Below are 288,358 nucleotides of genomic sequence, written 5' to 3' on the forward strand. Positions count from 1 at the left end.
GAATAATCCTTAATAAAGGCTCAAATGACCCTGGCTTCCTTCTATGCAATAATCAGTTGTTTTAATGGTATGTCCTTCAGTGCTTCACAGGGAAAATTCTATATCTTGCTTCAAGGAGGGCTGAATTGGTCCAGTGAGTCCTCCTCCATGTTGTTATTTGATTCTGCCATAAAGACCAATGAAGTCGGCCTCAGTTTTGTTGAAAAGCCAGCATTCCCTTTCTCTTTCAGGGTGATCCATGCCTCTGAGCGGCAGTGGACTTGAAACAGCAGGAGTCACCATCTTTATTGTTAGGCTGTGGAATTTGTTTTAGGCACATTCTAAATCCAGTGTTACGCTTTTTTTTTTGTCTGTGACAAAGGTGACCCAATTGTGCTTCTTTGATATTATGAACACATCTCTTTTTGCTCATATCACAGAGGCATGTAACAAAATACAGAGGATAAAATTGTGTCTTTGTGTATAGTAAGGACACACACTTCATGACTAAATTCAGTGACATAATCAAAATGGTGCTGTCCTCCCACAGTCATGAGCCAACAGGCATAGACTACCTTTCAGAGTATTTCTTATAGTGCTGAGATACTGTTCAAAAATAATAGAACTGGGCTTCCCTGGTGGCGCAGTGGTTGAGAGTCCGCCTGCCGATGCAGGGGACGCGGGTTCGTGCCCCGGTCCGGGAAGATGCCACATGCTGCGGAGCGGCTGGGCCCGTGAGCCATGGCCGCTGAGCCTGCGCGTCCGGAGCCTGTGCTCTGCAGCGGGAGAGGCCACAACGGTGAGAGGCCCGCGTACCGCCAAAAAAAAAAAATAAAATAATAATAATAATAATAGAACTAATGAAAATGTCACATTGTCAGAGTAGCCAATATTAAGATTTTACTTCAAGAAAGCATGATGGGGTGACTGTGACATTGACAGCAGTGGTGTTAGGGTTTGGGGTGTTCCAGTTGGAGTGTATCATTTTTCAGTTTACTTTTTATTTCTAGAACAAAGTGAACTCCAGTGTTCAGAACTTTAGCCATAATATCTTATTTCTGCCTAGGAGAGGTATGGGAATTCTTTTTTGTATCAGACTCTAATATAATTTTATAATACAGTGCCAACAAAGAAATAAGTTAATTTAACAATGTGGTAAAACGCACGTGTCCTAGTGCGCTAGAGCATTTGGAAAATATGCAGGTAGTAAAATTGCATAATGCTAATGCATTTCTCAGTAAACAAATGTGCCATGTTTAAGTGATTAAATACATATTTAAAAAAAGGAGAAATAGAGACTAACATGGAAAAGAGAACTAGTTTTAAACAAGATGGTTGTGGCATCTCTGAAGACTTTACTTAGCTGTTTGGGTTGGTTGAACAAGTATTCTAGCAAATCTGGAAAGAAAAGCAACTCTGTTTACTCTGACAGGTTTTATTTGTCTTGGTTGCAACCAAGACCACATGCTGTGTTTTGTCACGTTGGAAATACTGAAGCAGATTTCCATTGTGAATGTGAATTTTTTTTTTTTAACAAAAGCCTTAACACCTCAGTCTCCACTCAGTTAGGTGAAAGCAGTAAGTTTTCCATTCCTTACCAGCCTGACATCAATAAATCTTAAATCCCTCCACCAAAAGCACACAGCTGCCATTCACTGTCCTGGTTGTAACCTTAGGTCACTGCCTTAGATAGCCTGCTCTTTCTCATTTCCAAGAGCTATCTTTCTACCTTTACTCTCACAAAACTGATTTTTAAAATTTTCTTTCTCCTTCATTTTATACAATTTCTTTAACTTCATACCCTAGGAGGGTGTGCCACTGTTGGCATAAGGCCTTGCCAAAACCAACGATGCAGAAATTTCTACCTGTCGTAAACATGGCTAGCATTCCATTGATACTTCCCCTTCCTTTTTTTTTTTTTTTTTTTTTGCGGTACGCGGCCTCTCACTGTTGTGGCCTCTCCCGCTGCGGAGCACAGGCTCCGGACGCGCAGGCTCAGCGGCCATGGCTCACGGGCCCAGCCGCTCCGCGGCATGTGGGATCCTCCCGGACCGGGACACGAACCCGCGTGCCCTGCATTGGCAGGTGGACTCTCAACCACTGCACCACCAGGGAAGCCCTCCCCTTCCTTTATATCCTCTGTAGACAGAGCCATGTTTGGAAGCTATTGTCTCCAACCACATTCACCTATTGGACTGTTGGTTCTGCTGAATTTATGGAACATATATATACCAGGGCTTATCACTTAGTTGAAAGCAGCACAGCATATTGTGAAATTGTTTAGATCCATTTTCCTCCTTAGAATAATGCTGGGTCCTTGTAAAATCCTTATCACATTCCTTTTTTATGCATTATCAGGACCATTTAGTTAGCAGGGAGATCCAGGGAGAAGTGGAAGACTAAGGATTTAAGAGAGAAGGAAAGATTATAGTTTTCACAGATCAAGTCTAATCCTTTTGTCCCATCTTCTTTACTCTTTTTTGATATGGATTTAGTGCTTTTCTCTAAAGTCATATCATTCTGTTTGAAATGAGTTTAAAGCTAATCTTATGCTGAGAAGCCTGCTCACCAGTAGAGATTAGTACATAATTATTACAGGCATGCTCTCTGGAGCAGAGCAGGAGGAGATTCAAGGTGGTGGTGAAGGGGCTGGGACCAGCTGCAGCACCCTGGCCTGCATCTTGTGGACACCGTGAGGAGCACTGACTTTTAGTTAGGATATGAGATCCGCCCACATAGTGACTGCTGTGCACACTGAGTGTCTGATCAGGGTTAGAGGTGAGACTAAAGACGGAGGGAAAGGCTCACTCCAGTACTATTAACATTCGAACAACTATTTGAACACCTACTATGTACCAGGTTAATTGTAGATGCTCGGGAATATTGGGGTGAACAAGTATCTGCTCCTATGGGACTCATGTTGTAGTAGAGGGGACATATAGGTAAAGAAATAATTTTAGATAGTGAAGGATAAAAGAAAACTGCAGCAAGATATGAGGAAGAAGAGTGGTGGACTGGCCCACATTGGTAAGGTAGTCACTAAGGCATCTCTAAGGAGGTGACATAAGCCCAGGCCAGATGAGAAGCTACTTAAGAGTTTTTCATGCAGAGGAACAGCAAGTACAGAAATCCTGATGAAGAAATGATCTTTGGTTATTCAAGGAACAGAAAGAGAATCTTTGTGCTGCAAGTTGCCAAGATAAGGGAGGGGAAACTGATAGATGAAGTTGGAGAGATAAAGAGAAGTTAAGAAATGAAGATATCAGGAATGAATTCATGCAAGGAATATTGATAAGTGATAAAGTCAACAGTGCATATGTGTTTTAAAAGTGAAATCATCATATCTGTAGTTTAAAGGACAAAGCTGGAGGCTCAGTAGAATACCTAGGAATAAGTAGGGTGTCTTATGTCAAGCAAAGTAGCAGGATGAGAGAGCTTCAAAGCCTAGTGTTTGACATGCTGCTATTACCAAGCTGTTCTTATTGGAATATCTCCAGTAGAAACACTAGTACATTTGTGGATGTTTTAAAAAATGATGACCATCTCCTTTTAAAATACTTCTTAGAAAAGCTGAGTAGATTTTTGTTTTTGACAGGTTGACTCAGCCTAACCTCCCCTATAAGTTCCTCTAAGGACAGCTCTGTGTTTCCCCACCTCTTGCAGCAGAGGGGCATAAATCTCATAAGTAATAGCCTTAACCTTCAGGTACAGACTTGTGCTTCTTGCTTACTATCTCCTTTACCATGAAGGTGGCTGGGCATTGTTGAATGCTTACCTATAAGATAAGCTATCTCTGCGAATAAAAACCATTTCAGGAAACTTCCCACATTTTAGGGGACCATCAGGATGCTAGCAAAATCTGCGGGTGAAATTTAATTTTTTATTCTAATTAACAAACCCATGGAATTTGCTTACAGAAACCAAGTGATTAGACATACAACTAATCCATACATTTGGATTTTTTCCCATTCTAAATTCTAAATTTGGAATACAGTGAATATTGAGGCATCATGAAGACTTGCCAAACATCTTGGCCTCTCTGACACTCCTGGACACCAAGAAGCACATCTGAAGTCTTCAAATTCCATCATAGATTTGCAGCTTACTGTTTCTGTTATAAAGAGCAAAGTCTAGGGCACATAAGTTTACTGTCTCTTTTTCTTTTGGCAGAATTAAGATGCTCTGGTTTCAAGGAAATAGCATGCAACTTGCCAAACACTCCTTTCAACTGCTCTTGAGAAATCTATCTGCCTCCAAGACTGCTCTCCCTGTGCTAACCTTATTCACAAAGGTACAGAATAAAAAGTAAAATCACTACTTTAAAAACATAAAGGATTAAAATGTTGGGTGAAGAAAGTTGTACATTTAAGAAAGGGGAAAAATGTTGAAAGGAAAGCAATGGTATAAATTTTCTTCAGACATGCTCCTCAATTTTTCAGTTCCAGTTACAATAGTGGTAACTCTTTATCCTACCCAGATACTTCATTGTGTCACTGTTATCAGGAGGTAAATTAATATATTTAATCGTCATCTGATCCATACATTGAAAGAAAAGAACTATCAGATGTTTACAAGTGTATCACTTAGAAATATAGTCAACTCTTATTATTTGTGATAGTCATGTTCTATAAAGTCACCACGAACACTGAATTAGCACGTACTGAACCACTGCTCCTAGGGCAAATATAGGGTTAGGTTCCTATGAGCTTCTGGTCACAACATTTTTGAACTGATCAATACATAACCTTGTTTTATGTGTGTTTCCATTTAAAGGCATCTTATTTAACATATATTGTTGATTCATTAACACTGAGCTCAGGGCCAACAGCACTGTAACTTATGCCTGAACAAAGCTTATCTAACAAAGTATTTTCTCTGTAAGGCACATCACAGCCTTCTTATGCTTAGAAACATTGGACAGCACTTCAGCACTATGCTTGGGCCATTTTAAATTGCAAAATAACCAAGAAAAAGCACAAAAATGGCACTAAGTAGAAAAGGACACTTGTTTACAGTATGAGAGCTGGAACAAGAAGGCAGAGCATCATCTTGTCCCACCTCAGCCAGAAATGTGCACTTTGAGCAACTCAAATTTTTCGCTGCTCTATGCACCTGCATGTCTGTGAATGACTACAAAAACTTGGGTATTGATTTTAGGGTTACAAATAAGTTTTAGCTAATAGATGAATTCGCAAATACAGAATCCACAAATAATGGACTGACTGTACTTATTTTCTTACCCCTAACACTGGTTTTAAGCTATAAAGCAAGTTTAAATTTTTAAGAGCTTTTCCCTCTAAAATTTATAAGACAAACATTATGGATTTCCTTTTGCTAGTTAACATTACTTTGTGTGATTTGTAATCAAAAAGGAAATAAAGTTCAGGGTAATAGAATTACCTTTAGTGAATAATACTGCAATTCAAACAAAAAAGTCTCTTGTTTGATAGATTTTTTTCAGATTTCAGACATTTTAGCAATTTGAATATATCTGACAGTTATCTAATAACAAAGTTTAAGTCTTTTAAAAATTTATTGAAAATAGTTAATCTTTACTTTTCATATTCATAAGTATATATTGCATTATTATGGAACAAAACTATTTCATCATTTGTGTCTATATATGAGAAATGTATGTGAAAATTAACCACAAAAATAAAATAATCCCTTAAGGCTAATGGTGCTCACTCAGCCTAACTATTCTGCACTATTTTTCAGTTTGAACAACAGCCAAGTTAGCCAAAAACATGTGCCAAAGCAAAACACACTAATCTTCCATTCAGCTTAAAATTTGTACCAAACCCTTCATTTGTGTCATTAGACATATAATAAGACATTATTCTCACCTCCCGGAGTTCACAGTCCTCTGAAAGAAAAAGTACAGTATCAGGTCTCTTTCAGTTATAAATAACAGAAAGTACTACCCAGAGTGGCTTAAACAAAAAAAGGATTTTATGGGTTAGTCTGGTTTCAGGAGTAGCTTGATTCTGAAACTTAAGCACACTACCAGTCTCTTCAGCACTGCATTCTCTAGGTTAAATCAGTTCACACTCTGGCTCTTCATATGGATAACTGCAGCAATCCCAAGCCTCAGATCTCACATTTCAGGTATCTACAGAAACTCCAGCAAAACCCTCACACTATCCTTTGGCTCTGATTGGCCAATCCCGGAGCCATTTGTAGTCGAAGGGCTACGATGTGCTGGATGCCTCAGCCTAAATCAGGTGTTCCACCCCCATTCAGGGAGGAGTCAGCCACACGCTGAGAGCAGTTCTGTAAGGCAAAAGCACAGCATTCTTGCTACAAGAAAGGGGAGTGGGTGGTAGACAGCCAACCCACCAAATGTCCACTACAATTCAGGGATAGGGTAAGTAAGTGCTGTATTGGCACCACTGAAAATCCTAGACAAGGATGTACAAGTGTTCCAGACCACTGGGTCTTGTCATTTTTCAGCTCATAGATTTCTTTAAAATTTGATGACCTTTCCTCATAAAAATATATACAAACGTGATAATTTGCCCAGACTTCCATAGTCCCTGGGTTGTTTGTTTTATTTTGTTTCTGGCTGCACTGCACAGCTTGTGGGATCTTAGTTCCCCAACCAGGGTTGGAACCCAGGCTCACAGCAGTGAAAGCATGGAGTCTTAACCACTGGACCACCAGGGAATTCCCGTTCTCTGTGTTTTAAAAAAAATAAAATAAAAAACCTGATCCTAGCTCTACTAAAGTTTTTTTTATTATAAAAGCAAATAGTACCAAATTTGGTACTTCTGCAATTTCACTGGTTCTTGTTTTGCTTTTAAGAGCCTCTCTTGACTTTTTGAAACTTTCTCAGAGAATTTTAACGTGGTTATCTTAAAAATCAAAGACTGAGCTTCCCTGGTGGCTCAGTGGTTAAGAATCTTCCTGCCAATGCAAGGGGACATGGGTTGGAGCCCTGGTCCGGGAAGATCCCACATGCCATAGAGCAACTAAGCTCGTGCACCACAACTACTGAGCCCATGCGCCACAACTACTGAGCCCATGCGCCACAACTACTGAAGCCCACATGCCTAGAGCCCGTGCTCTGCAACAAAAGAAGCCACCACAATGAGAAGCCCGTGCACTGCAACAAAGAGTATCCCCCGCTTGCTGCAACCAGAGAAAGCCCACCGCAGCAACAAAGACCCAACGCAGCCAAAAATAAATAAATAATTTTTTTAAAAGTCACAGACTATCCATAATCTATTTATCGATAATGCTAAAATAACATAATGAGCCCTGAAGCAGAAAAATACGGCCAGAAGGACCTTTCTGAAGGAAAACTGTCTTTTGATGATCCAGGTTCTTATTTCAAAATAAGGTGAGTTAAGCTGGAGGAAGGGCCTCCATAACAGCTCATCTTTTCCTGTCATGTTAAAAAGCAGCTTTTATATAAGCATCAGTAATGTTGAATCTATTAGCTCATACAAGAGAACCTATAGTAGTACCTGTTCATTGAGTCAGGCCTGAGAAGCCTTTAAAATCTGCCAATGATCCATAGCATTCTCGGCAGACTCCTCCTCTAGATGGTTAGGGTGCAAACAACAACGGGCACTAAAACTCGCTTGCTCCTAAGGTGGAGAGTTAGTCGGGAAACCTATTGCTGACACTTGTAATGAGAAAACTGACGAAACATTGAAGAGTTGGTACAATCATCACCCAAAGTAAAGAGATTTTTCCCTTTTAAAGATGGGACGATCACTATCTAACTCCATCCCAATGGGTTGTTAGGAAAAACAGGCTTGGGAATCCCCTGGCAGTCCAGTGGGACTTTCACTTTCATGCCATGGGCACTTTCACTGCCATGGGCCCGGGTTCAATCCCTGGTCGGCGAACTAAGATCCTGCAAGCCGTGCGGCGCGGCCAAAAAAAACAAAAACAAAACCAAAACACAGAAAAACAGGCTGGCAAATCTCAGTGCCCCCCAATCAAAACAGACTTTAAGACATTCTGGTGATGTCAGCCAGGCCTGGAAGGTGCTCCTGACCTAGGAAGGACAAAGCCCTAGGACTATAAATGATATGGAAAATAATGTTCCTAGATATCAATTAGATGAAGGCAGTAACAAAAAAATGTAAGCATCTAAATGTATTGTGTGTACATATATATACACACATATATGTGTAACAAGTATAAGCATCAACATTTAGTAGATAGATTTGTCAAGAAAAATCAAAGCACAACTAAAAAATGCTGAAAGCCCATTTACCATGAAATACTAGCTATTTATAAGATTCTGTGGCAGTGTTTTGCTTTGGAAAATAAAACAGTATAACCTGGTAGAAAACTGTCCTTTAAAATAAGTATAATCTGCTTCTTGTGGTTTTTGTCAGGCTGAATGCCATTCTTTGGGTTTAATGGCTTTTTTCGTCCTGTAGGATCCGTGCCCGCTTTGTGATGAAGCCAAGGAAGTACTGGAGCCTTATAAAAACAGGGTAATATAATACAGTGTGGCTTTATGTATATGGAATAGATACTGTATGTAGTATAAAGTATCTGCCTGGATCCTTTAAGAGATTGAATGATTTTTTCATTTAAATTTTCTTGAGAGAGATTTTAGTGCTGATTTCCATAAAAGTCATTACACCTAAGTGTTTTTCTCTGAGCAGTACTGGTTTTCTTACTCTGACTCTTAAAATGAGTCAAAGTTAACTAGCAGGTACAGCATTTGGGCCTTCTGTTAAGTTTTTGTCCCTATTCCTTTTATCTTATGTTGTCATTTCCATGAAAGTGTTTTCCTGTAGCAAACCATGACACCTTTCCCAATCTTACAGCCAAAACATGTCTTTCTTGATTCTCAGGCAGCTTCCCAGTTGGGACATTGTTTATTTCATTGGGAACTGAGTAGTACCTGGATGCTGAACCTAACAGATGTAACAGAAAAGTAGCAAAATTAGGGAATGTAAAGAAATCAATCAGGTTATGGAATTCAGGGTCATTAGCTGACTGTGGACCTCAAACAACAACAGTAAAAACCTCTCAGCATTAGAAGCAGTCTGGGGATCAGTTTGTCACTACAGCCGTTGCGTTGTTCCATGTTCTCTGAAATCTAGAGCTTTAGTCTGTCTCTGTTTCAGTTTATTTTACAGGAGGTGGACATCACACTTCCAGAAAACTCTGCTTGGTATGACAGATATAAATTTGACATCCCCGTCTTTCATTTGAATGGCCAGTTTCTGATGATGCATCGAGTAGACGTCTCAAAACTTGAAAAACAGCTCCAGAAACTTGAGCAGCAAGGTGCGGGAGGCTGATGAACGCCCTCAGGATTTTCCACCCTCTCTGTCCAGAACTCATTTTCCTGAGGAAATGACTGTGGTCTCATGCTCCTTTTGCCACTTTCACACAGCTCTAAGGATGTTCTGAACTCAGTGGTGCCAAATAAATGGTAATATTCCTCTTGTGATTAATGTAAGTACCAATGTGGGAACTGTTTACCTGTTGGCATTTTATAAAATAAGAGGAGTGTATTGGCAGGGAGGGGATGATGGAAGGCGGGAGAAATCTACTTGTTTTATTTATTTTTCTCCTTTGTATTAGTATGGAAGCATTTCACATTCACTGGACAGAGCCGTTTATAGGAAAAATGCTCTGTGACCCTGTTGCTGCCCTAAGGGCTTAACTTTTTTTTTTTTTTTTTTTTTTGCTGTATGCGGGCCTCTCACTGTTGTGGCCTCTCCCGTTGCGGAGCACAGGCTCCGGACGCGCAGGCTCAGCGGCCATGGCTCACGATCCCAGCCGCTCCGCGGCATGTGGGATCCTCTCGGACCAGGGCACGAACCCGTGTCCCCTGCATCGGCAGGCGGACTCTCAACCACTGCGCCACCAGGGAGGCCCAGGGCTTAACTTTTTAATGAAAGAATAAATGTTCTTCCACTTGGTAGATAAAGTGAAATGTGAATTGTTAATAACTGTGCACAGTCAATAAAAGGATGTTTTAACAAATACATCTGCATGAAGTCTATCTCAGAGGAATTTAATAATACCTGTTTAAAATTAGAGCTCTTTTTTTTTGGATAGAAGAGAATAATTATCCTAGCCAAAGACACTTCGTTTGAGAAAAACAAAAGACTTAAACCCCAAAATGTATATAAGAATCTCAACGTGCTTTACAGGTAGTCAGTAAAGTGATTTGTAATATTTGAGTACTGCCTTTGATAGTTTTTCAGTTATCATCAACTGAGTTAATTCAGCTATTTTTAAGACAGTGGTTTTATCAAGTTTTAATATCTTGGGGAAAATTCACATCTGACCATAACTGAACAGATATGTCATCTAAAGAAAAAATATTCTTCACCATTTTATGTAAAGTATTAAAAATGTAGTTGCGTACTCTTATTTGTATTTAGTCAGGTTCAGCCAATAGAGGAATGGATTCATTTAAAAACAAAACTGCCTTTTCCTCTTAAAATTGCATCATTGCAATTTCATCTGCAATGAAATTCTTTTGAGACCTATTTCAATGAATTTGGATAGTGTGATTCACTTAGCTAGTTTTTAATTTTATCAGTATGAGTTAGTCTTAGAAATTAGAGAATTTTAAAGCTAGCCAACCTTAGACATTGTTTAGTCCCGCCCCCTTCATTTTATACCTGAAGAGGACTCTGACATTCAGAGAGTTTCAGGAAGTTAGCTAAGGTCACACAGACAGTCAGATATCAGACCAGGTCTTGGCACCCATCCCAAATTTCTTGTACTACCTGGGTTCCCTGCAGGGGCCTCGTGTTATCTCACGTAAAGCATTCTTAACCATTGTGGATTCAACACAAATTAAGAAACAACTTTAAAAGCCCTCCAAAGTAACAATAGGAAAAAAAAATCTTACAATTGAATGCCATTGTTTCTAATTTATAAATTTTTGGAACACATCTTATTTGATTTTGTAAATATTCATTGAGCCCTGTGGTAGGCAAAATTCTAGGGTGACCCCAATGAACCATTACCCTTGTATTCCCTCCCCTTTGAATATGGGTGGAACTTATGGATATGATGAAATATCCCTGCTGTGATTATGTTACAGTATGGGGCAAAAGGAATATCATCCGGGTGGGCCTGGTCTAATTAGGTGAGCCCTTTAAAAGCAGAGTGTTCTCTCTCGCTGGTTGCAGAAGATGAAATCAAAGAGATGTGCTCCCGCTAGCCTGGAAGGAGGCAAACATGCTTCCTTCCATGTTGTGAACTGCCAACAAGCCAAGAAACTGTGGGCAACCTCTAGGAGCTGAGAGTAGTTCCTGGCCAACAGCCAGCAGGAAAATGGAGACCTCAGTCCTACAGCTTCAAGGAGATGAATCCTGTCAACAATTAGTGATCCTAGAAGAGAACCATGAAACCCAGGTGAGAATCACAGCCCTGGCTTACATCTTGGGTTCAGCACAGTGGGAATTTGATCAGAGAATCCAGCCACACCACGCCAGGACGTCTGATCTGCGGACTCCATGAGATAATAAATGCGTGTTATTTCAAGCTGCTAAGTTTATGGTAATTTTTTACACAGCAGTAGAAAACTAATAGAAGTCCCTACAACACTGAAGGTGGTGGGAGTATAAAAATGAATAAGGCACAGTCTTTGTCTTAGAGACACTCACTGTCTTGGGCAGCAGAGAGAGGAAAGTTAATAAAGCACTACAACATAGTGCTGTGAGAGCTGGAGCTGAGACATGTAAAAAATGGTACAGCAGCCAGATGAGGAAAGTAGCAGGAAGGCATCATAGAAAATTAGACTTAAATTAGGTGAAAAATAAAAGAGTGTGGAAGGGAATGGCATATTTAGAAAATGTCAGGTGGCTTTGTGTAGCTGGAGTGAAGGTGAGGGGAGTGAAGAACATGAGACTGATAAGAAAGATTGGGGTTCACGTTGTGAAGGACCTCAGGTAAGGTGGTTTTTGTCCCTGCAGCAGTATCCTCCCTTATTTTCTGCCCTCATCCAGAGTCAGCCCTTCTGTCTCCTGATTCCTCAGAGGTATCTGGCCTCTCTATTCTAGCCTTTCTCAGTCTTTCTAGTCCTCAAGCCTGCTAAGCTCAGAAGTCCCCCGAGTAGCCCTTCAGGACATTCACATCTTCAATATAATCAGGGGTGAGAGGGCCATAGACAAGATCGCCCTCTTATGTATCTTGGCACTGTGTATTCCTTTCTTCCTGCTCCAGACAGCTTGAAAGCTACGTGGGCCGTGTCCTAGGATTGTTGATCAGAGAGTTTCAGGGTCTGCTGAGCTAAGGAGGAGAGAATCCATTGGTTCCCTTCAGAAATCAGGGCTGGCCAGAGATGCTGTAGGTTTGTGTTTTGGAGCAATTCTTGCTTGAGTATAGCCATGTGGTCATAGGTGTGTAGGATGTACACAGACTTCATCCAAACAACACATTTCTGACATTAGAATTTCAAACAAGCAAACAAAAATCCTCCACAAACTTAACAGGGTGTTAAAACTAAAGTGTTGGCTGAGGCACCAAGGCACACAAGGTGCTACGTTCCAAAGGAAATACTAGATCACATAAGGACTGCTGGATATTTGGAGGATTTTTTAAGAGAAAAATGTGCTCTCACCTCCCACCAAAGTAAAAGCTTGAGGTCATGTAATGTCAAGAAAAAGGGACATGAGTGGAACTCATCAGAAAGCCTAATGTATGTCTCCGGGTAGGAAGAACCTGGTGGTTTAGCTCCCTTCTGGAAAATCATGTGAAAGAAGAGCTTGCAAGCACTTCTGGTGTAGAGCGAAGGAGGGAGTCTGCTGCCCTGAGTTTGTCCAAGGAAGAAGGGAAGAAAGGGAGTGTGTGTGTATCTTCATGGATCGATGTGTGCCAAACGGGAGAGAGGGCTGGCTGGGGAGAGCCTTGGGTGCGGGCAGGCCTCGGAAGAGGTGAAGCAGAGCAAGACTGGCTCCTCGGGGTTGAGGAAGTAGGCGGCTGCTCAAATGGAGAGCGCATTTGCCTGAATCAAGGAAATGGCAAGTGAGACAACACCAGCTATGAGTGCAATCTCCAAAGAACCTGCAAAAGTCTCTGTGAAATGTGGTCTGCTTTAAATATTTCTCAGACCCAGAAAGCTGGAGGCCATCTTACAACTTCATCACTCAAGGGACCACACTCCTGCCCCTCCCTGCTTCTCCCACCTTGCCCCACCCCAGCCCCAGAAGGATCTTGCTCCTGCCAGGAGCAAGAAGAGAAAGACCTTCCCCTTCCACAGCTGCCCACCTGCAAGTGGCTTCTCACTGGGATAAGGGTAAGACTTAATTTTCAACCAAGTTCCACATTATATAACACGGGAATAGATGCACCAAACAGTATTTAGAGTGACCAAGGACTTTCTGTTGCCTAAGAATGCTCGAAACTGTCCTAACACTACCTAGTTTTTATTTTATCCTAGACAGAGTGAGAAACTCCCCAGTGAATACATTTTATAGGGATAGTGGGAGACATAAATAAAAATGCTTCCTAATTGTATTCCATATTCAGAGCATTGATTACATGTGCCTAATGTTTTTTACCTAAAGATCTTCAATGAATTTAATTATTCTTATTTGAGAGAGGAATGTGGTCATGTGACTAAGAATCCTGGAGACTTTCAGTAATCCATCTGGTCCCAACAGCTGGCAAACGGAAAGGCAGCTATCTAGAAACATGTCATCTAAAACCGTGGTGTGATTATCCCACTGTTGATAAGCATCAGACAATGTTATGTCACTTATAGTCATTTTCCTATGATATTTGTAGCAGCAATTACTTTTCCTTTCTAAAATTATATTTAGGGATTGATTTGTTTTTAAATAAAGACTGATTTTGACACAAGAAGCTCATAATATTCTCCCAGTCCCAAAGGAAATAGTGATATAACCTCTTTTTTTTCCTAAGCTAATGCTTTAAAAAGAAGTGGTATTAACATTGAGTTTGGGACTACATATTGCTGCTCTTGATTACAGTGCTGCTTTCTTCCAGATGTCTCATCATAACATCATAAGGGCTTACCGGAACACATAACTCTTTGGCCAATTTATTGAAGGAAGCAGGGGTTCACTCAGATGAGGGTTATTTTGTTTGTTTGCTTATAATAATGCAGAGACTCATAGAAACCTGACAATAGGAATCACAGTAGGGCCAGGCCTCAGGAAATACTCTTAGAGAGCCACAGAAGGGATGCAATGTACAACGCAATAAATATAATGAACACTGCTGTATGTTACCTATGAAAGTTGTTAAGGCAGTAAATCCTAAGAGTTCTCATCACAAGGAAAAAATTTTTTTCCTTTTATTTTGTATCTATATGAGAAGATAGATGTTCAACAAAACTTACTGTGGTAATCATTTCATGATGTATGTAAGTCAAATCATTATGCTGTACACCTTTAACATTCAGTCCTATATGTCAACTATATCTCAATAAAACTTGAAAAATAAAGCATTGGATTAATATGAATTTTTAAAATTCTTTTAAATATAAATGGTAAATTTTTTTAAAAAAAAAGAACCACAGAAACTGAAGCAGCACCCTACTCACAGTGCCTCAGCTTCTTTCTCTTCCTGCTCTCATCTTGCTCACCGGCTCCCCTCCTTACTCACAGTATCTGCTTTCTTATAACCGCAGCTTGCTCATGCCCGCCATTCCTGCTGACCCTTCTGTTCAGCAATACAGTGATCCTAGTCTCTCAACTTCTCTATTCTGAAACTCCAAAAGAGGAATTTTACTCAACTTGTATTTTACAACCAGCCACCCAAATCATATGTTGGCTGATCAAGCCCATAGAAAGAGCCACCCTTGGATCAGGCACCCATCCCTGGCCCAATCAGCTATGGTGACCAAGCTCATGTGGTATGCAAATCATAGTCACTGCCCACTCAGCAGAGCCTGAGAGCATGGCTGGCAATGATCAGCAGCTCTGGTACACATCCCAAAAGTTTAACAGCATGTCATTCTACCATATTCAAGAGAAGTCAAGAGTTTGGTAAATTCATCACTCCTACTCATGGGAGTGATAAGGATTTGAACCAGGGCGATGGGAGTTATACAGAAAGAGATATTTAGGAGTCAGGTTGACAAAACTTCATGACTGACTGGAGGGGGTAGGGGAAGAGTGAGTAGAGAGAAAGCATGAAGTCTGGGATGGCTCCCAGTCTTCTTGCTATGGCTAGTGAGTAAATCTTGGCACTTCCCATTCCCTGGGAGTATAAGAGGAAGGTGAGGTTAGTTTTTGGTTGTATTTGGATCTAGATGGGAAAGGTGGGCTGTGCTTGTGAGACATCCAGGTAAAGATTAAAGCTGGAAGTTCAAATCAGAGGTCTGGGCTTGAGGTACAGATTTGAGAGACCCCAGAATATGGTAGGAGCAGCATTTACCTGGCAGATGAGAAGAAAAGCAGACTAGGACCAAGTCCTGAAGGGAATACCAATCTTGACTGCATGGGAAGAGGAAGGGCCACTGAAGGAAAATAATAATGAAAGGTGATAGACCTAGAAGTGGGAAAGTTCATCCAATTTGTATTATCCAATTTCTTTCATAATTTGATAGTAGTAGGGACTATTCTAAGCTCTGGGGATAGAGCTTAGAAACAAGATAACCTAGGACTCTACTCAGGGGTTTGCATTCTAGAGGGAGAGACAGACAATAAAATTATCGCAACAAGAATAACAAAATAAAATAACCTATATCTTGAGGTCAGAGGAGGAGTTTTTCCCAGAGTAACTGACAGTATCAAATGTCAATCCAGCTAGGATGGGGACTGAAAAGAAGATACTGGATTTGAAAATTAGGAAATCAATGCTGTGGTAGGTTGAATAATGCCCCCCCCCAAATATCCAGTACCTAATCCCTGGAACCTGTTAATGTAATATGGAAAAGGGACTTTGCAGATGCAATTAAGTTAAGAATCTTGAGATGAGGAAATTATTGTGGATTATCCAGATGAGTTCTAAATGAACCACAAGTGTGCTTATAAAAGGGAGAAAGAGAGGGATTTGACTACAGAGAGGAAACAGGAAATGTGCCAATGGAAGCAAGAGGTTGGAGTGATACATGAAAGGGGCCCTGAGCCAAGGAATGCAAGTGGCCTACAGAAGCTAGAAAAGGCAAAGAAACAGATTCTTCCCTAGAGACTTCAGAAGGGGTAAACCCTGCCAACATCTTGACTTTAGCCCAGTGAAACTGCTCTCAGATTTCTGGCCAACAGAACTGTCGCAGAATAAACTTGTGTAGTTTTAAGCCACCAAGTGTGTGGTAATTTGTTTCAGCAGCAATAGGAAACTAATACAACAGGTAACTTGACCTTATTGAGAACAATTTTGGTGGGGAGAGGGAAGAAGACGTAGACAAAGAAAACTGCATATGGATGATGAGTGAGAGGTTCAGAAGAGATGGCAGGGTACGTATCTTCCAGGAAGTTTTCAAACATACCTCAATTGACCCTCTAAGAAAAAGCATCAGAGAAGAGCTGAAGACCTGATTAATTGATTAGCTCAAATCCCCAAAATGGTAAGCAGTGATGGGCAAGTACCATAACCTTCAATCTATCTTAGAAGAGCTAAGCAACTGGGCAGCAGAGTTCGGGGGCTTCCAGAGCAACCCTTACACTGGAGAGTAAACCACGGCAATCCATTCTAGTCTGCAGACATGCACCAGACCCAAGACTCTTGCTCACCACAGAGACCAGAATACTTTGATACTGTGAGCCAAAGTCCTGCATCTGGCACAGATCTTATATCTCTCTACCAACACAGAAACCCATGTCAAACCACTGAGGTAGAGCCAACAGAGAATGGCCTCATCTGGCCAGTCTTTAATTTAGGCACTGATGTTTCACATTTTACCTCCCCTTTCAGGTTCAAAAAGAATGACCACCAAAGCCACAGTACTTCTGAATTCTAAAGCCTAGAGCATAGAGCTTTGGAAAAAGGGGGAAATATTAAAATCATACAAAAGATGTAGAACAACTCATAGGAGCAGTGCCAACCTATAGATTACACATAATAAGAAGAATCCAGCCATAGGCATCCCTTCCTCATGCCAAAATGTTATATTTGAACAATTCTTGATGGAAAGTTTTCTACCCTCAGAAACAGGGTACACAGCATATTAAGAAGAACTTTTCTTAATGATTCAGAAACATGAAGAAGTAGAAAGGATACAAGTTAAAGGCAAGTTCAGCCTAAGGTCTCATTGTGCTACTCACAATGTACCAGTGTGACTCAACTCCCCTGAGAAACACTGATGGCCTTACTGCAGCATTGCATTGTACAAAACCCCAGCAGTGATCCCACGTCCTCCCAACAAGGTCAGTCCATGCTCTGCCCACCAAAGCAGGAGAGAGAGAAAAACAAATCATTAAAAAACACTTTCCTCAAAACTGGGTTAAAGCATACGATTGCATCATGGGACTAGGTTAACTATCAGTTGGTAAACTCCCTTACTCGGGACAACTTATTCCTTGACCAGGTAAGGAAGGTGTTATTGTATGTTCTTTGTCAGGAACTTAATGTCAAGACAAGAAAAATGGGCATCTATTTATAATCTGGATAATAAAGAGGCATTAGAAATTGGGGAAGAACTGCCAGAGGAGCTAAGATTCAGGAATTAACTCCACCTGTCCCTACATTTTCTTTGTAAAGTTATCTTCAAAGTAAGGCCAGCAACACTCTTTTAAGGTTGGGGGAGATTAAGACATTAGGAAACCACAGTTTGTGTTATTTACTCCCATTGTGATTGCTGACTTCTAGTATCAGCGTTTTGTTCTGCATGACAGCTCCCGTCTTGCAAACTAGCAAGATTCCTGAATGTGGCAAGGATCCTGCTCTGTGAAGCATTTTCAAGTTAGAGTTTTTTAGCAATGTCATATTTCTCTAAGCCAGTAATAAAGGTTGAGAAGGCAAAGGATGCCATTGAGTTCTCACCTAATAGCACAAAACAACCTCCTAGCTGGCAGGTGCAGACTGTACATCCAGGGTGATCATGACCTTTGAGTTACAAAAGTATTTTTTTAAATCTCTTTACCTTACCAAATAACTTCAAAAGATAAAACGCAATTTAGAGATTAGCCCCCACTTTTGCTCTATTCATTTAAAGTGGTGTTTTCTATTTGTGTATATTGTGACTACATGGAAAATACAATATTTCATTTCTTGATATTTTTTATAGCCTGTACACAAAGTGAGGTCAAAAGGATGCCTTCAAGAGAAATAAAGGACACTACAATCACCCCAAGTAAATTTTCCAGGAGGAGGAAGGAAGAGTGGAATAGATGATTACAAATACTTAGAAAGAAGCATGACTTTGCTAATGGTGCAGAGCCTACAATTATGTACAATTCCCTACTTAGACTTTTTAGTTGTGCTGAACATAGAAAAAAGCTAAATGATGGGGAGGAGAAAAAAAGAAAGGGGGAAATTTAAGCATTCAATGTAAGGTGTTCATTTAAATGGAGACAGCACCTCACCATAAGGGGGCAGTTAAGAGTCTGATAATCCTGCTGGTATCCTATCGTCAAATCATTTTTTTTAAACCATGAATCTGGGATCCTTAAAAGTCTTCTGTATTATTCTGAAGTCAAGAATGGTTCCTCCTGCTCACAAAACATGATCACTTTTCACTGATATTTTTTAATGCTCCGACTGGTTTTGCATATGTGGAAAAGATAAATCTTCAAATCTTGGAAATAAATCTTTTTCCTCCCTGCCAAATCCATAGTATGATCCTAGTCTATCACTGACAGCAGCATCAGATAAGTAGACCTGCCTTGCTTGTTTAGAAGTGTGCTGTGATTTTCAGCAAGTACAAGACTGTAGTTAGAGACCCAGACCGAGACATATTCAGAGCACATTACAAATTCTTTTTGGTTCTATCCTGGAGGTATCCCCTGAAGCCCCAGTTTGACTGTGTGACTCATTCATAGCTGACGTCCTCCCAAATCGGGTGTCTCAGTGAGGGAAGAGAGGAAGCCTTTGGGACTTGGGCTTCAGCAGGTGACATTAAGATTCAAGACCAGATGACTGCAGGGCCTTGCCTCTTTAGATTCCTGAGGTCTTCTCCACCCCTCAAACTGGAGATGAGTCTACACCAGAATCGGTGCACTGGGGGAGAGGGAGGCAAATCTGAAGACTTAAGACGAGCAAACCGCAGAATCACTCTGAGGCATCAGAAAATGTAGTCTGAGATTCTACAACAGCCCAGACTTTTTTTCCTTGTTCCTTTTCATCATTTATAAGTAAAATGTGGAACAAGCAATAGGAAATAATAGTTACACTACCTAGAGTTATATCGCGTTTTCTATGTTCCCCCAACTTTTATTTTTTTATATATATATTTTTTACTTTTTCCTTTCAGAAATCCTGGGATATAAATAGGGCCACAATTGTTATCCTTATTTTTGAGATGAGAACAGTGAGGTGCAGAAAGGGGAAGTGGCCTCCATCAGGTCATACAGTGAGTAAAAGGCATCCCAAGGAAGAACACCCAGTTCTGCTCTCATTTAATCCAGAAATTTTACCCTACTGGCTTTAAGCGTCCCTTTCCTCCTTTTTCCTTTGGTGGTTCTCTTTTGAACATGATCCCTCACCAACTGTGGAGTGAAGATGGATCCCTGTTCAGGGTTGCAGAGAACTGTTGTTTAAAGGTTCTCCAAGGGGCGTGTTTCCATTGCTTACCTACCAAGCCAAAGTTTGAATGTACATTCCTTCATCAAAAAATCTACAAACAATAAATGCGGGAGAGGGTGTGGAGAAAAGGGAACCCTCTTGCACTGTTGGTGGGAATGTAAATTGATACAGCCACTATGGAAAACAGCATGGAGGTTCCTTAAAAAACTAAAAATAGAACTACCATATGATCCAGCAATCCCACTACTGGGCATATACCCTGAGAAAACCATAATTCAAAAAGAGACATGCACCACAATGCTCATTGGAGCATTGCAGTGATAGAAGTCCCTCAGAGGTATCTTCTAGGATTCCTCCCACCCGATACTGCTGTAATTAGCTCTGCTAACAATTGCGATTGAACACAGCTAGTTGTAGTCATTGTTCACCGACAGGCACAGATATGAGCCACATGTTAGCAAGTGGTGTTCTAAACGGTGTTCCAGGCTTGGTTAAACTCATGTAAGGTACTTATTGGAAATGCTGTTCCCAAACTCGGCTAGCAGCAGGCAGTGTCATGGCAACACCTTCCACAGCCCCCAGAGATGGCCATAACAGATCCCCAGTGAGTGTAACGCCATGCAATGAGAGAGACTTGGTCTATTTTGACCTTGCCCAGGAACTGGCTGCCCCTCCTTCAGATGGAAAACATAGGTGTGGCCCTGCACGATTATGAGAAAAAGCAGTCTTCGTCTTCCTGATCCTTAAGACTCCCCCAGTTTCAGATCTTCCCTATAAGAACACTTGTAAGGGAAAGTTACAATGTGTGGTACATTCAGCCTATGCTTTTCAGAGGCTGTGCTCTTATTAGAAGCAAAACAAAATGCTGCTTACTAACACCTGCCCGTGAGGACCGAGCCAAGAGGCAACGTGGGTGTTGGAAGGAAGGTGTTGCCCTGGCAGTAAATCCAAGTTGCTCACACCAAAGGAAGTGTTTCTAGGGAAGCTATCTGAGCAAGAGGTAAATACTTAGTCATTCAACAGGCCATAAATAACTGCTTCACCTCCAACAAGTGGAGGTCTGATTCCAAAGAGCTCACAAAATGGGGTGATAGCATTTCTATTCATTCCACCCTTTATTCACAATATACATTCCTTCATCAAAAAATCTACAAACAATAAATGCAGGAGAGGGTGTGTTGAAAAGGGAACCCTCTTGCACTGTTGGTGGGAATGTAAATTGATACAGCCACTATGGAGAACAGCATGGAGGTTCCTTAAAAAACTAAAAATAGAATTACCATATGATCCAGCAATCCCACTCCTGGACATATACCCTGAGAAAACCATAATTCAAAAAGAGATATGTACCACAATGCTCATTGCAGCACTATTTACAATAGCCAGGACATGGAAGCAACCTAAGTGTCCATCAACAGATGAATGGATAAAGAAGATGTGGCACATATATACAATGGAATATTACTCAGCCATAAAAAGAAACGAAACTGAGTTATTTGCAGTGAGGCGGATGGACCTACAGAGTCTGTCATACAGAGTGAAGTCAGAAAGAGAAAAACAAATACCGTATGCTAACACATATATATGGAATCTAAAAAAAAATGGTTCTGATGAACCTAGGGGCAGGACAGGAATAAAGATGCAGATGTACAGAATAGACTTGAGGACACGGGGAGGGGGAAGGGTAAGTTGGGACGAAGTGAGAGAGTGGCATGGACATATATACACTACCAAATGTAAAATAGATAGCTAGTGGGAAGCAGCCACATAGCACAGGGAGATCAGCTCGGTGCTTTGTGACCACTTAGAGGGGTGGGATAGGGAAGATGGGAGGGAGGCGCAAGAGGGAGGGGATATGGGGATGTATGTATACGTATAGGTGATTCACTTTGTTATACAGCAGAAACTAACACACATTGTAAAGCAATTATACTCCAATAAAGATGTAAAAAAAAAGAAATTAAGATTCTCTGTAATCAAATCCTTGTTGACAAGGTGTTAAAAAGCTATAATTTGGCTGCTTGCTGTTATTTCAACAATAGTTTTTACATTATGATTCTAAATAACTTAACAAAAAAGGACCCAGCCTTTCTGTGGTCTAAAATACCCTGCTGTATATATCCTGTGCCTTCTCACCTACTCCTCAGTTCACAAAATTTTATGATTCTACTTCTTAAATGTTTTCTCAAATCTGTCCTTGTTCCAGTGCTCACTGCTGCTGTCATAGTTGAGGGCTCCATCATGTCTTGCCTATACACTACACTAGCCTAGTCTCCTAAATGGTCTCCCCTGCTCACTGCCCTCCCACCCCATCCCCCATCGACCTCATCACCACCTCCAATTATCCTTCCAAATCACAGCCCTAACCAAACCACTCACAAACCTATCATGGCTCTACAAAAATGAAAACCAAACTGCAGAACTTAGTATGGCAGTAAAAGCTCTGCACCTAGCCCCCATCTCCTGTACCCTTCACGTATCCTAAACTTCATCTTCTCCAGATAACTTGCCCTTGCATGAAAGCATCATCACTTTGACTACATATTTGAGCATGCCTTCCTTCTTTACAAAAATCACCCTTTTTGACTTAGCTCAAATGCCATTTCCTCCAGGAAATTTTCCACCACTTTCTTCCAGTACATACTAATTAATCACTCTTTTCACCAAGTTCATATAGCACACACATATAAAGTGTGTGTGTGTGTATATATATATATATATATTTACTGAGATATGATTCACATACCATACAACTCACCCATTTAAAGTATATGATTTAATCATCTTTTAGAATAGTCACAGAGTTGTGCAACTATCACCACAATTTTAAAACATTTTAATCACCCCCAAAAGAAACCCTGTACCCAATAACGGTTCCTCCCCATCTCCTCCCCCGGCCCAACTCCCCAGCCCTAGGCAACCACTAATCTATTTTCTATCTCTATAGATTTGCCTATTCAGGACATTTTATATAAATGGAATCATATAATATGTGGTTCTTTCTGACTGGCTTCTTTCATTTAGCATAATTTTTTCAAAATTTATCCATGTTGTAGCATGTATCAGTACTTCATTCCATTTTATTGTTGAATAATAGTTTGTTGTATAGATATACCACATTTTATTTATCCATTTATCAACTGATGGACATTTGGGTTGTTTCAACTTTTTAGCAATTATGAATAATGCCTCATATACACTTTGATTATCACTTAATATGTGCAGCTTAGTATTATAGGGTTTTGGTTTTTTTGGCCTATGTCTGGTTCTATCACTTGATTATAAACTCCTTGTGGACCAAAACCATTATTTTACTCTGCAATCTCCACATAGCAAGTATTAAATAAGTGTTTGAAAAATGGATGAAAAGGCAGATACTATAGGTTCTTAGTATGCTGATCATACAAGGTACTCAGAATAAAAACATTAGGGTGGACCCAATAATAATCCCAGAGTGGACCCGGTAAGTTTACCCAGTAAATTATAACATTCAAACAATGTTAGTTCTTAAATAAACTTTCATCTCTGCATTATTTCCTGGAATTCCACACATGTATTCCGCAGTTGATTATTTCATGGAGGTAGTTCTTTTGCGAATAATAGTTGTTAACTGGTGGGCAGAACCTGGGAGACACCAGACCTTTTCTCCTAAATCGACTCCACGATGTCTTATTGTTGCTTGACTGAGGTTATGATTCTAATCTACAGTAGCGGCTCCCAACCTTGGCTGAGCATCAGAATCCCCTCCCTGGAGCTCTTTCAAGATACACATTATCTGGGTCCCACTTCCCAGATTATGATTCTGTACTTTGGGTAGGGGCCCAGGTGCTCACATGTTCTTAAAGCTATAATGATGTCTCTGATACACAGCCAGGTTCAAGAATTCCTATTTCAAAAGTTGCTCTGAGGTTAAAAAGAATTAATTTTATAGAGCATGTATGAGCACTTTACTCCTGGACTGTATTTTACTCATCGTGGGATCATGCCCATTAATACTACCTAACATTTATAAGGCACTTTTATTTGGAAAGAGCTTTGAAGTCATCTTTTATTAGCTAGGCTTGCATGCTGGGTGACCTTGTACAAATCACATAATCCCTTAGTATCTTAAATTTCCTCAAATGTGAACTGTAGGCGGTAATACTGACCCACCCTCAAGGGGTACTGTGGAGACTAATCGGGGACTATAAGGCACTCAGCAAACATAAAAATGTTACATGCATGCTTATTAGATATGAAGTCCTAGTCACAGCCTTTAAAATGAGACAAATACCAAAATAAACTCTTAAACAAGACTTCTGCAACCTTCATTGTCAACTGAAACATCCTTTCCCAGCACTAAAGTACAGCAATTCTCTTTCCACTAAGACTAGTAAGCAGAAATAATCTGCAGTCACAAAGAAAGAGCTAATGATAGCAGCAAATAAATATATAAAACAGTCCTGAAATATAGTTTGTTAACCTTCTCATTTATCATTCATAATGCAATTAAAGATTATATCTATAAATACACTCTTCTGAAAAATATTCTTAGAAAACATTTGGGCATGTTCACACAAGTCTTTAAGCTGCTGCTGCATACTCACTGTTGATGTTAAGCTTGAAGCTGTTTCCAACATTGCTGATGGTTTTTAATGTGGTTATATTTAGCCTCCCCTGTCTCCCTCACGTGGCTGGAAGAATATATGGTCAAAATGAGACTTTGAGACCTATCTCAAGTTGGGGGTAGGTAAAAATGGGGAGGCAGAGGAACAGTCTCCAGCCTTGGAATCAGAGACAAATCTCATAAGGATGATGACCCACAACTAAGGACTCATTTGCACTATATTTTCAGCTTCTTGGAAAAGGTCAGAAAACAGACATGGTTTTTCTTTTTTTTCTATTTTGCTTTGAAAGGGCCACAAAAATTTCAAGGGCCGGGTCCAATTACATATTCCAGTTCCTTTACAATTGAATAGTTCCTGTGACTCTGAATGTGAATTAGTGCCCTCATGCCCACCACAGCTGATTTGAGCCAGGAATCCCAAGCAAGCATGAACTTTCTGGGGCCACTTGACACTGACCATGCTCTTTCCTCCTTGGGCCTCTGAGGGTTTTGGTTTTATTCCCAAGGGAAGTTGTCTCCTTTGATTAAGCTCAGGACCTGCTAACAATTAAATTTATTGAGTACTTATATCTGTGGATAATACTGTAATGCTTATTGTGGAGGCTACCAAGAGTTCCTTGATAGGCTTACAGGGTTGCTATAACTCAAGACCTTGGGTCCTTGAGTCAGGACAAGACCAACAACCTCCCCACAGAAACTCCTAGGGTTTGGTCAGCTGACATACTTGTTCCTTGGGGACTCCTAGACTGGCCTTTGGCAGACATCAAGTTGAAATGTCATTTAACTTCTCACACAACATTTTCCTACCTGCGATATCCCATTAGCCCTCTGTGAGAATTCAGAAGCTCCTGTGTAAAGAGCCTCCATACAGGAAGCCTATTGGTTGGGGAAATTATCTATTTTGCATAGTTATTATTTTTTAAATAAGGTTAATTCCAGCATGTTTCTACCTCAATAATCTTTGAGAGTCTCGGCATTTTTGCTGAACGTCTTAAGGGGAGAAAGAGGCATGTAGGCTTCATTTCAATGGTTAGGAGAAATTAATGCTAATACATGCCTTCAATGGGATTCACTTGGTACTCTGAACACTTTCTTCCATCAATACGGAGAATCCCCAGAAGTACCCATGGTGGATTTTTCTTCTGTAAAGAAATGTAAAAGGTTACAATAAGTTGTCTGATTTCCTGTGAGTCTTTCAAAGTCCTGTTTTCTCCATATCTCAAGGTAAGGGTGCCAGCTTTGCAGATCTAGAAGTCAAAATATTATGAATTAGTTTCATCACTTTCCTCAGTGAAACACAGGTCACCACGTCTCAGCCCATTGCTTTACTTGAAATCAGAGGGAAAAGTCATGCATTTTAAGACAGGAGAAATCAGGTACAATTTTCTGGTCTAGTGCTTGTTTCCCATATCTTTCACAGGAGATCCTTAAGATCTTAAGATCTGAGATGAAATTTAATCATCCTTACCTATTAACTGTACTTTCTTTCAACTTCTTAAAACACACACACACACACACACAAACAAACATGGAGAAACACTCAACCATTTACTCATGAATCTATGGCTTGGGTCATAAAACACAATCTGGGCAAAGCCAAACAAGGCACTAGAGGGTTGAGAGATAGGAGAATGTTGTGTATTGCATCTAGAATTTTTAAATGCCCCATTTTGGTGGTTCCCACTTGTCTTCATGCAGAAAGTCAAAACTGGCCTGTCATTTGTGGTAGATATTTACCCTGGAGGAAGACTTCCCTGACTGATCATGGATAGGCATTTTCAAAGAAAACTCTTCCACAAAACCAGATTGAGATAAAAAGCACCCTTGTTACCAGACGTTAAATTTTTTCACTTTTAATTTTTATGTCACCTAAACATTCACCCACCTCCTTAGAGCATCTCTTTATTCCTTTACAGAAAGATTTAAGTAAGCAATATTTTTCCTTGCTAAATATTTTTGGGTTAACAGTAATGCTTCTCTCACTTGTATTTTAGTCCTGATGATTAAACAGTAAAAATGCTAATTAGTAGCCTGTATCTGGAGAGAAAAAGCTATTTCTTGATGGGCAAAATTCAAGCTGAGATGGAGACCTCACAGGGCACTAAGATAAACAGGTTAGGTTACATGCTAAGGGGAAGGGATGAGGGATAGAATTGACCAACTCCAGAAAGAGATTCTGGTTTAGTGGAAACACTAAGCTGAGGTCAGAATGTATTAAAGATACTCACAAGACTAAAGTTATAAAAATGCAGACATTTATTGTTAATTGTAGGGCAGAGAGAATAGGGGGAAATAACCTATGTCTTTCTTTTTAACTTGGAGCTGACTTTAGATATGGAATAACTTACATGTTAAGAAATTAGATTTATTTCTAGCCTGTTTACTTTCTGTTTCTGGAAAGACAATGGCTAGAGTGAGGGGCATATTATTAGATGGGCATCCTGAGTACACTGTCCGGAATTTGCACTCATTCTCCCCATAAGTACATATTCATGAGGAAGTGAAGAGTGCTCCTTTGGAATTCCTCATCTGTCAGTTATTACCTACATGATCGTTTTTTCATCCAGTTAAGGAGGGAAAAATAACATATATCTTGTTGGAATGCTGTGAAGTTTAGAAAAGCTGATGCATGGGAAAATACGTGGAAACTAAGCATATAATAATAGCACTCAGTACAAGTTAGAATAATGAGTGAATGGGAGAAGTCAGAAATGAGTCCAGTGCCCATTGCCCACAGGCTAAAATCTATATATTTAGCTGGGAATTCAGTGCCCTGGAAAATCTGCTCTTTTCCACTCTCCAGCCCTTTTTCCTCAACTGCCCTGCTTCAGCCAAACATTCTCTAATACATGTTGAATTTGCCCATCTTTGTGTCTCTGTGTCATTCCCACCACTCTCAGCCTCTATTTGCCAAAATTCTACCCATCTCTCAAGGGTCTCAAATCCCACTGTCTCTAGGAATCTTAGGGGACTCACCCTCTCCTCCTCTAAACCCTGTCTAGATCACTCCGGAAGACATAATCCACCAACCACTTATTGTCCCAGCAGACTGCAAGCTCCTGCAACGCAGGGGCCTCGTATACAGTACCCACCTCTGTACACCACAGACCATGGTGCCTTGCCAAGAGTAGGTGCTGAATAGACTCATGATTGAATGAATGCATGATTTGTCACCCTGCCTCTGTTGTGCTCTTGGACAAAACACTTTGCCTCTTTCAGTCTCAGCTGCCTCAGCTGGGAACAGAGGATAACAGCACGGATGTACACCCCAGGTGTGCTGTGAAGAATAAACCCATGACTGAAAAGCAATTTGAAATGTAAAATGAAATGCTATATATAAATGTTACATAATCAAAATCATTTCCCTCTGTATTATGTTTTATTTGGCTTTATATCTTGGAATCCTTTGTGAGTTTCAGAATTTCACAGATGCAATACCATGCACATTAGCACCTAAATTCTCTTGGGTAGTAAATGATTGTGTGTGTTATAGTGCATGGCTACTTCTCCCTGGTGGACTTACACATGAATTTGTCATAATTTGGGGTATTCATAATAACTAATGATAGAATTCATTTCTAAGGGATCATCCATTTTTCTCCTTCTTTGGCTAGCCAGTTATCATTCCAATATTATTGCCTCAAGGGAACTAACTTCCATTAAACCCAAACCCAGATGATGAGCACACTGTTTAGAAGCCCAAATCTTCTAGGAGCTTACAATCTAAGATCTGGAAATTGGTTTGGAGTTTTGAAGCACTTGTTTTCTATGGCCTTCTTTCTGCCAAACTCTGAATCCCTCATTTGCTTTGCTGTAATGTATGTGCTACCAAGTGCTCACTGTAGCCTGATTTTCTAGGTACCAGGAAAGGCTGTATTAGCCCACTCCACATGAAAGTAAGACAATGGTAGTTTTAAATGATATTTTCTTTCTTAGTATGTTCAAGGAAGAGGTTGCCTATAGAAAACTAAGATTTTTGGAATATCTCCAGTACCTATAAAAAGAGAATTTTGACTTTTACTGCATAGCAGGATACTATTCCTGGAATAGTACTTCCACATAGATAGAAAGTGAGGAAGAGATGGCAGCAACATCATAAGGTAGTCGTGAGGATCAAGTGAATCATTAGATGAAAAGGCTCAGAACAGTGCAGAGCATAAAGTAATTGCTCAATTAATATTAGAGGTTATTATTACTGCAGAGGGCCCACTATCAGCCTGGCCCTGTGCTGAGAGTTTGAGACTCTTGTTTGAGATGCATAACAAGCCAGTAAGAAAAACCTTATCACCTCCACCCCCACTCCATCTGGCTCTGAGAAACTAAGGTACTTGTCCAAGGTCTCAAAGTTAGGAAGCAGTGGAAAGAAAATCCAACCCTTGGTCTATGGTATTTCCAGAGCCCATATTCTTTGTCCTGTTTCTTAGTAGTCTTACTGTTCCTATTTTTTACTTAGGTTGGGAGTCCATTTTTCCTCCCTGAGCACATGAGCCTCCCTTCCCCAATGTCTAATTCCTCAGTGTTACTCATTTTGTTATGAAATTTTTAAATTAAGACTATTTTTCTATTTTTCTATCTTCTGGTGTACTTCTGATCAGTCTGTCTAATTTTTATATCAGGCCATCTTCTCACGATCATTTTAGTCTTTTCATCAGACTTGTACTCACATAGTGGCATCCATTTTTAAGAAGTTTAATGTAGTTTTTCTTCTGGGGCATGTGTGAGGAAATCCCATGTTTCTGTGGAATAGAGGCTTCCCTTCCCCACCCATTTCTGTTATCATATTTTTTACTTAGTTGAGTCTGTAGCAATATAACTCTCATATGGAACAGTGGCATTTTCATTCAAATACGATAAGCTGTCATTGTTTTGTGGGTGGTATCACCCTGGCCACAGATATTGTGCCAGAGTACTCTCTTACAAAAATATCTCCTAGTTGTGGTGTACAAACTAACACCATACTTTAGTTTGCCAAAAACACCTACATGATATTTTGTAGTCTATATTACAATTAATATTTCAAAGTCCCTTATCATTAGTTATCTCTCCACTGTAGTTTCACAGGTGGGAAACTAAGGTATGGGGACTGTTAACGGCTTGCCCAAGGTCTCATAATGAACACAGAGCATAGCTGGTATTAGAATCTGCTACTTCTGACTGCATTTCTTTGCTCAACCTGTTCAAATTCTGAATAATTTTCCAAGCTGAATATATGTTAGGAGAGGTGGTAGACATGGGAAAGGGGGAAAATACTTTTCACTTAAGTAAAGCTTCTGAAACATTTGGTAATCAAAGAATAAGGATTGTAAGGGCGGTTTTCCCTCATTTCCATTCTTAGAATGAAAGGACAGTAATCCATTGAGATTAAAATGAACAGAAATTGTAAGTGTAAAAAGGAATTCTTCAGCCCCACCATTTTCCAGTTTCAACATCATTTTGTTCTCCATTTCAGCAGTTGGTACATTTACAGTGCTGTGTCACCATCATTATGGTGTCCGCCTTAAGCAGATAAACACAGTGGATTCTGCCACTGCTGTTTTACGACCAAGGAGGCAAGGGTGAACAGAGGTTAAGTGGCTGCCAGGAGCGCTCACCACAGCAGCCACTCAGATTAGAACCCACAGCTCCTATCAGTCACACCCTATTGAAATTTAGAAGGTCCCAAAATATCCTTTCAGTGTGAGAGGTGGATGACAGTGCCTGAAGGCAAATTTGCTCACCATCCACAAAGGGACCAGCCTTGCTTCCATGGTCCCACCTCAATCTTCTCATTCCCAAGCCATACCATAAACTTCCTCATTCCTTTGAGGGAAAGAACATTTCTTTTGGTGAAACTAAACAAGTGATTTCCAGGTCCAGATTTCCATGTTTTTTTGTTTGTCTAATACAGATAGGACCATAGTGAGTCCTTGTACAAGTAACAGGTCTAATTTTCCCTTGTAGAATATGGGGATGGCCCAAACTCAAGAGATCATTAGGGGGACTGGCAACAAATGGAGTAAGTCTGTGCCTGAGTGATAAGCTCCTGTCAAATACAATTACAACAGAACATGGTGTGGAAATAGGAATTGTAATCTACAGTCTTCCAATGTCATCCATTCTATAAGGGAAAATGAGACCAGTTGCTTGTCCAGGAACCCATGACAGTAATGTCTGTATGAAACAAACAGAAAATCTTGGAAATTGGGACATGGAAGTCACTTGCTTAGTTGTAACTTATTTCCTAAAAAGAAACTTCCTATTTCCTTTTTTTTTTTTAATTAATTTATTTATTTATTTTTGGCTGTGTTGGGTCTTTGTTGCTACGTGCGGGCTTTCTGTAGTTGCGGCGAGTGGGGGCTACTCTTCGTTGCGGTGCACGGGCTTCTCATTGCGGTGGCTTCTCTTGTTGCGGAGCATGGCCTCTAGGCACATGGGCTCAGTAGTTGTGGCTCGCAGGCTCTAGAGTGCAGGCTCAGTAGTTGTGGCGCATGGGTTTAGTTGCTCCGTGGCATGTGGGATCTTCCTGGACCAGGGCTTGAACCCGTGTCTCCTGCATTGGCAGGCGGATTCTTAACCACTGAGCCACCAGGGAAGTCCCCTATTTCCTTTTTTCATCATTTAACATAAATACTACATCAAGTACAGTCAACAGCCAATGTTTGACTCCTATTACCAAGGTGATTTTTAAAATAATCATTAGCATCTGTGAAAAACCTTCACAGGGTGTTAATATGGTAAACACTGTTGGCAAACTCCTTCTCCAGTCATATCTAGGAGTGGGAAAAAAAATCCAAGGAAATACATTTTTCCTCTATCCCCCATCCTGTCTTCAGCATAGAGAGACTTAGTATATATTCCATTCATGTGGTCTACATCTAATTCCTTGTGGGCAAAGGCCATTCTCCCAGGCCACTCCACGGCATGCTAAGCAACTGTTGGAATTAGATGGAATGGTCTTCCTTGCCTGTACCAGTCCTTTGGTTCATTAGATGAGGAAAGGTTTAAATATGCACAATTTCTGCATCACTAATCAATCTTTCAGGGTCTAATAAGGACTGTCCAGACCCTGATTTTCTTGCCCACCTGACTGTCTGCTTTTCCCCATTGAGACAGGGAGCTGAGGTGACACAATTGAAACTGACTCCAAGCCAGAGCTCACCTCAGAGATCCAGGCTTCCCTGCTAGAGGGGCCATTTCACTACTTTTCAGCCATGGGACTTTTGCCTTCCTTCTGCCAATGACCCTCATCAGAACCTGCTCATGAGAGGTGGGCTACCTATGACGCAGGTCCTTATGGGGGCCAGGCAGCCACTAAAATAACACCTGTGGAGGTCCATACTCCCTCGTATATGATAGTCTGAATAGTTACCCATACTGAGAGACTAAAACCTTTAGGATTTCTGGGATCTGAGGCAGACAATGGTCAGTGGTGTCAGGGCACCAGGCTTGACCCCTCGCCTGCCATGCACATCTTCATTTTACTAACATGGGTTGGGTGTCTACCTGTGGCAGGTGCAGTTCTAGGCACACAGAGACCGCTCCCACGCCCAGTCTACAGTCGAGGGCTTGCTAACATTCTAGGCCTCAGTCTGGAAAGCAACACCCAGCTCCGCTCTTTGACTCTTGATACCCCCAGCTCCCTATGTATGTGTGCTGCAGCCAAGGTAAGGGCTTAAACCCCGGCTGAAGAGCTGATCCGCCGACAAAACGAGCAGCAGCGACCGGAACGGCCAGGAAGGACAGAGCCCCCAAAGCCTTCCTTCGGGGCCACTCAGCCACGACTGACCCAGCGAGCTCAGGCTGCCCCCAGGCCCGCCACTACGGGGGTCTCTAAGCTAGGCCCAGGGGCTGCCGAAGTGGAGGGTGCGAGGGCGTGCAGAGTGCGACGGCCGGGGCTGGCTCTGCGGTGTTCCAGTCCGCGAAGACGATCCTGGTCCGTCCGGCAGGCCCCAGGGACAGCGGCAGGGGGAGTCACCGCTGGGGATGCCATCCCGCCGGGCAGCCCGACCGTCCAGCGCCTGTGCCTCCCTTTCGCCCCCGGGCTCTGCGCAAGTGCCCGGGCGCCTTGAGTCGGGAAGGGAGCCTAGGCGTCTGGTAAGTCTCCGCTGCCGGTGGTGTGAAGGGCAGGGGTGAGGAGGGATGTGTCGCGAACCTTCCGGGGTTGCGGGCGGAACTAGAGTTTTGTTTCGGAGATAACCACCAGACCGCAATCAGAGCCTTTTCAGGGAGCCCGCAGCTCCCAGTTCCGGGCCCTGGCCTCCACTGGCGGCTGGGTGATCCGGCCCGGGACCCACCCTCTTTGGGTCTCAGTTTCCTCCGACTGCTGGGCCTCGTTTAGAGCCAAGTTCCGCACCATCTGAGGGCGCCAGGGGTGGGCGGTGTCGACCCAGTCTTGGCCCGCGCAGTGCTTGGGCTTCTTGCACCACAGCGCGCCGACATGCGGCGGCTCCGGGCCGCCCCAGACCCACATGGGCCCTCCGGGGCCGCCACTTCCCTTCCGAGGCGTCGGGGTCCCGCCGCAGCCGCCCCCACAGCGCCAGCCCAGAGCCCCGGTTCCTCACCTCAGCCAACTTCCCAGCCATGGGCGCGTCTCTCTGCCAGCCCTCGGCTGCCGGCGATTGGACGGCGGCGGCGGGGCGGAGCCGGGAGCTCGGCACCGCCCACGGCCGCCCCAGGCCCGGGCGCCATCCTGATTGGCTGTGGGCTCCGCCAGGCACGCGTTGAAGAGCGCCCCGCCCATCGGGGCGGGCCCCTACCTGACCCCGCCCCTCATGCCCCCGGCCCCGCCTCCCTTCGGAGCCCGGTTGCTTCAGCCCTGCTGTCCGTCTCATTCGCTGAGCAGGTCCGTGAATTGTAAGCGCGCTCCAGGCAGCTGTTGAGCCGGGGCGGCCGCCAGGTTTCTGCTCCCTCCGAGGTGCCTGCCGCAGCCAATGTGCCCCGGTGGGCTAGGGCGAGAGCTGTCGCCGGTTCGGTGCAACTTGGGATTCAGGACCCGCAGCAGGGGCGTCGGTTTGCCATCTGGACTCGTCGACGAGGGTGAGTCGCCGCGCGCAAGGGGAGCGGCTCCTCGCGCTGTTCGGCAAATGGGGGACTGGACGCGTCCTGGCGCGCATCGATCTGTCCGTCCGAGCGTGTCGGCTATGGGGAGGTCAGGGCTGACGGGATTCACTCCTTGCCAGCACCCCCACTCCCGAACTTCTTGTTTCAAAGCGTCCCAACTCAGCCCGGGACGCGGCTCTGCGTTCGCAAGAACTTGGCATGTTGTAATTGCCATCATTAGGTGGGGTCCGGGGACGCGTCCCCTGGCCCTCTAGAGCGGCGACACGCGCGCTAGGGGCGGCCTTCGAGTCCAGTGGCGTGCAGACAGCAATTCCTAGATGGTTGAAGACGGGTTCCTGAAAAATTAACACGCGCCGGCGTCGGTGAGACGAGATAGTCCTGTGTATGTCTGATGCGTAGCCCGAGCCAGAGATCATCGGGCTCCGGGTGCATCTTTAGGGGTCAGAGAACTTTAGGACCAGTCGGGTTCCGTAGCAGGGGCTTCAGAGCTTTGCAATTATTGAAAGGAATTGACAGCGCGGATATTAAACTTTGTAATTACTTTTTATTAGCACTTGAATCCGCATCCCTCATGAGGTGCTCAGACCTCCATATCCACCTGCAAGGTGTGTCCAAAGGACTTCGTTAGGACCGGGGGTAACTGGTGACTGTCCCAGTGCAGGGAGGCCTCAGGGAATCCAAGAAGAGGCCGTGAAAACGACCACCAGGCTGGTCGGTTGGTGTTTGTTTGAGCACCTGTGTGTTTAAGTGATGAAGTTGTGACAGGAACTGACAGCAGAGGATACAAGGTTAAACCTGACACTTTATGTTTGTGACTCAGTCTGGGATAAATTTTTTTCTCTCTCTCTCATTGGTAAGGAGTAAAAAGAGCTGTTTTTTTAGGGCAGTTACATACATGTAGTTTATATTATGTGTGGACTAAATAGAATTGAATGCAATATTTTCTTGTAATTCTTATTTGATGTGAATGAGAGCTTATTGAAAGTACTAGGTAGAGACTTGGCAACAGAATTGGGGAATATTTTGATCTTTGAGGATGTATAAAAACATTGAGATATATAGCTATGCATGCATATGTAGATGTGCCTACATATGTGTGTACTTATATGTGTGTGTATAAAATTGATAAGCGAATGAAATAGAGATATGGAGGGGGAAACAGCCTTGAACTTCCTCTGGGTAAGGAGATGGACCCTCTGATCTGTGGGGTGTATGATGAGTGTGTGTATAAGCATGTTTGGATCTTCCTAGTCTGTCTGGGTCAGTGTATGTCCGTGAACTTTACAAGCATTCAGTTCAATACCACTCCAAGCAGATTCCCAGTTCCTGTTTTATAGCCCAGCAGCCGCCAGCCAGCCCATCTGTTAAAACATAACATGTACACTTCAGTGGGAGCACTAGGGTGGAACGTGGGTAGGGGGCAACCCTTAGTAGAAACAACATGCTATAAACAAAGCCTGCCTCTCAAGTCCATTTTCATTCAGAATTCAGTCTGAACGTGTGATTTTTGGTGAGGGAGAAAACGAGTGTTTGATTCTTCAGAAATGGCAAACTGTATTTTATGAAGTAATTAATAGGCATGGTTTGGGAAGGAGGAGTATATAAGAGAAAAAAAAAATCCCTCTAGAAAAGAAATGTGGTGCTTGTCACATAACCATGCAACACTGGTTTACTGCTTTGCAGTAGCATTGTATATCAGAAACTGTTTCCTTTTGCTTCTTAAGAGAATGCATTAAAACTGAATTGTTTTGCACCAAAAAAAAAAATCTTAACAGTAGTAAATAGAGCTTTATTACAGAGGCTATTTAATCTACTAGCTCTAGACTGCCTTGGTAATTCTAATGAAATGTATTTTTAGGAATTTATAACTTGAATATAAATTCATATTCAGCCTAATCACTAGTTGCAATGGTTCACAATTTATAGTTTAAAAAATAATAAGAATAAAAACCTTTATCACAAAACTTCTGATGACTAAAAGGGTATGGGAGGAGTATAACAGCTTATTAATTTCCTGCAGCAAACTGACTGATACTTAAAAAACTATAAATTCCTTTAACAGCATAATTACTTTTGGTGACAAAATAAAGGCAATATTTTTGAGAAGCACAGTTGATATTTTACCCAAGAATTTTATGCTCATAATTATATTTTAATAACTGTGTTTATTATATGTGGGTAGAAAATACTGGAATGGTTCTTAAGAGCTCATCACAAGTGTTGTTTTCATTTTTATGGTACTTAAACATTGGGGGAAAATATTCTAATCCCTAATCTGTGTCTTTGCATTTCTGATGGACTATGTAGACACAGTAATTCTCCTACCTTGATATGGATCACCTGAGTCAACTGGGTTGCTCCTTAAAAATTCAGTTCATGGGCTGGACTCTGGTCTCCAAGATGAGATTCAGAAATCTGGGGTGGAACTTAGGAATCTGCATCTTTAACATGCACCCACAAGTGATTCTGATGTCAGGGATCCTCTCACCATATTTTGAGAAACGCTGGAATGGCATTTATGATATAAAAGAACAATTACAGTCTGTGAGTTGATTCAACAAAGAATTGTTCCAGAATTTCCAGGTGGCATTTACCAGCCATATGAAATTTATAGCTAATGTTTTAACTCTCTGTCCTCAACAATGGTACCTTTTGTTCTGTGTTCAGAAGTGTTTTTGGACTCCTTAGCAATCCCCTAACCAGGTTAGCCCCAATTCTAAGGAGGTCTGTCTCGGGAAGCAAGGTAGTTTGAGACCTCACCCCAGCCTGTTCCATTCCCTACTCCAGGTCCAGTGAGTTCCTGGGGTGCTCTGGGGTAACTTTGTCAGTCCTAACTCACATTGTTGGGCATTTCTCCCTGAAAGGTAGAAGAATCCCAGTCCTTGAGAGCCACCTTTTACTCACTAATACTCTTTCGAGCTTGGGGACTAGGACCTCAGCAGGGCTAGTACAGACTTACCTGAGGTCAAGGAGCTCCTTGGGAAGCTGCAGCTGGTCTGCCTGGTGGTCGCGAGAGTGTCTCAGGCCACCTACCCAGAGGCCCAGGGAGTCTCATTTTCAGAAAGTCATCTTAGAAGTATTTTGAGGTGTCCAATTAATCGGATACATAGATTTTCTTAGCATCACAGGGAGAGAGGTTGAGAATTGATTGCCGCCTCTCCTTTCAAATCAGTGTGATTCTGGTGTATTAATTATTGCCAATTAGCTTTTTTATATGTAGTTTGATACTGACCTTCGGATTCTGTTCTCCCATCTCAGACTGGCATAGTTCTCAGTGTAAGACCCCTAGATAAAGTTTAAAAAAGAAAGGATCTGTCAGAAGTTGTTGCCCTTCCCTCTTTCTACCCTCCAGGTACCTAAAAAACAAATAACTTCTCTGAGGTCAGAAGTGCCCAGAATATTTACTTCCCTGATGACAAAAGGACCTGTATAGACTGGGACACTGAACTTAGATTCTTCCAGGCCACTGGATCATTAGTGGGGCTTTTATGGAGCAATTTATGTTCTGAGGAACACTTGGCAAGCATGTTTATAGCAACCTACGTTGCTTATCTTAACAATCCTTTGAGTGCGAGGATTTTTTCCCACTTTGTTACAGATGAGCAAACAGCAGCCACAAAAGGATCATAATACAGTCATACCTCAGTATCCTTGGGGGATCGGTTCCAGGACCCCCACCCCTGCAGGTACTAAAATCCGGGGATACTCAAGCCCCTTATATAAAATTGCGGAGTGCAGTCAGCATTCCATATCTGCAGGTTCCTCATCCGTGGATACCGAGAGCCAACCCTATTTAGATTCTGTCTTTCACATTCAAAGATGACACCACTAACTGAGACGTTGCTCATGTGTTTTGAATTGTTTTTATTTAGCTTCGTGATGAGATGATAGACACGTGCTTAGTCATTCATATCATCTACAGGTCTTTTTTCACCTCTTAGAATTTTTTTATATTGACTGTGACCTTGGAACAGTTTTCTTTCTAAAGCTAACCACCATATATAATAATTGGTTCAATGATCCTGACCTTAACCATCCAGGCTTGACTTGGAATGGCAAGTAATTTGCAAAAGGTCAAAGAACCCAAAGGGAGCAAAGCCTATATGTAGAATTTGGGGGACTAATATTTCAGACCTGTACTCTTTGCCTATTGAGTCATGTTATGCTGCTAATAATGTCTTTACACTGACAAAAGGAACTTGCTTATATTTTATTTGCCCAGCTTCTGCATGATTGGATGGACCTAGAAAATTTCCAAAGCCTAAGGTATAATCACAGCACCTGATTATACAATGGTACTGATTTGTGCCCAGTTAAAAAACTACAGTAGAATGCTACTTTTCTGGAAAGTGGGCCACAGGTCATTACAAGCTTCTAAGCAACAATTCTCACTCTTTTTTATTTTCCTTTTTTTGGCCATGGCATACTTTTGGCAAAATTCTTTGGCAAAAAGAATTTGACAAATTATTTTCAAGTTTTTGGCCCTTCTTTCCATACCCTTATTCCCATTGTGAAATCTACTTATAAAAAATTTATTTTTCAAATCAATCTGCCCTTTTAACAGCTCCTAATACTTAAATTTTAGTCATTTTGACTCTTTCTCCTCTATAATGCTCCCTTAAGCTCCTACATTCACTTTGGTTTTTTGGATCCAATAATACCTTCTACTCATAGAACACTCATTGAGCTATAGAAGTTCTACTCTAGCTTTACTTTGTGGATTTAACTATAACGATATTAAGAAAAAAGAAGAAGAAGAAAGATAATATTAAAGTCATGTTGTTACATGTATCTTATTAGATATTCCCAACACAGTTTCTATGGGAAATTTAAGATCCAGATGAATGAAGTGACAGATTCACTCATCTGTGTCCTTACAGACAACTCTTCTGATACAAGCTGAGAAATATAACTGAAGACAGCATCCTGGGTTACAGAAGAAAGACAAATATTAAGCTCTGAGAAAAGAACCGGCAAAAAGTGAAGGGTCACGGCTGGGATGGGATGGAGAGAGTGGTGGGAAAGAAATACCTCCAGTAAAATGCCAGATAGGGTGGTAAGAAATTTACAGAGGTGCTGATGGTTTGGGGATTCTTGGAGGCATTGATTCTGTTTTATATTGTCTTCACAGCCTACTAGCCCTGCTTGCTTTAAATAATTTATTATAGCAGCAGGCCTTCCCCTGGTTAGTTTCTTTCTTTCTTTCTTTCTTTTAATAACTTTTTCCTTCTCATCTCTGAGTCTAATCAGAGGCATACAGAATTGTGTGGCTGCTGTACACTATTTGGAAAATCCATGATCAATATGGCTACATTATAAACCCACGGCTGCTCTGTTGTATTTTGCAGTGTTTTCTTCCCTGCTCTGTTAACTCAGTATCTATGTTTTAAACAATATTTTATTAATCTTCGCACACTGAGACTTCTGGGCTTATTCTTCTTGGCTGGAACTATCTTTTGAGTAATCCATCATCAGACCACCATTGATCTAATGATGTATTTATTGCTCACTATTGCAGCACTGGCAAGAAACCCAGTATGATTCTGAAAATTTGATTAAAAAGAAATCAAGTCTTTGCAAGGCGTAGCCACCCGATTATGTTAGCAGCTGCCAAGTATATTTTATGCTAAAATATACACACACATTTCAAGTGAACAAAATGGGAGCTTTTCAAAAGCTTTTACAACTTTTTGCTATGAAATAAGTATAACGAGAGGATGTCTTGTAATTAGAAAAATTACAAGTGCACTCCTCACCTCAGCCAAAGGTAGGGTATAGTATTTTTCAGATTATACCCCTAGACGCTAAAATGGATAGGTTTACCTTTTTGATTGACAATAATAAAAACAGTGGTGATAAGAACTATCTCCTAGTCCTTGAACAATCTTCCAGGTAATCATTACAAATCAAAATGAATGGAAATGAATTATCAAGTAGTAATTGAATACCTATCATAGGTAGCACCTCTTCTCAGCTTAGCTAACTCAAAATGCAGTTCAAGTATTAGCACCTTTGGAAACCTTTTCCATGCCCTTCTTTGGCCTAGTTGTATACAGCCAGCAGAGTCCTTACGTCCTGTAATCCCCCCCTCCAGACTGGGAGCTCCTTGAGGGCAGGGACCACACCTGTCATCTTGTAGCTTCTCAAGAGACAGTATTCAAGAAATAGTTGCTAGGTGCACTAGGGGCCGCAAAGAATTACAGGTGAACACCTGCAAGGCCTTAAAAGGACATGCACAGGACATTCACCAAAAGTCCGCATGGTAGTAATAACTGAATCATAGTCCCAGACTTTCTGCTTTAGCCCTAGTCTTAACACTTCATAAAACTATCATCCATGCCTGCCCCTTCCATGTTCAGAGTCTCTGCTCCATTCCTAACTTGCCTTCTTCTCTCACCGCCTCCCTGTTGTGTCTTCAAGAATGTCTCCAACTCCCCCCCACACCCAGTCTAGGCCATCTCCCCTGGTTCCTTTGATGTTCCCATACCTGTTGTCATATCTTGACAAAGCAGCTGATTCATGGACCCCACTTTGAGACTTGGGACAGCTTTACTCTCACATCTTTTGAAGTCTCAGATGGCTTGGTCCCTTTTGCCATCCAGTGTAGGTGATGACCTAGCTTTGGCCATGGGAGGTTTGGGGGCCTTGGAGGAACTAGATGGTGCTGGGCCTAGAGGCTACTGAATGGGGAAACTTGGTATTTGTTTAAGTAAAGCTTTTTTTTAAAAAAATAAATAATTCCAGCAGATTTTTATTTCAGAGACTAACTTGTATAATATTTTTCATTGATAGACCACCTTTTGTTCAGGAAGTCTCCCTACATAGTCAGGTTTATGATGTAGTCTGAGGGCTTCGATAAGTACCAGCTCTCACCTCAGAGCTGGGTTACTGAGGTGTTGTACAACCTACGTGTCCAGGTAGAGTTTATGGATCAGCTGAGTTAAGCGTAACTGCCTGAGGTCAGGGCCATTAGTATAGCCCTTTTATGTTAGATCCTAACGGGCTTTAAATGACTGCAAGAGATCAAGGACCCCTATCTTCTGTCTCATCTGGGAGATTAAGCCTCACTTAACATTGGTGCTTTCTTCTCATACCTGCCAAGAAAATATCACTAGAAAATTGACTGATTACATCTAAAAGTTATTTCAATGTTCAAGGCAGCAGAGAAGATGAGCCACCCTAGATTAGGTCATAGACTCAAATACTGGTTTCTTTTGGATCTTGTAAGTCAGGAGCACATGCCCCTGCATATCCTGGGGCTCTGCTTTCCCCTAGGAGCTGGGGCCTGGGAGGACTTGAGGGAGGCTTGGGTGAGGGGTGGAGGCAAACATCTGTGCAACACACAGGTCACCCTTCCCTGCAGTCAGTGGAGGGTTCTCCCTGTGGTGCCTGACTCTGGCATTTTCTCAGATCTGCTTTTCAGCATCCCTAATAGCAAATCTTCTTCCTCTTACCCTTTGTGAACATGTTACCCAAACAGAGGTTCTCATAGTCGGAAAGTTCTCATCCTTAACCTTCTAAGTTTCCCTAATTTCAACTTCTCTCCTTCATTTAGCCCACCCTCCAATAATGTTTTCCTTTCTTTGACATTCTCTTTCCCTTCTGTTCAGGTAAGAACTCTACGTTATAAAAGCTCTTATAATCAGTGTTACCATTAATCTTTTTCCTGCAGGAGTAACTGCATTTTTGACCATTTTCAAAAAACTTTCCTAGAGCATTCCAGTGTGTCTTTCTGGTGCTAAGAAAAAGATCACAATAAGGCAGCTCCTGCTTGCTGGGATATTACATGCTCTGACAGCCTTACACAGTGCAAAAGTGATTAGCCTCACAAAACCTCAGTTTTCACCAACTTTACCCATGCTTGTCAATGACCGCCCCCCACCTGCCTAATCACTCTTACCACCTCCTGCTCACTTTTATATCATTAAGGAACAAGATTGGGACTTCCCTGGTGGCGCAGTGGTTAAGAATCCGCCTGCCAATGCAGGGGACACAGGTTCGAGCCCTGGTCCGGGAAGATCCCACATGCCGCGAAGCACCTAACCCGTGCGCCACAACTATTGAGCCTCTGCTCTAGAACCCTCGAGCTACAACTACTGAGCCTGCGTGCGACAACTACTGAAGCCTGCGTGCCTAGAGACTGTGCTCCGCAACAAGAGAAGCCACCGCAATGAGAAGCCCGTGCACCTCAGTGAAGAGTAGCCCCTGCTCGCCGCAACTAGAGAAAGCCCATGCACAGCAACGAAGACCCAACGCAGCCAAAAATAAATAAATTAAATAAGTAAATTAAAAAAACAACAAGAAATAAGATCACACATCTCTGCTAGCAATAGACATATTCATTACAACCAAGGAGATGAAGCTTTCTACAAAAGCCAAACCAGGCATACACAGAATAGGGAAAAGAGGGGTAGGGCTACCCTGATTTCTTTAAAAGCAGGACACATGAATTGATGCATCTTTTGTTGATAAGTTCTTAATTTGCTGTTTTAACAAACCCTGGCCTGTTTCTCTTTTGAGGCTGGGTGATTGTCTTATAGCTAATGTCAACAGTTGTCACTTTTTGTTTCCCTTCAGAATTATTGCCAGTGAGTTTCAGTTTCCTCTCCTTCATTCATTTAATTTTTATTTTTGGTGTTTCGGGTTGTTTTTCCTGATATACTTAAAGTGTATTGTTTCTAACTCCTCCAGATATCTTTCTCCCACTTTCCTGCCCCGACAGCCTCTCACAGCTAGACACCATCCTCACATTGAACGAATTTCCATTTTCACTGCAGATTAGTAGTGAAGACATTAAGTGGAATCCTGATAGTGACCCTTTCAAGAGCTAAGGCACCATTTACTATTCTGTTTTAATTATGATCTCTTAGCAAATTTTCACCAGTTATAATGTTCACCCTATTTTCTAAGTCATGTTTCTCAAATACTATACAAAATTATTAAATCTGTGTGCATTACAGTTTCTGCTCTCCATTATGGACTAAATTTATAATTCTATAATCTTCTTGTGGGAAAAATGCTTATTAGACTGGAATGGTTACTTTGGTTTCAAGCCATACTGCTTTTTTGCTTATTGTGAATCATTAGGCGCTTATATAATCTTTCATTTTACTTCATTTGCATCTTCCACCAGCAGCTCCCCAAGCAGTAAGCCCACTGCATCCCTTCCCTACACAGTCAGTTATCATCTATCCTTTTTTCTAAGATGGATTTTTTATTTTACTGGTTCCTAATATTTTCCTAATTTTAGAATAACTCTACATAACTAAAACGAAAACAGGCAGTGTCCTATTATGATCATGGTAGTTCCTCCTTCCTGAAAAGGAATACCTCCTGCCTACAAATCACAATACTGCACCTCCTCTCTGGAGTGCTTCTGCCTGTGCCTGGGATCTGTGCTAGTCCCACGTGTTCTCTGTTGATATTCTTGTAATTAGATAAGGGTTCACAATTGGCAGCCTTATGGGAAAAAAAGACCAATAAGAGCTGTGCTTTATTTGGGTCTTGGGGGAAAAACAGATGTCCTAGGCAAGTGGGAGATGAAAGTCAAAGTTTTTGAAAGATTAGGAAAGCCCGAGACAGGCCATTTGGTACCAGCTTCACATGCCAAAGGACCATCTTCCTGTTGTGATTTCTAGGGTGTTTTCCCCTTGGGCTTTTCTGGGTGACTATCCCAAATTGACCTACACGGTAAGGAAGTATATTATCTCATGAGAGAAGCAGGGCAGGCAGCAGGATTGGTTGATTCAGTGGCACAATGACAATGGTACAGGTTCCTTTCATCTCTGCCACTGTTGTCCTCAGGGACCATTTCACTTAAGACTGGCTCTTCTTTTACGCAAGACGGCTGCAGTAGTGCAGATGTTCATTGCAAGCGTGACAATATCTACAGCACAGAAAATGGATCCCCCTTCCAGAGGTTCTCCTTTTGAAGAGTATGAAAACATTACCCAGAAGAATCTAAGAAGACCTGCCTTTTCTTCTGTTGATTAGAACAGGATCACATGCCCCATCTCTAAATCAGTCACTAGCAAGAGGATCTCCATCATTGCCTGAGGGAGGAAAGAGAAGAATTTGAACAAAATCAGGATTCTGTTAGTAAGGAAGAAATACATGTGTGGAAGTGAGGGGGGCAATAGATGCTGTCAGGCAATTATAATTGTCTACTACACATTGTGATTTGAAAAATAACTGTGAAATTCGCCCTTATGACTGCTTTGTAGTTGGTAGGTACCACTGAACTGCTACACATTTCTGGATACAAAATGACAAGGCTAGGTTGACAAGGAGAGAAAATGCAGGCTAATTAAGGACAGAACTGAGCCAAGATCAATAATTATTCTGATTAGAACCACAATAAGCCCTAATGAATTTGAATGTACTAATTTATGTCTATTTGTCCTCAATAAGAATATGCTCTTTACTGAATAAAAAAGATTCATTTGCTTATTTCTCAATAATTCTATATTTCTGATATATTATTTTACAGTGTAGGCCTATTTGAATGTAAAAATTTTTTATTAACTTTGTTTACATATCAGAGCATTAACAATAATGATTATTACTGATGATTGCAACTGGTCATTATTTACTGAGTGCCCTTTTATAAATGAGGAATTTAGCATCTAAGAGATGCTAGCGATTCGCTTAGGCCACATAGTGGGCAAGCTCAGATTGAGACTCAACTTCATCTGCTCATGTGCCTTCCGTTCCTTGCCTTTCCTTTGCCTTGGAAGACAGTCTCAAGACTCTGTGGCCTGTAGGGCCTTAAGTGATCAGGCCCTGCCCATCTCTGTGACCTCGCCACTTATCCTCTTGCCCTCACTCAGTTTTCCAAGCACACTAGCTTCCTTGCTGTTTGTCTAATAAGCCAGTCTCACTCCCACCTCTGACCCTTTGCATTTGCTCTTCCCTCTGCTTGGATCACACATCCTCGGTTTGAACAACTACCTGTTTTCCATTCTGGGTTCCTCATCACGGGCACCTCCCAGGACTCTTCCATCTAATCTGTTTAGGGCGCCCACTCAATTACCTGTTTCTGTCCCATTTTTGTTTCCAGTATGGTACTTGAACAATCTTATGTAATTTACCAACTTGTATACTTGTTTTTTTCTATTTCGCCCACTAGAATGTAAGTTCCATGGGGGCAGAGACCCTGACTGTATATGTAAAATGAATGAACAATCAAATGAATAAGTTAATGGAGTAAATATTTAGAAGTATTAATCTCTAAGAATCCATTGTCAGTCTTTTATCTCCTACACTAGGAATAAGGTAAGGTAATAATCGTCAATGAGCTGAGTATGTGCACTGTAGATTTTTTTTCCTGTAAAATTTGAGAACTAAAAAAGCCTGCTTGCTTTCTTTCTCTCTTTGAGGGAAAATAAAATATAGATATCAAAGTTTTTTGGAAAACAAGATAGACTTACTACAATTATTATATAAGAATTCAAGAGCTTACTCCAAGAGGGAAATTTGAGTAATACTCCTAACTCTAGTTTTTATATTGATTATAGTTTTAAGGACGCCAACTCCTTTAATTTCAGGGCATAAACGCTTAAAATAATGAAGGTATACATATAAAGCTAAATTGTAAATTGGGAGAATAATAATTGCATGATAATTTGGAGTGGCAAATACACTTAAAATTGTTTTCTCTTACACACAATTTTTCATTTGCACTCAGGTATCTACTAAAATGATTTATTCTTAGAACTGTGTTGTTAATTATTCTGAAGTAATTATGAAGGTGCAAATTGAAAAATAGCTTTACCTCACATATTAATTTGGACGGGATTGACAGAAATGAAACAGAGAGCCTTCTTCCGAAGTCCCTTTTCTTTGGCTTTCAGCTCGGGACCTTCTCGATTAAAGTACGTGCGTTTGTGTTTTTTTTCTTTCCCTGTAGTTGTGTGGGTTGCCGTGTCATTTGCTAAATATGTTGTGAGCCATTATTTTCTGGGGCTTGCAGTGTGACTTTACCACTCAACTAAATAAATCATCATTTCAACTTTGACAAGAACTTCACATTTCCCTCCTACCTGCTCATCTTCCCCAGATCTTTCCCCAGGTGACCTCGCAAACTACAGCGTCTGTGCCCAGGATCAGTCTAAACCCACTTGATGCTGTTTTCTGCCTTCTGGTGTTCCACTACCACGCAAACCTGTTAGAGTCGCTTACTATGAAGTACACTTCTCAGCTACACTCCCCATATCAGATTTCCAAAAGCAGATGTAAATTTTATGGTGAGTAGAATACATCTGCATTTGAGAGTAAGTTTTAATCTAGTTCTTTACATTTGTTTTCGTTTTGTATCAGAGACAAGTCAGAAAAAAGAAAGGGAAGAGGATGTTTTGATGCTGTTCCTTCATGTGTATCCTGGAAGGGACCCCTTTCTTCCTCACTTTATAACCTGGGTAGATTTGGGTGTGTGATTGGGTAAGAGGCCATCAGGATCCAGGTGACAATGAGATCAGTAATTAAAGGGCTGGGTCAGCGTATCATTACTACTAAAGTTAGACAGGTGCATGGTCTATGTAAGCTCTGGAGAGCCTGCCTTTGATAGGGTAGTTTTCATATACAGTAGATTGGCCTTTTTGTGGCTCAAGAAAGCCTTCTTTCTTTCTTTTTTCTTTCTAAGCTGTGTGGGTGGGAAGCAGCATGAGGTTATAGAAAATGTATAGCAAAAGCAGTAGCAATGAGAAAGAATCCATAATGGGCGCACACACATTGCTGGAATATTTCCCAAGGATTTGGGGGGTGGCAGTGAGGCTTCTTTGGCAGAGGCAAAGTAGAACATGTGCTTTCCCATGTGTGAACACTGTGCTTTGAAAGGCCCTTTATGATTCACAAAAGCAGCTGCTTTTGAGCTGGTATAGCCACAGAGTTGGAAATTCACTTAAATAGGTGTATTGCAGACTCCTGACACCTGTTTTGGAGATTTGGTTAAGTGCTGGGAATTTGCTTACTCACTAGTGACATGGAACAAGTATTCCTCATTAGAGTGTTGGATCCTTTGTTCATTTCTTTAGGGTTTGTGGATCAAAGCTAACAAGAAAAGACTTAACATTTTAAACAGTCATTTGCTGTGTTACATACACACTTACATAAATTTGCAACGATGGCTTTCTTCTTAATTATAAAACTATGGATGACAGTTTTACTTTGCCTAGCAAATCAACTTTCCTGACTTACTTTCAGACATATTTTGTTGTATTATAAGGCCTTCTTGCTCAGTATTTGTAATCATATTGTGCACTGTTTTTTGGTGAGCTTTAGTTTTACCTAACAAATCCTGTGGCTCTGTCTTTTTGTACACTTCTGTTGCATTTCTGAATGTTAGTTTTTGTCTACTCTTTTATCATCATTAATAAGTTATTTTCACTTTTCCAAGAATTTCAAACCTAAATAATACCAGCAGTGTTGTTTCTTGTCACTTTCAACAAGAATCATTTGTGTCCAGTTCTTCAAACAAGATAAGTAACTAGGACATGATTCTTTTACTTTCTGCTCATTAGTTTTCAATTTATTAGATACTGACATAGTGTGGCATTTTCACATTTTTTTTAAAAAAAGTGAAAGCTTTGTTTTTAATGGGTTATAACTATTATTATGTTTCTAAATGACAAAGCAAAAAAGATTACCACCAAATAAGATTACTGTGGATATCTTGAACTAGAAATCATTTGAAATGTTTCACAGCTATACCTTGTGCTAAATATAAAAATAATTGTGTTTCCCATGTGTGAGCATTAAAAGACCCAGTTGGAAAGTCACATAGTATAGCAAGTAGGTCACTATTGATGGTAGGACATGAGACAGGAAATGTCACAGCTAAGATTAGAGGCCCAAGCAATATGTCTCGACATGCGTACTGCATTGTTCATCCTAAGAAGTGGAAGAACTCAACAGGGTATAACTAACTTTAGCCCAATTTGAAAGTATTAACAAGGATAGCCTTTTAATCTGTCATTCCCATTTGTTTCTAGATAACTCACTTTCCAAGTTGGGCAAAGTAATTGAACTGCTTGGGTCTGCACATTAGCAGACCTCTGAATACCAATTAAAATGGTACCCTTCACATTCTAGAAGTATAAATGGGAAGCGATAATCAGCTATATACAGTTATAGGTATAGATTTGCCTGGTGGTTGAAATTCCTAACAACGAGTAAGCAGCCAGTTAAAAGTGAATTCTCTTAAAATCTCATTTATCCTAATATTTGAATGTGAAGTAGTATTATATATGGATATGGGAGAAAAGTACACTTTTAGGGAATCCAGTTGCTTTTTACTTTTATTTTGGGGGTAATATGAGGAAGATTTAATATTTATATGCGGGAATTTTCACCACAGAAGATACCTAACTTTGCATACATTTGCATATTCTGATTTTAACAAAAGACTAGGAAAAAAAGCAGTGCTTTCCTGCATCTTTGTCTGGGGGAGCCAGACCAAGATGGAGCCTTGGATTCTGAGAGAAACCATCCCCTCACGCTAGATTAAGCAATTGAATGCAAGCACAGAGAGCCGGCGGTTATTTGGATGAGCGGATGGAGGCATGCCGAGATGACTGAATTTGAGTCTGTCCTTAGAGCACTGAGGATTCATTCACTTCCAGCACAGAGTCCTTCACAGGAGTACCCCGGCTCGTGGATTCCATGTACCCTGCATAGATAGTTTCACTGCTTGAATCTCAGAGGCCTTCCTAGGCTCACCTTTTCAAAGGTCATTAATGCAGATTAAAACACTCCACTTTGAACTAGGATTATTTCATGCAGGTTATAACTTTCAAGAGGTGAGCTGAGTGGTTTGGAGCCTCAATGAAAAGAAAGTATTTTGACAGTGTTTTTTAGTCTTTATTCCTTCTCCAGCTTAAAAACAGAGCCTACATTTTTATTCCTGATCCAGGTATGGTATATTCGAAAAGGGTCAGAAGCACAGCTCTCACAGACATCCCTCTGGAATGAAAATTCTGGGAGTGGTTTCCATTTGGCAGGAAGAGGTTTGTTGGCTTCTGATTGAAGCAAACACAAGTGATGCGGCAGTTGGGTCTGACTGCACCATTGTGTGTGCCGGGTTCTTGCCCACGATGAAGTAAGCTGGTTGTGAGCTATAAAGTTAGCTCACTTTCTAGGCCTCTGTCAGTTGACAGATGTTGGTGGGAACATCCTAGAAAATATTTAGGAGTGCCTGAAATAGATTGTGCTTTGAAAATCTTTGAAAAAATCCCTTTCTAATTTCAAAACTGTATGAATAACTAATAAATATTTAAATCTTTATGTGCTGTGTAGAACTCCTTACCACCCTATGAAAATGGTTATCTAATTTTAGTAACTGCTATGAGATTTCTCTTTGATGTCAACGTAAGTGACCAGAAGGCCAGATACCCCATTCTTCTTTGACCCTAGTCAGAACCCTGAGCCTGGGTCTGGCTCTGCCTCTAACAAGAGGTGGATATGCAGTAAGTCCCCAGGCTCCTTTCTGAGCCTGATGTCTCTCTTCTAGAAAAGGAACAAAAAAAAGGACCATTTTTATGGACTTGTTCCAGTGTTAATACTCTATGATTATATTCATCTTTCAAGACCGTTTATTTTTCTCTGTAGGGAGAAAGATGTAAAATTTTCTGGTTGGCAACTTTTAATTGTAAGGGCAATGCTCACCAGTTACTGGTTGGCTGTTTGAGTTCCTATTTTGGCTGTTTCTTTTACCTGTGTTATAAGGAAGAGCTCAAATACCATTTGTCTGATCACAAATTCCAAGCAAGATTAACCAAAGTAGGTTTCATACTTTAAGGCAAGAAGGGCATAAACGGGGGGATGGGGGTGGGTATGGAGGGTCTAGGTTCACAGGAAAATAAAGAGAGGGAATCCAGTATGCAAACACGTAACAGGAACCCAGTCAAGATTCACACAGTTAATAACCTCTGGCCCTTCATATAGGAAATACGATACCAGTGCTCATAAACCTGTGTGCAAGGAAGTAACACAAATAAAAGCTTTATTTATAAGAGCCATCTTGTCACTTTCTAAAAAGCCTACTGAAAAGCATATTACATAATTTTAACTGAGATACATACAACCCTTTATTATCTTAGGCTTTCTGGTGATAGCAGATAATGTTGGTGGAATCTCTAAAATATAGAAAACAACTTAGATAGGATTATTTTTCTTGTTGTCTTTCTTTTTGTTAACAAAACTTTCTTTCTGAAGAAAGAAAGCCTTAATGTTACCTATAGTCTCTACACTAGCCTGTCCTCAAATACAGACATAGCCAATCAAGGTTAATTTCCTAAGAGTGACTTATCCTTAGCTTTCGTGAAAGACTCTGGTTGTGAGAGGAAAGGAATTAGAGGCTTTGTAATCTCCTTCCTGGGAGTTTTCAAAGAACAGAAGAGAAGCTAATTTTCATGGAGGAAATCTGACTGGACAAAATTCCAAAGACTGTCTTTCGGTCCTGTCTTTCTTCCTTTCTTTTTTCTGGCCACACCACACAGTATGCGGGATCTTAGTTCCCCGACCAGAGATCGAGCTGTGTTCCCTGCACTGGAAGCGTGGATTCTTAACCACTGGACCACCAGGGAAGTCCCTGTCTTTCTTTATTTTAAAACCTACCTATGTTCTTGTAAGTTAGTCCCTTAAGAGTTAAGGGTAACCAGGTCTTGCCACTGTACAAATAATTTCTCCTAGATGTTTATGTCTGTCCTTTCAGACTCTTGAAATAGGCTTTGGTTGCTGAACTGGGTTGTCTGGCCCACTGCCTGGTAGATGACTGTTACCACTGGCCACAGAGAACACACTAGACTTCTGGAGCTCCTGCCCCTCAGCTTGGCAATGTAGAAAACTACATTCAAAGAAAATAATCCAGGTGCTAACTGATTCTAAAGTTAGAAAACTTAGCCCTTCCACATAATAGAATACAATTTGTTTCTTCTTCCCACACAAAATGGAGCTGTCCAGAACAACCATGAGAACACCTGACCCCATCACATACTTCCCACTTGCAGCTGTCAAGGCCTCCAAGTGAAATTTGTGTGTGCTGAATAATTTTGCCTGGAGACACATCACAATCACATGTTTTAATGTCTGTGGAGGCTAAAAACTGCCAGTCCATTTGAGGAGTAGGTGAATGTAGGCTACTGGGGAGACAGACACTGGCCGACCTTACCTGGTTCTTCTGGATGAATTCAACCAGGCTCTCTTCTAGGTGACAGCAGAAGAAGACTCACCCAGGCAACCTGCCTTCATTCCTCACTCAGTAGACTTGTAGATGGAGGGTTTTTCCAGAGCTACCAGGAGACATAAGTTTGGGGATTATCTAAGAGTCGTTTGAGCAGTCAATGAGAGTACCTTTCTAGCAGGACGTCCATTAATTTTTAATTTTTGAGTTGGAAATGGCACTGGAGATTATCTAGATCAGGGTTTAGAAAGTGAAATTTCCAAGATAAACCAATGGGGCATGGGAAAAAAGTACTAGAATGTCTCTTCATTTTTTATACTCCAAAAATAAGAAAAATTAAATTTTACTACTATATATGAATTTGTATCTGTACCCTCCCCTGTTCTTCAAGTCAGGAGGCCCTATATTCTGAGGGAGGAGTAAGTTTCCCTCAACATGCAAGCGTTGACAATGATCCCCTCACCTGTGTACAGCATGTTGCACTGTATTCGTACGTGTCCAATTAAGTTAATCTGCAGAATATTATTAGTTTCAATTAAACTAGCTTTCAACAATAACAATAACCAAACCCCCACCAAAAAAAAACAACAGGGCAAGTAGCTGAAAAAGATTCTGGCAAAAACAAAATATGGATTAAAGATATCACTAATTGTGAAAGCAATCACAAGGGAGCAATATGAGGATGGAAGAGCTGACACTTCATTCTAGGACAGGCTCTTTGTTAGCTGCGTTGTGAGTTAAAAACAACGGTACAATCAGTTCCGATCAGAAATCAGCCCTCAGATCTCAAAATTATCAAGACAAATAACTGAAATACAGACTTACATCTACTATCATTAAGAATGAATACTTTAGAAGGAGGTGTATACTTTGCCTTGAGAAATTTCCTAATGATAATATGAAGGTACCATGATTAGCAAAACATGGAGGATAACCTCTGCAACTTTTTTTTAACCAATGTTTAAATTCACCTACTAATCTTTATGAAATTTCATCAAACTAAAATGTGGTTTGAACCTCTTCTGACGTTTTTTACTTGTACCCAAAAGTAAAAAAGCTACATATCTTTAGGAAACACTTGTTCTTCCTCCTAATATAAGACCAGATAAGATATGTTAAAAACAATCTATCTAAAATGAGTTTCTTTGTCAAAATGCTGCTGAAAGTATTATTGAAGATACTGCTGAAATCGTGAAGAAGCAAATACCATATTAGAACAAGTTATGGGGAGCAAAAGACTTGTTCTACATTGGTAAGATGTTAGATCTAACCTATTGTATTTATTCATTTCTCTTTTACCGATGAAATATACTAAGTGCTTCTTTTTGGTGAGCCACCACTAGATGAGATTTATTCATAATCTTAATGAAAATGTTTTATGAAAAAACCTAAGTAGCATTTCCTCTTAAAACAGCAGCTGTTCCTTAGAGAAGGATTGTGGGGTAAGGTTACAAGAGAGAAATTCATTCACTGTATCATTCATAAGCAAGCTAGTGCAGCCAAGTTGTTGAAGCCAGAGGAACACAAAATGCTGCAGGATGCTACTTTGTAGTTAATTTTATAAAAACAAACCTTTAATACACCATATAGCAGAAGCCATATGATATTTTGTATAACGTTAAGAAGGGACCATGAAACCTCACAGAGGTTTGCTGGTTATCTTGTTGAAAAATACTTGAGATGTCAAACTTACCGATAAGTTATATTCATTTTTCTTTGTATGAAAAGGAAATGGTTTCATATTTTGTTGACCACTTCTGTGGTAATAAGCAGCTTCAGTAGTATGCTACTTAGAGGTCATTTTTTTTAAAAAGCATAATTAGGGCTTACCTGGTGGCACAGTGGTTAAGAATCCGCCTGCCAATGCAGGGGACACGGGTTCAATCCCTGGTCTGGGAGATCCCACATGCCACGGAACAACTAAGCCCGTGCACCACAACTGCCGAAGCCCACACGCCTACAGTCCATGCTCCACAGCAAGAGAAGCCACCACAATGAGAAGCCGGTGCACCGCAACAAACAGTAGCCCCCGCTAGCCACAACTAGAGAAATCCCGTGTGCAGCAACGAAGACCCAACACAGCCATAAATAAATAAATAAATAAATATTTAAAAAATAAAAATTAAAAAATTAAAAACATAATTAATTTGTCCTCTCAAAATAAAGGTATCATTTTAAGACTAAGTGAGAAAATAACTGAATTTTAAAGAAACTCTTATTATAGAGAGAATATTGTAAAAACAGAGTTTGGAAATGTTTATGTTGTATGTGATTTTATTGCTTAAAATTATGACAGCCATTAAAACCCACCTATGTAAAATAAATTGAACTTAAAATTAGACCTTCAAATTAACACATCACAAATAATTAAATCTAGATTTTCAACACGAAGTATGTTCAGTCACATTACTCTCGATAAAATGACAACTGTTCAGTAAGATGAAAAGGGTTTTTTACTCTTAGATGTAGTTAAAGAAAATATTTAAAGTATTGCTTATTTCATATTTACCTTGTACATTTGTCATTTTGATGTTTGTTTTATAATGGACCTAATATAGTACATGGGTACATATCTAGTACATGAGCATGGTGTGCACGTTCAAAAGCTTTTTAGTGTTGGAATTCATGATTCAATAATTTTGGAAACAACTGCTCTAGGCTAAAGATTTTTAAACTTTTGGGGGCAGAGAACAGTCACAGAGTCTTTGAAACAATAAAAGATACATACCCTCTTCTCAGAAAAATTATACACATACTCTGCCAAATAAAATTTTGCCCAGAATTTCAGGGCAATCACATGCCCACTGATGGTTACTGTCACAGACTCCATTCAACCCCCTGGATAAGGACATGAATGACCTAAGGAGTTATGCGACTTATGCATGGTCACACAGTGACATAATCTGACCTTTCAGTCAAGACTTCCTGAGCATATGTCATTCTAGGCTTTGGTCTGGTTGCTGAGGATGCAAACATGAGGATGGAACTCTAGTTGGGCTCCCAAGGAATTCACAAGTTCACTGGTGACTCCAATATGCAACAAATAATCCAAATACAATTTATGTCTAGGAGAAACTTGTTTGGCATTAAATGACACCAGCTGTGTGAGGGCATTATGCTGAACTCCATAGGAAACGCAGAGATGGGCAAGACAACCGTTGCAGAGAATCGAGTCCCAATTACTTGCTCCAGCTTCCAATCCTTTTTCTAATGCACCTTTTATACTGCTGAACCCGGTGATGCTACTCTGGGGTTTTGCAGCTTCGTGCTCTAAATGATGATGTACAAGTAAAGAGGTGAGGCAGCGGGTCACACGCCTTCCTATTTCTAAGCAACCGAAAGCTCTCTTTTTGGGTTTATGTGCACTAAAATGCACTTCTTTGCCTGTGCAATGGAGAAATGAACTCTTAGATAAATTGGCAAATGGAAGAAAACAGGGAGTAATAAAGGAAGTACGGAATTTTATAAGCTTCATGATCTCCTTCCCCAAAGGCCTGAATCTATGTGATAAGGTGGTAGAACAAATTCCTGCCGAGTCTGAAGTTATTCCTATAAAAAAGGTAATGATAGGAATAAAGTAGGTGTAATTTTTTTTCTGCCTGGGTCATTAGTTAGTAATATTCTTGAAGGTGATATATAGAGTTTTTCCTACAAACATTGTGCTCTGTGTAGGGACTAAAAATAAACAGAGCTGCACAGGGAAGTAGGCAAGCATTATTGATCGCTGTCAGGCCAATTCCACTTTCATGTTTGCAAAAGGCACATCCCAGTGTTGCAAACCTATTTATAGGGAACAGTTCATTCATTGCTGTATATGGATGATAGAAACAAAGTGAATTGTCAGGTAAATTTTGGTTTACATTGTGAAATTGAACTAGAAGGGATCTCCTTTGGAATTAGTGAAGAGGGATCATCCCCTGTGTTCCTGTGGAACAAAGGAAAGAACCGTGGAGTCCAGTGTCTGGAGCTCCCAACCTAAGTGGGGCCTCCGGTTGGAGTTCGTCCCCTGGCTGCACCCAGCCTCCCTCAGCCGCAGCCCCCCACCTCCCCATCCTGGGAGCAGGGGCTAAAAGCAAAGAGGGTGCCTCCCAGACCCTTCCTGCCCTTCAGTCCTTCTAGCGAGTTCTATTCCCCACTGGTATTGACCATGCTTTTGTGCACATGTGTATGCACGTGTGTTTGTGTGCACTTATGCATACCTGTGTATGAATGGAATGTTTTGTGGGATCCTCTTTTGACATTTGGTTCTCCATTCATTTTTGGTAAATTTTTGTAATTTTTTTTCTCTCCACTCGTTTCCTACCAGAGTTATTTACTCCTCTAATACCCCCAAACCCTTATTTTTCCAGTTTCCTTCCACCCCGCTCACCAAGCTTCCACCCTTGGGCTTCTTTTTTTCTCTTTTTTACAACTGTCAGTTCAATTCAGCAAGCATTGAGTGAGTGCTGGGCATCTTTGAGGCTGGAGGCTAAAGAGACAAACAAGACAGAATCTTCATCCTCAAGCTGCTCAGTCCAGTAGCACATGTGGTCTGTGCTCTGCCCTCTTCCCTCTGCTCTAGTTATTGATCGCACCCTCCAGGCAGAGTTTCCTGCCAGCATACTCCACTGTAGTAAGAGCAAAGCATTGGTTCAGTAAAAATGAATTCCGTCTTAAACCCCCAGTAACCTCTGATTTGTGAAAAGAACTGGGCTTGTAGCAAGGGGCTCAACCGGCTCAAAATGTGATATAAGAAGGGGTTGGATTCTGTGTGTTAAAAATGCCTAAGGGGGCTTCCCTGGTGGCGCAGTCGTTGAGAGTCCGCCTGCTGTTGCAGGGGACACGGGTTCGTGCCTTGGTCCGGGAGGATCCCACATGCTGCAGAGCAGCTGGGCCTGTGAGCCATGGCCGCTGAGCCTGCGCGTCCAGAGCCTGTGCTCCGCGACGGGAGAGGCCACAACAGTGAGAGGCCTGCGTACCGCAAAAAAAAAAAAAAAAAAGCCTAAGGAACGCTAATGAGCCTGACCACCTTCTAGACCTCTGCAGTGATGTTGTTTCACCTGAAGGCATGGCTGTCCAGGCTCTGGGAAATGGCCTGGTGATAGTTTTCACTCTGATATGGTGGTCTTAGTGCTAATGCAACACTGGACTGCTAAAATAACTAACCATTTTAAAATCAGTACCAAAAACAGACAAGCAAACTGAGCCTGACTAAGCATGGTAACAGTTTACTCTAGTTTGAGGCTGGTAAAATTGCTTTCCATCATCTCTGTGTCCATCTCTTCCCTTTAGATCTTTTATAAGATCCTCTGCCCATCCAAATACAACATCAGTTTATTTTCAATGAAAGAGACACCAAGAATAGTGACAGGCAGTACATCTTTCACAGTCACAAAACTATGCCAGTTGTATATAGGCCAGACTTCAAACAAACGGTAGGGAAGGAACTTGAAAACTAATAAACATTTTAAATATAACCCTCGTCTCTATTCCTCAGTCTTCTGATAATCACCAGACAAATGCTATCAGGGCTCAGATAATGTGAGCTCTTTACCCTTCAAGGCCTTACTGTGTGGCTGGAATTCTTAACTGGTTTCATCACTCATGACAGGGTTAACGTCTTTCTGGTGGCTGGGTATTGCTCCTAGCTTCATTCTTGAAATCCTTTTGCGCCCTGTCACTCTTCACTAAGTGTACTCAGTTCTTCCTTGGTCTGCCTCTGTTTCTCATTCCATACCCTCTGGAATATGTCACTATGTGTAGTGTCCATTCTGTAGTGTCTCTGAGTGGCATGCGTCCACATGATTACAGCTGTCTTCCTGGAACCTTATATACAGTAATTCATTCTTGCCTTTTTCAAAGAGGAGTGATGCTTTGAGGTCACTGGCACTGCCAAATCCAAATTATTCCTCATCCTCCTGCATGTTAGATCACTTCCCAGCATTCCAGACTAATAAAAGTTGCTGGGACCAAATTCACCACCATTTTCTTGCATGTTATGGGCACCCTGATCACTGGCAGTTGCGTGGCAAATAGATTGTACGTGGACAAAAGGGGAAGCGAGGCAACCAATTAGGAGATTACCGTAGTAATTCGGATGGCTTGAGTAAGGTGACAGCATTGAGGCTGGCGAGAAGTGTCTAATTTCAAGGTGGCAGAACACACAGGACTTGAAAATGAACTGAATATGTGGGAAGAGGAATGGAATGGAAGCATGACGCCTCCTAAGTTTTGGGGAGAAGGAAGTTAATGAGGGAGGTGTGCTAAGGGGCTCGGGAATAGAGATAGCCCAAAGCTGGTTAAATGATGTTAAGGATCTCTTTCAATTCACCAGCGAGAATTTGACTTAAGATCATTAATATTGAAATATATGTACTAGCCTCTTGAAATCTATAAAGTTTAGAATGACTCTAAGGCATTGTTATTATTTTGCTTTTGTTCCATAAGATGGCTTCCATGCAGCGGGCTGATTTCTACACAGTGTGGGGCATTAGGAATGGGTAAGCTCTTTGAGGGTGAGAGCAGTGCCTTATTTGTCGTACCTTCTGCACTAACAGTCTTACAATCATATGTTTTTGGTATGTCTGTTGAAACAAATAAATTAGATCGCATATTTGATTTATAGAGAACTTCACTATCTGGAAACAAATAGCATGCCTTAAAAATACATCTCTTTGAGGGGGAGTGCTGCCCCCCGAAGCAGCCAGGTGCCAGAGGACCAGGGGCTGAATCAGCTGGGAGGCATTACTGCAAGGGGACTGGCTAGGCAGAAGCTGTAATGGGGTAAATTTATGCCTGGGCATAGAATAGTGAGGGTCAAATCTGCAAGTCAGTGACAGAGTAGCCTTCAAGAACAAGGATTAAAGTTTGGAGCTGGGAGGCCCAGGATGTAGGTCAAGTCATCTGGGACTTTGCCCTGTAAATAGCCTCCCTGTCCCCAGGGTGCAGGCAGTCCAAGAGGTTGTGCTGGGCTGGCTGGTTCTAATGGGCTCACTGAAAGCTGGTCTGGGCATAATTGCCATTAAAATGGGCATTGTATAAGGAAAAAAATTCTGCCATCTGGAAAAAGGAAGAAAATGGACCCATTTTCTGCATCATCTACATCAGATAAAAACTTCGTATCCCCATTGGCAATGTTTTACGTGTTTGCCCCGACTGAGGCCTATAGCTCACAAACCTGCCAGTATTATAGGATCAATATAAAAATTCCTGTTGTTTTGCTGACGTAGGTATTCACTGAGGGATTATTTGGGAAACAGACCTGAAAAGCAATTATGTGGCGAGTTCAATATGCTAGTTCTCCTTGAGAGGGGTTGCTGAGAAAGAACCTTCTGGGAGCCTCTCTGGTTTCCTGGCATGTATGCATTCCTCCTGATGTCTTGTGGCATGTGGTACTATTTCTCCCAGTTCTTAGTTTTTTTTTTTTTTACTTCAGTCCATCACTTTGAAGTGTCTTTAGGTAACATCCACAAATATTTTGGAGCTTGTTCTTTTTTTTTTTTTTTTTGTGGTACGCGGACCTCTCACTGTTGTGGCCTCTCCCGTTGCGGAGCACAGGCTCCGGACACGCAGGCTCAGCGGCCATGGCTCACAGGCCTGCCGCTCCGCGGCATGTGGGATTCTCCCGGACCGGGGCACGAACCCGTGTCCCCTGCATCAGCAGGCGGACTCTCAACCACTGCGCCACCAGGGAAGACTGGAGCTTGTTCTTTTAACCACAAATCTTTATAGCTTTTCAATTTGTTTTTTGTTTGTTTGTTTTTTAATTTTTATTGGAGTATAGTTGATTTACAATGTTGTGTTCGTTTCAGGTGTACAGCAAAGTGAATCCGTTATACATATATTGACTCTTTTTTAAGATTCTTTTCTCATATAGGCCATTACAGAGTATTGAGTAGAGTTCCCTGTGATATAGCTTTTCAATTTGTTTTGGCATCTGGTGATTGGCACAGAGGGAGTGGTGCAGGGGAACATATGAGACTTTGTTTAAAAAAGTGGCTTTTCTCAGGTTGATAGCCAGGGAAATATCTGTTTGTTGTCCTCCTGGCATAGAGTTTGAAGCATTCATGAGGTTCCCTTCTCTCCACCCTGTTCTTGACCTTCCCCCACCTCATCTTCCCACCTCTTCTCCCCACTGTGAAAAAGTACGTTTGTGGCCATCTCCACCTGATGGCTTTCGTGTGTGTGGCCTTGGCCGTGGAATGCTGAATGTTTGCACTGGGCTCGCAGAGAGCCAAGTTGAGAAAGAAGCATGTTGGTGTGAGGCCAAGTGCCCTTCTAGTGTGGCTGGTCCAGTTTCATCCCTGACCCAAGCTGGAGTACATTCTCCAAGTTAAGGCCAAGGAGCCGCTTGAAAAGGGAGCAGGAATTTTGTACTTTATTCTTAGCTACAAGAGCAGAATTCTGCTCCACCGTAAGTCAGCATTTTTTGCTTTCTGATCCACTGCCGGGCCTGGCTGATTCCTGGTTACCGGGCTCACTGGCTGCCACATGGGCCACTTGGAAGCTGCTGCTTTTGCACTTCCAACGCTCCCTCCTTCCCCTGCACATGATGTTTTCTAACTTCTTTTGGGACCTACACAAAATAAAAGAAAATAACCCACCAAGACCCAAGATTTCCCATGTTGTGAGATATATTATTTCCTGCCATTCAAGAGACTGTTTTATAATACCAGCCAGGAGAGTTTTTAGGAATAGGCTAATATTATTTTGTTTTTTCTCTTAATATTTCCTCATTTGTTCTTAGATTGCCAAGAGCCTCCAATGGGTTTCTGTAATAAAAGTGCTTCAGTATTTTCTTTCTAGTGATAAACAATCAGCCGATTATTTATTATGATCATTTTCTAAGGTAACTGGCAGTGTTTCTTTGCTATATTGATACCATAGCACAAATGGTGAATTCCCTGACAATAGTAGCAGTTAAGTCTGGGTTGGTCAGATGTACTAAATGAACACCGAGAATTATTGCTCATCTCACATAATTTCTCCCGAGAGAGAGGGAGGAAGTCTGAAAAAATGATAGTCTTACCAAAAAATAAGGTATCCATTCATCTTGGCTAAACTGGCATTTAGAAGAATAAACTGAATAGGTTATTCTACTGTTTCCATTAGAAAGAGAATCTGAATCCACAGAAAAGACTGTCCTGAGTCCCCTGGCCCTTCCACTTTGGGGTACCAGCGATGGTGAAAAATCGTAAGACTGTTGATCAGGGCAGAGATCTTCCTCTTCCTACTCTGTCCCCACACTTGCAAAAAGAAGACAGTGTTTCTGGAGAAACTTCTTGGGATAGAGCACTAAGCAAATACATTGATAAAGAACAATCCTTTAAAAGGGAGATTGGCTAGTTGAATATTATTCATATATGTGGCAAAGCTTTTTTACCTCTGACAAAGAAAAGGAGATGAGAATTTGTTTTAAAGTGCCTGTGTACATGCTTAAGCATGCATGTATGTTGGGGGGTGGGCGATGGGAGGGAATTCCTTAGTAGTGTTGTCTCCTTACTAAGTCTAGTTCATGGGTCTTGGTCCAAGTAGCTTCAGTCTTTAAAGTCTTTGATGGAAAGGTATTGCCATTGTGATTGAGAGGGGTTGGGATTTTCAGATCTTAGTGCAAATCAGATCCAAAACACAAATAAGAAGGGCAAATACCTGTATGTCAAGTAAAGGGCTCACCATATTGTTTCCTTGTTCTCTCATTGTTGCCCTTTCCTTGCTTCTTCTGCTTCAGCAATCCAAACCCTAATCCGTGCCTCCACCAGGAAGTCTTTTCTGCCTGGCTTTCCCACACATTCACATCATGTCTGTTGTGTTTCTCTTTGTCTTAACTTGATGCTGCACTCCGCTGTTGGCTGCTCAAGGATTGAGACAATGACATATCCAGTAACCACTTTTAAACCGTTTAATAGTTATTGAAATGAACCTCTAGTCTCTGTATTGGCCCTCTAACAACAGTAGCCAGTGGTCTTCATATTAAATTGCAAGTCAGCCCAGGAACTATTTTAAGTATTCTTTAATACTTTATGTGATGATGATTATCATCATCTGCACAAGTAGTTAAAAATAAACTCAGTTGGGGCTTCCCTGGTGGCGCAGTGGTTGAGAGTCCGCCTGCCGATGCAGGGGATATGGGTTCGTGCCCCGGTCTGGGAAGATCCCACGTGCCGCGGAGCGGCTGGGCCCGTGAGCCATGGCCGCTGAGCCTGTGCGTCCGGAGCCTGTGCTCCGCAACGGGAGAGGCCACAACAGTGAGAGGCCCGCGTACCGCAAAAAAAAATAAATAATAAAAATAAATAAATAAATAAACTCAGTTATGAAGGGTATAAATTGAAAAGTAAATTTTTCTTTCTCCTACCCTCACTTTTCACTCTCCAGATGTAACCAACGTGAACAATTTTTATGTATCCTCCTAGAAGTTTGTGTGCGTATGCAAATATAAAAGGGAGTCCATTATACATACTCCCCTGTACCCTGATTTTTAAATAACATGAGTAATTTATCCTAGAGATCTTCCTATCTCTTCACACTATTTTTTTTCTTACTGACTATAATATCCCATTATGTAAATAATCAATTATCGATTCAAGCAGTTCCCTGTTGTTTTTTTTAAGTTTACTTAATTGTGAAGGGCCTGAGTATTTTTTTTAATTTATTTATTTTATTTATTTTACTTTTGGCTGCGTTGGGTCTTCGTTGCTGCACTCAGGCTTCCTCTAGTTGCAGCAAGCAAGGGCTACTCTTCATTGCGGTGCATGGGCTTCTCATTGCGGTGGCTTCTCTTGTTGCGGAGCACAGGCTCTAGGCATGCGGGCTTCAGTAGTTGTGGCACGCGGGCTTAGTAGTTGTGGCACACGGGCATAGTTGCTTGTAGGATCTTCACGGACCAGGGCTCGAACCCGTGTCCCCTACATTGGCAGGTGGATTCTTAACCACTGTGCCACCAGGGAAGTCCTAAGCAGTTCCCTGTTGATGAACATTTAGATGATTTTCATTTTCTTATTAGTAATGACAATTCCACAATGAAGTGTCTCCTGCATTCATTATTAGTGTTTTTTTGCTAACACCACTCCCCAAGGAGATTAAAGATCCTGGATCCATACCCCACTGGAGAGGAGCAAGTTCTCCACCCCATCTTAAAGCCTGCCACCATTGTGCCCTCTTCTCCTTTTCCTATTCGTTTTATTTTTATTTTTCTCTCACCTCTTCATAACTTGACACTCGGCCACAAGCAATCCACTTAAACGAGGGTCCCCGCTGAAATAAATGCTGTTTGAACAAGGACGGTAACCTAAGTACATGAAGCTGTAGTGTGTGAGAGAATAGGGTACTTTGGGATTCACGGAGTAATGGAGAGCCCCAAGGCCTGGAGACATGGAAATTCCAAAAGAATTTTAAATAGTCACGGTTTTCAGGCTCCAGGATGTCAGCTGATGATACCTGGCTTAAACAAATGTGCACTCCCAAGACCCTTTATGCAAAGTAGTTCCTCAGCCTGGACTGTCTGCAGTCCCAGTCTTCTTCATCCTTCAAGGGCCCAGCTTAAGCTCCACCTTCCCAGATTGTTTCCCCTCCCCCTTGCTGCTTTAGCACTATATTTCAGCCTCTGCTTATAATACATCACGCTCTGCCTTCCATGGGAGGTTTTGAAGAGCTGATGTAGGCCGCCCAAAAGCCTGCATCTTTGAATTTCTCATTCTGTCTGCCTTTAGCATTTATTTCCATATAGCGGATTTCTAATAAATGTTTTTTACTGGGAGAAGGATAGAGAGGCAATAAAGCCTAGTTTCAAATCATAGCCATTCAGAATGGAGACAGTATATTATGGCCATGGCATCCAGAAGAAAATTAAACAAAATCCTTTGAACGTCAAGGACATAAATATTTTTGGGCCAAAAACAATTCTGTACAAGTAATCTGTAAGAATATCACTGAATTGGGGAAGTCTCTTTTCTCTGTGTTATGTCTGATCAGAATAATAAAGATTAATTTGCTTTATCATCGAAAACACAAACACAGGGAAGGCTTGAATTCTCAGTCTGAAATAACTTCTTGACCCCAATGATTGTAAAAGCAGTGACATCCAGGCAGTGAGCACTCTAGGCAAAGCAAGGTAGGAACACATGCAGCACCCTGTAAAATCAACAGCACCTTCGTGTCGAAAGGTCAGAAGCTCTCTCATGAAGTACAGGCTTGAAAACATCCTAAATGAGTAACCCCAGACGCAGTGGCATGCCGGCACGCAGCTTTATTGATTTACGTATTAGTGCTTTATTTAAACTATGTGTCCAAGAGTGACTGAGTGCTTGGCTTCTGAGCATCACCAGATCCAGCTTGGGAGAAGGCCTCGCGATCTTAATGTAGGCGGGAAGTTAATCAGCTGTTTTGAAGGCTGCCTTTCTTAATCACTGAGCATCTTCTGCTGAGATTTTGTATTCAAGTTGGGTTTATTGAGGTATCATTTACATACAGTAAAATTCACTTTTTTTTAGTGTACAGAACTATGCATTTTTAACAAATATGTACAGTCGTGTAACTACTACCATAATCAAGATATGGAAGAGAGCCATCACCCTGCAAAATTCTCTCATGCCTTTTTTTTTTTTTTCGGTGAGTACTTTTGGTAGTTGAGATTTTATTTCTCATGCCCTTTTTTTTTTTTTTTTTTTTTTTTTGCGGTACGCGGGCCTCTCGCTGTTGTGGCCTCTCCCGTTGCGGAGCACAGGCTCCGGACGCGCAGGCTCAGCGGCCATGGCTCACGGGCCCAGCCGCTCCGCGGCATGTGGGATCTTCCCGGACCAGGGCACGAACCCGTGTCCCCTGCATCGGCAGGCGGACTCTCAACCACTGCGCCACCAGGGAAGCCCTCTCATGCCCTTTTATAGTCAACTCTTCCTTTCACTCCCAGCCCCTGGCCACTACTGACCTGTTTTCTGACCCTATAGTTTGGCCTTTTCCAGGATGTTACATACTTGGAATCAGATGGTATGTAGCCTTTTGAGGCTGGTTTCTTTCATGCAGCATAATATATTTGAGATCCGTCCATGTCGTTGTGTGGATCAGCAGTTAGTTCCTTTCTGTCCCTGAGTAGTATTCTATTGTATGGATATACTACAGGTTATCTCTTCACCAGTTGAGGGACGCTTGGGTTGTTTCCAGATTTGAGTCATTATGAATAAAGTCACTATAAACATTCACATACCATTTTTTTATGTGAACATATGTTTTCATTTCTCCTATGTAAATACTAATAGCTAGGTGTGGGATTGCTGGGTTGAATGACAGGTGTGTGTTTAATTCTTATAAGAAACTGCCGAATCATTTTCCAAAGTGGCTGTTCTATTTTGCATGCCTATACTATTCACTAAGAAAGTTCTAGAATTAAGGTTACATCTACACCATCTTAGGTCACTTCAGTAGGATTATATACTTCAGGTGGACTGAAAGTCTCTTAAAGGTGTCCACGAAGTTGTTCTGCTTCAGCTGTGGGTGAGTCGAGAGGAAGGAAGAGAAGTGGAAGAGGGATTTAGACCATATCTCAGTGGGTTAAGCTTTTTATTTATAAAGAGAACTTTTTTTTTTTTTTTTCTGCCTGAAAATGATTAAAGTGAGTGTTTGGCTGCTTGGCAAGACACTGACCTGATATTCAGGGGAGATTAGAGCAGCTTTGCAGATAAGCTCAGAAAATCTAATGGGCCACTAAGTCATTTCCCAGGCCCTTTGGGCGGTCACCAGTGTCGTGGTGCGATGATATCCGATAACATCGGATACTGGGAACCTGAAGATGGCACACCTTTTGAGGGTGATTTTCCAAGTTTTATTCAAATTATCAATGGCCTAATAACTGATTTAGCGCCTCCCCTAAACGCTTTCAGATTCTGACCACTGGAGATACCTTGCTCATAAGGCTTCTTATCATCTAGATTTCACATGGTTGGTATGAGGGGATTATGGATTTGGCCTCTACCACTGGCCTTGGAACCTCAGCCCGAATTCGGGAGAGCTGTATGTGTGTGCTGTCTGGCTCTTACTGCCATCAGCACTACTGGACTCAACAGGAAGGTGAGTTCAAAGGCTGTTTGGGTTGGAGGCCTCATCCTCCTGCAGCCTGTTGTGGGTCACGGTGGTTTGCTTTAGAATCAGCTGGGCATCAAAAACGGGAAGGAAAAAAAAAATCAGTGACTTGTGGACATCTGACGCCTTTTTGTAACCTTTAAAGTTCTGTAGTGATCGTATCAAGCACCCTGACCTGGAAATCCAACCAGTAACCTCCAGGAACCGGTTACTTGCAGTGTTTAAGTAGGAATTAACGGAATGATCCCAACTAAGGAAAACGTTCAGCCAAGGGCACTAGACTCAGTGGGGTTTTTGTATTTTACTCACAGCTTCTACTTGAATACAACAGAAAGGAGATGGAAAAGCAAGTGGAAAATGATGATTTTCTGTCTGATTTTGCTTCAGGGGACTGTCCATTCAATGCTTGCCTGTCAGCCTCAAAGCTACCAGCTCCCCTTCCTTCCCTGAGCTCACATGCTCGGAGGTGCTGTGGAAGGTTCTGCAGCATCACTTGTGTTTGGGGCTGATGCGACATTCTCCTTAGCAATGCCAGTTTGGACAGAATATTAAGGACCAATAAATATGATACCTGTGGTATGGAGAGGAAGCAGCTTGTTTTGTTTCCAGCTACAGATTTGACTGCCCATGAACTTTTCGGAGCTGAGCTATCAGAATTCGAGAGCAGACGAGAAGCTGGGGCAGTGTGGGGAGGCAATCACAGGTTTTGATTGTGCCACATGCCCTGGGGCACCCAGCAGTTTTGTGACTGTTCACTCGGCATTAACTAAACCCACGGGGTGGCTTTCCCTTTTATTGTCCGGGAAATTGTTTCCCCAGAGCCTCCCGCATTTGCAGCCCCAGTGAATTGCCCAACTTTGTATATTGCACGTGGCCTGAAGAAGACCCAGTTGGCAGGCCCTGCACAGCCATTCCGAAAGGCAGTGAAGTCAATGAAAACATCTTTGGGGACCTTTGCTTGCTAGGCATATGGCGAGTTCACAAAACTAGACATTTTATCAGGCCAATGAATACATTTGCCAAGGAAAAGAATACAGTGCTAATGGATGTAGAGAGAAAAAACTCAGAGAAGAAGCCTGATGCTGCTAAATTTCATTCTTAATAAGGCGTGTTGGTATCATTGCAGAAGACACTGAGGATGAGGGCATAACATCATAGGAAGCGGTTCATAATTATCATTGGTGTGCTTTAAGTGTTATAATTAATATATTCATACTGGTGCTGTCAGTAAAACATTTCTCTCCTCTATGTGTATTACAATGTGTGGTTTGCTAGGTCACAGTAGAACTGAATAATCCACAAATCTCATTCCTCAGCCAAGAGATGGTGTCAGTGGACCAGCTTATGAAGCATTTGGTCCATTTTTACGCTTAGATCTATGGTGAACTAGCATTCGTACACTGACAAAATCCATGGCGTCCGGGGGAGAGGGAGGGCTACTAAAGTGTGTTTTTTAAAAACTTCCTTTGCTTTCTGACAAAGAGGACAGTTCAGAAATTTCCTAGTTGTCCTGCTGTGTGAGCCTCTAAGTCTGCATTTGAAATTGTTTCCCTTTGGTCCTATTATTATAGGCTTTTTTCTTCCGCAGTGAAATGTGTTAGTGATGTCAGTGAGTGTCACCTACATAAAAAACAGCTCATTCAAGTCTGAAAGAAACTTCTTTTTCTCCTTTTAAGTTTTTATCAAAATGATACATGTATAAGTTAAAAAATAGAATAGCACAGAAATGCTTGTATTGAAAATACATGTCCCTCCCCAAGCCCCAACACAGAGAAGGGGCTAGGTTTTAGTCAGGAGTTTGGGGGCGGTGCTCCAAATGCCTGAGGGGAGGGCTTTTCTTTAGAGTGTTGGCACACACTCTATCCCTCCTACATCTTTCCAGACATTTTTTTAAGGCTCTATTTTGAACTAATTTTAGACTTAGAGAAAAGTTACAAAAATAATACAGAGTTTCTGTATATTCCTCACTCAGCTTCCCCTAATGTTAATAACTCACATATAGTACAATTTCCAGGCAGTCCTAAAATTTCTTTAGAGATAAAAGAGTCCTCTAATAGTTTGCCCACAGGTCAATTTTGGGTTTCTACCACAGCGCATGGACCTAAGGCTGGGGATGGGGAGAAGAGTGAGGGGCACCTGCGGGCCCCCTGTACGTTAGGTAGATTTCAATGAACCTCTCTGCTTTTCAGCTCCCTTCAAAATCCCAGTCTCTGTTGCAGGTGCCCAGTGAGCCTGGGGTTTTACTGGTACATTGACAGGCGGCTCACTCCCACCCTCCCACTTAACCAAAGTTTTCACCTACATGTTCTAGGCTCTTACATTCTCACTCCGTATGAGTCAGGGCTTTCCAGAGAAAAAGAACCAGGTGGCTACAGATATTCATAGACAGAGAGATAGAGATAGAGGTTCATTTATGTTAAGGAATTGAGTCACATGATTGTGGGGACCGGGAAGTCTAAAATCCATAGGTCAGGCAAACAGGCTAGAAATTCAGATGAGCTAATATTGTGGTCTTGAGTCCCAAGTCCGTAGGGCTGGCCAGCAGCCTGGAAACTTGGGCAGGATTTCCTTGTTACAGTGTTGAGGCAGAGTTCCTTCTTCTCTGGGAAACCTCAGTTTTTGCTCTTAAAGCCTTCAACTCATTGGCCAGACCCTCTCTCCCACAGTCCACTGCATTACGGAGGGTGTTCTTTACAGAAAGTCACATGATCATAAACATTAATCACATCTACAAAATACCTTCACAGCTACATCTAGACTAGTTTTTTCCCCAAACAACCAGGCGCCACAGCCTACCCAAGTGGACACATAAAATTAACCGTCATCTGCCCTGTTCTCTTTGCCATCCTTTCCTTGACCTCCAGAAATCTGTTGAAATCCTTCTCCTTTCCCTTATATTCTTTTCCCGGTTGCTCCACTGTTATGTCCCTCTTCCCCCCTTTTAGTATCATTTTATTAGCGTCCAGGGAGATAGATGCTTGTATTTATTCCACCATCTTCTTTCTACTAGTAGAAACCCAAGTTTCCTTGTCAAAGAGGCCCTAACTGCTCATGGAAGTGCCTGTCCTGTACATTGGCATGTCGGCAGAGATCAGCAGTCCTTTTGAGATTAAAAAAAAAAAAAGAAGGCATCACATGATTCAGCTCAAATTTATTTGCTCTACATATTACTCCTGACGGATTTACCAATGTTGGTTCTTAGGCATCTATCACATTGTACTTATTTAGAATTTTTCAAGTATTCATTTTATTTAATCTGACCCAGCTCTTCTAAGAGAACCCCTCGCATCCTGTGCTCCTTCTGACTGGCCGCCGGTGAAGGGTCTGGGAGGCGGAGGAGGCACAGTTGGAAAGGAAGCTGAGGGATCTGACTCCCCGGCCACAGGAGCCTCAGCGGACGGATCCCAGCATCATAAGTCACTTGGCAGCGAGGGAGGATTTGGGGCCCCGAGTAAACTGCCCTTCCAGTCCAAAGTTAGCTCCCCACGAGGCCTGCATTCTGAGCTGCTGCGACTTCCCATAGCCCTTGCCGACATCCAGATGAGAGAATTCAAGCCCTGCCATATTCAGATCCCTGCCCTCAGTCAGAGTTCTGAGCTGTCCCATGGCTGCTTATGATACTCGATCCGGAGCCGAGGAAGTGTCCAGCCTGTGGCCTCACAGACTCACGGGAAAGCCTGGTCACGGGCAGAGGGCTAGTTCCTGTCGTCAGACAGCAACGGGGGTGCCACGGCCCTGCCAGGTGGCTTGCTCGCCCCTTCCCTCCCACCCCGAGGCCAGCTTTTCAAAAGGGATCATCTGTCCTTTCATCGCTAAAAAAAAATAAGCAGCTCTCCTGGGAAGCCAGAGGCACCTGCCCTTTGGGGCGTGTGGGAGCGGCGGGGCGGTCCATGTGCCATCCAGCTCTGCGGTTCTGCCCGCGCTGTTTCTGAAGCCAATGCTCCTCCTGCAGGAACGAGAGATTGAAGGCGTGCACAGCCGACCCACAAGAAGGCTTTGCCAGGCTAAGACTTGTTAGTGAGACCTGGCGAAGTATTTTATTTTTATTTATTTATTTACAGTTTAAGGTTTTATATAGCAATAGTATTTAACTGGCAGAGAATACTGAATATTTAAAGATGTAGTCTAATAGAAACATTGTTTAACATGTGAACTAAAGCACTAAGTTCACATTTATAAAGTTATACAATTTAGTAACTCTTGAAATAAAATTCTTACAGCCTTTTTTTTTTTCTATTGGAAAAATTTGTTTAGTTAGATGTATGTCACCCCATCATCTGACTTCCAGAAGGAATGAAGATAGGTCCACTTGTAAAACTTGTCTATAAAAATTCCTTTTTTGGTGGATTGGGGCTGAACTCTTAGATCTTTATTCCTGTTCACTTTAAATGCTGCCAAAGATCAGTACCCGTCATTCAGGAACTTGCTGTTTAGCTTATCTGTCGTTTCCTGAAGACTGGAAGTGATGCAGACTGCTGTTTAAAAATATATTTTTCTAAGTATGAAGAAGTTTAAGATGCTCTATTGGTCCTATAATTTTTACTTTAATGTGATAATTATCTTCGAGCGCGTGAAGTATTTTAGAGCCCATTGCTACCCTGTATCTCAGTTTAATCCATACGAAGAGCCCGCGGGAGGAGAGAAAAATGACGTGTTTAGTTGGCTGTGGAATAGGGTGTCAAGATCAACCTGAGCCATGTGTGTACAGTGCAAGTTTCCTCCCATCACAGAGCACAGTGGGTTCTCCTGACTTATAACCCAGTGTCCCTTCACACAGCACCCTGCGGGTATGACCACTCCTCCCTGCACCATGAGACTCTAAACGGGCACAACGTGCTGGGACTCCGCTCTGCACCTGTGTCAGGATTAGCTTAAGGGCCACGGTACCCTCAGCCAGCTGTCATTTTGCCTGTCAACAAAGGAGTCACCCTGATGTGGGTCTTTGTAGGAGACAAACAATGGTTCTTGGTTGGCATGGAGCCATATTAGCAGTGTGACAAGGACAATTCAGAACCAAGGCCTATAACCCTACTCCACCCCCCGACTTTCTGAGCACCTTCTATGTGCCAGGCACTCCACTTTGTACTTCATCTGATGTCATTCATACTCATAACAGTTCCATGGAGAAGGTGTATTTAGCCCATGTTACAGGTGACAAAATCAAGCATAGAGATTAACATGCCCCAGGTATCACAGTTAACCTCTGGTAGACCAAGGTCATAACCCAGGTCTCCTGACCCGAGAGCCCTTGCGTGTCCTAACACCATGCTACTGTGACAGTCTGTAAGATCCCAGAACTGCACATGAGAGTCATCTGGAGACTTTGAAATTACGTAAGTCAGAACCTCTTCAGGTGGGGCCCAGGCTGCCTAGGGGAGAGCTGCCAAGCACCCGGCTTCCTCTCCAGCACTGAGAGGACAGCCTGCCTCACCGTCGCCCCAGGCCCGGCATAGGTCCCCTTCTCTTCCTTCCCCATCTCTTCCCTCAAGACAAAGCCTTCAGGCCATGGTTTAAAAAGTCCACAAATAATAAATGCTGGAAAGGGTGTGGAGGAAAGTGAAGCTCCCCCTATACTGTTGGTGGGAATGTAAATTGGTGCAGCCGCTATGGAGAACAGTATGGAAGTTCCTCAAAAACCTAAAAACAGAGTTACTATATGATCCAGCAATCCCACTCCTGGGCATACACCCAGACAAAACAATAATTCAAGAAGATACATGCACCCCTATGTTCACAGCAGCACTATTCACAATAGCCAAGACATGGAAACCCCTAAATGTCCATCGACAGATGGATGGATAAAGAAGATGTGGTACATGTATACAATGGAATATTACTCAGCCATAAAAAAGAATGAAATAATGCCATTTGCAACAACATGGATGCAACTAGAGATGATCATACTAAGTGAAGTAAGTCAGAAAGAGAAAGACAAATATCACATGATATCACATATATGAAATCTAAACTATGGCACAAATGAACTTATCTGCAAAACAGAAACAGACTCACAGACACAGAGAACAGACTTGTGGTTGCCAAGGGTGGGTGGGGGGAGGAACGGATTGGGGGGTTGGGATTAGCAGGTGCAAACTATTATATGTGGAATGGATAAACAACAAGGTCCTACGATATAGCACAGGGATCTATATTCAATATCCTGTGATAAACCATAATGGAAAAGAATATGAAAAAGAATGTGTATATATACGTATAATTGAATCACTTTGCTGTACACCAGAAACTAACACATTGTAAATCAACTATACTTCAATTAAATAAGAAAGAAAGAAAAAGAAAGAAAGAAAGAAAGAAGAGGAAGGAAGGAAGGAAGGAAGGAAGGAAGCCATTCATTGCAGTTCATTCAGCCTAGGGATCAGCCATGGTACAGGAAAGACTGGAGCAGGTGACTGCAGGCAGAGAGCCGAGCAGGGAGACTGTGACAGAGGTTGGGCCAGTGAGGGTCACTGAGGGCTCAGAGGCAGGCAGGCAGGAGAAGCTGTGGAGGTAGAAAGGGGAGAATCGGCGTCTAGCACAGGGATGGATGCGTTAGATTTGAATGAGGGAAAAATGACTAGGTTTTCAAGTTAGTGTGACGGAAGGTTTTTCATTAACAAAGATAAGTAAACGCAGAGGAATATTGTGTTTGGAGAGGGAAAATGCTGAGGTCGTGTTGTACACACTGAGTGTGAGGTGTTAGAAGAACCGGACCAGGAGATGGCTACTGGCAAGTGAACATTTGTGATGAGAGACCACAGGACTTGCTCGATTTCCTAAATGAACTGAGATGTGAGGTGAAGTCTCTGAAAAAGGTGAGAAAGTTAACAGCAGAACAGTGCCACCGAGGTGCTTTTGGAGCATTCAGACAATACTCTTGTGTGTGTGTATGACATGTGTATAGATCTCTTGAAGACGTTTTGCCAAGTGGAAAAAAAAAGACACACAGGCCACATATTGTACAATACAATTTATATAAAATGTTCACAATAGAAGGATCCATAGAGACAGAAAGTAGGTTAGTGGTTTTCAGGGTCTGGGGTCAGAGAGGAGTAGAGATTGACTGCTGATGGGGGTGGAATTTCTTTTGGGGGTGATAAAAATGCTCTAAAATTGTTTATGGTGATGGTTGCACCACTCTATGAATATACTAAAACCCACTTTAAATTGGTAAATTGTACAGCATGTGAATTATATATCAATAAAAATATAAGGTTATATACATATATCCTGTTCAAATTGTCATTATTTACTTGACTGAAAACAAAACCCAAACAAAAAACTAATTCCAAATTGTATCCAACCTTTAACTCAAGGACATATGGACACCTTGACTCCTTATGCAGAGAAAATTCACATCTTTATTTACCTCCCCTTCATATGTTACCTTAACTGTCATCACAAGAAGCAAAAACCTGTGAATGAGGAGATGGGAAAACAATTTAAGGAATAATTAGATTCTTTGTTTAAAGAACCACAGTTGTTTGCAGGAGAGAAGAGCCCATGATCCTTTGCTGCCTTGTTTGTTCCCTGGGAGAACCATTCTTACTTGGCCTCTATTTAACATATATGTTCTTACATATTTAGGAGTTGAAAAAGTGGGGTAGAAAAGGAAAGATTGAACAGATTCTTTCTTTGAGATTTGCACTAAAATATGAATTTGATCTTGGTCCACAATTTTTAAACCTGAAAAGTGCAGATGTTTAGACAGTGGTACCAGGTTTCATGATCACTGGTTTGTCCTTATGGAAAAATACGGGTATGGAAAAATCTGAGTTAACCTGAAACTTAGGCACAATTTTTCAAGTTGACTTAAAGGGAAAGGAAAGTGTTAACAAAAGTGGAAAGTATTCTTTGGAAACAGCCTTGGATATTTCACAAAAAAGCTTGGGAATACTCCAGTATAGGGATTCTAAATACCATAGTAGTCAAGTCATGTGTTCTCCTTGTAAAATTAAAACGAGCATGCCTGGCAGCCTGTGAAGGACTAAGCTTCACTCCAAACGTAATATTTGATACTGTCCACACTTTAGTACTCTGTTACTGTTGGCTCAGGTATCTGATGTGATATTTTCTTTTGTTGCCGTTCAAAGAAGAAAGGTTGGAAAATTCTCAAATTTGCTGGTGTGATGAGAGGGAAGTTCTGTGCGTGCACAAACAGAGATCTCACTCCAAACTAAACACGTATACAACACCTTCAGTTTGAAGAGAACACTGTGTTCAGTATTACCAAAGCCTTGAAAAATACATTAATATTCTGCTTCCATTTCACTAATGTATTTAAAGAGAAGAAGGCTCGAGGAAATTTTTTCTACATACAATTCTTAGATCTGGAGCAGGAACTAATGCTTAAAGGTCTCAAAAATCTCATCTTCTCCATTATGCTTTTGCATGGCTTCTTCCATCAAACCCTAGAGGCTGTACTGTCCAGAAAGCGGGCTGAGGGCCCCAGGTGCTCAAGTGCTGGAGTAATTGATCCCCAAATGGATCCAGATTTATTTGGCATCGTGTACAGCCTTGTTGGACAGAGGACAAGGCGAAGTAGGGGCCCCCTATTAGGAGAAGGTCCATTCTTCTGAGAAGCTGGTCTTCCTCAGTGGACACCAACTAGCCAGAGAAGTATTGGGAAGAGTCATTTGTTCACTGCTGGGGGCTGATTTGTTGCCCCGCAGAAGCACACGCAATGCAGGAAGACATGCGGCGGGTTGTGGATTTTTCTGCAGATTCAGCAGAGTGCTGCATGCTAGCAAGCATCTTGAAGAGTGCTGGAGTCATGTGGCAGTCCACACTGGGACAAGGCTTTGCAGCAGAGAGCTTGACTGGTAGCTTAAGGAAGGAAGTCGCATACAACTTGATGTTCCATTTGGGGCCATGGATGGCTTCTTTCAAATCCACAGATAGTCTAAAATTTTTAGTCTCTCTTTTAACCACTTCCCTTGCAAACCGTTCAGTAAAGTATCTAGCAAGCAGCAAAACTGAAAATATTCCTTTCACCTCCCCTCCATACACTTAATCTGCCTGACTGGACCAGAACATGATTCCGGATGTTCCCCAAACAAAAATGGAGTTTGCATACTGGTGGCTCACAGGCCCACCCAGCCATAGATGATGTGTTTTATTTGGCCTATACTCTATTTTTTAAAAATGTTTGAATGAGTTGTCAACATCTAAAACTCAGGAAATTCCACATTAAATCTACGTTTCTGATTTCTCTTAAAATTCGGAAGATCTGAACATCCTGGGCCCACATTCTCAAGTGACAGCGATGTGGTGAGTCCAAGGGGCAGCTGTGCCCTTCACACTGGATGTGGCTCCCTGCTGGGCTGCCCCAGTTCTCACCCAGCCCGCTTGAATCACTTCCATTACCTACTAGTCCCTGTAGGCATTTGGGTTTGGAACCCCCAACAAGAGAAGGAGCCCAGAAGAGGAAATATTTTTTGACAAAGTCCCTGCCAGTATGAAATTTGATCTACTGATGAACAAAGCTATCATACACACGCCAGAGTCCTGAATTCAGAGACGGGTGCAATGAGTTCAATTTAGTATACAAGAGTCCACATTCATATCTAATAAGGAATAAAGACTATTTCGAACAAATTTAGAGATGTATAAGGAAATGCCTACTAAATGGAAGACAGGTAACCTGAGTTTTTGACTCAACTCCCCTCACCCCATGCTGATTGGAGGTCAGCTTCCTTACCTTTCATGATGGAAGCTTTCGTAACTGCCACCTTTATTCTCATCCAGCATTCATTCAACATTTATCAAGTGCACTTGACATTGAGGGTTGGGTCTTGCAAACATGAATCAGCACGTAGGACTTCATTTTCCTCATCTATAAAGTAAGGAACATAATATTAAACACCTCAGTGTTTGGCATACTCTGTATACTCAGTCGCTGTGAGCTTTTATTTTTTTTTTTATTAAGTACCAACTGAATGCCAAGCTTTGTGTTAGGCCTTGGAAATAAGAGATTGTTTCTTTTAGAGGAGTTCCATATCAGGCTTCTAAATCAGAAGCCCTTGACATTTAGGGGATCAGCCCATGGATATTTGAATAGAGTATGACCGCTTCCCTGGAAAGTTGTCCACACACAATAGTTTGCATGACATTCCAGGGGTTTGGGAGCCCCTGAAGCCCATCCACAGGGCCTGCTTCATCCCTAGAACCTTCTCACTGGGTTGGTCACACAGGATGTGGAAGCGGTGGTTCCAGGAGAGGTGATTCTGGAAGAGACAGAGCTGCACATAAACAACAGTCAGACAGGGCTGTTTTGTGTGAGACCAAGAGGCTGAGGTACACAGAGGTGAAGTGGGCAGTGAAGGGAATTTTTAATGAAGGTATCACTTTTTTTATTTTCAGATGAAGAAGATATTTCTATAACAGCTAACATAGTCAGAGCTAGCATTTTGTGCATCCGTAATGTAAATAATTGTGGCTACTCTGGCATAAGTTAAGTTCTGAAATCATCTTCTCACCTGTGATCCTTTCACAGTTTTTTTCTGAATTGCTATCTGTCATCCTGGGTATGAAAACTAATCTCAGTACTTATTAAGTCAGACCACCGCTTTTGCAGAAGGCTGATTTGACTTATTGCATTTTCCCCCTTTTTTCAAGTCTTCTCTTAGTCATCAACCTGCCCTTCCCAATATGCACAGAACTGATTGCACATGGGACCTGGTTATCTGTTGATGACCCAGACGGTCACTCTCTGCTGTCTCTGCCCTTGACCCTCTCTGACCTTTAGGTTGGATACAACACTTTATCCCGTTCCCTCCAAAGCAAATCCAACTACAGACGTATTGGGAAACAGGTAGGTTTTACTGAGGGTTTGGCAGTCAGAGTGAAAAGGAAATTCATAACATTTCACACCAAAACTCCCCATAGAAAACCCTCAGCTGCCAAAGCTTGTCTCTTTCAAAGGCCAGCCCCCTCCCTCGTCTTTCCTCTTTACCCTCCCCTCTCCTCACTCTATAGCGTGTGCTAATTCAGAGAATGTAGCTCCCTGAGCTCCTGCAAATGTTACTTCCTCATGCCTGTTATTTAATACTGCCTTGAATATGAGAAAACCTCTGTGCTGAGTGTGACGGTTTTGTTTATACCAGGCAATCAGCAACGAGCCCCCCTTAGTGTTCATGCTATTAGTGGTGGGGTTGGGAGAAAGTTTAAATTAACAAATATAGCCTCCTCTTCCCCGTCACCACAAGCTTTTCTCTTTTTCACGTAATACATTACAGGCATCATTTATGTTAAACCTGTAAACCCATTTCTCACTTTTGAACAGCTGCACAGTGTGCCGTCGTATGCGTGTAGCATGATGTATTCAGCCACTCCTGAACATTTACTTTATTTCCTTTTTTTTCTATTACAAACAATGCTACAGTCAGACAAATATTGTGCACTTGTCTATGTCTGTAGGATAAACTTCTGGAATAAGTAGTTCTATTTCATGAATATGTACATTAAAACATTTAGTAGTTATGTCTGTCCAGAAAGTTATCTTCCAAGCGTGTAAAAGAGACTATTTCAGGTTGCCATAAAATACCTCGTTTTGTATGTTTGTTTATACATGCCCCACCTTGATTCAGGAAGGGTTTAAGGTGGTTAGCAGGGGAATATAAATGAGAGGTGGATGGGAGGGAACATGAAAAACAAAGATAAAGACATAAAATGGACTGGTGAGTAAGGTTATGATACAAATTCATTCAAATTCATCGTATGCCCCAGGCAACCCTCAGGTTTGGCACTAAGCTTTCCAGCAGCCAGTGCAAAGAGGGGACACTGATCTGTTAGAGACTCCACACCTGAAAGCAAAGCCATGGCGTGGCAGCTTCTTAGAAAGAACATGGTACTGTAAGACAGTGGCCTTAGCAGTGTGACCTCATGTGACCCCTACAGCACCCCTGTATCTGCTTATTTTTCTCAGACCCAAAACGTGTTGCCCAAGAGCAGAGCCCTATCTTGAGGTGCCATGTACTGATCATGTTGGGTGGGGAGCAGCCTGGCCGAGACGGATAAACCAAGCCCCTGCCTCTGACCGTGGCCAGATAGCAAGGCATTCAGAGCAGGCATCATCACTTGAACACACAGACCTTCCTTTCTCCTAAAAGCTTCTGGGAGTTGCCTTGGAGGATGAGACCAGAAGCAAATCTGGGTCAGTCAGTATGTGTAAGGCAAGTCAGGAGAACACTCCTGAGAGGACACCCGGGGCAGGAGGCATGGGCTGCCTGCTGGGTGAGTGGGCGGAGTGCCAGATGGCTGTGCTCTCCATGCTGCCCGGGGCTAGGGGCAAGGATCCCTGGAGCCAACGAGGAGCCAGGGGCCACCTGTGCAAATGGTATGTGCGGAAGAGTGGGCTTCTGAAGGGGCCTGGGGAAATTCAGCTCCAGAGCTCAGACCTTGGATAGTGGAGATAGGAGGGAGCCGAGTGAGCTCAACTGGGTGGGGAGACTGCGCTAATCAGCCCCCCAGGTGTGCCGCTGGTGGATAGCTGATGGAGGATGGGAGGAGGCCTGGGCAGAGAGAGAAAGAAGATAAGCGTCACAGAAATCATCAAGGGCCTGAGTGCCCCTGCAGAGGGTCAGACAGCTCTGCAAGGAAGCTCCGACCCAAAGCAGAGGGAGAGAAACTAGATACCAAGCAGCAGGCTTGCTAAGAGAGAGCTGGACTTGGACCTGGATTTGAAAGCAGGGCAAACTAGCAAGAAAGGAGAGAGACTCCAAGGGTCAGGACTGACAAAATAGAAAACAAAACTGATGGAGTCACGTAAGATTTTGTCCCCAAACCCCAGTGAGCTGTGAATAATTTTACCCTCAAGGTACCCTGCACTGTAGTGTGGACACCCAGTCATGTCCTGTAGAGGACATATCAGGAATGCATCATGAGCAGGAAAAAAAGAATTAAAAACATGTGGTTCAGCCCCAAGAATGTAGAAAGGGAAATATCTTCCTTTGTCATTCCCTGGGTGACAAAGTAGAAAAGAGGAGGAGAAAGTTATCCAAGGAGAAAAAAAACAGTGAGAACCTGACTGAAAGAGCTTTTTTTGAGTGTTAACTCTGGGGAGTCACAAAAGAGAGATTAGGGATGTAAGAACAGCAGGCACCTCCAAAGGGACCAAAAGAAACCAGAAGAGGTACTGGGACAGGCCTATTGGGGATATGACATGGCACGGGGAGAAAAGGAGGTACATTTTCTTGTTAGAGAGGATTAATCTATTCGAGGGGCTTTACACTTCCCTGTTGCCTTTCAGGTGCATACATGTGAAAATTTGCGTTTCAAATCATCCCGAGTTTTAGCCAGTAGAGTTGTTCTGGGTTTTAGCTTCACCCACACAGACTCTGATCCACTATTTAAAAACCTACAGACCTTGGGGACTTCCCTGGCGGTCCAGTGGTTAAGACTTCGCCTTCCAGAGCAGGGTGTGTGGGTTCAATCCCTGGTCAGGGAGCTAAGATCCCATATGCCTCTTGGCCAAAAAGCAAAACATAAAACAGAAACAATATTGTATCAAATTCGATAAAGACTTTAAAAATGGTCCACATCAAAAAAAAAAAAATCTTAAAAAAAATTAAAAAATAAAAACCTCCCTCCCTTCACACCAGTTTGCTAACAGACTGCTTTTGCTATACCTGGGAGAAAGGCTTCCTCATTCCCACGTTCTGCATCCCTCTAGGCTGGTGATAAAAAGCTTCCTGGGATGTCTGGCTTACTATATTGGCAGAATGTGATTGATGAGGAAACATGACCCCAGCTTAGGTTCTGGTATAATTCTGGTATAAGTTTACCCAAATCTTATGCAAGTGAAAATATAAGTTGAACGTACACATGGGAAAACAAGAAAATGCAACAATAAAGTTTTAGTGTTAGAATACCATATTCTATTTTAAAATAGATTTAAGGATATGATAGCCAGGTGACTTCAACTGTCACAGGAAACTTAAATAGCTTTTCATTAAGACTTTTAAGTCATAGATAAAAATTAATTTATTGGAATAAAGTAATACTCAGAACATGACTGAATATGTAAAAACTTGACAGAGTGCAGCTTACAAAAAGATACCCATTTTCTGATTGTCTAAATAGCCAGTTTCCATAAATTTAATGTGTTGATCTGAAATCTTGGTCAGGATTCCCTGAAATCTATTTTAAAATGAGTTCATCATATGAACACTGCTAGAAAGGTGCCACCTCTGATCCTTGTAATGCTTTTGATTTGAAAACCCCTAATTAAGGATCTTAATCATTTCCTCGGTAACAGAAAGTTTTGAACAAAATACAAGAACTAAAGTATTATAAAAAGGTTACTTATTTTTCCCTCCATCTCTGATTATCCAGAGAATAACAATGCCCAAATACGGAGGAAAGCGGCTCCTCTTTTGGCCAAAAGAACAGAATTCAGAAGTAGAACATATTGGACTTCCCTGGTGGTGCAGTGGTTAAGAATCCGCCTGCCAATTCAGGGGACATGGGTTCGAGCCCTGGTCCAGGAAGATCCCACATGCTGCAGAGCAACTAAGCCCGTGCACCACAACTACTGAGCCTGCGCTCTAGCGCCCACGTGCCACAATTACTGAGCCTGCATGCCACAGATACTGAAGCCCACATGCCTAGAGCCCCTGCTCCACAACAAGAGAAGCCACCGCAATGAGAAGCCCGCACACCACAAGGAAAAGTAGCCCCTGCTCGCTGCAGCTAGAGAAAGCCTGTGCGCAGCAACAAAGACCCAGTGACGAAGACCCAATACAACCAAAAATAAATAAGTAAAAAAGAAGTAGAACATATTGACGAGGCTTCTCCCTCCTTGGGTGGTGGTCTCCAGGATTTTTTTCCTGCTCAGTTCGGTGTAGCTTTGACAGGGTAAAGTGGGAGCCAGGGGCCTGGACCATCATCCCCAGGAATCAGATCGTCTTGGTAGAATGAGGGTTCCCTATCCATCTTTTCTTCATTCTAGGCCCCCACCTTGAAAAATAGCTTTTGCTTAGTATTATGGATATGAAGTATATATTCCTCTAAGACATCCTTCGGCCCCCAATTTATAATGTTTTTAACTAATGTTCTTTTCTGCTATCAACTTCAGCAACTTTTGTATCGTGATTAACTACAAAAATGTATATATGTTCTCACTAATAGAGACCACTTCTTACTTTATAACTACAAGAGAAGCAATAATCCACACCCAAACATTTCTTTTCTAGCACTACTGAACCGAGTGGAGTCATTACAATGCATTTTAGGCAAAAGGGATGTGAGAGTTGAGGACTGTTCTCCCAAACCCTCTCTGCTATTTCTTCGCTCTGGGATTGCCTGCTTTGGCATCTAACTAGGTGAGATGCTCAGACGCCGCATGAATCAGGAGCCGCGTGACCTCCAGGCTGCCAGGTTTGCAGGTGCATCCCCTGCAGGGGGAAGCCTTACTTCCTCTGGCTCACCCCACCTGGCAGGAGCCCCACAGAGGTGGAATTCACTGGGGTGCACTCACTCAGGCCTCCACAAACTACAGGCTGCAAGAGAATGTGTTTACTCAGTTACCATGACACCGCCCGCAAACATGTGGACACAGAGTGGCCACAACTCCCACGGCAGCCTGAAGGAAGTATGCAGGTCAGGTTGTGAACTAGCACCACTGGTTATTTAGAAGGACGTTTGGAATTCACTGGGAGGTTGGTTTTGTTTTAAACTCTGCTTATTGCACTGGTAGAAAACAATGAATGTTGATTACCCTTTATTCTCTGTAACATTAGTGATTCTCAGAGGAGATGTTTGCCGTTTTATTCTCCAGGGAGACACGATGACATGGACTTAGGTCCTGTAACCAGGTATATGGCAAAAATAGCTAAATGAAGAGCCTGGGAAAACATACTGAAATTATAAGTAAAGTGTGAAAATATGCGATTTTGAACAAAGGTATCATTTGTATTCAAAGCAAAAAGAGAGAAACTTTTACAACTGACATGATGATCATGTGATGTAGAGAAATAGGTATATAATTTTTGCTGGGTACGGGGAGAGGGGAAATGCAGTGTATAAATTATGCAGGAAACAAATTTTCTCCATTGCCAGAGGGTATTTGGGATTCATATCTAAATCCTCTTGAATTTGCAAGTTTTATTTTCAGTGTTGTTTCTTACATCCTATCTCAACAACTAGGTCTCAGTCATTGGACCTCCTTTCCCCAGAATCTGGATACTTTTTTTTTTTTTCCTCATTTGAACAGGAGACCGGTGAGAATGAATTACAGCATTCAGTAGTAAAAGCTTCTCTCTCTCCCTCCTCTCACATTTTGACAGCCGTGACAGAAGATGAAACCTGTTGGGGATGTGAGTGGTTGGCTGTAAGGCGGTACCAGGTGGGAGGAATATGCTGATGGAGGAATCTGGCCCTCAATTAATGAATGACGTCAACGCCTTTCATGTTGAATGGCACACCCGAGGGCTAGGTGAGACAAGCAGGAAAAAGAGAAAGATCCTATCTTGTTAATTGACCTAATCTCACCTCCTCCCCCAGAACTACAGATGACTTATAACACGGAACTTCCTTTAATTTCATCAAACCGCCTTACCCAGAAACGAGACACAGTAGTGATTATGAACAGTGATTACAAACAAGAAGATATTTTGCTACTATCTCTTGCCATTATTTCCTCTATGAACTAACTCTTTTAGGGAAAGCTGAAATGAAGCTCACTTGTTTTGTTTAGGGTGGGGTGTTTTTTGTTGCGTATTTTTTTAAATCTTTTAATTTTAAGCGGCCACACCCTCTGTTCCAAATGGAGTGCAAATCCCATCCCTTGTACTCTTAACTTTGTATTATAAATGTTAAAGCACCAACAGTCATGGTGGAACTGGCGTGGATAATGAAAGCTTTTGGTCTTGGAAAGGAAAAAATGAAAAGACCTGTTTAGAATTGCAGAGCCAGGGAGTCTAGCGGCTTTTCCTCATATTTCTAGGTGATAGACAAATTGTTAGTTACGACATGTATAATTTATTAGTAATTGCTCTAATTTGCCTCAAGTTTCTAAGTTGCCAGTTCAAAGAGATCAACTTTTTTGTACCCGTAAAATAGGAATCGTGGGATCATTTAATGTAGTAGCTAGTCAGTTAGGGTGATTTCTGTGCAAGTGCACTTATTTGCCATTGTAATTTAGAAAAGAGGGAGAGGAATAACACAATCAAACTTCTTAGAAGCCTGGTGACTAATATCTCTCAGTGGGATTAAAATGCTACACATGTATGTTTCCCTCTCGTGGTTGTATGGATAACTGGCTTTCCTTTGGGTTGGGCTGCAGTCTATTTAAAATAAAAAGCTCCTTCCTCCTTTTGGAAGGCTGCTATGGGGTGGATGCCGAATCCTCCTGTGGGTGGTCTGGGAGACAGAGGGCTTGAGAGTCTGCAGATGAAGCTTAGAGCAGAGCTGGGCCTGCGGCAGGGTGGTTGCAGACAGGGTTAGTATAGAACTTTTGTTTCTTCTTCTCAAAGCCAATGTCCCATTTCTCTCAAAAAATGATTAGCTGACTTCAGGCATTGCTATAAGAACCTAAATGCAAAATGTCTTCTTGTGTCCAGCCTGTCGGATTTCTCTGTGTTCCTAGATCTCCTCAATTTACCAACAGAAACATTTTCTACTTACCTTCTCTACCGAATAGCCAAATAAGCTGAGGTCTCATTCTGCCTCTGTGATATCAGCAAAACTGTAAACTCCCTTCTGCTTGCTGAACTCTGCCCTTGCTGATTTATAAGAGACGGGAACACAGCTTAATATTTGGTTCTCAGGTTTAAGCCTGTGGTCCTAGAAATGACAGAAAGTAGGAAAATGAAGTTTTTAGCTGACTCTTGAGAAAATAGGAAGTATAGGTGACAGGATAAATGTGGATTGCTCAGGACGTTTTGGAAACTCACTCTTTTGCCCAACTCAGCTAGCAAACATCCTGGGCCTGATAAAATTCCTCTGCAGTTCATCAGAATTTAACTTTGGCTCAATCTGTCAGAGTCACAACCACATTTCAAGAGTACCAGTTGGCTGTAGGTCAAATCCATTATCACAAACACAGTGGATGTTCCTGAATAGCATTCCTAACCACAGCTAACATCCACATGCATCAAGCAAGTCAAATACCAAAGAATATCAGAAAAACAAAATAATTTCGATAATCCCTGCTAATTTTATTGAAATCAGGATACATTCCCAAGTGACCAAATAGTGTTTGGAAAAATGATCATATTCTTGGAACCTGAAATGAGACTGTCAGTGACTAAGAATTTAAAACAAACTTGGAAACTATACTCACGGCCTTGTGATTTCCTTAGTGTACTATTCGCATGTTCCTGACCAAGGTGGAGCACCAGATGAGTCTCCTGGCTTAAAGTTTGCTTGCTCAAGGTTCACTAAGCAACAGGGTGGGATGGGCAGCCCATTTATCCTCTGGTCTTAGGGCCAGAATCATCAGCGTAATCTCCTAGCCTATTAGAAAGGCAAATTTATGGGCCCCACCCAGCCTATTGTACAGCATTTCTGGGGATGGGGCCCAGGAATCTGGGTTTTTACAAGCTCTCCTGGTGATTCTGATGTTCACTCAAGGCCTCAGGGTCTGGAACAAACTGTCAACTAACAGCTGAAGGTTTGTGGATGTATCTGAATGTCTTTCTTTCTGCAGATGAAAAGTGTGGCCATCATGCTGTCCTCTTTTGGTTAGAAGCTAGGTCCCAGCTGCTGATTTTTGCTTTCTTTTCTCCCCAACGTTTCCCACTACATGGATCAGAACCAGGGGCACCATACATTGAAAGTGACTTAAGATGACAGTCTGTGTTTTTAAACTTGGAACTCTAAGGAGCGCCTTCTAAATATGTTTGGACCGTTTTAGTTTTGGGGTACTGAGAGGTAACCATACACCTAAATAGTAGTACACACTTTGCCTGAATCAGCTCTCTGAACATCTCAGCATTCTGCAATATAGCAAAAAACCAAAAAGTAAATTAAAAAGACCTCTCTCATCATTCAACTTATTAAGAAAACTGTGCACCAAAGTTCATACTTAAAAAAAATTCTTGGAGGCTGCCAGAATCTACTTACTCTACTTTCCAAAACTAATCATATGAGAAGCTTTTTAAAAATTCAGATGCGTGAAACCTAAATGTAAGAGTTAAAGTATAAAACTCTTAGAAGAAACTTAGGTGTAAATCTTTGTGAGCTTTGATTAGGCAATGGTTTCTTAGATAGGACACCTAAAGCACAGGCAAACTAAGAAAAATTAGATAATTAAGATTTAAAACTTTTAGGCTTCAAAGGACACTATCAGGATAGTGAAAAGATAGCCCACAGAATAGAAAATATTTGCAAATCACATAACTGAAAAGAGTCCAGTACCTAGAATATATTTTTTAAAACTCTTAGAAATCAACAGTAAACAAAAACCAAATAACCCGATTTAAAAATGGGCAAAAAATCTGAATAGATATTTCTCCAAAGAAGATACGCAAACTGCTGATAAGCATACAAAAAGATCCTCAGCGTCATTCATCACCGGGGAAATGCAAATCAAAACCACAATGAGATGCCACTTCACACTAGGAATGGTCACAATCAAGAAGACAACAAATACTGGGAAGACTTTGGAGATATTGGCAGCCTCATACACTGTTGGCAGGAATAAAATGGTGCAGCCACTTTGGGAACAGTCTGACAGTTCTTCAGAAAGTTATACATAGAGTTATCGTCTGACCCAGCAATTCCACTTCTAGGTGTACACCTAATAGGACTGAAGACAAAACACTTACATGAATGTTCACAGCAGCATTGTTCATAATAGCTAAAAAGTGGAAGCAACCCACATGTCCATCAACTGATGAATGAATAAAATGTGGTATATTAATTTTTTTTTCTCTTTATTATTGATTTTATTTAAAATAAAAAATTATAAACATTGATACTTTTTAAAAACATAAAAATAAACATTTCTGCACTCTTCGTATTTGTTATGCTTTACAGTAAACCTTTTGGGACTCATTTTGTATTTAATGGGAATATACAATTAGAGGGAGCTTTTTAAAAAATTTTTATTGGAGTATAGTTGACATACAGTTTTGTGTTAGTTTCAGGTGTACAGCAAAGTGAATCAGTTATACATATACATATGTCCACTCTTTTTTAGATTCTTTTCCCACATAATGGGTCATTACAGAGTATTGAGTAGAGCTCCCTGTGCTATACAGCAGGTCCTTATTAGTTATCTATTTTATATACAGTAGTGTGTATATGTCAATCCCAAACTTCCAACTTATCTCTACCACTCCCTTACCCCCAAAACGTAGTGTATTTATACAATGAGATATTATTCACGCATAAAAAGGAATGAAGTGGGCTTCCCTGGTGGCGCAGTGGTTGAGAGTCTGCCTGCCGATGCAGGGGACACGGGTTCGTGCCGCGGTCCGGCTGGGCCCGTGAGCCATGGCTGCTGAGCCTGCGCGTCCAGAGCCTGTACTCCGCAACGGGAGAGGCCACAACAGTAAGAGGCCCGCGTACCGCAAAAAAAAATAAAAAAATAAAAAAAAAAAAGGAATGAAGTATTGATACATGTTACAACATGGATGAGCCTTGTAAACATTAAGTGAAAAAGCCAGACACAAAAAAGCCGCATATTGTATGATTCCCTTTGTATGAAATGTCCAAAACAGGAAATGCCATAGAGGTAGGAAGTTGATTAATGGTTGTCAAGGCCTGAGGGAAGTGGAGAGTGAGTGACAGAGTATGGGGTTTCTTTGGAGCTGATGATGACGCTGTGGAATTAGATAGTGGTGATGATTACACAACTTGGTAAACTACTAAACCACTGAATAAAAGGGTGTATTTTACTGTGAGTAAATTATCTCTCAATTTTTAAAAAACAGGCAGCAAGCTGGATTTGGCCTGTGGGACCATAGTTTACCAATCCTAGTTCTAGTGTAAGAAAGGGGGGGCGGGGTGGGGAGCAGATACATGAAAAAGATTGACAGAATGCTAATAATTGTTGAACTGAATGATGTAGTAGTTCATTACACTATTTTTTTCTACTTTTGTGTTCAGACATACACAGACGTATTTCCATAATAAAAAAATAATGTGTGATGCATCCTGAATTAGATATTAGAACCACCAAGGGTGGGGCCTGCACATCTGTAGTTTTGACAAGTTTCCAGGTGATACGTTTGAAACCAATCAATTGCTGGTTTGAAAATCAATAGGTGGGAACCACTGCTCTATACGTATGTTCCTGATAATTTGATTATCTTAGAAGTTAGAAGAGAGGAAAGCAACTCCTACAGAGAGACAAATAGGCAATAGCAAAAAGAAAAGATTGCTGACAGCCCAACAAGAGAAAAATAGGAAAGAATAAGATACAAGTACAAAAACTTAAAAAGCTCAGTACCCTGAGGCCATTTAGCATGGAAGCAAACAGTCCTATGTGCCATAACAAACTGAAATCATCACTGTATTACAGAATAGCACAACTTTTGATATTCCTAATGATGACCTGGAGGCATTCAGAGAGGATTAAATTGTATTCAGTAAATGTTATTTAAGGCATATGGAGGTAAATATTCATTTTAGAAAATAGCATTTTAAGAATGTTCTGAGTGGTAAAACCTTATATAGAGAGGAAATCTGATTATCTGGGTAAGACTGTTTAAAAATTCTTAATCGCTTTATTTTAAAGTCTAATAATTTTTTTTCTCCTTGGCTTTTACAAACAAAATCTACCTTGCAACTAAGGAAAAATAACAGGATATAAACTTCCTGAAACAAGCATTGGTTACAGAAAACATTGTGGAGGAGAGAAACTGAGATGGAGGAATTTTTGTTTTTTAATGCATACTCTCTTCTAAGCCAGTAGTCTCTTTTTTTTTTTAAGTCAACTTTTGGAGGTATAGTTTACACATTTTAAGCATATCATCTGAATGCCTTTGACAAATGTATACACACTCATGTAAACACCGTCCCTTCAAAACTCAGAGCACTTCCACCTCTGCAGAATTCTGTGCCCCTGTGCAGTCAGTACCCCACCCCAATACCTGCCTTGCCTCGGGAAACCACTGAATGTGATCTCTGTGACTGTTGATTAATTTTGCCTCTAGACTTATACTGTATATGTTCCAGTGTCCAGCTTCTTTCAGCATGGTAACTATGAGATACATGTATATTGCTGCATGCTATTAGTTCATTTCATTTTACTGCTAAGTAGTGTTCATTATGTGAATATACCTAAAACTATACAATCACCTGTAGTTTTCTATTTGAGGCTATTATGAATAAAAATATGTAAGTCTTTTTATGGACCTATATTTTCATTTCTCTTGGGTAGATACCCAGTGCTGGGCCATGTGTTAAATATATGTTAAACTTTATAAGAAACTGCCAAACTCTTTTCCCAAGTAGTTTCACCATTTTATACTCCCACTGGCAATGCATGAGAGTGACAGTTAAAGCCCATAACCTTGGCTTATGAATTAGTAGAGAGAAAATTCCCTCTCTCTTTCAATGGTTTTCATCTCTCATTGGCTCATTAGTTTGCTGCTTTAGAAGCTTCACCTTTTACTTATGTAAACATGCTTCATACAGTTCCAAACCCTTTTTAGGCTTCAACCAGCATTAATATTGAAATACTGCTAATTAATTACATATGCAATTTATATATATATAAATAACAGTATATATAATTAATATACTATTAATAAAAACTAAAATTTTAAACACAAAATATTTTTTCCCAGCACTGGTAGCTAAAAACTGTTTCTGAAACAGCATTTATTTATGCTCCTTTCTAATAAGTAGGCAATAACAATGAATGAATCCTTGACCATTCAACATCTTGGCAATTTTTGTTGTTTACCCTTTTGAAAATCAACTTTCTGTGGAATTCAGTGCCTCTGTTCATGAAAGAAGAGTAGGACAGTTTAAAGATAAAGAGCTCTGCCTTAGAGAGGTAGTCAGACCAGTGTGAGGATCTTGGCTTCTTTCCATGGGCACATTCCTTAACATACAGAGTCTTGGTTTCCTCATCTGCAATCTGGGGTGGGGGGGTCATAGTTATACACATCTCATATGATTGTTCTGAGAACAGTGATCTCATGTATATAAAATCTTTGGCAGTATTCCTAGTCCATATTTATTGCTCAACAAATGGAAGCTTTAAAAAAGACGTGTTCCAATATCATTGGAAAAAAACTCATCACAGGAAACACAAGGTGTGTTCTAGAATGTGAATTCTCTCTCTTCCTTGCTTTGACCAGAATCATGTTCCCTCTCTCCCCTTGGACATCAGGGAGACTCCCATTCCATTAGCTTCCCACCCAGCCTCCTCAAGGTCTTTCCCTCCCCACCTTCCACTCCTCCTAGGGCTACTAGTCTAAGGGCGGGGGCGGGGGAGGGGGTGACCCTTCTCTCACCAGTTCCAGTCAAGCTCACCTGCTCAGAAGCCTGGACTCAAAACTAGCTTACCATGTTGCCCTCTGCCTCAGCTGTTTCAACTAATGTCACACTGAAACAACCCGCTTCCCTCCAGAATTTAACTTTAATGAATATCCCACATGCTCAGGAGAATTACAAGACCAGTGGGCTGAGGGATTAAGATGCAGCTGCTATGTGGACCCCAGCCTCAAACAACCATAATAGGACAATAGGAAAAAAAAAAAACCTCATTAGACTCACATCTTAAAACTCCAGAAAATCATATTTTTAAGTTTAATTTTTCAAAGACATGGACCATAAGAAAGGAAAACTCCCCTGTCTCAGGCTTTCAATTTAAAGACCATTTGGTAAATGTTTCTCTTCACATCTGTACATAGGGCCTTTATGGAGTAGCCAGTACTGCATCTTCCCTAGCTCCTGAATCTGGAGAAACTGAAATCTGTCAGGAGGTAAATGAATCATACCAAGAAGTAAGTTAATTAAAAACTGTAATGTGTTCATACATATCTAGCAAATTGAGCAACCAGGGAAACTCAGGTTGAACCAGCATTATGGCATCAACTACTATTTTGAACATCACATTGAGGCAAATCTTGTTATCCCCGCCTTTGTGTGTGTTGTGCCCTTTGCCCTATGGTGTTAGTTCCACCTTATGCCAAGGACTGATGAGGCATAGCACAGAGGAAGAGGCGTGGAAGGCAGAGGTTATGGTCTGGCAGTAGTGGGATGAAGTCATGATAACCTTAGGTCAAGATCTTTCTGTCAAATACCCTCCCTACAAAGCACCAGCTGAAGGATAGGCCTGCATCTCTGACCACTTGGTCCAAGCTAGCATCTAGCTCACTCACTGAGTCTCCTCAACCAGAATTGGTGAAGGTGTGAGACAGTCAAATTTTGTACTAAATATTGAAAGGAGGCCCCAAAGTAGGAATGCTCTTTAGAGAGGCTTTTAGGCCTCTGATGCTGCCCCTCAGGTCAGTTCTCTGTTACACAGAAAAGAGAGAACGACAGAAAATGTTGGTGAATTATTTTGATGAGCTTCAATAGTTTACAATCAATACCCTTGACATTTTGACATCCTAGTCTATTTTTCTTTGGTTTTCCTGACAGAAGAGTATATACCAGTTGAGGAAGAATCAGGATTCTCTGCTAGCTTTTCTTCAACTCCTCAGAAACTCACCAGATTTTTTTCTTGAAATATTTACTAATTTTAAGACTAAAGTTTTTTGAGCTTCTAGTTCTAAAAATGTTTAGTGTCTTAGATCAAATTTATCTTATATTAGTTCTAACTAATAAGTCAATCTCTGTAGCAAACATCTTTTATGCCATTTACTCAGGCAGAAAATGTGGGTGCTTCGTTTAATTTTCTTTTCATATGTAGCATTCCCCCCACCTCCCTTTTTTTTCAATTGTTAGCAATAACAGTCTAAGGATTTTTTTTTCCTTGATAACTTTGACATGTTACCTAAGATTGGTGACATCTTCTATTTTGGTTTTATATGGGTATTACAGTTAATACTGTCTAGGTTTATCTACAAAATAGTAAAAACAATGTATAATTACTCTATCTTTTAAAGGAGGATTGCATTGTTTTCGGATCCCTTCTTTCTGTTGAAAAAATGTATTTCCAAAACTCAGATGCTTCTTCTCTAAATAACTGTAATTCATTAAAAAGTCTTTTTGTAACAATTCTTAAAAATAGTTTCCCTTCTAAGTGGACAATCATAAGTCTATTCATTCTTTGCTCACTTGTTTTATAAACCAAATAAAGAGGGCTAGAAAAGAATAGAAAGAAATGTATCAAGTACCTACTGTGGTCCCCACACTGGGCTGAACTTTATATACATTATCTGGGTAAGCTCACAACATGCTATAAACAATGACAGGTGCTATTATCAGCTTAATTTATATAAAAGGAAACGAAAACTTGGAGAACATTAACTTGCCCATAGTCACATGGACTGAAAGAAAATCTTTTGTTACTAAAAAATAATAAAATAGACTCAGTAACAAATGACAGAATCACAAGTTCATATTTAGTTTAATCATTGCTGCTACTGTTGAAAGCACATAGTTACCATATATATGCATAAACACTCACATATATATGATCACTGTTATATAACCTTACAATGGAAAGGAATTCCCATGGAACGTCTAATGCCCTCATTTTCCAGATGAAGAAATTAAGGTTCATGGAAGTGAAATGACTAGCCCCCAGGGACACAGCCAGCTATGTGAATTCCAGACTCAATCAGCAGATGTATATTGTGTGCCTCCCGTGAACATGAGTTCCTCAAACGCTGGTAGTTTGTCCAAAATTTCCTTCCTTCCCTGAGTTCTCACACTGCAAAACCACTGTGCTCATGGCATAGACCCATCCTTGTTTCTTCACATGACGCCACCTCCCTACCTCCGTGGACCAAGAAATATACTGTATATTGCTGTCCAGTATTGCAGATGCCTGTTCGTTTATACTCTCAGAGAGTAACCATGGTAGTTTCAGTGTATTCACTATGGAGCCTGTCAATATAATTGTATAGCAGTATCACTGGAGTTGTGAAACAAACATTAATATCCATTCCTTGTGTTTAAATTTAGCAGTGAGTGTTAATGGTGTGATTATAGGATGTAAACAAGCTCCACCCAGAGTGAGCCTGGATGACTAAATGATTGCCTGGGGACTCAGGTTACCCAGCGCATATTGCACTCTGAAATGAAAATATCCAGCATAGACAACTTTATTATGACTATAATTTTGGCTTCCTACTATTACCGTTTCAAGCCAAATTATATATGTTTGATGAGGCATAATTTCTTATTAGATCCAGAGAATACCAGAGCAGAATACATCATGATAGAATTATAATTTGAATTTTAATTAAGCTTTGTTCATTCCCCAATACTAGCTAATGAAATAAATTCAGTACTGTAGTTTATACAAATTAATAGGGGACAACATAGGACAAAAATTAACAAATTATATTGCTTGCCATAAATATTTTTTATAACAGTAAGCATAACTGTTGGCATTTTTTTCCTGACCTTTCCATGAACCCTCTTTCATCAGCCTTATGGTGGTCGCTTCTGAAAGACAGCTGTCTGACTGTGGGTTTTGGCATCTCTGATTAAGGATTTAACATGCTGTACTCAGCCCTTTAATGATTCTCTAAAATTTTATTTTGATAACCTCTATGCAAACCCTGCATGCAGATCAATGTTTCTAATTTCTGTCAAAAAGAATGTGTTGAAACCTTTCCAACAACATATCATTAGTGAAGTGGAGACGGAATTTATGTGGTGGACTTTGGTTTGCTCCATTCTGCTTGCTCTTTTCTCTCTTTTCTTCATCCAGCACACCCAGAATTCATTCATTTGGAGTAAGTGTTTATAACAAGAGATGCCACTGAATGAGTGAAGTCATAGCTGGAATTGCCTCTAACACATCATCGTATTGTCTGTACTAACCACACCATCAGCTCCATGAGAATTGTGTAAATAACAGAAAATTCAGTTATCTATTCCATGAGCCATTTTCCCTTATTCCTGGCCACTTCTCATTTATTCTGGTGAGTATGTAACTTCTAACCAGAGTATTTATTATCTGGTCATTTTTCTGAATCACTATAACATATTTGAGTGTACAAAAAATAAGAGTTTTGTAAACGTTAAGGAGTCAGGTGGAATAAGCCAACGGACACAAGGGCCACACTGCCAGACGCTTCTCTCTTTAATCACAAATGGTGGCAAAATATCATTGCTGTAAATGGCTTGGGGGCCTGGTAAAGTCTTGTTTTCCTAAAGGATTTAAGTCATCAAAGAGGCAGCAGGAGGTCAGTGTCTCATAGTGTTGCTTAATAGCTAGAGGCAGATCAGGATGGTCTTAGATTTGTTTTCAAAACATTTTCACAAGGGCAATATTAATAAAACATTAAAAGGAAAAGCTGTAGAGTTTGCATAAAACAAGCAGAAATAAGCTTTATGTTCTGCCTCTGTAAGGGTGTTGAATATCATTTCAACTTGCCAATGTTGGTACGACTGTCATTTTCACATCGTGACAATTTTGAGCTTTCTTCACTTGAAGCATTGTCCTGGGGGCATTATGACTGTTAAACTAATCCTTATTCATGATTTATGCAGCCTGAACTCAAATCTGTGGAACAAACTTAATAAATCGTGTGTTGATGGAGAGAATGGCAGAGACCTTAGATAATTTGATGAACAATTTCTATGTGATCAGTACCACTTATGCCAACTTTTAGTTTACGTAAATTTTGTACTTAAGATATAAAAACCTTCTGGAAAGTGTAGAAATTCAGGACCACACCAATGTATTGTCAACTCACCCTTTAAAAGATTAACTACTGGGGGCTTCCCTGGTGGCGCAGTGGTTGAGAGTCCACTTGCCGATGCAGAGGACACGGGTTTGTGCCCCGGTCCGGGAAGATCCCACGTGCCACAGAGCGGCTGGGCCCGTGAGCCATGGCCGCTGAGCCTGCGCGTCCGGAGCCTGTGCTCCGCAATGGGAGAGGCCACAACAGTGAGAGGCCCATGTACCACAAAAAAAAAAAAAAAAAAGATTAACTAACGGGACTTCCCTGGTGGCGCAGTGGTTAAGGATCCGCCTGCCAATGCAGGGGTCACGGGTTCAATCGCTAGTCTGGGAAGATCCCTCATGCTACGGAGCAACTAAGCCCATGCACCACAACTACTGAGCCTGTGCTCTAGAGCCCGCGTGCCACAATTACTGAGCCTGAATGCCACAACTACTGAAGCCCACGCTCCTAGAGCCCTCGCTTCACAACAGAAGCCACCACAATGAGAAGCCCGCACACCGCAACGAAGAGTAGCCCCTGCTTGCCGCAACTAGAGAAAGCCCGCACACAGCAACAAAGACCCTACACAGCCAAAAATAAATAAATAAATTTATTTTGTAAAAGATTAATTAGCAAGGAATATCACATAACTTGAATTCATAGCATTCCAAAACTCTTAACTCAAAACCCTCCTGGTGCAATTTACGTCCATTTGTTCTTGCTGTTTTCTCAAAGGAGCTCTTAGAGTATAACTGAGTACCCTCTGTGGAACTATAACTAAGCAATAACCTAGGAGAAAAGGTACATTGGTAATTAGTCCAGGAAGTGATGCTGGTTGGAATACCAAGCAGGGCTAGCTGTCTGCTAGTTACTGAGTTGTTTTTCATGGTGGTATAATAATTGCAGCTTTAAGAACACCCAGGAATTACTGGATATTATTACTGAAGGTGTGATTTTTTTTAATAAACATTTTTTAGAACGGTTTTATATTTATAGAAAAATTACAGAGATAGTACAGAGTTCCCATACACTTCACACCCGGTTTCCCCTATTATTAACATCTTACCAAATTGGACAACCTGAAAGAAATGGATACGTCCTTAGAAACATACAACCTTCCAAGACTGCAGCATGAAGAAATAGAGAATCTGAATAATTGATTACTAGTAAGGAGACTGACCAGTAATCAAAAACCCCCCCAGAAGCAAAAGTCCAGGACCAGAGAGCTTCATCAGTGAATTCTACCAAACATTCAAAGAATCAATACCAATCCTTCACAATTCTTCCAAAAAACTGCAGAGGGGAGAATACTTCCAAACTCATTTTACAAGGCCAGCATTACCCTGATAACAAAACCAGAGAAATACATCACACGCACACACAAAAAATTGTAGGCCAATATCCCTGATGACCATAGATGCAAAAATTCTCAACAAAAGCCAACAAACTGAATTCAACAATATATTAAAATGACTATACTCCATGATCAAGTGGGATTTATTCCAGGGATGAAAGGATGGGGTCAACATCTGCAAATCAACCAGTGTGATATACCACATTAACAAAATGAGAGATAAAAATCATATGATTGGGGCTTACCTGGTGGCGCAGTGGTTGAGAGTCCGCCTGCCAATGCAGGGGACACGGGTTCGTGCCCTGGTCTGGGAAGATCCCACATGCCGCGGAGCGGCTGGGCCCGTGAGCCATGGCCGCTGAGACTGCGCGTCCGGAGCCTGTGCTCCTCAACGGGAGGGGCCACAACAGTGAGAGGCCCGCGTATCGCAAAAAAAAAAAAAAAAAAAAAAAATCATATGATTATCTCAGTAGGTGCAGAGAAAGCATCTGGCAAAATTCAACATCGATTTATGAAAAAAACTCTCAACAAAGTGAGTATAGAGGGAATGTACTTCAACATAATAAAAGTCATATATGACAAGCCCATAGCTAACATCATACTCAACGGTAAAAGCTGAAAGCATTTCCTTTAAGATCAGGAACAAAACAAGGACGCTCACTCTTGCCACTTTTATTTAATGTAGTATTGGAAGGCTTAGCCATGGCAATTAGGCAACATAAATAAGAGGCATCCAAATTGGAAAGGAAAAAGTAAAACTGAGACCATTTGAGGATGACATAATTTTATATATAAAAAACCCCTAAAGACTGCACCAAAAAATGTTAGAACTGATAAACGACTTTAGTTGCAGGTTACAAAATCAATATACAAAAATCTGTTGTGTTTCTGAACACTAAGAATAAACTATCAGAAAGATAAATTAAGAACATAATCCCATGTATGATTGCATCAAAAAGAGTAAAATACCTGGAAAGAAATTTAACCAAAGGGGTGAAATACCTGTACAGTGAAAACTGTAAGACATTGATGAAAGTAATTGAAGACACAAATAAATGGAGAGATACTCTATGCTCCTGGATTGGAAGAATTAATATTGTTAAAATGTCCATACTACCCAAAGCAATCTACAGATTGAGTGCAATCCCTATCAAGATTCCAATGTGCCATTTTTCACAAAAATAGAACCACCTTAAAATTTCTATGGAACTGCAAAAGACCCCTGAATAGCCAAATAAATCTTGAGAAAGAAGGACAAAACAGGAGGCATCATGCTCCCTGGTTTCAAACTGCATTATAAAGCTATCATAATCAAAACAGTATGGTATTGGCATAAAAACACATAGATCAATGGAACAGAATAGAGAGTCCAAGAATAAACCCATGCATATATGGTCAATTAATTTATGACAAAGGAGCCAAGAATATATAATGGGGAAAGGCCAGTCTTTTCAATAAGTGGTGTTGAGAAAACTGGTCAGCCACATGCAAAAGAATGAAACTGGACCACTCTCTTACACCATACTCAAAAATTAACTCAAAATGGCTTAAAAGACTTGGGTGTAAGACCTGAAACCTAGAACTCCTAGAAGAAAACATAAGCAGTAATCTCCTTGACATCAGTCTTGGCGATGATTTTTGGATTTGACACCAAAAGTGAAGGTAATAAAAGCAAAAATAAACAAGTGAGACTTAATCAAACCAAAAAGCTTCTGCACAGCAAAAGAAACCATCAACAGGGCTTCCCTGGGGGTGCAGTGGTTGAGAGTCCGCCTGCCGATGCAGGGGACACGGGTTCGTGCCCCGGTCTGGGAAGATCCCACATGCCGCGGAGTGGCTGGGCCCGTGAGCCATGGCCACTGAGCCTGTGCGTGCGGAGCCTGTGCTCCACAACGGGAGAGGCCACAACAGTGAGAGGCCCTCGTACCGCAAAAAAAAAAAAAAAAATTGTGCAGAGGATCTGAATAGACATTTTTCCAAGAAAGACATACAGGTGGCCAACAGGCACATGAAAAGATGCTCAACATCTCTAATCATCAGAGAAATGCAAATCAAAACCACAATGAGATATCACCTCATACCTGTTAGAACAGCTATTATTAAAAAGATAAGAAATAACAAGTGTTGGTAAGGATGGAGAAAAGGGAACCCTTGTGCACAGTTGGTAGGAATGAAAATTGGTGCAGCCACTATGGAAAACAGTGTGGAGATTCCTCAAAAAATTAAAAATAGAACTACCATATGATCCAGCAGTTCTACTTCTGGGTATTTATCTAAAGAAAATGAAAGCACTAACTTGAAAAGATATATGAACCCTCATGTTCATTGTAGCAATATTTTATAAGAGTCAAGATATGGAAACACTGTAAGTGTCCACTGATGGATGAATGGATAAAGAAGATATGATATCTATGTACTGGAATACTATTCAGCCATAAAAAAGAATGGCCGCTTTCCATTTATGACAACACAGATAGACCCTGAGGGCATTATGCTACGTGAACTAAGGCAGACGGAGAAAGACAAATACTGTATGATTTCACTTATTTGTGGACTCTAAAACAACAAAATAAATAAACAAAAATAAACCAAGCCCATAGATACAGCAAACAGATTAGTGGTTGCCAGAGGGGAGAAAGGTGTAGTGGATGAAATGGGTTAAAGGGGTCAAAAGTTACAGTTATAAAATAAATAAGTCATGGGATGTAAACTACAGCATGGTGACTATGGTTAATAATACTGTATTGTGTATTTGAAAGTAGCTAAGACAGTAAAAAAAAAATCTTACATTAGTTGGGTATATCTGTTACAACTATTAACCAATATTGATACATTATTATTAACTAAAGTCCATACTTCATTCAGATTCCTTCGTTTCTACCTAATATCCATTTTTTCTGTTCCAGGATTCCATCCAGGATCCCACATTACATTTCGTTGTCACATCTCCTTAGGCTCCTCTTGGTTGTGACAGTTTCTCAGACTTTTCCTTGTTTTTGACAACTTTGACAGTTTTAAAAAGCATTAGTTAGGTATTTTGTAAAATGTTTCTCAAGTGAGATTTGTCTGATATTTTTCTCATAAATGGACTGGGGTTATGAGTTTTGGAGAAGACCAAAATAAAGTGCTAGTGTCATCACATATGAAGGGTACATACTACCATGATTTATTGTTGATGCTGATCCTGATCACCTCTCTGAAGTAGTATTTGTCAGGTTTCTCCAGTGAAAAGTTACTCTTTTTTTCCCCCTTTCCGTACTGTACACTCTGGAAGGCAGTTGCTATGCGCAGCCCACACTTAAGGAATGGGGAGGTATGCTCCGTGTCCTGCAGGTCGGAGTGTCTACGTAAATTATCTGGATTTCTTCTACACAGGAGATTTGTCTCTTCTCTTGCCCCCCTTCCATTATTTATTCAATCAATTATTTGTATCAGTATGGACTCATACTTTGGGTTATAATGCAGTACTACTTAATTTTGTTTCTCAGATTGTTCCACCTTTGGCCACTGGAGTTCTTAACACTTGGATCCGATATCTCTCTGACATAACCCCTCACCACTGTGGGGGTTTTTTTGTGGGGTTTTAGTGATTATTTGTTTTCAAGTTAATTGTTTCTTGCACATAAAAATCAGCCAAATTGGTAGTTATCAACTTTTCTCCTGGATTTCAGTAATCAATAAATTTCTATTCAGGTGAACAAGTAGGATCTTTTTTTAAATGAGTTACATTTGATTATTAATTAGAAGATTATTCAGTACCCTCGCTCTTTCTTCTCCTTGTATATACTACCCAGTCATGAGACCCTTTTTGGATTCAAAGATTAATTCTTTTAAAAGCAGTGATAAACAGAATAGATCAGAATAGGGACAAAGACTGGAATATGAAGAATTAGATAATGAAAACAAAAAATACAGCATACAAAAGCAGTGCACTTTTAGAAATAAGAAAAAGGAGCTGTGTAAAGAAATAGGCTTAAAATTCAAGATAAGTACACTAGACCATTTATTAAACAAACATCCATCTTAATATGATCAAGAGTTTCTCAGCCAGAGAAACAACTTAGAGCATACTGAATGGCAAGCTGGAGACACTGCATTAAAATCAGGAGTGAACCTTGCTTTTCACCATGATCATTCCATATTCTTCTGGAAGCTACAACCCCTCCAAGAAATAAAATTCGGAGGAAAGGAGAAAAAAGATAATCATTATTTGTATGTTATATTCCTATTTACCTCGAAATGTAATAGAACCAACAAAAAGTAATATAATAAAAAAAAATTATTAAAAAATTAAAATCTGTATACAAAATAAACCAAAATCAATAGCTTTTCTGTGCATGGACAATAAGTAGCTACAAAATATAATGGGAAAGATCACATTTACTAGAACATAAAATACTAAATAGTAATAAATAATATCTGGGAAATTTAAATACTGAGAGAAAAAAGAAAATTAGCATAAATGCTGTGTTTCTAGATGGGAAGACTAAATCTCATTTTTAAATGGTGACTCAAAAGAAAAATAGGGAAGAATAAACAGAAATGATCAGTAAAATCTGGCAGACAATAATGTTGGACATCTTCTTCTACTAGTCATTAAAATGAATTATAAAGCTAAAATAACTTTAAAATGTGATGTTTTATAAGAATGGACAGATTAGTGAAGCAGAACCTAGGAAGAGATTCTAGTATGTGTAAGAACTTACTATCGATAAAGGTGATACATAAATGAAGAAGTTATCAATAATTAGGATTGAACCAAGTGATAAACAATTTGGAGAAAATGAAAGTTAGCTTTTGACATCACACCATACACCAAAGTAAATTATGAATGGATTGAAGAGTTTATGAAATCATAAAAGTCATAGAAAATCTAGGTTGAATATTTGCACTTGGAATGAGAAGACCCTTTTTTTAATTAATTAATTTATTTGTTTTTATTTTTGGCTGTGTTGGGTCTTCGTTGCTGTGCGTGGGCTTTCTCTAGTTGCAGCGAGCGGGGGCTACTCTTCATTGCAGTGCGCGGGCTTCTCATTGTGGTGGCTTCTCTTGTTGCGGAGCACGGGCTCTAGGTGTGTGGGCTTCAGTAGTTGTGGTATGCGGGCTCAGTAGTTGTGACTCACGGGCTCTAGAGCACAGGCTCAGTAGTTGTGGCACACGGGCTTAGCTGCTCTAGTTGTGGTATGCGGGCTCAGTAGTTGTGACTCACAGGCTCTAGAGCACAGGCTCAGTAGTTGTGGCACACGGGCTTAGCTGCTCTGCAGCATGTGGGATCTTCCCGGACCAAGGCTCAAACCTGTGTCCCCTGCATTGGCAGGCAGATTCTTATCCACTGCGCCATCAGGGAAGTCCGAGAAGACCCTTCTAAGTAGAGGAGCAGTAGAGGAGACCACAGAGAAAATGATTGATAGGTTTAAATTCTAAAACCTCTGAGTCAAATAGACTATAAACAAGATTAGAAGCTAAATGACAGGACTTTTTTTTAAGTTAAACATATATGACAAAGAGTTACTGTCTTTAACATATACATAGAATTGCTAAACACAACTAATAAAAAAAACCAAAACAACAACAACAACAAAACCTAGGGAAAAGGCATGAATAGATAAATCAGAAAGACAGAATACTATGGGCCAAGAAAAACATGATAAGTTTTTTGTTTGTTTTTGTTTTTACATATTTATCTATTTGACCACGCTGGGTCTTAGTTGCGGCATGTGGGATCTAGTTCCCTGACCACGGATCGAACCCAGGCCCCCTACATTGGGAGTGTGGAGTCTTAACTGCTGGACCACCAGGGAAGTCTCCATAATACGGTTTTTAAGGAGTTATTTATTTACTTGATATTTGTGTATTTATTTATATCAAGAAACTAATAACAAAATACAATCCTTAATCTGCCAATTTGAAGAGATGTTTTAAAACAATGAAAACCCAGTCTTGAGAAAGATTCAGTGAGATGAGTAGTTTCATTCACTAGCAGTGGAAGTAAAACTTTGACAGAAAATGGAAACTTGTAGGGGAGGGAGCATAAGTGGAAAGAGGCATGGAATTCAGGCTAAGAGCTACTCCAAGCTTTCTGTCTTGCAGTGTGAACCTGAACAGGAGGTGTAAGAACCCTGCATCTTTGTTTTTTCATCAGTGAACAAAGAGGTGGGTTTAAAAATATGGTCAGTTTAAGTGAAGACAAGAGAAGCCCTGAGACTGGGAGAAAGATGGGAAATTTAGGGACCAGAAGAGAACTGTTTTGAGAGAGAATCTGACTAAAATCTCAGATCTATTCATTGTAATAGCATAGAAACCCCAGAAACAATCCCCCAAATCTATGTGGGAATTTGGCAGAGGGTAAATTAAAGCATTAAAAATAAGTGGGAAAAGGAAGGATTATTTGATAAATTATTTAGCTCTCATTATGAAAAAAGAAAGGTAGATGCCTCCTCATACAGACGTATAATTTTAGATGGATTAGGGGCCTGTGTAAAATAAACCTTTAAATGTTTTAGAAGGAAATACAAAAGAATATCTTTATGACTGTTGGGGAGATATTATTTCTCAGTCAGTACACAGAAAGGACAGTTCATAAAGGAAACATTACATTAAGGATAAAACTTTTATGCAAGAGCCACTATAAATAAACTTAAGACACAAACTCTGGAGTGGAAAAATATAATTTCAACACATAAAACAGAAAATATGTTGGCTTCCAGACTATATAGTTGGAGAATCGTTACAAAACAGCATTAAAAAGACAAACAACTGACTACAAAAATGAGTAGCAAAGGATACCATCAGGCAGTACACAAAGGAGGAGAGTTAGAGGACAAATAAATATAAGAGATGCTGAGCCTTACTAACAATTAGGAGAAGTGCTCACTAAAACAAAGAGGTACCATTCCTCATCCATCAGAATGACAAAAGATAAAGTATGACTGTTCAAATGTTGGGCAGGATGAATGGAACAGAGCATTTTCCCAGCTTGCTAGGTATGCAGTCTGATATAACTTTTTGGAAAGCAAGTTGGCAATACCTGGTAGAGTTGAAAATGTGGTCTATTAAGCAGCAGTTTTACTCCTAGAAATATTCCCTAGAGAAGCACTTGCAACAGAAGCCCTGTACGAGGACATTCACCAAAGCATTCTTTGTCATGGCAAAACCTAATATCTGTTAATGGAGCAAAGATAAAATAAATTATGCTATGTTCATATTTTGTTTCCTTGGTTGCTGTGTCCCTAGCCACCAGAACAGTACCAGGAACACTGTTGGTGTGCATAAATATTTGTTGAATGAATGAATGAATATGGAGGACAACTTACATCATTAAAAATGAATCAACTAGATCCATATGTATCAACATCAGTTGATTTCAGAAGGTGTTGGGTGAACAAAATGATTTTGGAATTTGTTCCAACTATGGAACAAATTTAATGCACAGGAAACAGTACTACATATTGTTCATAGACACTTGTATATGTAGTAAAAATATTAAAACATAGTCTAGAAAAAAACACACAAAATTTTAATGGTAGTTGCCTCTGGGAGAGAAGGGAAGGATGGTAGGAAAGAGAAAGGGAGAAGGAAAATGAGAGTAGGAGTTGGGAAACAAAAGGAGACTTCAGTTTACCTCTATGGTCTTATTTCTTCTAATAAGAAAAACTCATCTGAAGCACAAATGACAAAGTGTAAACTTTCTAAAAATATCTGACTTGGAAAAACATGTTTATTTTCTCTGTTTATAAAACTTTTTAGGGACTTCCCTGGTGGCACAGTGGTTAAGAATCTGCCTGCCAATGCAGGGGACACAGGTTCGAGCCCTGGTCCGGGAAGATCCCACATGCCATGGAGCAACTAGGCCTGTGAGCCACAACTACTGAGCCTGCACTCTAGAGCCCATGCTCCGCAACAAGAGAAGCCACTGCAATGAGAAGCCCACGCACCGCAGCGAAGAGTAACCCCTGATCTCTGCAACTAGAGGAAGCCCGCACACAGCAACAAAGACCCAATGCGCCCCCCCAAAAAAACTTTTTAAATAAAAAGAATACTTTTTATTCATAAAATAAGAAAAGGTAACTATATAAATGGGAGTAAGGAATAGAAAACAGTGGATATTCAAAGTATAGTGGATGAAATTAATTCATTTACTGGATTTAAAATAAAGTCAAGTAAATCTTCTAGACCTTAGAACAAAAAGACAAAAAGATAGAATATTCAAGAGAAAATTTAATGGGCATGGACACTCAATCCTAGAAGTCAAACATCTGATTAATAAGAGCTCCAGAAACATATGTTTAGACAACAGTATGTCTGAATTACAGCATGAAGAAAGCAACAGGAAATATTCAAGAAGAATGTGGATGTTCTGTATTGATTTAATTAACCAGCTGTATGAGATTAGTATTAAGCCAAAAAAAAGCTGCTACTGTCAACAAGATAGAAACAAAACAATAACAAAGGCAACTGAAACTGTCAGGAAAAACAAAAAGCTTCACAAGAAATACATACATTGTCTAACTATGAAACAATGAAAATGTGTTTTGATTTTCAGCAACTGGTGGAATATAATACAATTTTTAAAAGTTTTGACCTTGAGGCTTGGAGGATTCTCTTTCAAGCAACATGAGTTAAGCAACCCAGTATCTCTTTCTGTCAGGGTCTGAAGTGAGTGATATCTATAGAATAATATTGAAATGCTCTTTCTTGGTTTTCATTTTTTGCAGGTTATTTCTAGAGACTTTGTGGAAGGCAATTGAGATTACAGACAATTTAAATCATAAACCCTAAAATTCAAAATATATGCTATGGCTGAGAGAATTTAGGTGACGGAAGAGAGGAGCAATGGAGGGAGATTAAATGGTGCCAGTTTCCTCACCTTACGCAATTAAGAGATACGGTTTAAATTGATGGATTAAGAAATAAATGTTTAGGCATGTTATCTAAAGTTCTAAAGCTAACAAAGAACTTAGAAGTAAAAAATATAGCCAAATTTGGGGAAAGGAGGAAGGAGGGAAGGAAAGGTAGTGAGCTAAATTTCTAATTTTTTTAAAACAGAAAGTTAATTGATGCTGCTAAAATTTGATAAATCAAGAGAGGAGGCATAAGTACTGCAAGAAGAACTAAAACCAGGAATTCTAGCAAGTGGTTACTGGGACTAGGGGTAGTGTATGATCTGGAGGTGTTATGCCTCCATTTATATCCTACTTTAGTGAGTGAATTTGTATTACCGTGAGAATTCATTACTTCTATAATAAATTTTAAAAGGAGATAAAAAATCGTAAGCTTCCCTCTGCCTTGCTAATTCCTCCAACACCACTCCGTAAAAAGAGTTGAGCCAGAGAAAAGGGCGAGAGCTTTCTGTCAAAGTTCTTTGTGTTGTAATTTCTGTACTCTTCTTCGAGAGTAAAGAGCCTAGATTACAGTTTGGCCAAAACTCAAACACCTATACAGCAAACACTGAACAATTGACAAAAATGTCCAAAGAAACCAAATGGAAATATTTAAGGTCGGTGCCTTACAGACAATGCTGTCAGTGTACATCTAATCTGCTACTCTTATCCAGATGAATCAAACATTACCCAAAATTAGCAGGAAAACGATGCATCTCATGAACCCAGTCAGCAAACAAACGGATGGGCTCGAAATGATTCGAGGGAATATACAGAGACATAACAACAAGGGTGAGACTCTAGACCCAAATTCATTGTTCGCTCAAAGAAAGTCAAAGTATAACTCAAAATATACCACAAAAAAAATTCTGCAAGTGGTACATTTTGAACGCCATTAAAGATAATAATAATAAATAATAATAGCTAACATTTTACCAAATGCCTATTATATGCCAAGCACTGTGCCGAGTGCTTTATGTGTATTATTTCATTTAATCTTCAAGAGGTTCCAATGAGGTTACTACTGTTACTGTCCCCAATTATAGATGAGGAAACTGAGTCACTGAGGGTTGAATAACTTGCTCAGATGCTCAGAATTATATAACCAGTAAGAAATGGTGCATAGGTCCCAAATCTGCCCGATTCCAAAACCTCTGAGTTTAGAAGATATGAATATATTTTTTAAGAAATAAATTAATACTATAATCTCAACACCCTGTGATTTTTATGTACTTTAAATGTGTCTCATCCTCCCAACATACTTTCCACATGTGACACATTTTCTATTTCTTACCAACCTGGGGATCATGAATCTCTATCTATACTATATAGAGTGTACATGTGTATGTGTATATATATATATATATATACACACACAATATATTGCTTGATAATCAACTTTTTTCATTTAAGAATAATTGGATATGATTCCATAGTCCTCTGCAATATCAATTTTAAAGTCTGCTTGGTATTTATTCATTCACTCGATCAATATTTATTGATGAGCGAGGCACTATTCTAGACACTTGTACTACACAAGTCAACAAGCACACAAAAATCCCTGAATTATGAATTTATGGAGTTTACATTTAAGTGTGGGGAAATGACAGTAACAGAGTAAGTGACATGTATATTATGTTGGAAGCTGAAACATACAACATAGATTAAAAGATATAAAAGGTAAGAGGGATCAGGAGAGCTAGGAGGGTGGTAAGGTGATTGAAGTTTTCACTGAGAAAATGACACTTGAGCAAAGCCTTGATGGAGGTAGAGGAGTAATCCAGGCAGATATCTGGGGAGAAAGATATACCTCACGTATGATAAAATTCAATCTCTTAAAATATATAGTTCAATGGCTTTTAGTATATTCACAAAGTTGTGCAACCATCATCCAATTCTGTAACATTATAATCACCCCCCAAAAAACCCTGTACCCATTAGCAGTCACTCACCATTGCCCCCTCCCCACAGTCCCTGGCATCCACTAAACAACTTTCTATCTCTGTGGCTTTGCCTATTCTGGACATTTCATGTAAATGGAATCATACAATATGTGACTTTTTGCGTCTGGCTTCTTTCACTGAGCAAATGTCTCCAAAGTTCATCCAGGTCATAGCATGGATGAATTTTTTTTTATGGCTGAATAATATTTGATTGTGTGGATATACCACATTTTATTTACCCATTCATCACTTGATGGACATTCGGATTATTTCCACTTTTTGGCTATGATGAACAATGCTACATTGAATATTCATGTACAAGTTTTGGTGGGAACATGTATTTTCAGTTCTGCTGGATATACACCTAGGGGTGGAATTGCTGGATCACATGGTAACTGCCAGACTATTTTACAAAGTGGCTGGGCCAGCGAGAAAGTGTTTAAAGCAGAAGGAACAGCCAATGCAAAAACATGTCTGTAGCACAGGAGGGAGGCCACTGTGGCTGGAGTGGAGTGAGTGAGCCAAAGATGGGGTCAGAGAGATAATGGGGGGAGGACTAGAACATACAGGACCCTTTAGGCCATTGTAAGGACTTTGGCTTTTATTCTGAGAGAATTGGAGGGCTTTGAGCAGAGGGATGATGTGACCTGGCATCATTTTTACAAGAATTAATATGGCTGCCATGCAGAGAATAAACTGTAGGGGAGAGAAGATTAAGAGGCCATGGTCATGATCCAAGCAAGAAATGACAGTGTCTCAGACCAGGGTTTAGGCAGTGGAGGCAATGAAAGTGGTTAAATTCTGGATATGTTTTGAAAGTAGAGCCAACTAGATTTTCTGATGGATTTGGTGGCTATAGTAAAAAAAAAAAAAAAAAAAAAAAAAGAATAACTACAAGTCTTTTGGCAGCCTGAGCGTCTGGGAGGATGGAGATGCCATTGCCTGAGATGGAGATGACTACACATAGAATGGTTTTTGTTGGTGGTAGAGGATTAAGGAGTTCAGCTTTGGCATGTTAAATTTGAGAAGTCGCTACTCAGCCACATGGAGATGTCAAATAGGCAGCTGGATATATAAGAATAGAGTAGAGGAGAGCAGTCTGGGCTGGAAATATAAATTTGGGGTTAACTATGTTACTGGTTGAGACTTATGAAGGGATTGAGTGTAGACAGAGAGGAAAAGAGAACCATGGACTGAACCCTGGTGCTCACTAGCATAAGATGCTAGTAAGGAGGAGAGGAACTAATAAAGAGTGTCGATGAGGTAAGAAGAAAACCAATCAAATTCAATGCCCTGGAAGCCAAGGGAAGAGAATGTATCAAGATGGAAGGAGAAAACAATTAGGTCACATGCTACAGAGAAGTCAAATAAGATGAGGACTGAAGATTGACTATTGGATTTAGCAATAAGGAGGTAACATGATGAGCAGTTTCTTTGGAGTGGTGGTGGCCAAAGCCTGATTGGAGTGGGTGTAAGAGAGAAGGAAAGGTAGGAAAGGAAACTCTTGAGGATGATGCACAGGTTCATTATCTTGATTCTGGTAATGGTCTCACAGTACATACATTGATTAAACTGTACACTTTAAATTTTTGCACTTTAGGGTACTTCAGTTATACCTTAATAAAGCTGAAAAAGAGAGACAGTGGGAGGAAAGAAATGAATAAATGTCTTTTGAGGAGATTAGCTGCAAGGGGATCAGAGAAGTAAGGTGACAGCTACAGAAGAAGTGGGGTAAAAGGAATTTTTTGATGTGGGCGAAATAACCACATAGGTGTATGCTGTTGGGAATGGTTCAGTAAGAGAGGAACTGATGCTGTTAAAGAGGGGAGGGTTGGGAGAGTGAATCCTGTAGAGTAGATAGGCCTGCAGGGGATGGGATCTAGTGCACAAATGAAGAAAGAGGAACACAGGTGGCTCACTTATGGTGACAGAGAAGCCAAGTCTACGTGTACAGGTATCAGTAGGGGAGGAGATGGGGTGGTGAGTGTCTGTGGAAATTCTCTTTGGATCACTTCACTTTTCTCCATGAAGTGGGAAGCAAGGTCATGAACTGAGAATGAGAGGATAGGGAAGAAGGCATTGGAGGTTTGAGGAGAGAAAGGTCATAGTAAAATCATTGTCAAGGGAATTGACAAGGTATAAAGGAATGGAGCGAGGAATGATTGCTGGGCAGCATTTAGGGCTTGATGAGTCTTGTGGCCATGAATTTCCATTCAATGCAATTGTACATTTTCCTCCTGCCGTGTTCAACAGCAAGGATGCAGGCATAGAGTTGGCAAAGAATTGGATCATGGTTTTGCCAAGAGAATAGACAAGCAAGAGAGGCCAAAGACTTGTGAGTGCGTGTAAGAGATTAGTTATAATGATGGACCATTTGTTTAAACTGGATCAGGAGGGAAGAAAGGACATCCAAGGGGAGAGGGAGGGTGAAAAGATGGTAGACTCAATGGATTGGAGGTCCTGGGGGAGTCAAAAGATTGTTGGGGTTGGGATACTGGAAGTAGGGAGCTGGAAAGGTAAGGGTGGTGGTCAGAGAGTATTCACCTGGCACAGTGTTCCATTATATGTGTGTACAGAGCTTGTTTAGCCAGTTAGGACCCTTTTCTTAGGTACGTCTACAGGATCATGAAAGCTGTCTTCTTTACTTCCGCCACCTCTTATTTCTTGGTCATTGCTGTTTCTCCGAGAGCCCAGGAATTTCTGCCATGTTCATTCCCATCGTTCTCAGATCACTTAACCCCAGTCTAACTATTCTATTTAAGCACCTTTGCCTCTGCGATGTCAACTCTCTCTAACATCTGTCCTTGAATTATGCTGGGAATTCTGTGATTCCTTTGAGAACCAGAAGGAAAGCAAGGGGAAACCAGTCCACTTGCCGTATGCCTGTCCCTCCAGAGTCTCCTCGGGGGCAACCCACCTTGTCAAGAACTGAGTCTTGGATGAAGCATTAGAATGGACACAGGTGGAGTGTTTCCCTTTTACAGCTGAAATTCTAGCTCCCTGGTCCAGAACTGCAAAGAAAAGGGAGTTTAAGTTTTGCAGGGTATAGCTCCACCTTTCTCGGTCTCTCGCTGAGTGGAGTGTGATCTGTCACTCTGCCCTAGAAGATATTCTCTATTTCCTGTTCCATCGGAACCACTATAATATTGGGAGATACTCCAATCATTGTGGTGTCACCATATTTTTCTTGGTTTAAATGGTCTGTGTGTTATGATCTTTAACGGGAAATCAGTTTAACTGGAAAATTAAATAATTCTTTAGGGAGGATGAATTTGAAATTCTGTGTCATTTACTAGCTGGCTAGTGCCTTGTTTTAACATATGTACATGAAAGAGTTGGAATTTAGATTTGCGTGTATTTAAACCTGTGTTTGCCTCTTAAGCCTTGTCTTTTACGGTATTTCCTCCACTGGGATTTCCTTTAATAAAGCTAAAGTTCACTTCAAAAGAAAGAATTTCTTTATGCTGGTATTATAAGACTTGTTGATTGCCAAGGAAGATTTCCCTTCATGGTGGGAAAACTCCTCTCTGCCCTCTACACGCCCACATGGCCAGGTGTGGCTGCCTACCTCCACAGCTGCACACCAGCAAAGACACACCCCCACAGAACACGTACAACAGATGCTTTCAAACCAAGAAGTCTGCCCTCACCATGACAGCTTCCTCAGCCTGCCCCACCAGGCACACACAGATATTTAAGACCATGTCGGGACCGACTTAGGGAGGGTCCATCCACCTTTATTAGTTCTCTGTCGTCTCAGTGTCCCCTCTACACACTAGAGTCTTTTCATCCATCAGTGTCACCAAGTTCCAGGCTGCTGGCCTGTGTCACAGATAACATAGACATGATGAAATCCATGAGCACTTAAGAAATAACCCCTGTTGAACCTGGCCCAAAGGTCATTATACAGAATGCCACATAACGGAGAAACTCCAGTACCACAATTTTAGACTACTTTCAACTCTCACACGTTGTTTCATTCAATGCATTGTTTCGCCAAGGAGCATGGAGATTATCAGGGACAACGTTTTCTCTATGTCTTTGTGTGTTTCTGCACAAGCCCAGGCCTGCTGCACACAGTGGATGCTCGATTATTAACAGACAGGCGAGTAACTGGGCAGCCCCATTGAAGACAGCCCACAAAGCCTTGCAATGGCCGCCCAGGGTTGGGGTGGGAGGGGCTCTCAGTGGTGTTTGGGGAACTCAAGTGGGCAGTTCCTGGCCTGGCATTGTTTTATTGTTGTAGGAACTATATATTGCTTTCTCCCTGCACTAGAAGATGATCTTGGTGAGTGAAAAGCACGTAGGAAAATGCAGTTAAGCCAGGAAGTGGGTACCTGCAGATCACTGATGGAAATTTCTTCTCTGACCAAATACACAGTTGTCATGTTTAGGGTATCTGTTATCACACTGCCTGCACCCCACACCCACATACGCGCATACAGCCTCCTAATCCCGGGTGAGAGGTGGTCTCCTGATGGCTGTGATTTCAGTGACTGCCTGAACTGGACGTGCGATTGCCTGCACGAAGGCAAAGACGTTCTTCTGTACTTTTGCTCCCTCATCTTCCTCAATGGAATCAAGGGTTTAAGAAGTTATTTTTAGCCACTCTTGTCAGAAGGGAAAGGAGGAAAAGGGAAAGTGAAGAAGCCCTGATGATCTGTGGCAACTTACTGTAAAGAATGGGCTTTAAAAAACATCATTGGTGAAGATTAATTCCTTTGTCAATAAAGGCCGGCAGCTAATCTAGTGCCAATTGCATATGCCTGGGGAATGAGCCCTGTGGAAACTCAAGCAAACTAAATCATCGTGTGGTTTAAAACAAGCGGCGCTTGTTTTTCCTCCCAAATGCTTACCAGGCATCTGCCATTACTTTCCATTTTTTAAATTGCAAAGGAAAAAGAAATGCCAAGTGGGTCTTGCAGCTCCAAAGGGCAAATTGGATATGTTTTGACATATCGTGAAAATAAATTATCCTAAAACCTATTCACATACAGAATTATCTTTCCAAACTAAATGTGTTTCACCTCTCAGTTCCTTCTGCACCAAGCCTTTGGGCAGCAATCTGCCTTGGATGGTTTTAGTGAGTTTGACTTAGTCAGGGCTGGGCTTAGTGACCACAGGGCAGTTGGAGGTCCTTAGTACCCCTTCCCCCCATTCACACACCCACCCCTTAGAAGAAACACTTTCCCTACCCAGCCTTTGGCTTTTGGTCACTTTCATGGGCCACTAGACAGCAGAGAGACTAGAGCTAGCGTCCTACGTGGCCCGAGAAGCATCAGTGCTTATTGGAAGCTAAAAAGCCTTGGAAACTCAGGGGAGTAAATTCCTGAGACATTTCCAGCTCGGGAAGCAGGAGAAAACCAGGGTGGCCCTGCTTTTCTCATCCTGCCTCCCAGCCCCCAAAGCTCACAGGAAGTTTCCTGTGGAAGCCAGGGCTTTCTCACCTTTTAACTGTAGCCCTCAGAAATAAATTCTACACGGCAACCCAGTACACACAAACACAAAACTTACCTTGCAACGTACAATGGGCTCTGGTGCTTGCTTTTCTTCCTTTCTAATTCCACTGAATTCTATTTCTTTTTCCTTTTTTTTTCTTTTTGTGCTGCTCAAGGCTCACTAAAATGAGTTCACAACCACTAGTGGGTCACCATCCACAGTATGAAAAACACTGTCCTAGACTAGCAGAAGAGCAGTATTTTAAGGTGGAAAGAGGCTGTGGAGACAGCTCTTCTCCCAGAGAACGTGTGCATCTCCTCCTCAGTTAGCTGCTCTGTGCTGGGACGCCTACCAAGCGGCTCTGAGGGGCCAGGCCTTGTGCTGAGCACGTGACCTGCAGCTTCACAAGCAACGCCAGGAGGTCTGAGCACTATAATTACTCTCACTCCCAGATGAGGCTCAGGTGGGCTTAGAAGCTTGCCTAAGGTCCGCCCACTGGTGGAGCCAGAATTCAAATGCCATGGCTCTGATTGAACCCCACACTCCTAACCTTGACCCTGCCTGCCCAAAGCCCACTGGTAGCCGCCCATTGCCCTCGGGGTCAGGTTGAAGCCTCGTTCTTCTCTCCTCCCTCCCGCGTTGCACTGTAGCCTTAAGGAACTTCCGTCAGCTGCTCTAACGTGCTGGGTCTTTGCACAAGTTGTTACTTCTCCCTCCCCTTCGCCTGTCTGGCTCCTCTCATTATCTAGGCCTCAGCTTAGACCTCATTTCCTCCAGGACACCTTCTCTGAGTGCCTCTGCCCACCCCAGCAGCAATGATAAGTGCCTCCTTGTATGCTCCCAGACCACTCTTGTGCTTTCTCCGTCCTAGTACCTGTGCCATTTTATTATTTTGCTTCTCTGTCCTGTGGTGCGCTGGTAAAAGTTCAACATCCAGCTCTCTGGGAGAAGGGGGAGGAAGGAGGGATTTCTAGCATTTGCTAGTTTCCATAGTGTAAATACTTCCACTGTTGCCCATTTCAAGCCATCAGCATGGCTTCACTGAACATGGAGTTGTTGGAAAGAAACTGGCTCCAGCACACCACTGAACGTCTGTCTTGTCTTCTCTGACCTGGGAGAGGGGAGATCATCTTTGCTTTGCTGACCATTGTATAACTCCTCAGTGGATAAAAAGGAGGAGAGGAAGGGGCAGGCAGGAAAAGGGACTGGTGTTCTGAGAAATACTAAGATAGTCACAACGAGTAAAGAAGGAATGGGAGAGGAAAGCATAAAGGCTGTGTGTGATAAAAATAACAACCAACAATCACCCACCCCTTCCTTGTAGATTGTAAAATGCTTCCACATGCTTTGGGTCATTTGATCATTTTCACAGAAATGTTAAAAGGACAGGTGTTATTCAGTAGATGAAGAAACTGTCTCCCAGAGGTGAAGTGATCTACATAGGGGGTCACACAGTTCATACCTGAGCTAGAACCAAGGTCCCCTGAGTTCTAGGCCCACATTCCTTTATTATTCAGGGTGACTTCCCATATCAACATACCTGCTCACACTGTGAAAGCAGATATTTGGACACATGCACAGGTAGAATTGGGGAGGGTAATGGTGCAGGGAAGACTGTCGGGGTATGATGAATGTTTGTGTGTTTGTGTGCGCACACACGGGGGCCAACACACATGACACCAGGGGCCAGCACACTTGACACCGTATCTTGGGAAAGGAATACCAAGAGAGTGACAGCTGTTAATGCAAGATCTCCTGGTATTGGGAGGTGGGATTGTGAGTGGTTAAGAGCGGAGGTTCAGGAATTTGATACCTGGATTCAAATCCTATTCCACCTCTTCACTGTGTGACCTTGAGCCTGTAATATTTTTAATGCCATCATTTCCTACTACTAACAATTTTTTTTGCATAGTCCCTCAGATAATTGAGAATTAAATAAGATAATTCATGTTAAATGCTTAGAGCAGTGCTTGTCATGGAGTGAACACTCAGTATTGTTTTTGTACCTTTTATTACCTTCTCTCTTTTTATCAGTGCTTTTTTATGACACTGAGGTGATTAAGCATCTTTTATTGATGTAAATCATAGGAAAAGAAAGCCTTGCCAATAGTGCAAGTGCCATTAGTAGGGCTACAATGCCATCCAGCCTTTGAGCTCAGGAATATTTTACTGTTTCTGAGGAAGTTCTAAAACATGTCAAAAAACTGTCCTGAGACAGTCACAGAGTTAAAGTGGAAGCCAGTGACCACTTGGACTTGTCTCGTAGAGAGCTCTGATGATTTTCCTTCTCCATGTAAATTTACCGGTGGCTTTACAAAGCGTAAGATATACTTTGCAAAGTACCATCTTGAGTAAAACATACAGAGACATTAAACTCCATCTAATGTAAATGACTTATCCTCTCCTGTTTTCTTTCCATGTCTGGTTATACTTATTTCTCTGTGTTTTGTTTTTATTTCTGTGTCCACAGTCATCACTTTAGATGGTAAACTCCATTCAGGCAGGGACTATGTTTGCTTTTTTGAACCAAGAGAATGGTCTTTACATTCTTAAGTGGTTTTTAACAAAACAAAAACAAAGACTAATGCTTTATGAATGACTTGGGAAAATTATATGAATTTCAAAACCCAGTGTCCATAAATAACATTTTATTTAAAGTTTTTTATAGCCATGCTTATTCGTTTAATATTGTCTATGGCTGTTTTGATGTTACAATGGCAGAGATGAAGAGTTGTGACAGAGATCAAATGGTCTGCAAAGCCTAAGATATTTACACTTTGGCCCTGTAAAGAAAAGATTTGCTGACTCCTGGCCTAGGATAACTAGTAGATCCCCTTAAAAGTTGAGGTTTCATCAGTAAATACGACAATGGCCATATTGTCATTGTATTTTCAATGTCTTAAAATGGCTTTCAAGATTTTCATTGCTTCTTAAACAACATGGAGAATGGTAGAAACTGTGATGCGATGCCGTTTTTTTTAAAGCTACAGTGCGATTAAATAGCTCAAGATGCTCAAGAAGGCTTACTTTCGGACTCTAAGATAGCTATGAAGTTCATTTTAGGTAAAAGGCACAAGAGAGGAAGACTGCAACCTTGAGTCTCAAACAACACCAGTATTCTATAACCCAGCAATAATAACTGATATTGCACAGGGCTGTTTAGAAGATTAACTGGGATGATCTGTTTGTTGTTATTATAAGATACCCTCATTGTGTGCTTATACCTTAGAGCACTTAACTTTCATTTCCTTCTTGGACGTCTTCCACAGGTGGAGTGCCTGGGAACCTGTCTGGGATGAAACAATAGTGGTGGTGTGGTCAGGGTGACTGTCGGCAGCTCCACCAACAGAAGGGCCCCCAGACACTTCCATGGCACTTCCTCCAATGAACCAACAAATGAATGAATGAATGTGCTTTCCTGGGGTCCTGACCCAAATGCAAACAGTGAGTCTGCCAGAATCTTACTTTAATGCTGCCCTAGACCTAGATGCAAGTCAGTCTTGCCTTATTCAGATTCTACTCCATGGGACACTATTATCACATACCACACATGCTTTGGCTTAAGTTTTGAAAACCCAAGCACAAGTCTGGAACTGTTTCTAACAAGTGTGAATTTTCCCACCTGTTGTTTGTTTTTTTTTCTCTATTTATTACACCTGCTTATTGGGTGGATGGTGTCAAAAATTTTCTCCACAGTTTAGAGAAGATGACAACTTTTTAAAAATAGGTTTGAACTTCTAATCTTATCTGGAGTGTTAGTTCCTGAAATGCAGCTCAGGATAAAAGGGCTTGAGAAGACAGAAGCCTCATTTCCACATGTTCAGTTCTCCCTTTCTAGAGCATTTAGGAATTGGTCATCATTCTTCTACCAAATTCTGAGCATACCATTTCCAAACCAGAATAAGTTATAATGCAGTACTGGTAGTTTTACCTGAATTATAAAAATTAACTTCTGTATCTTTTCAAATCAGAACTCAGACTCAACACTTTATCTTTTTCTATAACAGGGAACTGGAGGAAATTTTGTGAACTTGTAGTTTTATATTTTCTACCACTCACAGTAACGTTCATTAGTTTCTGAAAATCAAAGCTTCTAACACTCATCTACTTGAAAAAATAAAACAAAAACAAGCAAGCAAATGAATAATATACAGTTGCACTAAAATTGTAACGGCCATCTAGCATAAAGATATTTCTCAGCGTTCAGCATGAGAGATCATTTTAATTGAGACTATCAGTGCTTAGGAGAAAAGGAGATAAACAAAGCATGATCTGCTATTGGATAAAAGGCAGAATTTCTACATTTGAACCTTATTATTCGTGGATTCCATATTTGACAATTTACGCCTACTTGCTGAAATTTATTGGTAACCCAAAATCAATAATTGTAGTGTTTTCACTGCAATATACAGACATGCACAGGGCGGTGAAAATTTTGAGTCACCCTGTGCACACATTCCCAGCCGAGGTCAAACAAGGCAGCGCTCTGCTCTGCTTTCTTGTTTCAACTCTCATACTATGAACAAGTGTCTTCTTCACATTCTCCTTCTGTGTTTTTTGTTGCTAATTTTGCTCTTTAAAATGGCCCAAGCATAGTGCTGAAGTGCTGTCTACCTGTTCCTATGCACAAGAAGGCTGTGATGTGCCTTATGCAGAAAATGTAAGTTAGATAAATCTCATTCAGCCATGAGTTATAGTATTGTTAGCCCTGAGGTCAATGTTAATGAATCAACAGTATATATTAAATAAGATATCTTTAAACAGAAACACACATGAAGCAAGGCTACGTATTGATCAGTTGATGAAAATGTGACCAGAGGCTCACAGGAACCTGACCCTGTATTTCCCCTAGGAACAAAGGTCCAATATTCCCTAATTCAGTGTTCTCGACAATTTATAAAGCATAACTACCTCAAATAAAAAGAATCAGCTGCATTTGGATTTCCTTTCTATTCAAGTCTTAGATTTGGGGCTTATGTACTGTTAGTCCAGAAGAGTCTTTGGCTGTTAAAATTACAACTGTGTTTTATAATTATAACAATTATTCTCAAAGTGCTAACAGGAATTTCTTCCAGTCCTTCCAAGAGAATTACAATTCTCTATTTTATTAATACTGTACCATGTTCAAAAAGGAACCATACTGAAGGCTGAACACCCAGCACAGATGATATAGGAAGGGGTCGGAGATAAGAAGGGAATGAAGAAATGGGTGGCAGCCAGGGAAGTATTAGTAAGTGTTCTTCCATCCCAACCACTTCTGAGACCTTTTGCTCACCCTGGCCAAAAAGTTTATACCACTAGGGAAGGCTTCCTTTCAGGAAAGGGCATGAAGGGTGGGGTTATGTGGATGAGATGTTGATCCAGCCTTTTCATATAGGGAAAGTATAGCCAAGAGGATGGAGTTGTCAATGAATAAATAATACTAATGGTATTTAAGTTGGGGGTCACCTGTTAAAATCAACCGTAGCATAAGGTTATGTTTGTAGGTGGATGTTAACAGGAATTTGTACATGAGCTGTTATTACACAATATCCAAAAAGGGGGAAACCTCTGGCAATCTTTATAAGGTTTTTCTAAGAAAAAAAGCCATTTGTAACTTCAGTGACTGCTGTATCCACAGAATTCACTTTCATTCAATGGGAGAGCAATCTTTGATTTCCAACCCCACTCCCAAAATACCTGATTTTAATAGCAAAGGAGATCAAGGTGGGTTTTTCTTGTTGTCTGTAAGAAATAAGAAAAATTACTTATTTTTGCTTCTGTGAAACCGAGGAAATGTTACATTTTCTTCATTGTAATGCACATGTGACGTTATTTCCCTCAAACCAGATTCTGATTTTCTGTAATTCAGTAGGACAGCTCACAGAACTTTCTAGCCCACAGTTCTCAAGTGCTGTGGAGAAAATTAAATCATTGCACAAGATGGGAAGTGGATGAATTGTGTTGCTTGTAAAAACGTGTGATGATTCACAGATAAGTTTCATCCACAGTGTGAGCCTTTGGGAATACTAAGGAAGGTGATTCGGCTTCAAGGTTTTGAAAATTATTTTCTACTTTTGTGCCCTACTTGTTAAAAATAAAGTTGTATAGAATCAGATCAACAGACAATTATGAGAATTATGGTCAAGTGAGAATAATGTTCTACTCACCTCTAAGTAAAACGTATACTGAAAAAAATCTGAGGTACACATCAGTGTGATAGCCACTACAAGTGTATATTGTAAGATTCAATCATGAAATCTTGCAACTATTATACACTGTCTTGCCCAACCATTAAATACCAAGAATTCTTCCTGTTTCCAAATTTTGGTCTAATCAAAAGAACACGTACTTTCCCTTTAAGCATTCAATCCTACTCAGTGTTATTAGGACACTCAGGAATTCTTTTGTGGACTATCAAAGATTTGTCATAACTGGAGAAATCACCTACTGTGTTAACCTTAACTTTGGGGAAAAGGGTTTTCACTTTTTTAATTTCCCTTTCCCTCCTCCTCCTCCTCTCCCCCTCTCACCCCAGCCAGAATGACTAAGGGTACCTTGCATCATATATGCATTTGATCCGTATTAAATAATAATAGTGATAACAAGGCACAGAAATTGGAGTCAGAGATGGAGTTATCAGATTCTTCCGCTAGGGTGTGGAGAAAATCATAAAATTCCTTTGCTTTTGTTTCCTCATTTATGAAACAGAGGTGAAAATGCTCATCAATTCTCATAAGGCCACGTGGTTTAAATATACAATTGATGGCCAGGCAATTATAACAATTCCAAACAGGAATAGTAAATGATGCTTTAGAAAACCTTGGCTGGTTATTACAGCTTCTGTTTATACATTTGTCTTCCTTAGCAAGGATATGGCTCACATTAAGTATGGGGTTTTAATCTAAATTGACATGTTTCTGGTTAAAAAAGAAAAATGTCAACCAAATGTTAATTTAGGGCACATTGTATTTATATGGGGGAAAAAGAGAGAGAGAGCATCCTGTCTGGGTCATTTTGTCTCTCCACTGTTGACATCTGTGGCTGGCACCAGGGGAGTAGGAGGGGTCCCCGGAGGATTCACTCATGAACCTGGTGGTGGGCACCTTGATGACCGTTGGTCACGCTGCTACAGTACTTTGCACTTGGGGGTATTTGTGAATTTACCACTTCATTGTACTCTGACAACCCCCAGTGTAGCTCATAGAGGTGGATTTAGTTCTCATGTACTCCTGATGAAAGAACCGAAGCTGAGGGAGAGTAAACACCCTGGTGGCCCCAGCCAGTCAGCAGCAAAGAGCCCGGGGCCTCTGGGACCTGACCCAGGGATCATCCCACTTAACTAGCCATTTCCTGGGGCAGGCTGCTGTGGATGGGGGTTGTCGAATTTCCTTACCTGGAGATCTGTAGTGTCATGCCTGCACCTATGGAATAAAGGAAATCCTTTTGGCTGCTTTTTGGATTATCCATGATGAGGGCATGTGCTTTTTTTGAGTTTGGGTTTGGCTGGTTTGGTCTTTGTGTTTATTGTTTGTTTTCTCAGGAGGTGGTTTAATATGCTTCCCCCTCTTGAGGGCTCTAAAATGTGACTTGCTCGTCCTTTTTTTCTAAATACAATAAAAATATATTTTTTTATTTTAGAAAATACGAAAAGCATAAACATTCAAAGTAAAATAAGAATCACTTACTACCCGGAGAGAACCACTGTTCATACATTGATATACCACCTTTCTGTCTTTGGTAGTTGAAATTATAGGTATAAATACTTGCATAGTCTACTTTTTTTTTCCCCACATAGCCTTGTATTTTCAGTGCCATTAAGTGTTGATTATAAAACTAATGTTGATGGTCCCACTAACAATACACTTTTGGAGGTACTCCATTTATTTAACCTTTCCCCAACTGTTGGACAGTTGTCTTGTGCTACTAAAAGGAATACTGCACTGTATAAATGAGCACTGCAGGTTGTGCCTAAGTCCTTGTTTGCATTTCTGATTGTGTCCCTAAAATAGATTCCCTAAGAAGAGGTTCAAACATTATGTCTTAAAAAGAGATTCCTAAAAGGAAAGGCACAACCATTTTAAGGCCATTGATACACGCTTCCGAATTACTTTTCCGTGTGTGTGAGGGCTCCTCACGTGCTGAGAAGAACCCGTGACTTGTCTGCCTGGCAGAACCCTGTCATCCGCTCTCTTAGTGTATGATCCGGGATCGTGCATTACTTTTTACAATAGCCTGAACGTCAACAAGAAGGTAATTGGGAATTTGCTTAGATTTCACTTCATGGATTTTAAAGCCATACATACATGTATATACATATGTATTTTTCAGGTTATCAGCTCTTTGGTGCTTCCTGCTATGTTAGTCAGTGCTCTCCAGAGAAACAAAACCAATAGATAGGAGGGAGATGATAGATTTGATAGATGATAGGTAGGGATTTATTATAAGGAACAGGCTCACGCAGTTATGGAGGCTGACAAATACCGAGATCTGCAGGGTGAGTTGGCAAGCTGGAGACCCAGAAGGGTCAATGGCATAAGCTCCCTTCCAAAGGCTGGCAGGCTTGAGACCTAAGTAGAGCCAGTGTTTTATTGCAAAGCTGAAGGTAGGAAAAAAAACAATATCCCAGCTCAAAGGCAGTTAGGCAGGAGGAATTCCCTCTTGTTCAGGGGAGAATCAACATTTAGTTTTATTCAGATCTTCCACTGGTTGGACAAGGCCCACCCACTTTAGGGAAGGCAATCTGCTTTACTCAATCTATCAAATTAAATGTAAACTCATCCAAAAATACCTTCACAGAAACACCCAGAATACTATTTGACCAAATATCTGGGCACCCTGTGGCCCAGTCAAGTTGACACATAAAATTAACCATCACCCTTACACTCTTGTGCCACCTTTGCCTGCCTGTCTGCCCAAACCAACAGCTTCAGGGGACTGAAATAGCAACAGTTTTTTTTTCTTTAGGACAGGAGCTTTTTCTGGTGGTTTTGCTACTTCACATCATTCAGAAACAGAATGGGCAGGCTTCCCTTAACTTGCGAACATGGTATGTTGTGACATACAGAAACCTGATGATGTGATGGTTAGATTCCAACACCAGCTCTTAAGAGCCCAGTCACATAATAGTGTTTCTGAATGTGGAAGTAAGGGTACCATTTCAACTCTAACCAGCCATTTTATCCCCACTGGGAAAAATGTACCCTTTAGTCCCAAGTCAGAATGCCAGAAACATGCAGCTTGTGCCATGCTTCTGCCTCATACAGTAAATCAGGAACCTGGGCCTGGGTAGACAGGATAAGATCTTTGACCCAAGAGCCTCCTTTTCTATACTTTCTAAGTGTCCTGAATTGATAGGAAAATGGGAATTGCTTTACTTCTGAAGTATTATATATCTTTGTCTATTCATTCAGTCATTTATTCATTGCATTCAGTTTTTATTTCATTTTTCAACAGTATCCTCCATGCCAACTTAAGAAGACTATGTGCATAGGGACAAGTGAGGAAGGGAATTAGAAATTCTTTGTTTTAGAGATGCTTGCAAGTCATTTCCAAGTTAAGAGTTCAAATTCATGGTCTGCCGGTTACCATTCCTAAATGACCTGTAGATAGGAGTGCCTGGTTTCAAGTTTGGGAATGAACGTAAGGATTATTCAAAATTCAAGAAAAAGATTAAAATATAGGTAACTATCAAATAGTAGAGGGGATACTAGACTGCTTAGAAGTTAAGCCAGATAGAGGGTACTGTATTTCTAAAGTGGAGGTCTATATCAGCCCTGATTGTGTGACTTGATGACCTGGATGCAGAATTTGATATCAAGACAGTGAATTCATTTATTCATTGAATGAGTCAGCAAATATTATGCCAGCTACCTGTGAAAAAAAAGTGGGTCTTAATACTTTTTTTTTAAACATCTTTATTGGAGTATAATTGCTTTACAATGGTGTGTTAGTTTCTGCTGTATAACAAAGTGAATCAGCTATACATAAACATACATCCCCATATCTCCTCCCTCTTGTGTCTCCCTCCCAACCCTCCCTATCCCACCCCTCTAGGTGGTCACAAAGCACCGAGCTGATCTCCCTGTGCTATGTGACTGCTTCCCACTACCTATCTGTTTTACATTTGGTAGTGTATATAATGTCCATGCCACTCTCTCACTTCATCCCAGCTTACCCTTCCACCTTCCCCGTGTCCTCAAGTCCATTTTCTACATCTGCGTCTTTATTCCTGTCCTGCCCCTAGGTTCTTCAGAACCTTTTTTTTTTTTCTAGTTTCCATATATATGTGTTAGCATACGGTATTTGTTTTTCTCTTTCTGACTTACTTCACTCTGTATGAAAGTCTCTAGGTCCATCCACCTCACCACAAATAACTCAATTTCGTTTATTTTTATGGCTGAGTAATATTCCATTGTATATATCTGCCACATCTTCTCTATCCATTCAGCTGTCGATGTACAGTTAGGTTGCTTCCATGTCCTGGCTATTGTAAATAGTGCTGCAATGAACATTGTGGTACATGACTCTTTTTGAATTATGGTTTTCTCAGGGTATATGCCCAATAGTCGGATTGCTGCGTCATATGGTAGTTCTATTTTTAGTTTTTTAAGGAACCTCCATACTATTTGCCATAGTGGCTGTATCAAATTATATTCCCACCAACAGTGCAAGAGGGTTCCCTTTTCTCCACACTGTCTCCAGCATTTATTGTTTGTAGAATTTTTGATGATGGCCATTCTGACGGATGTGAGGTGATACCTCATTGTAGTTTTGATTTGCATTTCTCTAATGATTAGTGATGTTGAGCATCCTTTCATGTGTTTGTTGGCAATCTGTATATCTTCTTTGGAGAAATGTCTATTTAGGTCTTCTGCCCATTTTTGGATTGGGTTGTTTGTTTTTTTCATATTGAGCTGCATGAGCTGCCTGTATATTTTGGAGATTAATCCTTTGTCAGTTGCTTCGTTTGCTAATATTTTCTCCCATTCTGAGGGTTGTCTTTTCATCTTGTTTATGGTTTCCTTTGCTGTGCAAAAGGTTTTAAGTTTCATTAGGTCCCATTTGTTTATTTTTGTTTTTATTTCCATTTCTCTAGCAGGTGGGTCAAAAAGGATCTTGCTGTGATGTATGTCACAGAGTGTTCTGCCTATGTTTTCCTCTAAGAGTTTTATAGTATCTGGCCTTACATTTAGGTTTTAATCCATTTTGAGTTTATTTTTGTGTTAATATTCTTTTTAAAAAGAAAGTAGAGAGGTATAGAAGGTGGAGGGAGGATCTATAAAACATACCTTTTAATGCAGTCTTCCCAATGACTGCATTGCCATTAAAGAAGATTGCTTATGTAAAGAAACCATGTATGTTTTGTACTTTAAAAAATAATGCAGCTTACTGAAGCAGATTGGAGCATTATTCCTTGAAACTAATAAAAGAGGCTTATGGGAGTTGGAAAGAAATAAAGAGAATGACTTTACAATCATTTGTAGATACACAACTATCTTTAAATGACCTTTTTACTCTTTTTAATGAAAATATTCAAAAACCTCCACAGTAATGGGTAATTCACCTAGGAACTCATCTTCATTATTTGTGTAATTTTTAATTCCCCCAGCTTTTACTTTCATGTACATCAAAACCACTTAAGGGCCCTAAAAAGATACTGAGGAGAATGCTATGTTTAGAGCAGAAAATTTTATTACTGAATTTACCACAGTGATCATCGTTTGTAAGTCTAAGAAGTGAGTCCAATTTATGAACCGATGAAGCAGGAGAAATCATCATGCCTCATTTGCATCCATACACACTGTCATCATGGATTACCTTTGGTTGCATTTTCTCCCCTAGCAGACAGGACACATATTTTATGTCACCTTGAAAGTAGAACTTGATAAAAATCATGACGCAGTTTATTCCAGCCTCTTTCAAGTATGCAGATCCTTATGACCCAGATATCCAAAAAGTTGTAAATTTCTCTGTCCACATATCCCTGTTTTATTAAAAGAACATCCATTTCTCCCTAATGTACCTAGTAAACATCTGAGTGGGCCCTGTGCTGAGTACTGTGTAAACAAGATAAAGAGATTGCCTGGTTCTAGGAATGTTGGCATCAACAGGTGGAAGTGGAGTTACAAACATAATTTGATTCTCCCTTTATTGTTAGGAAAGTGCAAAGACACATCGTCCCCAATGCTAAATGCCTCAGAGTAGTTATCTCATTCTGGGGCCAAATGGTACCTAGCTCTTGAGTAAACCCAGGGAGGATAAAGGGAAAGTTCCAAGAGCTATAGTGGCCCACCTGGCTCCCCAGAGCCTCATATATGCCCTCTAGACAAAGGGAGATAATCTTCTATTCTGTATTGTATTGATGCTGTGTTTTAAGATAATAGACTCTGCACACTTCACCTACCAGTAGCACTTAATTTCTTTAGATTCCTGATGTGCCTGGGGATGTGTATTTAGTCCCACCCAAAAGTTCCCCTTGCAAGTTCTGACCTGTCCGCCCCAGTCCAGGATCACACTATCTAGTGACAGCATTCATGAGGCCCACCTCTGTCAGTCTCCAGAGCCTGATATAACATTCTAATAATAATGGGAGATACCACTGAGCAGCCCTCCCACTGGGCAGAGCATTTTACATACCCTGTGGGCTAACTGCACAATGACTCTATAAGGAAGTCAGCCATCTTTTACTTTTTCACACGTGGGCGACTTGACATGCAGAGAAGCAGCTTATCCAAGATTGAACCCTGGGAGCTGGTGGCAAGAGCCAGTATTCAAAGCCATGTGCCTGATTCCTTCCTAAGCTCATGTTTTTTTCTGATCCTCCACTGTGCCTCTCAAAGTACTGTGTTGCTTCCCATATTAGTATCAGTATTGTGATAAATGTGATAAACTTCTGTTGGCTTGAGCAGAAATATCGCAAATAATAGTTCACCCTAGAGACATCTGAAGTTGCTGTGGCCTTAGCACAGTATTGCAGGTAGCAGTGTTTGCTGTGTGCCAAACTCTATGCTAGGCACTTTATATACATTATCCCATTGAATCCTCAAATGTGAGATGGGCACCATTTTACCCCACCATTTGAAAAGGCAAAACTGATAGATGGAAAATCTGGAACTCAAACCAAAGGTGTCCAGTTCCACTGCTCACGTGCTGAATCACTGCAGAAAATAACCTTCCCCAACTTTGTTTTTAAAAAACAAAATTGGGGGACCTTCAAGATGGCAGAGGAGTAAGACATGGAGATCACCCTCCTTCCCACAAATACATCAAAAATACATCTACATGTGGAACAACTCCTACAGAACACCTACTGAACACTGGCAGAAGACCTCAGACTTCCCAAAAGGCAAGAAACTCCCCCAGGTACCTCGGTAGGGCAAAAGAAAAAAGAAAAAACAGAGACAAAAGAATAGGGACGGCACCTGCACCAGTGGGAGGGAGCTGTGAAGGAGGAAAAGTTTCCACACACTAGGAAGCCCCTTCACTGGTGGAGACGGGGGTGGAGGGGGGGTAGCTTCGGAGCCACAGAGGAGAACACAGCAACAGGGGTGCAGAGGGCAAAGCAGAGAGATTCCCACACAGAGGATCTGTGCCTTCCAGCACTCACCAGCCCGAGAGGCTTGTCTGCTCACCCGCCAGGGCGGGTGGGGGCTGGGAGCTGAGGCTTGGGCTTCGGAGGTCAAATCCCAGGGAGAGGACTGGGGTTGGCTGCATGAACACAGCCTGAAGGGGGCTAGTGCGCCACAGCTAGCCAGGAGGGAGTCCGGGAAAAAGTCTGGACCTGCCTAAGAGGCAAGAGAACATTGTTTCGGGGTGCGCGAGGAGAGGGGATTGAGAGCACCAGCTAAACAAGCCCCAGAGATGGGCACGAACTGCGCCTATCATCACGGACACCGGAGACGGGCATGAGACGCTAAGGCTGCTGCTGCAGCCACCAAGAAGCCTGTGTGCAAGCACAGGTCACTATCCACACCTCCCCTCCCAAGAGCCTGTGCAGCCTGCCACTGCCAGGGTGCCATGATCCAGGGACAACTTCCCCGAGAGAACACACGGTGCACCTCAGGCTGGTTCAACGTCACGCCAGCCTCTGCTGCCACAGGCTCACCCCACATCCGTACCCCTCCCTCCCCCAGGCCTGAGTGAGCCAGAGCCCCCTAATCAGCTGCTCCTTTAACCCCATCCTGTCTGAGCGAAGAACAGATGCCCTGAGGCGACCTACACGCAGAGGCAGGGCCAACTCCGAAGCTGAACCCCAGAAGCTGTGCGAACAAAGAAGAGAAAGGGAAATCTCTCCCAGCAGCCTCAGGAGCAGTGGATTAAATCTCCACAATCAACTTGATGCATCTGCATCTGTGGAATACCTGAATAGACAACAAATCGTCCCAAAATTGAGGCGGTGGACTTTGGGAGCAAATGTAGACTTGGGGTTTGCTTTCTGCGTCTAATTTGTTTCTGGTTTTGTGTTTATTTTAGTTTAGTATTCAGACCTTATTATCATTGGTAGATTTGTTTATTGATTTGGTTGCTCTCTTCTTTTTTTTTAATATATGTATGTTTTCCTTTTTCTCTTTTTGTAAGTGTGTATGTGTATGCTTCTTTGTGTGATTTTGTTTGTATAGCTCTGCTTTTACCATTTGTCCTTGGGTTTGGCCTATCCATTTTTTTGTGTGTACAGTTTTTAGCGCTTGTTATCATTGGTGGATTTGTTTTTTGGTTTCGTTCTTTCTTTCCTTTTTTTTTATTACATTTCTTTTATTTTTAATAATTTTTAAATAACTTTATTTTATTTTACTTTATTGTTCCCTGTCTTTCTTTTTTTTTCTCCCTTTTCTTCTGAGCTGAGTGGCTGACAGGGGATTGGTGCTCCGGCCGGATCTCAGGCCTGTGCCTCTGAAGTGGGAGAGCTGAGTTCAGGACATTGGTCTACCAGAGACCTCCCAGCCCACGTAATATCAAAGGGCAAAAGCTCTCCCAGAGATCTCCATCTCAAACCTAAGACCAGCTCCATTCAACAACCAGCAAGCTATAGTGCTGGACACCCTATGCCAAACAACTAGCAAGACAGGAACACAACCCCACCCATTAGCAGAGAGGCTGCCTAAAATCATAATAAGTTCACAGACACCCCAAAACACATCACCGGATGTGGTCCTGCCCACAAGAAAGACAAGATCCAGTCTCAACCACCAGAACACAGGCACCAGTCCCCTCCACCAGAAAGCCTACACAGCCCACTGAACCAACCTTAGCCACTGGGGGGCAGACACCAAAAACAATGGGAACAATGAAACTGCAGCCTGCAAAAAGGAGAATCCAAACACAGTAAATTCAGCAAAATGAGAAGACAGAGAAATACGCAGCAGATGAAGGAGCAAGGTAAAAACCCACCAGACCTAACAAATGAAGAGGAAATAGGCAGCCTACCTGAAAAAGAATTCAGGGTAATGATAGTAAATATGATCCAAAATCTTGGAAATAGAATGGAGAAAATGAAAGAAACATGTAACAAGGACCTAGAAGAATTAAAGAGCAAACAAACAATGATGAACAACACAATAAATGAAATTAAAAGTTCTCTGGAAGGAATCAATAGCAGAATAACTGAGGCAGAAAAACAGATAAGGGACCTGGAAGATAAAATACTGGAAATAACTACCACAGAGCAGAATAAAGAAAAAAGAATGAAAAGAATTGAGGACAGTCTCAGAGACCTCTGGGACAACATTAAATGCACCAACATTCAAATAATAGGGATCCCAGAAGAAGAGAAAAAAAAGGGACTGATAAAATATTTGAAGAGATTATACTTGAAAACTTCCCTCATATGGGAAAGAAAATAGTCAATCAAGTCCAGGAAGCACAGAGAGTCCCATACAGGATAAATCCAAGGAGAAACACACCAAGACACATATTAATCAAACTATCAAAAATTAAACACAAAGGAAAATATTAAAAGCAGCGAGGGAAAAGCAACAAATAACATTCAAGGGAATCCCCATAAGGTTAACAGCTGATCTTTCAGCAGAAACTCTGCAAGCCAGAAGGGTATGGCAGGACATATTTAAAGTGATGAAAGGGAAAAACCTACAGCCAAGATTACTCTACCCTTCAAGGATCTCATTCAGATTCGACAGAGAAATGAAAACGTTTACAGACAAGCAAAAGCTAAGAGAATTCAGCACCACCAAACCAGCTTTACAACAAATGCTAAAGGAACTTCTCTAGGTAGGAAACACAGAGAAGGAAAAGACCTACAATGACAAACCCAAAACAAGAAAATGGCAATAGGGGGCTTCCCTGGTGGTGCAGTGGTTGAGAGTCCGCCTGCCGATGCAGGGGACACAGGTTCATACCCTGGTCCGGGAAGATCCCACATGCCGCAGAGCAGCTGGACCCGTGAGCCATGGCCGCTGAGCCTGCGCGTCCAGAGCCTGTACTCCGCAACGGGAGAGGCCACAACAATGAGAGGCCTGCGTACCGCAAAAAAAAAAAAAAAGATAATGGCAATAGGAACATACATATTGATAACTACCTTAAATGTAAATGGATTCAGTGCTCCAACCAAAAGACATAGACTAGCTGAATGGATACAAAAACAAGACCCGTATAGATGCTGTCTACAAGAGACCCACTTCAGACCTGGGACACATACAGACTGAATGTGAGGGGATGGAAAAAGATATTCCGTGCAAATGGAAATCAAAAGAAAGCTGGTGTAGCAATTCTCATATCAGACAAAATAGACTTTAAAACAAAGACTATTACAAGAGACAAAGCAGGACACTACATAATGATCAAGGAATCAATCCAAGAAGAAGATATAACAATTGTAAATATTTATGCATCCAACATAGGAGCACCTCAATACATAAGGCAAATGCTAACAACCATGAAAGGGGAAACTGACAGTAACACAATCAAAGTAGGGGACTTTAACACCCCACTTTTACCAATGGACAGATCATCCAAAATGAAAATAAATAAGGAAACACAAGGTTTAAATGATACATTAAACAAGATGGACTTAATTGATATTTATAGGACATTCCATCCAAAAAGAACAGAATACACTTTCTTCTCAAGTGCTCACGGAACAGTCTCCAGGATAGATCATATCTTGGGTCACAAATCAAGCCTTGTTAAATTTAAGAAAATTGAAATCGTATCAAGTATCTTTTCGACCACAATGCTATGAGACCAGATATCAATTACAGGAAAAAAATCTGTAAAAAATACAAACACATGGAGGCTAAACAATACACTACTACCTAACCAAGAGGTCACTGAAGAAATCAAAGAGGAAATCAAAAAATACCTAGAAACGAATGACAATGAAAACACAATGACCCAAAACCTATGGGATGCAGCAAAAGCAGTTCTAAGAGGGAAGTTTATAGCAATACAATCCTACCTCAAGAAACAACAAACATCTCAAATACACAACCTAACCTTACACCTAAAGCAATTAGAGAAAGAAGAACAAAAAAACACCAAAGTTAGGAGAAGGAAAGAAATCATAAAGATCAGATCAGAAATAAATAAAAAAGAAATGAAGGACACAGTAGCAAAGATCAATAAAACTAAAAGCTGGTTCTTTTTTTTTTTTTTTTTTTTTTGTGATACGCGGGCCTATCATTGCTGTGGCCTCTCCCACCACGGAGCACAGGCTCTGGACGTGCAGGCCCAGCAGCCATGGCCCACGGGCCCAGCCGCTCTGTGGCATGTGGGATCCTTCCAGACTAGGGCATGAACCCGCGTCCCCTGCATCGGCAGGAGGACTCTCAACCACTGCGCCACCAGAGAAGCCCCTAAAAGCTGGTTCTTTGAGAAGATAAACAAAATTGATAAACCATTAGCCAGACTCATCAAGAAAAAAAGGGAGAAGACTCAAATCAACAGAATTAGAAATGAAACAGGAGAAGTAACAACTGACACTGCAGAAATACAAAGGATCATGATAGATTACTACAAGCAACTCTATGCCAATAAAATGGACAACCTGGAAGAAATGGACAAATCCTTAGAAATGCACAACCTTCCGAGACTGAACCAGGAAGAAATAGAAAATATAAACAGACCGATCACAAGCGCTGAAATTGAGACTGTGATTAAAAATCTTCCAACAAAGAGAAGCCCAGGACCAGATGCTTCACAGGCGAATTCTATCAAACATATAGAGAAGAGCTAACACCTATCCATCTCAAACTCTTCCAAAATATAGCAGAGGGAGGAACACTCCCTAACTCATTCTATGAGGCCACCATCACCCTGATATGAAAACCAGACAAAGATGTCAAAAAGAAAGAAAACTACAGGCCAGTATCACTGATGAACATAGATGAGAAAATCCTCAACAAAATACTAGCAAACAGAATCCAACAGCACATTAAAGGGATTACGCACTATGATCAAGTGGGGTTTATCCCAGGAATGCAAGGATTCTTCAATATACGCACATCAGTCAATGTGATACACCATATTAATAAATTGAAGGAGAAAAACTATATGATCATCTCAATACATGCAGAAAAAGCTTTTGACAACATTCAACATCCATTTATGATAAAAACCCTTCAGAAAGTGGGCATAGAGGGAACCTACCTCAACATAATAAAGGCCATATATGAGAAACCCACAGCCAGTGTCATTCTCAATGGTGAAAAACTGAAACCATTTCCACTAAGATTAAGAGCAAGACAAGGTTGCCCACTCTCACCACTATTATTCAACATAATTTTGGAAGTTTTAGCCACAGCAATCAGAGAAGAAAAAGAAATAAAAGGAATCCAAATCGGAAAAGAAGAAGGAAAACTGTCACTGTTTGCAGATGACATGATACTATACATAGAGAAGAATCCTAAAGACGCTACCAGAAAAATACTAGAGCTAATCAATGAATTTTGTAAAGTAGCAGGAAACAAAATTGATGCACAGAAATCTCTTGCATTCCTATACACTAATGATGAAAAATCTGAAAGAGAAATTAAAGACATTCCCATTTACCATTGCAACAAAAAGAATAAAATACCTAGGAATAAACCTACCTAAGGAGACAAAAGACCTACATGCAGAAAACTACAAGACACTGATGAAAGAAATTAAAGGTGATACAAATAGATAGAGAGGTATACCATGTTCTTGGATTGGAAGAATCAACATTGTGAAAATGACTATACTACCCAAAGCAATCTACAGATTCAATGCAATCCCTATCAAACTACCACTGGCATTTTTCACAGAACTAGAACAAAAATTTCACAATTTGTATGGAAACACAAAAGACCCCGAATAGCTGAACCAATCTTGAGAAAGGAAAATGGAGCTGGAGGAATCAGGCTCCCTGACTTCAGACTATACAATAAAGCTACAGTAATCAAGACAGTATGGTACTGGCACAAAATCAGAAATATAGATCAATGGAACAGGATAGAAAGCCCAGAGATAAACCCACGCACATATGGTCATCTTATCTTTGATAAAAGAGGCAAGAATTTACAATGGAGAAAAGACAGACTCTTGAATAAATGGTGCTGGGAAAACTGGACAGCTACATGTAAAAGAATGAAATTAGAACACTCCCTAACACCATACACAAAAAATAAACTCAAAATGGATTAAAGACCTAAATTTAAGGCCAGACACTATAAAACTCTTAGAGGAAAACATAGGCAGAACACTCTATGACATAAAACACAGCAAGATCCTTTTTGACCCACCTGCTAGAGAAATGGAAATAAAACCACAAATAGGACTTCCCTGGTGGCGCAGTGGTTGAGAGTCTGCCTGCCCATGCAGGGGACACGGGTTCGTGCCCCGGTCCGGGAAGATCCCACATGCCGTGGAGTGGCTGGGCCTGTGAGCCATGGCCACTGAGCCTGCACGTCCGGAGCCTGTGCTCCGCAACGGGAGAGGCCACAACAGTGAGAGGCCCGCGTACCAAAATAAAAAAAAAAAAACCAAAAATAAACAAATGGGACCTAATGAAATTTAAAAACTTTTGCAAAGCAAAGGAAACCAACCCTCAGAATGGGAGAAAATATTTGCAAATGAAGCAACTGACAAAGGATTAATCTCCAAAATTTATAAGCAGGTCATGCAGCTCAATATCAAAAACAAACAACCCAATCCAAAAATGGGCAGAAGACCTAAATGGACATTTCTCTAAAAAAGATATACACATTGCCAACAAACACATGAAAGGATGCTCAACATCACTAATCATTAGAGAAATGCAAATCAAAACTACAATGAGGTATCACCTCACACCTGTCATAATGGCCATCATCAAAAAATCTACAAACAATAAATGCTGGACAGTGTGGAGAAAAGGGAACCCTCTTGCACTGTTGGTGGAAATGTAAATTGATACAGCCACTATGATGAATAGTATGGAGGTTCCTTAAAAAACTAAAAATAGAACTACCATATGACCCAGCAATGCCACTACTGGGCATATATCCAGGGAAAACCATAATTCAAAGAGTCATGTACCACAATATTCATTGCAGCACTATTTACAATAGCCAGGACATGGAAGCAACCTAACTGTACATCGACAGCTGAATGGATAGAGAAGATGTGGCAGATATATACAATGGAATATTACTCAGCCATAAAAATAAACGAAATTGAGTTATTTGTGGTGAGGTGGATGGACCTAGAGACTGTCATACAGTGTGAAGTAAGTCAGAAAGGGAAAAACAAATGCTAACCCATATATATGGAATCTAAAAAAAAATGGTTCTGAAGAACCTAGGGGCAGGACAGGAATAAAGACGCAGATGTAGAAAATGGACTTGAGGACACAGGGAGGGGGAAGTGTAAGCTGGGACGAAATGAGAGAGTATCATTGACATATATACACTACCAAATGTAACATAAAGCTAGTGGGAAGCAGCTGCATAGCACAGGGAGATCAGCTCGGTGCGTTGTGTCCCCCTAGAGGGGTGGGATAGAGAGGGTGGGAGGGAGACGCAAGAGGGAGGAGGTATGGGGATATATGTATACATATAGCTGATTCACTTTGTTATACAGCAGGAACTAACACACCATTGTAAAGCAATTATACTCCAGTAAAGATGTTAAAATATTTTTTTTAATTATAAAAGAAAATTGTAACACTTTTTACTGGTGAGGCTAGTGATTTCTGACTTCTATCCTATTCAAGTTGACTACTGCCGCTGAATACGATGACACCTATTTTCCTCCCACTGTGCACATATTAGAACTTTACAGTAGGGATTATACTTGAGTAGTCTCTAGGCTCTATGGCTCAGTACAGAATGGTAAGATTTTATGTAAATTGTCAGCATAAGCATGGCATTCTACTATAATCATTAATTGAATAAATTAAAGTTTTATTCGATTGAAAAAAAAGATGGCATTATACGGGGCATGCGCGCGCGCGCGTGTGTGTGTGTGTGTGTGTGTGTGTGTGTGTGTAGGATATGCTTTTACTTGCATTAGCCAAGAAGTCAGAACCTGAACATATGACTGGAGATTCAAATATCTGAGTAACAATATTACTTTCTGACAGAGAACTATTTACTAGAAGATTCTCAGTAGGAATTGAATTGCTTTTATTAGTTTATTTTAAATGTGCATTTCCCTTTTTTACCTCTGTTTCAAAAGGGAGTATTTACGCTATTTCAGAATGTGTGAACATCCTCCATTTACAGAGCCATGGAAGATGTTTTCTGCCAGTTCCCCGGTTCAGCAGCTCTCAGTGAGTTCCAGTTAAGCCAGAAAAAAACTGCTGCCATCCTGCTCGTCGTCTTTGGCGAGCATTTCCTAACCCATCCCCCTCCTGCACAGAGCAGCGGATCCCCACAATGGTGTCTGCAGGGCCATTTAGGAATCTCCTCTGATCCCATCCCTCTGTTATTCCTCTTCTCACTGCTTTGCTATTCTATACTCAGTTTCCAACTTAATAGAAATGCAGGTGGGCACATGAGCGTCTAGGTTTACCAAAATACACATTTTTCATGAGTGCTTCCCTCTTGGAGTGTGTGGACAAAGCCAGCATATGATCTTCCCATTATCACTCTGTTTTAATATCTAACTGACAGATAGATGCCTGTCAGTAAAACAAGGCAATAATGGGCAGAAAATATCTCTGCTCTTAGAGAGCAAAAAAGAAAGACCCTGGATTCCTGTCATCTCAGAGACACTTGTCAGCCGTTGTTAAGGAAGACTTATAAATGCCTCTGTGGTGAATACCTCTGAATGGCCTGAATGTTTTCACCCTTATTAGTGAGAAGGTGAAAAGGGAGCTGTTTCTCATACATGTGCAAGTTTCACCCACATGCAGTTTCTTTCTTCCCCTAGTGGAAGCTTGCCCATCGTGTTAATGTGCCACCATTGCAGCCTGGAGCTGGGTGTGGCCATGCCAGATGGCACCTGCAGGCTTCTTTGGACAGGAATGGTTTCCTGATGGGTCACAGACGAAGCCCAAAAATCTAGTACAGACTTGATGACCTTAGCTAGTCAGTCTGAAGTGGTGTAGTTCTGCCAACTGGCTTCTACACTGGCGGCACCTTCAGATATATTCAGTGAATGATAAGACAGTGGAAGTCACTTGCTCACAGGAGCAAGTGACACCAAGTCAACTGTGCCGCAGTAAGCCGAAGAGGGTAGATTTTAAGATTGTTCTTGTTTTCCTAAGGGATCAGTAAATGCAGAAGACCTCTGTCTTCAGGGAGTGTTCAGCCTAGGGAAAGACTCTATCAACCCTAAAGACAAGAGTCGTATACCAAAGTAGGCAAGGGAAACAGTGCCTGGCCTTCCAGTGAGAAGAGAGATACACAATGGCAGGGACTTGGGCTCAGACATATTTTGTGTCCTTTTTCATTACAAATCCAGTTCTCTATACTCAAGCAGAAGGGTTAGTTATTGGGTGGTGATTTGATTTTTTTTTTTAATTTCAATAAAGACAGATGGACCTTTAAGAATAACATAGAAAGCAACAAAAACAACTCAGTTACTATAGGATGTACCTAAAGCACCAATTCCTTACTCTGAAAATTGGCAGTCAAAGGAAAGAATTAAGCAGTTATTATGGCTTCTCTGTGCAAATTGTATTTCAGAATGACCAGATTGCAAGTGTTGATGAAGGAAAATTCTTTTTCACATGAGAACTCTAGCCACTAAATGTGGAAGGGAAGTTAGAATTGGAAAAGCATAATTCTGTAGCCCCCAAATGAAATCATTGATTCAAGCACCTGTCATAAATGGGATGCAATCATTAGCCCATTAGGTATGTTATGGGGAACTCCACAATGGAGGAATCAGGCTGCCCTCACCTGAACCCTCTAAAAGTGGTTCATTGTTATCTTAGGAGCCTGCCCGCTCTGATGCAATAGGTAAGTACACAACATGAGCTATTATTGCAGAAGAGTTGAACTTGAACTTAAACCAATCAGTAAGGTTCCAGAAAATACAGGGGATAGAAGAACAAGTTAAATGATACTAGAAGAAAAATTAAGAACGTAGCTATTGGGATGGGGCTTAAGAGGAGCCCTGTGCCAGTTTCTTTAGCAAGACATTGGCAAGGGGGAAAAAGGGAGGTGGTTGTGTGCAAGTGAGAGGGACTTAGATGTGTCCAAATGTTATACCTTGTCTGGATCATTTAAACAAAGCAACCATAAAAGATTTTTCAAGACAGTTGGAGAAATTTGAATACAGTTTGGGTAACAGATGATACCAAGGAATTACTAAGTTTGTTAGGTATGATAATGGTTTGTGGTTCTATAAGAAATGTTCATATTTTTAGAAATTCATACTTAAGTATGTAGGGGTAAAATGACAATTTCTGAGACTTGCATAAAAATCTTAATAGGGTGGAAGGAAGGAAGCAAGGGTGAAACAAGTGTAGCAAAATCTTGCTAGATTGGGATGATGAAGAATATGTGGGGTTACTGTAGTTTTCTCCCTATTTGTTTGAAATTTTTCTTGATAAAAATATTTTTTAAAAAGAGTAACATCTCTCTCAGAAGGTGGTGGGGAATCCACTGGAGATGTGATTAGAAAAAGGTCATTACCTGATGATCAAAAATTTTATGTTTTTTTCTTTTTTTTGAAGATATCCTTTATTTAAAAAAAAAAAGAAAGCTAGTTTTCTAAGATTTTGGGGGTAGTCACTGGAAACCAATTTCATTGCTTCATGTCAAGCAATTGGAGGAGAATTTGGGAGACAAATAGTCTCCAATGTGAAAGTGAATGCTGATCTTAGCTGGAATAACTTGCTTTCTTCAGTGTCTGCAGTGGCTGGTCTCCAGGGACTTATCTGGCTACATGTGTTTTTCACATTTATTAGTGAAATTGGAGAGTCAAGAGTAAAACACAGTCCTCAGGAACATTGTGTTCATTTGTGACACACTAGAGATTTTTTAGCCCATAAAGCAAATGAACGAGCTCCATAGGGGTATAACTGTTATTTTCACCCTCAGAGGCAGTAAAGACCCACTGTATTTATTAAGTAATTAGAGAATAGAAAATGAATAGTGCTATGAAAATAGAAAAATAGACTCTCACTATTGCTATTAATAGTGTAATTTTTTTGTCTGTTCTGAAGGAAAACTACCATCAGATGAAAATTTTAAAGTCAAGGTAGACCTCTGCTTTAATATTTGGTTGTTTGGTCTTGGATAATAAGTTAATTCAGTGTCCATGTAAGGTTGTTTTTGTTTCTGTCAAACAAGAGGGGTCCCATTAAGGAACCTCACTCATTGTTTTTGCAAGGACAAATGCACAAAGAAATGAACAGACCAGATATTTGATTTAGGACCTTCCTCCTGAGTGATTGAGTGGCCTAAGGGAAGACAGCCCTCCACTAACTGATGCCCTGGAGCATTTCTAGCAGACTTTAAACACTCGGCTCCCCTGGAGGCTTGGGGAGAGAGTGGGCTGGTTCTCACACTAAAACATGTCCAGATGAAGCTGACACTCCAATGGGTGTGGGCTGTGTAAGATGTGGGGCCAATGCAACCATCAATGTCAAGATGCAGGGCAAGATGGGATAGACGGCCAGAGGAGCAAGTGCGGGGGGGGGCATGTGCTCTACTTAGAAAACAGAAGGCCTGAGAGGCCCCTTTGAAGGGGTTTGGAAGCGCTTTGCATTGAGGTAAATAGGAAGTATCAATACGAATGAGGCCCTTTTTGCCACCGATTTCACGGTCCACAAGAATCCAGAGTATACAACTGTCAAGAAGTTAAGTGATAAAGTGATCTCAGATCACTTGGTCCTTGGCTGACTGTTAGTTTTTTCTTGTGCTTGTTTATATCTTGATGGTTTAAAAGACTGGACACATTCTAGGGAAGCAATAAAAAGAAACTGTGGTTTTTGTGTGTATGTGTGAGTGTGTGTGTAGTGGAGGGAAAGGGGAGCAGTGTCCAAGAGCTGAGAAGAGTAATTCCAGGGAGCATTTCTGTGTTTTTTACCTATGTTATACAAGACTGTCAAAACAGAACTGTCAGCAGTTCTGCCCCCAAAAGACATTCGCTTGGGAAGATGGTAGGGTAGTAAGGATGACTACAGAGGGGTGGGCTAGGCAAGGGGATTAGAGGTAGGGTCTGGAAGGGACCTCTTCCCCACCCTGGTCCTCAGCTGATACGAGCTCACCCTGCTGCACTGCAATCTTAAGCACTGCCGGTTACCAAGTGACCACCACAGGCCAGGCACATACCTACCCCAGGTCCAGCGTGTCAGGGAGGAAACTGAGGCTTAGGGCCAAGTAAATTTTGAGTAGCAGTTCAAAGCCAGGACTCCTTGATCCAAAACTAGGGCTCTGTCCCCTCCCCCACAAAGGCTCCCAGAGGTACCCCTGAATCCAAAGCCAAGTATGTACAAAGGCAACACAGAAACACCCGGAGACTCTGACCACATGGGAAAGAACAAGTGGCGTTTGGGGGACTTTCAGTAATATGAAGCATATGACAGGGACCCCACCCATAATGCCAAAGACAGAGCTAAAAAGCAAAATCCAAAGAGTTTCTGTCTTTGCTCTGCACTTGCCTTACTATTCCTTGGCGAGCTGAGTAACTTCGGATATCCTCGTGTGTAAATGGAGGTCCACCAGCCAAACGTCTCCTGGGGCTCCAGCAAACACTGCAGGGAGACCTGGGCCTCGGAGCCTGGCGGAATGCAGAGCTTGGACCCTACCCCGTGAGAGAACAAGACTACAACCTCCCCATGGTCTTGGTGAAATGCAGCTGGGGAAAGCCCCAAGGAACCCTGGGGCTTAAAATAAGCCACAGCTGGCTTTATTCCAGGCTCTGGGAGGCTGGGGTCAAGATGGAGCACACCTGTGTAGCTAGTACGGCGTTGTTTGTATGGAGGAGGGTGAGATACGACTTGGAATGGACCCCAAATCAACTTCCTTTAATGGCGGGCATTCACTTGGAGGCTGGTGGAAGATGTGTATGAACCTATCCACAAATCCAGAACTTGTAGTCCTTAGAGCGTATTCAGCCCTCATTTGTAGCCAAAATATTTTCCTTCCATATCATCAGATATCCTGGTCAACGTGCCGTACCCTCCATACCTTCCTTACGCTGAACAGGTAGCCGTTTGGCACTGGGCACACTGAATATCATTTGAAGCATACACTTTTCTCATCTCTGAGTAACGTCCCGTGAACATCTCATTGTGCTTTGCCTGCTCCCCTCTATTTTTTAAACTTGACGTTTAAACTTTTCTGATGTGCCCTGATTGTTCCCGAGCCCCTGGAACTCAACCAGGCAGCTCATGGCTCTCCTAGCTCAGCAGGGCTCCTTGTGCAGGACCAGTTGTTATTTACAAGTGTGATTCAGCTGTCGCTGTGCCTCTGAACACACAGGGTCGTTGTAGGATTTTAATTGCCATTTTCCTCTATATAATTAAAATGAAGTGAAAAAAATGGGATAGCCTCCAAAATCTGAATTAATTTCGTGAGTACTTCTTGAGGGGAAAAAATATGTATAAATATGATAATCGTTACTTGCTTTGCCTTCAGCAGAACTAGAGGATTTTACCTGGCTGAAAAAAATACATAGTCATTTTAAATGGAAGAAAAATTAGCCTGATACTTCTTGTGGCTGAGAATCAGAATTAATAACGTGGATGGGAAATGATAAATAACTCTGGATATCAATTTCAGAAAGAACATTGGGGGGCTTCCCTGGTGGCGCAGTGGTTGAGAGTCCGCCTGCCGATGCAGGGGACACGGGTTCGTGCCCCGGTCCGGGAAGATCCCACATGCCGCGGAGCGGCTGGGCCCGTGAGCCATGGCCGCTGAGCCTGCGCGTCCGGAGCCTGTGCTCCACAACGGGAGGGGCCACAGCAGTGAGAGGCCCGCGTACCGCAAAAAAAAAAAAAAAAGAACATTGGGAACAAGCTGTAACTCTCTCTGGATCCAACTTGCCTTATGCTGGTCTGGGTTTTTTTTTTCCCATGGTTCATCGTTGGTATTTACCCGTTTCTCAATAAAATGCCATAACCCCCAAATCAAAAATTCCTTCATGCTCGGAAACAGGCATTTCACCTGCTGACTCTGCTCTGTAAGCGTGACAATGAGCACGTAGCAGGGAGGAATGAAATGACAAAAAGAGAAGTCGTTTTTTTGTTTGTTTGTTTTTTTAATTCACTGGGCTCCCAGTGTTTCACTCTGCAGACTCATCAAGCACCTGATGGACATGTTTATAAAGACTTGGATGGTCACTTTATTTGGAATGACAAACTCTCTGCTCTACATAATGAGGTCAGTGAAGCATCCAGAAAAGAAATGTATAATTTGGTAGCTTGGGTCTGTAGGCACAGCCCTGCTGCGGCTATTTAAGTTTAATGAAGCAGCTATTTTGCCGCTAACACGCTCTTCGTGAATAGCCTCCTTGGTGCATTTTTGAAAACTTAAGTGTTGCTGGTAATCATGTCCCAGCAATCTCCTTGGAGAGCCTTTGTGCCATGTTCTCAGAAGAAATATGCTGCTTTTACATGTTAATGGTTTTGAAATTAGTCATGTGCTCCATTTCCATTGGAAAGGAAGGTCAGTGTGTGATTTCTTGCCTGCCTTCATTTTTTCTGAACATTCAGGATACTCTTAAGTCAGTCCATCAGCCATGCAGTGCACTGTCTGTTTATAACATGCCTGAAAAGCCAGGGAAATGTTCTATCAAAGAGCGATCCTATTCTCAGAGACTGTTCTTAGAATTCAAAGTCTAAAAATCCAACTCAGAGGGGAAAGTTCCTGGACAGGCCATTATTGCTATTTTTTCCCCTTTCAATCACTGACCGACTTGTATCATCCATTCCTTGGCCTCATTAGAGGAGGCCTTGCTCCCTGAGTATGCAGCTCCTCGAAGGAGACTAAAAGACATTTTTGAGATCCTTTTTGAGGCAGATTTGCTCATGTAAAACTAAGGTCAGTTTTCTGAATCCTGGAACAGCATTAATGATGCACAGCTCTGTGGGAGCAGAAAGCCGTGTAGCCATTCCATAGTTCTGCACTCTCATTCCCTCAAATGTAGGGCAGTGGGTGGTATCCCCCGAACTGGCAAGGGCATGATTGCTAGGGGGAAGGTGCCATGTCCTCATGGCTCTGCAGCCCTGGAGAGGGTCTGGGGAACACTCCATACTGTTTGGTGGAAATGTAAAGCAGGACTTGAAATGGTTAGACCCTGCACCACCAGAAACTTCCTAGGAATACCTAGTAAGTTCTCAAAAAATGCTTGTTTGAATGGATAAAATAATGAACGAATCCTTTGATTTGCTTTGTTGGCCAACTCTGGCTTTGGAGGTCATACAGGGCCCTTCCGGGACATACTGAGCACCTGAGGAGCCTACCTTTTAAAACCTCTGGAATTAGCATTAGGGTTGAATTTGGAGGTCCAGTCTGGCTCTAGACTGCCCCGCGGAGCTTGGGCCTGCTCAGACCACTGCCCATGCAGCCCACACGACCAGATTAGCACCAGGGTGCACACACCGTTATGCTCTTGTTTTCACCTTTAAATCCTGTGGGTAATTTTTATACCCAAATAGAGTTGCCAACGCACCAGGTACCTCCCCAAAATAGCCTTCTTATCCTACATCTGAGAGATTAAAGTTGACTTGCACTGAAAATGCAGTTCTGATAGAAGCAGGCTTAAGGCAGCTGGGTGTGGCTTGTGTTTTCTTTTCCAGTGTATTTAGATTAGCTAAGATAATGGTAGCTGCTGGAAAAAATAGACACGAATACCAAACATAATAGCAGTTTTTCATCGGGTATCTGTACTAAACATTTTCATGGAAAAGGGCAACCTGTGTTGGGGGGTGTGAAGGTGACAGGTCTTGGGAGGGTGAGGAGACACAGGCTGCAAGCAAGACTCCCTTTGTGCTCCCCGCGGGGAGGGATGGAGTGGCACAAGGTCAGGGCTCAAGTGTGACCCAGAGGGAGCAGTGGGTACAAACTGACCAGCCATGGAGGAGAGCAGTTATACAAGACGGAAGAGATGCAACCCAGGCCAGGAAAAGAGCAGGAAAGGTTAATATAGTAATAAAATGCGCATGTGCATGACTCCCTGTGCACGGCTCATTCCAGCTGCCAGAGCACGTTCACATGTCTCATCTTATTTGAGGCCTCACAAACAACCAGATGAGCTGGCTCAGGAAGTATCAATACCCTAATTTCAAATGCAAGTAAGCTCAGCAAAGTCGGAGAGACTGAATGGTTTACGCTGGCGTGTGGTGAGCCAGGGTGCAAGCTTGGGTGTCCTGCCTCTGAGAACAGAGCCTTGCCCATAACTCTGTGGTCCTTATGGAGGTTCGGGGGCTGTGAGGCAAGAGGGCTGCACAGGTGAGCGGGGCTCTCTTCCCTGCCCTTCCCCCTCGTCCTCTGGACGCATCCTCATGATGCCAGCCATGTTCCCATGGAAATCACTTACTGACAGCAGAAACGCAGCCACAGTTAGGTGCAGCCTGGTTGGGTCCTTGCTTTTATGAAACTGTACTCTGTCCTTTAAAGGGGTCACAGTTTCACAGACAGGCCTTTTTATCTTTACCATTGTCTAATCAGGCTTTCATTTCTGTAGCCACTCCTTCCTTTTCTATTTGTCTCCCTCTCATCCACCTATTCCCAGCCCTCCCACTGAGTGCAGCTGAATTTGGCCAATGCCAAATCATGCTTTATTCTCAGCCTGAGGAATTATATAAGGTGTGAAGCCTGGCCAACAAAGAACTCCTCCCATCAGTGTAATTTGAGGTTTCAAGTGTCTATGGACACCACTCCCTCCCAGCATCATGTTTTTTGTCCTGAGAAATCCCAGAGAGCAGCGCTCTTGGGTGGACTTCCTAGGGGCGGTATTGATAAGAAAGCGGTCAAATGGCACTTGAAATTTTGCGGAAAGATCAGTGGAAGACCAGTGCTAGGCTACAAACCCACAGCTCAGCTCTTTCTAGCATCCACGGCAGCAGCCTGCTGTTTTCCCAGGTGGCTCTGAAAGAGACAGGGAAATGCAGTGGGCCATTTGTCACTGCCTGAGGTGCAACACAAGCATGCCAATTGGTGCCCGCAGCCTGCAAGGCCCACTCCTGCCCCACACCTTGATCTCAGCCCCTGGGCTGCTTCTTTTTTTTTTTTTTTCCCCAGTCGCACCACACAGCACGTGGGGATCTTAGTTCCCTGACCAGGGATCGAACCTGTGACCCCTGCATTGGAAGCACGGAGTCTTAACCAACTGGATCACCAGGGAAGTCCCCCTGGGCTTCTTCTTTTTTTTTTTTTTTTTTTTTTAATGGTAGGCGGGCCTGTCACTGTTGTGGCCTCTCCTATTGCGGAGCACAGGCTCCGGACGCGCAGGCTCAGCGGCCATGGCTCACGGGCCCAGCCGCTCGGCGGCATGTGGGATCTTCCCGGACCGGGGCACGAACCCGTGTCCCCTGCATCGGCAGGCGGACTCTCAACCACTGTGCCACCAGGGAAGCCCGCCCTGGGCTTCTTTTGACTGAGGTTGGGGAGGTGTGCTTCCTTCTCTCTTCCTCCACCTGATTTGATTCCCTCTCTGGGGCTGAAACCAACTCAGTGCTTCCCACCAGGATCGAGGTGCCCATCCTCTGTGTAGTCCCTCCCACCCCACTTTCAATTCAAGACATGGTCTTCGAGGAGTGTGCGGACTCACCCTGTCGTGCAGGACTTAGTATCTCAGTGTTATTCTGGTGTGTGCTGGTCAGTGGAGGCGCTGGCGTGTTCTTCAGTGAGTGCTGGACTCGAGTATCATTTCAATCCTAAGTTGGGTTCAGGGTTCTGCAGAGATGGCACGAGGGAAAGAGCCAGGGCTTGCTTGCAGAAGAAGGCAAGGTTGAGGAGCCTTTTATTTCTTTATGCCCAACTCAGTGCCTGGCACTCTCTGTGAATGGAATAAACTGATCAGATGGTGGGTAATATCCCTTTCACCTTTGAGAAGACAAGTGAAATGAAGAATATCAACCAGAAGTGAAACTACAGTTTTAAGGAAACTCTACTTCCAGAACTGGTTTTTTTTTTTTTTTTTTTTTTTGCAGTATGCGGGCCTCTCACTGTTGTGGCCTCTCCCGTTGCGGAACACAGGCTCCGCACGCGCAGGCTCAGCGGCCATGGCTCACGGGCCCAGCCGCTCCGCGGCATGTGGGATCTTCCCGGACCGGGGCACAAACCCGTGTCCCCTGCATCGGCAGGCGGACTCTCAACCACTGCGCCACCAGGGAAGCCCTCCAGAACTGTTTTAAGGGCATTTTATTGCAAATTTAGGTCAGACATTTAGAACAACTTCCTTTGGTGAGGACTTAATCCAGTCTAGTTATAAGTGAATGAACTTGGGAACCTTGTGTGTCTGAGTGGCATTCCCCTCACTAAGGGCGGCCTCACCGTTGACCAGCCTGGCCTCCTTTTCTCACTCTGCATCCCTTCTCTGCCTCCTTGCAGCTCCGTGGAGTGGAGGGAGGGAATGCTTGGCCCTCTGAGCTGGAGTTAATGCAAAACCCGAAAATAGACTCTCAGACTGCACCCAGACATAATGATTCCGTGAGGCAAGAAGGTCACTGTGTCTGCTTTTCCTGCCAACACACCCCTGGCTCTTAATCTGTGGCTGCCTTGTGAAGCAAGAGAGCTGTGCCAGGAAGTTACACTTTGTGACTGTGAGGCATTATGAGAATTTAAAATCATGTCAATGGGGATTTATAAGGGCAGGCCAGGGGACAGGGGTTAGACACAGATTTCGAAGCCGACCTTTGAACATCCTTTTTGTTCTGTGGCCCCAGCTACAAATCAACTCCACCCTGCCAACCCTGCCAAAAATTAAAAAGTTTACTGTGGTTATTCAAGTGGTGGGGTTTTGAGTGATTTTTATTTTCTTTGTGCTGTTCTATACCTTCTGTAACGTATATTCTTGTTTTTGCAATGTGGGAAAAAAAAGCAACAAACCCTATTTAACGAGGAAAAGTATACTAGCTAATCATCTCATTGTGTTTCTTGAATGCCTGGTACCTGGGGGTTGAGAAGCCCACTGGAGTCGTGACAGTGACATGGAAGGGGCAGCCCTGCCTCTGCCCCACATCAGGCCTAAGACCAGGGCTGGTGTCCACAGCCCTCGCCCCACTGCCAGGTTCCAAAGGGCTCCTGGAAGAGGCCAGACCGCAGACCCTGAGAGGACTAGAGGCAGCCTAGGAGAACAGGAAAGGGAGCCAGCCAGACACCTCGGCAGGAAGGAGGGGATTCCGTTCCCGTCCAATGGTCAGGCCTGTGGGATATGTGCTTGTCAGCAGGGACAGTGTCAGCTCAAGTTCATCTGGAAACACTGCGTTCTCCTCCTGAGAACGTCCAGTTGATGCACATTGTTCTGGAAGTGGGGCAGATCCTATTTTCCAAACCTGTAAGAGTCGAGTAAAATGTAACAAATATCTGGGAGAAAATAACCCTTTGAGGAATTCCAAACATGCTCTTAGGGTTGGGAAGCAAATTTATTTAGACTTGGGGCCTTGACCACCCAGACTGGTTATTGACGGGAACTCAGTCTATCCATCAAGCCTGCCACTGTCCACTGAGTCCAGGCTGTCCCAGGCTCAGGAGCTCGAGGTGAGCAGACTGGGCAGAGATGGTCCGTATGGACCATGAAACTGTGTCCTCTCACCTTTAGACGTAAAGAATTCCTCCTGCAAGTTTCTCTTACGTCCTCTATTTCTTACACATCACGTGCAGCTCTATTATTGGATGCAGCGGGGTTCCTTACTCCACTGGATCTGAAGGCTTTGAACTTGAGGTCAAGTTCAAGCCCACAGCACACAGATTGGGAACAGAATTTCTTGCACTCTGTGTGGTAGACTCTGTGTCAGCGAGGTGAGGCCCTTATTAAGAATGGATTATTCTTCACAGGTGGTAGAGATCTCATTCATCAGTTTCTTACATTTGCCTATGTGTTCCCCTATGATAAGGCAAGCGTCCCTGGATTTTAAGTGGTACACAAAACCCCAAAAACTTAGTACTAATGTATTTATTGTCATGTCCTTTACAAATATATATAACAAGCTCATCAAACTTATCATTTCATGAATAACTTTAAGACAAGGCTAAAATAGGTTAACTTTTTAAAGGAAAGTAATTTTCAAGACACATTGAGCAGATAATTGTGTTATGGAACACAGATATGGGAAAAGTCAGAAAGGTGGTGCATTTTTTTTTTTTTTTTTAATTTTGGCTGCACCGGGTCTTACTTGCAGCATGTGGGATCTAGTTCCCCGACCAGGTATCAAACCCAGGTCCTCTGCGTTGGAAGCGTGGAGTCTTAACCGCTGGACCACCAGGGAAATCCCCCCAAGCGGTTTTAATAATGGTTCTAGTAACTTTGAGAGCGTGTTAACGAAGACTTACTGCTTCTCTGGCCCAGAGTGCGAGAAGTGCTTATCTTCGCTTCAGATCTGGCTGCAGGGCCATCGTGCCCTCCCCTCTCTGATCCTCGATGTTTACGGACACTGACATGCTCGGTGTCCTGTTCATAACCACGTCCACTGTTTTCTTGTGGGCTAAGTGTGCGCATGCGTTTTAAATGGTAGCAAGATAATGTATGGCGTCTAGGCCACCCCTGTTATTTCTATTAAATAATGACATGATGATGGTGGCCTGTAATTGTCCATTTTCTATTAACCACCCTGACCAAGTAAACTGTTTTCTGATCTCTCTTAGATGGAAATCCTGTATGAATGTGGAAGCCATTAGCAGAGTAATTGCTGTCCGTTACCATGACAACCAGCCGCTGCAGTCACCTGCCCGAAGTGCTGCCAGACTGCACCAGTTCAGCTGCACCCGTGGTGAAGACCGTGGAGGACTGTGGCAGCCTAGTGAATGGGCAGCCTCAGTATGTCATGCAAGTTTCAGCCAAGGACGGGCAGCTGCTTTCAACAGTAGTGCGGACCCTTGCCACCCAGAGGTAGTGCCACCGTTAAAATCAGTTCGGAGGGCTGTCAGATGGGAAATGCTACAGGGAATGTAACTAGTGCTCAGGTCTTTGTGTCAGGTGAGAGGAGGTACTGGGAGGGGAAAAAAAAAAAAACTACACATGTTCTGTCATGGCCGTTTCTATAGCAATGGGGCAAAAAGATAAAACTCACGTTGTGGACGTTTCCGCTTAAAGTCACACTTGCAGAGAGGCAGGCAGGGGAGGATCCCACAAGACACAGGGTTACTTGCTTAACATGTGTTATGTTGACCTTACTACGGTAATTACATTTTCGTTGTCTCCAGGTGCTAACAAAGGTAGCCCTTTGTTATAATAGAATGAAGGAGGCCCCTGGTTTCAGATGACTGAGCCAAAGTGATTGGATACGTGGGCAAAACTTTTGAAGTGACGTTCTGACGTGCACACTAATCAGCATGCCATGATGGGGGCTGTCCACAGCTACTTCCTGGGGGAGTCTCCTCTGACACATCCCCACATGGGGGCCTCTTCTGCTGCTTCCTCCTTCGCTCTCCCTGCATCCCAGCCACGATCCTTCATACACACTCTGCCCCGTGAAGTATCATTGTCTCCCCCAAGTGATAGACCGGAGCCAGAATGAAGGCTCTGAGCAGCCCGGAGACGGCTTATCCAGGCCGGCACTTTGTCCCTGGAGGTCTCCTCTGGTGCTCTTGCTGCCCACTGGCAGGTTGAGAGCCACAGGCTGCCTGGCCACTAGGTACTCCTTGGCTTCTCCATTAGTTTCAGAATGGGTAAGTGGGATTGGGACTTACGACTGTAAAATACTGGACTTGCCCATTGCTTTCAGTGCTGACACTTCCGGCCCTGAAACTTTGGGTCAGTCACTCAGACCTCGACTGCTGACCTTGGTCTGAGCAATTCAGCCAACCCCTCCGGTGCAGATACAGGCCCACCTACGTGCCCCTGCAGCAGGACTCCTAGTGACACCACAACATTCTCTGTCCCCCCTCCTAGCCCCGGACGTGGTGGCCACCAGACATGGACTCACACACCGCCACGTGTTGTAAACATTATCCATGTGCCACCTACTTTCGATCCGTGCGGCTATTGCAAAGGGAAGAAATAGGAAAAAAAAAAAAAAAAAAGGTCAATATATATTTTTCCACCTCTGGGAAAACTTGGAACAAGTGGTTAGGTAGAACGCAGTATACGATGAGGCAGTGAGCATCACTGCTCTGCCGTGAACTGAGGCGGACAGTTATCTGTCTGCATATGCCCCCATCACCCTCGAGCCGCCAATCACCTCATCTGATCAGGAAGAACAGTCTGCAGAGCTGAAACGACTGAGACCTGTGAGCCGATGTGCGCGTGCGTGTGTGTGTGTGTGTTCTACCACGTAGACACGTAAACCAGAGCTTTTACAGTTTTACACGCATTTGGTTCAGGGTGAATGACAGAGGCCAGTAATAATGAGAGGAAAAAGTCAACTCTTTAAACTTTCTTTTCCCACCCCTGAGCATGAGGGGGTCTTTTGGCAAGGGGGAAGGAGATCCTTTCCTCTTTTAATCCCCTTTTAGCCTTCACTCTTTCCCAGGATCATCCCCAGAAAGGCCTTTCCACAAAGATGGAGTCAAAGAGAATGGTGGGCATAAGCCTGGAACACTGTCATCTCTGGGGGGACAGGAAGAGGCGGGAGAGGGTGGGTAAAGAGTCTGGTCCTTGGGTTGGCGCATACAATGATGACATTTTAAAATCTAATACCCAGTAAGGACCTCTAGCAATATAAGATGACATTAATCAGAGAGGGATAGTCCTCCAGTATCCATTGAGAAGTGAGGCCATCTTGGTTTGAGCCTTCCATTGGCCTCTGACTTATGTGATGAGGGCCATGTTTTTTGATTTTCCCCAACCTGAGTTTGTCTACAAGTGAAAACAGTTACCATTAACTAGGCACTTACCACGTGCTGGTCCCTCTTCTAAGCTTGTAATCTGGACTATCTTTTCCCATCCTCACAGTCGCCATATGAGGAAGGCACCATGCTTTGTGCCCATTTTACAGATGAGGAAACTAAAGTCCAGAGAGAGGCTGTAACTCACCCAAAGTTAGCCAGCTCGTGAGCAGCAGAGCTGGGGTTCGAGCCCAGGCAGCTGTACTCCAGAGCCTGCCTCACAAACCACTACCCTGTGTGTCCTCACAGAATGTGCAGTGGTGGTGTTTCCAAGTTAAAGGCCAAGCTGTGGACTGAGGCCACCTTGGTAGCACGTACCATTCCTCACTTTCAGCTTACTGTCCTCAGCGTCCCAAAGTGCATCCTGGGAAAGCTCCGAGGACCAAGCTGCCACAGCGTCGTGCTCTGGCTCAGACTGCAGTTCTGTGTGGCAGCTTCAGGGCTGGCCGCCAGTCCGTTTCCCTCCTCTCACTCGCCTATCCCACTGAAAGAAGAAAGGAAAGGAACCTCTGGGCATTCAAAAGTATCCCAGCCTGGTTCAAAAGATGCAGCTTGTCTAGAAACTACAATTGGTGTCGTTTCAAAACAACTTCTTAATAGCTAGGGATGATTTTTATTTTTTGATCGGTAGTTTGCCTGAACTACTTCGATGTCTAAGGTAAAATTAACACATTGCTCCTTTTCACTTGCTTATGACCCTGGGCCCACCTGCTCTGGTATTGGTCACCCCCTATTTCTTTGTATTGACAGAAGTAGATGCCCAAGGACCCCAGCTCCCACTACCGAGTGCCAGTGTAGATCTCGGGTTGTAAACCAGGTGTCTGTTCTGAGCAGCTGCCTCGGGTGAGGGTCCGAAGGACACAGAGCCAGAGGACCACGGCATGGCAGTGGTTTCCAGCCCGTTACCAGCAGGTGCCCCTTCTTCTCTTGCAGCCCCTTCAATGACCGGCCGATGTGCAGGATCTGCCACGAGGGCAGCAGCCAAGAGGACTTGCTCTCTCCATGTGAATGTACAGGGACCCTGGGGACAATTCATCGGAGCTGCCTGGAGCACTGGCTGTCATCCTCAAACACCAGCTACTGTGAACTCTGCCACTTCAGGTTTGCAGTCGAGCGCAAACCCAGGCCGTTAGTGGAGGTCAGTAATTGGGGCACGTCTTGAAAACTTAACTCTAATGAGCAAATGATGTCTGCTTTTATGCCCAGATCACAAACCCTGTGCAGCTTCACTGAAGCACAGTAATAGCTCTGTGTGTGTGTGTGTGTGTGAGAGAGAGAGAGAGAGAGAGAGAGACAGACAGACAGACAGACAGACAGACAGACAGAGTCAGCACTAAGGAGCCAACAGTAGAAAGGTGACCTCCGCAAGGTGGAGACGAGAGAGTGGGAGAAATCAGTGTGAGAAGGGACGTTTAGAGACTTGATCTCCATTTCCCATTCCTGTGACGTGGAGCAAACAGATCAAACACTGTTCTCTTTGCACACCATCTGCTCACCTTGAAGCAACAGATAAATGGGCATTTGGGTTGCCTAGTCTGAGAAATCTTTGTGAAAAAAAATAGCGGCATTGTATAATGCATATAGACCTAGACTTCTGGGTTTGAATAGTAGGTAAGTGACTTCAGCTATTGGAATTACTATGAGGGTTAAATGAGTTAATATTTATTATACACTTATAATACCAGATACATATTCAAGTGTTTGAATAAGAAAAGTCTCAGTCTCTCCTAGGAAATTACATGCAAGCTTTTTTCAGCTAATAACCTGAATCTCTTTTCTTAAAGAGATTCTTAGGATTGGAATCTCTTTTCTTAAAAGTGATGCTGTCAACTCAGCCATTAAAATGTCAGGACATTCCTTTTCCTATTTTAGGGGCCATATGATGCTTCTTTAGACCCAGGGTCTGGTCTTGTATTAACTGGGGGAATTGGAAAAAATTATTAGATTATTTTTGCCTTCTCTCGTACCTAACTTCTAGTCAATCAAAACTTGGATATCGGCAACAAGAAATACTCTAATACATTATGAAGTATAGCTAGTTGAAAGGGACCAACACATTGTGCCTATAATCCGGTCAGGCTGATAACCTCCTCCTTATTTCAGCAGCTGACCCAGTGGAACTTTGACATTAAACTAGAGCTAGAAATCAAGAAGTCCTTCTTGGAGGCTATTTAAAATGGTGTATTAGCGCCCTGGCACTAAGACTCTATAGGGAGCTCTGCTTAAACATTCTTTCGCTTTTGACCTTGAAAATTTAATCAGGACCTGTAACTGGGGCCTGTTTTAACTATGACTTGCTTGCCAAATGGCACAAAATTTATTTGACTTGCCCCAATAAACACTATGCTTCTCTTTAAGATTCTGGATCAAGTGACCTCTTAATTTAGGCATCTTGCTCCTTGACATCCACTTCCAGAAATTCGTTTTTGTAGAGTGCTGTGAGGGATTTGGCCCAATGCCGCATTCATTGGGATTTGCATTTCAGAACTTCTCTGCAGAGGGGGGAAATATAATTAAATAATAAACAAAAGAGGTGCAGACTTCCAAGCCCAGTGGCAAACGTTAAAAAGAAGCCTATTTCTCCTTTCCAGAAACTTTCTGGAACCTTCCCAAGTTGATATTGCAGCTTCGTCCAGGGAAGCCGACTTCCCAAAGTAAGGAAACCCTGCTTTGAATGGGCTGCATCCAGTGGTCTTTTTTTTTACCGGTCTATCCCCAGTAAAGAAGACTTTTGCTTGGTAAAAACCCCAGTGTGTGTATGCATAATACAATAGATAACAAAGGAGGGGGTGTATGTGCGTGCGTGTCAGATAACACACATGTGTGAACCTTTTCAGTCTCAGAGAGGGACACGTACCCCAACACAGAGGTTTCTTCAGAGCTGCTGATGTCAGGCTATAGACAGACTCCGGCATCTTAGGCAACTGTCATTAAACAAGGAAACGAGGCAAATGACCTTGAGAATGTGTGAGGTGCTCTGCAAGATTTAGGGCCTCGCCTACAAAAACTTCACCCAAACGGTCACTGGTGGTGAAATTTTCATTGCACCAATGGAATGTGACATTTTTCAGAGTTAATGATGATTGAACAAGTTGAAAGTGAAAGGCAGACCTTCTCAAGACGGGGAGGCTGGCCATTTGATCATCCCATGGCGAAATGAACTTGCTGTTTGACCACAAGCAATAAAAAGAAGTTGTCTTTGGTTTCTCAGCTGGAGGACAAATGAGAACCAGGTGCAGGCAGATTTTTAAACAAATGACATTACTAATTGACTTTTATCCTCTTACCAAAGGGCGGGTTTATTCACAGTGAGCATTGCTTCCCAATATGTTTACCTCTAGATGAACACGAATCTTTTTAGTAAATCAGCAAAGCCTGCCTATTTGGGTTAAGCATTAGGAGTATTGTTACTTTATTTCTCATTTTCACTCTTTTGATTGCTTTCATCATTACTTTATTTACCAGTTGGATCTGCCTTCTCATTAAAGCAAGAAAATTCCATAACATTTCATTTCAAAATCAGTGGGATAATAACAACTCCATTGCTAGAGGAAGTGGTTGAAAAAGTCATTTATAAATTTTATTTGTCAGTATCCAAACGTTACATCAGTCGGAATTGTTGTAACACCTCAGACTCCCATTCTTTAGTAAACTCTCAGTCCTTCATTCACCGTAAGCCTTCGTCTTCCTCAGTATTCCTGTTGGGAAGACACTTCCCCTTCCATCTTTTCCTACACTCTCTGCAGCCAGCAGTTGGATGTTCATTTTTAACATATCAGGAACCCAGAGCCATCTTCTACACAGGCTGCTACATAAAGTCTTTCCTCCCTTTCCCTGCAAAAGGGTGAGTTTCTACTCAAAATGGCCAAATCAATAGGCTGGTTACTATTAGCATCTCCAAATAGGGCATCACCTCTCCACTTACCACTGACCATCTGGGTGGCGTGGCTGTTTCTCTGAGCTGCAGTGTGGAGGGTGAGCTACAGGCTCTCTGTGATCTCTTTGGCCTCTATAAGGCTCAAATTCTTGGGCAAAAAAATACATTCTACACTTAAAATAAGTACATTGTATGGTAAGTAAATTATACTTCAGTAAGTTGCTTGTGTGTGTCTACTTACTTACCCACCTACATGGCGGAACTAAATCTGTTAGTCTTTTAAGTTCATTGCCAGTTTTATACCCTAAATATTTTCTTGGTGCTAAGTAAGCAAGTATAACAAGAGTTAGTTTCAACCCAAGAGAGCTGCATTGCGATCATCCAGTTTATTCAGTTGTGGATGAATTTCCTCCACTGTCCAGCTAAGGTAAATCTCCTAAGATCTGTGCCTACTTGGGCAAAGCTTGAAAGGAAAGCATTCGAACCGTCCATAGCAAAAAGGAAGAGCAGATATAACCCACATACATATCAGAGCTACGCAGCCAGCACTTCTCTCACGAAAGCTACATATTTTTTTTTGATGACGGAAAATGTACCCAGTGGCAATTTGTCAGATGAATTAGCTCCAAAATATTGACCTGGTATTGGCAGAAAATAGACATCCACTAACCATAAAAGGATTCTCGGAATGACCAGCCTGGGTAATTTTATGGTCTCCTCCCTGCTCATTTTCAGTTTTCCTCATTTCTATCTGTAAGTTGAACTCTAATACCATTCTTTTATAAGGATGAAATACAGCAAACCAATAAAAATATCACAGTTTGTTCCCAAAAATGTGCGCCTTGACTTCAGCCTGTTGCCACGATTGCATATCGGATTGAGCAGTTTGCCAAGGAAGCCCAGGTTGCTATGTGCAAGTAGCGTGCTTGCAACATCAGCTTCTAGTGATGGGAATATCTGCCAGTGGGCTTTCCTAAGACGTGTATCAGTAACACCCACCCTTGCCCGGGAAACTCATGAAGTAATAGGTCAGCTCAACCATGTCGTGATTAAAGTGAAACAGCCAGGAAATGGTGGAAACCTGCAGGAAAGGCTTCCTAGGATCTGATCTTCCTCCAATCAGGGAGACATGGTGATGTTTCACAGAAGGAGTGATTAGGTTTCCATATTCCTATTTCCTTTACCCAACCCCAGCTGACTGATAAGAATTGTATGAACAATTTAAAAGCTGTTCCCTGTGAGTCAGAGGTTGAGCTAAATTGAAACAGACTGTTTTCACACATATCAGTTACTCAGAATAATAGGATATAAAGGGAGCTGAGGATTAAGGATTTTTTTTTCAAACTTTTTATTTATAATTTTTTTTTTAAGTCACTGGAGGAAAATGGTTTTAAAGTGTGCCCTGGATTCACTGTCATCTCCAGCTGTACAACAGGGAGCAGAGTTGAACTGCTGTGAAGAAATGCCTTTGTACCTTGGCCCTTCACTATTTAATAGATTTGAGACTTCACTGAAACCCTCCTACTGTGTTTCTATCAGACTTAGGTGAGGACGTTGCTCGCTTCGTTGTAGTGGGTTTGGTTTGGTTTTGATTTCCTTTTAATATTTATTTATTTTATTTTATTTTTGGCTGCGTCAGGTCTTAGGCGCGGCACGCGGGATCTTCATTGCGGCGTGTGGGATCTTTCCTTGAGGCACACGGGCTTCTCTCTAGTTGTAGCGCACGGTTTTCTCTCTAGTGTGACATGTGGGTTTTCTCTTTCGTTGTGGCGCACGGGCTCCAGAGCGCATGGGCTCTGTAGTTTGCAGCACTCAGGCTCTCTAGTTGAGGCGTGCGGGCTTAGTTGCCCCACGGCATGTGGGATCTTAGTTCCCCGACTAGGAATTGAACCCACGTCCCCTGCCTTGGAAGGCAGATTCTATACCACTGGACCACAAGGGAAGTCCCTGGTTTTGATTTTTAATGTATTCTTGTAAGTAGAAACGTGAGCTTTGTGTTTCAGAGTATTCATTTTCATCAGCAAACACTTGTAGCATTGGGATAATTAGGGAATGACACCAAGGGGGTGTAAACTGATTGAGAAAACTTCCCAGGCATGAGGACCACCTACTTCCTCGAAGGAAGGCAGGCAAGCTCCCCTCTTCATTCCAACCTGCGAGTGAAGGGCAGGCCAGTGAGAAAGGTGGCTGGACCATAATCACAGCATGTGATAGGCAATCACGAAGCCTCTGTTCGTTGAATAAACGGATGAATGGAGAACCTTCCCTCCCCCAGTTGCAAATCCTGTATTGTACTTGGGGCCTGTGGTTGTAAATCAAAGAAAATGACCCTTTGCCCTTACAGTTCAGGACAGACACAGTTGGACAAGGGCTTATATGACACAAACTAGCACCACTGCTTTGAGCCACACAACAGATGTGATGATTCTCACAAATCCTGGCTCCCGTTCGGTCATCAGTCCTCCGTCAGGTTTTCAAGAATGGCAGGTGGCAGGAGCCCTGTACCACTGGTAGCCAGTGGGGAGAAAACGTGTGCTTCAGGGCTGGGCAGGGAGACACTTGCCCGAGTCAGAGGAGGGTTTTGGGGGATGGGGAGGACCAGGCCGTTCGAAAAGATTCAGGCCCAGCTGGCGTTTGTCAAGCTTTTCTGAATCCAAACTCTGGGCAAACAAAGGCTTCACCATAGTATTGGGGGGAAACGATCGTCTTACCCATTTGGTAGATGAAGACACAGGTTTCCGGTGGTTATGTGAGGTCAAGATCCCAGTGAGGAGGAAGGAAGGTCTCAGGAGCTGCACTCAGGCCTCGCTCTCTCCTCCTGTGTTCTGGAGGGACGAATGGAAGAGAAGCACCGTGGCAGCACTTGCGCAGTGGGATGGGGGAGGGATTTACCTGAACCCACCAGGAGTTCCCACTTCCCACCTTCCCGTGCACTGAGCACAGGTCCTCAGCTCTCCTGGGGCGGATCAGGCCCCTCCTCTATGGCTCCATCTCCCAGAGGCAGCACTTCCACCCGCTCCAGACCAGGCTAAGGCCTCCCAAAGCAGAGTCAGGACTCGTATCATGAAGGACAAAGGACAGATAATGTACCAGAAAGGGGAGCGTGTGGAGGGACTTTGTGTCTGTTTTCCGGACAACACGGCAAAGACCCACTGAGTGACATCTGTGCCGGTGACTTTTCCTAGCAGGGCTTAACATCCTGGCCGTGGCTACTGTTCTAGAACCATGAGACAGCCAGCTGGCTGCCCACCACCTCAGTGAGAACCTGAACAAGTCATTTCTCCTCTTAATGCATCAGCTTCCTCACCAGTGAAACAGAGCAGAACTAGCCAACTGGCGACCTCATTCACGCACACAGGTGTGCTTTATTGAATTAACACTTTTTAGTGTGAATGCCTTCAGGTGAGACATGCATGCACTTTCCAGTTCCCCCAGGCCTTGCCTTTTGCTTACACCCACCCAGCCCTCTTCACCCTCTTGCATTACGTGCCCACTATTTACATTTGAGATTCCAGAATTGGGTGATGTCTTTCAAAGAGTTTAAAAGAGTTCGCTAATGCTATGTGACTTCTTTCTACCAACATCTTTCTTCCAGGGTAACACAGACTGAACTTAATGATCTCCCTTCTATTGTCTGCATATTATTAGTGGCTGGTTCAACATCACACAATAAATGAACCACTAAGAGACAGGGTGCTAGCACCAACAGTGGTGAGAAGTACGTTGCACCGCAGCATCCCTTAGTGTTGGCCAAGCACTTCCCTGACCTCTGATAAGGTTGCTGAGCAAGCCACCAGCCTCCCCATCCTTTGTCCAGCAGCTGAGATGACCTGCCTGATGACCGAAGTCCAGCGATGCTTGATCCTGCAGTTGTTCAGTCTTGGATTTTTCTCTTGGTTCTGGTGATTAATTTGGCAGTTGCTTCGTTACTTAAAGCTTAGTTACAAAGAAGCTGTTTTAAGGTACCTATTAAATTCGCAGCTTCCTTCATTAAAAATCACTTCATTAAAAAAGTAAGCCAACTGAAGTGTTCACACGGCCATGCCAGATGAAAGGGAGCTAACTGACTGGTGCCTGGGTTTTCAGCCCATCCACTGCTCGGAAAGGACTAATTTGGGGGGGAAATCCTGTTCCATGCACTAAAAGAATTACATGACCAATTCTAGTATTTTAAATTGTATTGATACTTACAGTAAGCTTGGGTTGAAATACAAATTAGAATTCACATTTTCAAGAGGACCTTTCTTGGTCCTAGTAGCTGCCCTCAACCCCTCCCCACCTGAGGGTTTCCTGCAGCAAGGCGCAAAGATGCGAAACACCAAGAATTGTTTCACACAATTTTTAATTTTAATTATTCTGTGCTTTAACACATACAGAGGAGGGCAAAGAACAATATATAAACAGGTTTGTATCTACCACCTAGAATTAACGAATGTCACCATTTTGTGAGTGACATACCTTTCAAAGAACAGCTTCTTGAGGGGCCAGGGAGAAAGTGTCTGGAGTCGTCACTAATTCATCCTCAGGGAGTCTCAAAGACAGGAGAAAATTCAGCCAGTTTCCCTGAAGCACATCTGGGCCGAGAACAAGAAGTAAACAGAATGAGAGAGATAATCCTGAAAGATTCCAGCCCCTTTGAGCTACCTCCAAATGTAAGAACAAATAGTACAGGTAGTGCTGGCCACCAAGGGGTCCACTTCTTGGAAAGGTAGCCAATTCGAAGTTACTATATGGGAGTTCGGGGGGCAGCGGGTGGAGGGGAAGGTGTCCCTGGGCAGCTGGCGGGAGAGCTTTGTAAAGGCGGGTGTGATCCAGGAGCAGTGAAATGTCACTAAATGAATACATCCAGTAACCATCTCTCTCCTAAGTCCTGCCGAAATAACAAGGCACAATTAGCTCACAGGAGCTGCCCTGTGCAGGTAGAAGGCACCAGGTTGAACTGAAGTGAGACATAAATTGCATAAGCCCTGGTGCAGACTTCAGGTGCAGAGTTACCAAATATGCATGAAACTCCCCGCTGAGGGCTTCTGCCTGCCCTGCTCTTGCCTTTTCAGTTGTAAGTGCCAACACCTGACACTTTTAAATCCAGAGAAAGAATACACATTTTTAAACACATAATGGTGTGAAATATTGTGAGCAGTACATGATTATGGTTAAATGCTGCCTAATGGGCAATTATATTCGAATGAGCCAAGTGGAGAAGTATCCTCAGTTAAGCAGTGGGAGCTCAGTGGTCATTTATTCACTGAATAACACCCTGCTTTGCCCATTTATGCTAAGATCTTCGTTTTCTAGCACAGGCACAGATCTTGACATGACACTCCAATCCTGGGGCATTCATTCATTTCGCTGTGACTCCACCTATTTTTATCCTTAAGATGTTCACACTCCAGAGTTTTCTCTTCTTTAATTATTTAACCATTTCCTAGGCAGAGGGGAAATATTATATGCTATACACTTTATATAGGCATCTTATTTCAATGTCTCGGGTATCCCTAGAATGGATATTATCCCGTTTGGTAGATAAGGAAGCTGGGATTCTGAAATGTCACCCTTCAGAGATCTTAAAGACTTTCAGCCACAAGGCTAGTAAGCAGAGAAGGCAGAAGAATGCAGGTTCCTCTGGCTCCAGAGTCCATGCACTTGCCACCATACCTGGCTTCTTCCTTCCTGGCTCAAGACTACTTTCTTTCACTTGCTTATTGACACACACAGGTGCAAGCACACACAGAAGCGAGGACAGCCAGCCTTTCTAAGGGACTAAATGTTCCTTAAAAGGGGGAGAATGCAAAAAGTGATGATTAAAGCCCTGATTTCCTCTTGACATTGGCTTCGTCCGTGAAATCCAGAGCTGTTAGCAGGGAGGGAAGGATGAACGGGCAGAGCAGAGAGAATTTTTAGGGCAGTGTACACCACTGCAATGGTGGCTACCTGTCGTTATACATGTGTCCAAACCCACAGAATGTACACCGGGAGTGAACCCTAATATAAACTGTGGACTTGGAGTGATGATGACGTGTCAATCTAGGTCCATCGACTGTAGCAAATGTACCAGTCTTGAGGGGAGGATGTTGATGATGGGGGAGGTTGTACATGTGGGGAGGCACTGGGTATATTGGGCCTCTCTGTACTTTCCACTCAATTTTGCTGTGAATCTAAAACTACTTCTAAGAAGTGAAGTCCATTAAAACAACACAACCACAACGAGCTGTGCCAGCCTCCTGGGTGCTGGGACAGTGGAATGGCAGTTCTTCTCTGTGCTCCTGATACCCTGGTCTCGGGGAAACAAAGCTCTTAGGTACACCACCCTATTAGAAGCCAGAAAACTCATTCTTCATTTCCAAGGGACTTTACACACCCTGACTTTTTCCCTTTCCATCTAGTTACTCTTTCTCTGCACTTGCGTCTTCATTTCCGTGAGTCATTATGTCACCCATTTCTTCTGAGATCTCACCTAAGGGAGAGATGTTATTAGAAAGCCTGGTGAACTCAAAATGTTTGAGCATTTTCCCTCCTTTCAGGAACAGGTTGTGAAGGTTAATCGCTCATAATATGGTTGTACACACACGCGAGGTAAATTTCTTTAAAGACTGTCATCTACATAACTCGGATAGGTGACACTGGTCTTGCAGCTCATGAAGGAGAACCCTGGTTTTTCTCTTGAATTATGTATGTAATTGCCTCGGTTCTTCGCTTCCCTTTCTTGACAGGTGCCGCAGATTTGGGGAAAGATAAGACCCTGTCAGGTCTTGTCGCTTTGCTTTCCTTCTCCATATTGTTCACTAAACTTACATTCCTGTGCGGTGCCTCACGGCTGCCTGACTTCATTCGTGAAGAGACAGGGACCCCGTGAGATTGTCTGGGATAAAACTGTTTCTTTGCCATCCATTATTACAGAGCTAGAGGGACAGGTTTATGCTGTGATGGATACATGAGAGCAAAGTTATGTTTGTGTGTGTCTAACATGAAAGAGAAAAAAAGTCTTTTGAAGCTTTTAGTTTAGAATACTGAAAAGCAGGCTTAATTCTTCGGTGTGCCACCTATTAAAATGTGTAAAACATCTGTTTGTGAAGACTGAGGTCAGATTAAAACAAGAAAATGAAATATTTTCTACTCATTATTTTATCATCACTTCACCTCCAGCGACCCTATTAGAGACAGAAAGTTGGCATAAATGGTGAAGTTCAAAATCTTTTCGGGCTCTGAGGGAAAATGGCTAGTGTAGTATACGTGAAATGCTGCTGGCAGGTAGGAATAGCAGGAAAGTTGTAAAATAGAGTTTATAGGCATTAAGGACATATCTGTGTAGAGTCAATAAAAGCAGAAATCAGCAGATGAAGAGAAAACATTCACCATCCTAGAAAATTATGCAGCCCCTCCTAACACTTTGCTTACTTCCAAAGGCTAGATCTTTGCATTAAAGCTGGCCGATGATGGGAGACAAGGCCTGAGAGATGAAAGTAAGAAAAGGGCTCTAATATTTTGCTAAACACTGGCTCATCTGCTTAAAAGCTATGAGTTTAATGTTGAAACCCAGAAGTCATTCGTTCATCAAAATATACACATTTTCGACTGCTTGTAATATGTACCTGACAGATGCATATGTCTGAAGAATGACCCTGTTGGATGAAGCTATGGCAAGGCGGAAAGAAATATCTACAAAACAGGGTTCATGCCGGCGGTGGGGGGGGGTGGGTCTGTAGGGAAATCTACAAGACACTTCAAGTCACTTTTACCAAGGCTGTTTTTCGGTCTCAGATTTTTTAAAACACGTTTATTCAGATACAATTCATTTATCACATAGTTCACGGATTTGAAGCATACAATTCAGTGACATTCAGTGTATTCACAGAGTTCAGTAACCATCACCACAGTCAATTTTTTTAATAAAAAATTTTTTTAATTTGTCTACAGAAATTTCACTCCTAGGTATATACTTACAGAAATGCATACCTGTGTTCACCATGAAACATGTACAGCAATGTTCAGAGCAACACTACCTATACTTGCCAAAAACTGTATAAAATCCATGTGTCCATCTCTAGCAGACAGGGCTGGAACCAGAGTGAGGTAAGTGAAGCCCTTACCTCAGGAGCAAAATTTAAATGGTGCCCAAAAATCTAATACTCAAGATAAATAATATTTTAGTGTGATGGATTTTGTCAATCAAAAGTAATGCAAAAACTCCATGATGAACAAAATATCAAATTTTTAAATAAAAGCAGGATCAGTATTACTGATTTTTCCTCAGGCTTCAGGATGGCTTGGCACAGAAATGACAGTAGAATGGACAAATAAATTATGCTATACGCAATGAGAATAAATGAACTACAACTACAACAATAGCATAGATGAATCTCACAGATATAATGTTAAGCAAAACAAGCCAGACACTAAAGTGTATGTACTGGTGACTCAAAAATAGGCAAAGTTCTTGTTCAAAAGTAGGTGAAACTAATCTAGGATATTAAAAATCAGGATAGTGATTTCCCTTGGAAGGGAGCATGGGAGGGGAAGGAGGGTTCTGTAACTCTAGGAATATTCTATTTCTTGATCTGTATGTTTCATGGGTTTTAAACTTTGGGAGAATCCAAACCAGCTTATTTATGATTTGTGTACTTTTTATATGTGCTAAAAAAAATTTAGGAGTTGTCTTACTCTAGACCTAGAGATTATCATACTAAGTAAAGTAAGTCAAAGACAAATATCATATATCACTTATATGTGAAGTCTTAAAAAATGATACAGATGAACTTATTTACAAAACAGAAGCAGACTCACAGACATAGAAAAGAAACTTAGGGTTACCAAAAGGTAAACAGGGGGAGAGATAAATTAGGAGTTTGAGATTAATTTATACACACTACTATATTTGGGATTGACAGATACATACTATTACAGATAAAATAAATAAACAACAAGGACCGCCTGTGTAGCACAGGGAACTGTATTCAATATCTTGTAATAACTGATAATGGAAAAGAATCTGAAAAAGAATATAGATATACATATATGTGTATATATATATATATATATCTATACACACTCATATATATGTATAACTGAATCACTTTGCTGTACACCTGAAACATTGTAAATCACCTACAGTCCAATTTTTTTTTTTTTTTTTTATGGCTGCATTGGGTCTTCGCCAATGCGCGGGCCCTCTCTAGTTGCGGCGAGCGGGAGCCACTCCTCGCCGCGGTGCGCGGGCCTATCACCGCGGTGGCCTCTCCCGCTGCGGAGCACGGGCTCCAGGCACGCGGCCCCAGCAGCCCTGGCCTGCGGGCTCCAGAGCGCAGGCCCAGCAGCTGCGGCGCACAGGCCTAGCTGCTCCACGGCACGTGGGATCCTCCCGGACCAGGGTTCGAAACCGCGGCCCCTGCCTTGGCAGGAGGCTTCTTAACCACTGTGCCACCAGGGAAGTGTCTATAATTCAACTTTTTAAATGTGTGGGAAAACGAAAAGTATTACAAAAATAAAAAATAAAATTGAAAAAAGAATTCCCCTACTTAGAAGTGACAATATATACAAGCGACTTCAAGATGAGATGAGCCCCTGGAGGAGGAGACCACAGTCAATTTTAGAACATTTTCATCACCCTAAAAAGAAACCTCACACCCTTCGGCCTTCACTCTCCAGTCCTCACATCCCCGCCCCCGCTCCCTCCCCCCAGCCCAATGCAACCAAGAATCTATTCTATATCTCTATGATTTGCCTATTCTGGACATTTCCTATAAATGGAACCCTGCAGCGCGTGGTCCTTTGTGACTCGTTTCCTTGACGTAGCATAAGGTTTGCAAGGTTCAGTGTCAGATTTTATAGAAAGCGTATCTTAGCCTTCCTTGCTATCATTTTTACTTGACTCCTTCTCAACATCCTATTTACCTTAATATACTACCATTTACTGAGTCCTTACCCTGAGCCACTGTTCTAGGCACTTTCGTGTTCTACTATTTGTATGTACAACCTTCTCCATTTTAGAAAGGAGAAAACGAGCACAGGGGTGTGGATGGTGTACTTCCCTTTTAAAGTTTTGTCTTTTCCCTATCACAATTTATGTGATGAAACCCTGTTCGCTTTTTTTTACTCTTTTATTGTGTGGAAATCATCTGTGCATTGATTTTTTTATGTGGTCTGAAGTTTAGCCATCTTTGTCCAGGAAAAGTCCTTTTTTCCTTTAAGCCCTTTAATTTAATTGGGCTGCTTTCATGATTCTGCTGCCGTACAACTGCACAATTAATTTTTTAAATATTATAGTTTGTGCCCTAGGTTGATTTTTTTCTTAAACCAGGGTCTAAGGAGAGATTATGGATTCTCAGAAGGCAGTCAAATCCTACTGCCCATATTCCCATATTCATCAAAGCTCAGAGAGTTGGATTAGACCAAAGAGTGTCTTAAGACAGTTTAGGAAGATACCTGGAACAGTGCTTCTTCTCCGCAAATATGTTTGAGAATCAGATCAAAGCTTGAACTCTCTCCCCTGAAATGCACAGACACCCAGTGTTCAAATAAAGTCACAAAGGTTTTCTGAAGCCCTATGCCCAGGGTCAAAGACCCCTGACCTAGTAGGATAGTTATATAAGCTGCAAGGGAATATGTAGATTTTCCAAAAGTGTCTCTTGCACCCTTAAAATGTTTTAAGCGTGAAAAGTAAGGGAAACTTATCAACCCTTCACTGTAAATTCCTTCTTCTGTGAGGAGGCCACATTATAACTCTGGGGTGCCACAACAGTGGATATGATTTGCTAGTCTTGATGGGAGGGCTGCTGGTTCAGTTCTGCACATATACGGGACTGGGCTAGTTATTAACTTGGGTTCTTCCATGGTTGGCTTGGTTCTGCCATGAGGGCACATGTCTCAGGATTGCTCATGCTAAAAATGCATGTGTGTCTCCCGAGGAGTTGAGCTTTCCCACAGGCAGCAGCAGCTGTGTTCATCCAGCCAGTCTCCGGCTTGCCCGTCTGTAAATGCCAGTCCCTGACGTCATGACCCCTGTCAGGGAGCCGTTGCCTCTACCCATTAAGAATGTCTTCCCTGAAGGCAGCTCTGGGAGATTTGTAGCAAAATGGTCTACAAACATTGAACATAATCAAAAGAAGTAATGCCAGCAAAATGGAAACCATCACCCTCCCCTCACGTGACACCACAGCGTATTTCTACCTGGTGGTCTGATATTCCGGGCCCCATACCTAATGGAGGGTATCTGAAGAGTCCAGGGGAGTGGCTGGGGGAGCCTGGACAGAGAGGGGGAGACTCTTTCACCTGGATGTGAGGAGGCTAAGGAAGGGCATGTCTGAAATCTTACAAATCATGAACAACTTAGATAACGTGAGCATGACGTTCATAGCACGATCCAAATTACATGAATACTGGTGGGCTCCCCTTGAAATCTGAGGGCAGGAGTGTCCAACAAAAATAAAGAGGTTCCGGCAAATACTGCAACTCATGAACTTAAGACATTGCCTTCGGTGGAGCCTTGAGGATTCCAGATCCATTCGTTGCTAAGATGTGTCTAACGTCAGCAAGGTCAGACAGGCCCTAAATATTTGGGGAACTTTTTGGCAGCAAAACATTGCACTGTAAGCACTGTGAAGGTAAAAGTTCCTCTGTTCTCACAGTTGTCCATCTAGCAGAAAGTTCCTCTTTTCACAGTATTCCCATCCTTGCTGACTTTGGGAATATATGGCCCTGGTGAGAATGTCTCTTCTATCCTGTATTTTACACATGCATCATATTTCAGTGAAATCCCTCCACCACACTCTGCTTGGATAGCTTTCATACTCACATTCTCACTACATCTGAGGGACACGGATTTTTTAATGTGGTCCCATTTTGAGGACCTAGTTGTGAATTTGATTTCTCCCTCTCTATGCCTTTAAATATCCCCAATTCTTAAAATAGGGATGTGTTATCCTTATTCATGTTATTCATCATATTCTCATCTTCTGTACAGTGTTCCAACTGGGGTTCTTACTTGGTACCCTGTCCTGGCATCTTTTACCCCATGATCCTGTCTTTCTGCTGGAAGTAATTATTCGAAGCTCCAGAAACCTGGGCTCCAACCACAGACCAGCAGAAAGGGTGTTAGATGCCAGCAGCTTTACCAGCTGGAGCGCCAGGGGCCCCGTAAGAGCCAAAAGGAAGCAGAGCTCCAGGAACTGGGAGCTGCTGTATGTGTCCTGTTTATAGTAGACTACATGGTATGATTCCATTGGCTCCCAGAGTAATCATTTTTATTGTTGGCCCTATGCGTTTTATTGATTAATTTCTTCTGCAAATTTCTGTTTTCTTTCTCTTCATCCTCTCTTGGTTGTTTATCTCATCTTCTTATGTTTCCGGCTTTACATGGATCACATATGCCACATAATTCTGCAGTACCTTCTCATACTTTGTTTTTGTTTGTTTTAAGATTTTTTTGGATGTGGACCATTTTTAAAGTCTTTATTGAATTTGTTACAATACTGCTTCTGTTTTATGTTTTGTTTTTTTTGGCCACGAGGCATGTGGGATCTTAGCTCCCCGACCAGAGATGGAACCCCGCACCCCCTGCATTAGAAAGCGAAGTCTTAACCACTGGACCGCCAGGGAAGTCCCGCTTCTCATGTTTTGGATAAGCAGTCTCCATTTGGCTGTGATCACACAGTGATGATCTAAACTAATTAGAGCCAAATGATTTGCATTTTACTTATATCTGAAATTGCAAGTGAATATATAAAATTATTTTGCCATCTAATCCTGCTATGCTGCTAATCTTATCCTTGGAAAATTTCAAACCATTGGTGTGAGTGTGTGTAGCATTTGTTTAAATAATGCTGAAGCCAAATTATAATGTTCCAGACACAAATATAATACTTATGGAGCATTATAGTCCATTAACTGGCTTCCCGGCCTGAGGACTCCAGGGAGCATCACAGATATCTAGGGTGTCCCTGAATATGATGTACACTTCAGCCAAATCACAGCTGTGAAGGCCCAGAGCAACTGCTAAGCATGTGTCTGTGACAGAAATTACTTTACTGGATTTGATCAGAAGAGTCGGGGAAGTGATTTTATATCTATATGTATACATTTCAGTTAAACCCATCTGATTTCTACTAAAGCGATCCCCAGGTTAAGAAGGATTTGTGTATTTCTTCGGCTAGTATTTATCAAGCACAAACTAAATATTTTAGGAAATGGGGATATAACTGTGAACAGGCCAGAAGAACGCTGTGTACTAATAGAGTTTACCTGCTAGGAAGAAAGACAGAATAAGCAAGTAAATAAATAAAAAGAGTATCTGTGATGGTGACACAAGTTATAAAGGAAGAAACAAGCTCTTGTGGTCAAGGATGACCAGAGAGGGAGAAGGTAGGGGCTTGTGAAGGCCTCTCTGAAGAGGTGACCTGTGAACCCAGGACCCATGAGAAGGAACCAGATGTGGGAAGAGTAGCAGGCAGAAGCAGCAGCCACTGCAAAGGCTCTGAGCCAGGCCAGTTCGGTATTTCTGAAACAGGAAGAAACACTGCCAAGGAGCACTGTTTGAGGGGTCAAAGGAGCTAGATTGGAAGGTGCTTCCACTTTTCTGTCGTGGACTCCTTGGCCGTCTGTTGAAGCCTACGGTGGATCTCTTCTCATAATCATGTTTTTCATTACATAAGACAAAAATACATAGGAATGCAAAGAAGACCAATTACATTATAATACAGCTATCCAAATATTTAAAAGACAAAGCTGCGACATAAAATATAAGTGCTGCTTTAACACATTTTGTAGCAGATCTAATAACTAACTATGAAGTACAATTTGTCTGAAACAGTTGTAATGTGATATAAAATGTCTGTGGTTTCTCTAGGTGACAAAGTCACAGGTACTGCTCATACCACTAAGATTTTCTGCATGACTCAATGAAATACTAAATTTCAATTAGAGACTGTGAAAATAAAGGTGTGATTTTTCCCCCCATTGTAAAATCACAGATCCCGTGAATCCTCTCCTTGGACCCCCTGGGGTCTGTGGAGCCCTGGGTACAAACAGCAGGGCTCCATCACGCAGGTTTCTTGGGCCACGGCAAGGCGTTAGACTAAGCGCTATGGGGAGCCACTGGGGAAATCTAAGCAAGAGAAGTGGTGTGATATTGCTGCTTTATATATAGAACCTGGATTCTAGGATAACAGGAGTAGAAGAGTGAGGTGACTATTACATGGTTCAGGTGAAAGACAAGCGTGGCTTGGAAAAGAGTAGTGGCCCTAGAGAGTGAGATGTGAACGTGTTCAAGATGTGTTCCAGAACTGCCAGGACCTGCTGATGGATTGGGTAGAGGGGGCAGGGAATGAGGAAAGGCAGATAAGGATGGCACGGAGGTTGCTCACAAGAGCCTTTGGGTGTTGGTGTTGCCATGTACTGGTGTGGAACCACCTGGGAGCGGAATTGGTTTGTGGGAGAGTTAGGGCGGTGGCTGTGAATCCAGTGTGGCATTGTGGACCTGGTGAAGTGTGAGATGTTTATTACACAAATGGAGAGAGATCTAGTATGCAGCAGGATCCACAAGCCTGGGGCTCAGAAGAGAGTAGGGCCGAAAGATGACATATCCACTGTACAGTTGAACCTTACGTTTTGAACAAAAGTGGGAAGTTAAGACAACTTGAGAGGGGCTTTCACTACTCCCCTCAAAGCTGCACCTTCCCACTCCTTTGAGGGAGAGCCCCCATTTTTCACTCCCCAAGAGAGGTGACGGAACTTGATAAAGGTCACACAGCATAAGGGGGAACCAAGAGGGGGCACCTGGAAGCAGTATCCTGTCTCCTGCTTCCAAGCACGTGTTTTATCTCTGCTCAGTGCTACTTCTCCAACCTTATCCATTGTGAGAGCAAACAAAAATTAGGATCAAGGTTTTATGTGGCACAAAAGCAAGCTGAAGGGAAGATGTGAAAGAACAGTAGGCTGCAGATTTCAAATACTGGCTCCTCCACCATATAACATTGAACAAGTCACTTAACCTCACTGAGGCTTAATACCCTAATTCAAAATGGGAATAACACCACCACCTGGTGTTATTAAATTCAGTAAAAATACCTGGCACATAAAAGGCACTCAGTACGTATTTTTGGTTGAACTTGAGTTGTATATATTTTTTAAATTTATTTATTTTTGGGTGCGTTGGGTCTTCGTTGCTGCGTGAGGGCTTTCTGTAGTTGCGGCGAGCAGTAACTACTCTTTTTTTTTTTTTGAGGTACGTGGGCCTCTCACTGTTGTGGCCCCTCCCGTTGCGGAGCACAGGCTCCAGACGCGCAGGCTCAGCGGCCATGGCTCACGGGCCCAGCCGCTCTGCGGCATGTGGGATCTTCCCAGACCGGGGCACGAACCTGTGTCCCCTGCATCGGCAGGCGGACTCTCAACCACTGCGCCACCAGGGAAGCCCAGGGGCTACTCTTCGTTGTGGTGCACAGGCTTTTCATTGCGGTGGCCTCTCTTGTTGCGGAGCACGGGCCCTAGGGCGCGTGGGCTTCGGTAGTTGTGGCACGCAGGCTCAGTAGTTGTGGCTTGCGGGCTCTAGAGCGCAGGCTCAGTAGTTGCGGCGCACGGGCTTAGTTGCTCCGCAGCATATGGGATCTTCCTGGACCAGGGCTCGAACCCACGTCCCCTGCATTGGCAGGCAGATTCTTAACCACTGCACCACCAGGGAAGTCCCAAGTTGTATAATTTTTTTTTTTTTTTTTCGCTACGCGGGCCTCTCACTGTTGTGGCCTCTCCCGCTGTGGAGCACAGCCTCCGGACGCGCAGGCTCAGCAGCCATGGCTCACGGGCCCAGCCGCTCCGCGGCATGTGGGATCTTCCCAGATTGGGGCACAAACCCACGTCCCCTGCATCGGCAGGCGGACTCTCAACCACTGCGCCACCAGGGAAGCCCCAAGTTGTATAATTTTTAAGTGGACACTTGGTATTGTCTTTTTCTCATATATTTCAAGGTAGTTTTTTTTCTAGAAAAAAGAAGATAGTAATTGTGATGAAAACAGTACGAAGGACCTTGAATAATTTACTGAATTTCTCATGCTATTTCATGACCTATGGAAAAATAGATGATATTCCACGGTTATTTACATATTAGAAAAAAAAATCTTGAACAGAAACTACAGGGTTTTCACCTTGTAGCAACAAAACACTATGTAGGGGCTTCCCCCGTGGCGCAGTGGTTGAGAGTCCGCCTGCCGATGCAGGGGACGCGGGTTCGTACCCCGGTCCGGGAAGATCCCACATGCCGCGGAGTGGCTGGGCCCGTGAGCCATGGCTGCTGAACCTGCGCATCCGGAGCCTGCGCTCCGCAACGGGAGGGGCCCCAACAGTGAGAGGCCCGCGTACCACAAAAAAAAATTAAATATGGGCAGAGCCCATTCCCCATGTGAGAACAGCCACGTGTAAAGTTGAAAATGAGGGGCGAGAGGTAGTAGGAGAGACACAGAGGAAGGCAGAGGTGAGGTCAGGTTTTCTTGTGGTCCCAGGTAAACAGTTTGAACTATATTCTAACCACTGGAGAATTTTAAGCAAAGGAGCAACATGATCTGATTTATATATTTACAAGGTCACTGTGACTGCTGTTTTGGAACTGGCCTAGGAGGTGACCAGAGTGGAAGCAGGGAGGCTGTTGCCTCCCAAGTAGGAGGTGATGGTGGCCCCGGGATGGCAGCAGTGGACATGGAGAGAGGTGCACAGACTCCAGATGTATGTCGTAAGAGTGCCGACCAGACTTACAGAAGGGCTGGATGTGCAGGGTAAGACACAGAAAGGAAACAGGATGACAAAGTGACGGGGTGGTTGGTGGTGTCATTTACTGATTCGGGTTGCAGAAAAGAAAGGTCGTGAGGTCCGTGCTAAAGCAAGAGTTTGGTTGTGGACAGATTAAGTTTGAGTTGTCTATGAGTCATGTGAGTGGAGCTGTTGAGTGGACTGCTGGAGCTTTGGAAAGAGGCCGAGGCTCGAGATTGGCATTTAGGGTCATGAGCAAATCGTCTGTGAAGTTTTCACTTGAAGTGCGTTGTTTCCAGTCGGGGCTGATGGATGTCTGGAGCGAGCGTCTCCTTAGCTCCCCCGGAATCAGAATCGCCTGAGCAGCTTCAGCTGTCCTGGAAATTCACTGACAGACTGCGCAGTTGGGGGATTTAAAACACTGGCGGGAGTTTGTTTGGTTTTGTTCTCTGCTGTTTCAAGTTAACTGAACTGTATGATTTTCAGGTTTCATCTTCAGTTTTTGGTTTTTTGGGTTTTTTGTGGTACGCAGGCCTCTCACTGCTGTGGCCTCTCCCGTTGCGGAGCACAGGCTCCAGATGCGCAGGCTCAGTGGCCATGGCTCACGGGCCCAGCCGCTCCACGGCATGTGGGACCCTCCCGGACGGGGGCACGAACCCGTGTCCCCTGCATCGGCAGGCGGACTCTCAACCACTGCGCCACCAGGGAAGCCCCATCTTCAGTTTTAAATCATGCAGAGGACCTGTCACATGTCTTCCGATCCTCGCACTGCCCCTTTCACATTGCGGCTCTCCAGGAAAGTAAGACAGCTCAGTGCAGGCTGTACTGGACTTTAAGAATAAGCCCTGTCCCAAGAAAGGCAAGCGCTTGGTAAATAACTCTGCCAAGTGTCAGATTAACAGGAGACGCTCAGGCAGATAAACATTCTGAGTAAACATTCTGAGATCATGCCTTTTTTTTTTCTTTTTTTTTCTACTCCATAAATTTGTTATGGTTCTATCACTTTTACCCCTTCTATCAGTTTCTTTCGTTCTCATGATGGTTTCTTATTAAGGAGATTCATGGGGAAGGTTGTAATCGATCAAAGCTATTAGCCACCAGAGTGTAATCTGGTTCCAGTACAAACTGACCTGCCCGATGTCCTGTCTGCCTTGGAGATTTAAGCCGATTAACTTAGAGTCTGGGAGGCAGTATCTAATGTCCTGTAGCACTGCACCCTCTCACCTCTACCCGCCAGTAAGGGATTTAATAAACTGACACTGTCATTAGAACTGAACCCACAGTTAACCCACCTTGAAAGTAACCACTAGTGCCTCGCTCACCTTGGATGTACATTTACAGCCAGTGAATGATGCTGTGTCCCTGGCAATGGAATGCTGCTTTAATTCCCTCTGCTGTCTCAGGCCCTATACTGCTGATTATGGTGGAGGTTTCTGTTTTGTTTCATTGGTTGGTTGCTTGGTTGGTTTTGTACCTACTTCCAAGAGTAGATCAATCTCATGGTTTGGGAACAAGTCAGTGATTGGAATGAGGTCGCCACAAAAAAGGGCAGCTCACTGCCAGGGCTTTCAGTAGCACAATCTCTGTCCGCTTTATGTTTTTGATGGAATCAGAGAACAAAAGGCAGGAAGGTGCCCTGGGCTGCCCACAGATCCCCTGGAAGCCATATGGGTGGACCTGCCAAGTGAAAGATGCCATGCAAATTAGCATTCTCCATCACAGACCTCTGCTCTTAAAATACAGCTAACCACCAAGTACAGGCTGAGTACTAAGGTCAAACTAAAGACTCTTCAAGAATGATATTTTAGCTGCAAAAGCTGTCCACAAGCAGCAGGATAAATTACTTATCATGGTTCCCCTGGTATTTTGTACCAGGGGAACCATGATAAGTAAATATTCCTTCTTGCACTGATAACACCAGTTAAGGTGCAATCCTCCGCCCCCCTTCATCCACCCGCTCTTCTCCCCCTCCCTTCCTTTTTTTTTTTATTGACAATGATGATATAATAGGAGCACAGTCCTTGGAGCTAGACCACACAGATCAAAGCCAAGGCCAAACTTCTACAAGTTTTTTAACTTCTCCGAGCCTCAGTTTCCCTATCTATAAAATGGTGATGATGATAATGGTACCTCTTTCAAAGATTATTGAAGAGTAGATCAGTTACTACATGTAGCAGATAAGATAGTGCTTGGCATATTGTAAGGTCTGAGTAAACATGTAAACTTAAGCTACTGTCATTCATTCAACCTTGTGACCGTTGAACGTGCTATAGATGCCAGTGACATAAAGGTAAGGGCCTACCTCAGGTCAGTGGGAAGACGGACACACCAACAAACCTGCCATTCTGCCTCAGCAGGCTCTTTACTGAATGTGTGGGAGATGAAGATGCTACTACAGAATAGGTATAATACTCTCTATATAATAAGTATAACTGTTAAGAGACGGAGAAGACATAGAAAAGCATGAAATGTAATTGAACAATAATTGAGATCAACCTTTTGCCTCTTAAGAATTAAGCTAGGGCTTCCCTGGTGGCGCAGTGGTTGAGAGTCCACCTGCCAATGCCGGGGACACGGGTTCGAGCCCTGGTCTGGGAAGATCCCACATGCCGCGGAGCAACTGGGCCTGTGAGCCACAATTACTGAGCCTGCGCGTCTGGAGCCTGTGCTGCGCAACAAGAGAGGCCGCGATAGTGAGAGGCCCGCGCACCGCGATGAAGAGTGGCCCCCACTTGCCACAACTAGAGAAAGCCCTCACACAGAAACAAAGACCCAACACAGCCATAAATTACTTAATTAATTTTAGAAAAGAGTTAAGCTAAAATGCATGACAATGTAGCTGAGATTAAATGCCCAGAAATTGGACCTTATTGTGGTTGAGTAAAAGAATTAACATAGAACAGAACAGCAGCCTAAAAATATTTTATAAAGTTACCATGATAATATCCTGGCCAGCCAACCATTCAGTTATCTGATGTACCAATAAAACAGCAGGACTTACCGTATTCCACCAAGCTGAAAATCTGCAAAACATCTAGTGTGTGCATGTGCAGGCGTATACACACACACACACACACACACACACACACACATACACACACATGCCCACGCGCACATGCAAATGCCATTTGGTGCAGAAAGAAAACATAAATATGGAGAGCAAGGAACAGAAGTGAGACTGGTTTCAAGCTCACCTCTAATACCCACTTGCAATCTATCCTTAGGTGAGTTACTAAACTCTGCTCCCCAGTGTTTGCATCTGAAAATGGGGATAATGTTAGCACCTGCCTCACAGGGTTATTGTGAAGACTCAATGAGACATTGCATAAGACACTCCAAATAGCTAGCAGTGGCTTGCCCCAGCCTTGGCTCTGTAATAGTTTATCTTATTGCTATAGTTTGCTGTGCACTAGACACCTCCCTCCCCTAACTCCCTCCTCTCTCCCTGTCTCTCTCCCCCCCTCCCTCTCTCCCTCTGGATGTATATATATATATATATTTACACAAGTAATCCATGTTCATTTTAGAAAAACAAGAATATACATACAAAAAGGAAAAAATTAAAGACCATTCTGATTCCACCACCAAGAGCAGCAACTATTTTGCTAGTATCCCTCTGGTCTTTGTCTATGTAAATTCACTACATCTATGTAAACGTCCATGTGTATGTAAATACATCACTACAGATACAGGATCATACTCTACGTTCTGTCTAGTAGAATTCTTTTCCTGTTCAGCAATATATCATGTCAGTAAATATAAAATATACATTACCATTTCAGATTACTTCACAGTAGTCTGTTTTAAGTAAATTCCATATTGTAGTTAGACAATGCCCTATTGCTGGAAACTTGAGGCAAAATCCCATTTTCTCTGTTATAAACTCTGTTTGTGTAAATATCCTGCATTAGCCTATTTGGATACTTTGGCAGAGGTTCTTACCATGGCACAGGGCAAATTTTTCCTCAACAACACGCATTACCAGTGGTCTTATTCATGGGGCCTGCATTTGTGTAGGAGATAAATTATACTTAGGGTCCTGAAGAAGTCGCAGATTTTAACATAGCAGTACCTGTTTGAAGAACCTCATACCTACATGTGACCCAGCAGCAAACAATACAAAGGGTGAACTGAACCAAAGAAGAACATGTATAGCGTTAATAAGGTGCAGAATCCAGGTACTGGTGGTCATGGACATAAAAAGTGGCCTGGAAATTTTTCAGGAATATAGAAGATCAAAGAACAATGAGAAAATTGGAAACTGGGAACAAGCAATAGCAATTTCTAGTTTGCCTTTGCAGTTTATTTTACATCAGAGCTCAGTAGTCATCCACAATTACCTCCTTGCATTCCTGAGTCATTTCAATGAGCAATGTCAAGGGCCACATAAAGTGCTAAGTTATTTTTAATAAAACGTACTCAGAATTCCCAAGGAACAGAAACTGGGGGGAGTCTTAGCCAATGAGATAAGCTTGTCTGTGCACATCTGTCACGTAGTTATGGAGAACCTACTATGTTCCAACAAGTGCGGACACAGAGAAAAGTAGCCAGGCTCCCAGATCTGCTTCCAGGGAAAATCTAAGCTGTCACGGGGTGAGGGGGAGGGCGCGGGGGGTCGGGCCGCTGCTAGGTCGGCACTGTTATTAAAGAATCTGAACTTCTTTAATGTCTTGCAATTTCAATTTTCAAATATTTTACTGACAGGACATCTGAATAAGAGTGGAGAGATTCTGATCCCCTTCTCAGTATCACCTGGAGCAGTCATTCTCCCTCACTGAGCCTCTGTAAAGTTGGGATAACAAGGCCTCATTTCTACTCTCCACTTCACAGAGATAGTGCCAGTATTTAGATAAGAAAACGTTAATAACTAAGAGCTCTTTGAATTACTTTGAAGCTGCCCAGATGTCTGAGGTAGCATGACAACACGTAACAGGGCTAATACTGTTTGCACTTGATCATTTTGGTATTGTATTAAATTTGTATAATATTGCGTTTATATTCACAGACAATATAATCTATGTTTTAATCTAATATATATTTAGATTATATTTAATTATATAAATATAATTATATTTAATTAATTATTTTAAATAATTAATTTAATTATTTAAATAAATTATTTTAAATAATTAATTATATTAAATATAAATATATATATTTAATATAATCTATGTTTTAATATGTATTCAGCTCCATTTTTGAGCTGAGGTGACTTCTTTCAGCATCTCAGCCCATTTTTAAAGTGGATTGTCACTGGAAAGGGGTAATTTAGGCATACGGGGTCATTTACTATTCGCCTCAGGCAAACATTCAAGGGAGGGAACGTTCCAGAAAACTGTCTTCTGTGCCTTTGACCCCCCATGTCTTGTGCTCACTCTTTGAGGCTTTTGTGTTGGCCCTTACACAGCTCTTTCCTCAACTTGCTCGCCCTCTTCCTAGCTCGTATGTCTCTTGTCTCTGCCTCGAGCCTGGCCTTCCCCCTCTCTCCAGTCACTTCCATCCACTCTTGTCTCCCCTGTCATGGTCCTTTCCCTCCCACCAATGGTTTTGTTAGGAAATGCTGTGCTGGCCCCTTGGGGTATCTGCTCAGCAACCCACAGCACTGCTAGTCCCCGAGATGAGATGGAAGCCAGCCAGCCAGTGTCTCTCCCACCTCACCCTGTCAACTGTGTGTGACCTCACTCTTTCCCTGGACTCCTTGGCCTCTGTCATCGCTACATGGGATAGTGAGATGGGAATGTCAAATTACTTAGGCACATTTCCATGCTAATCCAAAGGAAAGCCACCTGGCTTCATTACCACTATGCACTGACTCCAACATGTAAGCATGACATTTCCTAGAATGGAAAACATCTCAGCAGACATTTAGCAGTTCCCCAAGTGGGAGGACAGCAACGCTATTTCCCGTCCTGCAGGAATGCTCATCTCTAGCCTTTCAACAAGCTGACGTTTTCCCCACCCTTTCTGGAGTTGGTTCAGCCAAGATGGTAGCACAATTAAGATGTCAGAGACGGTCCTACATAGGAGGTTCAGGGTCCTAAAACATAAGGCAGGGGCATTACAAGACGCGTGGAGTCAGATGAGTCTCATTCCCCAAGACCACCCTCAGGCTCAGAGATTGACTAGAAGGACTCACAAAACTCTTAGAAAAGCTCTTAGACTCATGGTTATGGTTAATTACAACAGAGGGATACCAATTAAAATCAGCAAAGGGAGAAGGTGCATGGGGCAACGTCCAAGAGAAACAAGGCACAAGCTCCCAGATGTCCCCTCCAAGTAATATCACACAGATGTGCTTAATTTTTCTAGCAACAATCTGTAGCAACGTATGCAAAGCGTTATCTCTCAGGGATGCTCACCCGAGCCTCAGTGTTCAGGGTGCTTATTGGGGTCAGTCACAAAAGACATGCAGCACCTGCATGAAAGACCTCAAGCTACTCAGACTCCAGCCCCTACAACAAAAGTAGGTGTTCAGCACAAATCACACTGTTGGCATAAACTATCTGCTTACACTGGCACCATGTGGCCCAAGGCCTCAGGCATACAAAAACGCTCTTATGAGGCACATTATCACAAGGACTCAGAGCTCTTCTCTTAGGAGCCAGTCTTAAAAAACAGGTCTTTCTTGGGAACGTGCAGGATTTGAGCAACCTGGGCCTGCTGAGTTAACCCTTTCCCGCACACATTCCCAGGGCCAAGATGCAGGAATGCTCTGGCAGCTAACAGCACCTCCTGCACCTCAGTTACCTTCCAAATATAAGGTCCTCTCTGCCTTCCACACAGGGTCACTGTGATTCATAATAATAATCATTGAACTCTTTCAAAACCAGCAGGACACCTACAGCAAGGATGCTTTTATTATTATTATTATTACTATTCCTATCATCATAATCACTATTGTCATATTACACTCACATCATAATCACTAATGTTCATGGGACAGGGCATGGGAATGAGCCCTTAATGCTTCTGTGTGATCTCAGAACAGGTCAGAAGTGCCTTTTTCCAGATGCTGTAGACAAGGACAATCTCAGAGTAGTGTGTCTTCACTCCTCCCTGGCATTTAACCCTGTCCTTGCTTTTCTCTGTCTCCCTTCCCTTGGCAGTGGCTCAGAAATCCAGGCCCCCAGCACGAGAAGCGGACTCTGTTTGGAGACATGGTGTGCTTCTTGTTCATCACTCCTCTGGCCACCATCTCGGGCTGGCTCTGCCTACGGGGCGCCGTGGACCACCTGCACTTTAGCAGTCGGCTCGAAGCCGTCGGACTAATTGCACTCACTGTCGCACTCTTCACTATTTACCTCTTTTGGACACTAGTAAGTATGGCCCAGGGCCTGGGAGTTAGGTCGGTGGGAGCTGGCAGCCCCCCAGCTGGCACAGCCTCCCCTCTCGCCTGTAGCTCATCTCACCCACCCGGGAGCAGACGGACCTTCAAATGCTGGCGAGAGTGTGTGATTTGGTTTACTACTGCACGTGAACGTGTGTGTGTGTGTGTGTGTGTGTGTGTGTGTGTGTGTATGTGCACTGCTGGGAAGAGCAGATGAAGTAAAGAAAAAGCCCCAGCTTCTGAGAGTTCCTCAAAGACATGCACCCCAGACATCCCTCTCCTCTCGTAGCCAAGGACTCCATCTGTTAGGAGGCCTGGCGTTTTCTCTCTCTCGTCCATGCTCCTCTCTCTTGCCGGGATTGTGATGTATGGTGAATGATGCACTTGGCCACCGTTGCTGTCGCTGCCTGCACAGATCGTGAATCCTCCTGCTGGTTATTTTCTTTTTATGTCCTGACGTGGCCTGAAGTCCTTGTTGGACATGGAGCTGCACTTCGCCTGATGATTATTCCGGGTTGGGATATTGACTCTGCTGCCCATAAAAACACTAATTCATCTAGCTGAGAAGCTGTCACTAAAGAAAAACCATCTCCCAATAAGTGTTCCTGCTGTATATGGGGGGAAGATCTTCAACCCTCTCTGGTTCTTTATTGTTTTAACCCCGTGATTGCTCGGGTACCAGTTGGCAGCGCCCACAAAGCGCAGCATCTGCCATCTCTTGACACTTCCCTCTGAGACCTGCAGGGAAGGAGGTCACGATCCTCTAGAAGGTTTTCAGAAACCGGGCCCCCTGCTTCCTGGCATGACTCTCCTGTGCCTGCTCATCTCTAATCCGAGCACGTTCCATTGTTATTCAATATGTATTTCCTGTCTAGACTGTCCCATTCCCACACCGGCAGCACAGTGTCGGCATGTAGAAGCTTCTAGTGCTCACACTTGCTCCCTTGCTCTGTCTCCCGAGTCCTGTGCCACCAGCCGCCATTCCTGCCACAATGACGCAACCCCCTGCTCATCGCCTTTCCCTCTTGTCCAGCTCTTTGCCTCCTCTCGGGGAAATTTCAGACAATAAGTGGGGGACACATTTCAGTCTCAGTGAGAGGGGCATGACATGAGCCTTGGTAAACAGGTAGTGTTTACGACGCTTGGAGCTTTATCAGAGTCCTCTGGTTAAGGTAGGCATTCTGTTCCCAGCCTAATGAAGCCCCCAGGCAAAACTATTCTTGTCTCCTTTAAATGTCTATGCTTCCAAAGTGTGTCCTGATTCATTGTGAATCAAGCAACCATGCTCACTCAGAAGCCACAAGGACACGGTGATGGGAAGAGGCTTAAAAATAAGAAGTTAAAGGGCTTCCCTGGTGGCACAGTGGTTGAGAGTCCGCCTGCCGATGCAGGGGACACGGGTTCGTGCCCCGGTCCGGGAAGATCCCACATGCCGCGGAGCGGCTGGGCCCGTGAGCCATGGCCGCTGAGCCTGCGCGTCCGGAGCCTGTGCTCCTCAACGGGAGAGGCCACAACAGTGAGAGGCCCGTGTACCACAAAAAAATAAAAAAAATAAGAAATTAGGGAATACCCTGGTGGTCCAGTCGTTAGGACTCAGAGCTTTCACTGCTGAGGGCCCACATTCAATCCCTAGTCGGGGAACTAAGATCCCACAAGCTGTGTGGCGTGGCCAACAAAAAGAAAAAAAGAAAAGAAAGAAATTGTCTGTCTACTACTGTCTAACTACTGAACCACCTTGGGAAGTCATTTCACTTCTCTGAGCCTCAGTGTCCTCATCTGTAAAGTGGGGATGAGATTAATACCCATCCTGCCAACTTCCCCTGGTCTTACGAGATTGAAGTGAAAGCGTCCATGGGAAAGCGCTTTGGAAAATAATTAAGTGTAAGTTTTTACCATGTTTAGAGGTTTGCTAGTCTCTGATTTTTCTTATACAAGTGCCTAAGGTGAAGGACGGATGAAGATATAGACTTAAATGATGGGCATTCAAACCAACTTAAGGCCTTTTTGAAAATCTGCTTTGTAAAGCACACACTTACCTAACAAGAAAGAAAAAAAGAGGGGGGTGGGCAAAAGAGGGAAAGAAAAAAAGAGATTACCTATGATGTGATCCTATTTCATCTCTCATCCCAGGTGAAAGGAAAATTTGGGAGGGAAAGGTCCCCAGAGTGGCTCTTTCAGGAGTCTGATAACATACGTCATTCCAGAAATGCTTCCAAAAGGCAGTGCTGCGTGGTAACAAGCACATCCCTTCAGAATCCAAAGGCTCTGTGTTTAAACCCAAGGTTTAGCGTCCTGATAGCTGTGTAACTTCAAACAGGTCCCTAACCTTTCTGAGCATCCTTCTCCTAATGCAAAAACTTGGGGAAACGACTCCTAACCCCTGGGCCAATGTGCTATTGTGAGGATGAGGTGGGATGACCTCGGGAACATCCATCAGAGCACCTGGCAGAGGACGGGTTTTCTTCCTCTGACTGCTGTGTTCCACCACATCCTGCACTGCCCCCCAGCTCCCCGTAAAATGCCGAGCAGCTGGAGGGAAAGAAAGCGCTTCTCCCCTTGGGTGTGAAGAACGCACGGCCATAGCTCAGCAGCAGATTATCGAATCTAGACTAACTCCTTCCCAGATAAATGCTGTTACTGAGCGGCCCTAGCACGAGCCGTAATTCAGAAACTGACAGCACTTGGAAACTGCCCTCCAGCAGAATCGCACTGTAACCAAGCTGTCAGGCTTAAGGAGAACACGCTGTGAAAATGTCTTAGATAAACAAACACAGTGTCAGTCCCAGCCCGGCTCCTCGGAGGAGCCCTCTTGGAAGGGCCTCGCCGGGCGCCGTCGGGAGGAACCCGCGCCCGTGCTGCTCGCCTGCTGGTGCCTGTGGAGCTCCTTGCCTCCACCAGGGCCCAGGCTTGACGCAGACTCGGGGAGTTCTGCCTTCTGAAACCTACTGTGCGGGAACACAGGTGTCTGGGACCCAGGAGGCCAAGACCTCTACCCTCCCCCCTGAGAGCTGGCGGGGGGGGAAGATACCCCAGAAACATCGCTGTGCATGTCACCAACGATTTGAAGCCCATGGACACGAGAAGAGTAGGTGAGAACTGAGTCCACATGAAGCATTTAGAAAGTGTCCACATAGGATGTGCGTTAGCCCAGTGTAGCGATGCCCACGTGCAGTGACCCCCAGGAGGTACCACCATCCGCCACATCGCCGATGCAACCAGTGCCCAGCCCAGAAACCAGTTAAATCACAGGATGAAATGAATGATGCTCCGGCTCCACTGGCTGACTCCCAGTCCCACGAGTTAATCATTTAAAATCTCTTTACGAAGGGGGAAGGTCCCACAGAACACTGTCCTGGCAAGGCTCACTGTGGGGCGGGTCTAGACACACCCCGAGGGTGTCCAGCACGACCTCGTGTGGCTGATTCACGCCCGCGCCGCCCTCTTCTCTTCCACAGTGCCATCACAGGTCAGTGAGCTGCGCCCAGTTCTGGGAAGCCAGCTGCCAAAGCCCTGGCCCCACCAATATGCTTCCTTCGCACCATAAACTCCCGAGAGGGCAGAATCAAAATTCGTAATGAGATTTCCCAAAGCCTGCTGGGACTTTACAGCAAAGCTTCAGTGCAGCCCATCACCTCCCTCAGAGAGAGGTGATGCTAATATGCTCCAGCCCTCTGTGTGCCGTGCACATGACCGCAACTCTCTGTGCAGACCTTGCCCGTGACAGGAGGTTAATAAATACCTTTGATGAAGAAATGAAGACACTTCAAGAAACCCATCCCATAAAGAGTAGTGTTTTTAGAATAGTGGCCCTGTGCTCTTTCTTCACCCTCTTTCTTTAAAACCTCAGAAGTTTAAGAAATATCTAAATGAAGTTCCCAGTGTTACTGTTGCCACAGCTTCTTCTTCCTTCATGTTGTTTATTTTTTCCTCACTGCCTCTTTATTGCTCTACATCAAACCTGCTTTATTCCTCTTCTGTTCCACCAAGGGAAGGGAGTGTCTTGGTGCTCCTAGAGACCGAAGCCAGGACTACCCAGGGCGACTGCAAACCCACGGTCCCTCTGCCCTGCACCTACCTTCCTTTATTTTCCCCGATGCAGCGTCATCTTCATGATGCTTTCTTCTTATTGGTTGAATTTGCCTGCAGACATGGTGGTGAACAGCAATCAAGGTAGATTAATGCATAATAAGATCTCGTTCGTTTGTCCGAACAAGCGGGCTGATTTTTATACTTCCCGGACAAGGAACCACGAGACCTGCTAAGTCATGGACTCCCCACGTTCCCCTGTGCTTCACAGGCTTGAACTTACCTGCGAATCACCAGGGGATCTTGTTAAAATGCACGCTCTGATTCCGTACGTCTGGGCGGAGCCCACAGGTGTCACATTCTAACAAGCTCCCAGGTGGTACGGCCTCCACGGGCACACTGAGAGCAGGGCTTTCAAGGAAATAGCCCAGCCTCTCTTTTTCTTTTTGCCCCCAGTTTCCTGTATCCAAGAAGGAGTGTCACAAAGTTATCTTCTTTTCCAGATTTAACCCATCAGAAATAACAGGCCAAGAACACTCACGTGTGGCAGTGGCACTGTGCTAGGTGCTCTTTGTGCATTATCTCTGATATCATTAGTCACAGTTTACAAACGAGGACACCGGGACTTGGAGGCAGCAAACAACCCTCCCAAAGTCGCGGAGACATCAGTAGAGGATGGGGCTTCGGCCTGGTGCGCCCGCCTGCCCGGAGCCCTTGGGCTGCTCCCTCCTGCGCACAGCTGCAGCTGCTTCTGCTGCTTACTGAAGACGCCAAGCATGCGCTGCTCTTTAACATCCCGGACGAAGGGACCCTTGATTTCAAATCCAGCTTTCCTGTCATATTTCCAGATTCCAGACTTCTTGTACTGCCTCAGCTCTTCATTAGTACTAGTCTGTTTCCTACACCTTCCCGGCCCTTGGCCCTGAACAGCATGCTTTCCAGCCTGCCTCTTACATTCATGAGTAGCACCAAGCAGCAGCAGGACAGAACAGAACAGATAAAAGAGAATCAAACTTAAAAAAAAAAAAAAAAAAAAAAAACCTCTGATCCACTTTGGCATGTTCAGAGCCTCTCGGAGAAAAGCACATCTGTGTGAGTTTAAAAGCTTTTATTTTCATACTCAAATCTCTCAGGCATTCAGCCTGTGGCATCTGCTTTCTAGCCTCAGAAATCTGAGTGGCCTTGGATTTCATGATCCTGCCATGAAGACAAACAAGCCCTTGCTGATCAAGGGCCTGCATTCTCCTCTACTTCCAGAAACACCGAGCCCAAACCACAGGGTCAGCCCACTCTTTGACCGACGTAGGCCCTGTACCAGGGTCAACATGACCCACACAACCCAGGTGGTTAAACAGCCCATACCTGGATAATTTGTCACTCTCAGGTCATGGGCACCTTCCTCCCCAGCACTTACCTAGTTATCTGGATATACTCAAACTAGAACCTACTTCCACCTTTAAAGGCAGTTTGTACATCTTCAGAAGAACAGATTATTTGAATTTCCTGGGCGGTTCATCAGTGCCTTGTGCCAGCCTTCTCCAAAGCAAACCACAGATGTAAGCATCTCACTCCAGTCTATTTACACAAGAAGCAAGCACTTTGGGGGCAAGTTATGTCACAGTGGATGATGCGTTTACTGCTCGTGCTGTCCTGTATCATGTAAGAGAGGCCTAAATCTAAAGCAGTGTTGCAATTAGAAGGTACAGGATACTTAGTCACTCATCCACTCACTCAGTGAACTTAACTAAGCAGCTTCCTAAGCGCCAGACACTGTGATAGGTACACAGCATGCAAAGATGAATACAACACAAGACCTGCCCTCAACATGCTTCTAGTGCAGGGTGAGAGAGAAACAAGTGGCGTGGTGTACAGGGCACTGATGCCACGCTGAGGGGGGCACAGGCACTGGCTCAGGAAGAACGCATCAGCGGAGTTGGTGCCCAGGCCAAAGCTTCCCCACTGGACGCCATGGAAGGACTGAGCTGGAGGCAATGGGGATCACCCACAGGGGCCACCAAGTACAGTTGTTCAGTTTGTCCACAGCACAGTACGAAGGGTGCCCTGCCTATCACACCGTGAATGGGGTCCTTCGAGTTGTGCAGTGTCCAACCTACAGAAGGGTGCGTGAAGCCCCAGCATCCCTCTCATTTAACAGAGAGAAACTTGATGACCAGAAAGGCACATTGCCTAGTCCCACAGCTGAGCAAGGGCTGGCGCCGTACCTACTCTGCCCACTGCCCCCAGCCAACTTTCTTCCCCACTGATACTTTGGGGCCCAGCCCACTATCCTGAAAATAAATCCAAACTCAGGAGGAACCTCGTTTCCTATTAATACTCCGATTTTACCCAGTTTGAAGAGGCACGAGGGAGACCTGCCCCTTGTTCACACGTGGGTGCTCTGTGGCTGGGGCCAGTCTCCCAGCGCTCAGCTGCCTGCTACAGCAGTTTCCCCCCAGCTCTTGCCCCGCTGTACTGCTGTGTGGAGCTGTTTTAAATGGCGTGTATGTTGTTTGGATTGATAATCAGCTTCCGCTTACCTGAAACCTTCCCTTATTTTTCCTCTCCTGACCCCAGGTGTCATTTAGGTACCACTGTCGATTGTACAATGAATGGCGTCGGACCAATCAGAGGGTGATTCTCCTCATTCCAAAGTCTGTCAACGTCCCTTCTAACCAGAAGTCCTTGCTGGGCCTCCACTCTGTCAAGAGGAACTCAAAGGAGACGATTGTTTGATGTTTGTGTGTTTGGTTGGTTGATTTGTTGTTTGGGGTTTGGAAGTTTCTGCACTGGGCCACCCCGAAACCCTTCCTCGAGCCCGTGGGTCGAAGAACATCCAGAGCCATGTTATCATGTCGCCCTGAGCAACAGACTCCGCCTGAAGAAAGCGAATCGCTCTTTGACTTCAAATCACGGATGCTGCAATCATATGATATTTGCTGAGCTGCCAAACATGTTTATTTAGCAGATACTGTATGGAATTTTCTGAACACCTCTTTAACATATGAGGAAGGTTGTCCTGCTAAGGATGCAATTCAACTCTTCCTTTTTTATTACTATTTCAAATATATATATAGATATATATATATATTAAACTTAGATGATAATCAAAGATGAAAAGCCAATGTTAAAACTGATTTCATGGTTGGTTTGGATGGGTTTTGTTTGGGTTCGTTGGTTTGTTTCCCAGTTTCTACTGTAGATTCTTTGGGGTAATTTGATAGCTTGAGTGTCTTTTCCATCTCTTCCATGCCCCTTACTCAAGGGGACAGCGTAGCAGCTGCAGGACAAGTCATATTTGAAGGATGTTTTGTACTCAACTTCATTTAATTATTCAGTTTTTAAAGGAAAAACAAGCGTGGCAACTCTCCCCACAGTGAACTGTTTACTTAAATTTCATTAAGGAGAAAAACAATTTATGGTGAGAAGCACGCTCCTTTCAACTTGTTTGGTAATGACAGCTGATAGAAGCTATTTTCTAATAATAAATATCCAGTGTGTGAAAGACCCCCACTGATTGCAATACTATTTTTTTAATCACAAAACCTGTGAAGTTTCCCAAGTAGATTTGAAAAAGGAAAAAAAAAAGCAAAGGCAAAAAGGTTGGTATTCCTATTCCCATTTCATTTAGCGCATGTCTTAATCCTTCATTCGCATTGAACTGGAGGATCATTAGACATTTCTAGGAACCCTGGACCTGTTTTGCATATCAATTAGCATTCCCATTGCTCTGCCGAATTTCCGGCTTGACAGGTAGTCGTGGCCAAAAAAGCCTGTCCAAGCAGTCTAAGACCCCTTTGTCTGATTTTCCAAAAAAACAGAGAAAAAGGCCCCACGCAGTGCCTTCCCCCAACCACGAGCCAATTCTGTCACAGGCTGAAATAGGCTTCTTCTAAGGGCTCCATGTCCCTCTTTTATCCATTGCAGTGTAAAGGGTCTAGACTGCTCCCTGCCTTTGTGTGTCCACTGAAGCCAGGGAGCAGACATGCTGTCTGAGGAGAGCACTCGCTCAGATTGGCACTCAGGCTCCCGTCCGCCCACCTACCCACAGCCCTGAAGAGAAGACGGAGCCCAGCTTTGGGGAATGCTTAAAATATGGATTTCTAGAACATGACCCACATTGCAACTATCACTCCAGCGTCTGCCTCGTGCTCCAGGAAGTGCAAAGGAACAGGCAGTGAGGAGGGTAACGATTTTTGTCTGCAGATGGATCAAGCTGATGCAGGTGTCGCCTTTGTCTGGCGAGCCCTCCGTTCACAGACCGCTCCCCGCGCTGCCTGGGGAGAGAAACAGCTGTACTGCTCTCCGCTGCAAAACTCAGATGTGCTTTATGGCCTGTGACAATAGGTTTCCCCCCACCACGCTTCACTTCGACACTTCAATTCCAGTAATATATGTCTCAGCCCTTCTGTTTACTCAGCCCTGCTCACCCCTCTGGGCTGTCATTAGCTGCACCACCATCAACCGTTTCTTAATTGACCTTTCTAAAATGCTGGACACCACTGGCTGCGCGCAGCTGTCACACATTAAATTTCCAGAGCCAAGAGTCCGGCTTGGTAGCGTGTGAATTGCAGCCCTGTAATATAGTTGACAAACGATGTCCACCCAGCCTTGGTCCCTGAGCTGTCTGGTCAACCAGCCTCTCAACGGAGTGGTGCAAACATTCATGAGGGAACCATGCCCTTGCTCCTCCCTGTTGTTTCCATGAATTAAGGAAGCAGTAGCTTCCCGGGATCATTTCCTGCTGAGGTTGGTTGGCTGCAGAAAATTCCTGCTGTCTTGGTTCATGAGATGAGATGTAATGAAGCAAAATATCAAAAGCAGGCAGGTCCCTCCCCGGCAGCTCGCTGGGGCTTCCGGGCTGGGAAGGTTGGCACGGTAGTACCGTGCCTGAGCCACGCCTCTCTCCCCCCAGTGCACACTCCCATCCCGGGAAATTAAGCAGAGTCCACACGCAAGGAGTGAGTTGCACGTGGGGTGGTGGGCAGGACACCCTGGCGGCCAAGGGAGGCATCAGTGCCTCCCTGCCCAGTGAGAGACTCTGATCTCCACAGCACCAGGGCCCATCTGGGATTCTGAAAGCTCTTGCAAGACACTTCATCCCCTCTTGGCCCTTTAACCCTGAGGTCATTCAAGGTGGGAGAGTCCGGGAACTGCAGCATAAGCACAAGACACCAGCCAAGAGGACAGAGGCAGCGGGAGCTTCGGTCCAGGCTCTGTGTATGTCAACAAGCCATGCAGCACCTGTCCGAAGGTAGGTGCATTTGCTAACCGGGGTGCTGCACGAGTTACCAGTGGTCCTGCTGGTAACTCCTTGTTCTCTCTCACTCTCTCTGCTTCTTTCTTTTTGAAAGATCCAGAATGAAACAGGCACAGTAGGAGGGGCAGGTAAATGATCCTACTGGTTCACTGCTTCCCTCCACCCCCCCCCCTTTACACAGTCCTCTCCCCGCATCCCTCGCCGTATCCTGTCTGGACCATTTTTCTTGAGAATATTAGACGGAGACAAACGTGTGTCACAGTGAAGCCAGAGAGGAAAGTAACAACAGAATCAATTGCAGGGCACTCTCACTGGCCCCTGTGTGTACCCACGTGCCTGCCTGTTTCTCTTCTGGGGAAGGACAGGGACACAGAGCGTTCACACGAATTCTCCGGCTCCTCAGAGAACTGAGCAGAAGCTCAGACGGGCTGTGAAACCCAATTAAGGAAAAATAAATGGCATGACTTGGAAGTTGCGTGTATTTGTCTTTCGTGTCCAGGTCTCCCTCTCTGTGCCCCGAGCACCCAGGGTGGCCACTTGCGTGCGGCTGGGCTGTAGCCACAGTCATTTTATTTTCAGTGAAAGTCACTCATCTGAGGACGTGGAGAAGCCAAAGGAGAAAATGGAAGTGAAGCAGCAGCCTGGCTACCTGCACTGAGGCCCCATCCAGCTGGAGGCTCCCTACCCCGGGGGCCTCTCATTCCCCTCTTGGCACTGGCCTGGGCCCGGCCCGGGTCTGCCTCGCCCCGAAGCTTCACGCAGCTTACGGAGAGGCCTGGTGCGCACAAAACCTCTGTCCTCAACCTGCCCTCCCAGGGGGTGTCCTCAGGCTGAAAGGCCCAGAGGAGGAAGCAACCTGGGGAAGGGAATCGGCGGCACATGCTTCCTCTCCGCTTTCATCCAATGTCTTCCCAGAAGCTCCCTGCAGACCAGTCACAGAGCAGGCAGCCCTCGTGCAGGATCAGAATTACAGGCTGTGATTCTGCAGGCTTAAGTGGGATGGGAAGTGGGTCAGTGGGTGGGGACGGGGTTCGGGATTATTTTAGGTGGAGAGGTTGGGACCAGGACGGACCTGGTTGGACGCCATCCCTCCCAGCCATGCACATGCAGGATCTTGCAGGCTGCCAGCCGGAGGCTTCTTGCCACGGAGGCTACAGCCATGAGGAATCGGCTCTAAACTGCAGACCCTCTCCAAAATGTGTCAGTTCTGCAGAAATACACGGGCTATTAGGTTCCACAGTCCACCTTTTCTGACTTTACAGAAGTCTTGGTGTCTTGGAGTTGTGGCTTTGGGACACACTGCCTTCCCCTTGCTGTTGAGTTGCTCTGGGGTGAGTCTGGATCTTTGCTTCCCAGGGGGACAGAGTGGGAGAGGACCAGCTGTGAGTCAGGCTACCTGAGTTTGAATCGGGCTCTGCAGTGTCCCAGTGGCGGTGTCCCACCTATGTAAGCCTCAGTTCCTGCCTCTGTAAAATGGGGACGATACCTACCTCAGACAGTCCCTGTAGGGTCTGTAAGGTGCCCAGTAAGCAGTTCGTGCATGAACATCAGCACCCTTCCCACTCCTTCCTTCCACTCGCTGCTGCTAACGTCTGGGCGATCGCCTGGGTTTTGACAAATGACTTTGATCAATGATTTGAAGGACCATAAACGGTTTTAAATCCTTTTCAAAAGGAAGAGGGATTAATTTTAAATAATCAACACATTTATTGAGCACACTGTGTTTGGGAGTAAAAAGAATTGTAAGAGATCCTTCTGGAGGTTGAAATGACTGACGCGATTGAGATCTTTGAATTACGCATGGATTTCCTTTATCCTTGCATTTCCTTATACTGGAGCCTATGGCTAATTGAGAATTCATCACGGATAAAAAATGTGCTTGTTCTGGCTCTAGCGCTGCAGAGGAAAACAAATATAGTCCATCAGTTGTCTGTGTTCCCAGAAATGAGGGACTCGTGAGTCACTGAGCTCATATATCTAATGCCTTCTTGGAGGCTCTGAATTCCGGGCACAAAGACAGCAGAAGAGATGGGCTCAGGGAGGCCTGCGTCTTTTTGAAAAACTTTTTTTGGGATACACTTTTCACCTCCTGGGCCACAGTTACCCTATCAAGGAAATGAATAGATGGACCTATTGTAGGTTTTATTTTATCTTATTTGTGGACACCAGGTGCGAAGCATTGAGTTACTCCTATACTTTAGCCCGGGACACGGTTTCTGTCACCGTCAGCCTCTGTAAATCCCTGTTCTATTTTATTCCACAAATGTGTACATAGCGCCAAGCACTTCCCACGAGCCATGCGCTGTTCAGCACTTTGAAAACTACCTCCTTTAATCCTTACAATGACCTCATCCGTTGTCGCCTAACAGAACACCCCCAAATTTAATGGTCTCAAACAACCATTCTACGGCACCTCACTGTTCCGTGGGATGGCTAGGGCTCAGCCAGGCAGTCTGTGGGCAGTGCCTTTTCTGGTCGCACTTGTATGTCTCAGACAGTCAGATGGCCCAGGTGCTTCTCCTGTGGTTTCTCTCCACGTGACATCTCAGTTAAAGGGCCCCTCTTTCCACGGCGACTCAGGGCTCCAAGAGGGAAGAAGCTTCTCTCCTGCTTCCTGCCTGGGCTTGGAAGTCCCTGAGGATCACTTCCTCTGGTCCTATTGGTCAAAGCAGTCACAGGTCTCTCCTCTTGATGGGAGGTGCTGCCTGCACATACAGGGAGGGGCAGAATTGTTTGGGGCCATCTTTGGAGATTAGCTACCAGACCCTTATTACAGATGGAGAAGCTTAACCAAAGAGGTTAAATTATTTGCCCAAGGAAACAGAGCTAGTAAGGGGGAGAGCTGGAGTTCAGACCCAGGTTCTGGAGTCCCTGCTCTTAACCACTGTATTCTGATGCCTCTCAGCTTCTAGGTTTTTAATAATTTCCTCTTCATTCCTAATCTCCACTTTAATCTCCTTCCTTCATTAGTTACTCATTCTAATACGTTTGACATATAAACTGACTATGGACATATCTTTGCAAAACATATTGTTTTGTGAGTATATGCCTTAATTTACATAAAAGTGATTATGCTGTACATCTCGTTCTTCTCCCCCACCCGCCTCCCTCCTTAGCACTATGTTTTTAAGATTTGTCTGCATGTGCCCCTAGTTTATTGCTTCCAATGACTGCTTGGAATTCCATTTCCTTTTCCATTCCCTTCATGTTACCTCCAACTCCCTGCTGCATCCAACAGTGCTGTGATGGCCATCCTCTTACCTGTCTCCTTAAAGCCCTGTTGGAGGGTTCCTCTGCTCTGGCCGGTGGGAATGCTGGGCTATAGGATGTTGATGTTTAATTGCAATATTTTTGTATGGTTCTCCAGGATAACTATTCCACTTTAGATGGCCCCCAGTAGTGGCTGAGTTTTCCCATTTCTCCACATCCTTTCCTGTACTAGCTATTATTTATTCATTCATTTTTAGCCAATCTGACAATATAAACCTAGGTCTTATTGCTTATATCTGTCCACCTTTACACTTCTCTATGTTTCCTGTTGGGCTGACTACCTTTTCCTTTTTAGTCTCCCTCATCAGTTTGATGTGCCACAAATTCTCTCATTTGTTCAACTCTCTCTTAACTTGTCTATGGTATCCTTTGTTGAATAGCAATCCTGAACTCTGAACAGTCAAATCTAGTTTTTGTCATGTGTTCTGTACTGTGGGTCGTCTTATTTAAAATTTAGAAGTCCTTTCTCATGCCAAAATCACAAAGATAGTCTCCCACGTGTTCTTCCTTTATGGTTTTATGTATCACCTTTAGGCCTTCAGTCTATCTAGAGTTCACCTCTGTATCTGATATAAGGATCCAACTTTATCTCCCTAAGGTAGGTGGTTTGCCATCACCATCTACTAAACAGTCTCCCCTTTCTTCATTCACTTGTGGTGTCACCTGGATCGTGTACCCCGTTCCATATAAACATGATCTGGTTTTGCATACTCAGTCTATGACTTTAACCCATTTGTCCGTTCCTGAGTTAACCTCACTGGTTTTCTTAGTACGGCTTCATAATGTGCCTCTTAATCTAGTGGAATGAGCAACTCCTCCCCAGTCCCCCACCAACCTCTCTCCATTCTTCAAAATTGACTTAGTTATTTGTGGACAGGCTTTTAATCCCTGTGTATAAATTTTAGAATAGTTTTGTTAAGTCATTTTAAAAGGCTTGATGGACTTTTGATTGGAATTGTAGTAAATTTACATATTAATTTCATGAAAATTACAATCTTTACAGATCTTCACAATTTTTAGCCAATCTCCTATGACGACCATAGCATAACACCATTTATTCAGTCATTCTTTGCATCCTGAAATAAGAGTTCTAAATGTTGTCAGTAAAATTCTTCTGCGTCCTTTGTTAGTTCAATTTCTAGTTTATAGTTGTGTTGCTATGGTAAAATAAGTGATATCTTATTTTCTATTCTATTTTCTCGTGGGTTAGTGCTGGTGTAGAGGAACTCTCGTCATCCGGCACTCGCGCCTTTTCTGAGCTCTGTATTAGTTCTCGCAGTTTGTAGATACCTGTCTAAGCCAGCTCTTTCCTGTCTTAGTGCAGTGGCCAGGTCCTCCAGGACTGGTCTGTTGCAGTCGTGCCAGCAGGCTTATTTGCTGGTTTCCCATCTTAAAGAGTGTTCAGTGTGCCCACCATTGATATTTGCTACACACTTTTCTTATATAATTTTGTTGAGTTATTGTGTTTCCCTTCAATTTCTAGTACTCGGTGAGTTTTTACATCATTATTTTAAATATCATAATTAATTAGTGATAGTAATTAAATATAATTAACAATATAATATTGAGAAATTTGTGTGACTTTCTACTTTATAATCTGTGTAGTAAGATATACTATTGTTGAATTATCCTTTCACTCGTAGATAAACCTGATGTAATATTTTCTGTTCTCTCTCTATATATATTAAAAATTAAGAGTTCACACCAACACCACCATTTCCAATCCAATACCAGAGCTCAATCTTGTTTTTTCCATTTTCACATTTATAGCTCCCTTTCCAACGATGAGAAATCTGGCTTTCGTTGTCTTTATTCACTTATATTTAATTAACCTCTCTGCATGTAGCCAGTCTCTCGTCTCCACAGCCATCCCCTCCCCCATGTAGATGGCCCCCTCACCATCTATCTCCATCTCTGACACCCCATGCCAGGCCACCCGTCACATCTCAGCCAAACTCTGGTGCAGCCAGTGGACGTTCTTCACCTTCATTCAGTCTGTACTTATTTCCTTATTCATTGGTGTCTTATTTTCATCCTGTTTTTTATTCTTTTGTCTAGCCAATCTGCATTAATGGTTTATTTCATTAACCTTTTTGAAGAGTAAGTTCAAAACTTTCTTAATTTTCTCTTTTTCTCATCCTCTTTTGTCCTCTATTTCATTGATTTTTAGCCTTACCTTTCTTATTGCCTTACTTCGTGGGGGTTTTGTTTGTTTGTTTTAATTCACTCTTGTGGGAATTCCCTGGTTGTCCAGTGGTTAGGACTCTGAGATTCCACTGCAGGGGCCTGGGTTTGACCCCTTGTCAGGGAACTCTTAGTTCTGGTGCGGCATGGCCAGAAAAAAAAAAAAAAAATCACCCTTGTTTCAGTCTTCCTGTTTGTTTTTGGATAAATGACTTAAAGCTATAAATTTTCCTCTAAGTACTACTTTATCTCCCACAATTGTTGAAAATTTTAATGTTTAAATTTTAGTTCTAAGTACTTTAAATTTCCCTTATGTTTCTTTAACTCAAAAGTCATTTAGCAGTTTGCTGTACACCTAAAACTAACACAACATTATAAATCAACTAGACTCCAGTAAAAAAATTAATTTTTTTCTTAAAGTCATTTAGGAGTGAGTTATTTAGCTTTCAGCAAATGAGCAGGGGGTGGGGAGTGTTATTCTTTTTTTTTTTTTTTTTTTTTTGCGGTATGCGGGCCTCTCACCGTTGTGGCCTCTCCCGTTGCGGAGCACAGGCTCCGGACGTGCAGGCTCAGCGGCCATGGCTCACGGGCCCAGCCGCTCCGCGGCATGTGGGATCCTCCTGGACCGGGGCACGAACCCGTGTCTCCTGCATCGGCAGGAGGACCCTCAACCACTGCACCACCAGGGAAGCCCGGGAGTGTTATTCTTTTGTTTTGTATTTCAGTTATTATTACATTATGGTCAAAGAACTATGTCCTTGATGATTTGATTCTTTGAAATGCTGGCATGTTTTTGTGGCTTCATACATGGTTGAGGGACTTCCCTGGTGGCATAGTGGTTAAGAATCCGCCTGCCAATGCAGGGGACACAGGTTCGAGCCCTGGTACAGGAAGATCCCACATGCCGTGGAGCAACTAAGCCCGTGCGCCCCAACTACTGAGCCTGTGCTCTAGATCCCACGAGCCACAACTACTGAGCCTGCGTGCCACAACTACTGAAGCCCGCACACCTAGAGCCTGTGCTCCGCAACAAGAGAAGCCACCACAGTGAGAAGCCCGCACACTGCAATGAAGAGTAGCCCCCGCTCGCCGCAACTAGAGAAAAGCCTGCGTGTAGGAACAAAGACCCGACGCAGCCAAAAATAAATAAATAAATAAATTTATTTTAAAAAAAGATACATGGTTGATTTTTACAAATATATATGAATAAATAAGCTACAGCTTATCAATTGTGTAGTTCACATCTTCCCATCTTTGCTTTTTTTCATGCTTGATCTGTCAGTTTCTGAGAGGGACATATACAGTTTCTGATTACAATTGTTGATTTATTTATTTTTCCCTCTAGCCCTGTTGGTAGCTCCTTTATGTATTTGAGGCAATTTAAATAGATTTATCTTTATGATTATACCTTCTTGATATATTGCTCCTCTTCCCCAAATATAACATTCTAATATTCTGCTTGTCCATTTTGATGTTTTAAAAAGCTTTTTTGTCTGAATTAATGTTAAACATTTCTGTATCCTTTTATGTCTCCTGTAGACAGCACACTGCTAAAATATTCTTTTCACAATTTACTCTGAAAATCTCTATCTTTGGATTGGTGACTTTAATCCATTTACATTTGTCTTACTATTATGTTGGGTCTTAATTCTATCATCTTATTTCACGTCTAGTTTTTTTTTTTGTGATCGCATACTCGCCTGGGGATCTTGTCTCCCTTGGCCAGTGATGTGTACCTACGACAGGGGAGGTAAACCCCTGGTGGGTCAGCAGAGAGGGTGGGAGATACTCTGTGCTGCCGTTTGGACTGAACCACTCTCCACTTGCCACACCACAGCAAGTGACTCTGCTCCTCAGGGAAAATCCTCCTATCTCTATCCCCATCACATTTTCTAAGTTCCGTCTGTCTGGATTGCCATCAGCTTTCCTTTGAAGCATAGGGGCATAGTTGGGGGCCCGGAGGGTTTGGGGAACAGGGAGGGGCGGGGGGGCACGTGTCAACTCCATATGGCTGGCAGATCTCCCTGCACGTATGCTATATGCACCTACCCCGGCATGGATGAATGCAGCCCTAATGTTACCCCACTGACCTGGTGGCACTGGGCTGGCACTGCTATCTTCTGTTTTCTGGTATGTGATGAAGCTGGTGATGATGCCTCCAAAGGTACTATACAGGAGAGAGAAAAGGGCATGACCGCCTCCCCGCTCCCCCCCGTTTCCTGTCCCCTGGGTGTGTCACCAAGCATCCACCCCTCCTCCTCACACATCTTCTGCAGCCCAAGTGTTCCTTGGGTTTTCTTTTCTTTTCTCACTTCCAGGGTTGATCATGGGGGGAAGTGAGGGGAGACAGGACTCAGGATAAGTCTGCCATAGTATCTGCCATGAGCACTTTTCAAAAAGCCCTTCTTGGAGCCCTGAGTTGCTGCGGGGGACAGGGCATGGAAAGAGCCCCCAAAACCTAGGCTCTGGTGCTTCAGCCCCACCAGCCACTTGACCTCTGCTTCATATACTGGGGATCTGGGCTAGATTTCACCCAAGGGAAAATAATAGTGCTAGTCTGTTAGGTCCTTTTTTATTCTAAAATTCTGGGTAACCTCATCTAGCTCCCTGACTCTTGGGGACCCTGGGTCTGCCAAGGGCAATGGAGTGCTTGGCAGGAAAGGATCTGCACCCGCGTGGGCCCGTCCTGACGGCCTGCTCCCCCTCCCTCCCCATCCCCTCCCAATTCACAGCAAGGAGGCATCTGTGACTTTTAACCCAGCTGCAAATAAGTAACACTTAGGAGACAAATGAACTGCATTTTGTTCTCAGATAAGGTTTGAAGGCTGCTGACGTTAGGATTTTTTAAGGTCAGTCTGGAGATTTGTGCGAGAAAACGTCTGGGAGTGACCAGGAGGGCGACTGTGCAGAACATCCATCACAGACCTGCGTGGAGACCCTTCGAGGCCCGGGAAGCAGCAGACAAGCTTGCTATGAGCGTGTCCCCCACGAGAGGCGAGTTGGCATCACTTCCACAGTATAACAACTAGCATTGTTTTCCTGCCCCTTAAACAGAAGCTCAGACTGGCTTCGGGGAAATTTGCAAATAACTTTGCTAATGTAAAAATGTACTCCTACAGAGCTTGAAATGTCACTGGCTTTTCTCCATCATTTACCTTCCTTCTCACCGCCCCCGCCTAGTAAATGTGGGGCCAGCCACATTTGATGCCTCCAACTCAGCAGCTGAGGGTACCGGGCAGCTTGGTGACATCCACAGGACACTGACTCAGAGCTCACCCTCTACGAGTTCTCTCAGCAGCAAGGGGCTACTGGCAACCTGGCCCCAGACCACGGAGACAGATTAAGGGGGGGTCTATGGGAAATGATCTAAGACTCTGTCATCTGAGCACCAGTGGATCTATTCTGCAGCCTGTGTGAGGGTACAGGACCCAAGCCTTGCAGGCAACATCTTAGAACGAAATTAGCAATCCTGAGTTAGGAGGTCCGTGTGTGTGAGAACCTCCCTGAAGGCATGCACCATCTGGGAAGGCGTGGGGCGGTTCTGCTGATCCCACAGAGCAGGGCAGCTCTGTCTGAGCAACCTCTAGAGCGCAGAGAATCCTCGGCCCGAACCTCCCCTCTCAGAAGCCTGTGCTCACAGGAAGGGTGAGAGGAAAGAATCTGACGGTTATTTACTTCATCCCAGAAGGACCAGGAATCAGACTCAGGCAGGGTCTACAAAAGCACAGTCTATTTGAGGAGGTTCAGGTGGGATTTATTTTGTTTAATGCACCTGGTGAAAAATGCAGTGGCCGTCAATCAAGCCCTTGTGTACCACCTGGGTCCCCTCTGTATATACAGATCTCTTACAGGCTCATTGCTATTTATGCAAAGTCTTCAAAAACTGGGCACACCTGGTTGTGGTTTCTAAATGCCCTTTTCCTACTAAAAAGAATCAGGTATCCTCGGAGAAATGTCTGAGTCTAGGTCAGGGACAGGGAATGTGTAAAAGATGAATCTGGAGCAAGCACCTTGTCATATCAGAAAGCAAGGGGGACTCCTGTGGTCATGTCCAGAGGACACAGGATAAAACCCAAATAGGCTCCCACTGGCCTACGGTGGACAGTAGGGGCATCACAGAGAACAAGACTGCGCTGAATTGTTACACATCACCTATGTTAAAATTCATGAGTTTATAATGATACTAAAAAAAAAAAAACCAGTCTTCCCTGGTGGCGCGGTGGTTGGGAGTCCGCCTACCGGTGCGGGGGACGCGGGTTCGTGCCCCGGTCCGGGAGGATCCCGCATGCTGCGGAGTGGCTGGGCCCGTGGGCCATGGCCGCTGGGCCTGCGCGTCCGGAGCCTGTGCTCCACGGCGGGAGGGGCCGCGGCGGTGAGGGGCCCGCGTGCCGCAAAAAAAAAAAAAAAAAAAAAAAAAAAAAAAAAAAAACTTCACTGGCCACCTTTGGAGCATGCTAGAGAACCAAATCATTATTCCGATAATGGCTTTTTAAAAAGTGTCTTGTGTGCACTGTACCTTGGAGTATAAAGGATGAAGGAAAGTACTTTAGAGAAGACTTGCACCTAAAAAGTGTAGAAATAATGATAGAATCTAAATGAAATCATGGATGTATCTAATGATCATTAGCTAAAACCATTAGCTGATGGGGAACTTATGATAGAAGTCAGACCCTCAGCACCCAAACCCACAGACCGATCTTAACCTCACAAGAAAGAGAAAATCTGACACTGGGTACCTCCTGATGTGATGCGGTAGGATGTGCACAGAAACGCTGTGAGATATTCCTGCAAAAAACTGAACCTGCGTGTGATCAAGCACTGCTGTCTATTAGTTTACAGGAGTGAGAGAGATTGATGGTTTGTTAAATGACACCAACATTTAACAGCACCAGTACTATTGACACTTTGGGGTGGATAATTCATTTAGAAGACTTTTAAGAATGTATCAACAAACATAACATATGGGCCTTGTTTGGACCCTGATTCAGAAAAACCAAATATTAAAAAAAAAAAAAATTATGAGACTATCAGGGAACTTCGAGCACTGGATATTTGATCATATTAAGGAATTCTTTGTTTCAGGTATGATAATAGAATGACAGCTATGTTTATAAAACGCCCTTGTCTCTTAGAGATACTTTCTGAAGAATTTATGAAGAAGTTGTGCAATATCTCAGATCCCACTGGACGGCAGAGTCAGGGAGTATGAAAGACACAAGACTGGCCGGATGTGGATCATGGTTGAAACGGGGTGATGGGTACACGGGGTTCATTATACTATTCTCTCCACTTTTATATAGGTTTAAACTTTTCCATTGTAAAACTTTATTAGAAAAAAAAGTAGTAGGACACAACTGCCTGACACAAACTCTAAAAGGCTTCCCGGCTCGGCAGGGAGCAGTGGGCTGGAGCTGTCGCCGTAGGAGTGAGCGGCTCCGCAAGAACAGGAGAGACCAAGGATGGGCCTGAGTCAGAGGCTGTAGGGTCAAGGTTGGTCATTTTCCTTAGTGATGTTATACACGCCGAGGTCAACTACTTTGCTGTTTGCCACGCTGGAGTGAAACTCTGCCAGACGGCGCAGTGATACCCAGAGGAGGCGGCATGGGGGAGAAGCAGCCTCAGGTTCTGTGCCACGAACAATGCTTTCGGGCACAGATAGAAGGCTGACCGTCCTCGGCGCGTCTGTTTAAAAACCCCACACCCAGCTGAGACTGGGAGGCGCCGGTGAGCTGTCACCCATCAGCCAGGCCTATGGCTGCAGAGGCCTCCACGCCCCAGAGACAGGACGCAAGCGCCTCGGAAGCCTGGCACGCACCCAGCTGGGTTTGGAGGCTGGGGGTGGGGTTCGTGGTGAGAGAGTGATTTTCACGCGCTGGTTCTCGGCGTTCTCTCCGCATCCCCATGTCAAAGTGGGCAGTGCGGGGCGCTCCGAGGGCCCGAAGCAGGTGCAAGGGCGGGCAGGCGGGCGGGCGGGTCTGCCCCGACCCCTGCCAGGCTTCCCAGCTGGACAGAAAAGCCCAGCCCCTGTGAGGGCACATCTTATTGATCCATCCCCACCAGGGACAAGGAGGATGTGTCTGGTGGGCCCTGGGGCATAAGAGAGACTTGCCATCCAAAGGACAAAGCTTTGTGAATCGAACGCCCTCTGTGGTCCAAAATGAGTTAACAACATCTAGATAGAGGACCAAAACTGGGGTACTTCTCCTGGAGGAAAACTTAGCAGTTTAAGAAGTAATTGTGAACCAGAAAATATGCTCCCACAGACACACACATGCGTGCACAGGCGCACATTAAAAACCCCTGTCACACAGAGAAAGACAAATATCATATGATATCACTCATATGTGGAATCTTTAGAAAATGGTACAAATGAACTTATTTACAAAACAGAGTCACAGATGTAGAAAATAAACTTATGGTTACCAGGGGGGTAAAGGGTGGGGGATGAATTGGGAGATTGGGATTGACATATACACACCGCTATTTGTAATATAGATAATTAATAAGAACCTACTGTACAGCACAGGGAACTCTACTCGATATTCTGTAATGACCTATATGGGAAAAGAATCTAAAAAAGATATATGGCTATATGTATAACTGATTCACTTTGCTGTACACCTGAAACTAACACAACATTGTAAATCAGCTGTACTCCGATAAAAATTTAAAAAAACAAAAAAACCCTGTCTCACACACACACACACACACACACACACACACACGCACACCATTAAGAGAATCCTGGGACAAGCCAACTCTTTCCGTTGTCAGTATCAGTGTGTCTCAAGGTGACATCCTCCGAAGCCCCCCCCCTCTGCCCCCCGCCCCACTCCTGAGTTCAGCACCACTCAGGGAAGAAGTGCCTGGAACACAGTGATCTGAGGAGGAAAAAGAACAAGGCAGCAGCTCTGAGAAGCAAAAGTCGACCATGGAAGACTCAGGAAAGAAGCGGCCGTATGTCCGCCCAGGTCAGGGCATTAGAGAGGAGGGGAGGACACATCTGTCTCCACAACTTCCCGGTAGCTCTTCTGACGTAACAGGGGTCACAAGGCCCCAGATGGGGACAATTTCCGTGTGAGTCAATGAATGGGTAGTAAACACGTTCACATTTCTTGCTCCTCCCCTGTATTCTTGGAACTGAACGGAGCCTCTTCAAACAACAGCCTTCCGGAATCCTGTCCATTTCCTCATTTCCCGCTGAGACAGTATGGGTGAGCGTTGACTTGTTTCCCAGTTATAACCACCCAGAGTCACTCACAGGTCAGCTCCTGCCTCCTGAGACTGTGGATGAGAACACACTGAAAACAACTTGCTGAAGAATCGCACGGCAGCCTGTGATACACCATCACAAGGCTGAGCTCATAACTGTAACTTAGGATGCATGAGCCAAGGATGACAGAGGCACGCCGACTGCCTTCCTTTATTTCATAATTCAGTGTTTCCCAACCTTCATCATGCAGTTTGGGAAAGAGCTGCCACAGACCCATAGTTACTTCTCCCAGCAACCTGGGCGGGGAGGCAGGGGAAGTCCCCCTGGCTGGTCACGTGCTGCTTTAGCAGCCAGAGGCCTTGCCCGGTGATGTAGCAACCCCTTTCCCAGCTGAAGGCTTGAATTATTTATTTAAATGACAGCCTGAAATCAACCTACAGACACCACATCAAGGACAAGCGAGATCCTGTCTCCTCAGTTCCGTGGATCAACCACAACAAGTCGGTGCGCAGCGTGCATTCGAGGGCAGCTGGGAGGACAGCTCGGCTTCGGCAGCGCGCAGGCCCTGCGCCAGGAGAGCACTCAGAGAAGGGCGGCCAACCGGCGCGAGCCAGAAGATTTTCTCAGCGTTCGGGTCTCGGTGGAGAACCGGGAAGTGATTGCAAACACGTTCCAGAAATCCTCTCCATTTCCCATGAGCCCTGAGCACAGGGGGCCCCTTGACAGTCACGGGCATCTTTGTCAATCTGTGATGGGTTGGCCACATTGGCACCTCCGCCCCTGTTGTTTAAAACCAGAGTTCCCAAGTGCCGCCTTCCTACCTCCTCTTATGGGAGACCAGTTGCTCCTGGTCTCTTACGGGAAACCTGCTGTGTATGGTGCCTTCCTTCTAGAAGTGCACTTAGCACAGCTGTGGTTTTCCACCTTTGTATGATTATTTGATTGAGGCCCACACTGAGCTGTAAGCTCCATCAGGGTCAGGACAAGATTTCCTTTTACTCAGTGTTGCACTTGCCCGTGCCTAGTACACAGCGTGGCACTTGGTAAGTGCTGAATAAATGTTTGTTGAAATTAATATTTATTCATGAGATGAATAAAATGTGGCGCTTCCGGTATTCTCAATACCTTTCCTTGTTTAACCACTCAATTGACCAGAAGTGTTAGCTCTAACACCGTCTTCACTTGTAGACTTACGTACACTAAGAACAATGAACAACCTGCCATTTCAAAACCAAAGTCTCACCTTACTTCCCAATTCCCCTAATCAAAATATTTGAAGTAATCATTAGTTTTAAATTCCTATGTATTTTAGACCTACCATATTGGTATGATCTTCCTACGTGCTCTAATATAATTCTCCCATCAACTCTCTAATAGGACTTCCTTTTTCTTTCAGTCTTAATTTACAGACAAGGAAACTGAGAAACAGGAATGTTAGCTTTTTCAGGATCACACCGTTAAGTGCCAGCAACTTAGCGTCACTGATGCCGCTCCTATCAGGGGTTTTCCATTCAGAGTTAGTTCAAAGGCAGAAACAATGCTGTTCTTTCTTCTATTTATAGCCTGTCTGTGGAGAAGGACCATCCATGTGGGAAAGTACAAATTTGGGACATAACCCATGACTACACTTGGCATGTTTTAAATAAGAGTTAATTCTCTATCATTAAAAAGAAAATTTTTTTACCTCCTTTGCAATCAGAGCTGAATCACAGTGCTAGTAATTCCTGTCATTCACAGCCCCTACTGCCCACTAGGATAAATGGGGTGTGCGGTGCACACTCTCTGGGCCACTTTCAACAACTCCCAGATCTGTCACTAACATGTTGCTTCCCTGAGGCCCAGCCTGCTTTCAACTACTCATTAAGCCCTGTACCACCCCTGCTTAGCTTACCTAACAGTGACCCCACAGGAGACTTTAAACCAGAACAATTAATCAGCTCCCTGATGTCAGGAAAAACACATCTTAGAACATAGCCAGTTCAGGAAAGGGCAGTCCACCCAGGCTGTAACCTGCCGTTTCATCGGAGAGGGTAAATGCAGTGCAGAGTAAGGAAGACAGAATGAGCACAAGCTTGAGCTCTGGAAAAAAAAGCAGAATGGCCCGCCCACTCCTGACTAAGGCACATCAGCTAACCTACATGAAAGCATTTTTTAAACAGCAGCATGCAAGTAATATTTATTTACCTTGACATTCATTTGAAGAACATCAGAAACAACAGAGATTTAAAATGGGGATTTGGGAGCCACCTGACAGTTGGAATTGTTCCCATTCATTGCTGACAATGAGTAGTACCACTGTCAATGGTATACTAGCTATGTACATTATTTCCTAACAGCTGCCTGGGACAGTAGAATAGGCAGAGCTGTTGAAGTTGGTAGCCTGGGGAATCCCCTGGCGGTCCAGTGGTTAAGACTCAGCGCTTCCACTGCAGGGGGCTCGGGTTCGATCCCTAATGGGGGAACTAGGATCCCACAAGCCGAGCAGACAAAAAAAAAAAAAAAAAAGATGGTGGTGGCCTGGGCAATCAGACTGAGTTCCCAAGAAAACCACAGGATCTCTCATCTTGGTATCCCGGGTGCTGGCAAGGCAATGCCTGGCAAAACTAAATCCCCCAGTGAACGGTCATTGAAGGAATGAATGAATGAATGGCTTAAGCTCTGGGCAAGTTGGCCCATCTGCAAAACAAGGATAACACTACTTGCCCAGTGTGGTACTACGAGCTTCAAGTGAGTTAATGTTTGGGGGACAACCCTGAGCAGAGTGCCTGGCTGTGTGAACATTCAACAAACGTCTAATCCTTTCGCTTTCTCCCTCCTTCCTCTTTATGGGTCTTTCCTCCTTCCGTATGAGATTGAAACTATTCCATGTGTAAGCAAGAGACCAACATGTGGTATTCTGTGCCCCCCACACAGTGCGAGAGCAGCATTGCACATCCAGGACCCTGCCCCTGCCCATTCCTCTTGGTTGGGTTCCCAAAGTTCCCCAGGTGCCCGACACGACTAAAGGCCCTGCTTCAGGTTCCTACAGGAGTTTCTGGTATGAGGCACCCTGAGTCATCCCCCCTCTGATGCCCAAACCCTTCCTTCTCCACAAAAGGATCCCGCCCAGATTTGTAAACATAAGCACTGAGTCCTGGTGACCCCATGGCCACACCTCTCAGAGTTCAGTCCAGGCTATTTCTTTCATGACGTAGAATAATGAAAACTAAGCAACAGGCGCTCAGTGAATGTTTTCAGCTCGGTTTTCCGAAGTTCAAACTTCCTAACAATTTTTCTCTTAGCAGGACAAAAACTTAAGAGAAATGGCCACCTGGGAAAATGGTTCAGAGGAAAATTCTGGCCCTAGAAAGAGCTTGGGTTCAGTCCTCTTGACACGGGTTGGAAGGCAGCATAACAAAGGAGTGGGGAGCTGGCAGCGAAGAGGGAGGCTGGGTCACGATCCCAGGCTTCAGAAGAGAATGGACCAGCTGCCAGGGCCTAAGTCAAAAAGCAGTGCTTGTTAAAGGCGGGGGTGGGCTGGGAGGCTCCCTGGCTAGAGAATGGAGAGAGAACGAGAAAGATGAGGGGAACAAGTGACCTGGGACTCAGAGTTTGGAAACCACAACAATGATCTAAGATCATTGTCTCTAAGACCGCTCTTGGCCACTAAGCTAGAAAGCTGGTTTCTGCCAGAGTGAGACCTGCTATCTGGAGACATGTCCCTCTGGTGTGGTCACACAATGGACACTTAGCTAACACTCGCAGCTAACTTACATCATAGGACACAGGATTATACGGAGGGGGTTGTGGAAATACCCAAGCGTATTTAACAGGCCAAACCAGACAGTCTGAAAATAATTATCCACATTGAGTCACAAAGCGCTGAAGAAAAAAAAAGACTAGGGAAGGTACGCGCCCCCAACTATTACAGCTGTATGGGGAGGTCTGCCGTAAGCCAGATGCATGAAGAAAGTCAGAACGCTGGCAGACCAGACGCTAGTGGCAAAGGGCATTAGGACACACAAGCTGCAGGAAGAAGCCTTAAAAGGCAGGTGAGGATGATGTTTTAAACCACCGAAATAAACACCAATATCAAGAAAATGGTATACAAAATGCAGAGACATCATTAAGCTACACAGACTGGGGCACTCACATAATAAATCCGCATGAATATGTGCTTTATTGTTATAAGTAATCAAGCTACTGAACAAGCTGTCTCCTTAAACTGAGAGGTGCATTTTGTCTCTTGAGAAACATCAGCAGAAGACAGGATTTACTGTGCTGTTAAAGTAAAGGAAGAATACGTATCATGAAAGCGAGGATAGGAGGTAGGGAGTGAGGTGATTCCCGGCTGTCGGGTGCATGTCTCCAGGGCAAACTGGCTCCCAGGGGACTTCTGTGATCCTTGGCCCACACTCTAACCTTCCAAAATAGAAAAGCCGCATCCACTCCCAGTCCTGTCTGCATTAATTCACTGTTCTTCCCATTCAACATGTTAATGTGAAGCTCCCTCTCCAATTTGAACTGTGACCTCTGTGAGCTTTACATGTATTTTGCCTAAATATTTTCCTCATTCCCATCAACTTTGTTCTGAACGTCCCTTTAGTAAGGTAGACAAATGGCAGAAAAACCGAATCCTAAATACCACCTCTTTCAGTGCCTTTTTTTGGTAGGAAGGGAAGGAGTCAGCCTCAATTTCAGAATTCTGGGTTTTGCCTGGTAAATATTATGGAAATTCCAGAACCTTGCTTCAGGGGCTCAAAAGTTTGAACCCTAAGAGTCATTCTCCTCTGGTGGTACCCCTAAAATTCACACCTATGCCGCTACTTCATGCAGTGGAACTAAAAAGATCTGCATTTTGTTCAGAAGCCAATGATCCAGAAGCGTGGATCAAAGCGTCTCTTCAGGGCTTCCCTGGTGGCGCAGTGGTTGAGAGTCCGCCTGCCGATGCAGGGGACGCGGTTCGTGCCCCAGTCCGGGAAGATCCCACATGCCGCGGAGCGGCTGGGCCCGTGAGCCATGGCCACTGAGCTCCGCAAACGGGAGAGGCCACAACGCTGAGAGGCCTGCGTACCGCAAAAAAAAAAAAAAAAAAAAGATTTGGTAAAAGGGATGATGATGGGTAAGAAACTGAAGCCCAAAGGAACATGATTCAGCATAACTGTATCTCTTAAAACTGCACACATATGAAAATCAATGTGCATTTATTTGTATGTGTGTGTGATGGTGGAATGAACTGGCCAAGATGACCCCTTCCTTCCACTATAAAACTGATAAACTAGAACTTATTTTGGTTTTAATCTAGGACTAAGCCTAAAAAACAAGAAATGGCCAGGTGCCATAAGGAACAAAGAACTCAAAGTCTTAAGGAGAAGCCTCGGGGGCTGGAGATGGGGACAGGAAACATGGCTTTAAGTCCATGCAAGGAAGAGGGCCCGGTGCACAAGGCGCAGGACCACGCTGTGCAGCCCACAGCCCAGGCAAGCAGAACACGGACTGCCTGCCGGCCCAGACCAAAACCCAGCTCCTGCTGGGGCCAGGGGACTGCATGTGAAAGTCACCTGCAAGAACCAGCAAACACTCCGCACAACTGTCCTAGTGGACCTTCACCACAAGGTGAGAAAACAGCAGCAGAGGTCCAGACCACTATACCACCTCATCACTGGGGAGACAGCACAGGAAACCTCCAAGTTACTCTGTAGCAAAACCCTGGGACAGGGACAACTCACAAAATAAACAGCCCTTACTGAAGATAAGTTCACAATCCTAAAAACCCCACGAGGAAGCAAACCACCAATAATTTTTCTGCGGCTGAGAGAAAAAAAATGGGCATACTCAAGAACACAGACTAGAGACTATAAAATAAATATGATGAAAATGACCTTTTTAAAAGATGACAACTATAGTTAAAAAAAAGAAAAAAAAAAGTTGAAAAGAGGACAGGCAAATTTTGAAAAAGAATCAAGCACAATTTCAGAAATGAAAAGTACAGTTAACGGAACTAGAAACTACAACAAATGGGATAAACAGATTAGACAGGGCTGAGAACATAATTAGCGAGATAAATACTAAGTTACCGAGAATACAGCACAAAGAAACCTAAAACATATGAAAGAGAACAGGTTCAATGTAAGGCTAAAAGAAATCCCAGAAGAGAAGAACAGCGAACAGGGATGAGCTGATATTCAACAAAATACAAACACCCAGAATTCTCTTAGTTAAAAACCCTGAGGTGAGAGCTGAGCAAGAGGAAAATAAATCTGTATCTAAACATAGTGGTGAAACTAGACCACTGCAGATGAAATAAGGGGGGAAAATTTCACGCTTCTTATGAAACAGTTCAATAATGCAGATACGCAGCTGTAGCCTCCACTGATGGGGAGAAGTACTTACTACAGAGAGGCAGCCGTTGAGCCTCTGCCTCCCAGATGCTCTGTGGGAACAGGTGTAGGTGCAGCTCACTTTCAGAAAATTTCTATTTAGTGTAAAGTCTGTCATCTTAAATCGACTCAACAATCTCCTTCCACATATTCAGAGGCACCCAGCTATGTATTAACTGAGTCCTGGGTTCTTACTCTAAATTTCACTAGAGTATATAATATTCCTCTGTATTAAAACTGCCTGAGCTTCCCTGGTGGCACAGTGGTTAAGAGTCTGCCTGCCGATGCAGGGGACACAGGTTCGTGCCCCGGTCTGGGAAGATTCCACATGCCGCGGAGCGGCTGGGCCCGTGAGCCATGGCTGCTGAGCCTGCGCGTCCGGAGCCTGTGCTACGCAACGGCAGAGGCCACAGCAGTGAGAGGCCCGCGTACCGCAAAAAAAAGAAAAACTGCCAAATTTTCTTAATGCTTAATTAATTAAAGTGATTCCTATAACCCAATTTATCTGGCAATAAAGTACCTAGAATGAATTTTGATGGCAAGAATCCTATCTTGTGGCAACACTTTTCACAAGCAAGTTGGGCCATACCCTGCACTGCCATTCTCATTCTGAAGATAAATCTGTGTGAAGTTATCATTTTATCTGCTTCACCAGACAGAATTTCTAACCCAGCATTTATCTTGTGTCTCCGACGGCACCAGCGAATGCAGTAAATCTGCAGAGCACAGTAATTCTGGGACTTCGTGAGTTATTTTCAAGTGTAAGTTGCTAGTCTGTGCAGCTTACTGCAGGAATATTTTAAGAGAAAAGCAAACACTGACTCTGGATTAGCTTCTGAATTGTTATCAACGGTTCATTCTAGGGATGGTTTGGATATTCTACTTTCTACAAGATGAACTAACTCACTTAGCTAAAGCAATCACAAGATAAACTCTCCAAATGCGTAAAAAATGACACTCTAGTTATCACCATACATAACTACCCCACACAGCACACACATATTTTCTATCATTCATACTGTACTCCTTGTAATCAGTGTCTCTTCTGTGTTTCAAAAGACAGTAAAACTTGGGCTTCCCTGGTGGCGCAGTGGTTGAGAGTCGGCCTGCCGATGCAGGGGACACGGGTTCATGACCCGGTCCGGGAAGATCCCACGTGCCGCGGAGCGGCTGGGCCCGTGAGCCGTGGCTCCTGAGCCTGTGTGTCCAGAGCCTGTGCTCCGCAACGGGAGAGGCCACAAGAGTGAGAGGCCCGCGTACCACAAAAAAAAAAAAAAAAAAGTAAAACTAGATTCCAGAAATATTATCTCCATTTTTTTCCTTTAAAAGGAGTGTCTTCCCCAATTTCTCCTACTGTCCCTAATGTTCCTAAATGGCTTTCTTACAGAGATTTTCAAAGGTCTTATTGTTAATAAGCTAAAAAATATAAAGCACTGAGCATGGTGTCTGGCTCCAAAAAATTAGCTATTATTATGGCTTTTATTAGTGCTATCATTAATGACAACAGAGTACTGAAAACAGGGGAGACCCCAAAATAGTTTGTGTGTTTATATTCCCCATTGTCAGAGCCTTAAAGAAAAATCTACTTCAAACAAAAAGCCAAATTATTTTTATCAAAAGTAAAACTGAACCAATGCTTTTCTCCCCCAAAACAGTTCTAAAGTTAAAAGACAGCAGATTAATATTAAAAACAGCTTTTTATTTGTTAATGTCACATAAGAAATTTAAGCAAGTTACACTATCTTAAAAAACACAACTAATGCGTTTTAGGAGAAACCCTTCCCTCCCCCCTCCCCCCATTCCCCTTGTGAATTAAGAATCTAAGAGAAGAAGTAACCATAAAACAAAGTTTTGTGGAATCCTTCATCCAGAGTGCTTATATGATGATTAGGTTAATATTGCCTTCTTACAAAATTTCTCTTTTCTATTTAAAAAAAATTTTTGTAGCCTTGATTGTTTATTACAAAAAAATTCAGTACAAAAGTTCAATATATTGAAAAATGCTTTTCCCCTCCCTCACAGCACCGTTATATATAGCAGAGAATAATCAAGAGCAGATTGCTAATCTAGATGGAGCAATCTTCAAATTAAAACACATTAAAACACAGTGGTTTATTTACCCTCCCCTCCTCATAAGAACTTAAAAAAAAACCACACATACAAAAAAAATGTCAAAATTTTGAGGGACCCTTTTCAAACAGTACACAGTTCAGTGTCAATTCACATCTTGCAACAAAGTGTATGGATATGATTTCTTTTACAAAACGTTCAGTGTCAAAAAAGGAAATTAAGGCCATCAGATTCGCAGCTTAAAAATTCACATAAAGGAAATATAAAAATATTCTGTGCTTCTGAGAAGGCTCTGCACTGCATGTAGGTAAGGATTACCATACTTCTTTATTTTGAGGAAGACAGTTGATGTGAGAAGTTTACATAATTGCACAGCTTCTATTGGAACCTCTTGGGGCTCCCTGATGAGGAAAACAGAAAAAAAAATTAGTGCTAAGAAAATGGATCACGGTATTTTAAAATAAGGCAGAGATACTACAAATTCATTATTACCTAACTTCAAATGGACGTTTATTACTTCTCACTTATCCTTTTTAAACTTCTCTTATGGACTTCTCCCCTAGAATACTCCAACAAATTCCAGAACAGTGATTCTCAACTCTAGCTGCACATTGAGATCCTGAGGAGTTCTTAAAACAAAATTCTGATCTAGGTCCCTAGATCAATTAAATGAGAATTTCTCATTTCGGACTTCCCTTGTGCCACAGTGGTGAAGAATCTGCCTGCCAATGCAGGGGACATAGGTTCAAGCCTTGGTCCGGGAAGATCCCACATGCCATGGAGCAGCTAAGCCCGTGTGCCACAACTACTGAGCCTGAGCTCTAAAGCCCACGAGCCACAACTGCTGAGCCCGCATGACACAACTACTGAAGCCCTCGCACCTAGAGCCCATGCTCCACAACGAGAAGCCACTGCAATGAGAGGCCCACACACCACAACAAAGAGCAGCCCCCGCTCGCTTTAACTAGAGAAAGCCCGCACGCAGCAACAAAGACCCAATGCAGCCAAAAATAAATAAATTTTTTTAAAATAAATGAGAATTTCTCATTTAACTGGGGAACAGTATCTATTTATATGTAATTTTAAAGCTCCCTAAGAAATCCTAATAAGCAGCTGAAGTTGAAAATTCCTATTCAATAACATCCTTTGGTAACTTAGGAAACAGGAGCTCAGTGGATGGCATTCTGAACAACCACATCAGGAAATATGGCTTGCTGGATCCTCAGCTTTCATATCCTGAAGCATCTGCATTGGGTTCATCTTCAAATGTGAAGTCAAAACAGCTCCCTCTATCCATTTCTTTATCACTCATTAATTCCTTAAAATCTCACAACATGACTGTGAAACACCACTTGACTACTGAAATTGGTTTCTTGAAGGTCAACCAGAAAGACTTCTAATCAACTCGAAAGGCCACTGGATTCATTCTCTAATATGAAGTCAAAATAGTTGATCCATCCTTCCATCTTCCCTCTTTTGAACTTTTTTTTTTTTTTTTTGCAGTACGCAGGCCTCTCACTGTTGTGGCCTCTCCCGTTGCAGAGCACAGGCTCCAGACACGCAGGCCCAGCGGCCATGGCTCACAGGCCTAGCCGCTCCGCAGCATGTGGGATCTTCCCGGACCGGGTCATGAACCCGTGTCCCCTGCATCGGCAGGCGGACTCTCAACCACTGCGCCAACAGGGAAGTCCCCTCTTTTGAACTTTGATATCATTATTTCTTCTGATCACAAAAGCTAAAAACCTCGCACATCTTTGATTTTTTTCTTCTCCCCCTCAAGTTCGGTCACTATGCCTTAATTAATGAATCTCCATTTGCATAGTCTCTCAGGGTGTCTGCAATCTCCCTTCTACAGTCATCCCTCTGATATTGTCTCAACTTCTCCTTGCTCCAAAGTGTGCAGAAGCTCCTTCCCTAGGCATTCCAGAGTATGCTGATTTAACACCAACCTCCCCACTTCACTTATCTCTCACTCACACCCTACAAACACAACTGGATCGACAGATATACTTGGTGCTCAAGTCTTGACATATACCCTGTGATGAATTAAAGATCATGATAAATTCTTTGCCACTCCTCCCATTATGAGGTGGAGACTATTTACCCTCCCCTGGAATTGAAGCTGGCCTATGACTTACTTTGACTAAGAGAATATGGGCCTTTAAGAAATCTAATGCTTTCCGTTTTCACTCTCTTGGAAGCCAGCTGCCATGCTGTAAAGAAGGTTGGGCTAAACAACCAAATGATAAGAAACCACATGGAAACAGACATGGAGAACATTTGAGCCCTAGCCAAGCTTCCAGCTGAATGCAACTGCATGACTGACTTCACTCTCCATTGGGTGGGAACAAATGAACTGCCCAGTGGAGCCCAGTCAAACCACAGAGTCATAGGAATTAAGAAATCAGTTTTAAGTCACTGAGCTTTAATTTAAGGTGGTCTCCTAATGTAGCAACAGATAATTCAAACAACCACAGAACACTACCATCTGCCTTCTAATACTCAAATAATTGCCCATCTTTCAAAATACTGGACAAGCCTATTTTCCAGAGATCTTCTCAACTGTTCTGGTGGCCTAAACAGCCTTCTCCAGCATCTGACCTGCTACAACTCATGCTCTGAACCACTAGCCTGGCACCCTGAGATATCTCTTATATTGTTATTTTACTTCCAGTCATTATATTTCAAATAAGGGCAGAAAATGGATCTTGTACCTGTTTCTTGTTAAAGCCAAGTATAAAACACCTGTTCTTAAATATTCCTCCAAAATGTACGAGGAAGTATCCATGCCAAAAATTCATTCTCCTATAACCCACCTCAAGTGGTTCTCAACTCTGGAGGCTGAACACATAAGAAAATGTTTATTTGGAGCAGGACTGGGGCTAATTAAGCAAAACAAACAGATTTATAAATCTGGAGACATGGTGACGACATCTTATAAGGATAAGGGTAGGAATTTTGATTAATGATAGACATGAACAGCTTGAGAATATAAACTGAAGGCTCATTACTTATTAATAATTCCAATTTAATTAATTAAAATCAAATTTGGAGTTTATTTCAAGGACTCTCAAAAGTCCAAGCATCAGCTAAAATCTATCCTGCAATTAAATGATTAAAAACTTAAGACAGCAAGAATTTTGCTTCACACTGAAGCTGAACATTACTCTTTTTTTTTTAATCAGGTAATGATTTTTTTAAATTTAATTTATTTATTTTTTGGCTGTGTTGGGTCTTTCTTGCTGCACATGGGCTTTCTCTAGTTGCAGCGAGCAGGTGCTACTTTTGGTTGCGGTGCACGGGCTCCTTATTGCGGTGGCTTCTCTTGTTGCAGAGCACGGGCTCTAGGCACGTGGCCTTCAGTAGTTGCAGTGCGCGGGCTCAGTAGTTGTGGCTGGCGGGCTCTAGAGCACAGGCTCAGTAGTTGTGGCTCACAGGCTTAGTTGCTCTGCAGCATGTGGGATCTTCCCCAACCAGGGCTCGAACCCGTGTCCCCGGCATTGGCAGGCGGATTCTTAACCACTCCGCCACCAGGGAAGTCCCTACTCTTTGTTTTTTTTGAGTTTATATGCAGATACCTGCTCCAATTTAGTCATCTAAACTCAATCAAAGAACCCTTCAATAAATAATTTTTAGCATGCATTCCAACCCATATATACTTATTTATGTGGCATACATGCCCTACATAACATATTACATACATTATAAAACAAAAGACAAAACTGAAATTTGATATGAGAAATAATTTTTAAAAAAGAAGTGCAAACATTTTCTTCCAGTACCCAAATGTACTTACTGTATCTTGAAGATCCCCTCAGGAAAAACAAACCCCACTTGGTAGATCACTGACTTAGTTCATCAAGTAATAGGGAAAAAACAAGCTCCACTACTGGTTTTGGTTTTCATGTAATTCTGTTAATAAAATTTAAAAGACATATATTAAAGTAATACCTGCTGGTGGAAAAGTTCTTCCTCGACAGCCACTTCAGCTGTTTCTTCCTCCTCCTCTTCCTCTTCGGGTATGGTTGTTTTGAAGACTGTACTTCTTTGAGCAACCTCCTAAACACAAGAGTTTGATTTAAGTTAAAACACTGTACTTTGGGACTTCCCTGGTGGTGCAGTGGTTAAGAATCCGCCTGCCAATGCGGGGGGCACGGGTTCGATCCTTGTCCCGGAAGATCCCACATGCCGTGGAGCAACTAAGCCTGTGCGCCACAACAAGGGAAGCCACCACAATGAGAAGCCCGCGCACTGCAACAAAGAGTAGACCCCGCTCACCACGACTCGAGGAAGCCGGTGCGCAGCAACAAAGACCAACGCAGCCAAAAATAAAAAATTAATTAATTTAAAAAAAAAACCCACTATACTTAAAAATCACAAAGACTGTGGGAGGACGACATCTTTTCGTTGCGTAAATTTAAGAAACAGCATTCCTATGTCAGGGACTTTTCTTTTCTTTTTCTTTTTTTAAGTGGCTCATCAGTAGCTTCAGCTACTGAACAGAAATTTTTGCATAATTAGTAGCAGTTCTTAGATTTTCAATATTCCCTGCAGGGGAGCTACTGATATCCAATTTGAAATACCTGCTGAGAAGTTCCCACTGCTTTTTATCCCATTCTGTTACTAAGAATTCTGTAAATGATTTGGCACACTAAATTCTTTATAACACTCAACATGAATTCAGCTTAAAGATCTTGGCTCCTAGCAAAGAGAAGGTGCTAAATAAATGCTGAATAAAATGAAGTCAGAGTCTAACTGCTGTGCTCTCAGGGACCTCGGTGGCAAGAGGACCACCTGATGAGTGAGATGAAAAGGACAAACTTTCATTCCTTCAGCAGCTAGTTCCTCTTGAATGAAACAGAATCAAGACACAGGAACACTATTTACTAACAACATACCAGTGAAGTTCCAATGTACTCTGTACAAAAAAACAGAACTCCTATTATTCACTGGAGGCATAACAGAAAGTAACCATTTCCATTTTCTACTGAAAGGTGCAAATACAAATAACTATCCTGTAGAGAATGCTGACTTGCACAAATGCAGCAGTGTTTCTGTTTAAGCACAAGGCTAACCTGATGATCTAGCAGCAAGTAAATGAGTGTGTCCTAGAGTGCTGCAGAACGTCTAATTTTACTCTGTACCATGCATGTCCTAAGGTTACTCAAGAAAGATAACTCCAGATGAAGACACTAAAATCACGTCAGTAAAAGCTTACCTGAAATTTAACACAGACCAGCTAGTTTAAAATGGCAGAGGAAGAAAACCAGAGAACAGTGACAGAGAAATGAGAGTTCTATTTACAACATGTCCACATATATATTTTATAAATGAAGTAAGGTAGTACAGTAGTATTTTGTAGGGAATTTTGATTATTGTTGCACGGCCGAGGAAGATAGACCATTTTGAGTCTGAATTAGCCAGAAACTTCAATTCTGTGAGATCAGTCCATGTTTATACACACAAATAGTCTTTTCACAAATAACACTTGCTTTAACCAAATTAGTACTAATAAAAAAGCATGTGAATCCTTAGATCAATTACAACTCTTTGAACTAAGATATCCACTGGGGGATGATGGCATACAAAACAGAAAAAAGATTCCCAAAAAGTTTTCAGAGTACCTAGCTTCCCTCAACTCATCTTAAAATGAGGAAAGAAAAGTCAAATAAAATCTGTTATAGAATTCTCACATTTCAGCTTCTAGCAACTCATGACAGTGTATACATCCCATATGGAAACACCGGCTCTTAGAGCTTGTGATGAAACACCAGACTATGAGCCTCAAATGAGAAGCTTAGAAAAGAGCAACTTGCCCAACTTCATTAATTATGAATTACTTCAGCATAATCGCCTTTAATGTAAGCCTGCTGTTAAGCACTTTTCATTTGACAACATTTAAAAATCAGTTAATTTAATGCAGAAAGCCTGTATGGAATATAAGTGAGCTAAATAAATGTCGACAAAATGAAATAGAAAAATAATAAAACAAATTTAGAACCAAAAGTTGCTGGAAGGTTTAGGCCCAGGAAATTATTAGTCAAGGTGCTAAAAGACAAATGTCTTTACCAAAAAATTCCTCTCAGCAAGACACCCAACCCTATCAAGTGCCCTGAAAGGCACACAAAAATGGTCTCTATCAACATGCCATGGGTCTGCCTGGGTAAAGCCCTGGGCACATAAAGGTACACCCATCTCCCCAGCAGTGCTGCAGGGCCAGCTAGCGCCAGCTCACGTGCTGCCTCTTCAACTCCGTGCTCAGTCACAGCGTGTGGGTATCCTGAAATCACCACAGTTCAGCAAATACTAAAAATCAAGGCAGTTTTTGTTGATGAAGGAGCTGACTGTTAAACTAGAATATCTCTGTATACATAAGTAATCATCTGCATATACAAAAATTTCAGTGATGCCTATATTCTAGAAGGTACAGAGAGACTGCTTTATTTTTTATTTCCCTCATTAAAATAACATTTTATTTCTCTATGGTGACATTTGCTGTTTTTCATCCCTAGGACCACCCCTCCCCAGCCATTTCTCAGTAAGAGCCCCCACTTTTACCTGGGTACCCTCTCTCCCATGGAGATGTGACATGTGTGTCACAAGCTGGATGTGATCTAGCCATGGAGAAGGCTCAAGCTCTAACTCTGCTCTCTTGACTCCAGGAACTGGCTTAGAGGTGGGCACATGACCCAGGCTGGTACTACGAGAGCAAAGCCCAGACGAGGACCTGACTAGGCACAGTGCTCTTGCCCACGAGAAGTAAACCTAGAATGATGCACCTGAGGAAGACACCCAGGAAACAGACGACATCTCTGGATGGTTGGTTTTGTGAACTCATATATTCCCATTATTTTAAAGCCAGTTTAATTGGGTTTCCTGATATCTCCAATGTCTCAGCAAGAAAATATACGTAAAAAAATTACACTGACTTAAGCCAATTATCTAAACTCTTACAGAAAAGTGGTCTTTATGGTGGTAATTATGAATTATTATAAATATGGTCTGGGATCTATTAATAAACATGGTCTCACAAAATTAAATGAATAAATGCCAAAAGTACTTGCCTGACAATCACAGAAATAAGAACTGTATTCATAATACTTTCCTCATTTCTGACAGAGGTCACTTCATAGAGCCTAACAAGCAGAATGCAGAAGTTTATTAAAAGAACAGGAAAACAAACCAACCAAATAATCCATTATAGAGTTCAGTGGTTTGAATTATGAAGGGAAACCTGAGCTTCATTCACCTTAATTAAAACATCACTGGTAATACTACCTCCAGACATATCCCATGTCATGGCATCTACTTTTTCACTTGTCGTATCTATTTTGTGCGCTTTTAAACCCGCTGCATTCCAAATATCCTCCTATAAGATCGTTTCTAACTTGGAACACATTTTCACACAGAAAAAGGTGCTGACTAGATTCCATGGTTCATGAAAACCTATTTCATCTACCATAGCCCCTTAAAACTGTGCTTTTCAATCTGGGCAAATCGGCACTCGTAACACTGTTTTGAAAGAGACATGTATTCTGCCAGTTTTAGATGTCGAAGGAACTACCAGCATAGGAGCTGCAGTAATTTCAGCACTTGGGCAGCAGCACCAGTGACAACTGGGAAGAATTCCAAAGTGCCGAAGGCAAAAAGCGAGCAGGGCTCCACACAGAGAACAGGAGGAGATCCAGCTCCTCGAAGTTTGTGAATTCCGGAAGGCATCTGTAAACGCCCACACCCTGAGAACCAGCAAGTATTTGGAGGTGAACTGTACTGAAGTCTGCAGTGGAAATCATCAGATGACCTTTCATTTTTAGCCTCAGTCTGAGATAAAGGGCATTCTTCATTCAGCAGACAGTGAATTCCTTACTAAGAGCAGTCTAAACACCAGCAGATGTTCACAGTGAGGGATGGCTGGAAAGATGGCTGGGCAGAGGACTTCTCGTATGCAAACACCTCAGACCCCCAGAATGAATGTTATTAATTACACTTTATTTCTCTGAACTTAAGTAAAGGTCCATGTTTGATTTTCCTAAAATTTTATCCAGTAATTTCTCACTAAGTGCCTATTATGTGCCAGGAAAAATCAGAACAGGTCCTTGCCCTTGACATGCTTATTATTCTAGTGAGAGAGGACAACGTGACAAGCTAGACAAGGTCTGTGCCTGGGCACTATGGGAGCAGAGAAGAAACCCCTAAGGGGATACTGTACTTTGACCTGAAACCACGCCATCCTTGAAGACATTTTCATCTCTTGGTATGTGTGCGTGGCTGGGGGAATTTGGGGGTGTCTTTATGTGACAGTGGGGGTAGGTAAGGTTCTTTGACAAGAGTTCTAGGACTGACGTGTTGAAAACATACACATCAAGCAAATGTACACTCCATAATCCTTAAACTCAGTTTCACGAGCATGTTGAAAGTCAGTAACAAGGTTAATAACCTAAGCATTTACCAGTGGCCAGATACTATTCTGACCATTTCCCAAGGATTGTCTCATTTATATTATTCTCATTATATTATCTTATTTATATTAGTTATCTTGTTATTACTATCTCCATTTTAAAATGATAAAACTAAGAGAGGTGAAGGAACTTACCCAAAGTCACAAAGTCACTGGGCAGTGAAGACAGAAACTGGACACAAACTGACTCTGGAACCTGTACTAACAATCATATTTCATTCCTAAAACCTGGAGTTAGCATCTCTTTCATTGACTCAGCAGCCTTGGTCTGATTTAAGCAATCAGTTACTTCACATTTAAATTTGATTTTTGAAAAGAAATCACACTTGCATGATGAACTCTCAGGTGAAACTGACACTGTGGTACGAACATAGAGAAGAGTCTGGTGGTTGCCAAGGGGGCAGGGGTTGGGGCAGGGATGGGAGTGGGAGGTTGGGATGAGCAGATGCAAACTATTATATATAAAACGGACAAACAACAAGGTCCTATTGCATAGCACAGGGAACTATATTCAATATCCTATGATAAACCATAATGGAAAAGTATTTTAAAAAAAGAATGTACACAGGAATTCCCTGGCAGGCCAGTGGTTAGGACTCCACATTCTCACTGCCAGTGGCCGGGTTCAATCCCTGGTTAGGGAACTAAGATCCCACAGGCTGCGTGGCGTGGCCAAAAAAAAAAAAAAAAAGTACATATATGTATAACTGAATCACTCTGCCGTACAGCAGTAATTAACACAGCATTGTAAGTCAACTATACTTCAATGAAGAAAAAAAAATTGACACTGTGGTGGTACCGATAAAATGACCATACCTCTCCCTGAGAATTTTTCAATATAACCTTCACATCTTCGCCAGTGCCCCAAGAGTTCTGGTTCTTCCAGATGAGGTCGGTGGGAGGACTGGCTGTGACACCGGCATTTGCAGCCCAGATCTAGAAAGAAAAAAGGAAATCATTCTACACAGAGCCCAGCTTTCCCACGTGCCAATAACAACATAATGATGAGACTTTAACACCTTGTAAGAGGACTGATTCTAAAAGTTCCAGAACTATGGCCTAGCTTTAGACTTGCTATATTAACTAGCTGTATATCCCATAGAGCTTAGCTAGGCCTCAGCTTCCCAGTCTGATAAATAAAAATGTTGACACACGGGACTCTGAAGTGAAGTTGCCTAGATTCACATCCTAGCTCGCCTACATGCCAGCTCACCTTGAGCAAGCTACCTTACTTACCCTCCAATGGTACAGAAATGGTACTGATAATACACGGGACTGTTGTGAAGAAAAATGATTACCCACATGGAGGAGATGGCTGACTCAATGAATATAAGCTCTCACTGTTAGCATTCTATTATTCTACGGGTTTCATGAGCCATCCCTTCCGTGTTAGAGCCTTCTACCCCTTCCAATGGTATCCTCCAGCTGCCTATAGCAGGAATTGAGGAGATGACCAACTTCTCTCAAAAGCTCTGCAGCAGACAGCCTATCTAGAATATTCTAATGGAAGGTGGTATATATCCAACCAGAGACAGTGTCATAATACCCCAGTGTCTGAGTCTGAATTCCAAAAAGAATTCAGGAAACAAATAACCCATTATTCAATGGAAAATATGACTGCTACAGAAATAGGCAAAAGAAACAGAAAGATTTCCCTTTTCATAAGCAGGGAAATTCTGCAACATTTTTTATGTATTTACTGGCAGAAGAGCATTGGTAGAATAGAGAACACTTGAGAGTTAGAAAACCTGGGTTTGTATCATGGACATAACACTACACCTCTACAAACCTCTATGTCCTCACTTGTAGGGACACTACTACCAGTCCTGATCTTTCTAAAAGACCATATGAAAAGAGACAGGAAAGTTTTGTACTCCATAAATTGTCTTGCAATATAAAGGGCCATATGATGGCAGAATGAAGACTGGAGATAGTATAAGCAGGTATTCTTTTAAATGGGGAGGAGACCTTATCAATTACTAATTAGGAGAGACCCCTTCCTCTTAAAGTGCTCACTTGAAGCTTCCAGATCTTCCATCACCATTATAAATGGAAAGGGGCAAGGAGCATTACTAGGATAAAACTGAAAAGAGAACTGGATCTGGGCTGACTTTCAGGTTATGTGGAATGTTAATCTAACCTCAAGCTATACTTTTCACTAGTCCATATGGAATCATACAGTTGGTTTAGTGTTTAATAATAATCGTAACACGTCAGTAACCTTACTGGGTAATTTAACCTAAAACTAGTATGTCCTAGAGCTGTGTCGTTCAATATGGTAGCCATATGTGGCTTGTGAGCACTTGAAACATGGCTAGTCCCAACTGAGGTGTGCTGTAAGGGTATCTCGAAGTGTCAAGATTTAGTTTTTTTTTTTTTTTTTAAAAAAAGGGACTTCCCTGGTTGTCCAGTGGTTTAGACTCCACGCTCCGAAAACAGGGGGCCCAGGTTCGATCCCTGGTCAGGGAACTAGATCCCACATGCCGCAACTAAGATCCTGCATGCCACAACTAAAGATCCCACATGCTGCAACAAAGATCCTGTGGGCTGCAACTAAGACCCAGTGCAGCCAAATAAATAAATAAATTGATATTTTTTAAAGTGATCTAATAACTTTTATATTCATCAGATGTTGAAATGATAATATTTTAGATATATTGGGTTAAATTTAAAACATAGTTCTAAAGTTAATTTCACATCTTTCTTTTTCACTTGTTTTTAATGTGGCTACAAGAAAATTTAAAATTACATAGTAGTTCCCTTACTTCTGTTCTGGAGGGGGTTTTTTGCTTTTTTTGTTTTTTTTTTTGCGGTACACGGGCCTCTCACTCTTATGGCCTCTCCCGTTGCGGAGCACAGGCTCCGGATGCGCAGGCTCAGCGGCCATGGCTCATGGGCCCAGCCGCTCCGCGGCATGTGGGATCCTCCCAGACCAGGGCACGAACCCGTGTCCCCTGCATTGGCAGGTGGACTCTCAACCACTGTGCCACCAGGGAAGCCCCTGTTCTGGAGTTTTAAACTGATCTTTGCTATTGCCCTGCCTTGTACAATTTTACAGAAATATCACTTATGATTACCACATTCCAAAGAGCTTCTTAACACATTTATGCCAGCTACCAAAGGAAAAAAAAATGCCTTACATTTTTTTATGTGAAAATTGAGTTCTCCACTAGACCTATAGAATATATATATCTATTTAGTCACTGAGGAACTGTATCCAGTGGAAAAAGCAGATGATTGGCAGAGTGGTTTTATACTTTTAAAGAGATAAAGGGCACGTTCAAATCTGAATCTTCTGAATTAAAAATGTCAGACTCTTTCCATCACATTATGCAGCTTCCGTAAGACACATAACAGGGCTGAGAAATTTCCTCTCATTACAATAATTACTAAAGAAAAGAAAAGATAGCGTGGTTAGGATATCTTTTCCAATTTTTACCCATTATTACAAAATTAGCATCTGATATTTTCACAATGTGGTGGCAAGTTCTATGAATACACTTTTTAAAAGAGAAGTTCTAACCTGTTTGAGCTTTTGATCTTAAACACTCAGTAAGGTCTGTATCAATCATAAAATCTTAAACATGTATTTAATATTTTTAGAAAGGAATTGATAAAAGGAGACAGTCACCTCAACTTCTTTAGGGGTGAAGGGGGGGTGTCAGCTGCTAATTTCTACTGGAGTAGAGAAAATAAAAATAATTCAAAGATCAATTCTTTCACTTTTAATAGTCACTTACCACTCTCAATAACAAAGAATTTTAAAAATCTTTAATAGCACTTGTAATTCCCTAATAATGTCAAAAACATTTTAATGCCCATTTCTAAAATGCTTCTCTTTAAGCTAAAATGGTTTTAATTACTTCAACTATTTGTTAAGACAATGAAGTTAAATTAAATGATAACTAAATTAACTTACTGTAACAGTCTGGCCTGCCTTCAGCACATATCTTGAGGTATATTTGTAACTGACTGATGTGTCTCCAATTTTTCTGATCATCTCCCAGCCTCCCATTGGTTGATCCTATTGAAAGAACAAAATAAAACAAGGTCACTTCAAATATACAGAAAGTTATGGAATAATCAAATAAATCAATCCATAGGCAGTTAAACTAAGACAACTTTATGACTGTCTTCCCATGGTTCATATTTTCCTACTATGAAAAGAAAACATGGTTTTGTCATTCAGAAAAACAGAAACTTTGACAATGCTGCAGTTTTAATTATTAAAGTGTTTAATTTTAAAGAGGACAAAACTGCAAGAAAAGGGATGTGTACCAAATTAAATGGTGATATTCAATGCTAGAACAGGTATATAATTTAAATTTACAACACAATCTAGCTTCATAACCACCATTATAAACATCTAATTTTTGATGCTTTAAGCTTTTAAAATATACATACATAAAGCTTGGAAAGAGAAGGAAGAAAATATGTCCTTTTTCTTCTTCATCTGTACCACTTCTGCCCATATTTAACTCTTACCTTAAAGCATAAGGGGCTCAATGACATAATGAGCCAGTCCCAAGCACCGGCTATCAACGCTAGCCCGCAGGCTGCCCAGAGCTGCCTGACTCTCCTGAGGAACGGTGCAGGGTATTAAAGCAATTAGCTGAATTAATTTATTTATATCCATCTCTAACTCAAAGACAGGAGTAAACAAGGCTGAGAGCCAGCTCCAGAATAGCTCCACAAAGCACAGCAATGCCATTTGAAAAACAGCCAAACTACTACAATGGAGTAGCAGTACTCTGTTACAGTACAGAGTAAAGTACTCTGTTCTTTAGTTTCTGAAGTCGTGACTAAGAGGGCTTAGAACCTATGCTCTTCCATATCAGGACTGCTAAAGCTCCTTTGCCCATCCAAAGTATTTATTCATCCACATGCAAGATAGTTTCAATAGCTTTGGTGAGAAAAGGAGTGATTTTACAAACATTTTACAAATCCTGAACATGCTCTGGAAGTGACATCCATCCCACTGCATCCCCACTACACCCCAGACCTGCCTTCCTCTGGCATCACCTGATACCCCTTCACGACCCCAGCTCAATGATGCCTAGCCAGGGTCTTCCCAAGACCTCCACTACTGAGCTCTCAAAAGCCCCAGCGCAAAAGTTCAGAATTCCCTGCTATGAATATTTTATGTTTACTTTTAAACAAATAATTTCAAGATAGGGCTTCATACTAGTCTTGATATAAATTAAATCAGTACTATTCATTCATTTATTTAGAGAGAAAAACACTCCCTACACGTGTCCGAGTCTGGGCTCGTATTTCCTTCCTTCCATAAAATTAACAGCTGGGAAAGAATATCTACCATCTATATTCATAATCTAACTTCTTCACAAATCTGGCTAGGTAGGACAGGGAATATTAATAATTCATCCTTAGGAAGGCCACGGTGACAAAATGACCAGATGTGAAAAAGAGCCCTGGCTCTCTAAAGAAGAGCTAAAGAATAAAATCTTTAAACTACTAAGCGCACCATCCCTCTTCCTCCTCCTATTTAAATTTATATTACATTTCATGAATTTAGGTTAAAAAGGAGAAGGAAACTCTTATTCCACAGACTGAATCCAAATAAAGGCTGAGAAGTTATTACAATTGCAAGACACCAATCAGCAAAGCCACGCTGGACAAAAAGGGGTCTGTGTTTCCACCTGTTCGGAAGTGTTCTTCAAGCGGATAAATTTCCCATCAACATCTATCTCTTCAATGCAGACATTCCCAGTGGCTGAGGCAGAATGAGAGATGCTGACACTACTGCTGGCCTCGGATTCTTCCACGTCCACTCTCTTCCGCTTCCCTCTGGTTGTACGCACGCTGCGACTCGAGGATGCGCGTGATACTGTCACACGGGAAGAAGGGCTCGGAGAGAGCTTCAATCTACATGGAGGAATAAAATATTCCAATTATGAAACACATATGCCCTTCCTACCTTAAAAAAAAGGATATTAATATCCTGTACATGCATTACTAAAGCAAAACATTAATGACAATCTGTTAGACAAAGCCAACATACATTTTTTTTTTTTTTTTGCAGTACGCAGGCCTCTCACTGTTGTGGCCTCTCCCGTTGCGGAGCACAGGCTCCAGATGCGCAGGCTCAGCGGCATGGCTCACGGGCCCAGCCACTGCGCGGCATGTGGGATCTTCCCAGACCAGGGCACGAACCCATGTCCCCTGCATCGGCAGGCGGACTCTCAACCACTGCGCCACCAGGGAAGCCCCAACATATATCTTAACGAAGAGAAACTTATTTGTGCTACAATGCCCACTGTCATACTTTTTTTTCTTTTTAAAAAAGTATTATTTGAATGTTTTAGGTAGGAATAGACTATAACCATAATGCAGGAAGTTTGGAAAACCAGGGGGTGGGGAGATGAGGGGAGGACATTGGGGTGAACATGTCATCTACCACCACCCTACCACAACCCCTGTTACACTTAGTACACTTTCCTTAAGTTTTTCATACCTGCATTTTCTTTTTACAAAATTACAGTCACAATGTATACAATACTGAAATTAAATGGCTTTTATTCTAAATCAGACACTTTCCCTTTGGAACTTTTTTCTCAGAAAAGGTATAAAAGGATTAATACACTAACCAGATTTGAAAAATAAGTATAAAGTCTCTTTCAGCAAATCTGATATTTTGCAACATATTAAATTATCAAAACATTTTAAATCTCAAAGGAAAGACTCTATCCTGACAGAGTTCAGCATTTAAAATAATAAGACTGCTTGAACATCTTCTACTGGTGAGGTAAAAGTATGATCTATTACTACCTATCTCTACAGCTAGGTATTAAAAGAAACAAGAAAATATTTAAAGTTGCCTTAATTGTTAAAAAAAAAAAAAACCTATTTACTTTTCTTTAAATAGAAAGGGTGGGGGCAAAAAGCAGACTATGAGGTAGGGTGACAACTAAGTTACTCACCTTTCTTCTTCGCCTTCTAAGAGCTTCCTGTACGCACTGATTTCCATGTCCAGGGCTAACTTTACATCAAGAAGTTGTTCATAATCGTTCAGCTGTTGCTGCATCTGATCCCATATTTCCGCCATCTCTCTCTCTTTGTCAGACAGCATGCGGCGAGAGTTGTCTCTTTCTTTAGCAAGCAAGTCCTCCAACTCTTGAATCCTCTCCAAACATGCTCTAGACTTAAGATTCAAGGGAACACATTTACTTTCTAGGAACATTCCAACAGTAGCACAAGGCAGCTATTCTAAACTATTTCCTAGACTGGAACAAATCCAATCTCTGACACCAGAATCCAAGAAAATTTTTATTTTAAGAAATTAAAACCCAAAAATTTCTCCAATACAAAATACAGCCCTCAGGAAAGTTTTATCTTATAAAAAGGCTAGAAAAAGATATATTCCTCAAATCTGTCATAAATGTACATATAATTTTTCTTCACTTGACCAAATAAAACAAAATTGTAAGCTGTGGTTTTAGTAAAAGTCAAGTCTGGCTCCCCTACAAACCAGTGAGCTCAAAAGAATAAAGTAACAAAAGTAAAGAATTAAAAGACAGAAAACTCATTGACAAAAGAAACCTAGTATCTTTTGGAGAAATGCTGGAACTGTTCAGAAACTGAAGAAAAGCGATTCCAGTTACCACTTTAGAACTGTTGTTCTTTCCCATGCTCAATCAGCATGCAAAGACTATATGATATATGGTAGTCTGGAAATATTATTGTAAACATAGAAACTTCATATTTGGTATTAAAAAAATGAAAAATCACATATCCTATACCAGAAGGTTCATCTTAGAAACCCTGTGGTTCACTAGGTAATTATTCATCTGTATTTCTCCAAGACAGAATTCATCTCCATAACCTCAGAAAATAACAAAGGCAATCAACTCAGAAAGACTGATGTATAGCTTAGGCCCTTAAATCACAAGTACCTGCGCATCAAAGCAGGAGAGAAAGGGCACATACTGTGCAAAAGTTAAATCTAGAAGGCTAAAGATAAAAAGGAGCTCTATGTTATGCAGAAACACTACACTCCAGGTTAGTGAATTTATTTCTCACAGGGGTACAGATTAAAAAATCTGAAATTACTTTGCATGTATACTGGGGCTGGATAAATAAGTAAATGGGATGGCAGAAGCCAGGTTTCTTACTCTCAGAGAGCAGTTACAGGTAAGCAAGGAAGGAAGCCTAAAGTGAACCCAGTGGTACAGGGTTAGAGTCAGAGACATATGTATAAACTCTTGGTTACCTTAATATAAACACAAGTGGACAGAGATACAATTACAGATAAATGTGTAAACATAGGTTAGCATATACACATTTATTACATAGCTCTGCCCACAAGCAGGCCTAGAAGCAATGACACCCCAATACCAATGAGCATACTCAGTGCCCAGATCTTAATTCTAGATGCCACTCTTCAATAAAAAGAACCAGGGCTACTTGCAGAAATAGCTGATTCTAGAGCTGGGGCAGGGAAAATACAAGATGAGCCTAGAGCATCTTATAGAACCAGAAAGTAAAGAAGTGCTCAAAAAAAGGAGGAGCATGGTAGCCAATCTGACAGAACTCCTTATAGCCAAAGCTAGAACAATCTGAGCCAGTAAAGCAATGTAGTATTCGATATTGTATTAAAAAACATTTTATAAAAACATTTCCATGAGTCCATACTGATATAAACAAATGAATGAATAAATAAATATACAAATAGGGGGAAAAAAGATGAATCTTTACAAAAGAATTCCATTTAATAAAGGTAAATACTTTCTTCAGGATGTGGAGCTAAATTCCTGCCCTTTACCCTTGAGAGTGGGATGGACTCAGTGACTTGCTTCCCAAGAACAGAGTATGGAAAGGCAAAAATAGTAACTTAACAGTGGAGAAACCTGGCAAACACTGTCTTAATCAATGGTAAGGGTTAACATCACCAGTGATGTTGTGTGTATGTCACGTAATCCCTGATATGATGTAACAAGAAGGGCACTTAAAATCCATAACCCCAGGCTGATCATGAGAAAAGCACCAGACAAACTTAGATTGGGGGACAGTCTACAGGACACCTGGCCAGTTCTTCTCAAGACTTTCAAGGTCATGAAAAACAAAGAAAGCCTAAGAAACTGTCACAGACCAGAGGAGACTTACAGAGACCTGTGGTATCCTAAAACACAAAAACTACAGTACAGCCTAGAGTATAGTTGATAGTAACGTACCAATGTCAGTGTCTTAGTTTTGACAAATGAACCACAGTCACCTAAGATGCTAACAATGGGGGGAAAACTCAGGGAGGGAAATAAGGGAACTGTCTGTACCAGCTTTCTAACTTTTCTGTAAAGCTACAATTATGCCAAAATAAAAAGGTTATCTAAAAAATAATCAACCAGGGACTTCCCTGGTGGCGCAGTGGTAAAAAATCCACCTGCCAACGCAGGGGACTTCAATCCCTGGTCGGGGAAGATCACATGCCACGGAGCAACTAAGCCCGTGCACCACAACTACTGAGCCTGTGCTCTAGAGCCCATGCACTACAACTACTGAAGCCGGTGCACCCTAAAACCCACACGCCGCAACTACTGAGCCCACGCGCCGCAACTACTGAGCCCACGCACTTCAACTACTGAAGACAGCACGCTCTAGGGTCCTCATGCTGCAACTACTGAAGCCCACGTGCCTAGAAACCATGCTCGGCAACAAGAGAAGCCACCACGTTGGGAAGCCTGCACACTGCAACGAAGAGTAGCCGCTGCTCACTGCAACTAGAGAAAGCCCATGCGCAGCAATGAAGACCCAACACAGCCAAAAAAATTTTTTTAATTAAAAAAAAATCAACTAATCAATTTATTAAAATCCAGAGACATTCTATATCAGAAGCAGGCATTCATCTCAAGAGTGATACTAAATAAAATCCTGCCTCAGAGAATTTGCATTTAACTGCATTTGCAAAAAACCAGGCTATAAACTGAGAAATCCATTTCTTCTCCCTCCTCTCAGGCTTATGATTTTTTTTGGTGGAAGAAAATATAAGAAGTGTAAAATGTGTCCTCTTTGGGAACTCCCTGGCGGTCCAGTGGTTAGGATTCCTCACTTCCACTGCAGGGGGCACGGGTTCAATCCCTGGTCGGGGAACTAACATCCCGCAGGCCACGCAGTGTGGCCAAAAAAAATAAATAAAACGTCTCCTCTTCAATCAATCTCTTCACGTTTATCTCCCATGTGGGAGAAACAGATGGGCAACAAGGTAGAATCTAAAGGGACATAAATCACCCAAGATTCAGACTTAATTTCTGAGCCTCAATTTGTAAACACCAAAATGTCTCTATTTGGCCGCCTCTGATGTTATAGAGTTCTTTAAGAGGGAAAAATCACAATCTAGGTATAAATAAGTTTTAAAGTTACTCTGAGTCATTTTGTATTTTAAATAGAAATAGTTAAATGTAGTTTAAATAGCTGCTCTACACCTGCTTTGTAGTGAAATACAACAAAGAACACAACATGAGAGATAGACCTAGATTCTTCTTCCTGATTCTGCCATTAACTGTAACATACCTCACTAAACTGGTATCCACATTAGGAAAACGAAGAGGTCTAACTAAACTATCTGTTAAGATTCTGCCTGTAACTCTACAGGCAGATGGAGTTAATATTTTACTAACTGGTTTCAAATGGTCTTCGGTTTTCTTTGTTTTAAAGTATGTAACATAATTGTACCAGTTTATTATGATCTAGCTGCAACAGAAGTTTCCAGAGTTCGGGTGTTAGAAAAACAAAAAGTAGAGGTAATCTCAAAGTGCCACTGTAGACTCTTTTGCCACTCAAACAGTCTCTGACCAATCAATTAATTTGGCCAAAGTCAAACATCTAGATAGAAATGAAAGAAATGCTATAAGCAATGTATGAAACTCCTAATTCCAAAACATAAAAACACTATCATATATATATCTCTTAAAAAATATTTTCTAAGTCAGCATTTTTTTTTTGCGGTACGCAGGCCTCTCACTGTTGTGGCCTCTCCCGTTGCAGAGCACAGGCTCCGGACGCGCAGGCTCAGCGGCCATGGCCCACGGGCCCAGCCGCTCCACGGCATGTGGGATCTTCCCGGACCGGGGCACGAACCCGTGTCCCCTGCATCGGCAGGCGGACTCTCAACCACTGTGCCACCAGGGAAGCCCCTCTAAGTCAGCATTTTAAAGGCTATGTCAGGAAGATCTTCAAGATGGCAGAGGAGTAAGACATGGAGATCACCTTCCTCCCCACAAATACATCAGAAATACATCTACATGTGGAACAACTCCTACAGAACACCTACTGAACACTAGCAGAAGACCTCAGACTTCCCAAAAGGCAAGAAACTCCCCACATACCTGGGTAGGGCAAAAGAAAACAGAAAAAACAGAGACAAAAGAATAGGGATGGGACCTGCACCTCTGGGAGGGAGCTGTGAAGGAGGAAAAGTTTCCACACACTAGGAAGCCCCTTCACTGGGGGGGTCGGGGGGGGGGGTGGGTCAGGGGGGAAGCTTTGGAGCCACGGAGGACAGCTCAGCAACAGTGGTGCAGAGGGCAAAGTGGAGAGATTCCCACATAGAGGATCAGTGCCGACCAGCACTCACCAGCCTGAGAGGCTTGTCTGCTCACCCGCCGGGGCAGGCGGGGTCTGGGAGCTGAGGCTCGGGCTTCAGAGGTCAGATCCCAGGGAGAGGACTGGGGTTGGATGCATGAACACAGCCTGAAGGGGGCTAGTGCGCCACAGCTAGCCAGGAGGGAGTCCGGGGAAAAGGCTGGACCTGCCTAAGAGGCAAGGGACCATTGTTTCGGGGTGCATGAGGAGAGGGGATTCAGGGCACCACCTAAATGAGCTCCAGAGATGGGCGCAAGCCACGGCTATCAGCGTGGACACCACAGACGGGCATGAAACGCTAAGGCTGCTGCTGTAGCCACCAAGAAGCCTGTGTGCAAGCGCAGGTCACTATCCACACCTCCCCTCCTGAGAGCCTGTGCAGCCCGCCACTGCCAGGGTCCCGAGATCCAGGGACAGCTTCCCCGGGAGAACATATGGCATGCCTCAGGCTGTTGCAATGTCATGTTGGCCTCTGCCGCCGCAGGCCCGCCCCGCATTCTGTACCCCTCCCTCCCCCAGGCCTGAGTGAACCAGAGCCCCCTAATCAGCTGCTCCTTTAACCCTGTCCTGTCTGAGCAAAGAACAGATGCCCTCAGGCAACCTACACGCAGAGGTGGGGCCAAATCCAAAGCTGAACCCCAGGAGCTGTGCGAACAAAGAAGAGAAAAGGAAATTTCCCCCAGAAGCGTCATGAGCAGTGGATTAAATCTCCACAATCAACTTGTTGTACCCTGCATCTTGGAATACCTGAATAGACAACGAATCATCCAAAATTGAGGCGATGGACATCAGGAGCAACTGTAGACTTCGGGTTTGCTTTCTGCATCTAATTTTTTTTCCGGTTTTACTTTTATCTTAGTTTACTATTTAGAGTTTATTATCATTGGTAGATTTGTTTATTGATTTGGTTGCTCTCTTCTTTTTTATATATATATAGATAGATACAATTATTTCCTTCTTCTGTTTTTCTGACTGTGTATGCTTCTTTGTGAGATTTTGTACAGCTTTGCTTTTACCATTTATCCTAGGGTTCTGTCTGTTTTTTCTGTTTTTTGTTTTTTTATTAGTATAGTTTTTAACATTTGTTATCATTAGTGGATTTGTTTTTTGGTTTGGTTGCTCTCTTCTTTCTTTCTATTTTTTTATTACTTTTAAATTTTATTTTATTTTTAATAATTTTTTTATTTTAATAACTTTATTTTTCTTTCTTTTGTTTTTTTTTTTCTTTTGCGGTATGCGGGCCTCTCACTGTTGTGGCCTCTCCCGTTGCGGAGCACAGGCTCCGGACGCGCAGGCTCAGCGGCCATGGCTCACGGGCCCAGCTGCTCCGTGGCATGTGGGATCTTCCCGGACCAGGGCACGAACCCGCGTTCCCTGCATCAGCAGGCGGACTCTCAACCACTGCGCCACCAGGGAAGCCCTTTTCTTTCTTTTTTTGAATTTTATTTTATTTTATTTTTATACAGCAGGTTCTTCTTAGTTATCTGTTTTATACATATTAGTGTATATATGTCAATCCCAATCTCCCAGTTCGTCACACCACCACCACCACCCCCTGCCACTTTTCTCTTTCTTTCCTTTTTCCTCCCTTTCCCTCTGAGCCATGTGGCTGACAGGGTCTTGGTGCCCCAGCCAGGTGTCAGGCCTTTGCCTCTAAGGTGGGAGAGCCAAGTTCAGGACATTGGTCCACCAAAGACCTCCTGGCTCCACATAATATCAAACAGCAAAAGCTCTCCCAGAGATCACCATCTCAATGCTAAGACCCAGCTCCACTCAACAACCAGCAAGATACAGAGCTGGACACCCCATGCCAAACAACTAGCAGAACAGGAACACAACCCACCCATTAGCAGAGAGGCTGCCTAAAATCAGAAGTTCACAGACACCCCAAAACACACCACTGGATATGGTCCTGCCCACCAGAAAGACAAAATCCAGCCTCATCCACCAGAACACAGGCACTAATCTCCTCTACCAGGAAGCCTACACAACCCACTGAACCAACTCTAGCCCCTGGGAGCAGACACCAAAAACAACGGCAACTATGAGCCTGCAGCCTGTGAAAAGGAGACCCCAAACACAGTGAGTTAAGCAAAATGAGAAGACAGAGAAATAATGCAGCAGATGAAGGAGCAAGGTGAAAACCCACCAGACCAAACAAATGAAGAGGAAACAGGCAGTCTACCTGAAAAAGAATTCAGACGAATGATAGTAAAGATGATCCAAAATCTTAGAAATAGAATGGAGAAAACACAAAAAATGTTTAACAAAGCCCTAGAAAAACTAAAGAGCAAAACAAACAATGATGAACAACACAATAAATGAAATTAAAAATTCTCTAAAAGGAATCAATAGCAGAATAACTGAGGCAGAAGAACGGATAAGGGACCTGGAAGATAAAATAGTGGAAATAACTACCGCAGAGCAGAATAAAGAAAAAAGAATGAAAAGAATTGAAGATGGTCTTAGAGACCTCTGGGACAACATTAAACACACCAACACACGAATTACAGGGGTCCCAGTAAGAAGAGAAAAAGAAAGGGACTGAGAAAATATTTGAAGAGATTATAGTTGAAAACTTCCCTAACATGGGAAAGGAAATAGTGAATCAAGTCCAGGAAGTGCAGAGAGTCCCATACAGGATAAATCCAAGGAGAAACACGCCAAGACACATATTAATCAAATTATCAAAAATTAAATACCAAGAAAACATATTAAAAGCAGCAAGGGGAAAGCAACAAATAACATACAAGGGAATCCCCATAAGGTTAACAGCTGATCTTTCAGCAGAAACTCTGCAAGCCAGAAGGGAGTGGCAGGACATATTTAAAGAGATGAAAGGGAACAACCTACAACCAAGACTACTCTACCCAGCAAGGATCTCATTCAGATTCGACAGAGAAATTAAAATCTTTACAGACAAGCAAAAGCTAAGAGAATTCAGCACCACCAAACCAGCTTTACAGCAAATGCTAAAGGAACTACTCTAGGCAGGAAATACAAAAGAAGGAAAAGACCTACAATAACAAACCCAAAACAATTAAGAAAATGGTAATAGGAACATACATATCAATAATTACCTTAAATGTAAATGGATTAAATGCTCCAACCAGGGCTTCCCTGGTGGCGCAGTGATTCAGAGTCCGCCTGCCGATGCAGGGGACACGGGTTCATGCCCCGGTCCAGGAAGATCCCACATGCCACGGAGCGGCTAGGCCCGTGAGCCATGGCCGCTGAGCCTGCGCGTCTGGAGCCTCAACGGGAGAGGCCACAACAGTGAGAGGCCTGTGTACTGCCAAAAAAAAAAAAACAGCTCCAACCAAAAGACATAGACTAGCTGAACAGATACAAAACCAAGACCTGCATATACGCTGTCTACAAGAGACCCACTTCAGACCTAGTGACACATGCAGACTGAAAGTGAGGGGATGGAAAAAGATATTCCATGCAAATGGAAATCAAAAGAAAGCTGGAGTAGCAATTCCCATATCAGACAAATTAGACTTTAAAAAGAGACAAAGAAGGACACTACATAATGATCAAGGGATAGATCCAAGAAGAAGATATAACAATTGTAAATATTTATGCACTCAACATAGGAGCACCTCAGTACAAAAGGCAAATGCTAACAGTCATAAAAGGGGAAATCGACAATAACACCATCATAGTAGGAGACTTCAACACCCCCCTTTCACCAATGGACAGATCATCCAAAATGAAAATAAATAAGGAAACACAAGCTTTAAATGATACGTTAAACAAGATGGACTTAACTGATATTTATAGGACATGCCATCCAAAAACAACAGAATGTATTTTCTTCTCAAGTGTCCACGGAACATTCTCCAGGATACATCATATCTTGGGTCACAAATCAAGTCTTGGTAAATTTAAGAAAATTGAAATCAAGTATCTTTTCCGACCACAACGTTATGAGACTAGATAACAATTACAGGAAAAAAAATCTGTAAAAAATACAAACACATGGAGGCTAAACAATTACTACCTAACCAAGAGATCACTGAAGAAATCAAAGAGGAAATCAAAAAATACCTATAAACGAATGACAATGAAAACACAACGACCCAAAACCTATGGGATGCAGCAAAAGCAGTTCTAAGAGGGAAGTTTACAGCAATACAATCCTACGTCAAGAAACAACAAACATCTCAAATACACAACCTAACCTTACACCTAAAGCAATTAGAGAAAGAAGAACAAAAAAACACCAAAGTTAGCAGAAGGAAAGAAATCATAAAGATCAGATCAGAAATAAATGAAAAAGAAATGAAGGACACAATAGCAAAGATCAATAAAACTTAAGCTGGTTCTTTGAGAAGATAAACAGAATTGATAAACCATTAGCCAGACTCATCAAGAAAAATAGGGAGAAGACTCAAATCAATACAATTAGAAATGAAAAAGGAGAAGTAACAACTGACACTGCAGAAATACAAAAGATCATGAGAGATTACTACAAGCAACTATATGCCAATAAAATGGACAACCTGGAAGAAATGGACAAATTCTTAGAAAAGCACAACCTTCCGAGACTGAACCAGGAAGAAATAGAAAAATTTAAATAGACCAATCACAGGCACTGAAATTGAGACTGTGATTTACAATCTTCCAACAAACAAAAGCCCAAGACCAGATAGCTTCACAGGCAAATTCTACCAAACATGTAGAGAAGAGTTAACACCTATCCATCTCAAACTCTTCCAAAATACAGCAGAGGGAGGAACACTCCCAAATTCATTCTATGAGGCCACCTTCACCCTAATACCAAAACCAGACAAAGATGTCACAAAGAAAGAAAACTACAGGCCAATATCACTGATGAACATAGATGCAAAAATCCTCAACAAAGTACTAGCAAACAGAATCCAACAGCACATTAAAAGGATCATACACCCTGATCAAGTGTGGTTTACCCCAGGAATGCAAGAATTCTTCAATATATGCAAATCAATCGATGTGATACACCATATTAACAAACTGAAGGAGAAAAACCATATGGTCATCTCAATAGATGCAGAGAAAGCTTTCGACAAAATTCGACACCCATTTATGATAAAAACCCTCCAAAAAGTAGGCATAGAGGGAACTTACCTCAACATAATAAAGGCCATGTATGACAAACCCACAGCCAACATCGTTCTCAATGGTGAAAAACTGAAAGCATTTCCTCTAAGATCAGGAACAAGACAAGGTTGTCCACTCTCACCAGTGTTATTCAACATAGTTTTGGAAGTTTTACCCACAGCAATCAGAGAAGAAAAAGAAATAAAAGGAATCCAAATCAGAAAAGAAGAAGGAAAACTGTCACTGTTTACAGATGACATGATACTATACATAGAGAAGAATCCTAAAGACACTACCAGAAAACTACTAGAACTAATCAATGAATTTGGTAAAGTAGCAGGATACAAAATTAATGCACAGAAATCTCTGGCATGCCTATACACTAATGATGAAAAATCTGAAAGAGAAATTAAGGAAACACCCCCATTTACCACTGCAACAAAAAGAATAATATACCTAAGAATTTACCTACCTAGGGAGACAAAAGACCTGTATGCAGAAAATTATAAGACACTGATGAAAGAAGTTAAAGATGATACAAATAGATGGAGAGATATATACCATGTTCTTGGACTGGAAGAATCAACATTGTGAAAATGAGTATACTACCCAAAGAAATCTACAGATTCAATGCAATCCCTATCAAACTACCAATGGCATTTTTCACAGAACTAGGACAAAAAATTTCTCAATTTGTTTGGAAACATAAAAGACCCCAAATAGCTAAAGCAATTTTGAGAAAGAAAAACGGAGCTGGAGGAATCAGGCTCCTGGACTTCAGACTATACTACAAAGCTACAGTAATCAAGACAGTATGGTACTGGCACAAAAACAGAAATACAGATCAATGGAACAGGATAGAAAGCCCAGAGATAAACCGACACACCTATGGTCACCTTATTTTTGATAAAGGAGGCAAGAATATACAAATGAGAAAAGACAGCCTGTTCAATAAGTGGTGCTGGGAAAACTCAACAGCTACATGTAAAAGAATGAAATTAGAACACTCCCTAACACCATACACAAAAATAAACTCAAAATGGATTAAAACCTAAATGTAAGGCCAGACACTATAAAACTCTTAGAGGAAAACATAGGCAGAACACTCTATGACATAAATCACAGCAAGATCCTTTTTGACCCACCTCCTAGAGAAATGGAAATAAAAAAATAAACAAATGGGACCTAATGAAACTTCAAAGCTTTTGCACAGCAAAGGAAACCATAAACAAGACCAAAAGACAACCCTCAGAATGGGAGAAAATATTTGCAAATGAAGCAACTGACAAAGGATTAACCTCCAAAAGTTACAATCAGCTCACGCAACTCAATATCAAATAACAAACAACCCAATCCAAAAATGGGCAGAAGACCTAAATAGACATTTCTCCAAAGAAGATATACAGATTGCCAACAAACACATGAAAGGATGCTCAACATCACTTATCATTAGAAAAATGCAAATCAAAACTACAATGAGGTATCATCTCACACTGTTCAGAATGGCCATCAACAAAAAATCTACAAACAATAAATGCTGGAGAGGGTGTGGAGAAAAGGGAACCCTCCTGCACTGTTGGTGGAATGTAAAATGATACAGCCACTATTGAGAACAGTATGCAGGTTCCTTAAAAAACTAAAAATAGAATTACCATATGACCCAGCACTGCCACTACTGGGCATATACCCAGAGAAAACCATAATTCAAAAAGAGTCAGGTACCACAATGTTCATTGCAGCTGTATTTACAATAGCCAGGACATGGAAGCAACCTAAGTGTCCATCAAGAGGTGAATGGATAAAGAAGATGTGGCACATATATACAATGGAATATTACTCAGCCATAAAAAGAAACAAAACTGAGTTATTTGTAGTGAGGTGGATGGACACAGAGTCTGTCATACAGAGTGAAGTAAGTCAGAAAGAGAAAAGCAAATACCGTATGCTAACACATATATGGAATCTAAAAAGAAAAAATAGTTCTGAAGAACCTAGGGGCAGGACAGGATCAAAGACTCAGACATGGTGAATGGACTTGAGGATATGGGGAGGGGGAAGGGTAAGCTGGGACAAAGTGAGAGAGTGGCATGGACTTATGTATACTACCAAATGTAAAATAGAAAACTAGTGGGAAGCGGCTGCATAGCACAGGGAGATCAGCTCGGTGCTTTGTGACCACCCAGAGGGGTGGGATAGGGAGGGTGGGAGGGAGAAGCAAGAGGGAGGAGATATGGGGATATATGTATATGTATAGCTTATTCACTTTGTTATAAAGCAGAAACTAACACACCATTGTAAATCAATTGTACTCCAATAAAGATGTTAAAAATTTTTTTTAAATAAAAAATAAAGGCTATGTCAATTTTAAGTAAAACTAAGGAAGTACTTCACTAACATGAGTCACTTAACCAAAAAGGAAGTTCTATGGCCTAACATGCAGCATGATGAAACTAAGACTCCACAACAAATACAATTAAGATATACAGTATGAAAAATATATGGTTCTTTTCTTTTTGGTGATCTTTTTAAGGTTAAAATTTATCAACCAAAGAAGATATCCCTTAAGATATGTTATTTATCATAAAATCTGATACCAGTAATGAATAGATGAAAGGATCATTCCCCATCCCCCTGAAATTTAGAGAGAAATTTTAAACTATTCTGGCTGAAGGAGGTGCTTCTCTCCTATTTCCTAAGGAGTGAGCTCCTCAAAACCCCCAGGGCCCTGCCTGCCATTTTTTAAAAACCACTAACATGAAGTTAACCAAAAAATTTGCAAAGATGCGAACATAACTACCAGGCAAACAGGGAAACAGCCCTGGACCTGAGTCAGAAGACGTAGCTACCAAATTTCAGAGCCTACCACTGTTTAACCACAGGCAAGTCTTCGTCTTTTCATCTGTAAAACATCCATACCTAGCATAATCAAGTGGATTAAGCACCAGCCACATCCCCACACCCCCCAAAAGACAGGGAATTGTAAAATTGAGGAAGAGGGGATAATTAGAATACGATTTATTAGATGGATAAAAGTAGTAAATGTCAACTCAGAGTAAAAACAGACAGGACTATTTTTGGAAAGGTACCTATTAAATGGTGCAATGGAAAAGAGATTGTTAAATTCTTTTCTTTTTTTTCTAGAATGCACTTATTCTCACAGGCATTCTCTGAAAGGCCAAATTCTTTTTTTTTTAATCTTTATTGGAGTATAATTGCTTTACAATGGTGTGTTAGTTTCTGCTTTATAACAAAGTGAATCAGCTATACATATACATAGATCCCCACATCTCCTCCCTCTTGCGTCTCCCTCCCACCCTCCCTATCCCACCCCTCTAGGTGGTGAGATTGTTAAATTCTTAAAAGAAAATCTTTGAAAAGAGTGAGGTGTAAAGGGAAAAACTGGGAACTATGAAAGAAACCCATTTATCAGCCTACATTCTCTGGGCCGGTCATTAAACTCACCCAGGTCTGTGGTCAGACTGAATGAACTCAAAGGTCCTTGTCCTTCCAGCTCTACTGTTACATGAAAACTTCAAAATACTATCAGGACAAAATAGGTCCAAAATAATTTTTAAATTTATGTTGTAAGTAATAAAGTAAGTACACATGATAAGCATTGTAAAAACTTCTGTTTTTTAATTAACTTTTTTTACACCACCCTGTTTTATATAACTCATTGCTTTCTAAATTCCTACAATAAATGTCTTCAGTTTTACAATCAGAAAAGGATATTACTAAAAACAAAAGAAAAAGAAAGCTTAATCAAGAATAAAAAAGTTTATTCATGTGGAAAATTTAAAACAACAAAATTTCCTCCCTTAAGGAAAACAGAAGCTGAAGTTACTTCCCAAGTAATTAAGGTGAGTAGATTATCAAAACATTCTGCATACTTATATGGTTGTATATGTACTTTGTGTGCACATCGACATCACCCATAGACTAAAAACCAGATTTCAGGCAGTGTCCACACCTGCTTACGCTGCACTCAGAGTGCACCATCACATACTGACAGGCACCCATCAACACAACCAGTAACAGTCATGCGACAGTTAGGCGTGCCAATGAATCAATGAGTCACTAAATTCTTAACTAAAACGCAAATTGATGCTACTTCCCAAGATACTAACTATTGGGTATTCTAAGCACGGAAAAAATTTGTCTAGAAACACAAAGCATTTACCACCCACACAGAATTTCTGCAGGTTTTTCTTCATTATGGTTTCTAAATGTGATGAAAAAGAGTACGTTGGAAAGAGCACTATGTGGAGATCAGGCTGCTGGATGGGTCAGAAAACCTGGGCCCTGGGGTAAATCCAAGGAATAAGCCAGCAGGTTGCACCCTCAAGGGCAGCTCTGAGTAATCTATTAGGTCAGGAACAACAGTCTCTGCTCAGAGGATGCTTATGAAATGACGAATAGAAAAATATCTGGACAGCACTGTGATACCAGAATTCAGGAAAATACTATCCTCTCTGAAAAGTTATTTCAGGCAGAGCTGAGCAGGTAGACTACCGTGGTGGAGGTGGCCTTCAAGTACAACTGCCATGCTTACTTACCTCTTTCTGTAGATTAGAAAGCTGAGATGAGAGACTCTCAATTCTCACACGACTTTCCATCAGTTCTTCCCTGGCACTGTTGACAGTAGATGTATTCATCTCTGACGACAGTCTGGCATTCTCAAGCTAAATAAAGAAGCAGACCATAGTCAGTTTCATCTAGTGAATTAGAACAAACAAATGAGGAACCATGATTCATCTCAAGGCATCTCATTTCAAACCTAAACCCTGCCAGTAACTAGTTGATGAAACAGGAAAAGCATCATGAAGTTTGCTGATGTGCTATGAATTACCTTAAAAGTCTTTCTGCCTTTTCGGCTCAATTCCCAATATAGGAGCTTAACAATGCTGATATACCTGGGTCTTTACCCAAAATTTAGTGCTTCAATATTTCATCCATTATATATCTAATGTCTCAGATAACACTGCTAATAAGGAGACTGGACAGGAACAATTTAACTGTGGTGGCATTTGTAGGAAAACAAGCATCATATACCCCTAACCCACCAAATCTGATACAGAATATAAAGCAATAAGCAGAAAGTACTAATTTAGAGATTATTTCAAACCAAACAGACACACTTCTTTTCAGAAGCAAAAAACAGCTCCTCTGGTAGAAACAATATCCCGCTCCTCCAAATGCCCACAGCATTCTGTTCTGCATGTGTCTCAGGCGCATTTTTTATGTAGGTCTCCTCCCTGGCTCCCTTTGAGGCCAGAGTCTCTTTGACTGACCAATCCTTACTTAAGCTCTGTCACTGCCAGCACAATGCCAGCACTGAGTAAGTGCGGAACAACTAAACGTAGGGATTAAAAGATCTCTCCCTCTCACCAGGCAATTACTACTTCATAACGTGGATTAAAAGCAACATGAACAATTTGAGGCCATGCAATGGAAATTATTTTCAACACCTCTATGACCCTAATTTTCTAAGTCTTCCACTAATAACTCTTTTTAATCAAATCATGTAACATTTAACACATTGGGGTAAAATTATTTACTATGAAAGCCCGTACTCAGGGAGTTAATAAATTTTTGCATGGTCTCCTAATACAAGAGAGAAGTTTCTATAGTCTTTTTTTAATGAATAATTAGTGGCAGAGGAAACTGCAGACACTGTCCATTTGGCCTTTGTTCAAAAAAGCCCAAAGTGTGGTGGTCACAACCTATGTACAATGATGACATGGAAGTCAGAACTAGATGCAGTCCAACAAGATTAGTACTTGTTACTGAAGGAGAAGCTATTTTCAGATGGCTGGAGTTTAACTAATATGACTTGACATGAATGATCAGTTGGACAAAGAGAAAAACCTTACCTTTGATAAAAGTGGAATAACCCTACTTTCTTTGAATAATCTCTAATAACACTTACTTTATAAAAAACTGCTTTCTTTAAAAAAAATCCATTTTTTATATCCATGGAGACTAAGGGAATTCATTTAAGAAAACTAGAACAAACCAAACATCAAGTCATGTTCTCAGGGAGACTATGGAACAAAGGCTTCAAGTGTGTAAAGCCATCCCTGGAAGAGTCTGCTCACTTTGGCGTGGTAAGTCTGCTCCATCTCTTCCTTGTACAGCTTGACTTGGGCATCGTGTTGCTCTCTCATCTCATGAAGGGCTTGAGCCAGCTTGTACTCATACTCAATCTGACGCCCAGAATCCACCTCTACCAAGCGAGTTTCATGCTTCCTTCTGGTCTCATTAATCTCCTGCGGGGAGCGGGGAATGACATAAAACCAAGTTACTTACCATAGCTGCACTAGTACAAGTCTGAGTGACATCAAGGCCATCTGAGGTATTACACACCAAGCTCCTCATGTTTTGTCCTAGGGCAAGTATGTGAATAGATACTTTTTTGCCTTCATTTTCAAGTAAGAAGATTTTTGAGCTGGAACTAATGACAGAAATGGTAGCATCTCAAGCCCTAGGAATTTTATGTTTCTTTTTAGTAGCATACCTATTTATTTCTCTAAAGGCAAGGAATGGCTGGAAGACTTACTAAAGTACCAGGCAATCGTGGATAACTAGGTACACTGAATAGCACGTAATTATTTTTCTAAATTGTACTGATGATACTAAGGACAACTCTGAAAAAAATCTAAAAGATAAGTTAGAAACTTATCAGCAAAACTTCAACTAGAAGATTTATACATAATAAAACTTTTCTTAGGCATACTAAGATGCAATAGACAGAGCAAGCTAATTTACATACTTATCCTAACAGCTGGTAGTGTGCTAAGGTATCAACATCAATTGATACAGAATCTTACTGACAATATTACGTTGCTATCTCAAGTACATATGACAATTCACTATTAAAGAATAGAAATAATAGGCATAATCCTTCACATTATGTTTTAAGGAACTATCCAAACTCGAATGGCTAGGAACACAAGTCTAAGAATAAAATTTTCATTCTAGCTTCTAGCTCTGAAAACACAACAGATCTGTCTTTAATGGCAATAATTAAAGAGGCCACAAGAGGGGGATATAAGAAGAACATGTTTCTGTATCATCTTACAGCATGCAGTTTTTCTTTGCATTTCCTCATTTTTCTCTTAACCAGAGTAAGATGCACTCGATAGAATCAGAAACCCAGGGTTCAAATTCCAGTTCTGCCATTAATCTCCCAAGGCTCACATCTATATGATGACGCGAATGATACTTAAATCATAAAAATATGCAAATAAAAGGTTTAGTTCAACAAATATTGAGTACCTACTAATCATTTTGCCCTTTGTCTGCCTCCTTTCCTCTTCTTCCTGTTTTTCTCCTTCCTCTTTCTTACCCCTAAACTGTTCATAATAAGGAATTTACATATATTTATTGCATAGAATTTTATTCTCCATGTTAAAAAAAAAGAAATGAGGAATATTTTAAATTCATTCTCAAAAAGGCAAAACCCCAAAATTCAAAGTTGCTACCCAAACATTCTAAAAATACTAAATTACTTTTTACTGATGCCGTTTTTCACTTAACATTTTATGTAGAATCAGTGATTTACAAAGAAAAAAATACTCAACTCCTGGTTTAAAGATGCAGGAGTACACACAGTGTCAAAAGTAAGAAATAATAGATCACGGACAATTTTAACAAAACAAAACAAAAATGTAGGTCAACTTAATATAAAGATACTTCAATTTATAAGCAGAACTGTAGTTAATAATTATATGACAGGGACTTCCCTGGTGGTGCTGTGGTTAAGAATCCACCTGCCAATGCAGGGGGACACGGTTCAAGCCCTGGTCCAGGAAGATCCCACATGCCACGGAGCAACTAAGCCTGTGCGCCACAACTACTGAAGCCCGAGTGCCTAGAGCCCGTGCTTGGCAACAAGAGAAGCCACTGCAATGAGAAGCCCGCGCACCACAACAAAGAGTAGCCCCCACTCGCCGCAACTAGAGAAAGCCCACGTGCGGCAACGAAGACCCAATGCAACCAAAAATAAATAATAAATAAATTTATTGAAAATAATAATAATGATAATAATTATTATTATATGACAGCATTCACTGTAGTTTACAAGAAGCTATCACACACAATATTCCACTTTGATCCTCACCACACCTTGAAGAAAAAATAGCAGGTACTGATATTTCATTTTTAAATAGGAAACTGATGCAAGAACTGTCCAAAGTCTGGCTGCTTATCCAGTGAGTGCACTTTGCCCCCACAATACCTAGTTTAATATTATATTGTCACAAAAATGGTCAGATTTTTATTATATTATTTTTTCTCCAAATAAAAAATATTATTTAACTTCTACAATAAATTTCTATTTTAAAAGCATTGTTAGTCACCGTTTTCAAAATTACATTACTTTTAAAAACATTAGGTATTTAACTGCATGTTCTCTAACCTGGGTGAATTCCAACCGTCTTCAATTTTGAGAAAATATATATTCCCCTTTCTTCAACTGTATTCCAGTATACTTCTTTTTTGGCAAATGTTGCTACCTTCACCCCTCAAGGCTTAACCAGAAGTTACGGCTTATAAATGATACTGTTAGATATACATATATAACTATAAGTGCTCTGGGTAACCAGCCCCCAGTGGTTGCTGCCTCCCGGTATTCACCCGCTGTGTGATCCCCCTTCCATAGTGCATCTTGGTTGGTCTGTGTGATGGGGAGTGAGGGTATATCACTTTGGGATTAGTTAATAGAAGTTAATGTGGCTTGTCTTGCTCTCTCTCTCTCATCACTCACTCGAAGAGTCCTATCGTGAGCAGCCCTATAGAGAAGCCCATGCTGAACTGATACTTCTGGCCAAAAACCTACGAATGAACTCCAAACCGGTTCCTGCAGCCCAGGCTGAAAGCCTGACTACAACCTCATGAGAGACCCTGAAACAACCATCCAGTTAAGCAGCTCTCAGATCCCTGACCTTCAGAAACTGTGAGATAATAAAAGCCTGTGGTTTAAGTTACTAAGTTTTTGAAGTAATTTGTTAATTTGAAGTAATTTGTTAGGCAAAACATATAACTAATACAAATGCAGAGGTTGATAGTAATTAACAGCTGTAGCCAAGCCTTTTTAAGTTAGGTGGAAGTAAAAGCTTTTAAGTTTACCATAGCACCCTGAGTTCTTCCTCGCAGTCCTTTAGCATCAGTGCCTTAAATAATTTGCCTACAAAATTCTTCCTATTTTTCATACCTATAGCTTATAACAAAGCCTTTTGGGATCCCTCCATTCCTTAAAAAAAATAAAATTATATATAATTACCTCCTCATACATGTTTTTACGAAACTCCAAGTCCTCAGTAAGGCTCTGACAGCGATTCTCCAAATCCACTTTAAGTAAAGTTTCATCTGCTAACTGTTTTTTCGCAGCAGCTAAAGAGGCTTCCAACTAATATAAGGAAAAAGAATTAATGAAAATTATACAGCAACCATTTAGCAATGAATTGAATAGATACCTACGGATTGAATCAAATCAAGTATTACAATTTCTATATATTTGTTAATGTATGAGAGTCCCTCATGATAACATTTATCACAGAACTGTGGGTTCAACTGCTGGTCCCACCCACAGAGTGTCACATCAAAACACCTCTCAAATTTGGTAAACGGCAACAGGGAATGAACAGAAGCCTATGACTTACATTTGAAAACTCAAACTAACGATTTTAGCTACCACTTTCATTTTTTCCTGTGTGCAGAGCACCATTATGACACCTTCTCTCTTCTTACCTCGCATTTTGGTACAATAATGAAATAGGCTGTGAGAGCAAGAAACAGAATGAGCATAAGCACAACAGAGAGGACGGAGAGCAGCAACAAGATCTGCATAATCCAGACACAAGGACTGAGAGGTGAGGGTGCTTTACATGTTAGCTAGTTCAAGGCTATCCTTGCAGGTTAACCACCCACCAAAATAACTTAATAAATTTTTAAAAGTAAAAAGCATAAAATAAATTTTACAATCAATCAATCAAAACAAATGGGGCAATTAACCTGCCAAATATGGCTCAAAAGCAGAGTTTACCTTACCTGGGCAATCTGATCCTTCAGATCCTCCAAATCGCTCTCTAAACTTTTTTTATCACCAAGAGCAGTAGCCAGAGCTGCATCTTTCGAATTCAGCGCTGCTTCGTATTCTCGAAGCTTGATCTGGGCTCCATTAAGATCAGATTCTTTCTTAGCATAACTGCAAGACATTTGAAAAAGTGCAAGAAATCAAATTATACCTCTGACTTGAAGCCTTCTCCCTCCCTGCTTAAGGGGGAAATAAAAGAAGAGGCAATTTAAATAAAGGCTGCCATAACCTACTAAAATTACAGGAGCAATTCAGGAACACTAGATCTAGAGTTTTTGTTGAATAATAACTTTCTCTTTCAATGATTTCCCTTCCCTGATTAGGAATGACTCTAGGTCTAAAATGTCCATAGGCCCAACGTACAAGAATCCTGGTTGTCTCTGAGGGAGAACACAAGTCCTCCTTTTTCTATAAAGAGGCATCTATATGCTTCACGAAAACATTTTTGAAGAAATGGAAATTTACTATTTTTAAATACAATGAATATTATAAAATAAGATGTACAGGAGACATAAATCAAGATAAACGATGAGATTAAGTAAGTGAAAATGAACTGTTACTTTAAAAAATAATTTTATGACTTGATGATATATAGAAGCTCCTTTGACATTACCTAAGAATTAACTGACCCTAAGCTTGCAAGTAGTTTCCATTTCTTACATAAGAGGTGATTTTAAAATTTCCTTAACTACAAATAAGGGGCTTCCTAGTATTTTGAAGAAAAGTTAATTTTTCCTGTTTATACTATTAACTACCCAAGAATGAAACTCAAATTAAGGTTTCTTTTACTTCTAAATATCACTTTTTATTAAATGGAATTCTACATTATAAAATTAAGGTTCCTTAGGATACATTTTGTCAAATAATTATATTTTAAAGATCAGTATTTTTTAATCCAAATAAGTCCATTATCATTAATTAGTCATATGGGCAAAGCCTTAATAACATAAAAATTTTTGATAGCCATTCTTAATTAAAACTGATATTACAGACAAGTATTTCTACTACTGATGTGTGAGAGTGGGCTTAACAGAGGAATCTTTAGTTAACAGAACTTTTTAAAAATATTGTAATATTATAATAAAATGAAGAAAACAGCTATCCAAAGGATAAGCAAAGGTAGTTTGAAAAGAAGATTTAATAGTACTCATTTCTTACTCATTTTGGTATTATACAACAACTACGTACACACATAAAATCTCAGCAGTCATATCACAATAATTTTTTTCTTAAATCCTGTATTTTTAAAAACCACAAGATGGCAGCCTTTCCCTGAAGACTTTGTTTAGAAAGGTGGTGCGGGGGGACGGACTGTTGGGGAAAAAAAATTCCATACAGTCACTACTTTGTAACAAAAATGCCTAGTTCATACAAGTGCTGAGTCTGAAAGCTAGGAACACCATAGAAAAGAATCAGTGCTTGTAGAGGAGCTATTACTTTACCTCACTATATAAATGACCAGAGCTGACAGGGAAAAATACCATAATAGAGAATTGCACAATATTTACAAAAGCTACTTACTCAAAATTACTTACTTAACAGTTACAAAAATTCTACTGCACCACTGTCTAATATTTAAGTCTCAGATCATAATGTGGTGCTTCTGAACATGGTGCCTCAAGGCAGGAGAGTGAACCTGTGCTTCCCAGAAACCAAAATGGCCCACCAAGAAGGATACTGAATTAAAAAAAAAAAAAATTCACACCAATTTTACTGGCTACTGCATGTTCTGTCTGTTTGATTTCATTGGCTTAATAGATAATAATACATGTCATGATTCCAAATTCAGAATGTTGTAGCACAAGTGAAATTACTGTGCAATGGTCTTGTGGAGTGTAGGAAATTCGAGAAGCCAAAAATTAGGACACTACACCTAAATGGCTAGAATATGGTGATTTCTTCAACAAAAATCAAGACCAGGTAAGACAAGGAGTGGTGGACTAAGGGGATGAGTAGGATATGCTATTATCTTATTGTGATAGGTACCCTCTAGCCCTGCAATGGTACCAGCTGAAATCTGATGTCAAGTTCTCAGTCACTTATACCACCGTTACTCTGTAAAAATATAAATTGTTCCATTATAAATTCTTTCTTAAAGTTGTAACTTTTACATTACTGAACAAATTAAGCAGATATACATCAGAAGTTGGAAATGTGCTTAAAATTACAAATAAAAGCTAACCCCATACATGCCCTGGCTTGAGGGAAGAGAGTCGAAAACTGCTTCTGCACGTGGCACATACTTATATTACACTTACCGTACTGATCCTATCTATTTGTGGATATACTTAGCTACCTTGAGAGACAGAACTCTTTGAGGGCAATGGCCATGACTTATTATTCTTCTATCTTCTGTATAGACAACCTGTAGACAATGAGTGTTTTGGTAATTGTTAAATGAAAATCCCCCATACTCTCCCCCCAAAAACTCACTCTGCTTTTTTTATGTGATGTAAAATATCACGTCCTTTCCTACAAGAAAAAATAACTGTGACACTTCTGTAATCTCTAAAATTCACATTCCTAGATGTCCTCCCTATTACCTTGCCAATTTCTGAGGCTAGATGGGTCATGAAAGAAATTTTTGCTTACACTCAAGTCTCCATCTGCTAAGAAGCCACAAATCAGTAAGTTTTATATGCCATACAAGCACAACAAGGACAAACGTGGGCCAAGCAGCAAGTTAACATCTTGAACATAACTGATGTCATAGTTTTCTAGTTGTATTATTTTTCATTCATTAAAAATGATGCAGGTTAAAAAAAAAAATGATGCAGGTAGATTGGTTCAAAATGGTGGAATAGAAGGACGTGCTCCCACTACCTCTTGCAAGAGCACCAGAATCACAACTAACTGCTGAAAAATCATCGACAGGAAGACACTGGAACTCACAAAAAATGATACCCCACATCCAAAGACAAAGGAGACACCACAATGAGACAGTAGGAGGGGTGCAATCACAATAAAATCAAATCCCACAACTGCTGGGTGGGTGACTCACAAACTGGAGAACACTTATACCACAGAAGTCCACCCACTGGAGTGAAGGTTCTGAGCCCCATGTCAGGCTTCCCAACCTGGGGGTCCGGCAACAGGAGGAGGAATTCCTAGAGAATCAGACTTTGAAGGCTAGTGGGATTTGATTGCAGGACTTTGACAGGACTGGGGGAAACAGAGACTCCATTCTTGGAGGGCACACACAAAGTAGTGTGTGCATCGGGACCCAGGGGAAGGAGCAGTGACCCCAGGGGAGACTGAATCAGACCTACCTGCTAGTGTGGGAGGGTCTCCTGCAGAGGCGGGGGGGGGGGGTGGTGGTGGTGGTGGCCGTGTCTCACCATGAGGACAAGGACACTGGCAGTAGAAGTTCTGGGAAGTACTCCTTGGCGTGAGCCCTCCCAGAGTCTGCCACTAGCCCCACCAAAGAGCCCAAGGAGGCTCCAGTGTTGGGTCATCACAGGCCAAACAACCAACAGGGAGGGAACCCAGCCCCACCAATCAGCAGACAAGCAGATTAAAGTTTTTACTGAGCTCCGCCCACCAGAGCAAGAGCCAGCTCTACCCACCACCAGTCCCTCCCATCAGGAAACTTCCACAAGCCTCTTAGATAGCCTCATCCACCAGAGGGCAGACAGCAGAAGCAAGGAGAACTACAATCCTGCAGCCTGTAGAACAAAAACCATATTCACAAAAAGACAGACAAGGTGAAAAGGCAGAGGGCTATGTACCAGATGAAGGAACAAGATAAAACCCCAGAAAAACAACTAAATGAAGTGGAGATAGGCAACATTCCAGAAAATGAATTCAGAATAATGATAGTGAAGGAGATCCTTCAAGGAGAAGGACCTTGAAAAAAGAATGGAAGCAAAGATCGAGAAGATGCAAGAAATGTTTAACAAAGACCTAGAAGAATTAAAGAAGAAACAAACAGAGATGAACAATACAATAACTGAAATGAAAACGACACCAGAAGAAATCAATAGCAGAATAACTGAGGCAGAAGAATGGATAAGTGACCTGGAAGACAGAATGGTGGAATTCACTGCTGCAGAACAGAATGAAGAAAACAGAATGAAAAGAAATGAAGTCAGCCTAAGAGACCTCTGGGACAACATTAAACACAAAAACATTTGCATTATGGGGTCCCAGAAGGAGAAGAGAGAGAGAAAGGACCCAAGAAAATATTTGGAGATTATAGTTGAAAACTTCCCTAACCTGGGAAAGGAAATAGCCACCCAAGTCCAGGAGGCACAGAGTGTCCCATACAGGATAAACCCAAGGAGAAACACGCAGAGACACATAGTAATCAAGCTGGCAAAAATTAAAGACAAAGAAAAATTACTGAAAGCAGCAAGGGAAAAACGACAAATAACATACAAGGGAACTCCCATAAGGTTAACAGCTGATTTCTCAGCAGAAACTCTACAAGCCAGAAAGGAGTGGCATTACATATTTAAAGTGATGAAAGGGAAGAACCTACAACCAAGTTTACTCTACCCGACAAGGATCTCATTCAGATTTGATGGAGAAATCAAAAGCTTTACAGACAAGCAAAAGCTAAGAGAACTCAGCACCACCAAACCAGCTCTACAACAAATGCTAAAGGAACTTCTCTAAGTGGGAAACACAAGAGAAGAAAAGGACCTACAAAAACAAACCCAAAACAATTAAGAAAATAATAGGAACATACATATCAATAATTACCTTAAACATGAATGGATTAAATGCTCCAACCAAAAGACAGAGGCTTGCTGAATGGATACAAAAACAAGACCCATATATATGCTGTCCATAAGAGACCTAGGGACACATACAGACTGAAAGTGAGGGAATGGAAAAAGATATTCCATGCAAATGGAAATCAAAAGAAAGATATTCCATGAAAATGGAAATCAAAAGAAAGCTGGAGTAGCAATATTCGTATCAGATAAAATAGACTTTAAAATAAAGAATGTTACAAAGGACACTATATAATGATCAAGGGATCAATCCAAGAAGATATAACAATTATAAATATATATGCACCCAACGTAGGAACACCTCAATACATAAGGCAACTGCTAACAACTATAAAAGAAGAAATCGACAGAAACACAATTAATAGTGGGGGACTTTAACACCTCACTTACACCAATGGACAGATCATCCAAGCAGAAAATTAATAAGGAAACACAAGCTTTAAATGACACAATAAACCAGATAGATTTAATTGAGATTAATAGCACATTCCATCCAAAAACAAAAGATTACAATTTCTTCTCAAGTGTGCACGGAACATTCTCCAGGATAGATCACATCTTGGATCACGAATCAAACTTCAGTAAATTTAAGAAAATTGAAATCTTATCAAGCATCTTTTCTGACCACAATGCTATGACATTAGAAATCAATTACAGGGAAAAAAAAACATTAAAAAAAAAAACACATGGAGGCTAAACAATACGTTACTAAATAACCAAGAGATCACTGAAGAAATCAAAGAGGAAATCAAAAAATACCTAGAGACAAATGACAATGAAAATACGACGATCCAAAACGTATGGGATGCAGCAAAAGCAGTTCTAAGAAGGAAGTTTATAGCAATACAATCCTACCTCAAGAAACAACAAATATCTCAAATAAACAACCTAACCTCACACCTAAAGGAGCTAGAGAAAGAAGAACAAACAAAACCCCAAAGTTAGCAGAAGGAAAGAAATCATAAAGATCAGACCAGAAATAAATGAAATAGAAACAAAGAAAGCAATAGCAAAGATCAATAAAACTAAAAGCTGGTTCCTTGAGAAGATAAACAAATTGATAAGCCATTAGCCAGACTCATCAAGAAAAAGAGGGAGAGGACTCAAATCAATACAATTAGAAATGAAAAAGGAGAAGTTACAACAGACACTGCAGAAATACAAAGCATCCTAAGAGACTATTACAAGCAGTTCTATGCCAATAAAATGGACACCCTGGAAGAAATGGACAAATTCTTAGAAAGGTATAATCTTCCAAGACTGAACCAGGAAGAAATAGAAAATATGAACAGACCAATCACAAGTAATGAAATTGAAACAGTAATTAAAAATCTTTCAACAAACAAAAGTCCAGGACCAGATGGCTTCACAAGTGAATTCTACCAAATATTTAGAGAAAAGCTAACACCCACCCCTCTCAAACTCTTCCAAAAAATTACTGAGGAAGAAACACTCCCAAACTCATTCTATAAGGCCACCACCACCCTGATACCAAAACCAGACAAAGATACTACAAATAAAGAAAACTATAGACCAATGTCACTGACGAACATACATGCAAAAATCCTCAACAAATTACTAGCAAATAGAATCCAGCAGCACATTAGAAGTATCATACACCATGATCAAGTGGGATTTATCACAGTGATTCAAGGATTCTTCAAAATATGCAAATCGATCAATGTGATACACCATATTAACAAATTGAAGAATAAAAACCATATGATCATCTCAATAGATGCAGAAAAAGCTTTAGACAAAATTCAACACCGATTTATGATAAAAACTCTCCAGAAAGTGGGCATAGGGGGAACCTACCTCAACATAATAAAGGCCATATACGACAAACCCACAGCAAACATCATTCTCAATGGTGAAAAACTGAAACCATTTCCTCTAAGATCAGGAACAAGACAAGGATGTCCACTCTCACCAGTATTATTCAACATAGTTTTAGAAGTCCTAGCCACAGCAATCAGAGAAGAAAAAGAAATAAAAGGAATACAAATTGGAAAAGAAGTAAAGCTCACTGTTTGCAGATGACATGATACTACACATAGACAATCCTGAAGATGTCACCAGAAAACTACTAGAGCTAATCAATGAATTTGGTAAAGTTGCAGGATACAAACTTAATGCACAGAAATCTCTTGCATTCCTATTCACTAATGATGAAAAATCTGAAAGTGAAATTAAGGAAACACTCCCATTTACCATTGCAACATAAAGAATAAAATACCTAGGAAAAAACCTACCTAGGGAGACAAAAGACCTGTATGCAGAAAACGATAAGGCACTGATGAAAGAAATTATAGATGATACAAACAGATGGCAAGATATACCATGTTCTTGGATTGGAAGAATCAATATTGTCAAAATGACTATACTACCCAAAGCAATCTACAGATTCAATGCAATCCCTATCAAAATACCAATGGCAGTTTTCACAGAACTAGAACAAAAAATCGTAAAATTTGTATGGAGACACCCAAGACCTCGAAGAGCCAAAGCAGTCTTGAGGGGAAAAAATGGAGCTGGAAGAATCAGGCTCCCTGACTTCAGACTATACTACAAAGCTACAGTAATCAAGACAATGTGGTACTGGCACAAAAACAGTAATATAGATCAATGAAACAGGATAGAAAGCCCAGAGATCAACCCATGCACCTATGGTCAACTAATCTATGACAAAGGAAGCAAGGATATACAATGGAGGAAAGAGTCTCTTCAATAAGTGGTGCTGGGAAAACTGGACAGCTACATGTAAAAGAATGAAATTAGAACACTCCCTAACACCATACACAAAAATAAACTCAAACTGGATTAGAGACCTAAATGTAAGACCAGACACTATAAAACTCTTAGAGGAAAACATAGGAAGAACCCTCTTTGACATAAATCACAATAAGATCTTTTTTGATCCATCTCCTAGAGTAATGGAAATAAAAACAAAGATAAACAAATGGGACCTAATGAAACTTAAAAGCTTTTGCACAGCAAAGGAAACTACGATGAAAAGACAACCCTCAGAATGGGAGAAAATATTTGCAAACTAATCAACGGACAAATGATTAATCTCCAAAATATATAAACAGCTCATGGAGCTTAATATTAAAAAAACAAACAACCCAATCCAAAAATGGGCAGAAGACCTAAATAGACATTTCTCCAAAGAAGACATACAGATGGCCAAGAAGCACATGAAAAGATGCTCAACATCACTAATTATTAGAGAAATGTAAATCAAAATTACAATGAGGTATCACCTCACACCAGTTAGAATGGGCATCATCAGAAAATCTGTAAACAACAAATGCTGGAGAGGGTGTGGAGAAAAGGGAACACTCTTGCACTGTTCGTGGGAATGTAAATTGATACAGCCACTATGGAGAACAGTATGGAGGTTCCTTAAAAAACTAAAAGTAGAATTACCATATGACCCAGCAATCCCACTACTGGGCATATACCCAGAGAAAACCATAATTCAAAAAGACACATGCACCCCAATGTTCACTGCAGCACTATTTACAATAGCCAGGACATGGAAGCAACCTAAATGCCCACGGACGGACAAATGAATAAAGAAGATGTGGTACACGTATACAACGGAATATTACTCAGCCATAAAAAGGAACAAAATTGGGTCATTTGTAGAGATGTGGATGGAGCAAGAGACTGTCATACAGAGTAAAGTAAGTCAGAAAGAGAAAAACAACTATCATATATTAACACATATATGTGGAACCTAGAAAAATGGTATAGGTGAACTGGTTTGCAGGGCAGAAATTAAGACACAGATGTAGAGAACAAACATGGACACCAAGGGGGGAAAGTGGCGGGGTGGTGGTGGTGGTGTGATGAATTGGGAGATTGGAATTGCCATATATATACTAATATGTGTAAAATGGATAACTAATAAGAACCTGCTGCATAAAAAAATAAATAAAATAAAATTCAAAAATAAATATACTTACAAAAAAATAAATAAATAAAAGCCTGCCCTGCTGAACTCCAGAGTAGCTATGGGCTCACTTGGCCAATGAAAAGTGGGCAGAAGTGACACTAAGAACATAGTTTCCCATCTTTCTTTCCCTCTGTCTCAATGACAGGAAATGTTCCCAGGAGAGGCTACTCCATCAGCTTGGCTTCAGTATGGAGATATGGAACAGAGTGGCAGCTGAGCCTTTATAGGACATAGGAGTGAGAAATAAACCCTTATTATCATTTAAAAAAAAAAAAAGATGCAGGAGGGCTTCGCTGGTGGTGTAGTGGTTAAGAATCCGCCTGCCAACGCACGGGACACGGGTTCGAGCCCTGGTCCGAGAAGATCCCACATGCTGCGGAGCAACTAAGCCCGTGCACCACAACTACTAAGGCTGCACTCTAGAGCCCACGAGCCACAACTACTGAGCCCGCATGCCACAACTACTGAAGCCCACGCGCCTAGAGCCCATGCTCCACAAGAAGAGAAGCCACTGCAATGAGAAGCCCGCACACTGCAACGAAGAGTAGCCCCCGCTCGCCGCAACTAGAGAAAGCCCACACGGAGCAACGAAGTCCCAATGTAGTCAAAAATAAATGAATAAATTTGTTTTTAAAAAAATGATGCAGGAAGTCTTGAGCTAATTACCAGCACATGGTCAAAGTGCAGAAACCTGCAAAACTGACATCATAAAACATTCGCACATGAATAGAAAAATACACATTACCTAAGCACAGAGTAACATCTGCCAATGCTCCAGAACAAAGAGTAATTTAGACAGGAATCCAAAGTTATCAGAAAGTATCACTGAAGAGATTGGCATTTTTCTTTGACTATATTTCCTAACTGGATTTGTTCACTTACTGACCTGCCTATTCCTACCTCCAGATAAGGAGACATTCTCAAGTATGCACACTGCTGAGTGTAAGTCAGAAAACATACCGATTTACTGTAAATGTTCACGTGAGAACCTAAACTTTAATTGCAGCTAAGAAAAAAGTTTTATAAAGGGCTTCCCTGGTGGCGCAGTGGTTGAGAGTCCACCTGCCGATCCAGGGGACATGGGTTCGTGCCCCGGGCCGGGAAGATCCCACGTGCCACGGAGCGGCTGGGCCCATGAGCCATGGCCGCTGAGCCTGCGCGTCTGGAGCCTGTACTCCGCAACGGGAGAGGCCACAGCAGTGAGAGGTCCGCGTACCGCAAAAAAAAAAAAAAAAAGTTTTATAAAATGTAATTAACACTCTATTCTAATTAAGAATTTCCTTCCTTAATAAACAAAATTAGGGCTTCCCTGGTGGCGCAGTGGTTAAGAATCTGCCTGTCAATGCAGGGGACACGGGTTCAAGCCCTGGTCCGGGAAGATCCCACATGCCACGGAGCAATTAAGCTCGTGTGCCACAACTACTGAGCCTGCACTCTAGAATCCGCGAGCCACAACTACTGAAGTCCACGTGCCTAGCGCCCATGCTCCGCAACAAGAGAAGCCACTGCAATGAGAAGCCCGCATACCCCAATGAAGAGTAGCCCCCGCTCGCCACAAATAGAGAAAGCCCGCGCGCAGCAACGAAGACCCAACGCTGCCAAAAATAAATGATAATAAAATAAATATTTAAAAACTCTTATCTATAAATAAAAATAAATAAAATTAGCTTTCATTTCAAGTAAGCTTGACTGTCAGTCATAGCAAGCAACCAGGTCTAATCGAATATCTGACCATTAAAAAAAATAATCAACTGGAAAGGATACATTTACATTCCTGTTAACATTCTATAGCAGTGAGTCAAGAGTTAACACATAGCCTTAGTGATGTACTTCTCCAACAGAACCTGGTTCTAATTAACAATCTGAGACCTGTCCTTATAATCTCCTGAGGCCTATAGGACTAACCTAAATGCAACTCGTTACTTGCTACTTTCTGAATTACTCCTGACCACCTCTGACTACCAGCAATACCACTGTACTTCACTGCTTTAATCATCTTGGCTTTTCAACTTACCAACTCTTTGAACTTGACTTGTTTTCAGATCAGCATTTCAACCCTGGCTTCTGCACTGAACTACCTGGCTCTGGAACTCAGTGTCTGCTCACTTAGGACTCTGTACTACCCTTTCTGTTTGGAGGACTCAAGTATCCCACTCCCTCAGGGGTATCCTTTATTTGTCTAAGGGTACCCCATTCCAGACTACTCCCACCAATAAGGAAGTGGAGATTATAAAATGCAACCAGGACTTCCCTGGCGGTCCAGTAGGTAGGACTTCACACTCCCAATGCAGGGGGCCCAGGTTCAATCCCTGGTTGGGGAACTAGATCCCACATGCATGCCATAACTTAGAAGCCTGCATGCTGCAACTAAGAAGTCCACGTGCCACGACTAAAGATCCTGCATGCCGGAATGAAGATCCCATGTGCCGCAACTAAGACCCAGCACAGCCAAAATAAATAAATATTAAAAAAGAAAGAAAGAAAGAAAATACAACCAATTACAGAATTGCTGGAAAATGAATGAAGGTAAATGCATCATTGCTAGGTAGTAACTGTAGAGCATTTAAATAAAGTCATATCACATATATATGACACAGAAAATAACTTAAGACCTAGTAAGATATAATAACTACTTGAATCATATTGTAATTTTAACACTCGAAAAATTAGACTGACCACTTAAACAGGGAACAAAGAATTAGTGTGAAAAATTAAGAAGCAGAACTGGAGGGACAAACACATACTTAGGACATATTCTGAAACTCATTACAGAACAGTTTTTAAATTAAAAACTATTAATTAAAAATTACAGTTTTAATCAAGCATTGGCAAATTATTGCCTTTCTGTTAACATTTCACTGGTCAGTTTATACCATACAAGTCAGTATATATCACAGACGCTCAGCTGAATGAATTTTCTAGTTTGACTAGTAACACAGCCACAAAAGTCCCTGAACTCAGCTTCTCTAAATCACCTATTATGTACCCGTGAACAAAGAATCCATGTTCATTTTCAGTATGGGATCTATACACATGCTTGGGTTTGGATTCCTTCTTTTACAAGCGCCATTAATTTTCACTTTTTTCGCAAGTACTTTTGTCCTTGTTCATTGATTCTCATATACAGAAATATAAGAACAAAGTGTTACATAAAGCAATTGAAAATGAGACCTAAATTATTAGATGGTCTCTTAGAGATAGAATAATTGCATATCTAGAAAAAGGTATACAAAATTAGTTTTTGGATATTAAATGGCATTTCCATGAAACCCACCAAAGATTATTACACTGCATATATACAAGAATAGATAAGGGCAAGAATTTGTGTTCACCAAATGCTTGCTAAATGCATAAAATCTGTTGGAGATGTGTATTCTTACGGAAAAATTCACCCAAACTATAATATTGATAGACTTAAGAATACAGCCTTTTAAAAGCTACACATCTGAAAAAAAGACAAGAAACATTCATGTTTCTCAAGATAAAAAATAGAAATTCAAACATCTGGATTTTTTAAATGACTGCCTTCACATGTCAGATAAAACAACAGCTTACGGAAACCAAAACTGACTCTGAGGTCAGTTTTAAGTCCCATTCATAATATTCTATAGCAAAATACTAGGCAACTCTCTGGTTGCTTAGATCACTTCTTAGCAATTTTGAGAAGCTACTATAGATTGTCAGGTTCACCTTATGTAAGAGTAGCTGGGCTTCCCTGGTGGCGCAGTGGTTGAGAGTTCACCTGCCGATGCAGGGGACACGGGTTTGTGCCCCGGTCCGGGAAGATCCCATGTGCCGCGGAGCGGCTGGGCCCGTGCGCCATGGCCGCTGAGCCTGAGCATCCAGAGCCTGTGCTCTGCAACCGGAGAGGCCACAACAGTGAGAGGCCCGCGTAACACAAAAAAAAAAAAAAAAAAAAAATCAGGCAATCCCTAATTGCAATCAGATTAAAATTAGGAAAAGTATTAAATAAGACCAACACTGGACCACAGAACCATTTCTCTGAACAAAAGAAATCCACTGACATAATAGACACAGGAGTGGGGAGTGGACACATACAGTTTAAGTCCTAACAAAAAATGACTTATTGGGGGAAAAAAACAACCAACAATCACAACTTCGTTATATACGCCAGGCCACTGATCTGGGTGTGTGGAAATCAGCAACGAACAAAATATACCATCCCGGGGCTACCCTCGTGGCGCAGTGGTTGAGAGTCCGCCTGCCGATACAGGGGACACAGGTTTGTGCCACGGTCCAGGAAGTTCCCACGTGCCACGAAGCAGCTAGGCCCGTGGGCCATGGCCGCTGAGCCTGCACGTCCGGAGCCTGTGCTCCACAATGGGAGAGGCCACAACAGTGGGAGGCCCACGTATGGCAAAAAAAAAAAAATATATATATATATATATACCATCTGATCTTATGGAAGGTACCCTATACTGGGGAGAAGCAAACAATAAACAAATACCTATACAGTCGGGGTAATCAGTATTTTGAAGAAAAATAAATCAGAATAAAGAGTTACAGAGGGACTTCCCTGGTGGCGCAGCAGTTAAGAATCCACCTGCCAATGCAGGAGACACGGGTTCAACCCCTGGTCCACAGAGATCCCACAGGCTGTGGAGCAACTAAGCCCGTGCGCCACAACTATCGAGCCTGCACTCTAGAGCCCGCAAGCTACAACTACTGAGCCCGCGTGCTACAACTACTGAAGCCCACACACCTAGAGCTCGTGCTCTGCAACAGAAGCCCACACACCGCAACGAAGAGTAGCCCCGCTTGCCGCAACTAGAGAAAGCCCACGCACAGCAACGAAGACCCAACACAGCCAAAAATAAATAAATAAATAAATAAAATTTATTTTTAAAAAAGAGAGAGAGAAGAGGGGAGGGTGATCATTTTATATAGTGTGGTCAGAAAGAGACTGATTTTATGCCAATAGCCATTTTTCACATCAGAAAATCACTTTTCAAACCCAGATTTTATCCAACAATACAGTTACTAGTATCATTAGTTATTTCACTGCTCCTCTATGGGTTATATGCAACCCAATCTTATAGGAAAATAGTCTCCTAAAAAAATGGTTATTACTAAGTCAATAATTATTTTGGGGGAGCCTAGAGAGTGCTAGGAAATGTGCTGATACAAGAAGCAAAATCAGACACTAGCCCTGTCCACAGAGAGATTCCACTCTAATAAGGGAATCAGTCAATCACACAAAATTGTCTTAACAAATCAAACTTGTCAGCAACTTTCTTGTCTAAGACAAAAAAGTACACAGTGCTGCAAGAACACCTGATGTAACTTCTGGGTAAAAATGGCACATTAGACATTACTCCACTATTACCCCTTACAGAAACACAACTAAACAACTGAGGAACAAATTCACAATGAAAACAACTGAGAGGAAAGAACAAAATTTTAGAAGCTGAAATTAGATGAGTGAAAACGAGCTTAGTCCACCCAAGAGTGCTGAATCCCAAAGCCAGACACAGGGCTATGTGAGAAGTAACCTAATTTATACTGCAGATACTGCTGATAGCAAGAGATACCCTGGTACTCTGAAGTAGGACTAGATGAAAATCTATCTAAGAAGCAAAGCAGATCGCACTCCATGCTCCTGGGCCAATGGCCCCTCATTCACCAGGATAAAAGAGGAAAGGTTTACTCTCTAAGGAATAAAAAAGAATCTCAGACCTGGTGTCACCTGGTACAGCCAAAGGCAGCACTACCATACTGAAAAGGCAGGAGAATTCCAGTGGACTTTTACAGATGCTGATGTTGCCTCTCAATCTCCCTCAGCTTAAAGTACGCTGTGCAGCCAAAGCCCAAGAGAGAAGACCTGAAGACACTGATACTGGGTGTTCCCAGTGAAATGATTCCACTGTTACACAATGAAGCTTAGTCAAGAAGCCCCACTCATGCGTAAAGCTTCCCATCAGATTTTTAGAGCCCTACTTCTGAATACAGAGGACATACAATAGTCATCAGACCTCAGAGAAAAATTCTGTGAATTGACTCACCCAATGGCCATACCACCCTCCCAGTTGTGCTTTCTTAAACTAGAACACTAAAACCTACATTTGCCAGAATCTCTTGCAGCTAGGCTTCTGGATGCAAATTAGGTACTCTAATACATCCATAAGCAATGAAAGAAGGAAGTATCACGGGGCCACCGTCCTGGTCTTTGTGGCAATTTTGCTGTTGACAAGCAGGGTCATTAAAACCTGAAATTCTGGGCTTCCCTGGTGGCGCAGTGGCTGAGAGTCTGCCTGTCAATGCAGGGGACACGGGTTCATGCCCCGGTCCGGGAGGATCCCACATGCGGAGCGGCTGCTGGGCCCGTGGGCCATGGCCACTGAGCCTGCGCATCCGGAGCCTGCACGTCCGAAGCCTGTGCCCCGCAACGGGAGAGGCCACAACAGTGAGAGGCCCATGTACCGCAAAGGGGGAAAAAAAAAAAAACCTGAAATTCTTTTGTCCTATATCAATACCACACACATTACTGTAGTAAACTTTGAAACCAAGAACTGACTCCTCCAATTTTTGAGATTGTTTTGGCTATTCTGGATACCATGCATTTCCATTTAAATTTTAGGCTCAGCTTCTCAATTTACAAACGAGGCAGCTGTGATTCTGATAGAAACTGCACTGAATCTGTAGGTCAATTTGGGGAGAACTGCCATCTTAACAATATTAAGGTGTCTAGACATGGCTGTGGGCTCAGGAAGTCTTAGGGCAGCCTGTCTGCTGATGGGTGGGGCTGTGTTCCCACCTGGTTGGCGGCTTGGCCTGTGGCATCCCAGCACTGGAGCCTACAGACTGTTGGGTGGGGCCAGGTCTCAGTCTGGTTACCTGGACAAGATGTCCACCTCGAGGAGAGTTCATGCAGATGGATACTCCCCAAAATGTCTGCCACCAGCTTTCATGGTCCCAGAAGAACCACAGCCAACGCCCACCTCCCCAGGAGACCCTCCAAGACCAGCAGCCCCAGATCCAAGATGTCCAGTCCCCTGAAGCAGGTTCTGGCTGTGATGGTCACCACCTTCCACAAGTACTCCAACCAAGAGGGCAATAAGTTCAAGCTGACTAAGGGGGAGATGAAGGAATTCTGCACAGGGAGCTGCCCAACTTTGTGGCAGAGAAGGTGGATGAGGAGGGCCTGAAGAAGCTGATGGGTGATCTGGACGAGGACAGCAACCAGTAGGTGGACTTCCAGGAGTACACTGTTTTTCTACCCCTCATCACTACCGTGTGCAATGACTTCTTCCAGGGCTCCCCAGAGCAGCGCTGATGCAGAACTCTTGGCTCCCTGCCATGGGTCTCTTGGGCCCAGGAGGACTCTGTCTTTTTTAGTTTTATATTCAGTAGATGTTTTTGCTTCTTGACACCGCCCCCGCCAAAAATACATATATATATGCCAATATTAAGTCTTCTAATCCATCCATATAGGATGTCTTTCCACTTATTTAGGTCTTCTTTAATTTCTTTCAACAATGTTTTGTGATTCTCAGTATACAAGTCTTGTACTTCTTCTGTTCAATTTATTCCTAAGTACTTCATCTCTTTGATGCTACGGAAAATGAAGTTTTCTTAATTTCATTTTTGAAAGTGTTCACTGCTAGTTTACAGAAATACAGCTGAGTTTTGTACATTGCTTTCATACCCTGAAATCTTGCTGAGCTTGTTTATTAGCTTTCAAGAGTTTTTAGTTTTTGTTTTTTACAGATTCCTTAGGATTTTCTTAGAATCATTTCATCTGCAAATAGAGACACCGGTTACCCTTGAACATCAAAGGTTTTAACTACAAGGGTCCACTTATGTGAAGATTTTTTTCAATACTAAAAACTATATTACTACATGATCTGCAGTTGTTTGGCTACAGAGGGTTGACTATAAGTTATACATGGATTTTTGCCTTGCAGAAGTCGCCCCCCCCAACCCCCATGCTGTTCAAGCGTCAACTGTGTAGCTGTTTTACTACTTCTTTTCTGATCTGAATGCCTGATTTCTTTTTCTTCCTTAACTGCCCTGGCTAGAACCTCCAATACAATGTTGTATATAAGTGGTAAGAGTGGGCAACCCTGTCTTATTCCTGACCTTAGGGAGAAAGCAGTCAGTCCTTACCATTAAATATGATGTTAGCTACAGGTTTTTCACAGATACCTTTTACCAAGTTAAGAAGTTCCCTTTTATCCCTCATTTGAATATTTTTATCATGAAAGACTGGTACAATTTGTCAAATGCTTTTTCTTCCTCTATTGGGATGATCATATGGTTTTGGTCCTTCGTTCTATTAATAAGGTATATTACACTGTTTACTTTCACAGACTGAACCAACCTTGCATTCCCAGGATAAATCCCACTTGGTGATGGTGTATAATCCTTTTACATGTTGGTGGGTTTCGTTTGCCAGTATTTTTGCACCTATATTCATAAGGGATATTGGTCTGTAAAGTTTTTCTGAAATAATGTCCATTCTAAGTCCATTCTCCAGTTTGCTTGGTGTCTTGAGGCAGTTATTCTTACAGCAACAGCAGTGACAGCTTCCTGGTCCTGAAGTATAGCTATACACTGTTTTTCAATTCAGTGGTTTCAGTGGTCACCTCAAACATAAAAGCTCCCAAAGAAGATCAGTTCTACAGTGTTTGAGGTATTGTTACTGCTTCTCTGACCCTTCTAATAATTTTTTATAAGCATCTACTTTCCATACTGTTTTCCTTTCTGATTAAGATATCTATTGGTTTCCTGACAGATACAAAGACCTAAACAATTAGAAAAAGAAATTAACTTGGAACAATCAGGAACTATGAAGGAAAACGGAGACTTCTGAAAAGAGCAACCATTGCATCCATGAAACTGAAATGAGATCAGTATGCTCTAAAGAACCATTGAGAATAAAAAGAAGCTACTGGAAATTTTGAATATGACAGCAAAAATTGGAAGATAAAATTGAGAACATCTAGCAGAGAAAAAGAGATTTTTTAAGATAAGAAAACTAAAGGATCAATTTAAGAGGTCCAACATTTGAATAACAGGAGTCTCCAAAAGTAATAAGAGGAAGAAATCATCAATAAAATAACTTAAGAATGTTTCCAAGAACTGAAGACATGAATTTCCAGACTGAAGAATTCTCACCAAATGACCAGCACAGTGGATGAAAAAAGATCCACACCAAGGAACATCCTTGTGAAATTTAAGAATTAGACCACAAAGATGATACAAGCTTTTTAACTTTTCACTCATTAGTACTTCTTAGCAACAACAAAAGCTAGAAAACTGTAGAGCATGCCTTCAAAATCCTGAGGAAATATTCTTTACAACTTAGAATTCTATACCAAAACTATCAATGCTTATGAAATGCAACTAGACTAGAAAAGAGCACAGACTCCAAATGCTACTTCTTTAATAAGATAAAACTGGGACTTCCCTCGTGGTCCCGTGGTTAAGAATCCACCTTCCAAAGCAGGGGACGCAGGTTTGATTCCTGGTCGGGGAGCTAAGATCCCACATGCCGCAGGGCACCTAAGCCCACACTCCACAACTACTAAGCCCGTGTGCTCTGGAGCCTGTGCGCCACAACTAGACAGCCCACGTGCTACAACTAGAGAGCCCGCGTGCTGCAACTACTGAGCTCACGTGCCACAGCTAGAGAGAAGCCCACGCACCACAATGAAAAACCCCACATGCCACAATGAAGATCCCGCGTGCCACAACTAAGACCCAACGCAACCCAATAATAAATAAATATTTTCTTTTAAATAAGATAAAACTAATAGAAAGCCTCCTGATTCTGAATGACTTGGTGTTTTAACAACTGGTATCATCTTTCTTTATAGTTAGACAAAACTAAGTAAGTAGGAAAAATACTATTTTCACAGGCAATCAAAAGGTGGTATAGGGAAGGGAAACTAAGTATAGTACACTGTTGAATTCTGCTGGGGGTTATGTTCATAGAGTATAGGTATTTTTGCTATAACACAATATATGTGTTCCTGAAAACTCTTACAGTCTGCACATATTAAAATTAACAAAGAATGGGAAAAATAAGGTTGGAACAAACCACTAAAAACCTATGCAACCTTGTAACCAGAGCACTAGCAGTAACATAATTAGTACCCCAGGGACTTCCCTGGTGGTTCAGTGATTAGGAATCCACCTGCCAGTGCAGGGGACACGTGTTTGAGCCCTGGTCCGGGAAGATCCCACATGCCGTAGAACAACTGAGCCCGTGTGCCACACTATTGAGCCTACGCTCTAGAGCTCACGAGCCAGAACTACTGAGGCTGCATGCCACAACTACTGAAGCCCGACCGCCTAGAGCCCATGCTCCGCAAGAGAAGCCACCAGTGAGAAGCCCATGCACCACAACGAAGAGTAGCCCCCACTCACCGTAACTAGAGAAAGCCCACGTGCAGCAACAAAGACCCAACGCAGCCAAAAACAAATTTTAAAAATAAAAATAAATTTTAAAAAATAATAATGATGATAATTAGTACTCCAGGAGATGACTTGGACAATGCAAGCAGTCAGTTTAGTGTGTCTAGAGCTGCCTCAAGAGATGCTCAGAGATGCACAACAACATCAGAGTGGCCATGCTGGCTTGCAGAAACTGAGACATTAGAGATAGAAATAGACTCTGAACACAACCCCGGCTACAAGAACAAAGGTGGTGCACACCTCTCTGGGGGAGGGAATCCTGGGTGCAGGCATTCCTTTAACTTTCTTAAAATAGAGTTGAAATCAGAGCTTTCTTTCCCTCTGAACTCTACTTTTGATATTCTGACTCTCCTTTACTAGGAAAAGTCATATATAAGTCAATACAACCTCTAATTACAATATCATTTCTCTATTTACCAGTCACATATGAGCGAATTGGTGCTACAGATGCATTTGCAGCAGAACACAGTGAAATAATACTTTATATACCAAAACTGATCTAAACTAATCTCAACTAAAATGTAATGTATGACTATTGGGAGGATAAGAGGAAGAAAAATTTGTTATGAAGAACAAAATGCAAAAGTCAATTCCTCATCTTCCATGGCACAAAGTCAATAATGCCATTTAGATATCAAGATAAATATCAAAGGAGCAGTTAAAATAGTTGAAGTTAATTTTTTCATAAGAAGTCTTGGAGATCTCTGAATCCTTAAATTATGTTCACACATACGCATTTGTTGGATAGTCACAGGTTTGGGGGGTTTTTTTGTAAAAGCTCACATTTACAAAACCGGATAGGGAAGATTTCCCTAAGAAATGAATTAGAGATCTGAGGTTTAAGGAGGAGTTAACCCAATGATGACAGAAGTCCAGACAAAGGAAACTGCATATGCAAAGGCCCTATTAAGAGACAGCATGGTAAACAGGACTGAATAAAAAATTTCATGGTTGGAGAGGAGAGAGCAAGACCAAGTATGGTGTGAGTTGAAGCCACAGTCATTCAGGAGCCAGCTCATGAAGAGAAGAACTTTTAGGTATGTCCAAGTTTGTCTAGGGTAATTTCCATTGATGCCAGTGTCCCAGCATAATTATCAATAGCTCCCTCTCTCACACCAAGAAGGAAGTAACCCTGTTTGAATGCTAAATTATACGGCCATCCTAGTATTAGGTAATACTGAGGATTTTACTCTTCATCCTAGAAGCTACTATCCTGGAAGCCACTTAAAGTGTTTTAAGCAAAGGCAGTGAAGCAATCATTTTTTTAGTGCAGAATGTTAGAGGGATAAGTGTTCTGGTACCCTATCCAATGTTTTGTTATATAAACATTGAGTAAGAACCTACTTTAAATCGACCTTTAAGAATGTCTTCTTCCTTTCACATCAAATACTCTTTATGACCTAAACTCATGACCTTTATTCCCATTTCTTCCTTAATTATGGTCAGTGGCTTTGACCCTACTGCTCTTCTCTACCATTAGATGCTCCTCACAGTCAACAATAAGTTCCCACGAACCAAAGTCAATGGATACTTTCTAGGCCTTATCACACCAAAACTGTACTACCATTCCTTTGTAAATCTCCTTGCCTTTCAGGACAACACCTCTACTAATGTTTTCCATTTAGAAGCCAACCCTACTTATCTCTCAACACTCAGATTTCACTGCCTCCCCAATTCCTCTGGGATGTCTCTCAAAACTTTACAAAGCTCCTACTCTGCTTTATGTGGTATGGAGAAAGGGGTAGTCCCTTTCTCCATAGCAAGATGTGGATACTGCTATCACAGCATTTGTTACATTGTACTAGCATATTGCAGTTACAGTATCACAATACTGTAGTGCATTTTATGTCTTCCTCACTACATTGTAAGCAACTTGTTAACAGGCACTAAGTGTCCCATCTCCCTGTTACCAGCATCTGATTCAAGGCCTGGCATGTAGTACTTGTAATAGGGAAGAACCTGACTCCATATTGATCTGTTTCTTCTACTTTAACCTTTGTATTCTATTGCTTTTGCTATAAGTTAATCATTAAATGGATGTTGCCTACAGCTTAAAGTATACATAATGAGCATCTCCAGGAACCCTGTCTCCCAGTTAAGCTAAAATACCTTCGTTTAGTTCACTAGGAATACCCTAACCAGGCCCACCTGGGAATGGATGCAGGTAAGAAGAAATGAACATATCCCCTCCCGTTCTGGCCTGAACCAGGAAATATTAGCAACAACGTATCACCTTTTTTACTTTACCCCTCACCTCCCCTTCTTTGTTCTGAAAGAAACTAGCACCCAAACCCAGGCAAGATGGTTCTTTGGGAAACTAGTCCACCATCTTCTTGGTGTGCTAGCCTTCCAAATAAAGTCCCTATTCTTTGCCCCAACAACTCGTTTCTCAATTTACTGGCCTTCTGTGTGGGGAGCAGTACAAGCCTGCACTTCGTAACAGTACCTGTTCCACAAATGTGTGCTGAATAAAAAATGAAAACAATATTTCTGCCATGAGTATTCAAGACTTATTTAGAGATTTTAGTTTATTTTAAAGTTATTATTAAGGCACGGAGTAAAGTAGGAAGTTCTTCAACAAGGAAGAAAAGACAAAAGAGGTCTCTTTCAGTAATTCATTTTTAGCCTTTCCTTATTAGCAAATGAAGCCCTCAGTATTTCAAGCAGCTGCCTCAGTTACTGCACCCTCCTGACAAATCCAAGATTATCTCAAATATCACTGTGAAAAACTCACATCTAGTACCATTTCCAAAAGTAGCACCCAAACCTGAAAGTCAACTGTCTTATGTAAGACTTCAAGTCCAAGGACAGATGACAGCGCTCCATGGGCCTGCTTCAGGTCGGTATTAAATGGCATGATCCACGTAAAAACCCTGTAACAATGCTAGAAGACAGAGCTAGGATCTATTCTAGCTCTGCCATTGATCTGCTAAGTTATCCCAGGCAAAATATTTAACCTCTCTGAGCCTCAAGTTTCCTCACCCACCAAACAGGGTTATCATAACACTTAAAAGACAGTGTCTGTAAAGCACCTAGCATAGTACCTGGCAAACACAATAAGCAGAAGATAAATGTTAGCTCTTTTTGTCCCGCATCTTGTACCAGTATTCTTATCTCTCTAGGTCTCAATTTCTGAACCTACACAGTGGGCTGGATAGATCAGATGATCCAAGTCCCCTCCTAGCTATAAAAGTGGTATAATCCTATGATCAATAAACACAAATGCGGGGCTTCCCTGGTGGCGCAGTGGTTGAGAGTACGCCTGCCGATGCAGGGGACACGGGTTCGTGCTCCGGTCCGGGAAGATCCCACATGCCGCGGAGTGGCTGGGCCCGTGAGCCATGGCCGCTGAGCCTGCGCCTAAGGAGCCTGTGTTCCGCAACGGGAGAGGTCACAACAGTGAGAGGCCCGCGTATCGCATGCATAAATAAATACATACATACATACATACAAATGCAATAAAGGCAAAAAATTAAATTTAAAAAGGACCGAGTAGGGCTTCCCTGGTGGCGCAGTGGTTGAGAGTCCGCCTGCCGATGCAGGGGATGCGGGTTCGTGCCCTGGTCCGGGAGGATCCCACATGCCGCGGAGCGGCTGGTCCCGTGAGCCATGGCCGCTGAGCCTGCGCGTCCGGAGCCTGTGCTCCGCAACGGAAGAGGCCACAACAGTGAGAGGCTCGTGTACCATAAAAAAAAAAAAAAGGACCAAGTAAACATACTAGCTAGGGAAAGTCTCACTTATCATCTAGGTCTACAGCAAAGATATCAGCAGAAACCTAAGATTATGACCCAAATGTGGATCTTTTTACTCCTTTATGTTTGCAACATGAGCACAACAATAAAAATGATCGAGAACTAAAAAGAACCTGCAGAAATTAAAATTAAATTCCCCCAAATGGACACCCATATGCTGTTACTGGCATCAAAAACTGGCCAAGTTGTAATTACTTTATCCAATGGTTAACATTTCACCAGTAAATTAGTTTAACATTTAACCATTTTTATCAATATGTTAACCAGGAGAAAAAATTTGATATTGTCAGAAAGCGGGAAGAGGATAATCATGGCCCTCTATGGCCTCTGAGAAATTAGGTAGTCACTGCAAAGCTGACATCTCTGGTCACGGTAAACTAACCCTACCCATTAAAGGCTGTTGACGTATCTTCAAAATGACGATATAGCACATTTACTGACATGTAAAGAAGTTCACAAAGCAGTGTAGCATGAAAGAAGGTTATGCATCAATATTTATCATGAACCCATTTTTCGTTAATAATATGGATATAAAAAGAAAAACTTAGAGCTCTTATTTATGGAACTAAGGGTGACTTTTATTTTCTTCTTGGTGTTTATCTGTATTTTCTAATTTTCCATAATGAATATATAATTTTTGTGTAACAAAAAAATTAGCTTTTTAAAATTTCCCAAATATAACAGCCAAAACACAATCCCTTTTATCAGAAAGATATATTGGAAAAAAAAAAAGAAGAAGTTAAAAACTCTGATTAGGAAACTTCCCTGGATCCCAGAAATAATTGGGAACTTCAGTTAGACAGGGTGTCGTCACCCAATTAACACTTAAGGCTCATTCTCACTATTTGTGCATGAAATAGACCTACAGTGATGATGCAATAGTCTAAAGATCTCTAACTCAGAAATACCTGAGGTGAAGTCATCTGGACAAATGAAAAGAACAAGCATAATGGAGTATATGGAGAAAAAAAAAAAAACATTCAGCAGCATATTTTTACAGTGCTTTATCTTTCATTCTGTGTGTTTACTTCCTTGAGCCTGGGTACACCAGAAGATTACCTAGTCTAACCTCCTAGTTTAAATAAACAACTCCAAAAGATACGCTCTACCAAACATCCTTTGAAAGCATGGGAAGGAAGCATCATGATGGTTTCATTACTTAGGACCTGTCACCTAGACTTTAACACCAATTCTAGGCGTCTATCCTTCCTGTTCTTCCCTTGAAAATTAAAGTAATATTTACCATGAAGTTTTATACCTCTCATATTAAGGCAAGGGTGTTACTGGCAACTTGCTTCTACCAGGGCAAAATATGGACATAAACAAAAGACCAAGTAATATATGGGATCAAATTTTTGTTTTTCAATTAATTATTCTACCTACAAAGGGAAGTCCCTAGAGCAGATTAGCATTTATTACTTTAGGTTTGAAAACTGAAAAATATTAATGTTAAAACAACCCTGAAGATACTGTTTAGCCCTGCACCTAAATTTCATTCTGTGTGACCAAAATATGTAGAAAGTCAACACAGTAAACATATACAATAAGTCCAAATATACAGTAAATCCCCAGCACCCCCTTCTCCCCAAAGAAAGAGAAAAAAATAGTTTATCTGATTTACTTTCACTTCCATATACTTCCTAATTTATTCAAATAGCCAATTCTGATAAAAATCCACCCGTTATTATGAGACAAGTAAATGACAGGCTAGAAAAAGATCTGGGTTTCTTAATTCTTCCTGAGATTCAGAAAACTACTAGTTATGCCTCATCCCAATTACACAGATGAGGCATGAAAGCTCAAAGAATTAAAGTATTAATACCTGCCCCAAGTCACAAAATGTAGGAATGTGCAACTTCATGTAGTGTTCTTGCTTAACACTACTGTATCTCAAGCTACTGTGACTGACAAGTGTCCCAATTATACATGCGAGTAGCACGTAAACATCTGTACGTATTTTTTAACGAAAACACACAAATCCAAATTTCCCAACAGAAGTTTCCTTACTAACATACTGACAAAGCAAAATCAGAGGAATGTCGTTTTCCCAAAGGAATATACTATGTAGGCTTGATCCCCTCAACCTCAAACCTATCCTATTCAAAACTTGCTTGGGGACGAAGGTAGGAAGCCTACAAATCTTCAGGTGCATATATACTGTGAAAAAAATACAAGCAACATTACACTTTATTCTATTTTGAGAAAAACTTTTCTTTTCATGAAATTATATTTAAAAAGAAGCACCATCTGTTTTGAAAAGATAGGAAATTCTGCTTTAAATAACAAATTTTTTGTCCAGTATCTCAAAGACTAATTTGAAAACACTGGCTTTGAGGCCCAATACCTATAATACACTAAACTATGTTTCTTGGGACATCCTTTTTATTTTTTTTTAAGATTTAGTTTTATATTTTTGGCTGCACTGGGTCTTTGTTGCTGCGCGCAGGCTTTCTCTAGTGGTGAGCAGAGGCTACTCTTTGTTGCGGTGCATGTGCTTCTCATTACATTGCGGTGGCTTCTCTTGTTGTGGAGCACGGGCTCCAGGCACACGGGCTTCAGTAGTTGCAGGATGTGGGTTCAGTAGTTGTGGCGCACAGGCTTAGCCGCTCCATGGCATATGGGATCCTCCCAGACCAGGGATCAAACCTGTGGCACCTGCATTGGCAGGTGGATTCTTTTTTTTGTTTTGTTCGTTTGTTTGTTTGTTTTGCGATACCCGGGCCTCTCACTGTTGTGGCCTCTCCCGTCGCAGAGCACAGGCTCCAGACGCGCAGGCCCAGTGGCCACGGCTCACGGGCCCAGCCGCTCCGCGGCATGCGGGATCCTCCCAGACCGGGGCACGAACCCACGTCCCCTATATCGGCAGGCAGACTCCCAACCACTGCGCCACCAGGGAAGCCTGGCAGGTGGATTCTTATCCACTATGCCACCAGGGAAGTCCCGGGACATCCTTTTAAAAATATTTTTTTTAATGAAGGGACAGTAAATTGACTTGCTCAGCATCTCAAACAATGCTATAGCATCCATTATATTAGTTATATTCCAGTGAGCCCCCATCTCCAGTTTCCTAATTAATTCATAATTCTCAAAAGAGAAAATGACTTTAGAGTCAATTTTGCATCCTTTCAAGCTTGAATATCTACTGTGAACCAATCAATCAATCAAATTTATTTGTGTTTGAGGAATAAAGCACAACTTCTAGAACCTGATGAGTCAAGCGAAGTTACTAAGAAGTAGTCAATTAAAAAACATGAATCATTACTCTTATATGTAATCCCAGAGCTCTAAAACTTAAATTTTCATTAATTCATTTGGTGACAAAACTTGACCTGAATGGACATGAGACTATTTTTAGTTGTCTTTCTCCATTTACTGTGACTATTAATCTTTCCCTGCAGAAATACCTGTTTCACATAGAGTGCTACCCCAGACCCCACTGGGGTGTCATATACAGTATACGCATCATACTACCTTCTTAAAGTTGGAATTGCTTTTAATTCCAAACACTTGTGGCTATAAGGGTTTTACATAAAAGACTATGGATCTGTACCACTGAAGAAAAAAAAAATGTATGCATCCACAAAATTAGTTACTGAACAACTGTTAAACATAACTTTCTCTTATATTTAGTTTTCCTGCAGAATTAGTTAATTCTGAAATTCTCAATTAAGTCAATTTTTCTTTGCTTTTTTGTTTAAAGTGTTGACTGATGGTATTCATCATCATTCTTGGCAAGTATTCAAAAAAGCTTCCAATGAAATATAATTAGGCTTGGAATGAACTGGAGTAGCTATATCTTAGATCTAAGATCAGTTTCCCTGTAAGAGACCACCTGCACAGAAGCCGTTGTCAAATTCTTTCTAGCAGGACAAGTGTCTCCAAGAATTCTTCTGTCTTTGAGGTATGTTGTATGCTAAAGAACCAAAAAGGGACTAAGTAATTTTGGAATCTATAATTATCTCAAGACTTGCTTTCTTTTTTTTCTTTCTTTTTAAATGAAAGCTAATTTATTTATTTATTTTTGGCTGTGTTGGGTCTTCGTTTCTGTGCGAGGGCTTTCTCTAGTTGCGGCGAGCCGAGGCCACTCTTCATCGTGGTGCGTGGGCCTCTCACTATCGTGGCCTTTCTTGTCGCAGAGCACAAGCTCCAGACGCGCAGGCTCAGTAGTTGTGGTTCAAAAGCCTAGTTGCTCCGCGGCATGTGGGATCTTCCCAGACCAGGGCTCGAACCCGTGTCGCCTGAATTGGCAGGCGGATTCTCAACCACTGCGCCACCAGGGAAGCCCCAAGACTTGCTTTCTTAATCTAAATCCTCCTAACAGACTAATTACAAAGACTCTAACTCCAAATAAGTTACAGAAAATTATTCTTAAACGAAAGAGCTCAATGGACCCAAACAGATAATAAAACATTTCTTCCTTTTCATCTTACAAACTGTACTTCAATTATTGTTCAAAATTAAAATATTTCCAAGATTTCCAAGGATTACTATGCACAGGCACTGACCTCCCCACTAGACCCTAATAAAAAAGCAGTAGGGACTTTCCTGGTGGCGCAGTGGTTAAGAATCCGCCTGCCAACACAGGTGACACGGGTTCGATCCCTGGTCTGAGAAGATCCCACATGCCACAGAGCAACTAAGCCCGTGCACCACAACTACTGAGCCTGCTCTCTAGAGCCCGCGAGCCACAAATACTGAGCCCACATGCCGCAACTACTAAAGCCTGTGCGCCTAGAGCCCGTGCTCAGCAACAAGAGAAGCCACCACAAATGAGAAGCCCACGCACCGCAATCAAGAGTAGCCCCTGCTCGCCACAACTAGAGAGAGCCCGCATGCAGGAACGGAGACCCAACGCAGCCCAAAATAAACAAATATTAAGAAAAAAAAGCAGTAAACAACGAATAAACCCATAGCAAGAAAGTGAACAGAAAAAGGATCATTAGCAAACATTTCAACAAATTTCTAGTAGATAAAATGTAGAGGACATCCCTGGTGACACAGTGGTTAAGAATCTGCTTGCCAATGCAGGGGACATGGGTTTGAGCCCCGGTCCGGGAAGATCCCACATGCCCCGGAGCAACTAAGCCCGTACGCTACAACTACTGAAGCCTGCGTGCCTAGGGCCCATGCTCTGCAACAAGAGAAGCCACTGCAATGAGAAGCCTGCGCACCACAACGAAGAGTAGTCCCCACTCGCTGCAACTAGAGAAAGCCTGTGTGCAGCAACAAAGACCCAACACAGCCAAAGATAAATAAATTAATTAATTAAAAAAAAATAAAAACTTAGTGGCTTAAAAAAAAATGTAGATAAAAGTACCTACCACAGAACGTGCACACAGGGGCTACAGGAGAAAGTAAGGCAGACTTAAAATGAGGGATTAACTCATGAAACAGCTTTGCACCTCACCCTCCTGGGCACCCTTTAACATAACTGCAGGCTTTCCAACAAGTTGGCCAAGAATACATCCCATTCCTACATAAAGAGATCCTAATTTGCTCTTACACTCAGAAAAGTGGGAAGGAGCTACCTAAATAACCCGGCAGTAATATTCAAGCATTACCTAGTTCTTCATTTGAAAATGTAGACAACCAAGGATCAGCAATTGACAAAAATGAGTAGGAAGATAAAAAGCAAACCAAAGAAAAAGAACAAGTGACCAGGGAGGGAAAAGAGATAATCCAATTAACAGAAGAGAATTTAAAAAGAAAACCCTAAATATTACTCTCAGACAGATTAAAGAAAATAATGCATCCTTAAAAATAAACACAAGCTGAAAAAAAGAGAAATACCTGTACAAAAAGATTTCTTGGAATTAAAAGTATGACTTGTGCCTTTAAATGTCACTATTGAGCTGGAGAAGAGCAAAGTAATTTCCCAGGATGAAAAAAAGTATAAGGAAACAAGAAACCCAAGAGTTCAACATTCCAACAAGAGAGAACAAAGAAAATGGAGCACAGAAAACATACAGAAAAAAGTAAATTTCCCAGAGCTAAACAAAGACCAAGACTTTAAATGGAAAGGACCTGCTTAAAACAACTACAATGCATAAGAGAATATCCATACCTAGACCTATCACCATGCAATCCCAGAAAACCAGGAGAAAAGAAAATTCCAAAGCTTCCCGAGAGGCAAAGCAATTACCAAAAGAAAGTAACTGTGACTGGCATTAGGTAGACATGAACAACAACTGGCTACTAGAAGACAACGGGGCAATATGATACTTTCCAAGCTGTAAGGAAAAATGTTGAACCAGTATTCTATACCTAGCCCAACTATTCATCAAGCATGAGACAAAAATCAAAATTATTTTCAGATACACGAGACTTGGAAAGTCTACCTCCTGCCATCTTTTCTGAATAAGTAACTTAAGGATGTTCTCCAATAAAATGAAGGAAGAAATCAAGGAACTGAAAATATATGATACAGGAGGAAACCGGGTCTAAATCAGGTAAATTCCTAGGACGTCAACTGCACATCATGTCTTAAGAGCAGAGAGCTTAAGGGAAGAAAGTAGCCTCATATAATAGATATTATGATTAGATATCTTTTAAAAGTTTGAAGATATGCTAAAGGCAAAATTTTCTTTAATCAGCAAGAAAAATGGAAGGCTATTTAGGAACAAAATTGTACAAAGAAAGTCAGGATTGAAATATGAAAGTAAAATGTGGTATGTTTTGAGGAATTGATGGCACATCAGAAAATAAAATACATCTAATCCTAATAGATATATATGTTCAGGCTCTCTCTATATAGTTATATATAGATATTTATCTATCTATAAAATCCCAGTACACTACCTGACATCTCAAAGAAAATTGTTTTCAATTGTCAAGCCCTCAGACAGGCCTTCCTTAACTATACCATCCCTTCACCCTGCTCTATTTTTATTCCCCTAGTATCTGTTATCCTAACATTATATCACATTCACTGATTTCATTGATTCTAACACATATATTCTTCACTTTTTAATCTTGATGAAACCAGCATGCATTTTACAATCCATGCAGAGCATTTTACAACTACAGTCAGCCAGGTGGCAGTCTTGTTACTGTGTGAAAAACCTTCAGTGGATACCTTCTGAAAAGATTATAAAAGCACCAGCATCAAAATGTTTCAGATTAGCTGAAATACAATTTTTATTCGCTTGCTGGGTATCTCCCCTATCATCAACATAAGGGCAGTAACTTATTTTTTTCAAATCTCTGTATCCTCTACATAAAACAGTGACTGGCAGGTAACATACTTAATCTGTGTCACACTTTAACATCTCTGAAAACAGGGTGGGTCCAACAGGACGGATCCTGCATAGTTGGCCCTTAAGTTTTTCTTCTTAGTGGTACATGTGATAATGGTGAATCATATAAGCAATGGCATCCAAGATATGAAGAAATTCAGTAATGAAAAGTTTGGAGGAAGACGGAGACAGTAGTGAGTGAACTGACCCATTTCAAAAGACGACTCCAAAGATTAGAAAATCCAGGAAACAGAAACATAAGCTTATTATTATTTTTATTTTGTGGAACTAAATACTCAAAGAAATAAAAACAAAAAAGGCTAAATGTGATTGTCTCCTGGAAGGAGGCAAGAGACATCGTTTTTCACTATAAGCCTGTCTATACAATTTTTTTTTTTTTTTACCAAGTGCACATATTCTTTATGAACCGTTTTTCAAGTATTTAACAAGATGGGGAAGTTGAGATTCACATACTGAAAATCACAGAGACTGAGACAGGAACATTTACACGGAGACAGAGAGACATTCAGGGGAACACAAAGTCAAAGTCAGAATCAGGTATCTCCAGAGATTTCAACTGGCAAGAGGGGATGAAGACCACCGGAATTCTGGAGGCAAACCGAGCAATATTCTAAAGCGTGACATCAACACTAGCTGCCTACTGAGGATAACTATGCCATTTTGCTCATCAGAAAGGCAAGGTAGGATCGGCAAAGGCTTGCTAGTTTACCCGTGTGCCCTGAACTGAAAAATTCAGACCCTCTTATGTGAAAAAATTACAAGCTCTCCCTCGCCACAACTCTCCACGTTTACACAACACCCTTTCACCTGCCCTGGCCTGTCAACATAAGGACAGATGCGGGGACTGAGCTGGGTCTCCCCTACACCCGAAAAAGCAAATGACTATGTCTGGGCGATACAAAAGCTAGGGGAGAGGACTGCTGCGGGAGGGCAGGCGGTTCGTCCATCCGAGAACGGTGGCCAAGACGTGAAAAAACCCAGCTTGCGGAGTCCGGTGCAGAGAAACACCCAAAGACCGCGGCCTGTCTCGGCATAAAGAAAGGACACCTTTCCCCAGAGAAAGCTAACCAGCTTGAACACCGAACTTGCCCAGAGTCGACAGTGGCGCGCAGTTCAGACTCCGCCCCTCCCTCTTCGCCCAAGGCAGGCGCAGAAAGATCGCAAAATGTCACAGGGCCAAAGACTGAGCGCGCCAAAGCGGGACCCACCCCCGGGAGACCGGGACGCCGGAGGCAGGTCCCTCCCCTTCCTCTCTCCGCCCGCGCAGAGCTCATTCATTCTCCAGGCGGGCAGCCGGTCCTCCCCGGCCGGCCATTCCTGCACCGCAAACCCAACAGATGCTTTGTCTCGGGCCTGGCCGGAAACCGGGGCGCGCATTCGAGCGCGCGCCCAGACGCCACCTCCCCGCACCTGGCGCCCGCCCGATCTCCGCGCGTTTAAAGCCTTCTGGATCCCGGGGTCCGAGGCCCGAAGCCGGTCGCCTGTCGCTGGCGGCCCCAGGCGCGCACTTCGCCGAGTCCCACTGGGTATCCAGGATCGGGAAATGTGCATCCCGGTCCCACCATCACTACAGCTTGAGACCCCCGCGCGACCCCCGCCCCCGCTGAAATACACTAGATTCTTTCTCCTTCTTAGAGACCGAGACCCTGCCCCTTCCGAAGGACGTGAGCACCCCGGCCCTCGCCCTCCCGCCCGAGCTGCGCCCCCGGCACTCACTTGAGGAGCAGCTGGTCGTGCTCGGCCTTGAACTTGCCCAGCTCGATCTGCAGCTTGGCGCGCTCGCGGGCCGTGTCGTCGAGCGCGCGTCGCGCGTCGGCCAGCTCGGTCTCGTAGAGTGCCTTGAGGCCGGTGAGCTCGCGGCCGCGCACCTCCTCACGCTCCGTCACCTGCAGCTGCAGCGCGCTGTTCTCCGTCTCCAGGCTGCGCACCTTGTCGATGTACACGGCCAGCCGGTCGTTGAGCTCGCGCAGCTCCTCCTTCTCTTGCAGCCGCGACAGCCGCGTGGGGCTCAGTGGCGTGGCGGGGCCGCCGGCGCGGCTGCCCGTCCGCTGCTGCACGGGGGTCGCTGTCGCCATGGCGATCGGCGAGGAGAGCTGAGCGCTGAGGCCGCGGGCAGCGCCGGAACACGGAGGGGGCGTCAGGCGGAGAAGCGTGAGGGAAGGCACGAACCGACGATCCGCGCTCGCGGAGAGGCAGACGTCGGGGGGAAGGACGAAGCACCTGGGATGGCGGGAGAGGGGTTACAAGCACAAAGGGCAAAGGGGGAGGACTACGAATCAATTAAACGTAAAACGTCCTTTGTAAGAAAACATGCACACACTCACACACGCGCGCACACACGCTCAGGAAATACAGGGTGAGGGTGGCCGGGAGAGCCGAGCAGAGTCCGCGCGCCGCCGCTGCCGCCGCCGAGTCTCCCGCCCGCAGCACTTTGTTTCCTCTCAGGCGGCGCTGAGCCGCGGGCGGGGTGAGGAGGGCGGAGGGGCGGGCTGGCTGCGAGCCGCTGGGGGCGGAGGTGGCGCGGGCCGCGGCGCCGCGCTCCCCAAGATGGCCGGCGCGCTCCGGCGTATCCACGTGACCGTCGCTGGCCAATGGGGGGCCGGCAACTCGGGGGCCGGGCCTGTAAATTCAAAATCTGGCCATCAGGCAACCGTCGGCTCTGCGCGCCCGGCTGGGCGTGGCTGGGGGCGGAAGGACTGAGGGCTGTGGGGAGGGGTGCCGGGGACTGCTCGAGCGGCGGCTTTGGGCTCCGCGCCGGCCGTGCTTTCCCACCAGCGCGCGGGGACCGCTTATCGGGTCGGGTCGGCGGATGGCGGGAAGGGGCCCAGAGGCTTCCGGGGCGGGTCCGTGCCGCCGCCCACACCCGGCGGTTCAGGGAAATTCAAATGTAAACGTCTCTAACTGACACACGCACAACTCGTAGAGCCCGGGATGACCGCGGGCGTTGTAACCTTATACCCGCCCCGCGGTGAGGGTTCGGAAAACGGCCTGGAGGCCCGACCGCTGTGGAGTTATGTAATGAGCGCTGGTGTCCGAGGTTCAAGACCAACTGCGTGCGGGTTCCAAGTGCAAACCTTTATTTTTCTCTCAGGTGGAAAACGGTGTAGCAAAACACCTCCTCCCATCAAATTGACGCACGCGTGTCTTGAAGCAGATGGATAAAGACCACAGAAAAGCCAGTGCTGATGGGCGGTCCCCGATCCGTTTATTTCTTAACAATTTAGGGCTTTATAAAATCAAAACCACCTCACAAGTGATATGATTAACATGTTACTAAGTAAATAGCACAAGCTCTTCATGGTCATGCTTCACTAAAATCCCATGTATCAAAATCGAAACTTGTGAAAACTTAAGTAGAAATGCTTTTTGCTTTGAAAAGGGATTCCCCTGAAATGTAATTGACCACAGTTCTAATAGAATGTCCATCAATCCCTCTGAAAACTTTTAAAACTTCTAAACTTTTAGACTTAACATTTACTGAAGTTTACTATGTGCCCTGCCCTGGGCTTTTCGTGGATTATCCATCCACACATTCTGTGGTGTGGGAACCAGATTCCTTCCATTTGAAAATGTATCCACGTAATAGATGAATTTCCTTACAGCCGCCCGGCAGGCGACAAGACTGCCTTTGAACCCAGGCGGTTTCAATCGCCTCCAGAGCCTCGCCCTCAACTATAACCTGGAAGGCCAACTCAACCCTTTAGGGACGCATCGGTAGAGTAATTACAGGTTAGTTACCTTAATAATGGCAGAAATGAAGACTGGAATGTTTTCTTTCTTTCTTTCTTTCTTTCTTTATTTTCCGGTACGCGGGCCTCTCACTGTTGCGGCCTCTCCCGTTGCGGAGCACAGGCTCCGGATGCGCAGGCTCAGTGGCCATGGCTCACGGGCCCTGCCGCTCCGCAGCATGTGGGATCTTCCCGGACCGGGGCACGACCCCGCGTCGCCCGCATCGGCAGGCGGACTCTGAACCCCTGCGCCACCAGGGAAGCCCTAGAATGTTCTTTAAATATTAATCATGCACATAATTAGTGAAGGGCACCAGTTGAATATCATCCTCCTTGAATTTCCGGGCTATTAGTGATGATACTCTTGTTAACGGTTCTATTTCCTACCCTGTTTGTTATCTAAAATACCTCCTTCCTTAACGCCCTTGACAATTAAAAAGTTGAAAAGGGGGCTTCCCTTTTTTGAAGGGAAGTATTTTTGAAGACTGTATGTGAAATGATTTCAGGCATGATTTCTACTGCTCTCAACCCCACTAACCTTTCCCTTGAAAGCTTGAGAATCCCTCAATCTCATTGTTTTAGGAAACTCAGATTATATCCTATTAGCTGAAACAACAAATACACTGGAGTCAGACGGTTGGGGATTTGCTGTTGATAGAAATGTAACTTTATGGAAGTTACTCCTCAGTTTCCTCATAGGAAATGGGGATGATTCCTACCTTGCAGGGGTTTGCAATAATTAAAGTAATATGTGTAGGGTTTAGACATAATATGGGAAGGCTAAAGAGTAATCCTTACTCATAGTAATCCTGTGTCTCCTACCAAAAGCAATGAAAAAAGATGGAAAACCTCTTAGCCTTAGAATTAGGTACTTGCGCAAACATTTTGTCAGGCACTTTACTAAATGTAAACTTCTCTTATTCTCTTGGCTTTTCCCAAGCCTAACTCCGTACCTGGAATAAGGCCTTTTTCATCCCTGCTCTTTCATACTAAATGTGCCCAGCCCTCTTCATTTAAAGAATTCCTGCAATCCCATTACCACCACTGTTTTCCCCAATAAATGAGAAGTAGCAAATACTATATGAGTATGGTGACAATGCTCCTGCATTTACAAAGACAATCATGATTTCAAATATTCTGTCTGATTTTTTTCTATAAACCTTCACTTACTTGTCAGTGCACGTATTCTGATTAGTGGTTAGGCCATATATATTGCCACCAAGCTTCAACTTCCCATGGCATCACTTACCTCTTTGAAACTCCTCCCAAAACACACAGCTGCCTCGCTACATGCAGTGAATTTATTTGACATTTGCCCTACTTTCTGTATGTCTTATGGATCTGGGACAAAAAAACATAGGATACCTATCAGGTCTGGGCAGAAGGGACCCAGACTAGGATGGGGGTAGGTAGGAAGGGAGAAGAGAAGGAGAGACTGAAAGCTAGCAAGTAACCCAATTTTGTCCCAGGAGAGGGGGGAGACAGCTGGCAGTTAGCTGAGTATACAGTGTAAACAAATGGGGAAGCTAGGGATGCGGTACAAAATGAAGAAAAGTATTGCTAAGCAGTGTCTCTCTTTTTAACTGGTATCTCTTCAGTATATGTTTTCTGAATATTTGAATGACGAAATAAATTAATACATGGTCTTCCACTAGACCAGATTGTTTCTATTTAATATACTTTGCAAAGTTAATACTTTTTCTAGGTATCGTAAAAACATAAGAATAAATCATGTTTTAGAAGGTTGAGTGACTGTCCAGAATCCACTCCAACTCTGATAAAATAATATTTGTGTTTTAAAAAGAGCTTAAGAGTTTTAAAGGGTATTTATCACCTTCAATAGCGTTCTCTTAGCGTAGCCCCATGAAGTTTATACACTGCTCAAAATTGTTTTCCAAATTGCTTGTTAAAATCTGGATACACGGCAAGAGTAGGACTGGCAGGATTATTTTAACTCAGTGGTTCCATCTGACTGATCGCTTGTGATTTACTCAAAAAGAAAAACCAATTTGCACTTTTGTATTTTAGTTTTATTTTATGCCAAAATATGCTCATAAACCTACAACATTTTATTGAAATTATTTTTAAAAGATATCTTTCAAGCATTTGTTAAACTAAACTATGCATCTGATTTTTAACAGCTTTTTTTTAGTCGTACAAAAGTATGCCCCTTCACCCTGTATTCTGCATCTTTGCCTTTAGAATGGTAAAAATAACAAAAAAGACTGGAGTCTAAGTGTAGAGTTTACATGTAATTCAGCTGTTTCTGCTCTGATTGGAACTGACCCCACTCAAAGAGCTTTTCATGAAAAAACAAAGTCTTTAGTCACTTTATCTGGATGTATGGTTTATCCCTCCCAATAACACTTTAATTTATTCATTTAGTTCATAGATTATTGAGGTAAGACTTTCCTTGCCTAAAATATCTTCCCCACCAGTCTTCCTCTGTCGCTTTGCCTGAAATTTCCCCATAAAACTTAGTCTTTTAGGTCAATCTAGAAAAGTAAGGGCACTGTTTCCAGACCCCACAGCTGAGTTCAGGAATGCAGAGGAAAAAGGAAGTTACAGTATTTGCGCAGTTGATATGGTAAAGTAGAAGAATGAAGTTTCAACCAGCTGTCAGGATGTTCTTTTCTTCTTCCTCATTACCACAATTTTGGGGTGCCGTTCTTCCCAGAATGGCATGGTTAAACCAGAACTAAAGATAATCACACCATTCTCAGCTTTTAAGTTCAATAGCGTTGACATTGGTATAAGAAAAGATTTGAAAAGAAGTGTAATCTGGCTAAACCAGTCCCCTCCACCCCATTTCCCATCCCTATCACCCCAACCCCAGTGAATGCCTCCTGGCTGGGAAAGGAAGGAGAGTTTGAAGCCAGATGCACTGTGGGAGTCATGGTCCCTTGTCCCATTCCTGAGCTGAGTTGAGGATAGGGGTGAAGGATCCAAGAGTAGAGATGGTTTGTGCCTCACAACAAAGTCTCTTGTTTCCTTCTGTCTTGAGGCAACAGAACAGAAGCCAAGAGCAGCCTTCCTTAGAACGATTGTAGACAGCAGCCTCAAAACAATGGCAACAAGGGGTATGAAGAGCAACAAGGGGAGTGCAGAACAGCCTAACCTTCTGTGATTGTTAATGTTATGTGTTAATTTAGCTGGACCACAGTGCCCAGATATGTGGTCAAGTATTATCTGGACATTTCTGTGAGGGTGTTTTAGATGAAATTAACATTTGAATCAGTGGACTTTGAGTAAAGCAGATTGACCTCTATGCTGTGGGTGGGCCTCATCCAATCAGTTGAATGCCTGAAAAGAACAAAAGACTGATATCCCCAAGCAAGACAAAATTTTAACAGCGGACAGACAGCCTTCAGACTTGAATTGCAACATTGGCTCCTCCTGTATCTCCAGCCTTCCAGCCTATCCTGTAGATTTTGGACTTGCTAACCTCCCTAATCACACAATCCAATTCCTTAAAATAAATCTGTCTATATATACACCTCCTACTGGATCTGTTTCTTTGGAGAACCCTTATGTACACCTTTCCTATGCCCATAAGAAGAATGTGGAGGAGCTAAGGAAAGCCAACAGATTGAATTGAGTGAATTGCACAGGGACGCTGCAGACTGAGCTGGGTGAACTGGCCACTCAAGGCATGGTGGAACTGCAGACAATTCAGCAGAAGCATTGAAGACAGACGTGACAGAGGCCAACGTACTCAGGAACTAAAAGAAGTCACATATAGAAAAGGCCAGCACAGAATGGAGACAGAGCAAAACCAAGAGGCAGATGGCTCTCCCTATGGTTGGTAAGAATCTCCTTGGACTTAAAATCAATCTAAGGACAGAAAGGATGAGGTGAAAAATCTTTGGAATATTAAACTCGAATATAATTAATATATAAACCTCAACTGGTCCATGCCACTGGGAGATTGCAATCCCATCATCAGAATGGTCTCCTTCTAGATCTCTTCACACTGCTTTTCCTCCCAAGTAGGCTTTATTCTAACATGAGCTCTCACCACAAGGTTGAAAACCTGGCTTCTAAACACTGAAGCCAAAGTTCTACTAACTCACAATATAACAAATCTCAGGAAAACTGATTTGCCTCTTTGGGTCACATGCCCAGCCTTGAATGGACTGCTGTGTCCAGAGCTAGGATGTACTCTCGTTAACCAAGTCCAAGCCCAAAATCACCTGTTTGATAGTCAGGGGTGGGAGAGAGTCAGGAGTCAAGGCTGGCCTCACCAGACCATATAGGATGGGATTCCATCAGCAATGAAGAGTTCATCCTAAACAGGAATGAAGGGATGCTAGACAAAATAACCCAGCATATATCTACCTCATGGAAGGACAGTAAGAGAAATAACATAAATAGTGCTCTTCTGGCCTAAAATTCTCCATAAATTTGCATATTAAAAAAACATTAAAGTAGAAACTCTTAAAGGTTCAGGATACCTAAAAAATCGTGCCCATTTTCTCACTCATTAATCCACGCATTTATTCATCAAACATTTGTGGAGGACTTACTACATTCAGAGCAAGGATGACTGAAGTCCATGCATGATCCCTGCTTTGAGGAGCTTGCCAGTCCAGTGGTGGACAGGCAAACATTCATGTAAATAAATTCTGCCTCACAGTGCCCAGTACTAAAAATAAGGCATGAACAAGGTAGTGTAGGTTCAACAAGGACCAGACAGGCCTCTGAGTTGGGAGGAGGAAACCACTCACAGACAGATGATCCCTGAGCTGGGCTGGTAAGAATGTCAGTCTTCAGGGACTGGCAAATGGATCGGGTACTTAATGGAGACCTGTAAATGGCAACCCACATCTCCAGGGAGAATTAGAGGGAAACCCCAGATGGAATCCTTAACCTCCTTGTGGTGTGCTTTTTATTTCAAACCACACTGTGTAGGGGGTGCTTCAAACTAGGAATTAGTAAGGTGGTAAGGGAAGCAGATTTTAGTCAACAATCTTAACTTTGTTCATTTGTTTTTATTTTTATTATTTATTATTTTTAAAATTTATTTATTTTTGGCTGTGTTGGGTCTTCGCTGCTGCATGCGGGCTTTCTCTAGTTGTGGCGAGCAGAAGTACTCTTCATTGTGGTGCGCAGGCTTCTCGTTGCGGTAGCTTCTCTCGTTGCAGAGCACTGGCTCTAGGCAGACTTCAGTAGTTGTGGCACACAGGCTCAGTAGTTGTGGCTCACGGGCTCTAGAGCACAGGCTCCGTAGTTGTGGTGCACAGGCTTAGTTGCTCCACGGCATGTGGGATCTTCCCGGATCGGGGCTTGAACTCGTGTGCCCTGTATTGGCAGGTGGGTTCTTAACCACTGCGCCACCAGGGAAGTCCCAACAATCTTAACTTTAAACATGGCTTACATTAGTCAAGAAAATGGAAAACTGAGGAAATTACCATATAATTAAAACATTACTGAAGCTGAGTCATAAAATAACAGTTATGCCTTTTGTCTAAAGCAAAACAAAAATAGAAAACCAACTAAGCAGGACATTTTATTGAGTAACTCCTGTGTGCAAAGTGCAGCACCACATGCTATCAAAGAAACTTTTTAAAGTATGAAATGTGGTTCATTTCCTCCATAAAGGTATTGTATTGTGTGTGTGGAAATGAGATGTATACATGCGAATAATTAGGTTAGGAAACTAAGCCATGAGTGACAAAGGCCCAAAGGAATGACATCGATGACAGGTGTCAAATCTCTGGGGCTGCTAAAATTTAGAGAATGAAGAAATTAGAGAATGAGAGGACAATGTGAAAAAAGAGGATTTAACTAGACATTGAAGTAGAGAAAGTCTTATCCAGTAAGTGATTTGATTTATAAAAAATTGTCTTTACAGGGTCTTCCCCAGCAGTACAGTGGTTAAACCTCCACGCTTGTGCTGCAGGGGGTGCGGATTCAATCCCTGGTCAGGCAACTAAGATCCCACGTGCCACATGCTGTGGCCCCCCCCCCAAAAAAAATCTTTACACACAGTTTTTCAGGAGTAGCGCTATCCCATAAAGTGAAATGATTTTATATTTTTCATGAAATATTTGTATTTGTCTATGTTTAGTACATATATTAGAAACTGGGCAAGACTTATCCAGAATTTGGATACCCACGTGCTTGGGATTTAACAATATCAAAAATATTCTGTTAAAGTCACTGAAAAGAGATGACATTGAGAAGCATTTAGTGACCTCTCTGATTTACATGTATAGTGCGTAAAGTAGGAACTGAAACTTTCATATATTGCTGATGGGAGTGTAAAATAGTACAACCACTTCAGAAAACTGTTTAACTGCTCCTTATAAAGTTAAAAATGCTCCTACCCTGCATTCCAGCAGTTCTATTTCCAAGACAAATGAAAGCACATGTCTACTGAAAGACTTGCACGAGAAGTTTGTAGTACCTTTATTCAAAATAGCCCAAACCGGAAACAATCCAAATGCCCATCAACAGAATAGACAAATAAATCATGGTATAAGTACTACTGAGCAATTAAAAGGAATGAGCTACAGTTACATGTAACAGCATGGATGAATCACACAAGCAATACAAAGCACATTTTATGTGACTGGTTTATATGAAATTCAAGAACAGTAAGTGTAATCTATGTGAAAGAAGTCAGAACACTGGTTGTCTACTGTGGTGAGGACTGATTGGAAGGGGACATTGAGGAACTTTCTGGAATGATAGGGTCATAGGTACATGGACAAATACAGTAATCAAATCTCATTAAATTGTACTCTTCAGATCTGTGCATTTCACTATATGTAAATTTTACCACGATGAAAACATAACCTGGTCTCTTACAGATGAGATTTAAAAATTCATAAGGTATACTTGGAAGCTTTTTTTATTCCTTTTTTTTTTTTTTTTTTGGTAAGTGGATACCATTTCCACCTTATTTGTGGCTTGAATTTTAAATTTTCTGTGGACTCTTCATTTTTTATACCTATGCTATAAACCTGTGTGATTTCTTCAGGAGTCAGAAATTGTATAAAACCTTTTATTTTAAGCCTATGACTTAATCAGATTTAAAAGATGTGTTTGAGTGGCTTCCCTGGTGGTACAGTGGTTAAGAATCCACCTGCCAATGCAGGGGACATGGGTTCGATCCCTGGTCCAGGAAAGATCCCACATGCCACGAGCAGCTAAGCCTGTGCACCACAACTACTGAGACTGCACTCTAGAGCCCGCAAGCTACAAATACTGAAGCCCGCACGCCTAGAGCTCGTGCTCTGCAATGAGAAGCCCGTGCACCACGATGAAGAGCAGACCCCGCTCGCCACAACTAGAGAAAGCCCATGCACAGCAACGAAGACCCAACGCAGCTGAAAATTTTTAAAAAAAAAATAAATAAAACATGTATTTGAGTAATGAAGCCAGGTGTTAAGGGTGAAACTGGTGACTTGAAGAGAGCTACTGCCATTTTTGTCTTAAAAAGGTTGGAATATGAATACTAAAAAACTGAGAACTTAATAAATTTCTAAAGAAAGAAATAAACCTAAAACAGTAGTTTCTACCTATGAAATTCTGTTTTTTACTACTATGTTTTATAAGTTGACATATTTGGACACTGATCATCCTATTGATCAGATACAAATACTTATTTCTAGTAATCCAAGGACCTAAATTCTTTTATTAATGTAACAACTTTCTAAACAAAAAAGACACACCACAAGTTTAATTAAATAAGGATAGAGAAGAAATTTTCAAAGGGGATGAGGATAAGGGAAGAAAAAAGGGAGTTATCAAAATCTAGGATAGCAAAAAATATTACCTATTGTTTTAATAAATATATTTAAAAGTTTGACTAAATCTTCTTGGCCAGACAGGCTTTGTAAAAGCTGTGATTCTCAACTGAAGGTGGGGAAGGACATAAGGCACCCTGTTTATAAGGGGCTTTCTCAGGTTTGGGGGGGCAGATGAGATTTTTATCCTTATCAAAAGAGATCGTGGGATGATAAAGTTATGAGACACTGCAGTGGAGAACGTAGAGGAAGCAAAGCACATAGCTCCTGCCATTGGTCTCACTGGGGCTCTTGAGTTACATCCAGAACCATACAAGCCTGTATACTGTTACATACCTGAAGTAACTAAGTCAGACAACCCACCATGACAACCATGACTGCAGAAAAGTTCCGTCACTGTGACCTTCATTTGGAAAAGTCACCCTGTGATAACTTGAATCAACTCCTTCACAAGGTTTTCAGAAATGTATTGTCATTTAAAAGAAATTGGTTTCATTTCTCTAATCTTAACTTCTTAGTTCTTTTCACTTACTATATTCTTCCTTTAAGGGATTTAAGTTGGGTTGATCTCAAAGTGAGGGATGTAGAAACAAGATCTCAACCGTCATAGGGAAAAGAGAAGTTACAGCGATGAGCCCAGCATCATTATTTTTAAAAGTAAAGTGAATCCAAAATGTCTGTTTCACCCCAAAATAATTTAAATGTCATTCCTCCTATGAACCCCCATGGCACGATCATCTATAGCAGTCACTCGGAACCAAGCATATTGCTTTTTGGTCCATTATTTTGACCAAATCATAAGATTCTTTAAGGTAGAAGAATTTCCCTGGGGGACAGTGCAAATGATGAAATGTTGTCACTTTTGTGTCCACAACTCCCAAATGGGAGTAGAGCAATATACAACAATGGATAATCTAAGTATCCTGGCCTTTCACCAATCTCTCATTTCTCATAATGGGTCTACCTCATCTAAGAGGAAGTGAGCAAAGAACTCTAATAAGCATGAGTCAAGAGACACTCGTGAAACTTCCCAAAACAATTATTTAAAGACTTTGTAAGAATTCCATTTGGAAAACTTCTTATTTTCTATAACTTTTGCCTGAAAATAAGAGTCTGATCCATAACGTTTATTTCTGTGATTATCTATTATTGATAAAATAGTACCAAATATAGTAAATAACAATATGTAATATAAGACTTTTTCTCCTTAAGTATGAACAGCCTGTTTCAGTTTCAGGTTTACTATGTCATCTCAAATGCTTCCAGCAAACTTCGTCATGAAGAAATTGGAGGAAATCAACGACTTGACCACTTGATTTTTTTTTTTTTTTTTTTTTTTTTTTGCCACACTGCCCAGCTTGTGGTATCTTAGTTCCCCAACCAGGAATTGAACCTGGGACCTCAGCAGTGAAAGCACGGAGTCCTAACCACTGGACAGGCAGGGAATTCCCTAAAATGCATATTTAAAAAATTGATGCTAAGCAATGAGAAAGAGAACCAAAGATGTATCACCTGCCCCAAATGGAATCTAGCTAACATCCAACACGTTGCTAGATCTAAAACATGTTCAGCCCATAGGATAAATATCAAATACAAGAATAAGATACATGAGTCACATATTAGCAAGTACAAGGTGAATGTGAAGGTTGAAAATTTGGTAGGAGGGAATTGCAGAATTGTACATTAGGATCAAATTAATGCTCTGTTCTGGATTACCAGCAATATACTATTTCACTTCCCATTTGTCTTTTAAAGCTCTGAAAATGATTTAGTGTGAGAGAGTTAAGCAGTTGAAGACCTGGATGCCAGATCTCTGTCTGCCATTGGGATGGGGGAAAGAAAGAACGTGGAGACTCCTTTAGAGGTAGAGTAGGCTGACTCAACCCATCACTGGACAAATAAAACAGAATATTGGGGGGACCAATGGAGATACTGGGGTTCAGGTAGAATAAAGGCAGGACAGTAGAGTCAGGCATACCCAAGTGTGTATTCTGCTTAGTCACTATGTGACCTCTAGCAATTAACATCTGTGAACTTCCATTTCCTCATCTGTAAAAAGCAGAGAAAGAACTACCATGTAGGGATGTTGAAAAAATTGAATATGTTAATGTATGTAAATTATATGTTACATAGTCAGTACTTAGTAAATATTTATTCCTTTCCCTTCTTCAAAAACAGGTATCAGGATCTTTACTTCCCAATTTTGAAAGCTATTTAATTTAGCATATAAAGCCCTATACCAGCACTGAGAAAAATCCATGCCTGTTACAACACCACATTTTCAAAATGTTAACTGTTTAACTTTGTCATGCTCACTAATATTTATCTTGCATGAAGTCAATAATTATACAAATACTGAATAGTACATATTGTGGTTGACTTACTATAACTTCATTCCATTTAATGAACTTTCAGTGAATATCATTATGGCCAGCTCCAGAGAAATTGTGAAATGATCAAGCCACAATCCCTGCCATACAGAAACTGCTGGTGTCCAAGGAGCAAAGTCAATGCTAGTACCTCTGACACGTGCCCTGCTGAATCTTCTTACAGTTGTCTATAAGCCAACCTCTCTCCAAACACAAGGTGCTATGGTATTGAGTTTGAACTTCATAGCCGGTTTTATCATTTTATCGATTATCTTTTAGATATCCAGACACAGTTTGATTCGTTTGGATTTATTTTTTTTTAATATTTATTTATTTGGCTGTGCTGGGTCTTAGTTGCAGCATGTGGGACCTAGTTCCCTGACCAGGGATCGAAGCCAGGCCCCCTGCATTGGGAGCGTGCAGTCTTAGCCACTGGACCACCACCAGGGAAGTCCCTTGGACTGATTTTTGTAATAGAAGGAACAAATCACTTTCAATTGTTGTCAAAATATGAATGCACATATACTTATTGCAAAAGATGGAAGGAGATACTATCTATTTTTCTTAGATACATATAACATTTAAATCTAGATTTTTTTCTTTGTATGCTTCTCCGCCACTTCCACATTTTGAAGAGGAAAAAAAAAGTGCATGCTTTCTGGGGCTTCCCTGGTGGCGCAGTGGTTGAGAGTTCGTCTGCCGATGTAGGTGACGCGGGTTTGTGCCCCGGTCCGGGAAGATCCCACATGCGGCGGAGCGGCTGGGCCTGGGAGCCATGGCCACTGAGCCTGCGCGTCCGCAGCCTGTGCTCCGCAACGGGAGAGGCCACAGCAGTGAGAGGACCGCGTACAGCAAAAAAAAAAAAAAAAAAAAAAAGGGGGCATGTTTTTTGCCTGACCACAAGGTTCAACCACTACTGCCTGCTGGACAAAAAAAAAGGGTGGTATTAAGGGTGCAGCCATCTGCTTGACACTGGCTCTGGGTGAGCCAAGGAAAGCTAATTAACGCCTCTACCCTCCCTCCTCTCCTCCCCCCTACCCTTCTCTCCATGCCTCCACCATCTGGCTGACCTTCCCTTCCCTCTCACACCAGCTTCTTTCTGCATCCTATGGCTTGGGTAGGTTAGAGACATTTGCCCATCCCAGGAAGAGACAAGAATGGACTTCGGCAGCATCCTGGGCCATGAATTTCTAAAATTGGAAAGGAAATTACCTCCCCCACTCCCACCAACGGTGCTCTCTTTCACTGATTAAATCTTACGTGAAACATCTTTTCTTCCCTGTTCAAGGAAATTGGTAGGTCTGGAATCCAATCCACTTTGTAATGGACAATAGTCTGATAGGCAAGTACCTAATTCGTACACTGAGTCTCTCTCGTCAGTTTCTTTAGGGGCAATTAGTTTTAGGGGCAGAGATGGAATACGAAATCACAAAGTAAATATAGTATCTTTCACCATAAAGCCACAGGAAATGATGCGAGGGTACATTCAATGTGAAACGGCAGGGACAGCTCAAACGTCGTTACCCATTAAAAAGATATCAGGTAAATAGGACATCAATGAAGCAGACTAAGATTTTGAGATTTTAAAGAATAAATAGTCTTTGAACTAGTAAACAAACACAGACTAGCTATTAACACACAAGAAATATGATTCTGTTTACCTGAGAAATAATGCAATCTGGATAAACTGATGTTTCACTAACAAAAATCCTTGTTAACCTTGGATTTGGTTACAAAAATAACTATTTTTTTCCTGTACTTCACTCTTATTCTGCCTTATTTTTTCTCTTTTTCTACCTTGTAGTAGTACAAGCTATGTACTTTTTTTTTTTTTAAAGAAAATCTAACGGTTCCAGTTTAAAAGAAGAAAGACAATAGAAAACAAACTCTGAAAATTACAAAACTGTAAATATTGGGTCAGAATAAGAACCTGATTAGAATCTTGAAGGTAAGCTATAGTTAAGTTTACTATAAAAAGACTTGCTCCATAGTTATATTTCAACACAATAATGTAAACTTGAAAAAGACAAAAATACTGTGAGGTTTTGATGTCAGAATTTTTACATTTCTAAAAGAACTTGCTAAAATAAATTGCCCAAGTGTATCTTTTTAAGAACAGAAAGGGAGGCCAACAAACCAGTTTAGAGGATTTTTCAAACACAGATAAAATTAAGCTGTGACTCAGATCTGTACAGAACACCAGATGCTTCCTACCTGTAGAGGACATCTGTAACTTTTTTGGTTGCTCACTCTGAACTGTCTTCCTATGTTTGGGGAATTCCTTACCATTTGAGTCTTAGCAAGAGACAGGGTCTGCCTCCCACTCTAGATGCTAAAAAAGCCAGCCAGCCAGCCGTTTCTTTTTCAGGCCTAGGTTTAGCCAATCAGATGCAGCAGGTCCAGAATCTGACCCAAAGCAATGCAAGACTGGCGAATCCATTCTGGTATCGACCTTCGGTTTCCCAAAGGCACTGGGGACAGAGTACCATCCTACCTGCAGGGTTTGTGGATAGCAGCTACAGAACCTACTTTTACTTGGAACACTAACGACCTTCCCAGACAAGTTCTGGGCCCCTGATATGAAGCCTCCTTTGACCTAGGACCTCTAGCCTTCCCACCATTCTGTGAGTTACACAATATGTTTTCAGTACTTTCCTTTTCTGCTTAAGTCAGAATTAGCTTCTGTTGCTTATAGTCAAGAACCTTAAGGCACACAGAGCCTCTGGAATACCGACATAGAATTTAAAAGAGAGGAACCAGGGAATGGATAACAATTTCTCACAGAAGCTATATATGACTCATAAAAGAGTTGAAGGTAAGCTCATTAGTGATGGGATATGTGCATATTTTCCCTTATTGTAAGTCAGGAGTGTGTGTCCAGGATATATGGGGAAAGGCTGGTTTCAGTGATAGTCTAGAAACAAAGATGGGACGCCTTACCCCTTTATCTAGGTCCAGGCCTTGATAACTTACACAGGTTAAAAATACAGGAGTACAAAACTGTACACATTTTACGAAAACATAAAACAAAATAATGTACGTTAAACACATGAAAATGGTTGCCTATCGGAGTTGGAAATAGGAGTGGGGAGTGGAGTTAAAAGGGAATGGTTGAATAAACTCATGCAAAATGCAGGACTTCTATCTGAAAGCATCTGGCGCACATGCCTGGTGCCATTTCTTCTGCCTCTGAGATCTCCAGGAGAGAAAGAAACTCCAGCTGCCCATCCTTTGGGCTTGGAGAGGAGCCTGCAGGTATTGATGGGATTCACCATGAGGCTGGTGCTCCCAGCTCAGGTACCAACAGGAAGCAGGGGGTTGTAAGAACACCTGGGGTGGGGAACCATGGCAGAGGATGATGATATTAAACACCCTCTTTTATAAACAAAACTCTTTCAGTCTAGACCTAATTATACCATTGCAATATTGTGAGCAGTTTTGTTTAGGGTGATGAAAAAGTTTGGAATAGACTGTGGTTATGATTATACAACATCATGAATGTAATTAACGGCACTGAATTGTACACTTAAAATGGTGAATGTGGGGCTTCCCTGGTGGCGCAGTGATTGAGAGTCCGCCTGCCGATGCAGGGGACACAGGTTCGTGCCCCGGTCCGCGAAGATCCCACATGCCGCGGAGCGGCTGGGCCCATGAGCCATGGCCGCTGAGCCTGCGCGTCCGGAGCCTGTTGCTCCGCAACGGGAGAGGCCACAACGGTGAGAGGCCCGCGTAAGGCAAAAAAAAAAAAAAAAAAAAAAAAAAATGGTGAATGTGGCAAATTTCTTTAGATTTACTTTAACACAATTTTAAAATATTAATAATGTAATATACCAAAAACCATTGAATTGTACACTTTAAATGGGTGAATTGTATCATATGTGAATTATATCTCAAAAAAAGCAGTTAAAAAATTATTCTAAGTGTTTAGGGATCTTCACTTTTAAACATTTGACACTTGGTGCTGAACACTGGTTTTTTGAACAAAAGGTTTTTTGGGAACTGAGAAATTGTTCCTCCTGTCTAATGGATAACCAGTCACTTCCCTTTCACAGCACGTTAGAGGGATATATCTGGGACAATAGTAACACAAACATCTCAAGATTTGGAATACATCAGGGGTTTATCATTGAAAAGAAATAAAATGTAACGAATCACAAGAATCTAGCAGAGATGGACAGCTCACCTAGAAACTGGCAGCACTGCTGGAGGGAAGTTGAGAATATTCAAGAGAAAATGAAAACCACACTTGGCAGTAATTGGCTGCTTTTTTCTTTCTTTTTTTTTTTTTTTAAATCTATGAGGTTTAAAGGAGAAGCTGCTGGCTTCAGGCCCACAAAATGTAACACAGCCCACTTGAAAGCTCCCAGGACTGGATCAACCGCAGCTGGAAGGGTCTGAGCTGCGGCGGGAGCCCAGGCCTGCCAAACATCGCAGCTGCTGAGTAGTTTTCCAGACCCGTCCCTGTATCTGCCCTGGACGTTCCTATGTCTGTGCCATCACTCATGCTGTTCCCTACACCTGGAATGTCCTTTCCACTTATCAGCAGACTTCCCAATCCTACTGATCACTCAAGGTTCAGCCAGAATAGCATTCTCTCCTTTCCTAGGGCCCAGCAGGAGGGATGCTGCTGAGAAAAACCAAATTGATTTCAAAGGGATGATTGCAGACACATCTCTCAGATATTTTTG

General features: G+C 42.1%; 4 protein-coding genes across 5 annotated transcripts; 3 read left to right on the top strand and 1 right to left on the bottom strand.

Moving 5' to 3' along the window:
- Positions 1-4,152: 4,152 nt before the first annotated feature.
- LOC309959358 (glutaredoxin-like protein C5orf63 homolog) lies at positions 4,153-9,970 on the top strand. The gene is made up of 3 exons (XM_082835601.1): positions 4,153-4,270; positions 8,379-8,435; positions 9,078-9,970. Exons 1-3 carry the CDS (start codon positions 4,157-4,159, stop codon positions 9,252-9,254), a joined length of 348 nt encoding a protein of 115 aa, XP_082691727.1. The 5' UTR covers positions 4,153-4,156; the 3' UTR covers positions 9,255-9,970.
- A 23,159-nt stretch (positions 9,971-33,129) lies between these two features.
- Positions 33,130-181,304, top strand: MARCHF3 (membrane associated ring-CH-type finger 3). The gene is made up of 5 exons (XM_082835229.1): positions 33,130-33,193; positions 143,946-144,189; positions 147,060-147,264; positions 173,835-174,044; positions 180,656-181,304. Exons 2-5 carry the CDS (start codon positions 144,002-144,004, stop codon positions 180,812-180,814), a joined length of 762 nt encoding a protein of 253 aa, XP_082691355.1. The 5' UTR covers positions 33,130-33,193; positions 143,946-144,001; the 3' UTR covers positions 180,815-181,304.
- A 22,870-nt stretch (positions 181,305-204,174) lies between these two features.
- Positions 204,175-271,965, bottom strand: LMNB1 (lamin B1). 2 transcript variants are annotated; one of them, XM_082836038.1, is made up of 11 exons: positions 271,536-271,965; positions 239,623-239,779; positions 238,856-238,981; positions 235,671-235,841; positions 234,129-234,254; positions 219,834-220,054; positions 218,553-218,778; positions 216,812-216,916; positions 213,709-213,828; positions 208,386-208,493; positions 204,175-204,835 (listed from the first exon to the last, which is right to left on the bottom strand). In XM_082836038.1, the coding sequence occupies exons 1-11, from the start codon at positions 271,892-271,894 to the stop codon at positions 204,794-204,796; spliced, it is 1,761 nt and encodes a 586-aa protein (XP_082692164.1). In that variant the 5' UTR covers positions 271,895-271,965; the 3' UTR covers positions 204,175-204,793. The 2 variants fall into 2 exon arrangements, with proteins under 2 accessions (XP_082692164.1, XP_082692165.1); XM_082836039.1 differs by lacking the exon at positions 271,536-271,965 and adding an exon at positions 242,938-242,966.
- Positions 255,373-255,665, top strand: LOC309959904 (protein S100-A2-like; the record flags this gene model as incomplete). The annotated part of the gene is given in 3 exon segments (XM_082836456.1): positions 255,373-255,478; positions 255,481-255,575; positions 255,579-255,665. Coding segments are annotated over 3 exon segments (288 nt in total).
- Positions 271,966-288,358: the final 16,393 nt, after the last annotated feature.

Source organism: Leucopleurus acutus, assembly GCF_964270905.1.
Source record: "Leucopleurus acutus genome assembly, chromosome: 3".
Taxonomy (NCBI): domain Eukaryota; kingdom Metazoa; phylum Chordata; class Mammalia; order Artiodactyla; family Delphinidae; genus Leucopleurus; species Leucopleurus acutus.

Excerpts from the sequence above, each read along its gene's own strand:
- LOC309959358 (XM_082835601.1), top strand. The coding sequence starts at position 4,157 with ATGCTCTGGTTTCAAGGAAATAGCATGCAACTTGCCAAACACTCCTTT. Across the intron at positions 4,271-8,378 it reads TGCTAACCTTATTCACAAAG|GATCCGTGCCCGCTTTGTGA; the intron begins GTACAGAATAAA and ends TTCGTCCTGTAG. Across the intron at positions 8,436-9,077 it reads TGGAGCCTTATAAAAACAGG|TTTATTTTACAGGAGGTGGA; the intron begins GTAATATAATAC and ends TCTCTGTTTCAG.
- MARCHF3 (XM_082835229.1), top strand. The coding sequence starts at position 144,002 with ATGACAACCAGCCGCTGCAGTCACCTGCCCGAAGTGCTGCCAGACTGC. Across the intron at positions 147,265-173,834 it reads AACCCAGGCCGTTAGTGGAG|TGGCTCAGAAATCCAGGCCC; the intron begins GTCAGTAATTGG and ends TTCCCTTGGCAG. Across the intron at positions 174,045-180,655 it reads TTTACCTCTTTTGGACACTA|GTGTCATTTAGGTACCACTG; the intron begins GTAAGTATGGCC and ends TCCTGACCCCAG.
- LMNB1 (XM_082836038.1), bottom strand. The coding sequence starts at position 271,894 with ATGGCGACAGCGACCCCCGTGCAGCAGCGGACGGGCAGCCGCGCCGGC. Across the intron at positions 220,055-234,128 it reads TTTCTAATCTACAGAAAGAG|TCTAGAGCATGTTTGGAGAG; the intron begins GTAAGTAAGCAT and ends TTGAATCTTAAG. Across the intron at positions 216,917-218,552 it reads TGAAGAACACTTCCGAACAG|GATCAACCAATGGGAGGCTG; the intron begins GTGGAAACACAG and ends TTCTTTCAATAG.